The sequence below is a fragment of the Notolabrus celidotus genome, chromosome 14 (genome assembly GCF_009762535.1).
Source record: "Notolabrus celidotus isolate fNotCel1 chromosome 14, fNotCel1.pri, whole genome shotgun sequence".
NCBI lineage: Eukaryota > Metazoa > Chordata > Actinopteri > Labriformes > Labridae > Notolabrus > Notolabrus celidotus.
The window spans coordinates 18,667,702-18,956,059 of NC_048285.1; the positions used below are offsets into that span (position 1 = coordinate 18,667,702).

Genomic DNA, 288,358 nt, shown 5'->3' on the forward strand with positions numbered 1-288,358 from the left:
ATAACTTTTGTCATTCAACTCTTTTTTGCATTGTTTCAGTATTTCTTTGTTCACCACAAGTTAACAAATTATATATAAGTAATACAAAACCAAAAAAGAGAAGATATAATAAATCAATACAAAAAATACAAACATAATAATGATAATAAAGGAATAATCCTAATTAACAGTACAACCAAAAAGGGAAGATAAACATAACAAGCTAAATAAACAAAAATAAATCAGATTAAATATTATTAGATAACTTAAAAAAAACAAAAACATTCTGGAAGATATCTCACGACCCCCCATTTGTGTCTCGCAACCCCCCAGGGGGTCCCAACCCACACTTTGGGAACCCCTGCTCTAAATGACTGATAGACGATCAAGAGAGGTTGATGTTGAATGCATCGTCACGAAAGCTACTTACATCGTCACTAAACACTCTCGCTGTGGAGATGATTCTCTGCAGTAGGTCTTAACTTAACCCTCCTGTATTGTTCTTTTCTCTGGATTAACAATAGTGTTCCTGGGTCAATTTGACCTGGGACATATTCAATTAACAAAAAGTGTCAGAACCCCCAAAAATCCAAAAATTTTAACTCCATTACAAGCCATTTAAATCAAGATTTGGTCCATTTGTGTTCTCCAATTCTCACAGGTCATGGTTCAATGAGGATAACTCACTCGTTTTTCATTAAAATTTATGTTTAGACTTTTCTAGTGTTCATTGGAAAGCCCTAAATATAAATACAATAGTTTTACATGACAAAGAGTTTTGTTTATTTCATTGCAAATTTCATTTTCTTCTTCTTCTTCTTCTTATGAAGTGATGTTGATAAATTAACACGATTCCTCTTCTGTCACATGCTGCCAAGCTTTTTATGCTGCATTTAGCTGGTTTGGAAGGCATATATTACCTAAAATAGACTTTAAAAAGGGTCAATTTGACCCGCAACATAACAGGAGGGTTAAAACGCTCAAACGTTCTGAGGAAAGTGAGTGCGAATAGAAGACAAGGAAAACTGACTAGGTGGATTAATTTTCATGCAAAATGAGCACAAACACTGAGCTAAAGCCGCACAGAACACCAACAATCCTGTAGAGGCAGAGTCCAGGAGACTCCAGAGGTTAGAGAAGGACTCAGGAAAGGTTGTGAAACATTTCCATTATGAAAGAACTGAGTTTGTATTCAACCTCGAATGTGAACTCGCTGCATTTTAACTCTTAGATTTGGGTATCAACTCGTATGTCATTTGCAAGCCAAATATTCGTAAGCAGACTCATGATCTTGTGAAAAGCAATGACGTTAGCAGCACAAAGTGAGCTTAGCCATCCCTTTTAGAAGCTACTTCTATAGTTGTGCATCATGTTTTTATGCTGTTTAGTAAAACAATTAATTACATTTTTAATTGGTTTAGATAAAGGGAGTATTTTGTTCATCATATCCTGTATCTGGTCACACTTGTCCACCAAACTGAGAAGTAGTGACACAAGGTTTTGATGTACGCTAGGAGAAAGTAGTCATAAAAGAAGGCTACACCGGTTCATTGTGTTACTTTATTCAGATGAAGATACAGCATCCCAAGAGTGAAGAGATTTCAAAATAAAAATAAAAGCACAGTCTTTGTGATACAGGACAATCAACAATCAAGGTTTATTCAAGAGAACAAATGAGAGGGGAGGAGGGAGGAGAAGAGAACGGCGGGAGCAGTTCAGAGAAAGACAAAAGTTTCTTTTATCAACACAGACGATACATTTATTCAACCCGCCCTTAACCACCCGCGCTCCCACCCCATAATAAAACATTATGCAGCCTTACGTACACAAGCTCCACGTCCCCCAGCCCACTTTCTTTGAAAGCATGCACTTGTTCACCATCGTGTAGAGATCAGAAAGCAGAAATCCTTGGGTGGCCCTTCACGTTCGCTGACATTCTGCTTTAAATCTCGTGTACAGGCGTGGCATGGATTTCAAAGAAAACTGGGCGAGTAGGACACGAGAGCCGTGGTTTTGTTTACCCCACAGTCCAGACAGCTGTAGTCGAGTTAGTTTTACCATCACACATTAACGTCCGAGGAATAAAGCAGACTTAGAGAAAAGAACGGGACAGATGAGAGCCAATTACCCCGGCGTACTAAAAGAAAACACCACTGCTTATCAAAATCATTGGCACACGGAGTAAGAGCAATGCTGAGAAATGATTGCAGAAAATCACAAATGACGACTACTTCCCACCCTAGCACGTCAACGAAAACCACTGAGGATCTGTAGGAGGAGTAATTATGGGCAACACTTTACGACTGAGCTGGTCCCCGTTACAGTGGGCCGAGGTAATTAATCTGTTTCACCAATTCAATCTGAGTTGCTGCAGAGAACAAACAGTGCAGAGGGGTGGGGTAGTCTGCTAGATGGAGTGAAGGGACACCATTTGAGATTGATTAGAACATGCAATCACTGAAAGGGTTCATCGGATTACATGCAGTAATGGACATCCCATTATTTCTTTGTTGGAGGGGAGTACAAAACATTGCTGTGAAGCGGTTAGCACACAACAGGTTTGATCTGGTGGAATAAACTCAACCTGCTCAGTCCTTCCAATCACTCCTCTGCAGTGCTACAGGCAGGAGAGGAGTGCTGTCAGAGGGAGGAAGCGCAGCGGAATAAACAGCTTGTTGAGCCGTCTGCTGCTAGTAGTTAGCGTCTAGCATTGGGGGGAAAGTGTAGCAGCATGGCCGTAGGTGCTAGGTAGCAGGCGTAGACGTGTGGTATGCTGCAAACACTGATCAAGGATGTCGAAGGGAGGAATGTGAAAGGGGGGGTCTGGTTAGCGATGCCTAGCTAGTACGGTAGCACATTAGTCAGCATGCACACCACTTAATGCAGTTTCATCACACTTTGCTTTAGTTGAAGAAGCACCCATTTACAGCAAAGAGGAAGGTTAACATAGAAGCCTGCGCTATGCCTGGACATGTCTACCAATGGACAGTAAACAAAAGGAAGAAAGAAAAAGATAAAAAGCATTGTTAACAGCTTCTCTCTATACAATAACCAGTTATTCCTGAACATCAATAAATATCTTGTAAAAGTGTTTCTGTTGTTGCTTCGGATGGTGGTCTGGTTTAGAGATGTGGGGTTGGTTTTATGCTAGGGCCAGAACTGGAAGAGAAAAGGAGAAGAGGTTTACTAATTCATCTTTTTAAAGCGTGTTAAATCACGTCATTCTAAGTTTGTAAGAAGTGATAGAAGAAGCACTCACCACTGATCGCCTCCTGGGCAAAGTACTTGACATCCATGTCTGTGTCTGTGGCCAGTTTCTCCAGCACTGGCTTCACTTCTGTTTGAAGGGCACTTTGGGACGAAGACAAGAGGGAGGCAAATTATCAGCACACTTCTTATATCAGTGGAAAGAAAACATCGGAAAGTGGAACTGTAGCCACATACTTGCTGTCGAGGATGGGGCCGATCTTCTGAAGGGATTTCGCCACGTTGAAGCGTACGTTGGCCACCTGGTCGTTGGACATTTTAAGGACCACAGGAAGCATCTGCTTGGTGGTGATATCCTGACCGCATGCCTCAGACAAAGCCTGAGATACAGAACACAGGTGATCACAAAGAGGGATGACAGTTGACATGTAAGCCTCGACTAAAAACACGAGGTTTGGTAGTTTTACAGCTCGTGTGAGATGCTGACAGTGACTCACATTGATGCAGAATAGAGTGGTCATCCTGTGGAGGTAATTGGGGTCGTTGGCCATGCCCAGCACTTTAGGGACGATGGTGTTCTGAGCCCACTCAGCTCCAAACTTCTCCACCAGCTTCATCAGATTACAGGTGGCTGCCTCACGGATGGCGTACACTGGAAAATAACAGTGCCGATGATAAGCATGGATGGCGAGCAAGCTCAACATTAGTTTCATCCGGGTCTCCATGGTGGAGAGGAGTTCGCAAATCCCAGGAACCCTCTGTTGGCAGCACTGATGTTGTACAATGCCCCTCCTGCCCCCTGGACCAGATTCTAATATGGTTAATACTCGGGGTGTAATGATTCATCCACTACATCGATGTATCGATTTATATTCCTATGATCGGACTACATCGATCTGTGCTCAGCAAGCTGGCCTTCCGGACGACATATATCGATCTAACATCGTTTCAAAGAGTAATAAATCAATTTTATCGATACGATGAAATATCACATTGGACTTTATATGGACGTGTTTTTTTTTGCACTTTTAATTCTAAAGACGTTAAACGTTACTCAATACAGGCTGCCTGTCTGTGACGTCATCACCACGCACCAGCAGACAACAAAACATAGCATGGCGGACGGCAGAGGAGAAGCTGGCGAGTGCGAAATGATCAAGCCAGCATTGCGGTCCAGTATGTTGGTTTCACTTACTGTACTTTTATTGAAAATGTATTCCATATTGAAAATTAGAGCAGAAAAGGTTAACCTCCTGTTAATTCAACCTGAAGTGTTGGTCCACTTTATTCAAATAAAATGTGAATGCACTTGCCATTAATTGTTGTTTACTTGTTTGTTTATATCCATAATTGATTTATACCTAATTCCTTTAAAGACACAACAGGAATGTAGGACTGTCCAGTATGAAGGTATTTATTTCACGGTCACACTGGTTCAACTTTTGGCTAAAAAGTTACTGAATCGATTCAGATCGGATCGTTCTTAATGAACCAATATTGTCCTTTAATCGTATCTGGAAACAAGGAATCATGACACAAATGGAATTGTTACACCCCTAGTTAATAAGGATCTGTCATTTTACCACCCATGCTGCTCATCACATTATTATGGTATGATCTGTTAACAAGAAATTGACAGCATTTCTTTCCTGACCAAGATGATGTTCCTCATCTTGTGATTTCTAGTTTTGGTTTGTTTTTTGCCTCAAGACTGAGTATTGGGGGAATTTTCGATACGTGCATCAATAGTCTAAACATCACAAGCATAGCAGCTTGTAAAGCCCCTGAACAATTCTATTAATATACGATGGACTTCACCTAATTAACCGGGAACAGATGGAAACGGCAAGGACAGTTTGAATGTTTGACTAAATTCATATGATGTAAACTTCTGATGAAGTCTTATTCTAAGGCGGCATAACGTTTACCCAGAAATGTCTGAATATCAGTTTGATCAAACTGCAGAGATCATGGAGAATGTCAGAGGAGGAGAAAAAAGAGATCTCTTTATGTTAGAGTCAGTGAGGGAAAGATTCTGGGCTGATTTCTGTAGTCCTGTCTGTCTTTGAAGGGCTTACGTAAGGGTGGCACAGCCCTTACCCCAGCCACAGCCAAACACACACACACACACACACACACACACTCATATGTACGGAAACTCACACCAGCCGCATTCCAATGATGTAACCCAGCTGGCCCTTTGTCCTCAATAGAGAGCGTGTGTCTGTCTAATGAGAAAACTGAATGTGAAGAGAACTCTATACACTGAGGGAGAAATGTATACAAAAGACAATGTGTAGGTAATAAAGCAGAACAGTGTGTGTTGTGTGGCTCTCTGAATCCAAAGCTCTGACAGCATTAGAATATAAGTGGATGTCTGATGTACTGCTGGATGTAGAGAAGAAACCTAAGGCAAACACACTCAGATAAACTCCCCCAGAGTGACCCAACTGAAAGTTAAACCCTATTATGTGAGGTTTCTTTACGATGGGCCGTCCACAATGATACAACAGAGAAGCATCCCACTGTGAAACTTACTCTGATGTCTTTCACGTTACTTTTCACTGAGGTGTATTGTACGTGGAGTCAGAGAGAAAGAGGCCTCTGAACAACCCCCCATTAGCATGATGGCAGAGAGCTGCAAATTGTCACATCTCAGCCCTACTTAAGCCCCAAATTTACTCTCTCCCACCCTCCATGCTCATCAGGCCTTTCCCTTCAACCACAATTCTGGTAATGACACAGAATCAGAGTGCTGAGAGAGGTCCTGTCTGCAGAATGGTCAGGGTATGTTAGTGAGAGCATGAGATGTGGAAAACTTAAGACAGAGAGTATGTGACAATGAGCCTTGACAGCTAATGCAGCCTGACTGGTGTTATTTATTTTCATTACTGTCATATTCTGAGTGCAGAGTTGTTCCGTTTTAACAACTAGGAAGTTAGTAGCCTCAGAACATCCCTTCTTTTCTCTCCACATCAAACTTTAACCCATGAGACTTCTTACCGTGGTCGATGAGCCAGGCCATGCAGAGGGTGTTGAGTTTCTCATCGAAAAATTCGACTCCCTGGGAAACACAGACACGGGGTAATTGGAGAGCTTTCCTGAATGTCTACGTTCACATTAGCCCTCAACAGTCTGTTTGTATGCACTTCTCTGATTTTCCTTGGTACTACGCATGGTACTAATTAGAGAGACCTTTGAAACATATTTTATATGGGTTCCAGTATTCATGGACTCAATGACTCACCAGCTGTCCTGCCAACAGGGGCATGTACTCAATGATGGCGAGGCGGACCCTCCACTTTGCGTCCTCTGCCAGCTCCACGATGGCCGGCAGTAGAGACTGGGAGAGCTGACGGATGCCAATCACCTCGTTCACACAGTCCAGGTTGGAGATGATGTTGAGACGCACCTCGGGACACTGTGACAGAACAATGATCAGGTTTGTGGTCTTCGACTTCACCCCAGCAGAGTATTCTGAAGGTAATGATAACTTTATCTGACTTAAATACCAAAAAAACCTTAACTTTATCAACTTCATACTCAACAACAGCACTGTTTTTCTTTTACAATTTCACAAAGTGAGATTTATATCTGTTTCAGCCTAGCCCTAACCCTTTTATCACACTTCATACAAAAGTAGATTTCAAATAAAGTGTCAAGAATCAGATTTAAAATCCTTAAATGGAGATCTGCTGTGCAAGCTAACAAAACTCCTCTTCCTCCTGTTCCAAAAACTACAAGCCCTGCACAATAGTTTGACAGTCAGTCATGCTTGTTTACTGAGTGGGAGCAGAGTAGCAGCCGAATAAGACACAGTGACAGTGTGAAATAAATCAGCTCCTAAATGAATGGCATGTCTGTAGAACGTTCTCCATCTTGCTCCCTTGAACGCGGCCCTCAGATGGATGCACCTTGAATTATTGAAATTTGTACGTCAAAGCTGTCACTTTGGACTGTAATCTAATTAGACACTCTTGGTCTTGTGTTTGTGCTGTGAGGAAATGGGGCCATCTTTAAATAGGAGGAAGGAAAGCAGTGGAAGAACTGACAGCCTCGAACCACCCAGAACATTAAGATATCTGTGTGTCCAATCTTCCAAACTGTGATCTATTCGCACTAACTCGTGTTGTGGAGATGTATTCAACAGACAATGTTACTGAGTGACTGTTGTTCTAACTCTACCTGTCACATTGTTTATATAAAGGAACACTAGTTAGCTCAAATGTAACCCATTTTAAGTAAACAGACTCATAAACATGAGTTTATGTTTATAAAGTTAGAGCTCCTGGAACAGTTTGTTTCTGGAGCTGACAGATACAAACGTATAGATATGCGAAGGGGACTGAAAATGATTGCCTACTTCTGTACACACAATCAAAATGCATCAGGCATTAACGCATCAGGCTGCACAGTGACCAGCATTTATTACTCCTCCCTCCAGACACAGCAATCCAACCTAATTGTAAGGTGCCAGTCTTAGTAAGTCATCCTCTGACCCAGCCAGGTGGCAGACAGGTACGTCTACAGGCTGTGGATAATTGGCTTTACTCCGTCTCGTGTTTGCAGATCAGGACCAAAGAAGTTGGTCAGTCTACACCTCACAGGAAGCTCCTGTCCACAACGTAACTACCACCTGAGGCTTACTAAAGCCAGTTGTGTGGCAGCCTGGATGAAAAATTAGAGCACACAATTACAAAGTCTGCATTTCCTTTACCTCGTCCTTGAGCTGAGCCAGGAAGAGCGGCAGTAAGTGCTCTATTGTGTTGTCCTTGCCCAGGATGGTTGACAGGCCCATGATGACTGAGGCCAGAGCTGACTTCACATGCTGGTTGGTGTCTGAAACCAGTTCCTGTTTGGGGACGGGACACAGAGGAGACAGAGAGATCAACACAAACAAATAGTTCAGAGAGAAAAGCTGGAAATAAACATCAATGTTGCTGCTGTGGGTCATATTTACAACACAGTGCACAGAGGGACACTATAATTGACTTCTTTATAAGTACACAGCGAAGGGGACTTAATTGTAGTGCAGGCAACAAACCAACAGTCATTGTGGTTATTGACTGCGAGGGGAAAATATGATGTAAATAGAAACATCAATACGATGAAAAACAGAAATAAAGGTGTCTGAAATGATCAGCTAACTTGTCATGTTCACTGGTTCTATCAAACAAACAATCCTACAAAAATGACACCAAGTGATGGATGATGTGAGCACTTTGGGATTGAGATACTTTGGTGGCATCATTTTTAACGATACTGCATTCTACACATTTTTGGCCACTTGCTTAAAAGACTAAAAAGATCACCTCCACTGTATGCTGTGAAGGTCTCATGAAACATGTGTGCGGTGTTATTGCCATGTCAAGTTTTTACAGCTTTGCATCAGTTTGTTGCTCCCTGCATATCTTTATCCCACTGTTGATATGTTGACAGGATAAGCACAATCATAATGTGTGACACCGATCGTATCTTTTTCAAACAATAGTGAAAAATGAATATTAAAGCAGCTCTAGTTGTACAGCTGGTGCCTTGAGTGAATTACAAAACATACAGACTTTGAAATAATTTAGGATTTTTAAATCAGAACTACAGCTGAACTGAGCATAAAGAATACAATAGTGCCACCTGCTGTTCAAAAACAGACCAACTCTGACACACAGACGCCTTACTTCTTATGTTTTATAATAAAACACACGGCAACAGCATTTCGGGTTACATTAAAGGGATGCTTCTTACATTAATGTCTGCTGTATCTTAATTTAGATCATTTATCTATTCTATGGAGTCCATGAGAATGCTGTGTATTGAATATATTTGAATGTTTTATTGTCTCAATAACTTCAAGGAAAATAATCATACAAATCGAGGGGAGTACGTTTTCATACAAACTATGTATAGGTCTGCCCTTTTGTAAAAATGTGTTAGCCTATGGATTTTTAATAACAACTTTTGTCTGTAATATTTGCAGTCTGGTTTAGCTTAACAACTGACTCCACAAAGAAGCTGATGAAGTTAAAGCATACATGTTTTTTTAATTAACTTTGGAATATTTTCCCTCCTGTTAACAAACCAGCAATTAAAGAATTTTTCATCAGAACTATGTGTTTGTTTGTTTTTTTAAAGTAAACTTAAGACTTACCTTTTTAATCTAGCCTTTAATGTGGAGTAATTTATTTTTAGCCCTGGGCTGCATTATTATTTTAATCATTATCATTTACATCATTGCTTTAACATTTATTTATTTAATTATTTCTAATATTCTTCTGATCTTGTTAACGTTCTGTTTTCATGTATGAAAGGTGCTGTATAAGTGTGTGTTGAGTGTTGAGTGTGTGAAGATATGCCTTCTGTTCATAAGAGCAGCTTCCTGGTTTAGCTTTAACCTCTAATATTTAAGAACACCATTTGTTGTTGCCACTTGAAAATACATTATAAAATGATATGTATCATCTTTTACATTTGTGATCGTTTCATTTAGTGCTCTCTGGGTTTGTTTACTTAGGTAGCTTGATCATTGGGACGCAACACCTTAATTGAGATATCATTAAAATAGTTGGTATATAAAATATTTTAATATCAAAAAGAACAGAGATCAACATTTAAAAAATATTTGTTAATCAAGCAAGCTCTCATAAATAATGAAAGATTTTTTGCTACTTCAACAACAACGAAAAGCTATAGGGAAGTGTATAAAAACACAACACCTCAATTCCTAATCTGTGCTCAATAACTCGTAGCGAATATCCAAAGATATTTTTGTTTGACTGATAAGTGAAGCAGCAGAGAAAATACAACATATCAGACAAAGGTCTATTTCTTACCTTGACACAGGGCAGGATATGAGTCATAATAATTTGCTCACGACTGTCCTCTGGGAGATTCTCACAGAATTCTAACAAAAAGGAAACAGAGTATATCTTCAATAAAATATGGAGCAGGCTTGGAAAAAGACTGATACGAGATCGCTCTTCCGGTGGCATTTATTAATTTATGTGTATTCAAATACTGACCTTTGACTTTGTTGGCTGCAGCAGCACGGACTTCAGCTTCACAGTCCTTTAGAAGGTTCTGGAAGGCCGGGACCAGATCGTTCTTGGTGATCTCTGGTCCCACTGCTTTCTGGAGCTGTAGTCACAAACAAATCAACATGTCTCTGAATGAAAACATGCATGATGGGATAATATCCGCACAAACAGTTATGATGGGTTTCCACAGGGAGTTGTTAGGGATACACACAGAATGAAATCAGAACCCTGCAAAGAACAGGACAATGTGAGCTATAGCAGCTTCATATTTCAGGTGACCCTGCCCTTTTCAGTTATTACATTAGATAGGGAATAAAGCTACTTTCCATATAACATTTGCTGACAGTCATGGACAACATACTCAGTGTAAATTATATACAATATAAACAACAGAGAGGTGGTCAGTGGATATACTCCATGACCTGCTTCAGTGGAAGGGGAAGAGAGGGATTTAAGACCCTGGTGCTGCCCAAGAAACAGGCTTTGAGCGATATTGAGGTAATTATCATGTATAAAAAAAACGTGCTGTGCCAGCAGTATATGAACCTGTCAGTTAAGTATAAGATTTAACCACATGTTAAACAATTAAGTGGGATAACACATGCGAGGCCACAGAGTTAGTAGTGTAGCCCTTTAGTTAAATTTCAATTTGTAACCACGCTGGAATCAGATCCACCAATGCACAAGTTCAGGTATCCCTGCTGGTATCCAGCAAGGCAAAAGCTATCAGGGCCTCTGTATTTGAAACGTGTGGATATTAGAGCGGGTGTTTTGTTCTTGACTAAGATAAAAAATAAATAATTCTTCTTGACAAGAATGTGATTTTATCAGAATTTCAAAATGTAACCTACCAACAGCTTCATATTCAAAAGTGTGGAGGACTGGCAAAATAATATAATTTGAACAGTTGAATACTCTGTTTGAGCTGAACAAGCTGTAAACATCACATTTCTCAGGAGTCATTCAGCTGTCAATGCCTCCTTAATCCATTTTCAAACACAAGCCTAACTAAAGAGTGCACACATGTGCTTAGCAGGACTCGAAATGTACTTATTAAATTGGTGGCACTGTGTCCCCAACTTCAAAAAGTTAGGAGCATTTAGGAGGACCCACCAATAATGAAGTGACAACACAACTAGAATAAAAAACACCACCACCAAAAGAGCTTCACACATCCTGGGACCAGGATCTAAAATTGGTATCCTGGCTCTCTGTCCCTCTTCCATTTATCTCATCACTGAGGCTGAGGAATCATACGCCTCAAAAAGAAGACTTAACACTGTCGTGGGTTATAATTAGTGTCCCGAAATTAAAATGTCATACGCAAGTCTGCTCTTATGCGTGCATTTCTTCTGTTACTTTGTCTGTAATGTTCTCTCTGCCTGTCTCTCTCTGTGGCACCGTCGAGAGTTATACAGTACATGTTACTAATAATAAACACTGATTACCCTCACATATAGGTCACCACGTTATTAGAAAACTCCAGCCACAGACTATATGAGGCTCAGACATGAACACTGTCACCTGGACATTAAGTGCAGTGCCAGGAAGTGATTGAGGGTTAATAATGTCATGCTGACATTTGATTGGTTATGTAAGCGTTGGACTGAATGGCACAACGGTGTCCTACTAAGAGTTACATGTCGCTCTCGACTGAATCAACACTGCCTATCCTGGACAATTAACTCAGTTTTTTTGTTTTGTTTTGTTCGTCTCGGGCAGCTGTCACTTGTTTGTTAATAATAATAATAATAATAATAATAATAATAATAATAATAACTGGTATTTATATAGCGCCTTTCAAGAAACCCAAGGTCGCTTCACAGGGTCAGGTAGGGGGTCTGGGGGGTAGGTGGGGATAACACTGTCTAATGGGGAAAGGCCTCGAGGACAAAGTGTTTTTTAACTGTTTTCTTAAAAGTGTCCAGGGTTGGGGCGCTGCTGATGTTGGGATGGAGAGAGTTCCACAGAGTGGGGGCTGCCATACTGAAGGCTCTGTCTCCAAAAGTCTGCAGCTTTGTCCAGGGGATGGAGAGGAGACCCAGGTCCGAAGACCGTAGGTTCCGGGATGCAGTGTGTTGGTGGAGGAGGTCCGCCAGGTATTGGGGGCAAGGGCATGCAGGGATTTGTAGGTGAGGAGGAGGAGTTTATAGGTGATGCGGTACTTAAAAGGGAGCCAGTGGAGGTGAATGAGAGTGGGGGTGATGTGCTGCCAGGGCTTGGTGTGCGTGAGAATCCTGGCAGCTGACTTCTGCACGTATTGGAGCCTGTCCAGGGCAATGCTGGGTACCCCGAACAGGACTCCATTGCAGTAATCCAGCCGGGAGGTAATGAAAGCATGGATGAGGGTCTGGGCAAACGTTATTGCCAAATGTATGCATTTAACCGGTCTTACTGCAAGAGAAGAAGTTGTCTGCTTACCTCAGAGAACTTGTCGGCCACCATGTAGCGAACCCTCCAGGATTTGTCTTCTGCAGCCTGGCGCAGAGTTGGCATCACCAGTGTCTCCAGGTCCTCCTGAGGCAGCAAAGTGGCAATGCTGACACATGCCTCCACGGCAAGCAGCCGCACTGAGTCCTGATAGGAAAAAAATGGTCTTAAGGCAAAAGAAAACTCTAAAGGACATAGGGACACTGAATGCAATGTCAATGTTGGATGGGAAGGTAAAATGCAAGTGCTCATACCTGCTCATCAGATGCCAGAGCAGTGAAGAGGGAAATAATGTCACTTTTGACATAATCCAGCTCCAAGACTTTAGCAAACTCTCCCAGTTTAGATGCTGCAGCACGACGCACCATGGGTGTATCATCTGAGCACAAGGTGCGGAAATGCCTGGAGACAGGGATAGACTTCTCATTAGACAAAACAAAAAAAAAAGTGTGCCTACATTAAATGATGTGCCACTTTTATCGCACAAAGCAAAAGAGAATTAAGAGCACTGTTAGAAATCCATGTGTTAAAAAGCCACTTACTGACGAATCTCTGCCTTGACAGTGCTGGAGACACGAGGATAACACACACTAAAGAGACCACAGGCAGATGTGCGAGAGGTGAACCAGTCACCGCTGGCCAGCCGCTTGACCAAAGGCTCAAAGTGGACCTCCAAGTCAACTGGAGAGTGCTCCTGAGAGATCTTCCGCAGGGACTCCACAGCTTTGTCTCTGACAACTGTCTCCTCTACTGTCGCAAGACTCTCCAGAGGAGGCTGTGTTAAAGAAGGAACATGATTACACAGGGTTATTGTCCATCATCTGTGCTCACACACAAAACAGTACAGTATATTCTAGGGATGTACACAATTAACCAATTATCGATTAATTGATTGTCAAGAAATTACTCGAAACACACATTTTTGTTTTCACTTTTCTGTCATGTGGAACAAACATCATGTGGTCTCATATTTCGTTCAACTATCAGGGAGGTGTTTTAAGTTTAAAGCATGTTTCGATGTGAATCAGCTGTTAAAGGTGTTGCGCACAGCTGGTGGCTGTGCATCAGGTCTCCGCTTTTTAAAGAGGTTCAATGCGAAACTGCTGCCAACAACGACATAGACACGAAGGTTCACAACTTTAAACAGGACATTTCCCCACCTTCCACCTTTGGATACAAAGCCAACAGAGTGATGGGAATTGCAAGTACGCTATGTTTGCAGACCAGCAACATCAGAGCCGGCTGAGCTTTTCTGCTGCTAGGCTGATTATGACCCGGTTGCGCTCCCGGCTGACAGCTGACTGAATACACATGCTTATTTTTCTCAATAAGAACGAGTAGACAGAAAACTGAACACTGTGAGTCTGAAGTACTTTGCTGTTAGTATTATGAGCCTTCACTTTATAAGACTATGCCCGAGGAGAATATTTTTATGAGCCTGATTGTTGATAATCAGCATTAAACATAGCCGTATTCAATACCGTCAGTTATATGCCTTTTGTTGCTGTAGAAAATATAATTTAGGGGGGAAAACGTATTTGGCATTGTTTTTCACATTAGAATAACAATGTTTTTTTTATTGATTTATCAATAATTGATTGTTAACAATTCCAAAAATCGTTCACAGAAAATACTTAAAATGTACATCCCTAGCATATTCCTTTTGGGGTCATTTCAAATGTATGTAAGGGTAGACATTAAGAAATACAGTGATAGTTAAGCAGTTCCTGCCGTTTTAAAATGGTTTTTTTTATAACAACTTAAGTTTTCTGTCTGTTTAAACATGAGTGAGAAACTGTTCCCCAATGAGCTAATGTTTAAGAACTTTCATGTCACTTACCAAGAGACAGTGGACGTACTCTGGCCCTCCAACCAGCATAGTGAAATTGCCAAGCTGCTCAGCCAAGGCCAACAGCACCTCATCTTCATCGTAGATGGTGTCTAAAGGATGACAGGACGCCTTGTTAAAATACATGAATGCACACGGTGTATATTTATCAAACTCATCACACCCAGACCTCCTTTGGTCGCACCTCCTTCCAGTTTCCGCTGCAAATGACTGGAATCACCTGCAACAATCCCTAAAGCTGACCTCTCTCATTCCACTCGCCACTTTCAAAAACTTAATACAGCCCAGAACTCAACATTACTGCACTTGCTTTTAAATTGCTTTTAAGTTGTTCACTGTCATATTTTTGTATTGTATTGTTCTGTCTCTAGGTTTCTATGTATGTCCTCTCTGCTTTTTGTTTTGTCTTTTATTTATTGTCATGCCACCTGTGTTGCCTTCTCGCCCAGGTCGTTATTGCAAATGAGAATTAGTTCTCAATTAACTCACCTGGTTAAATAAAGGTTAAATATTCAGATCTGACAATGTACCACAATGGGGAGCAGGGAGCACAGACAGGGACAGGAAAAGACTTAACAGGAGAGCCAGTTCTGTCCTGGGCTGTCCTCTGGACTCCATAGAGGAGGTGGGTGAGAGGAGGATGTTAACCAAGCTGACATCCATCATGGACAATCCCTCTCACCCCCTGCATGAGACTGTGGGGTCCCCGAGCAGCTCCTTCAGCAGCAGATTGAGACTCCCACCCTGCAGGACGGAGCGCTACCGCAGGTCCTTCATCCCATCTGCAGTCAGACTGTTTAACACCAGCACTGCTGTGTCCCGTTAATCAGCTGTTCTCATCTTTCATTCCACTACATGGAAGTTACTATGTGACTTGGCACATTCACAAATAACTACTGTATCCATCTGAATCTCACTGTTCTTCATACTGTGTATGTTTGTTTTTAAATAACCTGGTGCAATTTTATCGTGCAATAACTTACCTTATCTATTTATCAGATAGAAGTGTACATAGCGTGTATACATCTGTAATAGTTGCCATATTTAATTTAATTTAATTCTATTTTATTCTTTTTTATTTTACCTTTGTCATTGCTATTCTTATTGTTATTATTTAACTATGTAAGTACATTGTTGTATTCCCCTGTCCCGTGTTGTAAGCTGCTGTAACAAAATAATTTCCCCCAATGGGGGACCAATAAAGTATATCTTATCTTATTGAGACTAACAAGTTATTATACCAGCTTTGATTCATTTGTCAAACAGCAAGGTGAGCATGCTTGTGTTCACAAAATCATTACGTGACAAACTGCTGTGTCTAACATCAGGTGATCAAATGAAGGAGTTACACTAATGTTTTTATTACCTGTGAGGAAAGGTAGAAGTTCAGTGCGGGTCCTCTCGACACCGAGGGCCAGGGCGATTGTGGACAGCTTTTTGATGCTGTTCAGTCGTAACTGCACACACAATTATACAACGTCAGAGAAATACACAATAATATTTATCAATGACTTGTGCTAAGCATCGATACACCAAGTTAACACAGATTACAATTACGAGGGGAGTGTTTCAAGTACTGCTTCGTTCAGGGTCTCCTAAATGATTGTTGTCATATCGTTAGCCAGCGTTAACATTGAGCTCAACCAAAAGGCTGCGGGAAACTCTAGTTGATATGTTAATGGTAAATTCAATGTACAAGGAACAGGTTAGAAACAAATTACGTCAAATGCGGCCTTGGACGCCCCGCTGTTGTCATTGCTAACCGTAACGTTAGACGCTAGCTAGCATTTTGTGATGTTAGCACTAGCGGCTAAAACCAATGACCTGATTGATTTCTCCGAACCGATTCAATTAACTGTCCGAACATCCAATTGATAGAAGTTCCAATCGAGCAAAATTAGCATTTCTATAACCTTACTAATGTTGCATGCCGCCAAATTAGCTAGCTAAAGGAAAAGCAGGGTGCGCCCGGCAGGAAAACTGCAGATAGGCCTCGACTGGGAACGTTAGCTAGCATATATGCTCGTAAGCTAGCTAGCTGAGAAAATACCTTGAATAGCCTCATTTCACATAAACAAGTGCATTGCGAATAAAGTCAAGGTAAATGTGGATACCTGGACGTCCTCATTGCGCAGTTCGTCAATGAGAACGGCGATAGGGTAGAGAGAGTCGTCTCCATCAGCTCCTGCCATTTTGGATACTGTCTCAGGGACCGAATGGCGCTGTTGTGATGCACTACGGGGTTTCTGGCAGAGAAGAGCGGCTGCAGGGTTCTTCCTCCTCCACTGCGGCGCTGCAGCATTCAAGAGACCACTGACTACCAGCTGACTACACTGACAAGGAGCAGTTTAATGGAAAAGACAAACTATCAAAATGTCAACAAATAAGTTGAAATACATCAAAGGAAAACAAAATTAAACAAGCAAAAGAAAGTGTCAACTTTGTAAGAATATCTAAACTGGGATTTGGGTCGCTGACAAATAAGCCTCAAAAACTTTTTTTAAAAGCATTTCCAGAATGGTCGCAATGCATATTTTTGTGTCTTGAATAATGTTTTCTAACATGTTCTTTTTTTTAACCTTTTTCTTAACTTGAACACCCAAAAAAATGTCAGGTGGCGCAACCAGATATTTGTCAAAATACATGTACTTACCTATCATTTATTCTAACTGAAAGTTTTAGGAAGTATCCCTTAGAGTGGTTACAGTGCTTTACACATTTGTACTTTGTGAGTCTATTTTTTATTTACAATATATTAGGATTTTTGAATTCTATTGGCCAGGTTTAAAATATAATTTTTACAGTTTTAGGTTGGTTGTACCACCTGACATGGAAAGTGTTACCGTCCACCTATAAGTTAATAAAAGCTATTCTATTATTATTTAAGAGACATCTACAAACCTTTTACCTCAGCCATAACAATTAGTCGGGTCCTCTGAATTATTTAATATGTTGAAGTCTATGGTTGAAGTCCATTATAACTACTTACTTTCAAAATAAAAGCTCCATGAGTACGGTGGTGCCACCATGACATTTGAGAATATGCAAATTGCTGGAAAAAAGTTTTTAAATAACCTTAGGTGCCTTTAAACTATTGATATTTATGAAATTAAACTTGTTTTAGGCTTATTTGTCAATGACCCATTACCATTCATGGATGTGCCACTGACACAGCACGTCAGCGCAATTAACCACACAAGTGAACACATCAGTATAGTATATGTGTATTTGAACTAAATGTTTGTGAGCATTACGGAAAGTGGCAGAAGTGTTGCATTTTAAAGAAACGCTTTTATTTTGGAAAACGTTGAACCGGATATTCCACTCTACTTCCGGTTATGATCCACTCAGCGCTGGGCAAGATGGCGTCCCAGCAGCAGCCCGGTGTGCCGATGGCACAATCAGGATTACAACAAGCCGCTTCATTACAACAACAACAGCAGCAACTCAGCCAACAGCAGGATTTCGACCCTGTTCATAGATTTAAGATGCTAATTCCTCAACTGAAGGAGAGTCTGCAGGTAAATAAACCAGTACATGCCCAAACCATCTCGATCAGATGATTCACAGACATGCTGTAGTTCTTCATTGTTATTGAATACAGAATATGCTTCAAATTGTAAATGGTAATGTTTTGGTGTGTTTTGTTCATTTTTTCAGAATTTAATGAAGATTGCATCCCTGAATTTGGCCCATAACACGTCAATTGACAACGGCATGTAAGTTGCTTCAAGGTGCAGCTTCAATAACCCTAAATAGAAGGGTACCTCTGTCATTTAAGTGTCTGGATTTCTTGTTTCCTTTTCCCTTTTATTCTTTTTGTCTCTGTTTTTACCCCCCTCTGGTTTAGCAAAAGTAGCGACACATCTGTGCAGCGCTTTGATAAAAGTCTGGAGGAGTTTTATGCCCTGTGTGATCAACTGGAGCTGTGTTTGGTAAGTGTTGACACAGCACACACACATACCACTGAATTTGTGTTTTGAGCCACAGGTGAAAAAAGTTGTCCAGTCTTGTTTTTATCAGCTCAGAAATATATCCAAAGTCAAGTCCTTAATGCAGGGGTGTCCAAACTTTTTTCAAAGAGGGCCACATTTGATGTTGTCAGAATACCTGAGGGTCATTGGCTTCTACTGAGACTTCGTAATCATAAAAGTTATATATGAAATATCTATTTGATAATAATTATTTTAGATTTTTTCTCAATAAAACAGTAGTCCTCAGTTCTCCACAAGCCATGTAAACATTAGCAAACTGTATCTTCTTCTGGAGATAAATGTTTTTCATTAGGATCTGGCAATGTGGGAAAAATATTGTCTCATTTTTCTATGGCAGGATCATGATCTGGATTTCATCACACTTCTATTTCATGTTGTTTTTAAGACTTTTCTGACCAGCAGACAACATTTTAAGAGCTAAATAATTATTGTCCTGCATTCTGAGCTATTTTTATTCACTAAATTTAGCATTTTCTGCACAATTTCACAATTTTGATCTTGTCTTGTGTCCTCTTTTGTGCCTTCTGAACTTTTAGTGTTCATCAAGAACATTTTCACATCATGATAAAAACATTACTTTGAAAACCTGTCAACTTTCACATGTTTGTGTTTCCTCCTAATTATATTCTTGCAGAATGTCCAGAGCTTTGGCTTTAGCCTGGTAGTCCATATGAAGCTTTTTGAGACGTTTCTGGATTGAATTTAGTTTTGTTTGTGTGCTTGAAAGAAATGTAAATGTACTGATGATTCAGAATGTGATTAATATCTGTGCTATAAATAACACATTTTAAGATGGAAGCTTGGGGCCATAAATAAATGGACCTTGGGCCAGGATTGGCCCCCGGGCCGTACCCCTGCCTTAATGTCAGCAAAAGATCTTCAGAAACTTATTCATGCCTGCATATCCTCCCTACAAGCCTAGTCGCAGTCTGAGATCCTCTGGCAGTGCTCTGTTAGCTGTTCCAAGGGCCCGACTGAAAACCAAAGGGGACAGGGCGTTTTCAGTCAGAGCTTCTACTCTCTGGAACAGCCTGTCAGAGGAGATCAGACTTGCAAAGTCAGTCCCTTGTTTTATGTCATTACTCAAGACACACTTTTACAGGAAAGCTTTTATTGTGGGATTTTATTTAATTGTAGGTCTGATTTTAAGGGTCTGTTTTATAAGTTTGTAGGGTTTTTAAGCTTTTATTTCATTTCATTTTTAATCACTTCATTTTGCTGTGCACTTCTGGTTTTTATTGCCCACTGTAAAGCACTTTGTTACTTGTATTGAAAAGTGCTACATAAATAAAGTATTATTATTAATTGTTATGGATCTAGACCTATGTGTCATTTTGGCTTTACTGGTCATCAAAGCCATTTTTTTTAAGAAAGTTCCCTACTAGACTTGCGTGTCTTTAACTGCTTAAACATACAGTTTCCTTGTACTTGTTATCCAAACAAGGACAATGCTGTGCACAACATTCAAAAGATGGAATGAGTGAGTCACTGTCCTCTAGTTACTTGACTTTATCTTCAACAATAACAAATCATCTTTAGAATGAAATCAATGGAATGAAGCTTTGCTAGGACACAAATTACTGATAAAAGTGGCAAAGTAAACACTGCTTCAGACAAGATTAGAAAATGTGATCAGTAGTTGTTGGTTACAAATCTGCATTACATACTGTACTGGAAACATTATTAACAAACACCTTGTTTCTCTGTGCAGCGACTGGCGTATGAGTGCCTCTCCCAGAGCATTGACAGCGCCAAACATTCACCCAACCTGGTACCAACAGCCACCAAGCCAGACACAGTGCAGACTGAGTCCATGTCTTATGCCCAGTACCTCGGCATGATCAAGTCTCAGATATCCTGCGCCAAAGATATCCACAATGCTTTGCTGGAGTGTTCCAAGAAGATTGCAGGAAAGGGACAGCCTCAGGGAATCATATAGACTGGGATCTGACTCCATAACTTTTCTGCTTTTCTGATGAAAATTTTCATTTTTGGGGCTTTCCCATAATATTCAAATAGCGCTTTTGGTTGTGATGCTGTTCCATTTCTCATGATCCTGCGCATTTTGATTTAGATGTATTTTATTTGTTATTTTAATTTCTGTTTCATGCTAACACTTTGTATATATTCCTAAGAAAAGGTCATGTCCTGAACTGACCAGCAGGTGGTAGCAGAGTTGCACCCACCAGTTTAATATTCACAAGCCTTTTGTAGCCTTCTTGTATTTAATATTAAAACTTGTATACCAATACAGTTTTTTTCTCATTATTTAAGATCCACAAAGTCCATTGATAACAACTTTGACTGAGGAGGATGTGATGTTGGAGCATGATTAATAAGAGTGAAAAACTATCAGTTGTTGCTGAAGGTACTGAGGTGACAATATAAATGTATTATATCTCCCTCTGAACTTTTAGTCTGACATAAATAAAATATACACAAATATCAAAGGGAGCCAAATAAAGTGTCTTCTAATAAAGATTCAGGGGCAGCCATACAGGAAACTAAGAACACTTGGGTCCTTGTGCTCTGAATTCCTTGACTGACTGAGAACTCATCTTAGAATATACACTCAGGTCTGTGCCAAACTATTGGTCTGAGGTTCTTAGATACTCCTCTATCTGTATGTGGAAGCTTAGAGATAAATTAAGGCTGATATGCGAGCATGTGGGGTTGCAGCTGTGAAACTTCTCAGTCCAATCTGAGTTACTGACAAGTGCTCCGATCCAAAAATATCACCCCTCGTCACTACCAAACAGACACGAGAGGTTCATCACAATACGTTTCATAAGCTCCATGCAGGCCTGCTTTCAGACAACACAACTCATGAACACTATTAAATACTAAGTTGAGTCTTCTTCAATTGACAAACCATCCGTGTATCTTCGAAGAAAAGAAGCAGATTGGTAAGTGAAAATAAGTGAAACTGGAAACAATTATTAAAAAAAAACAGAGCAGATAAATATTTACATTATCAAGTTTTTATTTTCATACAATACTCCATGATGGCACACTACTTATCTTTAAAGCTTGAAAAAATATACAAGAGTAAGGCTAAAATTACTGACAATATCCAGTCATGTCAAGAAGATATTGTGCCATGCAGCACAGAGTTCATCAGTTGAAAAACCAAAGTCACATATAAAAAGGGAAAAATATCACTTTTCTTTTTACAAAGATTACAGCAGGTACAATATATATATCTTGAGCATCAGGGACAAGACAACACAATGACAAAATACAAGCAGGCTTTTTCTGAGTGCATTAGACGATTTCAAACAGTTAAGTCACCACACTTTGTGTCATGTTGCATTATGAAAATGACATGAGAACCTAATTGCTTTGTGCCTTTTAAAGTGTTATGACAAGTAGTGCCTAAAATCCTTCATCACATGCTGCAGCATTATATTGAATTGTATCAGTTTCAACAGCATCACATTCATAGAAATACAATTTTCCATAGAGTCAGCTTACTGCAAATTTTATACTTATCACATTCCTTTCACACATTCTCCAAAGCATGCCAGACTTTATTTGTATTACATACATTTTAAATTCCTGTCTAGTTGTTTCCCTTTGTGTGGTATGCAGTTTGTAAAACTACAGTCTCTAATGTAATTTAATCCTGGTTCTCATGCCCTCTGCTTCTGCCTGTGACCAGGGTCAGTGTGTGTTTGTGTGTGTGTGTATATACAGAGCACAAGACTGTACTGTTTAATGCCTGAAAACTTTAATAAGCTCACAGATGGATGTCTTCACTGCTTTGCTGAGTCTGAGAATTTCACATTGCCTTTACCCTCAGTCTTGTCTTTTGGCTTGTCTCTGTGAAAAACGACAACAAAGAAAGTAATTCATCAATTAACTACAGCTATTATCTGCAAATCATCATGATAACTGTACTTATATAACACATCATGTAGTCTGAGCATGTGATACATACCCGTGGACCTGCTCAGGACCAGTGAGTGCCGCCCTGTGAACACCTCGGAGTCGAGGTTCTGCCAGACGAGACATGGGAGCAGAAGACTGGAACTTGGATAATTCCTGCTGCCACTCTACGTCAAAAGTCTGTGCCTCAGCTGTGGGTGGAGGATCAGGATCAGGTTAGAAAATACTTCAAACAGTTGAACTTAAAGTGGAGTAATGTTTTCAACAACCCGATAAACAAGCACAACAGAGGGCAAACTATCAAATAATAAAAAGCAGCCTTTAACTTCAACGTACATTCATCCAGATTCTGAAAGTCTTGATTGAATTCCTTCTCTCCTGTCTTCTTGTTGAATTTCTTCTCAACAACATGTCCCCTGTCCTGGATATGGTGACCGATGGACATCTTCTCCACACCGCTTTCGGAGTCTTTAAGTGCTTGCCTTGTCTCCCTGATCTGGTGACAGAATGTAAAAAGGATGATGCCAGAAATCAGCAGTCAGTATCCTTTAGAATAGTGCAGCCAGTTTGACTAAAGAGCACAAGCAGGACAGATTGAGTGATGTATCTACAGATAGAGCAACTTCTCCAAGCTCAGTGTAATTCACTGTATTTCCCTAATGTACTGTAATAAAACACAGAAAAACAGGTGCTTACCCCTCCAGGGGCACGGCGTGTTGTTGAGCTCGACTGGAAGACCTTGGGGGGCTCGTTTCCAACTTTGGAATACGTCATGACTGATGAGGAGCTGAATGAGTGGGAGTTTGAATCTGTGGGCATGTTCCCCTGGCACACACAAACACACACATGGTTTAAGAACAACAGGTCGTCTTAAAAAGCACAAAAACAAAATCATTAGATGAGTGAACTCACAAAGTTTCTGTGCATGTCCTCCATCCTGTTTCTCATGTTGGACATCATGTTGTCAAACATACCGAAAGGGTTCCTCATCATGTCCTGTGCAAACACAAAAGCAAAGGAGCAGCCTGAAGAGTGAGCCACATGTTCACTGCATATTATCAGCCTGTAAGCACCTCCATGTGTACATAAATGCACAGAGTACAGTGAGCTAAATGTGTCGTGCAATCTGTGCCATCTGGGACACAGTACATTCACATTTTAACACTCCATACGTGACCCAGTGACATTTATAACATAACGGTGAACCAAATCCAGCTTCCAAAGAAACCTGGTATTTTATTAAGTGTATTTCCTGCATTGAAATTAGCAGGTTGTTCATTAGTATCAAATATAACTGGGTCCTTACTATAAGATTGCTTTTTTGTCTAAGGACCTGAATGTGCATGTTGATTTCCCTTCACTTTTCTTTTAGGTCACAGTTTATGTTCAACATCGCCTCTCCTCTCAGTCATGCATGTTGCGGTTAGTTATTATCAAACCCCATGCATTCAAAATGTCACAGGTTTTTGTGCTCTAATGAAAAGGGTAAGCGTTAAGTGAAGAAACCCAACACACCAACCTCCCAATATTCATGCTCTACTAATAAGTTAGATAGCCTATCACATGACCCTTAATGCCCCCCATCAACCTCAACATGGAGATAGATGGGCAGCGAGAGGCAGTACATCACTGGGGTTATTAAGTGAGCACCTCTCTTCACCAGGCTCATCAAGTACAGCAGCTCTAGCAACCTGGAACAACCCCCAACTATGCTGACTTTCACCCCATCATCAGGTTAGGCTGCACGCTCTACCTCCCACTACTACCCCACTTTCATGAGAGAATAGAGGAGGGGGAAAGAGAGAAATCAGAGAGAAAAGTCTCTCGGGAGGTGTTTGAGAAGGACAGGGAAGGCTGAGCCAAGACAAGGAGACTGTTTGGGCTAGAATTCATCCCAGCTTAGTTAGGCTGGACGCTCTACCTCCAGCCTCCAACCCTCCCTATTTTCATGAGGGAAAGACAGATGGGATTGGGCGCGGATTTGGCCTAATGGCTAAATTGTGTGCTGATGAAGCGGTTGGCCTGGGTTTGATTCCAGCCTGCAGCCCGTTTCCCGCATGTCATTCCCCCAATCTTTCTCCCTGTTTCCTGCTCTATCGACTGTCCTCCTCTAGAACCCCAAAAAATATAACTCTAGAAAGAGAGATGGGACAGAAAGAGAGAGAGGGATAGAGAGAGAGAGAACAGAAATATCTGTTAATAGATGTAAAAAAGAAGACAGGGAAGGCAAAGCTAAGCTAGTTATATGTGAGCTGCATTCAAAAGTGTTCTGCAAATAACTTGTTCTAAGTTTTAATCAATCCTTCTGGTTTTGGACTAGTTTTAGACCCTGTTTAACAGCATGTAATATGAGCATCTTACATGTGTTAAAAAGTTTACTCCTGATGCATGGCAAAACTTAACCAATTAGTTATTACAACCAAGATATTAGACTTAAATTACCTCAGTCAAAACAATCTGCTTTGTGTGAGGAAGTGGTCTCAATGAAGTAAAACCCATGTAAATGTTCATTTTTTAACCTGTATATTTTAGTAGCACCCCTTAGTACTAGTTGTCTTGTGGAGAGGTGAACCATTGGTGCATTATGGATTGTTCACGGTTTTGCAGACCGCATTTTAGACTTCATAGTTTTAACTTCTTTAAACAGTTTGATTAGCATGCTCTTACCGCCTCCACATATCATGTGTTGGTGGCTTTAAAGAGAACAGGTAAGACATTTGCAAAGGTGCAATAAAGATTTGGGTCAAACCAAGAGATGAGTGTGATGGTGTTAATTTGGATTGAATGCAGAGGTTGATCACTTCACTGACCACTTCAAGTCAATAAGTAATGGATGCAGTCAGTGATTGGGTATGAGCATGCACTTACAGTGGTTTTAAATTATAGACTCATACAAGTGTGTGCTTAAACAGACAGCTCCACTGACCGTGCTGTCCATACTGCCAAAAGGCAACAATGTGCGGCTCATACCCTGAGGAATAAAACAATATCAGTTTAGAAACAGTCCAAAACTGTATTTGTATAGCATGTAACATGCACTTACATAAATCAGACTTTTACATGTTTGTTGAGGTTCCTGTAAGCTTTTATGTTGTCTTACATCTGTCACTAAGCCCTTGACACCTCCCCCACCCGGCCTTAAGTGCAACCCTTCATGGCCTTGAACCCTCTGGGAGTGCAGGCATCAGGAGGAGACATGCAAGTGAGGAGGGGCAGCCTGCAGCCTCCAGTTAGACCCTGTGTTCTCTAGGCCAAGACAGCAGGTGTTTATGACCCACAGCCCTGGATAAGCATCTCAACAGCCATTGCTATGCGCCTGTGTGTGTGTGAATGTATTTTCTGGGGCTGTGATGCTCAGGGGTATTGTGCGTAATCAGTGAGGTGTTGAATGACTTGTGTTCCATGTGTAATTGGGCCGCATTGCCGGAGATTAGAGTGGGTTTAACACTGAAACTGAGCCTAATTCTGGGAAGGCTACGATGGGGCTGTACGGACCCGTCAGGACGGGGATCTAACATGGGTCAGGGAGTCCAAGGCTGCGCTCTCAGCTCTTTTCAAATGTCAAGCTGATGTAAAACGCTTCTATCAGTATCTATGAAGCCTCACAGCCTATTTTATCCCAGAGTGGCATGTATGAACTAATAAATGCCGGTTACATATCTGCCAGCATTATATTTAGACTGTGGCACAGCAGAGGAGAGATTGAGGGTGCAAAATAAGGAACATGGACCCAGTGGTCTTAAACACATTATTTTAGGCTGTCTGGACAACTGCAGATTGACATTCTCTTTTCTGTCTCTCTGTCAGTCTGATATTGAATCAGCCACTGTGCCCTCAGAGGGAGGCTGCTCCTGGAGGAGATATGAGTTACGCTGCAGCAGATATGTGCTGTCGATATGATTCATACTTAAAAGGAAGATAGCTCAATAGGAAGGCGTGGAGTGGGGAGTAGGAGGAATCTTGTTTAATATGTTTTTCTGACTAGTAGACCTTGAATGTTATAAGGTGGTACTGAATATGATTATGGATATATGGTATTTTTAAAGTGGCTCTAGGTGAATAAGGGGTTAATAAACTACTTAATTCCACTATGCAAAGCCTAATTTCTCACTTTATTCTAATCAGAGTACAATATCATTATTACCTACACTTGTCATGACCTGTTCCTCGCCCCTGCACCACCTGTCAAGCTCAGTACAAACCACAGAATCAAAGAAAGAACAGCTAACTTATAATGAGGCTTGTTTGTTATTCAGCAGCACCTTTATAAACAAATGCTCAGATGAATGAGCACTTTGAAAGGTGATATAAACCAGGTAGTGGCTATTGGCAGGAGACTGGGAAATGTGAGAGCTTTGGAAGGCAACACAGGGATTGTTTCCCCACTGGGAATACAAGACGCGTAAAGTCTTCCAGCAATATTTGTGTGTGCAGGTCCATGTGTGTTTGCGTCTGCATGCCTGCAAGTCTGTGTTATTTTACATGCTGTGACTTTGTGTAAGAGCGCTTGTCAGCATTTTTGTCAGCATGTTTTATACAGCATTTGTGTGTGCATTTTGTGTGTGTGTGTGTGTGTCAGTGTATTTTTGTGTGAACATTTGCGCCTGTGATATTGGAGAGCAGTATGAGAGTGAGCTGTCTGTCTGTCATCTGGCTGCTAGAGCATCAGCACTGCCAAGGCACGTCCTGCCAAACAGATGGACCGAAAGAGCAACAATAAGAAAACAGAGTGTCCATGACATCGGCACATATGCCTTCACAGAGCCAACAACACAGCACCCGAGCTGCAGCCTTCTGACCACTGCTGGGCACCAAAGACTGCTCCTTATCTTCGCATAGATGAGAGTGTGGGAGTCAGAGAGTCAGAATTCTGTGATTATTACTCAGACTTAATTCCATGTGTCCAGCCACAGAGTAGTCCTGGGATCAGGGTAAATGAATACAGCTGTCTTCTTGTGTCTGTTGTAAATAGAGACACTCTTATAGTGACCAAAATAATTGTATGCATGGACTTTTAGTATCATAGCGCTATCTTTCTAGCTGAGGCCATCCACTGTATTATACAGTGGCCCTGAAGTGCAAATCACAACAGCAAATCAGAAAACACGACGACATTGACTGGAAGAGGTAGGTACCCTCGGGTGACATGACTCGTCGCTGATTGGACTGGTCTATCCTTTGGCCCGGAAGGACATGGTTTACTTGTTTTCCAAATATGTGTGCCACCTGCAACAACGTACATCTTGCTATTACAGTATTTCTCAATATACATGTCCTGCATCAAAGTATTCTTTAAAGGGCAGCATGTACATTGTCGCTGGCGGCACTCATATCACCTACTTCTTCCGGTTTGGTTAATGTCGTAGTGTTTTCTGATTTGCCGTTGTGATTTGCACTTCAGGGCCACCGGAGTATTGATATGCGTCCATTTTACTCAGATGTCAGATGCTCAAAGTGGAAGACTTTAATGCTTTTTGAAGTCATATAAAAGTAGGATTTCTGACAAATGTTTTCACTTACCCATTCATCACTTATCAGGAAATGAAAGGCAACTTCTATGAAAAACAAGCCACATTTCAAGGTAGAATAAAATACTTGGTAATCCATCAGCTTATATTAGACAAAAGCTAAAGCTAACATTCAACCACTTCCCTGCTAAAGTTTGCTTAGCTTTTTTTTGCTGCTAGCTAACATATTTTCAGATATTCAGACCCTTCCTACAGTCCCCTTAATTAACATTAAGATAGTCCTCAGCTACTTCCTTGGTCTGTGGTAATTGTATTAAATAAATGGCTGAATGCTAACATTATCACTTGTCTGCTAATGCTGGCTATTAGGCTTAATTCTAATGAAAGTTATTATCAGGGATAAAAATACTTGCTCTAAAGGAGAAGAGGGATTAAAGCATGTGACAAAGACTGAGTTGGACATAGCAGAGATATCTAATCAGAGCAGAGGCTGATTCTATTTAGGACAGGTTAATGGGTGCAAAACTTAGGAGATCAAAACTGTCAACATGCTCATTTATCAAAACTCTAAACTTTAACAGACTAAATTGTTTGATAGGTACTCTCTACCAAAGACAAATGTTGATGGCAGCCATGTTTGGAAATAACCCCGTATTAAGTAAGTTAATGTGACAACAAGGCAGAATAAAATGAGATTATTTTCAGCAGCTACACACAGCAGAGCAGAGCACCGTCCTCTTGGGTGCAATCAGTTTGAGTTTGTAAGAAGTCTGTGCACGTATTTACAAGAAAGCAGTGTGTCAGTGGAACAATGCACTATAAATAGGGCTCCTAAGGGCCAGATATAACTGTCCTGAGAGGCCAAGGGGGTTACCCTTCCACTAAACTAGAGACTCACATGGCCCCATACCTCTGTAAGTGGTGCTCCAGTTAAGCTGCCAGTGGCCACTAAACATTGGTAAACTTTGCACTTCTTCAAACACTAATCTTCTATGATTCTATGCAATGAGGAGCAGACAGACATAAGGCAGTCAGAACAGAAGGCCGAAACTGTATGTGCTAACTGTTGAAGCAGTGGAGTAAGCCTTAAGACCCAGATACTTGTGTGTCAAGTGCCTGCATCAAAATATGAATGCTGTGATAAACCAGGTAAAGCATTATTTGATCAAAAACTTAACAAAAAGCTCAAAGTTGTAAAAGGATTGCCTCTTGAGATGTGTGTTCTCACCCTGTGTTCGTCCCTGAGTGCCGAGGATGAGCTGGGATGTTCTATCATGTCACGACCACGGTTTCTCCCATCCATTAAACTGGGCATTGAGAGTCCACCAAATGGCTCTGAAAAGCTGCGCGTCATCATGTGGCGCATTTGATCCCTGTGTGCCCTGAATTGATCCCTATGGCAGAGGAAGAAGATGAGAAAATGTGAACCTCAAGCATGCATAAAGATCTCTACAGGAAGATGCTGGACCATGATAAAGAATTCTCAAGGGGGGGAAAAGGTCTCTACAGTAAACACTTAAGTTCATCACATTGAAGGAAGAGGCTTCCGTAAAATAATCCCAGCACTTTTACACTTGCCTTAGAAGTCGGGTCAAGTGTGGACGCACTAACTCAGCAGGTGTCAACTGCAATAAGTCAAAGTGAGTGTAGCTTCCAGTGTCAGACTTAAACATGCTTTTTAAAGCATGAAGTTACATAACTTTGAGTCACACTCAAAAGCAGTGGTTCATCTTTCAGAAGTTGTTGCTGGGTTAGCCTCCTTAAATCAAAACTAAATGGCTTGCGCAGCTAACATTATATGCAATATTATTACCCGGCTTTCTTACTGATCTTCTGGTTGTGTAAGAAGCTTGATTCTGATTGGTCAAAACCCTTTGACAATGGTTATTAACCCTCGTGTTATGTTTGTTTCTCAGGAACAGCAATATTGTTCCTGGGTCAACTTCACCCAGGGAATATTCAATTGTCAATAAGCGTCACAAACCCCAAAAAAAACATTGAATCTTTTTTCAATATCATTATCATCTTCATTATTAACCATTTAAATCCATATTTTGTGCAATAGTGTTCTTTAAATACTACTAATAATTAAATACAATAGTTTTTTATGACATCAATTTTTGTTTATGACACCTCTTCTGTCACATGCTGCCCAGATTTTAGATGCTGTATTTAGCTGGCTTGGAAGGCATATATTTCCCACAATGGAAGGAACCTCTGAATGCCTCTAGCCTTTCATCCACTGTGACATTAGGGCCTGGGTTATAGAGTAGTGGAAGTTGTTCTACCCACATGTCCCTCCCTGCTCTAATGGCTGCCAGCTTGTCTCTGTTCGATCACAGTTCCTGCAGATATGTAAAATAAGTTAAATGAACCATTTTCATTTCACAAGTTGTTTATGCTAATTAAGCCAAGCAGAAGAAGTTTCATACCGAAAAAATACTTGTAACATTTTTTTTTAGATTTTTGAACTTTGAAATGGGTCAACTTGACCCGCAACATAACAGGAGGGTTAACATTCACTAACATGAGCAACTCCAGAGTCAAACTGATCGCATGTATTCATGTCAAAACAATCCACTGAAAAGAGTTCCGTCACATTTAACAGGCAGATAAGAATCCATCACCATGGAACACTATCTGACGTGGAATCACTGGGATTCTTTTTTTAAAAGTGTAAACATAAATCATTTTAAAGCTCCTGTGAGGAACTTTCTGTTTGTGTTGACTTTGGTGACTCCCTGTGGACTAAGTGATCTTGCTTATGTGTAAATTATGTTATCTCCTGCTTTCAACTAACAGTCAACTATTTCACTCATTTCACTCATTAAGAACATTTAATGTAGAAACAGGGTTTTTCTTGACGTGCTGTCGATCACCTCATCTGACACCTACCCTCTCACAGCGATTTCAGGCTTTAAAATAACAAAAGGAAATGATCAATACCTTTTCTAACAATCTTTTTTGCTTTTCTAGGTTATAAAGAGGCATCACTGTTAATTTCAGTCCATTTCATGACCACTCAAAAACTCCTCACAGGAGCTTTAAATCAATAAAATAATATTTTTATCAATGTTTTTGACAACATGTTTGTATTTTAAGTTAGTGGAGGGGTAAAAGAATCCTGAAGGGGTTCTATTTCCCATAACAACCTAACCTACATAACATGAAAAAAATGGAATAAATTCAACATTAAAGACAGTAGCTTGATCGTTTATTAGATTATTAAAGTTAGAATCAGAATGCTGCTGCTCGAGTCCTAACAAGGACCAAAAAAGTAGACCACATCACTCCAGTTCTTAGATCTCTACACTGGCTTCCTGTCTGTCAGAGAATAGACTTTAATATCCTGCTGATGGTTTATAAAGCACTGAATGGTTTAGGCCCAAAATACATTGCTGATCTGCTACTACTTTATGAACCACCTCGACCTCTGAGGTCATCAGGTACTGGTCTGCTTTCAGTCCCTAGAGTCAGAACGAAACATGGTGAAGTTCAGTCATTATGCACCTCATATCTGGAACACACTCCCTGAAAGCTGCAGGTCTGCTCCAACTCTCACCTCTTTTAAATCAAAGATTAAGACTTTTTTATTTGCCACTGCCTTCCTATATTAGCTTATTTTAACTCACTTTAAATTAAAATTTTAATGTAATTTTTAATATATTTCTAATTTTCCTTTTCTTTTCTGTTTTATCATATTTGTCATTTTAATTATGTTCTTTTATGCCTGTCTGAATGTTTCCAATGATTTTAATGTTTTAATGTAAAGCACATTGAGTTGCCCTCATGTATGAAATGCACTATACAAATAAAGCTGCCTTGCCTTGCCTATAAATGTAGCTGGTGTAACACAGAAGTTTGTCTATTCTCGTGACTGGGTTTCTTTTTATGTAACGTTGCTCAGTTCTCAAACTTTCCTTCTGTGAATAGACACATCTCAACAACACAATGTATGATACACTTAAAACAAGTTTTGTTAAACTACTCACGAAAAAAACGGATCCTCCTCAGACTCCCTGACATTACTGTTGAACATTCTCGCGGATTCTAAAGCTGTAAACAAAAAGTGAGGTAAAGGTTTTTAAGAAGTAGTCCGTGCCGCCACAGGTGCCCCAGCTCCGCCGCTCAGCCTGGGTAAAGTTACTATGGAGCGGCTGTCATGCATGAGGATTTAGAACTTCACTCACTAGGACACCAGCCATGTGATTAAAATCCGGCCTTCTGATTGGCTGTTATTCGGAGCTTTGAACAGGCTCATTCCGCGGGCTGGATGTTGTGTGGCAGCCATGGAAACGGCACTCTGGATTTTTGTGATAAAACTAAATGTTACATATCTACCGCGTGCATCTCGTCAACTTTAGATGTGTGCGTATCTGATAAACCGTCATTACTACTGTAACGCCGTACCTTGTTTAATCTCTTCAGACCTGTTAAACTGCAACAGCGTTATTACAGCTTAATTCAGGGCTGTGGGGAAGAAAGAGCACGAGGCAACTTCTGCTGTGCGTCGTGATGCCTTTAATGACCCTTCAACAACATCGGACAACAGCACATCGAACTCGTGACACATTTACTTAAACTCAAACATTGTCATCCTGAGCAACTTTAAAGAGGCAGTGAAATATATGAAACAGAAGTCTTTCAAACTTCATTAAAGACTCAATGATCTAAATACTTAGAAAATAAAATCTCATCTTACATACTTTCCTCTCTTCAGATGAAATGTCCTCATTTCACAAGTTATGAAAAATAAATCTCATCCAACAGTGAAACCTATTAAGACTTGTAAACAGAATAACAGTCAAGACCAACCAGGCAATGCACATACGTTAATTCAACTATGCATAGAGACCAAAACATGGCATGAATTCTTCAAACACGAAACTTGTACCTTTTTCTTTTCTCTCTTGTTTGTATATCACTCACATGAAGATTTAGCACAAACTTGTAAGATAAAAGTAATGGTATACCTCCCCCCAAAAATAAATAGATGCAACACCTGTATAATTGTTTAATCAACGGTAGAGGAAAAATTGCAAAAACTAAATCAAATCAATCATTTTTTTTTTTACATTTTTCTTTTCTTTTTTTTGTCCTTGTTTCAATCAGTAGTCCATGGCCCATAACTCACACCAAAAAACGCTATGGTCTCCTAACGATCCGTCCAGTGCGAGTGGTTGGTAGGTCACCAACATATGTCCCACAAGGCAGTACAGGAGGATCAAACCCCCTTGGGTGAACAGGGGAGACCTGACCAGAAGGCCGCAATATATGAAACAGAAGTCTTTCAAACTTTATTAAAGACTCAACGATCTAAATACTTAGACCAAAATAAAATCTCATCTTACACTACAGAGGCTTATACCAATTCTTATCAATGGCTGAAGGATAAAGGATAATCACACTAGGATCCTCCAGAATTATTTGACTTAACTGTTTTATTTCTGAAGTAGGATAACTTAAATTTAAATGTTACTGTGTGATGACATACAGTTAGGCCACTTGGTATTAAAATTGCTCACACTCTTAGTAGGCACTCATACAGCATTATTTTAATTGTATTCTTGCCTTAGTAAATCCTCTGTATATTCTCTTTTATTATTTCTTTACAACACTTACTATTTGGAGGGTATGCGGGTGACACACCATGTCCCAGACTCAGTATAGCTTTACCATCTGGCTGTTCCACAAATAGGCCTGAGAGTGGACTCGGCACTGCCTTGAATCCCTGCTCAGGAATACAACATAGAACAAACATAAACATATGTAAACACTGATTAGAATAACCAGGAAACACACAGGGGGGTAGGGCAAGTGCGAGGTGTTTCCTCCAGTTTCATACCGATGATTAAGCCTCAAAAGATAAGTTTACTTCAGGATGAGTCAGGCTACTTTTAGAGGGTTATTCAATGCAAGGGTGAGTCATTTATCTGTCACTATCTAGACCTAGTGCTGTCACAAGTTATTTGTAAAGAGAGAGGCTCACACTCGCGGAGGTAAGAAGGCAGTTCACTCAAAAGATCACAGCTGTCTTTATTCACAAAGTTCATAACAAAAGATACAACGTATCAAATGCTACATATACATAATAAAACAAAACCCTCATGACAGGACAAATTTTCCTCATTAGAAATAAAAGACGCCAAACAATTAACAGCAGATTGTTTAACTGAATAAGACTAACATTCATGAAATAAAAAGGATATCAGGACCTGAAACTATTTATTTACTCAAGTTTTCAAAGGATTTTTCAACTGGTAAGAAATATTAGACAAAGTAAGAAACTCTGTGATGTTCTTCAATGAGACAAAAAGAATATGATGTGGATTGAGACATTAAAATGGAGTCAAATGCCCTCCAGAACACAAATGATCCACGTAGTTGTTCTTCAAGGAACAGGACTTCCCATGAGCCTCTCCTGTCGCAGAGAGATCAATCTGTTGAGCCACAGTTCCTCCGCCTTCTCCTTGTCCATGAACAACTGCAGGAGAATTTAGAGGAGACATGTTAGTAAGTACAGAAAAGCTGAACAAACTAAATTTGTTCAAAACATACTTAGTTCACCTCCTGTTTGCTTTTCTTGGATAAATTAAGCAATTGAAGTTGTACCCTACAGTCTCCCCAGAGTCATACTTTTTTTTTTTGCTGACGCTGATAGTATCTGTCAAGTCACAGGACTCAGTCCAAACCTCCTATACTAAAAAAATGACAGAAACAAGCTATGTCTCCTCCTGAGTTTATGCAGCAAGCACACAGTTGCAAGCACTGCCCATTGTCACCCATGATATCCTCATGAGAAGTCTCAATGCAGATGTTTTAACACCAGAATAAAGGCTGTGGTATCAAACAACTCGAAGTCTTTTCCAGTCTGACTAGGAATTGAAAAAAAAGAGATAAAACACGCATCATGAAACCCATAACTCAAGTAGTTTTGTGGGTCTAGTAGTGTGCTAGCCGGGTGACAGAAACAGCCTACATATGCGACTTGTTTTCATCTCAGTACATCACCAGCAGTAATGATATTGATTGTAAAAGGGCTATAAAGAAGCTGCTGCTGCAAGTGTCTGATGAATGAAGGCATCTGTTTATTAGGAAGTAACATAATGACTATAAGACCGAGAGGCAAGGCGCTGAGCCATAGGGAAACAATTTGAAGATCATTTCTATATTCACTGTGTGGGGGAGAGAGATAATGTTGACATGCTGGCTGTGTGTACTTGCTGTACATCTATGGGATGATATGTGTGTGTTATTATGCAGATTGTAGAGCAAAGCCGTCAATCCTTCACTCCTAACCTATGGTGCCTACAGCTGCTCCGCGTGCGTTATCTGTGTGTTACATTCAACACCAGTGAGTTCTTGTCTGTCGGCCCTGCACTGGTGTCACCGTGCTAATGAGGCTGTGTGTGTGGGATGACAGTATCTGGGCCGGGCTAATGGGACTCATCTGTTCTAATTGGAAGAGGAGCTGGAGCTGAAGCTGAGGCTGGGGCCCGCCTGGGGCATATTGCTGCCATACATCAGCCTGTCTGAGGATGTGTTTGTGTGTGTGTGCATTTTCAGCCAGGGGGGCAGAGTGTGAGTATGTGTGTGTATTTGAGGGGGTTATCTGCATACGTCAGGGCATAACTCAGTTTCCCCAGTGGAGATAGATGAGTGGGAAGCCCCAGGGAGCGTTATTGGAGTTTAAAGTTTCCTTCTCGTTTTTCATCATTGGTCTGCAGGCAGGGGAGGAGGTGATGTTAGGAGGCTGTAATCTACTGTACTGCAGTGTCCTATACTATATGAGGCACGGTATCAGAATATGCAGGAATGCTGTAAAAAGTGGAGCTGGTTTGAGATGAAGCCGTTTTTTACATTTAAAGAGGAAAAGTTTGCGAAGTTTGTCCTGCAATCAATAAGCACCATAGTCATAAAAACAAGATCAACTAAAAGATAAAATGAGACGAAGATCGACTTCTTCTGCATGGTGGTTGCTTTCTCGGGTGTTAAAAAAGTCTGCATGACAGCTTGGTTTGATTTTGAAGTAACGTTGAAGAGAACTCCAGACCCATCAGTAAGAGGATTTGCCTTATGTAAACTTACACTGGCATGGGCGAGTGTGTCGCTGTCGTTGTAGACTATGGAGATGGGAAGAGTGATGTCCTGAGAATCCAACCTCTCTGACTCTTGCTTCACATCAGCTGGCTCAACCTGAACTTACAGAAACACACAAAGCAATTTAATAGGCTTGAGAATACGTAAAGACTGGTATGGACACATGATTGAATGAAGCATGACGTGGAAGGGGAATCAACCCTGACATCAGGATTTTAAAGAAAAATACCTTGAAAGATATAAAAAGTAATATTTTGAAAATAGAGCTTCCCAAGTACTCCATCCATTTTAGACACTCAGCACAATTTCTTATGATGGTAGAAAATACTTAATTTTGTAGACTTCTGTACCTTCACCCTTACCAATACACTATGACAGTTTGTATTTATTACACACTCTTTATATGATACTGTCAATAGCGAAGAGTTGGGATGAAGAAAATAATCAAGGGTGCAATAAGTAATTTGTCCAGCAGATGGCAGTGAAGTCTGGCTCATGTAGTGTATGGATGTAAATGAGCTTGTTTCCTGAATGAAAAATGATGATTCCAGTTGGCTCATCTACCCTTGTATATCTTCTCCTCATTTTACCTCTCAGGTGAGTCTTAATGCACAATGTGCTCTCACAAGAGTAACTCAAAAAAACAAACAAACATGTTTTTTTTCGACTCCTTAGTGTGGTCAGTAAAGCCACAACATCATCAGACACATTTTATTACAATTGAATCCAAACAATGAAGGTTTTCCAGTCTGAGCTGATGGGAAAAAAAAGTGATATTAAGACAATATTATTCCTCCATCCCTGGAGGTTTTACTTAAAACCTTAATAAGCCCCGTACTTGGAAGGATATCCTCTCCTCCTTGTTGTACTTGATGAAGAAAAAATATCAAAATTAATACTTTGCCAAGTCAATTCATGTTTCAAACACTCCTAAAAGCAGCCCCGGAGCAAATGTTTACCCAGTTGGAAAGATCTTTTTAAAATTCCTTTGGCAGGAAACATAAAGTGAGCAAGATATAAAACGCACAGGCTAATAAGTGTGGTGATGTGCCAACTATCAGATAGGATGGCTGCTCATCGTAATTCTTTGTAAAAACTTGCTGAATATACATTTCTAATGAATGCTGTCTGTTTGAATAAACTATTTTAAGAGGTACTGCGGCCGACATTAAAGGTTTCACTGGGTTCTCCTCATTAACACTCCTCTAAAAAACATGAATGGCCACAGCTCTTTGCTGAGGAGTGAAATAAACAGTTAACTTAAATTAACATATAAGTTAAATGGAGACTGTATGTGCAATCACTCTGAAACAATAACATGTTTAAGTATGTTTGAATAGAGGAACTTCTACTTTGTTAATTCATACAACTTAGTTCAGAGAGATTTAACATATTAACAGTTTTTATTAAGATTTAATCTATAATGTGTGTATTTAGTCATTATTATCTCCATCTTAGCAAAGTGTGTGATGTAGCTAAAAGACTCTAAAAGACTCTCAAATTTCCGAAGTGAAGCTTGAATCATTCAGACATTCCTTTAATATTTGACTAATGATGAGGAAGCCAAGGAGATTATTCTGAAAACAAACAAAAAGTAGTTAAAAAAGGGAAAAAGTCTGAAGTGAAATTTGTATTTTATTAATTAAAGAATTTAATTTCTAACAAAATAAACCTGTAAAAAGCACAGCAGAGAGACAGCGCTTTTTTTTAGTTTTTGTTACTTCATATTATATTTTCGTTAATACTTAAGCATCGTGGGAGGATTTTAAAGTTTCAATATAACTTTGAAAACAAGTGAAAACAGACATAACATGTACCTTCTATCTGTTTTTGAACCACTTAAGTTGCTACCCATCTGGATAGCTGAACGTGATTCAAACAGGGGCACTAAAACAAATGGGCAAAGTACACTGTGTATGTGCAATCAGAGCAGTCTGTCCAGGCCAGGACAGTCCAGTCCAAGCTGCAGCCACAGGGGTCTCGCCCTTTGTCAGACTCACCAGGATGTGCCCAAACCTCTGTGCAGGTTTGCTGTCACATGTTGTCGCCTATCTTTTCAAAACAGCTATGAGCCCCAACAAATCTAATTCCTGCTCCTTCAGAGACATTTCAATAATGACTTGTGTGTTTTGTCTGCATCTGCACAACCAGAGGGGGGAGAGAGACACACACAGAAGGAAGACAGAGGCTGGCTGCCGCCTGCTGTGGCTTTTGTGTGGGTGCTGCCGCTTTGGAGGCAGCGAACACTGGAGCGTCTGATGAAAACCATCTCAGGTCGGAACAAATGGCGCTGAATGAATGTTTGATTTGGTCTGGGCTGCCTCTGGACAGACGGCACAGCATTGCGGAGAGGTAAATTCAATAAGAGACAGAGTGAAAAGATAGCGAGAGTGAGGGGCAGGGAGAGAAAGAGAGACAGAACGCACCTTTATATCATCCCTGGATGATTTGAAAGCCTGAGGAACAAAGGAATCACTCTCGATGGCCTCGATGTCCTTTATCCTTCGCACTTGCTCCTCTAGAGAAGTTCCCTCTGAAAACACATGTTACACAGAAGAGAAGCCATGAACAAAAGCACACACACGTCCAGAAACACACAGGGCCTCAGCCTTCCCTTGTCATGTTTTTTTGAAAGGCACCAGATTTCATTTGGGCTGGGCTTAGTTGATTGTATGTTATCTCTCTGTGTAATGTTCTTTGACACATACAATATGAAATATCTGATAGTCCCCTATTTTAATCTTGGCCTCCATGAAAAAAAGACTCTTTCTTAGCCAAGGGCAAAGAGATGCTACAAAAGAAAAGAGGGGAAAAAACACTAACAAGATAATAGCTAGACAGTGAATTACACTCAGATAATGCATTCTAAAATAATCAAAATATGAACACAAACTCACTGCAATGAAATTTCATTATGGAGCCTAAATGTGATTAGGTTTCATACAGTTTTCATGTATCAGGAAGTATTTCGCTCTGGTTCGTCCAATCAAACAAAAAGACTGAAAGGGTTTCCAGTAAATTACTCTCAGATATAAACACATCAGGATTCTGCATATCACATAATAAATCACTTCAGGAATTCAAGAGCAGTCTTCGGAGCGTAGGAGGGCAAAAAATAGGTGTGCCAGGAAAGTTAGCGACGGAACAAAAAAAGAAAAACGTCAAGAGTCTGAATGCTCCCATTATTCTCTAGCTGTCAATCTTTCCACTGATCAGTCAATATTCATCCCTCTCTCCCCCATCCATCCGTCCTCTCCTGCACTCTCCCATCTCTCTATCTGTCAATCCGGCAGACATCCATGTTTCTCCACTCCACTCATGTAGGCTGTGTCATGAAAACAGGTACACAAATGGCAACGCACGCACACACAAACATTTTACATGCACTTTTAGAGCTTGCAAACTTTGCACTCACACTCAAAGCTTAGCTAAAGTATGAATATGGCACGCACACACTTACACAAACACACACAAAAAGAGTGTGCAATTCGAGCTAATAGCTGAAATTAATTCAATCCATTAGCAGCTACAGAACGGGTGTCACAACAGATCTTCATGCCGCTGGTGTTTAATGAATAAATGAATATTTGTTCCGGCTTTCACAGCAAAGCATCACATGCTAACTCACACACACACATACATACACACACACAAACACACACAACCTATTACAGTTCACAATAGCACTCAAACAAACTGGGTTTTGATTTAAATGCACTGCAGAATTGGACAACTGAGTGACAAGTGGAATTAAGCCTTCCTATATGACAGACTATGAGCTTGTCATCCTGCGCAGGGAAGATGTGAGCACCGACGCATCGCACAGCGGCACCAAAAATATTCATTACCTTGACTGGGCTGCTCGATGAAGACTGAACACTGGCCCAATATCCTCCTGGAGACTGTGGCCTGTCCCTCACACCACTACCACCAGCACATGCACAGCTGTATGAGTGTTGAAACTAAAACAATTAATTCAATGTGTACAATCTTAATTATTGTGTGGTTTACTTTTCCACCCTACACACTTGTACCTACACACATACATCCTTCACATCTGCTAGAATCTCCTTGGCAGGCCCATCTGATTCTGGGCTGTCCGAGAGCTCTGCATGAATCCATTAAGACCTCAGACTTTTTGACAAACACATTATTAGTAGATAAAATGACTTCCATATGCTGTTTGTCAGATGTCAGTGGGAAAAGATATGTATTTCATGAGAAAATCAAAAATAATGGACTTTGAGTGCGGGCCTAGCGAGCTCAGACAGACAAAAATCAATACTCGAGCCGGGTGAGCGCACTCTGCAGTTGGAGAGGTCAAAGTTGATATTTAATATTGACACATTATCCGGCAAATTAATTTAACAGGTCGACTCCATTGTCACCGCATTAGGAACGCATTTCTGTCAGCGATGAGAGGCGGATAAAGTGAAAGCTGAGCGAGAGGAAACAGGCAGACAGGAGAAGAAGCAGGAGTACACACAGTTAAATGTACACTATGTGCTGCGTTCAATCAGGTTTTTGGCGGCTTTCTGTGGCATTTGTGTCCTGAGATGCATTAAAGAGAACCAGAGTGTGATCCAACTCAATCAATAACTTCTGTATTGCATCTGCAGCTTAGAATAATGGTAAGTGACTGAGAAATGCATGCTAATGTGTTTGTCCTTGCATGTTTCTTTTCATGCATGTGTGTCTGCATGTGTGCACAACGTGTATAAAAGCGGGAGGCAGAAAACTCACTTGCCATCTCATTACTGAAATTAGTTGGACAGACAGCGGTGCTGATGAGTGGCTCACAATCAATAGGCTATTGTTCTCTCTAAATAGCTGTTTGTCCACTTCATTGATTAAGAGCAGAAGACAGGAGAGAAAATCAAACCAGCCAATGAAAACAGATTTCTGCTCATCTCCTTCAGCCTTGAAGATGGGATCATTAACCGGCAGTTACACACCCTCACCAGAAGAGGGACCTCTTCAACAACACATATCTACATGCTGTATGAGCAGAGAGGCCTCGAGGCGATGGCATCGTCGTCTTTGTACACTTGACTTTGGTCTACAGTTTGTCAATCAAGAGCAGCCGAGCTGAATATATTGCTGCTACTGCTGCTGCTGATTAATTCCAGTAATTGAGTGCGCTAGCGTGCCGGCTAAATTACCGCAGCACTTGTTGTTGTTGTTGAAGGGAGAAAATAAATAAAAATGGATAATTAACTGCGTGTTTTATGGAGGTCTTGCAAATTGCGTCAAATTTTTTGACAGTGTTTTGGAATTATAGGGCAAAGAAAGAGCTTAGAAGAAATGAATAAATGTATCAAAAATGATGAGAAAGGGCAAACTGTGCTGCTGTATTTATGGTGCGTAGTATGACAAGTACAGAGGGCTCTGCGCGTCAGGAAAATGGTGACTCCTCTTCTAATTTGTCCAGTTTAATCAAAGAGTTGAACATTTTCGATTAGTAAAGAAAGGCATTTAAATTCACAGAGATTTGTTTGTAATTAAGTTGCTATAAATAACTTTCTATCTGTGTGCTTCTTGAAGATCACTGACAACCCAAGAGCGATAAATCCCTAATTTTAGGACACACAAGGATAAACATTTGCCTTAGTCTTGTGACCGATGCACAACTTTTATACACACACACACACACACACACACACACACACACACACACACACACACACACACACACACACACACACACACACACACACATATGCAGCAGCAGCTTTTGGTTTCCAGGTTTCAATAATGGACCCTCCACCCCCACCACTCCCCTCACTCCTCTGCACCACGGTAAAGATGTGTAATTCAATGTTCAATTTAGGCCCGTCTCAGTGGAGATTTTTTTTGCCTGCTAATTGATAGAAATTAAGCCATTAATCAAGCCACTAGCCATCATTCAACCCAGGGAAGATGAATACAAACTTTCATAATAACCACCTTACCCATTTTAGCCCTCATTAGCATTAATTTTTAATGTAATTATGCTATTCTTTTACACTGAGCTCATAAATTACTGCTCTTTTGTTGCTGGCTGGCCTTGTAAAATCCAAAGTAATGCTTTGTAGTCTGATCTTTAAGGCAATTACTGGCTTCTTCACTCTTTTATCTCCCTGCATTTCCAATAACCTGCTCTCTAATGATTTATCTCCGCTGTACCCCCCCTCCACCCATCTCCATCCCCCCTCCCTCCAATCCCCTTACCCACTCTTTCTGTCTCTGCACCAGCGGCCAACTGCCCCACTGCCAGCCCCCCCCCCCCCCCCCCCCCCCCCAATCCGCCCACATTCTCCCCATCTCTTTGCAGCAGCCCCAGATACAACAGGGATGCAACACAAACACATGCACGGATGCTTGCCTCAACTGAGTTAACTACCATAACACACTCACACATGTGTATGAGAGTATTGGGTGTGTGTGTGTTTATGTGTGTGCAGCAACTTTGTTTACTATCTCCTTTAGTCATTTTCCAGCTCGCCCTTCATTAGTGAACATCCAGCTTCAGCAATGGCGACAACATCAGGGGAATGCCAAGGTAAGAGACAGGCGCTCCATCTCCCTCTTTCTCTCTCTCTCTCTCTCCCTCTCCTTCTCTCTCTCTCTCTCTCTCTCTCCCTCTCCTTCTCTCTCTCTCTCAATCTCTCTCTCTCAATCTCTCTCTCTCTCTCTCTCTCTCTCTCTCTCTCTCTCTCTCTCTCTCTCTCTCTCTCTCTCTCTCTCTCTCGTCAGGTCTCCTGTGGGTCTTACCTGTAGGCTAGCTGCTCTTGTTTATGTAACCCCTGAGCTGGATAAACACACACATCCACTAGCATGCACACACTGGCGGAGCTTGGCATCAAACAGCTGAGTTAAGCTTAGCAGGGCTGTGTGCTGGGGGCGATAGAGGGGCTCCGGTCTGGCCCTGTTCTCAGCAGCAGCAGCAGCATCCTGGCTGCATCAAACGTCTTTACCGTATGATTCTCCAGGCCCAAACAACAGGCTGCTCCGATGCATTCTCAGGAATTAAACTGAACAACAACGGAAACAAAATGAAACAATAGGTTGCTTATTAAAAACTTGGTGACTTGGATGTATTCCAGAACCAGATGACCCTGTATTTTACAGGTACAGATGTTTATTACACTGTCATTTCCAAAGAAAGAAGTAAGAAACCTTGTGACTTGGCTCATTCCAGCCAATAAGACGTTGTCCCACTGCCCAGAGCTTTAGCCTCACTGAGAATAAGACCTCTATTTCTATACAAAGCGCCAGACAGCCAACTTACGTTATTAAAAGGTGTCTCGTGCGGGCCTTGGTTAGGTAATACTTTTAGACTGTATTGATTCAGGGGCCGCTGACAGGTTCTGATGCTAGCCCTGGAAATGCATCAAGTAGCTAATGAGCAGCTATTAGGCCCATCGATTTGCTGATTTCAATTGATAGCTAGCAGGCCAAAGCTGCACGTCAATATTTGCATAACTAATACCCTGTAGCTTAAGGCATTGAAAAATGAGAACTCAATGAGTAATAGAGATAGAAGAGAAAAGGAGAGAGAGAAAGAGAGTAGATGAGAGCAGGCAGATACAGGGTAATGAGAAAGGATGCTTCAAGAGAAACATTTAAACTATTAAAACAACGCAAATGGCAAATGAGCCAACAATGGCGCTCCTGCAACAATTGTGAGATCTGACGCTGACGCCTGTGATGCCTGTGGCTGCCGGGGGGGAAAACAAGTCAAACTCTGAGCCAGATGTCCCAAGGAGTGTGTCCCCAAGGAGTGGACGCGTATGTATGTATGCGTTTGTAAGAGTGTGTGCGAGCAGGGAGATGTCCAATGATGGAGCAGGTGGCTAAGGCAGTCTAATGTGCGTTCCCACGAGACCACACACATAATACACACAGTCACTCGTATATTACCCCCACCCTTCTGTGAAAAAAAGCCACGTCTCCATAGCTTGTCCCCCCAACAATGCACCTTCAACTACAAACACACGCGCAGGCCGAGTGATTCCCCTGTGGTGCTCACCTTGTTATCACAGTGTCAACTGGTCCCTGTGGAGTTTGTGGCTGTGACGACTCCTGTCACTTTCATCAGAGGCCTGTCGCACCTCTGACGCTCAAATATCTCCCTCTAATATTAATTATCAGGACTAAGAGTTCTCTAAAACTTATACACACAAATATAAATGATTGCTTTCTCTTGATAACATTTCCCAGTAGCTGTGAGCATTATTTGACCTCAGCAGATAAAAGCATGTGATACGTTTATGTGATATCTTATGTGATATCTATTTGGCATCAGGAAATGAAGAGCAGCTGGTGACTGAGTGGCAAACACACACGCTCCTCTAGTGTCTCCGAGTGATAGCGATCTCCTGCTCTCCAGTCAATAAAGGTCTGAATGATGAATTAAAGACCCAAACAACCTGCTAATGACAGGATGACATGGCAGCCACGCGCCATGCTCGGCTATCTCTTTCCACATCTTTCGCTCATCCCTCCCTGCTTCTTTCTCCTCTGAACCCAGCTCTGTTCATCTTTGTTCTCAACTTCCTCTCCTCATCTGACCCTAGTTCAACTGAGCCACAGGGCTATGTTGGTCAGTTTGAGTTGTTACAATTTTTTGACACTGATAACCTTAATCCCCAAAACAGATTATAAAATGTTAAAAAGTATGTTGATACTTGAGACATTTTTATGAATATTTTGCTCTTGAAATGCTGAATCTCTACCATGACATAGAAGATGAGGTAAACTCTCGGTTGTGAAAGTAATATAGGATTTTGGCGCCCCCTGTTTATTTAAGTATATAAGTATTTAGAGCCTTGGTAATGGGAATTTGGGACTCTCTCAAGTCTAAGTAGCCAATTTGGACTGAGCCTAATTGTTAAATCGTGCGCTGATATAGCAGGCGGCCCGGCTTCGGTTCAGGCTTTTAGCCCCTTTCCCCCCATCTCATTCCCCCACTCTCTCTCCCAGTTTCCTGCTCCATCCACTGTCCCCTTTACTCTAGTAAAGGTGTAACAGCTCGAAAATATATCTTAAAAAAACCCTAAAAAAACTAGACAAATTACAAGTAAAATGGACGCCATATACAACAGTTGACAGCAGAGAACTTGTGCAGATTTACCAGTTGGTCTTTCAAAATAAGGGTAGAGCTGTCCCAGATGCCCTGTAGTTAATAAACTTACTATTGACAAGTACCTCAAACAACCCCACTTTAGAAACCTAATCATCCGTTCAAAAGTCTGCATCTGGCTATGGTTGATCCAATCTATATCATCCTTGAAATTAGGGACTAAAGTAACCTTGATTACCAGATCTTGGTTAGCCAAAAAGTGGATTTCAAAACCTGGATCACTCTTGTCCAGATTAAAACCTTTGAACAACAGGGCCCAGGGAGTCTTCCTGATTCTGCAAAACAACTCTGATCAAATGCACGTGTTTAACCTCCTTCTAACTGCACCCACGGTAAATTAATGTTTTGGTCAATCATTCAATCCATCAATGTATTTATCATTCACCATCAAAAGCCAAAGACTCCATTAACGAGGGCTGATGGTGCATGTCATTGTTTGATTCTTAATCAAACGTCACTAAATATTTTGTTTGCCTGAAGATCTGACAAGCAAATCTCAAATTTAACTTATGAGGCTTTGATTGGACAGAATTTGAGGGAAAACATAAAAACAAATGCTACATTCTTGCTTTCAAATACACTGTTTGCATTACAGCTCAAAAACGCCAACACACAGTATTTACTTGTAATTGGATCAAAAAGAGAATTCCCCATTTATCAGGGATGACATGTTTATTGTTGCCTTGTTGACACAGCCCTTTGGTGGGTATAAATAATGCATTCATTGCCAAAAACAAGGGTCTACCTTTCGGGAAACTAGTGCAAACACAGTACAAAAGCATCTACTGTATATCTACTGCATATATGTCTGCTATTTATCTGAAATCCTAGCTAAGACCCTGACTGCTCCTGCTGACCTTACTGCACCATGCTAAAAGGGGCTAACCAAAACCAGGTGTGTGTTTACCTCGCTCTGTGTGTGTGTGAGGGAGAGAAAGAGAGCCATATGAGTGTTAGTCGATGTCCTGCGCCTGGGCAGCATCACAGGATCTCATTAAATAGTGAAGCTTTCACAGGCTGAGTGAGGAGATCTTCAAGATCACAGCCACTTTCTCTGTTGACGGGACTTTGGCGATTCCTGATATTTTGTGTGTTTTCTTATGCTCAAAATATCAAAAGCAGGAAAAAAGTTCTGCTTTTGTTACCTTCAACTCATATATAAAATGTGTCAGGAGGGAGTCAATTTGAAGGAAATGAGGGATTTTTATCAGTGACACTTGTGTATTATGACATTTTTTAAGTAGGTCCTTACTGGTAAGGGCTGGTATTAAACACTTTCCACACACACGCTACTTAAAACAACTTCATTAACTGTCAAATAAGAGAGGCTTTGAAAGATAATGGATATGTGTTGTTAAAATTCAGCAGAACATAGATGAAGGGACATAAACTCTCTCTGTGAGAGTGAAGGAGCTCTTTATTAAGCGCAGTGCTGTTTTAGCGTGATTAGAATACAGAATCCTGCCCTGCCCTTTACCAGAAATAACACGCATTTGACTGCATTAACTTGATGTTAAACTGTGCATATGTGTGTGTGTGTGTGTGTGCGTGCGTGTGTTTGCATGTGTGTGTGTTTGAGAGTGCGTGCGTGCAGGGAAAAGTGCAGCCGTCTCCATTTTTCCAATGCAGGCTGGTCAGCAGCTCTTCTATGAACAACTCTATAATTAGGAGAAACACCACGCAGCTAATTACTTAATTGGAGCAAGGTCTTTAAATTGAAAATGATGTAATGTGAATCCAGGAAAGAGGCTCGATTTTCACATAGATGAATGTCAACACACACAGAAACGCACACACACACACACAGATACACACACACACACACACACAGACATGTTGTGACCTATAGTCTTCTTGACATGTAGCCATCAAGCACCCAACTCTTTCCCTTTAGTTGGGTTGTAATTGATTCTTTCACTCTGCTAGCTCCTGACGGGGTGTGCGCATGTGTGTGTGTGTGTGCGTGTGTGTGTGTGCGTGTGTGTTTGATCGGTGTGTGTTTGAGTGTGTGAGTGTGTGTGTGTGTGTGTGTGTGTGTGTGTGTGTGTGTGTGTGTGTGTGTGTGTGTGTGTGTGAAATGAACATACAGGCATAAAGTCTCCTGTTTGTGTGGTCTACTGCAAACTATATTAGTAAAGGTCATGGCCGTGTGTGTGTGTGTGTGTATGAGGGGGTAAGTGTGTCTGACTGGTAATTAATTAGGCAAATGCCCCTCACCCCCCTCCTGACCTCACTTGTAGACTAAGAACCTTGGCACTGTGTGATGTATTACCCTCCTCTTTTTCTCTTGTGTTCTGCCTTATTGGAGGGAATCAGACAAAATGACAAAACAGGAGTGACATCATTATTTGCATGTAAATCTAAACGTCCTCGCTGTGAATTATATTTCCCTCATGATCTAGATTACAGGAAAGAAATGCATGAAATGTTGTGTGACGGTAATGTACAGTCAGTGCTGATATGTTTGATGTCTGTCACCTGTGTGAGAGGGGGCGTGTCACTTCTTCTCTCTGTACCCTGATTATGAGTGTACACCAGTACAAAATATTGCCCCCCTATCTCTCTCTCTACATTATCTGTCACCTTATCCCCCATTCACTTTACCAACTACACCAACCTTCCTACTTCACTTCTTCCACATTACTCCTCTCTCTGATGTCACAGCCACTTCATGACCCTGCATTAGCTTCAGAAACAAGAATCTGACAGCATGCAAACCATAAAGACAAATAATGTGAACTGTGTCTGTGGAACATAAAAAGACTTAAATTATTAGATTTTTTTGCAGTGCTATGAAAGAGGATCAGGCATTCATCTGACCTTATGAAGAATTACTAAACATAGTTTTCAAGATTCACAAGTGGCTTTAATCTAAGTTAGAAGTTAATTCATGAAAATTTGCTGATGCATCCATTTGTGAAAATTATAAGACAAATTTCCCTCAGTGGACGATGAAGCATATCCTATCACATTGCCTATAGTATGGTATGTTAAGGTATTGTGTCATATCATGTTATGTTACATTGTATCACGTCAGATTGTATAAAATCGTGTTGTTTAGTCCTGTATCGTTTAATCTTATGGTATTGTATCACACCATACACTTTAGTATTAAATCCTATCATAAAACATGTAGGAATGCCAGAGGAACAAAGAGTTTTAACCTGACACTGCTTAATTCAGGTTACTACAATTTAATTGTAAGATGTATTTGTTTAGAGTGGAGGAGATCCCTGTGGAATAATGACTACAAGGAAACGGACCAATAACCAACAGTCTCAAATGAAGTAATTTCACTCAGTTTAAATACATATATAGGAAAGTGTGGCACATGTAAGTTTGAAGATGTGTCTATGTACGATTTATTTGTGTACTTGTTTAATTATTTAACACACACACACACACACACACACACACACACACACACACACACACACACACACACACACACACACACACACACACACACACACACACACACACACACATGCTGTTAAGTGACCTCTGATGTCTAATGGCAAACCTGTCATGGGCCACCACATGGCCACAGCCACCCAGGATGCCAGCACTTTGACCTGTAACAGTCTGCGGGTGTGTCTAATCGCTGCCGTCTGACCACCCTGTTAGACTGCACCAAGTTCACCGGTGCTGTGTATGATCATGTCCAGACACACGCAAGGGGGTGTGTTTGAAAGTGTGTGTGTTGTAAAACTACTTTGACAGACTGGGAATGATTTCTGTAAGAGGACCGAACTACTGCTATACCTTACTGTGGCTGATAGACGTACTCATACTATAGTCAGGGCCAGGACTGAAACTTTAGCATTTCTGACTTTCAATTGTAAAAAGTTATCTGGAAAAGTTATAAAAATTGCAGCACCATTTGTAGCACTGTTAAAAAAAAAAGTATTAACCATGTATTAAACATAAATACATCTCAGATTTTCAAATCAATATAGAATTTAAATCAACTTGGCTTGACACTTTCCAAATCCAACACAGATTGGCCGAGAGATCCGGAAAATTTATATCAGCCTGGTGACTCACGCCAGGTCACTGAATGCATATTGGTCAACTGGTAGCAGGTTAATTGATAAGGCTGACCTAAGGAACGATTACCAATCACAGAGGGTAAAAGGTTGCTGTCAATCATCCATCCACTTGACCTGAGTGAACACAGGCTGGAGGCTTGCATGGTCAATTTCTGTGTAATCTAGCCTACAGCTGAGATAGCAATCAGGTCAAACATGTCATTCCATAGATATCCTTATAGAAATGATTATGCTATAGGCTACACTGCTGAAGAAGTGGGAGCCACACACACACTGAGCGACCTCAGCATCCCATTACCCCGGGACAACAAGGGGTCACATGGGGTTAGCGGAATTCGGCATGCGTCTCCTCTGGCTCACGGGACCAGCAGGACAGGAGGTCACCTAATCACCTTGCTGCACCATCTCCGAGGGAGAACAGGGGAGGAAAAGAGAAGCAAGGGAGGGGGTGAGTGGTGGGGAGAAAATCAACTTTAAATTTGCAGTGATGAAAAATCAATAACGCAGTAATTGCTTGGCTTATCACCACGCAATGAAACAAATTGGGAGGAGAAGGAAGGCAAGGAGAGGGCTGGCGTCCATGCTGCACGCCAGGTTTTTTTTGGCTGCAGCGTGTGCGATAGAGAGAGAGAGAGAGAGAGAGAGAGAGAGAGAGAGAGAGAGAGAGAGAGAGAGAGAGAGAGAGAGAGAGAGAGAGAGAGAGAGAGAGAGAGTGAGGAGTTTGGGCTTCAGTGGGCCAAGGCAAGGAAAAAAGGTCTCCTCGTGATAATTAAATCTTCTCACACTGATTTTCTGCCAAATTTATTTCCCCGGGGACCATAACTCTGATTCAGTGCTTACAAGCCTTGCATAACTAATCATTTCAACGTGGGGGGAACCACAAACCTGAATGAATAGGGAGGAAAGAGGAGAAAATAAAAAAGAAGAGAGATGGCTAGACTGAGTCTGTAGCACTATTCATCTCTAAATCAGTCATTATTTAGGCAGGACAAAAATCAGGGACAAGTGTGGAGTGTTTTTTCTGTAAGATTCTGTTTGAAACCTTTAAATTGAAGGTGTAATTGATTGTCAATGTGCTTCTTTTTACAGGCAGAAAAGATCCTTTAATTCCTGGAACAAATAGAAACCATAAAGCCAATGAAGTGTCGGCTCAATATTCCTCTGACTGTTCCTGGCATGATTGTGTTGAACATAATAACACAACAAATAAGGCCATTTATCTGAAGTAACGACAGGAGATGAGGCTAACTCCACTAATCAATACCCAGTCGATACAAACCAGATTTTCTTACATCAAAATCACTGAGACAGATCTTCCTTCAGTGCAGAGTGCACAAGAGCAATACAGAGCCTCCCTGGAGTCCTCGGGTGGATCATATAGCCGGTGGAGAGAAGACGGTTTAAAAAAAGTATAATGCTCTCTCCACCCTGAGAGAGAATGCTGGGAACTATAATTATAGCTCGGTATAATTCAGACACTCTCCTTATTGGATCCCCGTGTTTTAGTTAATGTGATGAGATCATGGACACCAGATCACTCGTGTTTACCAGCGGATGAATTTCACCGCTTGTCCTTCAAGTGGCAGCCGGAGCACGGCGAGGAAGCATGGCACGCCACACCACGGCCCCCGGTAATTAAAACATTTAAAGCAGAGCCAGCCCCCCCTGTGCTCCGGAGGTGTGATACGGGGGTCACGCGCCTGTAGATTCTAATTTGTGCACCATTTGTATTCATGACAGGCACGTGCTAAATATTTAACAGCAGCCCGGCAGGAGTTTTGTATTGTTAGGCTTTCCAGGTCAAATAATTTGATTTCAAGGCAGATTACATTAAGCGTCAATGTCCAAGCCACCACTCTCACTTGCCTCTCATTTCCTGTCTTTTATTACAGCCGAGATAGGCCCCAACTGAAGGGATACGGCTTTGGATTATACAAGAGCTTGTTATCCGTGGATTAGTTATTATTTTCAATTAGAAAAGGGATCACACCATTTATTATGGACGCACACACCCACACTGGTATTGCATGCCGGGCGGAAATTTTAGCTGACTGACAAATTGTCTAGCAGAGCATGTAATCACACCTAACAAGAGGAATATTATTTCAAACAAATGATGGAGAAGGCACATGCAGCCTTAATGACACTTCTCTTATATTGATTGTCTACGACTGAAGCATCCTACACTTGTTAAGGATCCCTCTTTTTCTCTATATGTCGAACAAGAGAGTCAGGAAACCAAATCCAGACATTTTCTGCTCCAGCCGAGGCCTCGTGGTGATTGACAACAGAGCTAGTTAAACGGTGATGAGGCGTTAATGGATGCTAGGTCGAGGAAGTGAAAGAGGGGAGGGGGGGTGGGCATGAGGGGGGCCTGCAGCTGAATATTTAATGGTCATATAATTCCTGAACGCAGACACACACACAGACAGGTACACACCCAACCCATGACCTGTCCTACACACCGCGTAATTAGGGAAACAGTCCTTTCGTTTAGCTGCCAAAAGAGCAAACTGTAGGTATATATTCCCCTAATGATATGGGTTAAAGAGCTATTATACGTCTCATTAAAATATATGATCTCCCAATCTGGTGCTGGTTTGAGGTAATGGGGACAGAGCAGCAGAAGGGCTCAAATACCAACTGCAGGCTATAGGCTAGTGTCCAATTCAGATCTACACAAATCTGAATGTGACTGCACAAATGAAGCAATGTTTCTGTCAAAGCCTCTAATTACACACAGAAGCCCACTTTTTGAAGCAGCATGTGAATGTGTGGGGATTATTTGGGGTTATTGAGCATTTGACACCAATTTTCAAGCCACTGCTTCCTTTATTCTTTAACTCTGACGGATGTAAGGTAAATAAAGAATTAATATAAGGTGTGAAGAGGGCCTGAAAGTGTTCATGACTTGATCACACAGAGCCAGAAAGACACCTGACTTTGTTATTGGTGCTGTATCGGTGAGGAAGGAAAAATTAAGGCAACTCTTTTCCCAAATTTAAAATCATCTTAATTTATCGAAACACTCCGAGATGGACTGAAATTTAAACTAACTACTATTCTCATAACCAAATTATCCATAGTTTTAATGATTGATCAACAAGTTCATGTTATGATACGAAATTTGGAATGGAAGTTGCACCGATGCACAGTCCCTCTTTTTGGGGGTCTCCCAGAGGAAACATGTGTTTTAATGATCTTACTGCGTGAGGATTCTTAATGCATTTCTGTACGTCATGTGGAAATTCCCAATCCTGCTAGCTACCAGCATGATAGTTGACTTCAGCCATGATATATTTAAAAAAGATATTTTTGGGGCCTTTTTGTCTTTATTTGATACGTCAGCTTGAGAGGGGGAGATGACATGTACCAAAGCATGCAGGACCAGGAATTGATCCTACAATGGATCCAGTGCTACGCAGACTGCAGTCTCTGTACCTGGGGCACCTGCTCTACCAAGTGAGCTGAACCAGCACCCTGTCTACGGGAACTTTGACTTTTGTTGGGCTCTGCCTGCAACCACTTTGCATAGATTCATGTCACCCACCTGTCTTAAAGCTGGGGTTGGTAGTCAGATTTAGATACACTTTTTGTCATACTGGTTAAAAGGATCTTCATGTCTCGATGGCAATCAATACATAATGTGTTCTTAAAGAAGAGTGAAAAAAAAGCTGCTATCTACAGCCGGAGTAAACCTGGGAAAACACCAACCAATCACCGTTTTTGGGGTCCAAAATTTTAAACCAATCAAGAATGCTTTTTGCTGTCTTGCTTCTTGGAGAGCCATCCTCTGGGTGAAATACCGTAACACAGTGAAATATCTCTCTCTGCATTCTATTATGGTCATATTGGTTTAAAGGATGTAGTTCACTTTTTAGATTGAAAAATAATAAAAGGTGTCAAAAGTGTGTGTTATACACGGAATTTGATGTCAAAATTAAACAAGTTAAAACCAAAGGGGAAAAAAATACTTACAATCAAAACTTTACAACTTGATCATTTTTTTAAATCATCAGATGATTCATGTAAAAATGGATCAATAGAAAATAAAGGATTGTTATAATCAATTAATTATTATTATATCAACAACTCCGTTGTGATAGATTGTTAACTATTACGATGGGCTGTCTATCTTTTTCATCTATGATTGTAAACCGAAATGATTGGAGTTTCAGATGATCTGAAATGTAATATTACATTTTTGAACCATTATGTACACTTGGGGATAATAATTGGGTCATTTTTATTATTGTTGGAGATTTTATTGACTATAAATCAAATTAGATGAATGATTTTTTTCCCTTTATTGTGTTCAACCCTTATACATTTAATAAGGGCATAAACAGTCAAACATACAGTGCTTAACATGCTTATTACATCTTATGGAGGGGTTGTAGCACAGGTGAAAAAAAGTGAAGTTAGTCAAAAGATAAAAACTGCAACTGTCCTTTAAAAAATATCCAAGGCATGCTGTGGTACTGGTGTGAAATCAAAACGTCTTTAGATGTCAAATAGCTTAAAATTAAATAAAAATATCTGTGTCGCGACCTCCTCAGGTAATCGGTTGAGTTACAATAATCAGCTGAGTGGGGGGGGATCATTCTTCCTGAATGTGAAGGCCTATTGGGTACAAATGAAGTGATACTTCAAAAATTAGAAGGAAAGAGGAGATGGGATGAGGAAAAGGGCAATTAATGAGGGGACAATGTTAAAAAAGCAGATGATGAAATAGAAAAAAGAGCAAAAAATAAAAATAAATAGACATTGCACCTCTCACAAAAAAGACAAAGAAGAAGCACAACTAGCTTGCAGAATCCAAGCAGCACCTGTATGTGATTGATTGAGACCCAGCAGTGCTTTTTCTTTTATCATTTAATTCTGCTTATTAGTCCGTAAGAATTCTACTGCAGCTATCGTCAGTTAAAAGACAAGTCTTAAAAAATGTGTGAGCAAATTTAGAACAAAAAGGGGGAGGAAAAAGCTCTCCTTGGATCTGACAGTAATGACACACAAAGCATCCAGGCCTTCCTGATGCTAGGAAGGAACTGATGAGTAAGACTTGGTTGCTGTGAAATTCGTAATGCTGATAACGTCACATCTCTGGTTAATTGTTGAACCTCACACACAGAACTACCGCCCACAGTAACTCCAGTTAAACTCAGCCTTCATTAAAGTGCCAGCTGACACACAAACAGTCTGTGTTACAGCAGCAGTCAGTTCGTCTTGTTATAGCTGGACACACTATGTTAGCTAAAAGCCTCCTGGGCACACAAACAGCATCTCTCAGCTTTAATAGCCTAAACAAGCTCTGCAACTAACAAAGGACTCATCCTCCTCTCTCATTCCTGCACCCTTTCATTTCACATGTTTCCTTTTTCAACCACTAGCATCATCTGGCTGCCCTTAACCAGAGAGCCAAACACTTCTTTTAAGTGAACACTACTTTGTTAACTGATGACCACAGGGTCAGTTATTGATCCTTTCCTTTCTCTCTCTCGGTAAAAAAAGAGAAAAACTCTGCTGATACAAACCTCTCTCTTCTCGCAGGGCCCTGCTGAACGCAGCCACAGTTGGCTACAATAATAGCGTGCATATCATAGCATGAATCAGATCTCTGTGGTTTCGATTAGGGCTAAACTAACTCAAACGCATCGCCGGTCTAGGATGTGAATCTATTTATGAACGAGGAGTGTAGGTGGATGTGTTGTTCACTTCTCCCCTCCGTTCTCTTTAAAGGTTTTCTCATTTCAGTCGACTTAGCAGTTCAAGTGTAAACTTTCTAGTTGTGTTGACCTCTCAGAGGCCCTGCGGGGAATAAGGAGACCCCTGATGATCTGATGTTTAGCAGCAGCAGTGGCCCACCTCCTCCATTTTAGCTGTGCTGGGAGGAAGGGCAAAGGAGGATGGAGCTAGCTAACTCTGCCTGTGTGGATGTGTGTACATGTGTGTATTTGTGACGGTGCCACAGGCTTCCCTCGCTACTGGAGCAGGGGCGAGTCATCGGGGCCACTTTGTCACGGGTCTCTGATCTCACTTCATGTGTCCCCGTGCAGGGAAAGGAATAAAATAATGGCCCTCGAAGCAGCGCCTTCACAGCACGCCGTTCTGCACATCTCTACACAATCAAGCACAACACCTTATTTCACACAGAACGAACAGTTGGAGTGAAGGATGAGAGAGCTTAGAGCAAAGAAGAGAAAGAGTCAAATGACTCCAAAAAAGAGGCAGCAGTGCTGTGTGAACTTAGCTATAGAAAGCTGTTTGACTGGGAGCCTTGCTCTGTTTGCCCCGAGCGAGGCACTTAGTCACCACTTTGGCAAAGCTTCCACACACAGAGCGGCGAGAGGCGGGAGAAGCGAAATAGTCAGAAAGAGACAGAGAAGAGGGCAGAAGAGGGGAGGAAATGGTTTATGAGGACAAATGGAGTTGAAGGAAAGGAGAGAAAATGTGACTGTGAGGAGAGGCACAGAGAGGGGAGGGAGGAAGAGACAGAGTGTTTGGGCGAATAAAGATGAAAAATAATAATGTGAGAATAGGGAGGGAGAAACAAAACAAAACAGAAGAGAAGAGAAGGGAGGGTAGGAATTCTTCCTGGGAGCGTGGGGGACAAAAGGAAGAGTGCAAGGCTAATTAGTTTCTGATGGCTGGACTTTCATTTGGCTGAAAGGTCAGCTAACTTTAAAGGTCAGGCTGCCGTGCCTGCTCGATACAAAAATTACACAAAAAGAGAGGAGGAAGAATCTAGCAGTACGAAAACACACACACTGGAAGAAATTATGCTACTAAACATGCGTGTGTGTGTGTGTAGGTAGAGCACATTTGATACTCTCATTTCTATCATGCTCTGAACAGGGACCAGGGTTCATTATTCTACCTTAAGACTCATCAATGCAAACATATCCACTTCCTAACTTTATGTGAATGTGCATCGAGATCATCTGTGTGGGTGTGTGCGTATGTGTGTGTGTGTGTGTGTGTGTGGTAGTTGGAGGTTTCTGGATGACGGGATAAATTTACAGCCTGCGATGCTAAGCAGATTTCTACGTTTCACACCTACTGTGCATCTTTATGTAGATTACAGACGCCTTTAAAATCCTACGGAGTGTAATCTGCATCTACAAGTTTGTGTTTGGTAAATGAGGAGTATTCTGTTATGGCTCATGTTCTTCGCAAGATGAGGGGATTTGTGTGAACATTTAAATATATTAGGTGTGTTTAAGGGCCTTTAATCCCCACTTCTGCAGAGAGTGCAAGGATTAGACAAATACCCATATACCTGACATGAAATATAGTGAAGGTTACATCACTAAGCATTATTGTAGCATCCTTTTCATCACACTGAACCGTATAAAACTTGTTGACTTGCAAACACAACAAGTTTGCCCTTTGTATCAGAAAAAGCGTCTCCAGCTGATTTAACAGTCATGTAAAAACCAGATGTGTAACACATGTCGTACAGCTGTTAAAAAAATAGTGAATTTTCGGTTTCCTTTCCTTAAATGTTATTCAAATATTTAATAAATGGGTTCAGCAAACTTTAATAACTTTTTTCTTGTTTTTTTTACCAGCTAAATTAATATCCCAATGTTTGTTTCTTTTTGTGATGTGTGCCTTTTGTTTCCTCTATGACTGTGCTGTTGACTGTTACAGCCGGTTTGATATGAATGCCAAACCCCACATGTTGGATCTATGAGACACACACACATATTACTCACCTTCCTCTTGTTTCTTGCGGGCCTCCTCCTCTCTCTTGGCTACTTTTGCCTTCAGCACCTCGTCCGTCTTTGCTGGAAAGGAAAGACAGCAGACAGCAGAGTTAGGAGCTGCAGAGCCTCTTCATAGGTCGGTTTCATTACAGAAAAAAATATGTATTTGACACGTTTTAAGAGATTCTATTTGAGCAGAAAATCAGATGTTCACAAATCTGATTTTATTATTTAGGAATAAGCGTTCACACACAAGGGATAAGAGATATTTCAGTATGAGAGGCTTAGTTTTAGAAACAAATTGATAGTCATCATAGACAATGTTTAAAAAAAACCAAAAAAACAACAAAAACATGAATCATGTCTTCCTCTCCTCTCCTTAACAGGCAGCACCTCGCTCCGCTTTCCTTCATACCGCTGTAAAAGTCAGCGCCTCTTCCTGAGAGGTGTTTATCGTCTCGGCATAATGAAAAGCTTAAGAGAAAGTGAGGCAGCGGGAGTAAACACTCGTCAGGGCATTTTAAGCATCTCTCATCACCAGCCGTGTTGTCTCGCCTCCTTTTTTTTTTTTTTTTTTTTTAACACCGCCTTTCCCCCTGAATAATCAAGATGTTAAGCCACATTAAAAAATATAATGCCATGTATGGCAGGACTATCAATACTGCCTCTAAATTAATTACATTTCCGTTGCGGCGCATCATTTATTTTGCAGCGTTAGGGCCTCGGCGGAGCCATTTGCCTTTATTGCTATCTCACTTGGTTGATGAGTGAGCTATGTAAAATTGAGTCTCCAATATCATTACACTTAATGAGTTTAAACTTTGAGAAAAAAAAAGAGACTGAGAAGGAAACAGTAGAGGAGAGCGAGAAGATGAGAGAGAGAAGGGGGGGGGAGGAGGAGGAGAATAGGAGCTGTGCACTGTTTTGGGGAAGTTTATACAATATAAGAGTGGGTGTAAGTGTTTGTGAGTGCTTACAGAATGTTTGTGTTAGGGCACAGCTGTGGGTGTCCGAATGTGGTTTATTGCACCACCTGAGATGCTGAAGTATGAATGTGTGTGTCTGCTCATTTTGTGCCTGATTGTGAGTTAGATTTTGAGCTGGAAGCAAAGATGTTACATAAAAATACAACAACTCTACATTTGTGTGTGTGTCTCAGAGAGTGTGTGTGTGTGCGTGCGTGCGTGTGTTGATGCAGAAGGCCATGGGTTGCGCTAGTCTCTCTGTGACTGGGCTGCTGTTTTTGTTCAGTAATTGGCGTAGACAAAGAACCCGTCACACTGCTGTAATGGCTGGTTAAGTCTGGAGGTTCCGCATCTTTACTAACAATGACTCTACATGGTTGACTGAACCCTCCTCTACCTCCCTCAGCTAGTCTGCATTTGCGTGTGTGTGTGTGTGCGTGCATCTGTGTGTGTATGTGCAACCAATCTATTTCTCTTAGCTAACAGTCATAATTTAGTCAGTTTATGTGCCAAAAAAAGCAAACCGTGAGCTGCACCATCCTGTGTGTTTCTGCGGCTACATTCATGAGTTTTCCTGTATGCACAGATGTGTAGTGTTGTGTGTTTTTTGTGCAAGTGAGTGAACTCCTCTCTGTGTTCTTCAGTTTCCACTTTGCTCGGGGCTACCGAGAGGCAGGTAGGAAACAGAGCGGTGCTGGTGGTTGTGTTGATGCTGGAGAGACGGGGGAGAGAGAGGAGGTGAAAAAAGGGGGATGGATGGGGGCCATGGAGGAAAAAGAGAGGAAGTGACAGTGGGGAGAAGAGACAGACAAGTAGAAAAAAGAGAGAAAAGCTTTGCCTGCGTGCACACGAACAAGGGTGATTTGTCGCCTCTTTTTGTTTGCATGTTTATCCCTCCACCTCGATCCCTTCATCCCTCCCCCAACAGGTTCTCTTATCCTCTCGCTGTCTCTTCTCTCCTTCTGTTTTGCCCTCTCCCACCCCTCCCCTGTTTTTTTCATGCTTTCTCTTCCTCTCTCTCTCTCTTGCTCATCTCTCCAGTACACTGTGCCTGGGGGCGATAGCAGCAAATCAAACTGTTTATCCATCTCTCATCAGCGCGCAGCCTCACGGGGCTTCTGCCCCCTCAAAACAATGAAAGTAGGCCTTAGCGCTGAGCCAGGGATACGATTTAATTACATCAATAAGCAGCTCTGCTTTAAAAGGAGATAAAGTACAAAAAAAAGATGTTACAGCAACACACTTTGCTGCACTTTCATGAAAAGCCTGTTAACGTTATAGTCGTAAAAAGCACGTGAGAAACATTCACACCTAGAAATAAAGACACCTCCTTGTGCAAAGGCTTCTTATAAGAAGTATATTTCTTGGCAACTTAGCGGCTCCAGTTCATTGTAGGATAATTCTGTGATGGACTTTTATTAGAGCGGGTAATAAACGGCCCGATGTTGGGGAGGGGAGAGGCCTTTCACTTCATTTAGACTTTGCTCGGTCTTGGCTGCAGGGGCGGAGGGAAAAGAGGAGGGATGGCAGCAGGAGGGGGCGGAGGGGAGTCAGTGAAATCGCATTGTGATTATGAGTGTAATTGCAGCTCAGGGGCCCAGGGGCCATGTAGCTGTGATGGCGCTAGAAGATGTTTTATGCACGGCAATGAAGAGGAAGAAAGTGAGAGAGTGAGGGAGGAAGAGGGAGAGTGGGAGGGAGAGGCAGGACGCCAAAATGTTTGCAGTCCCTTTATTTTTAAACAGAATCTCCTCTTCTTTTTCTCCTTTCTTTTCCTCCTCTCTTCTCTCCTGTCCTCCTCCCCTTGGCAGGATTAGCCCGGTCTCGTTAGAGGGGAAATGTAATAATGCTCCCACCAGGTGGAATCAGGCCCGCTCCATTATCAGCCGGGAGATGGATGGGCCATGTAGGGCCGGCGGGGGCCACGCGCGCACGCAATTTAGATTCAATAAACTGGCAAAGCAAGACCCCCAATCTGATTTATCTCTTACACGCCGCCAATGCTTGCTGCTACGATGCTGATTCCCTATTACCACTCAGAGAAGGACTATTCATTGGATGTAAGGCACGGCAGTCAGAGAGGCTTGTCGGGCCCCCGGGACGGCAGCAAAACAGATACAGCAGAGGGTTAATACGTTTACACACAGATAAGCAATTAAATCTAAGGCTGAGGTGAGTTATAGAGTTATTAAGGAGGGATTGAGGGGGGGAGGAGGGTGAGAAAAGGGAGAAGAGAGACGTTATTCAACACAGGAGTGTGGTAGCTCGGGCCTAAGGCCGGGTACAGTAAGTATTAGAAGCGAGAGAGGCGATCATATTATAGAGTTCGTGAGGTGAGAGGAGAACAGAAGAGCAGCAGTCTGCCCACGTTGTTCAATAAACTCAATACAGCACTTACAAACAAGCGAGGCTGAAGACAGAGGTCAGCTCAGCAGTTATCCACTTAGTCTGTGAGTTTATCACTGAGTGTATATCTGTGAGTGTCGAAATGTAAGAGGGTTTGTGTTGGCGTAGCCGGCATATTCATATCCACTGAATACCTGACTTTGAGCAGCACTTTTGACTGCCTGTGTTCGTGCACGCTCGAGAGCTGCAGTGATGCTAGCGGTAGCGGTGGGTGTCATTCCGTCCAGCCGCCAATCAAAGTGAATCTGAATGTCAGCAGGAGAGGAGGCGTGATAAATCAGCCTCACACCCAACGACAAACAGAATATTAGAGGCAGCGCAGCGCCATTGGAAAAACGTCCCTTCCAATCAGCCGAGCACTTTACAGTCGAGCTCGGCAGCCGGGCCCTCCAACCGGCACTGAATACCAGAGAGACGGGTAAGACAATAAATAAATAAAGAAGAGACAGACAGGTTGGGAGGCAGGCAGGCAGGCAGGCGGACAGACGGACAAACAGACATGAAGGCACACTGATGAAAAAGAGCTGTGACAGGCAGGAAGACGAGACAAAGAAACAGAAGAGCAACAGTGGGGCTGGGAGGCAGACAGGTAGGTATGCTAACGGACATATGACAGGCCTGACGAGCTAGAAGGCAAAACAGATGGACAGTGGAAAGATGGACAGAAAACTGCTGGGGAAGACAGACGGAGAACTGGAAAGATGCAGCTGGCTGCAGCAACAATATTGAAATATTGCGAGTATCGTCTCTGTAAAGAAACGTAGAGGTGTATTTGACCTGCTGTCAACAGATCACATTACAAATCATTTCAGTGGCAAAAAAAACTTTTCAAAGATGAATTCTGATAAAGTTAGCATGAAAAGATGCTTTAAGTGCAACAAATAAAGATTGGGTTGGTTTGTTAGAAAGGATGGATTCAAAGGAGTGAATTTTTAAGGTCCCAATTGTAAGTAAAATTTGGTTATATTGGTGAAAAAGGAATTGTAATGTCAACACTTTTTGACAAAGTCATTGAACAAACGCTTCAGCTAACATTTTTTAAAACCTTTTGCTTCCTGATACTCTTTGATTTACATGGACAAGCAAAAATGAGAAGAAGAAGAAAGGAAGGACAGAGGAGCCATGTTCTCTAGTTCAACTTTTCTCCTTAAATAGCTGTACAGTGCAGCAATTTCTGATGTGTCCATGAAAGGTACTGCACAAATTTACTCTGTTACTTTGTTTAGGAACTGTGGCTACAACAATAAGAGGAACCTTTAATTGCCAAGGAGTTCGGTTGTGTGTCAGTGATTGAAAAATTGTGTAATTTGAGACTAATCCCAAAGTCAGGAGGAGATTCTGATGCTAGACTCTGAACATTTGCAACTGTGCTGCACGTAAACAAAACCTAAACTATTGACAGAAAGAGAGAGAAAGAGAGCGCAGTGTGAGACCACAGTGATGCTATCTACAGCAGGTGTAGAGGTTAAATGGATCACAGGAGGACGCAGGCATCCAAAGCAGCCACTAGGTGGCAGAACACATTGACACCACAAGCTGAATGCTCCACACAGGCCTTTAACTGCAGGTGTCTTTGTGTTTGTACAGATCCCTTTATCAAAAGCAGCTCATCTACACCTTGTAGCTGTACAGTATTATTTGACACAGGACATATCACAAACGTACCTGCATTGAGATTAGACAAGCAGTCAAGAGGAGATACAACATGAAGGGGTTTAAATATTTAGCAGCAGAACACATCAAGATATTCAAGGGCAAGGTTGCATTACGGCAGCAGGTGATGTTTGATGTTGTGCAACTTGTGTTGGAAAGTGAGGGAAGTTATCTGATGACTTAAGAGGACATAAATGTGGATGCAGATTTGCTGTATATGAATCTCTGCAGTACACATATGATTGATCTAGTTTGCATGAAGATCACACAGAGTGAATTCCTCCAGGCCAGAAGAAGAGACCTGGACTTGAACAATCACTGTCGCAGGCTGCTCCTCTGCGTCTGTCATTAGTCTGATTTAACACCAGCCATGAAATATTTACAGACCAAACAATTAGACAGAGATATCTTACAAAATCAATCAATTATTCATCGCCAATCGTCTGAAAAGCTTCTGTTTTGTTTCACAGCTACAGTATATTCTGATGCCTGTGGAGGGGGAGGGGTGCTTCAATTAGGGCCTGCTCTTCTCTGGTGTTATGGATGATTCTGAGAAGAATGATCACCTCAGTGCAGGAGCCAGATGCAAGCGGAGTGCTGCCTGCTGACACTGTGTTGTGGCAGAAGAGCTTGATAACAACAATACTGACATGTTAATCTCCAAACTGCACATGAAGTCAGAGGGACAGTTTGGATTATTTATCTGGATGTGTGGAGAAAATAGATTCTCCCTACTTCCCCTCCCCGAGTCAAAAACAACATTTCAAACTCTGGAGCCTCTCTTATGCAACATTTGTTCTATTAATTTTTAAAACAACCTCTTAACTCCAGACACCTGGGCTCCGGGTTTGTATTTTCCTTTTCAGTGATCACGCTGAGATTGCATCTGTCAAACTCAAAGAGGTGAGGAACTGAGAAGAGATTCATATCAAAGGAAAAAAAAGGAGATAACTCTGTCCAGAGTTCATTTTCTCCGCAAACTACAAACACAGACTCATACAATTCAAATCCATATTTTATTTACAGTGAATCTCAGTAACCAAAGGCCCACATACGGTAGATTGGATGTAAACATCCTCCTCCCTGCTGTGTATACACTCCATTAAGGCCAAAACTTTCTTCTGCTCATGCAAATATTTTTGTTTGACTGATATTCGACTGCAGACCAAAGATGGAAAATACAGTTTTTTCTTTTTTTTAATTCTGTTAGCATCAAACACAAATCTCCTTTACTGTCTCTCTCATTTTATACGACAGAACACAAGAAAAAACTTTCTTAGTCAACTAACAGCCAAAACATGTTCTCTAATAATCAATGACTTTTTTTTACTTTAAGTCAAACTGTGTCTGCGGGGTTAGTTTGTCCCACAGACAAAAAAAAGTCTTTAGTTCCACAAATTATTTTCTTTTGTCTTTCATGAACCCTTAAGGCAAGAGTTACTGAGCTGTACCAAGAAAACCTCACAAGTATAGAAAAAGTCATTTAGGATAAGAGGCTTCGCAGCAACTGGGTAGAAAGAAACAAGACAAGAGAAGATAGAAGGATTTTGTCTTATTCACAAAGGCCTAAACAAGAAAAGTCTTGTTTTAAAACTGTTTTAGATAAACAGATAATCAATTTGAAGCTCACAACCTGAGCTTTAGGATCACATGAGAACTTTGACACTGTAAAAGACAAAATTATGAATCGATTCATGGAAAAATAGGACTCCAAAGACTTGGAGTTAAAATTATGTCGACATATAAATTGTTTGGATCACTTTGATAATTTCCAAAACATTTAAAAGTTTTGCTTTGTGGGGGACATTTTTGCCTTTATTTGATAGGACAGCTGAAGACGGGAAATGAGGGGGGCAGAAACCGAGAGTTGAACCAACAGCCACAACAAAAACTGTAGCCTCTTTACCTTGGGCGCAAACTGAGACCACAAGGCCAACTGGTGCCCTAACTCTACACTTTTTTTAGTAACGACTACAAATCAAAAGTTCCCCCGTACAAAGACTAAACAAAAAAATTCTCATCAGGTTAAAACCGAAATGATGGATTTGGAAACAGCTAGATGAATGGAAGGATAACTGGATGTCAAATTAACCAGGTCTGTGTAAGCAGCTGTTTGTTTCTCATGACTTTAAAGTTAGACTCTTCTATTTAAATCACATATGGTATTGAAATGTGATTTGTATTTGTGACCTCTTATCAGAAAAAACAAAGAGCCTATGCATTAGCATTATTCATGTTTAATTTGTATCCTGATTGTGATCAGATTGGAAAGCACTCTGTCATCAGAAGTCAGAGATGATGATGAAGGAGGCAGGGGTGTGTGCAGACTTTTTTAACTGGGATGGCCCAACTGGGGTACTCACTCGTTGAGATGGCATGAAGTTTGAATAGCTGAATAGCTTTTATTTACTCTTATCATCTTCAGTAATCATGTCTACTCTTATGTCTACTTAAGCTACTAACATTTTATTACCATACAGACATTACATTTTTGTTCATGTTCTTTAAAGTTTCTGAACAGTAACACAAGGAAGGCATATCTCCCTCCTAAGGATCTAGAGAGAGTTGTACATGCCTTTATTACGGCTAGGCTTGATTATTGTAATTCTTTGTATGTCGGCTTAGACATGGCGTCTATTCAGCGCCTGCAGCTTGTACCGAATGCGGCAGCTCACCTCCTGACTGGCAGGAAAAAGAGGGAGCACATCACACCTGTGCTGCGTGCTCTCCACTGGCTCCCAGTCCGTCACAGGATTGATTTTAAAGTTGCACTTTTAACGTACAAGGCCCTAAATGGATTGGCACCATCCTACTTGGCTGATCTTCTCCATGCTCACAACCCAACCCGAGCACTGAGGTCAACAAACCAGCTGCTCCTGGATGTGCCTAAAAGTCACCTTAAAACCCGGGGGAGACCGAGCCTTTGCAGCAGCGGCCCCCAAGCTCTGGAATGGCTTGCCACTCCAATTAAGATCGGCCCCAACTGTTGAATGTTTTAAATCTTTGTTGAAGACCCATCTCTTCTCTTTGGCCTTCTACTCGTGAAGAGGACATTAATATCCTGTTATGTTGTGTTGTTTATTGTTGTCTTCATGTAATTTTTACTTTTTACCTTGTAAAGCACTTTGGCCAACACTGGTTGTTTTAAATGTGCTATATAAATAAAGATGACTTGACTTGACTTGACAACGGAGCGCCAATGTTCAAATCTTGGCTGAATTATTAGAGGAGTAAAAGGAGGATGTATGTATGAAGTAAAAGTTCAAAGCAATAACACAAAAAGAAATGAGCCACATAGGCTACTAACAGCCTGTTGCAGCACAGCCCAAATAGTTGATTTTAACTGAAGTCCCACCTCTGAATGGGCTCAACCTAATCAGAGGCTGTTTTGGAAACGGCCTGCTACATACTACCTACAAATGTATGAATTTAGTATGTAGTATGACTGTTTTGTTCGATCTGCTATGCAGTATGCTGGGGCCAGGCGTCGCTGGATTTCTGGTTTCAGAAAACAGAAGCAAACAACGGCCAAGCTGATCACGAAACTTCTTCTTTAGCATCTACTTATGCTTTAAAAAGTTAAGAAGTGTTTTTTATGGAATGAAATATTTTTCACACCACTTAAAAACTGAGTGTCCCCCGGCAAAAAAAAGAGGAACATTCTCGTTGTGGACTGTGGGAAGCAGTACGTGAGAGACTGGTCAGCTGCATTCTGAGAAATTTTCCTGAATCAGTAAGTCATCCGGGTATTTAGGCATACTACCAATTTTGCTCTTGTTCACATACTGCGTACTACTTACTGAATTTTGGACAATTAAAGTACGCACAGTGAGTACAGTTGGTGGTTTCGAAAAAAGCCATAGCATAGGATTAGTTCTCAAGTTGAGCCCATGCCACCTTTGGATGCCCCTCTAGACATGTCCCTGGATGTATGGAGCTGCCAGCATGGTGTATGGATTGGCTATAGACCTGCATAAAATCAAAACACAACCAGCAAGACAAACTCTGTTGTCATTTTTCCTCCTCCCAGATAATACATCCAGACAGAAGGATCATATTTTAACACCAGGTATAAATCAGGTTAAATCAAGAGGTGGATAATAGGAAGACCTTTGCATCAAACCTCAGCCACACACTGGAAATCCCTCTGTATTGAACAACACTCACAACATTCGGGGGTCTGGGGTTTTATTTCCTTTGGGCACAGCATTGCTCTGGAGGTCTGGGGTTGAGAACAAGTTTCATGTTTCGGGGCAAACAAGCAAATAATCATCTGAGAAGTGGGGTCTTTGGAAGGCATGTGGGTGGCTCAGGCCCAGCACCCCAAACCTGCCCTTCAAGACCCAAGGGCGAAAAGGGCATCCCCTTGACTCTGCGTCTGCTCGAAGAGATGGAGGCCCCGGACCCTGGGCCAGAGAGGAGAAGGAGGAGCAGTGCAGGAGAGGTGGGGAGGAGCAGAGGCCTCCAGCGGTCAAGGAGATCAGAGAGGGAGGTTACTCTGAGGACCACACACTGCCATGGGCTGTACACACACACACACACACACACACACCTGAGGAACACACATGTCCAAATACCCACAGAAGGCATGGGAGCACCTCACACACAAAAGCCTGAGGGGGAAAGAATACAACAAAGCCTCTATAATGTAACCAGCGGGTCACACAGAGTTCAACCTCCAAACCTTTCTATGGAAATATCAAATGTTAATTGCAAATGCTCCTGCCTTTTAGGGCTTACAGTAGTTATTAAAGCATTACATTAATGTGTCTATGAATGTGTGTGTGCATGTGTTTTCTCTAGCAGCCAAATTACAGTTATTTTCTCAGCTTGCTGCCTTTAGATGAATACAAAAGTTCTGTCATGAGAACTTAACTGAGATGAGCAGTTAAGTTCATAACAGCAGTCTTGAGAGGGCAATCAGTCCAAATCCATAATGCAGGGATCACACTGTAAAATATTAAGCATCCTGGGGCCTCTGAATGACATCTCACCCTCAACTTCAACCCTGTCATGTCTCTGCATGCCACTACCACTTTTTTATGCCTCTTGATTTTTTTTAGTCTCCTCTTTTATCTTCTTTGAACACTCTCCTGTTTTTTTTCAACCTTTTCTCTCTTTTAACCTTTGAACAGGTTTTGTGATGGATGTTAGTGATCCCCTTGTTAACAGATGAATCCCTCTTAGGATGCTGGATATAGATTAGGTCAACATTTGGCCATTTATACCAGACTACTTGTCACAAGAAGAAAAGAAGAAGAAAACGGCAATTCTATTGATACTCCTATGGTTTAACAGTGGCTGTATAAAGGAGTTTTAATTAGGGTTACATGATATTTCCCTCTCTTTCTCCTCTATCTGCCTGTCACTTACTTAAAGTCTTTCTGTCCCTTTAAGTTAATAACTATAGATCTTTCTGGGAGTCTCTTAGCTCCCTTGTCTCGTAGGTTCCTCTTGATCGCTGCTGTAGACGGCCTGCTGCTGTGGACGTGCCTGACTCCAGATGCTATAACTACGACTATCCATCTCACCACCATCATCTCTTTCTCTCTTCAACTCTCTCTAGCCCTCTTTCCAACCCCAACACGGACAAGGCACATGGCTGTTTAACATGAGTCTGGTTCTGCTCAAGGTTTCTGCCTGTTAAAGGAAGTTTTTCCTTGCCGCTATAAATTGCATGAAGAAGAAGCAGCTGCAGCAAGTCCAGGACAGAGTAAAAGCTGCATCACTCATGAGGATGTTTTTAAGTGTTTCAGAGGAGACATGCTTGCAACTTCCAAAATATGTGCGAACCCAAAATGAGGGGAAAAGGCCTTAAAATTTAACCAAGTGGCAACCTCCGGTCTCAAAATATGAAGCCCATGCGGAAGTGTTATAAACTGCAGTTCATGGAGCGTCCGCTAAAAGAAAAATAAGATATTAAGATTATGAGTTTTGCCCATTTAAGGATATGAATGACTTGCATGACAGGCGGGTACACTAGCTGTTGGCGAGGAGGCTCAAAGTCTGCCTCTGTACCTCACACTAGCTTGACAGAAGTTACGTTGTGTTTAGCATTTCCAATATGGTTCCCGCCGATGATTGGCTTCAAAACAGCGCTTCAGCGCTACTGCGTCCATTAATTATATAGTCTATGGTTTTAACATAAATAATCTTTAAGTCAGATGAAAAGTTAGGAAATAAGACATAGAAGAGGCTGTGGCTTGTATTAGCACTAATAAAACATTCAGTCTTGTAGTGCCGATTCAATAGATATTTCAGAATTACAGAAAGTTTACTTGAGACAACCCATGCTGTAAATTAATGAAAAATCAATTAATGTACAGCATTCAATGACCCACATTTTTTCGAGGTAAGACCGATGATTTTGCCAGCTAATAGTGAACTGGAACAGTATCCAGAGACGCCACTACCCTGTAGATCAGGGGTGTCAAACATGCGGCCCATGGGCCAAAACCAGCCCGCCAGAGGTTCCAATCCGGCCCGTGGAACAACTTTGTAAAGTGAAAAAATTAAAGAGAAGACATTAACTGCAATTTTTCAAAAAAGTAACTACTATTTCAAATTTGTCCTCTGGGGGTCGCATAAAATCATAGTGCTGACGGAGCGCACCTGAACGGGACTTGCTGTTTGCATAATCTGGTTGAGATCATTAAGACTTTTTAGAGCACTATAAGATGATCAACTAACTACTAACACTAGCACTACACCCCTGCCTACAACACTGTCCAGCAAGCAAACTGTTCATGCTGGAGCTGAGGGTTCCAAAATAATCAACTTTACCTTCTTCATTATTATAATCTATCTGTTCTTTTGCTGTAAACATTACACTCTGTGTCAGGTGAATGGGTAACCGCGTGTTTGGTGTGTTCGCAGCAAGTTTCAGGGCTTAAAGAGTGAAATATTCAGCCCACTATGAGACTCCTCATGGCAAAAAATACAACAGCTGTTTTTGTAGAAAGATAGTTCATTGAATGTAAACATTTTCAGAATGCACTTGTACTTTTTGCACTAAAACAAAGTGGAAAATTTAGAGTTGTCGTTATTTATAGGGTTATTATGTTATTATTTTACTGGTCCGGCCCAGTTCAGATCAACTTGGGATGTATGTGGCCCCTGAACTGACATGAGTTTGACGCCCCTGCTGTAGATGTATCCCTAGCTGCCCCGTATGTTGTGATCTCACAGTCTGATCAACATCAGTGACACACCATTGACATAGAGTTTTGATGTTAGTCCAGTGAGTATGCTTAGTTTGTGAAAACTCACTTGCTCACTAAATCCTAGCTTTCCTTAACCTCTGGTGTGCATAAACTACACAAGTACCACCAGGAGCAGGTCATTATCAGCCATTGGTATCCCCTCAGAAAAATCTATACTGTGCATTCAAAATTCTATAGTAAGATTTTTTCTTCTCTATATCTAATTCAGTGAGGAAGTTGAGGTTCTTCAGGAAAAAGTGCTCAGATTTAAATCCACTATAACGACAGTCACTATGTTTGAGTTGAGCATGTGCTGCAATTCCACTCCAAAAATCTCTTTGCCTAGTTTGTGTTTATGTGCGAGTGTGTGTGTGTGTGTGTGTGTTTGTATCTGTTCATTTATTGCAGTGTGAATGCACTTGAGCGTGCTGTTGAATGGTGCAGAAAAGGCTCTGGTCCCCCGTGCTGAAAGCCTGTTGGATGCCATTGTGACGGCACACCACCGAGTGGGTGTCTCATGTGTGTGCGGTATTAGTGGATGTGGTGGGGGGGGGGAGATGGGACTAAGTCTATCAGGACCCCCTCACATGAAAGGTAAACTGGAGCCGCTTAATCGCAGTGCTGACACAAGGAGGTTCAGAAGGGCGGCCACTTAGAAAAAGAAAGGCAGGAGAGCCGGGACCCAACACTGACCACATTACAGGAACAAACACACACTGGAGAATAGACACACAAACTTGGTGGTCTCGGCTGATGCTTGCCTAGTCTTTGGTGTGTGGACTTCACGGATGGTGGCTCGAGTGTGTGTCTGTGTATGTAATACTTCTATGAAAGAGTGTATTCATTTTCTTTGACATCTATTGTAGAGATAGAGACAGACATAGCCAACAATGCTTTTGAATAAATTGTTTGATTCTTTTCTTTCTTTGTAAAAAAAAAAAAAATGAATGTGATTGAAATAAAAAATTACACCCATTGAGGGGCAAAGTGGCAGGGTAACAAGATTCAGCAGAACATCAGAGACAGAAACAGAGGTGAGAACGGAAAAATAAATAAAGCAATGTATTGTTACAAAATTAATACGTGTTCAGGAACAAAGCTGTCAATTAAAGCTAACCTGAACAGATATGATAAAAAAAAAACAGAGGTATGTAGAAGAGAGGGTGAGAGGGGAGGCAGAGCGTGGCACAGGGGGAGAGAGGGGGAGATGGGGGACACAGCCTGGACGTAACGAGCAGAAGAATCTCAGGGGGAGAGAAAGAACGAGGGAGATTGGACAAATGACAGCCTCCCTCCAAGGTAGCGTTGAGCGCTCCCGTCTCCCCCTCTCCCCTCTTTTCTCATCTCTTAATGCTTATTTTCATCACTTTGCTTAAAATATTGATAATCAATTAGCACTACGTCTGTTTTGCTACAGAATCTGTGTCACGGTCTATCACTCTGTCAGAGCCAATTCGCCGCTCATTCAAAGTTCATTTTTCCTTGGCGGCTCTGTGCCTTTGGAGGAGTCATTACGCGGGGAACATAGCCCGGGGTGCAATCACCTATTCTCTTTCATTACTGGGGAGATGGAGAAGGTGAGAGAGATTATTAGAACTTTGGAATGATCACAAAGCTCCACGCCGCCTGTCAGATCCCCCCTACGTGTAATTCATCTGGCCTCACTCCCTCCTCCTCCCCCTCCCCCCTACCCTCCTCCTCTCCTCTCCCCTCTCTCTTCCTCCTCCTCTCCCCCCCCCAGCCTCAGCCAGGGGTTTGGCCACAGACATTATTCATGAACATCTGCAGCGCGCTGAATATTCCACAGCCTCCGCCGTGATGAAAAGGGAGCTGCCCCTTTGACTTGAAAATTAACATGCCGGCACAGAGATTATGGACGCACCCCGTTTCATTCCTAGCCGAGCTGGGCCACGCTGAGACCAGCCGAGCCGACGGTACGGGGCCGGGCCTGGCTGGGCTGAGCGCGGCAGAATAAATGGGACAGGGAAGGGTTTTATTCAAAGTAAAAAAGTGACCACGGTGCAGGTGCACAAACACACTGTCACAGACACAAAGACAGAAATCAGACATTAATAGTAGAGCTGTGATATGGCTGCATCAGTGATAGACTTAAAACTCTCTGTAGTTAATTCTGACTGAAGCCTCTAACTCCAAGGTGATCAATATTTCAGGTAGAATTTTACACAGATTCTGGCTGTAATTAAGTGCTCTGATTTGATAATGAAATGATATTCAGAACACACACCAGGGCTGCGTTGTTTTCATTATCAATTAATCTGACAGTTACTTTCTTCATATTTTTAATAGTACTTTTGTTAGTCATGTCCAAAAGTCATTGAAAGGCTTGTTGTAGCGTCCCAGAGCGTAAGATGACGTCTTCAAATGTTTTGTTGTGCCAACCGACACTGAAAAGCCCAAAATAATCAGGTTTCTATCACATTTGACGCAGACTTTTAATCTTCACATTTAAGAAGCAGAAAAACAGAAACAAGAAGATAATTCTTTCTTGGAAGTGTTTCTTCATGATTTCAAAGGCTGGTGTTAAACGCGGAGCAAAGCTGAAATGTTTCTTCGTAAACATCTCATTGCACCCTCTCACCTCTGTGTTTCTCTTTCTTTCATTCTCTCCTGGGTGCCTCGAACATGAAAGAGCAGCCAGAGAATGGAGACTCTTCTTCTCTCACACCAGGAGCAGCACTGCTGGAGAGAAGCCAAGCATCATGCCTCCCCTCTCTCTCTCTGTCTCTCTCCCTCTCTTTCTCTCTCGTGTATATGTGCACTGTCCCTCGCCCTCCCTGGGTCTTTAGAGCCACTTAGAGGAGCAGCTCCTGGTTTGGTGGCTGTAACATGCCTCCCATAGAATGATAATACTCTCATAGAATATAATACTCAATTAGTAATTGGTTGAATTATTACCCCTTACTTGAATGAGGAGCAGATGTTAAGGACTATGAAATTATTAATAATCTGGCCCATAATTTCCATGTATATCTGCTGTGTAAGAGTTGCATTCAGTTGTGGTTCTAGATTTGTCATTAGAGAGGTGAACCATTCACATATACTAATCAGCCCTGGTGTAGCTTCAGGATAAAACAACAAACTGGGTGCACCTAATGTTAAAGCATATACGTATAGACTGTCAACGGTTTCATTGATCTGTGATTGAAGTCCCCAGTCTTATTTCTATGTAAACTGTCATGACTTATGAATCATTACAGAGTCAAAGTGCTGAAATGTTCAAGTTGAAAACAGCATAAGAGATATCAAAGTTAAGGGTCTCATTAAACTGAAGTTCTTTTTCCCGTAGTGTTCTCTGAGGTACTTGTCGGTAGTAAGTGTATCACCCACAGGGGATCTTAGTCAGCTCTGCCCTGTTATCAAACCAACCGGAGCACACTTACAGAGTGTAGACCATCAGCTGCTGCAGACAGGGTCAACTCTACTCTACATAAGCTAATTTAAGAAAGTCTTGCCCAATGTTGGTGTAAGTGTTCACTCTGTTTAGGCATTTCCAGCCCGTTACTTTGCCGTCAGGAAGCCACTTTGTTTAAGCCCTAACTTTGGATGCAACATGTATAAATGTTACCCTGCCTGCTTCATCTGACTACATTAAAATGGTGTAAAAGCATGGCTATTAAAGCAAGCCCTCAGTCCAAAAAATACATATGCTGAGTGAGAAACGATTGCTTGTACAAACACATTGTCTTACTTATTGCGATAAATTCAGATGTTTTGGATGTGTTTCTTTTGAATGCTCAACAATACAACTGTTGATTGAATGCATTGAATGCACAGACCTGAGCCACAGAGGTGAACTTCCACTAAACCCTGCACCTGCAGCGAGATATAGACCATGGAAGGCCGGCACGAAACTCCTGCAACCAGAGCTACACAACCACAGTTACCAGTCAACACGAGCCACTGTTAAATCAATCTGGTTTGAGTTAATGTCTTAAAGGCTCATTTATGCTCTTTGATAGATACGCATACAGATACTGACATGATCTATGTCCACGCTCTGCGTTCATTTCGTCCCTATAACCATTTCATCCCCTTACCATAGACGTATTAAACAGGCAACAAAGTCATGCTTGCAAAACAAAAAAAAAGAATTCACCGCCCACAGCCTCAAACACTACCACCGTCTGAAACGCTGCCTGTGATTTCGCCTCTTGTTTGTTATCCTAAACTTTAGACTCTTCTTTTTCTTGTATTAAGTAACTATTGACTCTAAGCATAGACTGTATAAAATATGGACGTAGTATCCGGGACGTCCCCCATCTGTTTCTGAAACGCTGTTTTGAGGCCAATCGTCTTGTTTGTGACGTAAAGAGGCGGGCTTTGAGCCTCCTAGCCAACAGCTACAGTGTTCCCGCCTTTCAATCAAGTCAGCTGTGTCTCTCATTGGAAGACTCGTAATCTCAATATTTTCGAAATTGCAGCATTAGAAAAAAATTCACCCCCCCCCCTACAGTGTGTGCCGATCGAGAAATTAGCTTTCCAGACTACACTCGTCTTTTGTACCAGGCTGTGAACGTGTTGATTTCTGCTGTAAAGATCAGCTTTATTTGAATTTGTGTGTATGTGGTTTCTGGTACTTCCAGAGCCAGCCTGAAGCGGATCGTCAATGAACTGCAGTTTTTAGCACTTCCGCATTGGACTCATATTTTTAGGATGGAGGTTGCCGATTTACTCTAAGCAGCGGCCTCTTGGGAATGAATTGCTTAATGTCCAGTCCAAAGGATGCATGGGAGTATGAGGGCTTTGACGTTATGCATAAAGGTCTGTTTTCGTACGTAAGGGGAGCATAAATGAACCCTGAAGGCTGATTTATACTTCTGCGTCTCCCTCGCAGCAGGGGCTGACGCGGACATGAGCCCCACATACTTGTGCGTCGGTGTGTCCGTGTTGCGCAGCTATTCTCCTCCGAAACGCCTGAGGGCAGTGCAGTCTCTCTGATAACCGGCCGCCTGCTTCCGGTCCCGCTACGATTTCTGTTTACTTTTCCACAGAGATTCAGAGCGTGTTATGTTAATCTACAGCTGATACATGTTGCTGTTTATCATACAGACATGATTACATGAAGAATAGAGAGGAGGAGATGAAATACACGGCCGATGTGCGGCCGATGTCCGGGATCCCGGAAGTGTTGTAAATGCGGGAAAGACAGAGCCGTCGAGCGGACCAATCACAGAGCTTGCGGTCCGCGTCGGCTCTACGGGGAGTTACATTTTGGAGGAGGTGCACATCAGCTACGTGCGTAGGCCTCGGCGTAGGTACGGGAGCTACGGGGACCCCCGGCGTAGGGTACGCCGTTGATTCAACGCAGAAGTATAAATTAACCCTAAGGGTGTTCAAGAGCAGCTGTGTGACTACCTTAATTTCTTACATCTTTGTATCTAACATGGTTTAAAAAGAAGAGGCCCTTAACATGCCCAAAAAACAACATAAAGACAGTTAAAAGAATTCCAGACAAAGTTACAAATATCCATGGAGAGACACTTACTGTCGAGTACAAAAAATCCTACATTTCATAGTCAGAAAGCCATTGTGCATTTGGTTTCCACTGTCATTAATATGTTACAATTTACATGTTTCCAGATGCAAAGAGTTAACCTGCTTGGGAAATGACAATGACAGTTTTTTCATGATCTCCTGACATGAAGTGAAATCAAGAACACTAGGGAATCCCATGTTTGTGAATGAGGAAAATTTCCAAATGGAAGCAGTCACCTTGAAATCACATGAGCATCTCCACTATCTCCAGATCTATATGTCTGAAGGCAGACTGCATGTAGAAAAATAAACATGAGATGATTTTTCATACATAAGCAAAGACCATGTAAATATGTAAAAACAAACAACACCACGGCAAAAATGTGTGTACAGTATGACTACCTGTGTGTTTTTCCATGCACATGTCTTATGTAGGCTATAAACATCTCTAAATACACTCAGCAGTGTTTCCGCTAGAGTAAACAATGTAAGATACACAAAGAGGAAAAAAAGGAGGATTAAGAAAGGAGGGAGTATGAGTAGACAGACAAAATGTAAGGAGAGAATACAGACTTTAATGCTTCTGAAAAGAGGAGCAGTCTGAGGGTTCTGACACGGCCTGCCTCTTGTTGATTGTAAATGGCAGAGCAAGTTTACTCTGGCAGTTTGAGCCAAAATGGAGTCTGACAGCTTTGTCAGGGAGTTTGAGCGGCTCAGTGGCAGGGCAGGAATCGGGATGATTCCACCTCTTTCATCTCCAAATCGCCGATGTGCGCTTGTGAAACCTCCATGGTAATAACAAAAGAGAAAAAAGAAAAGGGGGGAAAGAAAACTGAGCCTGGCGTAGTTTGGGGATGACAAGAGATTTTTTTTTCAAAACACTTGTCAAAATGAAACAGAGAAATTTTTAAAAAAGGAGCAGAGGATAAGAAAAATGAGCTGGATGCAGAACAAACATGTCAGGAGATGTTAGAAATCTTTCTAGAAAAAAAAACCCGCCAAATGTTATCACTCATTCTTAACTTTTCTTCTCTCTCTCTTTCTTTGTACATTTCTCACAAGATATCACCATTACAACCCACTCCTGATCTTGACCTTTGTGTTCCCTAACTTCAGCCTTTCTATATTATTCTGGCCACCTCTGCAACCTTTGGCACTAAATGGAATTTCTTTTATAACTGACCTAAAAATATGAACACTGGCAGCGACTTTACATGCACTCCAGGCCTATTTATCTTTCCTTTTCCTTCCATAAACACTCCTCTCCACAAACTCTTTACTTTTCTTTAAGAAGAGACAGCTAAGAAACATAAAGACGAGTGTATAGCCTATGTTTGAGAGGAGGGATTGAGGGAATAAAGGGCGCCTTACTCGCGCTGCTTTGTGCTGTTACACTCCTATAGATTTATCCCTCTGATCCCCTCCACCTTTATCTCCCTGCCTCGTTCTTTTTTCCTCTTTTTCAATTTACAGGATTTGTTTCTGTGTGTCTGACAGCGCAGGAGGATGAGGCATAAAAATTAATCTTTATCCTGGTTTTGTTGTGTTTCCTCCTCCTTGACAATGCGTGTCAGTAATTAGCCGGCCAGTTTGGTTCCAAGCTTTTCACTGGGTGCCTCCGTTTGCCAACTTTCGCCTTTTGTTCTTGCCACACAATACCGCCCACTCGCCCTCGGTGTCTCTCTCTCCCTCTCTCTTTTCCTCCGTGCTCCCCGCCTCACACCCACACAGGGCGTTACACAATCTATCCAAATGTGCTTCACTTTAAAACCCCATTACTTAGCCCCTGTTGTTTTGTTCGACACAGTTAAAAGAACAGGCCCTTCATGAGAATTCAGAGGAGCCCTCGCCTCGTTCGCTCTCTCTCTCCCTTCTCTCCTTCGCTCTCTCTTCTTCTTCTGTGCCTCAGTGTTGGCCGAGGAGTTGCTGTGAACAGGCCAGCTTAGTTCCCCCTAATTCACTGGGTTTTGTTTGCATATAGGCTTAGTTTGGTTCCATTTGAAAGTACTCAATGCCAAACCTCATCCCCTGGCTGTAACCAGACCAGTGAGCAACTTTAAAGATCGGTCAGCCAAATGGAAACATGGAAGTCCACACACACATGCGCACGCACACACACAAACATTAACACGCACACATATAGAGCTTAAGAGGCTGACGAGGTTAAAGGGCACTGGCATTGTTATCTCTTTAAGTACTGACACACTTCAAAAGGGTGAAAATCTCAAAGGTGTTTTAGGGCAATGACTACCTGGTCAGGCTCTGGCAGAGGGCCTGGTGGTAATTTCAGGCTGTAGCCTTCCACATGACTGTGTTAGCCCAGCAGAGTGAGGGGAAATCAGAAAGGGAGCCAGCTAAACGAAAGACAAAGCTACTGGTCAGTTATGACCACAAGGTCAGTGTCGGGGAGGTGACAAGAAGGAGAGGAAACGTCTTATTTCTGGTAGAGTAGCATTCAGAGAGTTATCCCTAAAGTCTAAAATAAATATATTTGTAATGCTAAATCTGCAAAAGAAGGAAAAACACTTCCTTATAACTTTGAATTTTTATTAAGAATTCACTGTTATTGATTATTTAATGTAGGGCTGTGGCAATATACCGATATTGACGATAAAGCCCTGTTTCCACCAAGCGGTTTCGTTCGGTTTGTCTCGGTACGGCACGCATTTTGTGGCGTTTCCATTGACTAAAACCGGGACAGGTCCCCAAATTACCGAGCCGTACCGTCCCACTTTTTGTTACCCTTCTGTTTGGGTGCCAGACATACCGATCCGACCCCATAAGGTGGAGCTAGAAACACTGCAGTCCGTTGATTGGTGGAAAGAATCGTCACTTCCCGTGCAACAGCGGTTATAAAGAACAACACATAACACACCCCGCCATGTTTAAATCTCCAGTGGACTTCGGGAAGATAACTTTTTTCTTTCATCGTTGCTCTTTGTTTACAGTGTCACATTTTTCTTCTTCATTGAATTTATTAGCGGGGTACACTGTGTCGCGAATCAGCGGCGCTCGTGCATGTGAGCGGGGGCGTCATTTTGGAGGAGCTCTGAGGGGAGGGGGGGTGTTAGACGGAGTCCTGAGGAAATGCTACACTCAAATTCATGCTAGCTTTCCGTGACTACCAACCCTAGCTTTAAGATAAGAAGTGACCAGTGGCATTGGGGGGTGCAACTCAAGGTGATCTGGTTGTGGGTAGTGGGTCATTAGCTCACACCTGACAGTGTTACAGTATCTGGCAAGACTGGCGAAGACAGATGGTACAAAAGAGAGCTACACAGAAAGATAACTTAAACCTTTTTCCCTGTGAGAGAAAGAAAACTATGATGCAATAATGACATCCAATTAAACATTTTAGACATCAGTCTCACGGTGTTGCTCCATACCCTGTTTTGAATCTGTGAACAGCTCATTTGATTCTGTTTAACATTTACTCCGCGCAAATTACAGCAGTCAACACGATGCTGGCTCATTGTTGCTTCCAGTCAAATGCCTTAATGGAATTCTGTCATGAAATTTACAAACACCATGTCAGCCTGCGTGTGCTTAAATACAGGAGACACACACAACCCGTCATTTAGCTGGTGGTGCCTGTCTTTGTCTCTGAGTGGAGAGGAGGTCAGCTCTGCCCACTAAATGACAGCTGGGAGGCTCTGGGAGTTGTCTCAGGTTGTTAGACAGCTCTATAATTCACACTGGACAAGACTTTTAAGAACAAACACGCATGATTAGTTTAAAGTGCTGTAGGAAACTGTTGAGTCGTGTGTGCGTGTGTCTGACAGCTTGCCGGGCAATTACTCACTGTGTGTCTTACATCAAACAGATGATACAGAGATTCAAATTCATTTCAATATTTACATCAATAAAGTTTTCTTTAAAAAAGTGCTCAAATATTGACACTTTCTTCTCTTGAACACTTGTGAATCATTTCACCCCTTCACCTTGATGTTAGACAACCCTCTCCTTTGGCACTATGTGTTTTTCTTACATAAAATACTTTCTAAATATCGTTTGAATTATTAATGACTCTTAATATTTTCATTTTTAGGACTTTTGATTTTCAGTAATCAGTCTTGTAGGTTAGCAGAAAGGCTCTGTGAAACACATTTCCCTGTTTGTGTTGATGTAACCCTCTGTGTGAGCTGATATTGATTTTTCTTTAAAACTCCCCCATAATAAATTCCACCCCTCCTCAAACACAGTCGGACTGGAGCGCAAAAGTGGCTTAAAACCGCTAATTACATCAGCGCTGAAAGGAAATCATTGATCAGCAGCATTATGGGAAATTAAACTGTCCCCCAAAACTGGATCAAAGTGAATGAAGTGGCTTAACAGGGTTTGAGTGGGGCTGTGCAGACGGGAGACAGGATTATCACCCCTGGACACACAAACACACACACACACACACTCTTTTTTACAGTATATGTTACAGGACTTGTATGGTGATCACACACAGGATTTCTTCCAAAGTTGTGGTTGTCATCTGCTCAATTAGGAAATCTTAAGCTAACACTAAACCATTCAAACACCTCAAACTTTCAAATACTGTACTATAACAACTATTTGAACAAAATGATCTAATCAGAAATCACTGCTCTATAAAGCAGGTCTGGCCTTATGTGAGCAGGCCCCATGCCCAGGACCTGTAGAGGGGTCCACTGGGGGAATGAATAAAAGAAAGGGGCCCCTGCTGGTTCATCTGGTCCTCTATTGGTGCCCCGAGACCGCTGTAATCTGTCTTTCCCCCTCTCCTACCAGCCCCGACACTGGCCCCTAAGGGCTCTGGGCCTGCTGCTCAGGGACCCCTTCATGTGTAATTAACAGTTCTAAAGATGCAACACACACTCACACACTTACACACAAACATGTTGAAGTGAAATTGTGGTACTTCTTAGAGAAGTGTTTACATGGACAGCATTTTTTTTTACTGAATTGAACTTGATTAAGACAAGGGGTGGGAATTGAAAAGATTTCATCAATGTCAATGTCGTTGTCGATTCTGCTTATCAATCCAATTTCTTATCAATTCTCCTAACGATTCCTGAGTATTTTTTTAAGGGGAAAAAAAGGAGTTCTACACAGTCTTCCGCACCAAAAGGAACCATTTAATTTTTTCCAAAATTATGTCTGCACAAGACTGAACATGAACATATTCAACTTGATCAGGTTGACCTAATTTTTCGTCCGCGTGAGTCCGGACGTGGACCCGGGGGCCTGGATGAAAAATACTTGAATTTGGAGAAAAAAAATGCTTTTCCTCCGGGGGTCATGGCGGAGGTATTTTACCCGCTCTCGGTACTTCATTTTCGGCCGAGTGAGTCAGGACGTGGACCCTGGAGCCTGGAAGAAAATACTTGAATTTGGAGGAAAAAAATGCTTTTCCTCCAGGGGTCATTGTGGAGGTATTTTACCCACTATTTTACTCGGTTTTTTTTTCGATTCCCCTCCCTAATTAAGACAATATCACTTACACTAGAGATATTTGATTCATGTATTTGCCTAAATCAAACTACAACAGACGCAACGTGACTGTTTCCTCACCTTTAGACTAGATGGTTATTCAGAATTGAACTTTCATTTGAACGACTTGGGAAATAGTTGTTTTGGAACATCCCTAGCACCTTTACTTGTAAATCACTTAAAGCCTTCAAGCCTGTGAAGAGTTTTGGGATTGTGTCAAATTTGGCGCTGGATAAAGAATTTGTCTTATTTCTTTGTTGATCATGTTTTCGCCAATGATACATGACAGAGTAGAAAACTTTCTTCAGGAGATTGTTGTCAGTCATATTGTTGTACACCTAACCCACAGGCAGGTTTCAGGCATTAAACAAACTACAAAGAAAATATATTTCTATGCTGATGATTCACCTCACTTTGGTAGCTTCTTAAAGAAGGCATCAGTATTAATTTCAGTCTGTTTCATAAACGTCTTAGAGAAGCTTTAAGTTAAACCCTACTCCAGACAACAGTGAGCAAAATATGGAGGCAGGCTTTGTGAGGCAAATGAAAAAGAAAATAAGAAAACATAAATCAAATCTCAAGATCTCTTGATGATATAAATAAGTTTCAATGCTTGCACTGTGTTGGATCAAATACCAAAAGTATTGACACAAGGTTTTTGCATTTACAAGCTAAAGGTGTAAGTGTTGTTAGTACTGGTTTCACATCCAAAAATGTTTCACAAAGAATCCGTGTTTACTATCAGAATCAAAACATAAACAGGAGTAAACAAAAATACTCACAGGAACAGAATTCTTGTAGTTGCAGCCAGTTGTTTGTTACCGAGTGCTCTAAAATCTCAGTCACAGAAAAGGCAGCGAGCAGCCCTCACTGAGACACAGCAAGCTGCCTCTTAGAACAAAGTTAACTACATCAACTCCACTTGTACTTACATTGTGCCTCAATCTACTTACACTAGCAAATCCAGGGCTTACATTACACTGAACTAAGCAGAGGATATTGGCAGAATGGGCTTACCCAGGCATTGTTCTAACTGGGCTTTTCTGAGGGAATTTTCTGGCCTACTGTTAAAGAAAGAAAATATTGAGGACAAAAATAAAGTAGTTGTTGGCCATCGTCTCCAGGAGAAGGAGTTCAGGCGGATTCAGGGGGGTGTTAAGATGATTTGTAGGCCTTTTCTCCTATCAGATCATCTAAAATGTGAGTGATTACACCGGTAATCAGCTACAAGCCGACACTGGCACAGTCTGTGCTTAAGAGATAAGGGGCGAGAGACGGAGTTAAGAATTGAGAGAGAGAGAGAATGAGAGACCTGTAAGAGAGGGAAAGACAACAGAAAGTAGGAGGAGTGGAGGAAGAAGGTGGCAGATTATGTCTCAATATTATCACATGCCAGGATAGCCATTCTCCCTCTTCTTCAGCTTCTCTTTCTCTCTCCCTCTCTCGCTGTCTCTTACACTCTTTCTATTCACAGATCCATTTGTGCTTGGCCAAACAAATAGCTGACACTGCCTCATCAAAGCTGTGGATTGGCAGCCTGGGCCAAGTGGAGCTGTTGACAAGCGAGGGCAGTGAAAGCAGAGGAGGAGAGGAGAGAGAGACAACAGAAATCCCTGCTGTAATTCCCCAAACTGTAATCCACTGGGTTTAATGGTGTGTGTGTGTGGGGATTATATATTTATCATTGATGCTCATCCGTACTCTCATACCTCTGTGTGTGTTTCTGTGTGTGTGTCTCTGTGAGTGTGTGTGTGTGTGTAAGAGGAGGAAAGCCAGTATGTATGGAAGGCCAAACAATAGCGGCTGAGGGATTTAAACCTGCACTCTCTATCGTATGACAACATATCCTGGCCAATTGAGAATAACGACTCGCCTATTCACTGTGGCTGATCTCACCGATTAGCCCTGATCTGGAGACACCCCCTAACACACACACACACACACACACACACACACACACACACACACACACACACACACACACACACACACACACACACACACACACACACACACACACACACACTCTCTGCCTCACCTCTACCATTTATCAAACATACCGAACACTTTGTCAGAATTGAGGATTCCCTTTTTATTGTGTCTACCCCCCCTCTCCCCCTGTGGGTAACTGGTCTCAGTAGAAGGAATCAAGACTTCCATAAGCTTTGACAAGACCATAAAGTCTATCATTCTAAGGTCAAAGGTCATACCTGCTACACTAAGACCATGGCAGGTTTGAACACAGAACAGGGATTAAAAGGTTTGTCAGTATTAGAAATAAGATTACACATCTAATTCACTGCTGCAGCTCTGCTAATCTGAGATAGAGATTGTTCACGGATCACTTACATGTGCCCCCTCGCCCTCACACACACCTACACAGACACACACACACATACACACATAAAATGAAATCAAACCAGCAAACTAGGATGAGAGCTATAGCCAATGATTTAAAATGAGTGTACTTCTGCGTTATTTCAACTTGGCACCTCGCTCAAGCCAGGTGTGGAGTTTATTTGGGATGTTAAGTCAACAAAACCTTTATCATCGTCACCCTCACTAGTCCGCACCAGAGTTAATAGTCAGTTAAACATATCACACATTTTTTATTATTATTGTAGGCCAGGGCTTTAGCTCTGGTCGATGGCTAGTGCCATAATATTTAGATGCTCTAGGACCCTCATAAAAAAAGCACCTATGTCAGATGGCATTTCATAGCACGACACGCATAGTCAGTATTTTGATCTAGAAAATGGAGATGATACAATGTTACAATGTCAAATAATGGAACATCTACAATGAAGCAACCAAACAATTTAAGACCTTCCATCATCATCATCAACAATTAACTTGTCAGAGATAAAGTTGTTTAAACTGGCATATAATCACTTTAGCAGTGCATAACCAACACAGACATATGAATGTTTACGTTCAATAGGGAACCAATGCCGGTGGTGTTAGCTCTGCTAATGTTGGTCACACTTTGCAGATCAGTTTTGACATTATTTACCCGCCGACTCTGGGATCATGTGTTCAGCAGTGATAAATAAACTGTTATAAATTTGGAATGTTTTCTAACAACTCTTTTTCAAGAGACATTTGAAATTATTAAAATGAAAACAGTGGGTTTTAACTGAAATATATCATAATTATTTAATCAAACATTGATATACACTACCGTTCAAAAGTTTGGGGTCACCCAGACAATTTTGTGTTTTTCATGAAAACTCACACTTTTATTTATCAAATGAGTTACAAAATGAATAGAAAATATAGCCAAGACATTGAGAATGTTAGAAATAATGATTTTTAGTTGAAATAATAATTTTGTCCTTCAAACGTTGCTTTCATTAAAGAATGCTCCCTTTGCAGCAATTACAACATTGCAGACCTTTGGCATTCTAGCTGTTTATTTGTTGAGGGAATCTGAAGAAATTTCACCCCACGTTTCCTGAAGCACCTCCCACAAGTTGGATTGGCTTGATGGGCACTTCTTGCCTACCATACTGTCAAGCTGCTCCAACAACAGCTCAATGGGGTTGAGATCTGGTGACTGTGCTGTCCACTCCATTACAGACAGAACACCAGCTGCCTGCTTCTTCTCTAAATAGTTCTTGCATAATCTGGAAGTGTGCTTTGGGTCATTGTCCTGTTGTAGGAGGAAATTGTCTCCAATCAAGCGCTGTCCACAGGGTATGGCATGGCGTTGCAAAATTGAGTGATAGCCTTCATTATTCAGAATCCCTTTTATCTTGTACAAATCTCCCACTTTACCTGCACCAAAGCATCCCCAGACCATCACATTACCTCCACCATGCTTAACATAAGGCGTCAGGCACTCTTCCAGCATCTTTTCACTTGTTCTGCATCTCACTAATCTTCTACTGTGTGATCCAAACACCTGAAACTTCGATTCATCTGTCCATAACACTTTTTTCCAATCTTCTTCTGTCCAATGTCTGTGTTCTTTTACCCATATTAATCTTTTCCTTTTATTGGCCAGTCTCAGATATGGCTTTTTCTTTGCCACTCTGCCTAGAAGGCCAGCATCCCGGAGTCGCCTCTTCACTGTAGACGTTGACACTGGCGTTTTGCGGGTACCATTTAATGAAGCTGCCAGTTCAGGACCTGTGAGGCGTCTATTTCTCAAACTAGAGACTCTACTGTACTTGTCTTCTTGTACTGTTTTGCACCAGGGCCTCCCACTTCTCTTTCTACTCTGGTTAGAGTCTGTTTGTGCTGTTCTCTGAAGGGAGTAGTACACATTGTTGTAGGAAATGTTCAGTTTCTTGGAAATTTCTCGCATGGAATATCCTTCATTTATAAGAGCAAGAATAGACTGTGGAGTTTCATATGAAAGTTCTCTTTTTCTGGCCATTTTGATAATATATATATAATCGAACCCACAAATGTGATGCTCCAGATACTCAACTAGCTCAAAGAAAGGCCAGTTTTACAGCTTCTTTAACCAGCAAAACTGTTTTCAGCTGTACTAACGTAACTGCACAAGGGTTTTCAAGATGTTTCATCCATTAGCTTTCTAACACGATTAGCAAACACAATGTACCATTAGAACACTGGAGTGATGGTTGCTGGAAATGAGCCTCTATACACCTATGTAGATATTCCATTAAAAACCAGACGTTTGCAGCTAGAATAGTCATTTACCACAAAAAACAGTGCTTTTCTTTAAAAAATAAGGACATTTCTTTTGAACGGTAGTGTATATATTTATTTCCTTTCTTGTTCAAAGTAACTGACATTTTAAAACTCCCCTTAAGATACTTTTAATATAAATATTTCTAAAATAGTATCGAATTCAAAAGAGGGCAAAAAAACGTGAATGGGTGAGATAACTGAAACTCAAACATTGGTTAAAAACTAACCATACATGAACTTGTGCATTACATCTCTTTCCACCTCTGATGCCTGATCCCAAAGCTTTGGGCTTATCTTATATTTTAACTATTTTATGTGGATCTGTTGTTTAAAATGTAAAAAAAAGTGTCTGTTGTGTGTGTTAAACTGTTTGTGTTTTTCTTGGTGCCATCTTGTGAACAAGGTTAAATTTAGTGCTGATTCAGCATATTTACATTGATGCAAACTGCTACCTGTTCAAATTCAATACATTTTATTAAAAAAACATTGTTTAAGATCTTATTTCCATAAGTTGAAAACATCATGCTGTATTATTAAATAATTTCCTGATGAAAGTCATTTCAACTTAAACTCTGTAAAAATATCTCAAGACAACAAATGTTCACACTTACTGAAGGTGAAGCCTCCTCCCATCATTTCAGGGACATAGCTCAGTACACTGAGCTAAAAGTTCAACAGACAGCTATTCGCCATTGTGATCCTCTAGGTATGTGACTGTCACCATTACTGCTAGGCTACTTGTGAAGCCTGGATCTGGCCTGTAGATAGCTAAAAAGGTGTCCATAAAGCTGCAGATCAACATAGCTTTATTCTGAGTATGAACAGAGCTGATAGCCTAAATCTCTGCGCTGGAGTCTGCTGCCTGGATTGGCTTTGGCTTCATCCGTTGGCTCGAAAAAGACATGAATCAAACCTGGGGAGACAGATAGGCCCTCGATAACAAGGAATAATGTCCAAGACATCAGAAAAATACACTCTCCCCATCAGCAGATACTGGCCTGGACATCTTTCTTAAGAGCTAACACACACTATTTCATTGTGTGCGCACTCTCCTACAAATGCACATTTACTGAACATGTGTCCTGCAGATGTAGTAGCTATAAAAAAGGCAATGTTCTCTCTGTGTGTGTGTATATGAGAGAGAGAGAGTGAAACATGGAGAGACAAGAAATACCTGAGGAATGCAAATATATGAACAGAAGAAAGAAGGGAAATTAAATGAACATTAATTCTCCCAAAGAAATTCTCTCTTCTCGGCCCGGGGAGATGAAAGAGCAGCAATGTTCTGACTGATATTTATTTCCCCTTAAACACACGGCTTGAGTTCTAGTCTGGGGGTTTGGGGCCCTGGTTGGGAGAAGACCAGTACCCAGGGGCCTCTCATTGCCTGGTTTACCAATTAAACAGAAATATGCAAGAATGCGCTGATGGAGGATTAATTAACTGTTTATTTCTCTTCACCCCTCTATGTGAATCGGTTGGTTTGGGCTGAGGGAGAGGAGAAGAAAGGAGCAAGTGTTGGGTGTGGTATCTCGGACAAATGAGCTATTTAGATATGTGCAATCGTGTGTGTGCATGTGTGCGTGTGGCCTACTGTAAATAAAGTGGCAGCGTCCGCCCTTTTGAATGAGCGAGGCTGGATGGCTCCGTCATCAGCTGCCTGTGCTGCACAGAGGGAGGCTGTTTGAGTTGTTATGTCTGAGTGTGGACAACGCGAGTAACGCCATGATTGAATGTAAAAGACATAAAGAGGAAGTGTAAGAGAAGATAGATATTTGATGACAGCGGACATAAACATTAAAGTGACTGTATGTGTTAGAAAGAAGTGACCACGAGTATCAGAGGCAAAAGAAATAAAAGCAGCTGATTTATGTGTCGTGCTCTCCAGAGACACTGACATCACAGCAATGATTGAGTTGAATCGATCATATTTAAACTTTGAGTGACTGAATAAATGTTTGGTAAGGACAGTTCTGAAACACTATTCTCTCACCAACCTCCACAGTTTTGATATGAAGTCGCTGTGTAAGGATAGCCCCTTATAAATGATAAATAACATTAATAAAAGGGAAATTATTTTAATGGGAGCATCTAAATTCAATTTTCTTCCAACACATGTCTTACTGTGCTCTCTGTTTACTGATTCTAAACTAAAATGTATAGTCTGAGTTTAGCAGGGCCTACATTTGTAGCATGGGAACTACTCAGGTTTCTTTTTGTAGTTTGCTTGAAGTCTGAGTACTATTGACCAATCACGTATCAGCAGACTTTGGTGCATACAGGACAAACAGTCTATATTAAAGAGCAAAAAGAGGTGGGACGCGACAACATCCTGGCTCCCATTGTTGGTAATTGGACTATAATTTAATAAACTGTATAAATAGATATGTGCCGCTAACAATCCATTCAAGATAAAATACATTTAAACTTGTGTGGCAGATTTGCTCAATGCTGTCATAAAACCAGATCAGCATTTTACTTATTAAAAATCTTCAAGAGGTTGTAATTGTTCTGCCCATTAGTTGTTAGTAAATCGCAAAAAATATATTTCTCTGATGGGTTCATTTTGCTTAACCCTCCTGTTATGTTCATTTCTATGCAACAGCAATAATGTTCCTGGGTCAATTTGACCGGGGGCATATTCAATTATCCAAAAGTGTCAGAACACCCCCAAAAAAATCCCATTTTAACTCCATTACTAACCATTTAAATCAAGATTTAGTCCATTGGTGTCCCTTAATTCTTACAGATCATAGTTCAATGAGGATAACTCATTCGTTTTGCATTGGAATTAATGTTAAAACTTTTTAAATGTACATCGGAAAGCCCTAAATATAAATAAAATAGTTTTACATGACATTGATTTTTGTTTATTTTATTTTAAATTTTGAATTTATTTATTTTTTATGAAGTGATGTTGATAAATTAATATGACACCTCTTCTGTCACATGCTGCCCAGATTTTTATGCTGTATTTAGCTAGTTTGGAATGTTATAATGTTACAACGTTACAGTGTAATTTAGCAGACGCTTTTATCCAAAGTGACGCATACATCGAGGCATGATGGCTGTCTAACATGAGTCTGGTTCTGCCTGAGGTTTCTGCCTGTTAAAAGGAAGTTTTTCCTCACCACTGTAACTAGCTAAATACTGCGATGTGCAATGCTCATGATGGATTAAGGTGGGGTCAGACTGAGTCTGACCCTGTCTTGGTGTTGGGTCTCTGTTCATAATTTGACATAGAGTGGTCTAGACCTCCTATGTTTGTAAAAGCGTCTTGAGATAACGTTTGTTGTGATTTGGCGCTATACAAATAAAGATTGATTGATTGATTGATGACATATGAGAACAAGAACAACACAAGCAAAGATCTACCAAGATGAAACAAGATCAGTAAGAGTCAAGTCCATTTGGCTGCACTGGAAGCAGTGTAAAGGCAATACACAAAAGTAAATAAGGATTTTGTTTATTTTTATTTTTTATAGTAAAATAAAGAACATCTACAATGAAGCAACCAAACAATTTAAGACCTTCCATTATCATCATCAACAATTAACTTGTCATCACCACAATAATTACAAAAGTACCAAGTGCTGGGTCACTCAAGAAGGGATATATTGCCTTAAATAGACTTTAAAAAGGGTCAATTTGACCCGCAACATAACAGGAGGATTAAATAAGACAGAGTGAGGCCTCTGCATAACAAACTATTTACAGCGAAACTGAGACTCACCAGAAACAAACTTACTTGTGCTACTCCAGGGATGTAATGAACCAAGAAATGTTGCCATTACCTTCACAGAGTTATCTGAAGGGGCCAATTTCGTTTTGCTCAAGTTGTTAATTGGGCTGTAAACAATTCAGCACACAGTAAAGGAAGACTTGAAGCAGGTAGTTTTTTATTCCTGGCAGCTGGAGATACAGAGATGCCATCCATTGACGTCAAACAATAGCCAATGGATTCTGAGATGGGTCTTGTTAGGGCAGCTAGTAAATACACGATGAGCCTACTGATAACCATCTTGCTGTTGCTTTAAAAATGAGACCCTTTGTCTCAATGACATTACCTGTCAAAATAAAAGCTGAATCAAAATTTAAAACAAAACAATGTAAAAGGTGTGAGAGTTTTAAATAAAAACCTTTATCTTAATCCCATTTATTGACCATATTTACATCAAAATACATACATAACATGATACCCTGGTCCCTGAAAGCTAAATAATTGTTTCAGAAATTTCAAAGTACATGCTCAGGTTTATCTGTAATACTCTCTTACAAGAATGGTTTACCTGCCTTTGCTACCCAGATCAAGATACACTGTACATCTAGAGACTATTAAGCAAGTAGTGGGACAAATGGTAAACAGAAGCAGCATGTAGCAGTAGAGAGAACAGAGACGTAATGAGCTGACTGTGTGAGTTTGTGTGAGTGTGTTGGTAGGAGCAGAGTAACAGCACAATCTGTACGAAATTAGGGCTCCATTAGAAGTTAGAAACAACTCATGACTTCCATCTGTTACCGAGGCCGGGAACGTGAGATTGGAGACGACAGGTGTCTAAATGTTTATCAGCCGTGCTGCGTTTATTCCTGTGTCTCTGAGTTAGGAGGAAAAATGACCCACACTAATCTAATTCAAACTAACATTCACTTTGAAAGGTTGCTGGTGTGGGCAGGAATAAAACACATGCTGTTCAAACCCATTGGAGTCACTACAGTATGTGCTTTTGGCATGTACAGTTTAACTCTTTGGTCCCATGAGAGTGAATACAGATGTAAGCACTGTACACATAATAATGAATCAATCTTACAAAAGACAATCATAATATGTAAGTCACACTTAAATAATGACTGTTAAAGGTATGTTCGCACCAAATTATCTTTAGATCTGATATGAGTAATATGTTTACAACAGGTATTTAATAAACCGTATTATTCCAGCTCAGGGCCTTGGAACTGTTTGGGTCATATAAACATTACATTTTATTTCTACAGCCAGGAGAGAGGAGAGTCGCTGTAGCTGATTTTTCAGCCCCAAATTGTTAAGAACTAGTAAGTCTTTGAATATCATTACACCGTAGTTGGATAGCCGAAAAACAGTTTCCTCACAATAACTGGAAACTTTAACAGACATCTTTTGTTTCCTAAGAAATCGAGAGGTGCATTGGCAGCAAACCAATCAGATAGCAGGGTACCGTACATGCAGGTGTCAGATGCATGATTACTTTATGCTTGAGGATGACAGACATGTGTTACTGTCCTCAGTACTGGTCATATGAAAAGGATAATGTATAGTAAGAGGGTGGTTATGCGAAATAGAATCCCAAAAGGAGGAGACAAGCCCCCCCTGCAAAGTGTGAAGGTATTATTGGTACATTATTTTGCTAATTACCTGGCTGCCAAATAAAGATACAAAGAAATTTAGACTTAGTATTATTATAAAAACGGTTTAATGGATTTATATATAATGTATTTATGCAGAAAAAATAGTCCCACATATTCAGTTGGTAGCACTTCCATGGCAAAGGTGTATTTTGTTAGTTTACTTGTAGTTTGCCAGTTTACATTGTGATGGACCCACAGTGATAATCAGGCATGGGTTCAAATGCCCTTTTACCTCATGCCGTGAGAATTGAAGCTTATGCGGAAGTGTTAAAAACTGCAGTTCATCGAGTGTCCGCTTCAGGCTGGCTCTGGAAGTACCGGAAACCACATACACACAAATAAATAGAAAAACAATCTCTACAGCAGAAATAAACATTAAACACAAAACACGAGTGTAGTCTGGAAAGCTAAGTTCTCGATCGGCACACACTGTAGGGGGGTGAATCTTTTCATAATGCGGCAGTTTGGAAATATTAAGATTACAATTTTCTATTATGAGAGGCACAGCTGACTTGATTGAAAGGCGGGAACACGGTAGCTGTTGGCTACGAGGCTCAAAGCCCGCCTCTTTACCTCACACTAGCTCTACCGAAGTTAGGTTGACTTCAGCATTTCCAATATGGCTCCCGCCAAGGATTGGCTTATAAACAGCACTTCAGGAACAGATGGGTGACGTCATGGATACTACATCCAATATTATACAGTCTATGGTTTTAACCTGAATCTTACAGTCTTGTAGTTTCTGCAGGTTTAATCTCCAACAATGCTACCTGTTGTGAGGGATAATGTATGGTGAGACGGCTGGTGGAACCCTGACATTGTGAACAACCCCATGTCAAAGTCATGCAGGCCTCTGCAGGTCTGCAGTCATACTGGTAATTGCTTGTGGACAATAGAGCGCACACATGGGCTCTACATCTGCAAATTCAATGTTTTTCACATCACATTCCCTCCTCTACATGAAATTAAATGAAGCAAAATTGTCCGTATTAAACATTCAAATGCTGCAAAGCCTCTGTTATGGTAAGCTGTATTCACCTAACCGACTCCATTAGCAGTGTAATTTGGTTTCCCCATTAAATGCAAACACAGAAGCAAAATATGCAAATGAGCTTTTTTGAGGAAACAGATGCAGATTTGAAAAATGGCCACTGCTGTTCTTTTTTTTAATGTGAAGGACTTCAATGAATAAGGCAAAGAGCAAATTAGCAGGTTCAAACCAAAATTTTACTTTAAGCTGTATCTGCAGGAGTTGTGGTCAAATTGCAGAATGATTCAATGAATGAACAACTTACCAGATGGGTAGATTAAAGTGAATGACAAACTGAGGGGGGATGTAAATGAAGACAGGAGCAGCTCATACCGGAGGTAAAGCCGGTATGATTACACAGGCTTTAACGTTTATGTCCTTGACAGTAATTTCTTGAGTCCATAACATCATCTCAGGTTATTTAATCAGTATCTGCTGTAAAAGATCAGCCTAAGCTATTAAAATTACAAGCTATATCATAATCTCAACCTGCCACGCCTGCCTTTAACCCCTTCCTAACCTGTAAATCAGCCACATTCCCTGGATCCAGCACTGCATTTCTACCCCTGAGGGAAGCAATTGCTCACTGTTGGGACATTTTACACAGATTTGTTGCCAATTTGTTGCTTTCCAGCAGAAAAAGTAAATGTAATAATGAGGTGGGTGAAATTCATTAAACATGTGTATGAAATACTTTTCAAGTGCGAGAGGAAGATTCATGGGGACGTTCATATGGCGCATAATCATGCCTCCCGTCTGCACAGTCTGCAACGGCATCAAACATTTAATCTGGAATGAACACTTTCTCTCTCTCTTTGGACCATCTCCCTCTAAACACCCCCCCTGCTATCTCTTTTTCTCTCTCTCTATCCCTCTCCCGATCTCTCTCTGCGACTGCCAGAAACCACAATCATAAAATTATTAAAATGCTGTTTGGCTGCCATTAATCAGTGCTGGTGCTAAATCCTTGTGTGGAAGTGACAGAGCATTAGTCACATACCTCTTGGCCTCAACAGACAGAGAATAATGAGCCACGAGCCGGACCGGGTCAATCATAAACTCATCAAATGCGTCATTTAATTTCTTCATTTAGACAAACAGAATTTGTTTATGGGAAAGATATCAGGTGTTGTGGAATGAGAAACGGCGCTGAAACGCGGGTACATTAATCAGGGCTTGATTACACGCGACTCTGCGGTTGTTTATCCTAATTTCATTCATTTCCATCAACAAAGCAAACACAAGACGAACACAGCCATTAGTGATGGTTGGGGATGGCACAATTACAGCCGCGTATTAAATAAAGTGATGATGAATGGTCCAATACAAACTAAAACAAAGAGGTTTTTATTACTTCAATTCCATCGCAGCCCCTCGCCTTCCTCAGTGTGTGTGTGTCTGAGGAGGCTTGCTGCTGTAACAGGAGGAAAGAAGCTGTTTCAAGTTCACTATTAGGAGGAGGCCATATTGATGAGAAAATGAAGAAAAATAAAAACTTTGAGAGAAGTATTAGCTCCTTTGAAGTGACAGTTGGCTGTATTTGATAGCAAAAGACTGCCTTGTACATGAAAACTTCTATTACAGTTGATTTCTGATTGAAATCAGTGGGTGAGCTTGTTATGGAAGCGGCTAAACCTCTGACAACAACACGCAGACACACGTATACTCCATTTACCTACATAAGCACACACACTGTATAAACACAAACACTGAACGTACTTTTACCCTCACACACACACACACACACACACACACACACCACACACACACACACACACACACACACAGGAACACACACACACACACACACACACACACACACACACACACACCACACAGCCCACAGAAGCTGAAAAATGTATCAGAAAGTCAGATTTGTTTGATCATGTGAGGCTTGAGAAGAAGCAGCTAACAAGTGTGATGAAGTCCAGCAGAGAGGCTACAAAACCGCACATATCTGCTTTTCCTTTAGGCTGCTTTCTGTTTTCCAAATCAACATCCAACACGTGATATGGCATGTTAATTAGTGAGCTTTAGAGGCTCAGCCAGGCTAACTGTTTCCCTCTTGTTTTCGATCATTATACTTAGTAAGGGATGGTACATGTTAAATTAACGGTTATCCTCCCTTAGACTGATAAAATGACTGTTAGTCCTGTAAGTCCTGTATGCTCACATACAGGTATAGGTCATTTTCATTCACAGATCCTGCATGGGACGAGTCAATTTTTTAAGGCCTGGGTATTTGATAGTGGATGTTCTCTGGTTACAGTGCTACCCTTTTGCTGTACTGCCTTTGGCCAATCAGCTTTTCTGTGAAAGCCACAACTCAGTGGAACAAGTGACCAGATGACATTAAGACCAGTGATTCTCTCAAAAGCTTCAAAATCACACAAAAAAATCTGCTAAAGGACACCCAACACTCTAACCACTGACCTGATATTACTGCCTTTTAACTAGAAGGCCAGTATTGTTGTTGGTTGTATATATTTAGATAGAGTTTGTGTGTGTATTTAACAATGTGATGCTTTAATTGTCACTTGCCAAGGGACTGCAGATGTAAATAAGCTCTAAGCTAACTCTGGTAAAATGCATCAAATGGCAACATTCATGTTCAATATTGAACATTGTCCCTTTATAAATAAAATCTATTTAATAATAATCGTGTACTAGAGTTACAGTAAAAGGGGCGTTAGCAATGCAGCGCAAAGCTATCCCTTTGCCTTCTAACAGTGAGTTAGCTTTAATCCATGGCTGGATATTAGGGATGTAACGATATATTGCAAATCGGTAAAAAATCGATACAAATAAGGGTGGATTAAAATTGATTCAACGTAATTTGTATCAGTGGGCTGCGGCTGAGTGACAGGTCTCCACGAGCGCTTTTTTTCTCCGCTGCTGGACTGATTATGACCCGGTTGCGATCCCGGCTGACACCTTACCGCGTTTAAATGCTTATTTTTCTAAATAAGAACGAGTAGACAGAAAACTGGACACTGTGAGTCTAAAATATTATTCTGCTCAGTTGTCCGGCTGCAGTAAATCCACGTGCTGAAGTCTGAGTCTTCACATATGACGATGCGTCCGCAGAGATTATTTATAAGCCTGCTCCTCACAGTGATATTCAGGGTGTTTAACATTTTGAACACCTCAATATGATCCGTAGCTGTTTAATACCGTCAGTTATACGCTGTGTGGTGAAGGAAATTTTGATTTAGGGGCAAAAAAACACATTTGACCTTATTTTGACATGGAAAACTTAATTTATTTTTTAAAGGATGAATCGATAATTGATCGTTAACATTTCCAAAGATCGATCAAGGAGAATACTTGAAATTTACATCCCTAATTCAATGAGATTTACCTTATTTGTTTTTATATTTAATACTTTCATTTGGGAATTGTTCACTTTCCATTTCTATCTAATTGTTCTGAAATTTTCCAACAAGGTATTTTTGTGCGGTCATTTTTAGTTTGTTGGCAAATTATGGGAAAAAAAGTGTGCTGTGGTTTTATTTGAGTTACAACACACTTTAAAATTAAAAAGGATTAATTTGTTTACAAAGTAATAAGAGAAAAAATATATATTGCAACTGTCCATATCTGAGAATTGAAATAAAATAATAGTTATTTAAGTTTTAAGTTCAATCCAGTTTTCTTGAAAATCGTTAGTCAATTGTATAGTGAACCAAAAATCGGGATTCGAATCGAATCGTCGGTTGAGTGCATCGTTACATCCCTACTGGAAATACATATCTGCATAAAAGTTCCCTCAAACATCGTCACTCAGTTTGCTAGCCCAACTGTTAACAAAGGCAACATAGGAGAAAAGAAGTCTTGGTGGAGACCTTACAAGCTGACCACTGGATACACCAGAGGCCCTGAAAAGTAAGCTATCGCTCCCAGAGGCATACTGTATATAATCAACAGCTGACGGGTTCGGAGATAAACCGAAAGACTGATATGTTTTTGAAGACGCTTTTGATGATAAGAAAAAGTGATCCACAGAGAGGTTTAAGGTAGAAAGTCAGTTAGCATTTATCAGTTAGCACAAAAATCTGTGTTCGTATTCAGAATTATGCACCAACATGCATTTTGTGTACTCCAGGTCTAACAAAAGCATACACCTATCAGCCATAACACTATGATCACTAACAGATGAAGTGAAAATCACTGATTATCTTCTTACAGAGGCACCTGTCAGTGGTTGGGATATGTTGGGCAGGAAGTACATTTTTCGTCCTCAGAGTTAATGTGTTGGAAGCTGAAAAATGGGTGAGCGTAACAATGTGAGCAACTTTGACAAGGACCAAGTTGTGATGGCCAAACGACTGGGTCAAAGCACCTCCAAAGCTGCAGCTGTAGTGAGGTGTTCCTGGTCTGCAGGGGTCAGTACCTACCAAAAGTGGTCCAAGAAATGAAAACCTTTAAACTTGCGACAGGGTCATGGACGACCAAGGGCCATTTATGCATACAGGGAGGATGGCCTGTGTGGTCTAATCCAACAGAAGACGTACTGAAGTTCAAACTGCTGAAGAAGTACAAGCTGGTTCTAATAGAAGAAAATGGAAGAAAGTGGCCTGGAGCAACACCACTGTGTTGACTTGGTCTTCAATTTCCCCTGATCTCAATCCAAGGGAGCATCAGTAGAATGTGCTGGACAACCAAGTTTGACCCATCGAGGCTCCAGCTCACAACTTACAGGACTTAAAGGATCTGCTGTGAAACGCTTGGTGTTATACACCACAGCGGGGTTCACAGTGGTGTCCATGTCTCGTCAGGTCAGGACTGCTTTGGCACTGATCTGAGAGGGGGGCCTATTACGCTGGCGGTCATAATGTCATGGCTGATTGGTGTATTTCCAACGCCATAAACCATTTGCAAAGCAGATAAATGAAACTCTATACCCTAAGGATCCCATGCTTGTTATCTGGCTAGCAGTCATCTTTTTCCCTCCAGTCGATGCATTGCTCAAAGTTATTACAGCAAATTGTTCATCAGTAGAATCGCAGTATAGCCTGAAACCTTTGGCAGTATAGTGTTACCCATGTGCTCAAAGACAAAACACAGACACTCATAAAACTCTCATATTGCTCAATTTACATGTATCCAGTCAATGCTTAAAAGTACCCAGAGATCTGTTTGATATAGAATTTGCTGCTTATAAAACATTGAAGTAGAACCTACTTATTAACCACTTTAAACATTATTCATTGACCTGCTGAAGGGCACTTGAACATGCTGTTGAAGCTGGGGCTACAAACGTTAACCCTGCAGTTTCAATCCCTGCCATCTGAGCCTACCTTCCTCTATACAAATCAAGCATTTCTCCATTTTAATTCCATAACTGCTTGAAATCATAAGAGCCTTGGCCACATCATTTACTGTTCTTGTCTGGATTTAGATCTGCCATTCTCTTTTACTGAATTATGCACAACAGCAACTTCATTAGCCCAAAAGCAAACAAACAACTTGTGATGATAAGGTAAATACAGAATAACTCACAGCACATATGTCAGCCAGTATCTATAATTTCATTTGCAGACTGACAGGGCAAGCCTTAGTGTTGTTGTGTCCCTTTAAAGTAATAGAACCGATCAATTCAAACACCTTAAGAGCCATCAGAAGAATCCAGTGTGATTAGTGTTTGAAGGCCAAGGTTGCTGCAGCAACACATCCTGGTTCATCTCTGACAGGATCACTGATCATCCATCCATCCTTCTTCTATACCTGCTTATTCTTATTCAGGGTCGCAGAGGGGGCTGGGGCTGGTCCCAGAATGCACTGGGTGAAATGCTGTAGAAGCATCCTTGGTGAGCAGCCAGTGGAAGGAACTGAGATCAAAACGCGGATTACAGACAAAGATACACAAAATGAATAGCCATTTCCAATGTGACTATGTTTTGATTGGATTAAAATACACAAATACATTTGATTGAATTCAACTCAGGTGATTTTAATTTTTATATTAATCTAGCTATTCAGCTCCTCTGTCTCTCTAATGTTTGGCATGTTTACACAGCTCCTTTGTTTGGAGCACACTACTCTCATGAAACAATGTTGTTTAAAAAATGATACAAATTTGGAAAACAATTCAATATAGTAGAAGACCCAAGTATATTTTCTTTGCTTTACTTTATTTCCTTTCTAAATGTTGCACCAGCTACCCTTACTGTCACCAACAAATTACTATGAAAACCATTTCATTTGAGGGTATCTGATGGCTAAATGGGGCTTTTATAAACAGGATCCTCCTAAATTTGGACCAAAACGATATTCATTGCATTTACAGCAGTCTTTTACAGCACATTTATGACACGTTTTTATCATGACGATGTAAAAACACAATTAAATTGATCACTATAATCAAATTGTTTTTTTTCAGTTAATACTTACATTTAAAAAAAAAGGTAAATTACTATTATCTTCTAAAGGCTGATTTATACTTCTGCGTTGAATCAACGGCGTACCCTACGCCGGGGGTCCGCGTAGCTCCCGTACCTACGCAGAGGCCTACGCACGTAGCTGACGTGCACCTCCTCTAAAATGTAACTCCCCGTAGAGCCGACGCGGACCGCAAGCCCTGTGATTGGTCCGCTCGGCGGCTTTGTCTTTCCCGCATTTACAGCACTTCCGGGATCCCGGACTTCGGCCGCACATCGGCCGTGTATTTCATCTCCTCCTCTCTATTCTTCATGTAATCATGTCTGATTGATAAACAGCAACATGTATCAGCTGTAGATTAACATAACACGCTCTGAAACTCTGTGGAAAAGTAAACAGAGATCGTAGCGGGACCGGAAGCAGGCGGCCGGCTATCAGAGAGACCGCACTGCCCTCAGGCGTTTCGGCGGAGAATTGCTGCGCAACACAGACACATCGACGCAGAAGTATGTGGGGCTCATGTCCGCGTCAGCCCCTGCTGCGTAGGGGAGACGCAGAAGTATAAAGCAGCCTCAAGATTTGATGTCGTATCGTAATGACGCATGAAAACTTCCAATGGGTTTAATTCCTTTCAGAAAAATGTGGCAAATATGGAATCCAAGGACCTTCCTCCTGTGCATCAAGTTGCCATGAAACCTCTTAGTTAAACTTTTATTCATCAAAACCGACAATCATAATTACCAGTTACTACAGTGTGAGTCAAATTGTTATATTTGGCATCATAGTGCTGCCTTGGCCTTCACATAAGGGACAGTGTGTTAGGTAGGAGAGTTATTATAAAACCATGTAAACAGGAATGCACAGGTCTATGATGTATTTATGTTTATTACAGGGCCAATCAGACAGCTGCGTTCATTAAAACTTTGTAGAAACACAAACACTGAAACATAAAAGATGATTCAGTTTTTAAAAATTAAATATGTCACAGCGCTACTTGGGAAAAAAAAAAAAAAATCTTAGTCTTTTGCAGCACTACCTTCCACATGTTGAGAGGTCAAAAACACTGGTGTTAGCAGTATTTTTACTCTCTCCTTCATCTCATCTCTCTTTGCATTCTTTGCATTCACCCTCCCTCTCTGCACCCCCCTCCCCGAAGAGCCCTGAGTGCCTGCCAGCAGTCCGAGGTAATTAAATTACTTAGCAAAGTTTACTCAACAGTAAATGGTTAGCAAAATTTAAGGTGATTGCAAATTTGCTTTCATTCCACTTCAATGGCCGGCCTGTTTAAGGCTCGTCTGCAAATAATTAGCACATACATTTGCATCAAAATCGTTTATACCATATGTTGCGAAATTATGGAAAGCAGCAAATTAAAAATATTCTTTTTCAGTTATGGAAATGTCTACATGTGGAGAGGAGAGAGAAAAACAGGGAGGAGGGAGAGAGGGGGGGGGGGAGATATTACCATGTGTCTCCAACAACAAGGAGGAGAGAAGAAGAAGGAGGAGGAGGGAGCAGAAATGATTCAGTTTGGATTTGAACATACTCATAACGGCCTTTTTCAAGAGCTCACCAGATGCTGTTTGAAATCAGCCCACAGAAGAAAAACAAAGCCTTCTCCATCTATCTCTCTCCCTCTCTCTATCTCTCTCTCTCTCCCTCTCTCTCACACACACACTGAATCACAGAGTTTCCTCTAAGTGCCTCTCTCTAGTACAGTATATATTGTTCACTAAAGGAAGGCAGGGAAAGTTGAACACTAATTTGACAAGTACTTTTTTTCCACCCAAAGACCTTCAATCTCAGGGAAATGACAACTGCTACAGAGATAAGGATAGCTGAAAGCAAAATACGAAAACATGGAATCTAGCCATAAAATAAAAACCACAAAACACCTACTCATGCATCAAATGCAGTCGCTGCTTTCAGGGCTTCCTCTTACATTTCTTTTCTCAACTTATCGATTCAGTTTTTGGTCAATAATCTGCAAGAAAATATGGAAAGTAGCCGTGGGAGATGTCTTCAAAGGTCGTGTTCATCCAGCTTATAGTTTAAAAACCCAAAATACTCAATTTACGATGAAATGAAACAGACAAAAGCATCCGATTTATTTATGTAAGAAGCTGGAATCATTGAACTCGTTGAACTATTATGTACCAAGACGAATGGAAAAGCCCACGCTTGTCATTTTATCAAGAAAATACATACTTCTTTCATTTAATGAGGGTTGCATGTTATTTTTGATTAAATATCAGCAGCTTATTTTTTTAAAGGCTTATTAATTGTCCTAAACTGTTAAAATTATAATTCTGGTTTTCAAAAATTGTGGTTACCAAATTCAAATATCCATTTTTAGTATGAAAAAAGGGCTACAACTAACAGAGATTAAGTGTGTCAAAGAAAACAGTCATAGCTGAGAAGCTGTCACCGGTATGATTTTGGCAGTTTAAGGGAAAACTGATCCTGAATGTAATCCTTAATCAAAACAGATGCTGATTCAAGTACCATTAAAGTCAAAATTTCAATGACAGGTCTGTGCAATAGTAGCCGGGCAGTGTTCCCCACACACCTGGGGCGCCTTCCCGAATTCATCTTTGGACGCCGAATTATAATGTTGACCTTTTTTTTTTAAACACTTTTACAAATCTGTATCAGATCACAATCTGTGATCAATGATTTTGTCAATAGCTCTCTGCTTTCTGCCTCTCACGTCTGATAACTTGGAGTGCCAAACATGCCTTGCAGGTGATCAGTGAGAGAGAGCCAGAGGTCCTACAGTAAGTTCCTCCCTGTGTCTGAAGTAAAAGTTTTGTGTTAAATATGTACTTTGTAATAACGCTGTATAAGAAAGTATTTGCAGCTGCTGATGTCATTCTTCATTGTCTCGTCTTTGGATTGATGAGAAATGTTACCTCATTAACAAGCCTGGTTCATGGATCACCTGATTTGGGAACACAATATTGAGTGAAAGATTTCAAAATACATCTTAACAGAAGTACTGCTGATGATACATGGGGCGCACGCTTAGACCGCTAGGCCAACTGTGCCCCATGCTTATGTATTTTGATACTTTCAATAACTCTCTTCCAACCCCACCTCCACCACCTCAGGTACAGTGTCATTATATGGGAAACACTGATGGGAGACTTGAGTAGCCACAGAGAAAACCAAGACGTAGCAGAACCTGGGTTTATTGTCCCCATAAAACAAACCAAAAATCAATCGTACATAAAACCCTGATCCATACAGTCCTTAGGTCACCCAGTCCGCCCCGCCATCGACAGACACCGTTGAACTGAATGGCTTATTTCTTATTTAAAAGGATAAAACGTGGCTGTGTGAGTAAAGACGACTCATGTGCACCTTCAAAGCATAAAAGAGCTGCAGCTCGAGCCAGAGCTCTCTCACTATGAGGTATGGCTCTCTAACTGAGCTCGACAAACCCGTCTATCCATCCATCCTCCCCTCTCATCTGGAGGTCAGGCGCTCTGCCACTGGTGTCAATCTGCTGCTAAGTGAGCGGCGAGGGCTGTTTGATAAAAGCTTATTCAGGTATTTGGGTCCTGTGTAACCAGAGGCCTCTCTCTCTCTCTCTTTCTCTCTCTCTCTGTGAGACATAATTACGACTGTTGACTGGAACAGTGAGGTAATGGCACATAAATCCAGCTGATCAATGGTTACGGAGACTAAATTACAGGACACCCCTGTGCCATTATGCTCCCAAAGGACAACAGGAGACACATTCCTGCACAGACGCAGGAGGGGATTTCTGCTGCTGTTGTGTAATGATTTAGGTTATTTGAGTGTGGCGATACATTTTAAGGCCTCAGACAAAAACCCTCAGCCTTAAAAAGGGCAGGGTATCAAACTAAATCAGCTAACCTGAAAGCATCTCTTCTAATTTGTTAACTTGATGCTTTTAAAACTGGTGTTTAAAAAAGTGCCGCAGGGTAAACATTAGCAAATCTTCTCCATGGACTGAGCTGTTTTAATCATTAAACTACGTGAGTTGTGATTAGCTGTTTCATACTCAGCCCGTTTTTTATGCACTTTCTGATCTTTGACTGAACCTTTCCTGATGAATCACATAATTCAAATTCAACAGCAGTAATACCACAAGACAAAGCAGGGCGCTTAAAAAAAGGAGGGATCTCTGAACCTTGAAACAGAATATTCAATAACAATAGTATTCTCTAAAAAAAAAAAAAACTGTCATAAAGTTGTTTACCATCTTTTGGCTCAAAAACTCCCGTTTTCATCGCAGCAAGAGCACTCATTTTGGTGAAAAATTCTCACAGTTGAGTGGTATGCCACTGTTGTTTTAGTAATAACACATCTCTCAAAGGGATGTAGTCTGGAGTTATTAGAGGGAAATTCCCTTGTTTGTTTGTTTTGAACAGAAATCCCCTTTAAGATGAAGGCCACTGCTGATGACCAGCATTTAGGATGAAATCCTTGCGACGTCACAAAGACACGGTGCCTCGACAAGAGTGACGGCAAGGTGTAATAACCAAACTTCCCAACAAACCTACGAAAACAAAGGAATAACAACGAAGGAAAATATGTTTATAAAGAATGAAAAGTGAGGAACATAAGGAAGCAGACTTGTGCCATGTAAAGAGTCGGGTTAGTCTCCCTGTTTTGGCAGTACAAAGGGCGGCAGCCTCCTAAATGTGGCGCATTAGCCCTTTAGTTCCAGAGGGGGTAAGGTGACACCCTCCATGTATGTGGTCCGTTCAGCACACATCTGTCAGGGCCTAAGGGGCTGGGCTGGGGCGGGCGGGTGGGAGGGATGGATGGATGGATGGATGGTGGGCACTAGAAGCACAAGGAATATGCGAGGGCTTGGGAGAAAGGGTGTGTGTTTGTGTGTGTGTGTTATTGTGTGTGTGTATATGTTTCTGCAGGACCCCTGCTGTGACAGGGAAGCTTAATACCCAGTATTTACTGTGGAAGAATTAGTCCTATCGCATGATGCTGCTAAGCTGGCCCCCCACCCCCTCTTCTCCCTCGTTATGTCTGTCACTCGATCAGAGAGCTGATATAAACAGACAGAAAACTTACAGACACAAACAAGAGACGCACTCTTACGGACATGGGCCAACACACACCATCATAGACCCGTTTGCTACAATCTTTAAATGTTGTTCAGCTAGGTGTCAAGGTGGGCCAAGCACCTTCGATCGACTGTGGCATGAGGATTATCTGACCAGTGTCACTCATTTTCTCCTCACAACTACCTTTGAATAACAAAAATAATAAAAGTGAGTTTCACTAATTGGAGTGCAAAGTTAGTTTTTGCTTGTTTTACAGACTTTGACTATTTCAATTCCTGATTAACATTAAGAGGAAGCACAAGTTTGATGCTGGACAATTTTCACTTTTCAACAAAACAACTTTAAGCCAGAGATTCTTCCTGGAAATTCAACAAGTACACGCTTTTTGTTGCTCTTAATGTGGGCGAATTCAATCCTCACACTTTAAAAACACACAGGGATACCAGAATTAGCTTTAGAAGCTATCAAACGGCACAACATTAAAACGACATGTTATTGTTTTGAATAAATCAGTTGTAATGTGCACAACCAAAAAGTATTTGTGGAAGAAAATTTGAATTTTTTTGCCATTTAAATCCAATCTACTCCTGCTTCTTTCGTACTTTGAAAGGTCTTTGTTCAACCGGCCATTTGACTCTGAGTTAGATCTTAAGCACTACGAATACGCAGAGGACTTGATTTAATTTTAATTGTGGCTCTAGTTACAAAGTAAATACCAAGTTTTCAAAAAACTGTCCAAAACAGAGATGGAACTATTTCGTAATAAACTCACACCAGGTGTCAAACTTGGAAAAACTAATAGAGAAAGTTAATTCAGCCCTCTGAGCCCCCGCCAAGTTCAATCCTCTGATGAGATCTTAAGGATTGTTTGTTTTGCTTCTGTCAAAGGTTCAAACAGGGAGAAGACGGAGGTTTTGATGACCCTTTGGCCCTCAGGCCCTTAGTGGGTGTTCTGCAAACACTCCCCATTGACATGTGGATAAGTAGAGGCCCGCTGCCGCTGGTGCAGCACAGTGCTCATGCTCATTTGAGTGGAAATGGACAGCGTTGTGAATAGAGCAAAGAAGCAGTAAGTGGCTGAAAAGAATAGAGTATAATAGATGTGTAAGAGTGTCATGGTTGCTGTGTGTGTGTCCATGCATGGAAGTACATATGAATGAATGAAAGTTTTTATTGTTAGTGCTTTGGTTTAGAAATTGCAAAGACTGAAATTGTGCATGTATATTTGAGTGATTAGGGACATGCGTGTGAGTGACCATTTTTAAATCTTTCTGTTTCCTTAAAGAAGCTAGTTTACAGATTTTGCTTCTCTTTTTGCATTAATGGCAAATACTAAGTGCAAGTGCAAGACTGCAAAGGTGAAGTGATGAGAACAGTGTGTATAGAGCAGGGATGTGCAGGTTTTGACGTCATCACCCTCACTATTCAGCGCCAAAATTCCAAGCTTAAAAAAAAATAGTAATAATTAATTATTGTAGGCCTGAAACGCTGGTCATATGTTGTGACTAAGCTGTTGCACAGTCACCTGCCACTAGCTGTGGTTGTTGCTCTGGTCAACACTACTGTCTTAATGCTATAATGCTCTACTACGCAGATGTAAACAAGCACAGATGACAGATACGTCTCATAGCTCATAGAGGTGTATGTTGTCAGTGTCTGGTTAAACTGGCATAACTGCTCACGTGTAGCAATAAGTAACCAGCACAGGCATGTAGATGGTAATCTGGACTGAAGGCTGGTGCTACTGGGTCCACAAACATTAGCCAGACTTTGCAAACAAATTTGTCATTGTTTATCTGCAGACTCTGTGACCCCATGTAAAGTCATGTTAAATAAATATACTTTTAACTGTTTTCTGATTTTTATTTTACCATTAGATTGGTCAAGATTCAAATTCCCATTGAATTGACTAAGGCATTAGATGCCTTAGAACAACCCTATGTGCGTTAGATAACATTCCGTGTGTTCGTAATTAGAATGGGTTGACAAGAGACGAATCCAAGCGTTGAAAAAACAGAGGAAAGTATCTGTGGCTGCTTTCGAAACCGACTGTTACATACTACCTTCAGAAGCAGTATGCAGTACGTACTACATACTGCGTTCGAAGCATATATTATGACTGTTCTGTTCAATCTGTTTCGCAGTATGCTGGGCCAGGCGTTGCTGGATTTCCGTTTTCAGATAGCGGAAGTAAACAACGACCAAGCTGATCATGAAACTGCTTCTTAAGCATTTACTTATGATAGAAGTTAAGAAGTGGTTTATATGGAATTTAATAATTTTCCAAGCACCTAAAAACTGAGTGCCCCCCGTCATATACAGAAAAAAGAAGAAGCCGAATGTAAGCGCTGTGCATTTTGAGAAACAGTTCAAGAGGGACACTGGTTTGCAACATACTGAAAAATGTTCCCAAATCAGTACGACATCCGGTTAGTTTTGGCATACTGCAGGTTTGGCTTTTGTTCACATACTGCATACTACATACTCAGTATGTACTACTAGTATAGTAGGCGGTTTGAAAACAGCCTGTCTCTATACTACATAATGATAAATAGCGGCAGAAGTCTGTAAAAAGGTGCTCACTCTTGGTAAAAAATACAAAACAAAGAAACAGGTGTAGATTAACTTTACACAAATAGGCTTCTACACTGAGGTGGCACTCCTCTTTGTGATGACATCCCCAGCTGAACCTCTTCAGGTTTCTTGTAATATGGCCAATGCTGGTTGAGATCATGCATGCCAAGCAGGGAAACATGTGATGAAAGAATCTGCTTCACCTGCATATTTCTGAAAAGAGCTGCTTGAGAACTTATTTTGATTAGAGAGTAATCATCTTCAGGAAAAAATAAGTCTTGTTTTTTCTTGTTTGACGTCATTTTTTTCTGGATTCTTTACATCGGACTAAAAATTTTAGGAACTGAAACAAAGCAGTATTTCATCTTAGGCTTTAGGGAAAATTGATTGACATTTTCTTTCTTGTCGTTCACCTAATTTTATTTTCTATTTAGATTAAGTGCATCAGAATTGATCATAAAAAAAGTGATGTATATTCGTTTGTAAAATTAATGTATTTCGTGTATTTATTCTAAGCATTGTTAAAAAATAATAAGGCCAGATTTATTCAGATGAAAGACATTATCATAATAATAATCAAAGATGCAAACAATTAAATCATGAACATTATTCTCTTATAAATGAAATTAGCATATGAGTTTATTTTGTAAATATGGTGTGTGTGTGTATGTGTGTGAGTGTGTGTGTGTGTGTGTGTGTGTGTGTGTGTGTGTGTGTGTGTCTGTGAGTGTGTGTGTGTGTGTGTGTGTGTGTGTGTGTGTGTTTGATATGTAGGCCAAGCAGGAAGTGACCCATAAACATATCCATCCAGCTCTTTCATTGGGGGCCAGTGTTGCCCTCCTCCTCTCACCTCCTCATCCCACTCCACACACATTCACTCACTCACACACACATACACACACACACACACACACACACACACACACACACACACACACACACACACACACACACAGAGACGCACACACACACGCTCAAAGCCCCCAGTGAGCGCTAAGCAGGCCAGCGGGCCAGCCGAGGGGGCTCATTACAGGTCCACAGAGCCCCCCAACACAAAGGCTTGAGCCGCTTTAGCCATGGGATGATCTGCTCTCTACTGACTAGAGAGAGTCCATAGACGGACAAAAGGAGGGAGGGGGAGCAGGAGGTAGGGGATGGGGGAGAAAGAGGTGGAAGAGAATACGAGGAGTGGAGGAGAGGAGCGGAGAGCCACGGGCTTTAAGGATGTCAGGAGACCCCGAGAGAGAAAGCCTGGCGGGCGCTCAGAGAGGAACGGAGGGAAGGAGGAGGAGGCTTAAGCTCCACGGCTACGTCAGGACATTAACATTCACACAACCTCCCAACATCTGCTGCCTCCTTCTCGCCCTCCATCCCTCCCTTCTTTTCCATCCATATCACCCTCTGTCCGCTAACAACACTGGAACAAAGACAGTGAGACGGAGTAGTGAGAGAAGGAAAGCGAATGAAAAAAAAATCGGAGGAGGTAAGAGATGGATGAATATAGAAGATTTGGCTGCGAGAGACTCAGCAGCTGCAGGGTCAGAGGGAAAAAATTACATCCCTAATATTTGTAATTGCACAAACATGATTTAAATTAGCGTGGGCACCCAATGACAAAGAAAAGGCGGCAGAAAACAAGGCTGAAATAAAATGATAAATCACTCCAAGGACCATAAATAAACTTCTTTTTCAAGTTCTCCTCATTTGTACTTTACTGCATTATCCACCAGAAGACAATCTCTGACGGAGCCATAAACCTGCTCTTCTGAAGCTGCTGGGAGAGAGAGGAAAACCAGAGACAAGTCCAGTGAATTAAACCCTCTCCTCTAGTCCCCTGTCTGGCTTTAGGCCTATGTCTGCCGCACCAGTCTGGCCCAATGCACTCAGAGCCACATGCTGGATTTTATGACGCTTTGCCACCATTAGTGCAACATTAGCCTTGAGGTTGCATGGCAGCGGGTTTGCGGTGTCCAATAAATGATAGAAAACATAATTAAGAAAAGGAAAACTTCTCTAAATCAGTTATAGAACAGAAGTTAAATAGTCCCCAGCTCCAAGAGTTCTCATATTCCTGCATATAAATGAATAATACATCAATCCTAAGTGTGTAAAATATGTTTTACAAAGTGAAAATCAGTGAAACAGCAGCAGGGGTTTGCAGCGTTGTTCTGCGGCCTACAGTAAGCCTGAACATGCCTTAAGTGAAGTAAGTGTGTGGCTGCTGGGTGCTTTATAGATGATGTATAGATGCTTGCTTCTTTCATATATTTCCTGTGGTGAAATTAGAGCCCTGTTCCGTAGTGCTGGGCCCTGTATGTGTGTGTGTGTGTGTGTGTGTGTGTGTGTGTGTGTGTGTGTGTATGTGTGTGTCTGTGTGCACGCATGACTGTAAACATGAAGACATCTTTCTCTACAGTCAATCTCGGCCTGTCACATCTGGCTCGCAACTCTACCCCTCGAATACACACTGGAATATATACACGGCGTGCATGGTGACATCTATGACTTATGTACTGGGGGGAGTGTTTGAAATTAAGCTGCAGTGAATATGGGCCCAGAAGCACTCTAAGAAGAGGAGAGAAAGAGAGTGTGTGTGAGATTGTGGTGGTGTGAACAGGGACAGGAGGGGAGCTGTGAGTCTGCGTGTGGGAAAACAAGAAGAAAACTGGCTGAGGTTTGCACCCAGTCAAGTAAGGGCTGCAAAAATCCTTGCATATTTCACTTTAAATCTAAATCACCAAAATTTTTCTTTCAAAATTCAACTTAATATTTAGAGATCTTCTGTTGAAGTAGCTTTACAGGTTGAGTAACTTGCAAAGCATTACATTTAAACAAAATATGTTGCAAATATTATCACAATGTGTATGAATGTGGTTGGTAGGTTTCTGTGTTTGTGACAGACTTAGTGGTAACTTCAGGTTTTGGCATTTTAAGCTAAGATATCTTCTTTTCATTCCAAAGCTATTTCTTTGTCATAGTTTTTTCTCTTTTTTTTTGTTTCAAGTTATATTTTTGGGCTTTTGACACTTTTATTCAGAGAGGAGAGGACAGCGGATAAAGCAGGAAACAGGGAGGGAGCGGGGAAATGACATGCAGGAAAGAGGTCGCAGGCTGGAATCGAACCCGGGCCGCCCTCTCTGTGGTCACGCAATTTAATTACTGGGCCAAATCTGCGCACCTTTATCATACTTTTAAATTAAAAAAATATATTGTCTGTCATTGGCCTCTCCAACTTGTATTCACTGCACTTGTCCACTCTTCTGCCAAATGAGCACCTGTATGACTTTCATACAGGGAGTGGCTTTGGAGCACTGGGCTCTTCTTTTTCCAATCCGACTCGACGGTCCTGCTATCGGTAGTGAGAGCAAGGCTCTGGGCTTCAGTGAATGTTTTCAGAACCTTTGCGTGTTGTTTCACTGAGATTGGGAATTACCTAAGTGCAGAAAAATGTGCGTGAGGGTACTTTGTAACACGGATAAAGCATTTTCATAAGGTGGCGAAAGCCCACATCGCCAACCACCGAAAACAGCTACAACTCCTCGTAATGCGTTTGTGTCTTTCTGAACCAGTGAGTTATGTATTTATAATGGAAGGCATTAGTCAGGGCCCGTATCTTTTTGGAGGATAATGTCACCTGCTTGGCTCTCCTGCTTCAAGTCAGGGATATTGCTGGGTGATGTTGCCGCGTGTTGGAATTGTTTCCATTGGACAAGGCGACTTGTGTAAATCAATGTTGATTTGAAAGACAGCGGTGCTTCCACATATTGCTGCCTCTCCTCATCATTTTTTATTTTAAAGTAGTGTGTGAAATCTGACACCAGTTGTCAGCTTTCCCAAACTTTAGCACAATGTGAGTAAATATTCACTTGCAGGGAATAGTTTCCTCAGCCCAGCGCGGGGATTTACAGGCACACACAAACACAAAACTGAAAATACAACGATTCACAAGCATGTGTTGGACCGATGATGTCGTAATGAATGGTTCAATATCATATTGAGAATTGTTGAAACTCTAATAGATTCAGTGTAAGCACTGGCTATACAGCTCTGAGAGATATTACACAGGTGTATCCATGAATGAATGATACCACGTATAGTTGTTAAAGCTAGGGTTGGTAGTCTCGGAAAACCAGCATGAATTTGAATGTAGCTTTTCCTCATGACTCCGTCTAACCCCTCCCCTCCTCCCTCGGAGCTCCTCCAAAACGACGCCCCCCCCCGCTCACATGCACGAGCGCCGCTGATTCTCGACCATATGATGGTGACTGATTCAAAACCGGTCCTCACCAAAACATTATCATAGTGAAAGTTAAAAACACAAACAAACATGGCTGCTGTTAGTACTTACAACTATCATGCTAGCATTATCCAGTTGTACCGGTGACACAATATCAGGAGAAAAGTTATAATACATATAATACTGTAACAACTCTACTGTTTGTTAAACCTGTTCAGCGTAGATGTTCTTAATTCCTACAGTGTTGACGGTCAGTGAAGGCATCAGGAGAGGTGTAGAGAGTGCGAATGGGAGAGAGGAGAGGAGAAGTTTTTCATTCATTCAAACATTGATTGTTGTTTTGTTGGTTGTCGTGATCACGGCCGACAGTGACCGGTTATTAAAGATCAACGTGTTCACGAATCGGCTCGTCATCACTACAGCGTCCGGACGGACGCTACAATAAATATATATTTTCTGTAGGACTTACTGAACGTCATTAATTATTCTGCTTGTTGGTGAGAGCTTTTTAGACTCTGATCCGGACTACAGTCCTGAGCAAAGCACCTCATCAGGTCAGAGGGGACAGGCCCGGGACGAGCGAGAGGGGCAGTCAGTAGAGTCAGGGGAAGTAGAGGCAGGGGACGGGGACTCGGAGGAGTGCACGCCGGGGAAATGTACGCGCAGGAGGCGTGCAGAATGGCTGGACGGGATTTGATTGGTTTAAAATTTGGGGAGCCAAAAAACGGTGATTGGTTAGTGTTTTCCCAGGTTTACTCCGGCTGTAGATAGCAGTTTTTTTTCACTCTTTTTTAGGAACACATTATGTATTGATTGCCATCAGGACATAAAGATCATTTTAACCAGTATGACAAAAAGTGTATCTAAATCTGATTACCAACCCCAGCTTTAAGTCTGATTGGTGATATTAGTGTACATAAAAAGTGGTGGATTGACTCTCCCAAACTGTCATCCCTCCAGTCACATTGCTAGCTTTGCCAAAGTGGTTTACTGACAGAAAGTCTCTTCCCTGTCTGTGATTCAGCACAGACTACAGACTGAGGCTGCCCTTCACAGTTTCCTCCCTCATAAGTGGCCACAGTTGGCACATGTCAAAGCATGGCAGCAGTTCTGAACCACACTGAGAAAAAAGAGAGACAGAGGGAAGAGAAACTAAACAGTCATCCTCTTACCTGCAGCCTGCAGGACCATATGCATCCGAACTTTAGCCTGCTCTGATGGAGTCTGCAGAAAAGAAACAGAAGAAACTCAATTAAAGTACGAGCTGGCAAATAATGATCATGAGGTAATCTAAATGAATCAAACAAAGACTTTCTAATACACAGGCAAAGGTGAGGGGTAATGAGAATAGAGCATCAAGCTGACAGGGGTTGAATATGTTGGCTCAAGGGCCCACAAAGCAGGACGTACACTTGTTAATATAGAGGCTAAAGGGATGATAAACATGTTTACTTTCCACCCTGCTGTCTGATATATCACAAAGCACAGTCATCTTTGTAATCTGGCTCTAAAAACTGCTGCGTCCCTCAGGCTGAAATATATTTTACCCATGATCGTCTTTAACTGCAACCATTTGAGCGAATGCTCCTTTAAACTGTCCTCACGGAGCACCAGGGGACAACTTCGCCAATCTAGCAGTGTAGTCGTCTGTAAAAGCCCCGCTCGTGAAAAACAGAAAGCAACAACATCTCTGACACACCAGGGAGAATCAATGAGGAAGAGATGAAGAGAAATTTAGAGACAAAGAGGGAGAGAGAGAGAAGAGAGAAAACAAAAGCTGCTGTAACAAGTCTTTGGAGAGTTGGATAAGAGGGCACTGAGAGCACATTTTACAGAGATCACAGCCAAAAGACTCAACATATTCCCCTTCCCATCATGTCTGTGTATGTGTATGTGTGTGTGTGTGTGTGTGTGTGTGTGTGTGTGTGTGTGTGTGTGTGTGTGTGTGTGTGTGTGTGTGTGTGTGTATCAGAAACGCTTAGCGGGCATGAACAGGGGGAGGGCCTTATGCTTTGACAGCTGTATTGGGAGGTGCAGCCCTTTTTCCTGACATGCCCTCAAAAGGGCCTTGCTGTAATTCCAATATCGCTGCTATTAGATTTGAGGGTCTTAATTGTCAAGGAAGAATGATGGCTACGACAGGGAGACGAGCTGTAAAAAAAAAAAAGGGGGGAAGAGGCTGCAGATTGCTCTCAGAGGTTTTTCCAGCGCTGCAGAGGCACGGCGGCCCTCGTTACCATGCAGCGCTGGAGCCCGTGTGTAGGATTAGAGAGAAATTAAATGCTAATGGGGATGGGATCTGAATCGGCTGCCTGGGAGCATCATTTAGACGACAGGGCCGGGGCGTCGCTGACAGGCAGCGCTTCTCTCCCTCCTCCTTTTCCTCGCACCATTTCTTCCCCTGGATTCCCAACCCACTAAAAAAAAATCTGATTTATCAAACTGTAAACTTGTCACTTCGTAAAAACGTCACTTTTTCGATGGCAGCCAGGGAAATATAATGACCCCCTTTAATGCAGCCGTGTCAGGGTGCTGTAGTCGAGATGGAACGCACATCAAGGCGCTGCAGACAGACTGACGCACACTTAATACAACATGGATCTGCGCGTGTGCGTGCGCGCGTGTGTATGTGTGTGTGTGTATCCCCTGTAGCAGGTGACATAGTGGATCACGCTCACACTGACTGGCATCGCTCGACAGCTTAAATTACTAATCACTATTATACCCGAGAAGAGGAGGAACACTGGAGGCCTTCACCCACACACTCACACACCCTCATGATGAGGTATTAGGGCCCTAATTCAGTCGATTTTCTCCTGCATTTTTGGCATCTTTCCCTTTACATGAATGCACACATTTAAAGCAAAAGCAAGGAAAACATGCTCAAAAATTCATACCAAGATAAATAGCAAAGAGCTTAGCGTGCTAAACAATTACAACAGCCTGTCATTTAAAGCAATAACGCATCACATCTTGACTAACCTGATCATTGTGTGCTGTGCAATCATCTTAGTTACAGTTTATTACGACGCCCCCTCTGTAATTACATTAGCATTTGTTTACATTGGCCTAAAGGCATTTGTAACACCATGCATCCTCAGTGCACACACACACTAACACACATTTAGTACTGCTAGCTATGGGTAACATAACACTGGATGGAAGCAGGAAGAAAACTGCTGCTCCTGTTGAAACTTTAAAAAAGAAAAAGTAGCATTCAAGACACAAAATGTTTAAGTAACACAAGCCTGTTTTCATTATCTGGTGGATGGACAAATAGCTGCTAATACATCTTTGAGTGGAGTGTTATTTAAAAGCCAATCACAGCAGTTTTCTGCGTTGTGTTACCTTGAATAGGTAGAAAATTATACTGAAGCGACAATCTCTCTATTCTATTTTCCCTCTAATTCACACATGCAGGCCGGTATCCTTTGTGTGTAATTCATTAGTAAACAATAAAAAGGCGTTAATTGTTCTCCCCAGAGGCAGATCTGTGTTCCCCCCACTGGGAGAGAGGCACCCGCCACATCTAAAGAGGCATCGACCTTCTATTAGAACTGTGCCTCTCCGACGCACACAAACAAACATGAGACACTGGAGAGGAAGACTGTGTGTGTGTGTGTGTGTGTGTGTGTGTGTGTGTGTGTGTGTGTGTGTGTGGGTAAGATAGGAGTGTGTGTTGTTCCTTCCTACAGGGTCTTTACATTAACAAACTGTAAGGGAGAAAAGACAAGAGATAAATAGTTGCATTGTTTTCCACAATGCAAAGCCAAAGGATAGATGACATAAAGGGGGAACAGTGAGAAAAATAAGGTGAAGACTACATTTTTAAAAAACTATGAAGAAGAATTTGATAACAGAGAGAACCGTGGACCAAAGACGGATCCATAAGAAAGCAGAAAGGAAAAGAATAATTGTTGAGACTCAGTGGTATGGAACAGAGTTGTACTTATATTGAATAGACTGTACTTCTGTACTGCAGGAGTGTAGACATGTGAATAGAACAAGATAACTGGTAACTGAGAGGTATTGTAAAGCTTTTTGTTCTGTTCTGGTGTTTACTTGTCGGCACAGGTCAAATCTAAGCCTACTCGACTGCCATGATAGTTATGAGGTGGACTTAAAACCTCTCCCTCCAGTCTTTATATGAGTTGTCCGTTCTTGGGGCAAGTGCAAACAGAGTTGTCTGACTCATCTCATGTCCTCCACTAAAAGTTTGAGCTCTTATCTGGCCACCAATGCAAACTCAAACTAATTTGTGCCGTACTTGATAACAATTTTAAATACTTTTTTCAGAGGCTGTAAAGCTTGTGCAACAGCGTCATGATGTTCTTATTGTCTTATCTTTGTTTTTTAATGTTGTATTGTGTATATATTTCTCTGTGAAAGTGTGGATTGTTGATGGGGTTTTTTTTTTGTGTGTTTTTCTTTATTACTACTCTGGAGGTAGTCCACTGCAGCATATTAAATTAAGACAAAGGGAACAATAACATGCATCGCATCGTACTTAGTGCACTAAGTACTGTATCATGTTCAGTGTATGGTACAGAATGTATGGTGTCATATTGTATCATACTGTATCAGATCATATTGTATGAGATCGTATCGTATCATACAATACCTTATTGTATCGTACCGTACCGTACGACACTGTAACATATCGGATCGTACCATACCGTACTGTATCGTACCGTATCGTACTGTATCGTACCGTACTGTATCGTACTGTATCGTACCGTATCGTACTGTATCGTATCGTACTGTATCGTACCGTATCGTACTGTATCATATCGTACTGTATCGTACCGTATCGTACTGTATCGTATCGTACTGTATCGTACCGTATCGTACTGTATCGTATCGTACTGTATCGTACCGTATCGTACTGTATCATATCGTACTGTATCGTACTGTATCGTATCGTACTGTATCGTACTGTATCGTACTGTATCGTACTGTATCGTACTGTATCGTATCGTACTGTATCGTACTGTATCGTACCGTATCGTACTGTATCATATCGTACTGTATCGTACTGTATCGTATCGTACTGTATCGTACTGTATCATATCGTACTGTATCATATCGTACTGTATCGTACTGTATCGTACTGTATCGTACTGTATCGTACTGTATCGTATCATACCGTACTGTATCGTACTCTATCGTACTGTATCGTATCATACTGTATTGTATTGTATTGTACTGTATCGTACTGTATCGTACTCTATCGTACTGTATCGTATCATACTGTATTGTATTGTATTGTACTGTATCGTACTGTATCGTACTCTATCGTACTGTATCGTATCATACTGTATTGTATTGTATTGTACTGTATCGTACTGTATCGTATCGTACTGTATCGTACTGTATCGTACTGTATCGTACTGTATCGTACCGTATCGTACTGTATCATATCGTACTGTATCATATCGTACTGTATCGTACTGTATCGTACTGTATCGTATTGTATCGTATTGTATCGTACTGTATCGTACTCTATCGTACTGTATCGTATTGTATCGTACTGTATCGTACTGTATCCTACCGTATTGTATCGCATTGTATCGTACTGTATCGTATCGTACCGTATCGTATTGTATCGTATTGTATCGTACTGTATCGTACTGTATCCTACCGTATCGTATTGTATCGTATCGTATCGTACCGTATCGTACTGTATCATATAATACCATACTGTTACACGTTCCGTACTATTCCGTACTATATCATTTCGTATCATACTATACCGTATTGTATCATATTGTATCGTATGACACTGTATCATATCATATCATATAGGGGTGGGAATCAAAAACCGGATCCGACTTAGAACCGGTTCCAATTGATAAATTCCATCGGAATTGTATACCTCAAATTGTATCAATTCCCTTTTAACAATTAACTTCCCAGCACAACGTCACGCCACGTCACGTCGCGGTACGTTGCATTTAGTCACACATTCTGTGAAGCAGAACCCCTTCAACCACAAGGAAACATGGAGATGAAGAAGCAGTCTAAAGCGTGGCTCCATTTTAGTAAAGGAGATGAGAATGGCCGAAAATGAGGCACTGAGAGCGGGTAAAATACCTCCGCCACGACCCCCGGAGGAAAAGCGTCTTTCCTCTCCAAATTCAAAGTATTTTCCTCCAGACTCGACGGGCCACGTCCGGACTCACGCGGACGAGAATAAGGTCAACCTATTGCTCAGTATGTTCAAGTTGAATATGTTCATGTTCAGTCTTGTGCAGACATAATTTTGGAAAAAAATAAAATGGTTCCTTTTGGTGCAGAAGACTGTGTAGAGCTACTTTTTTTGCCCTGATTGTACTGTATCATACCATATCGTATTGTATCGTACCACACCTCATTGTAATGTACCGATATCATATCATATATGATACCTCATATCACATCATAACGTATTGTATCGTACAGTACCGTATCAAACCTTATTGTATCATACTGTATTGTATTGTAACTTATTGTATCATACGCATCGTATCGTTCACTCGAGCCCATTCTAGGACTTTTGATCAATACAGTCACCATTTTGCCTCACCCATAATCCATGTTACAAACAAACCTGAAATACCAAACTTTAGTGCAGACTGCTATCAGGCAAATAGAAGGAAAAATATGTTTCATAGTTAATATTTATTGAGATTTGATAAAAAGGCACTGGGTGTTGTTTTTTTCTCTTTATTGATCCGATTGGGCGTTGAGTTGTGTTTCTTATCAGACTCAACTTTTGCCTTAAACATGACAGGAAGTCCAGCAGGCTCACAGCAGGCCTCACGCTTGTTCACTTACCTCAGCACAGTGATGACTGACACACTCTTTGCTGCGCCTAAGTGCCCAGCGCCTGTCCCATTAGTCAAAAATAAGCACATCCCATTAGAAAAATAAACAACCCTCACTCAGCTTGGTAAAAACAATGCTACACTGTTAATAATGAGGCCCTGCGTGCGGGAAATTTCATCTATTTGTAGCCTTGCTCTGGTCCAAGGGAACGTTCTTATTATTGCTGTTATTGGGCCTGAGGCTGACCAGACAAAGCTGAGTGTGATGGGTTAGCAGATAAATAAATGCCTGTTAGAGAAGGCACTGAGAGGCAGAGCAGGTCAGAGAGGCCCTATCTGGCCAGAATGTGGTTCAGACAGCCAGACCACTGTGTCAATAAATAATTTAATCTCTTCATAATACCACAGAACAACAAGTCTTAATTCATGACTGAGCAGAGAGAGGGAAACTTGTTTGGTATAATCCGTAAGAGAGTAACTTAGTCAAGAAATTAAGAACAAAATTTAGTTTCATTCAATTCAAGGGAGGAATTACAAAAGCTGAGGAAGAGAGAAAGAGGCAGAAAAGAGAGGACTCTGTCATGGAGGGTGAGATTGATATTGTGTGTGAGAGAGAGAAGGAGAGGAAGAGAGAGTGGAGTAAAGCTGGTGATCCTGGTGTAAATGTTGAACTCTTGAACCGGCAGATACAGTGGAACCATCACCTCCCAATAATCACATCCCATCTCTGTTATAGCTCTATCACTACTTTATACGCCTCAATGTATAAAAAATATTTCAGAACAATTCCCTAAAAGAAAAAAGAAAAAACATTTTTATGTACACTACCAGTCAAAAGTTTGGAAACACCTTCTCATTCAAGGGTTTGTATTCATTTTAATTATTTGAAACACTGTAGATTAATACTGAAGGCATCAAAACTATGAAAGAACATATATGTAATTATTTAATGAACAAAAAAGTGTTCAACAAACCAGAACATGTTTTATATTTTAGATTCTGTAAAGTAGCCTCCTTTTTCCTTCATGACAGCTTTGCACACTCTTGGTATTCTCTCAGTCTGCTTCAAGAAGTGGTCTCCTGGTTGGTTTCTCATTAACATGAGCCTTGTCAAGAGTTAATTTGTGGAATGACTTGCCTTCTTAATGTGTTTGAGACCATCAGTTGTGTTGTTCAGAGGTAGGGTAAGTACACAATGGATAGCCCTCTTTGACTACTGTTGTAATCCATATTATGGCAAAACCAGATTATTTCATAGTTTTGATGTCTTCAGTATTAATCTACAATGTCAAAATAATTAAAATAAATAAAAACCATTGAATGAGAAACTTTTGACTGGTAGTGTATATTATAAAAGTTTTCAGAGGTCACACCTGAAAATGACAATACAAGAGTGATAAACTTTGAGTTTGCTTACAAAGCTGTGGATGTTAGAGATTACCTTGTGACGAACAGGCATTAAGATATGACCAAGAACTAAACAAATGTTTATTTCATGGAGTTTGAATATTGATAATCAATAAATGATCAGTCTCTATTACATACTTTGGTTAATTTCTACTGTAAACAATGTAATATAATCTAATGTAAGAATGCAATGTCTTCGATAAGTCACAAAAACAACCTAGTGATGCATCATTAATAATTATTTAAAGAGAATGCTATTAAAAATGTATTGGAGCAAAGATGAGCCAATGCATACTATCAACAGAAGTGTTGCATTTCAGTCTTAAACATCTATCTGTGCAAAAAAAAAAAAGAATCATGGCTGCCCCTGCCGCAGGTAAACTCACTACAGTGTTGGCCTCCGTTCAAGCACATTCATTTAAACTTCCAATGAAAGTAGAATCAAATCTCTGGTTCAAAGTTTGGAAAACTCCAGTGAAAATTGTGTTAAAAATAAAGTTTAGCAGAAATAAATGCTTTTGGTCAACAAATAAAGTAATGTTTTCTAAATATGATGGATGCTTAGCACACATAAAGACATTAAGAATGAATCAGGGACTGTTGCCTTACGTTAACCCGTCTTCCCTGCTGCCTAAATATAAGAATATCAGGATGAATAAGGGATGAATACAATAGTGAAAAATAAGGATTTCAGTGAACTCGCTTGACAGTTTCAAATATCTCCCAAACACTAACTTGAGAAACATGGGACCCCAATGACATCATCAGTCCATCTACGGTAACATTCATCTTAATTGCACTACTGTAACCATTATTATCTGTCAATAAACAGTTTCAATATAAACACACACAGACACACACACAAACACACACGCCCACCTCAACTAACTCTTTTTATGCTGGAGTGGATATGCTCAATATTCATCTCATTATGTTTTTAAAGTCTTCATCTGTTTCCATTTCCTTTCATTTGTTGCATTCCGCTTGGGCTTCTTCCTCATCGCCTCTTCCTCCTCGGCCCCTCCCTGCCTACCCCAACAAACAAACACACACATATATCCCATACCCAAAAGAGGACAGGGGAAAACAGAGCCCCTAGAAAATGCAATATTTCTGTTTTTAATATCGAGGTCTATAAGATCAGGGCAGAGATGGGTTCCATGGCAATATGTTTATTTATATATTTTATAAGAAGGGGGAGAAAAAAAATCTGCCTATCAGTGTATGTATTTGGGGGGCCTGGGCCACTGCATCCGAGCTCATCTTATATGAAAAATAATGTTGTGTATGGCTATACTTTTATATATAATGGCAATATGGGATCAGGGCTCTTTTACAATGTGCCATACTTCAGGCTAGGGCTAACAGCATTTTATGGCCCGCCAGCAGTTCATCTTCATGTCTCAGGCAGGCAGGAGCACTGCATAATAATGTCGTTTCCTGCCCCCAAATGCTATTTCACAGGCCGGGGCTCATTTCTCAAACTTCACCACTTTTACAATTTCCCAAACTTTTATTCCCGTCATTATTACCAACAAGATTTCATTACGTATTTAGAATGTAAACAAGTCTGAGTAATGACACTCCCCCTCCCCCGTCTCCCTGGAATCATTCCCGCTGATGGCTCTGCTGCTATCTCACACACACAAACATGCACGTGCGCACAAACACACCGCACCACGTGCACTGCAGTTTGCTCACGTAGAAGAAGTATGCATACACACGTTCTTGTTAACTGCCCCAGCCAACATACACCTCAAAGGCAGTAATTTACTGCTACATGTGCATGTGTGTGTGCGTGCATGCATGTATGTATTTCGATGAAGAGGGAGGGAGTGAGGGTGGAGGGGGGGGTTTATACTCAACTCACATAAATCATGTAGAAGAAAAATGAGCAAATGTGCAGGCTAACTCATCTTCTCCCCATCCGGAGAAAATGAAATTCACTGGAATACCTATCAAAACTGCAATCATCCAGAGATAATATCTTCTTTGGTCTATCTGCACTTTCCGATTTAATTTCCTCCATGCCCTTGACATCCAGCGATACCATTAAGATGAAGCACATACAGTAAGGGAGTAGTTCTCACGATTTGATATATGAGATCTCCGCGCTTAATGTAATATCATCATTTGGAAATTAATGCAATCTTTCTTTTTGTTTGGGGTGGAGGAGAGGGGGGTGTTTTTTTTTTTTGTTTTTTTTTGGAAGCACTCAGAGCAAGGGTTGTGAGACAGGCGACAAAACGAGAGCGAGACAGTGATGGGGGACACATGAAAAGAAAATGTGGAGGAACAAGTGATACGGGAGAAATGAGCGAGCAACAGAGAGGGGGATACTTTGTGTTTTGTGAAGCCGCCGCCCCCCCCCAAACCCCCTCTTCTTTTCGCTGTCAGAATGACATGCAATTTCATCTGGGCCTTCCCCAAGTCAGAGGTCACTCAAATTACTCCATCATTTAGCCGTGCCGTCGAGATGAGAGAGAGAAACAGACACCCCTCCGTTCACCCCACCCGCGCTTCCACATCCTCCCAACCCCCTCCGACACATCAAATATCATGAAATCATTAGTGTAATAAGCATGGAAATCTGTTTGCAGATTATCAAAACCCCCCTCCCCTCACTTCCCCGCCTTAATCTGCTCAGAATCTCCCTCTCTATCTCTCTGAGCTGTTTTCACCTCTTTATCTTATACAATCATATTAGAGAGACAGACAGAGACAAAGACATGGAAAAAAGAGAGAGAGATACAGTAAGAGATTAAGAGAAAGTGTTTAATGGGATGATTAAAGTCTGACAAAAGGGACAGAAGCAGAACAGAGAGAAGAAAAGATTGAAATCACCCTGACCTCTGAACTCTTGTCCTCGTCTTGTGATTTACAAACAAACAGTCTCAGGTCAACTGGCTGCCTTTTTCAGTCATGATGGGTTGGTCACATTCTTGGTTTCCTGAGTACAGCTGCTGTTGGCTATCTGTCAGTAAGCCAATGAGACTACTTACCTCTGTAAACTCTTCAACTCACAAAGGGACACTGAGATGACATCAGCCATCCCCAAAGCAAGCCATGCCTAAACTCTGTCTTCTTTTCTACACCTATTATTTTACACTCTAAAACAGGGGTTCTCAAACTTTTTTGGCTTGTGTACCCCCTTTCAAAAACAATATCAGCCAAGTATCCCATTGTATGGCCAAGAAAAAATTTCAGGAAATAATATGGGAAAATAACATGGATAAATGTATGCATGTGGGTTTACAGTGTCATAATAAAATTGAAATGAAAGATGACACACATTCTATACTTTTTAGTGCAATATTTTTGAGAATTAATTAAAGATTTAGGCAGCTAGTACCTTTGATGGCCCAAGGAGCACACCAATTTATTTCTGTCAAACAAGAAGCATTTCAACCACTTGTCCATTTTATGAATGAATATGCTCAATTTGGAAATAGTGCCCGATTTGATGTTACATTGAAATAAAAATGTAATGCCATTGATAAAGTTGTTTCAAATCAGATTTTTAATATTTGTTGTGATGCAACTTTTTTTAAAATTTTTTAAATATTTTTCACGTACCCCTTGCAGTACTCCCACGTACCCTTTTGAGAATCCCTGCTCTAAAATGATGTGAGAACCATGTAAACTATGCTAATCAAATATTTAAGAGTGCATATAACCAACAACTCAGCTGATCTTTATGTTTCACACAACACTGTGTTTGAAACATGTCTCTCCTGAGTGTGGCTTATAGCTAGCTTCAGCTTCATTTAACTGCATCCAAATGGTGTGAAAGCGTGGCCACCATTCAAAATTAAGCAAGACTTGTTATTTGTGTGTCACTCATGTAATCACAGACTGTATACAACATAGTAGTCTCTGGGACATTACCCTTTGGACATACAGAACACTGACTCAATCTAAAACATGCAAAGAGGCGAAGTTGAGACTGACTTTTGCTCTCCTGGCAAAAAACTACCCGCCTGTCAGCTTGACCACGCCTCTGATCATACAAGTTTATGTATCAATATTAGTCTTGATAAAATCACAACGTATATGCTATGAAACAATGCACCCTCTATATAGTGTGTATGAATTAATAAATGAGCTGCATACCCAAAACTGTTTTCTGAACCAGGCTGTAAACAATTAATATTTTGCTGTAAAATAGGCATTTTAACATAAAATCTAATGGTGATTTATTGGCTTTTGCAACCAGCCCCAAGAGGACAATCAAGGAACTGCTATTTTTTGAACTTCCTGATTGGCTTCATTTTTCAACATCTTAAGTAAATTTCACAATAACCATGATATCACTATTTACTGTGCCAAATGGGACTTAAAAGAGCCTATGCCTTAACATCCCTGATAAGAATAATAAAGTATTTTCTTTTACTTTGATGAACTTAAGGGGAAGCCATTGATGTTTTTCAAAATCAAATGACTCTGAAATAAATTCTTTAACATCCTGATGGCAATCATCATCACTCTTTGCTAAATTACTAACCTCTTCTAGTAATACTAAGACTATTAGGAAGGCTGAAAGGTCATTAAAGAAATTTATGAAATTTTATGAAAACACTGGCTTAAAGCATCCTCATAGGAAGAAATACCCCAGAGAACTTTTTGGGCAGATCTGACGAGGAACCAGACTTGGTAGTTTCTCTTAATCTGTGAATCAAGTATTTTGTTGTGTAAGAGATAATAGGCCATTAATAAAGGTAGTTAGTTTCACATTATTTTGTATTACTGTGTGGCCATTAGGACAGAAAGGATACACTTTTTGACTGAGGATAGGAAAACTCTCTTAACTATATTTACTGAAATGGCACTATAATAACTCATTTTCAGATTTTGGTTCAATCTTAGACGAAAACGCATGTTTACCACGAAAAAGGAGAAGGCTTACTTATATGACTGAATGAAACTGGTGCAGCTGCTAGCCAAACAATAAAACTTAAACATGTGGCTGTTATTGTTAGTGGTAATCCACTTATCTTAATACAAAGAACTTAATGTTGTTTTAACAGGAGAAATGATTGTTCTATCAAACAAAAATCTCCAAAACAACAAAGATTTGTCATTTTAGTATTTTGTAAATTGCATCCATAGCTGATTTGTAAACATTTTTTTGTGTCTCTCTGCTCACAACTCCCATCCCAGGACTGATGAAGTATTTCTCCCTCACTCCTCTTTTCTCCCTCTGCCTCTCTCTCTTCTCGTCTCCTTCCCCGGGCAGTGTACGATGTAGAACGACGGGTACAGCTGCTGATTGAGCCAGAAGTCCTGATGAGGCTGATTCCTTGTGTATTGATTGAGCTGCTTGCTTTCTTCTTCCTCGCTCTAAGAAGCTGTGCATGTGGACTGATTAGCTGCTGTAGGCCACCTCTTTCACCACTGCTCCATTTCTCCCAGAGCAAGAAAATCCTCCAACACAAACTTGTGTGTGTATGTGAGTTCATGTGTGTGCGCTTGGATGTGTACGCGCCTGCATGTATGTGTGTACAAAAGCAGAAACTAACGCAGAGCACTGGGAGCAATTAACTTCAGTCTTTTTTATTTCTGCTTTGCTACTGATATGCCTTCAGTCAATCTGCTGAAAAGCGAAAAACAAAACAGGAACAATAAAACAAACCTCAAACCACATAAATCTTAATTGCCCACCTAATTACTGCACCAGTCATTCACTCAGACTGTTAACTTAACAGCAGGAGGTAGCGTTAGTATTCATCATGAAAAATCAAGCATGAGAATTATTTGAACAGAAGCTTGATTGTCACATCAGTGTAGAAAATTTACTTGCTATGAGTAAACAATGAAACGGTAACCGGATTCCATTGAAATACATTTAAATAAGAATAACAATTGAAAGTTATATTTTAAAACTAAAAGAAACCAGGCTGAGAGTAGCCCGAGTATGACTTTGAGACAACATCATATGAACTAATCTGAAGAGCAGCACATCAACAGAGAGTCATAACTGCCTGTTTAGAGATCCACAGAGATATACTGTATGTGTGAGGTACGGAGGGAATCAACACTTCGAACAGCCCCGCGACTCCACCTCAAAGGGAGTCGAGCGCCTGTATTTACCGTTCTCTGTCCCGAATCGTAATCAGAGTCTTGAACTCCCCAGGCAGCTGACTACTGAGGTGCAATCTCTTTCATATGCATAAACACACCAATAAATTCTAAACACCCAATGCACTGGTGTAAATACCAGTGTGTGTGTGTGTGTGTGTGTGTGTGGTAATGTGTAAAGTTAAACTCTTGAGCCACCCTGAGCAAAAATGTAAACATGATATAATCTATTCCTTCATATGAAAAACAATGCTCATGCTAACTGCTCTGACCCCTGCTGAGAGAGCTAACATGAAAGCTTAATGCTGATGTGTGCACTAAACAGAACAAAAGTATACTTGCATTAAAGACTATCTAGTTTATGAGTAAAAAATGATAAGATGGGGTTTCATAGTAAGTTGACATTGTGGATAAAAATCAATGATGAAAGAAGTAATTTACTTCTTCACCCTCAACACTGCACAGAAAAGATTACCTGGAAAATCTGTAAACTGGCCCATTGGAGTTATCTTTTTAAACATTAACTGTGACATGCAAGTTAAGAGTCAAAAGTTAAAGCCAAACTATGTGACTCTTATTTTGTTTATGTTTTCAGTCCGACACTGTTAATCACATTGATGTGATCAGACGCAGCTGGGGTGGGATGAGGCTGCCGACAGATAACTACAAGTCTCAACCATAGAGAAGGCCACAAACTTTTGGAGAACCAGCACCGCTTTTAAACTTTCCCCAACCAAACAAAAATAAAACTTGAACTCACGCCACACCATCCAGTATACTCCAGCCTGCAGGTGAGCTGACCCAGTAAGACTCAGTTTCCAGTAGGTCTGTCAAAATTGCTCCAAAAGGACATTTGAATATTCACTCTAAAAACATAGGTTTGAACCATTCCAATATCTATATTTGCGCATTATGTCAATAACAGGTGGACAAACTAATACAAGGAGACATAACTACTTGTATATGTATTTTTATTTCAATTTTAACATGCCTAAAACACACCTACACATTACAAAACAAGTAAATGACCTACCGTAACACTTTTAAGACCCTATACCTCTCGCTCGCCCCCCTCCCCTCTCTGTGCGCAATGCGCTGAGTGAGTGCTGAACAAGACTTGTGCGAGCAATTAAAGGTCCCGACTCTTGTCCCTATTATAGGCAGGCTTCATTCAGTGATTGAAGCAAATATTATGAACATTAATTGAAGTTAAAGTTAAAAACGAAAAAGTAGTCCACTTACATTCTTGGCACTTGTATTAAAAAAAGAGGTAAAACTGCATTTTATCCCAGTGTCAGTGATTGTTGGGCTCTTTTAGTCCACTGTCAATGTAGGGTCTTAGGCCGGACAGGTAATTTGCCAAAAACACAAGACAGTCCATACGTGAAGAGGCCCGATCTCTTTTTATTCACGATGTTCCCAGCAGAGGAAAAGACGCGTTCAGAGCGCTCTGAGGAACCAGGGACGGAAAGATTTCTCTCTGCCGTCTATTTCACGCTGTGCATGTACGACTCCTGTGACCTGTCCCTAACCCGTCATGCAGTGCGCCCACTCGCAAAGCAGGCGCTGATGTGTTTTTTTCCACAGTCGAATATTAATTTTCACAATCGAATCTCCGTTTTTGGGAAAAATTCAAATATATATTCGAATTTAGAATATTTGCTGACAGCCCTAGTTTCCAGTACTGAGAACCAGTTCTTTCCTTTCCCTATTGCTTTACGTTTCACTCTTCATGTTAGGGCTGTGTATTATTTTTCTTCATACCTCTGCTTGGGGCAGTCCGTAACACTAAAGTAACCACCTAACTAGGGATGTAACAATGTATCGCAAGACAGTAAAAAATCGATACAAATAAGGGTGGATTAAAATCGATTCAACAAAATCTGTATCTGGATATTATTTTTACACAGTAGAGGGCGCTATCTGCATTTCACTCCGCTTGTTCAACATCATTAAGTCTCTTGCGCTGCTCTCCAGTCACTCGCTGAGTGGAGGTGTTTTAAGTTTAAAGCATGTTTCAAAATCAGCTGACTGCACACAGCGGAGACGCTCAGCTGGGGGTCGTGGCTGAGTGACAGGTCTCCACGAGCGCTTTTTTTTCTTCGACTGATTATGACCCGGTTACGCTCAGCGTGTTAACATTTTGAACACCTCAATATGATCGGTAGCTGTTTAATACCGTCAGTAATATAAATTGTGTCGTGAAGGAAAATTTGATTTAGGGGGAAAAAACACACTTGACCTTATTTTTGACATGGAAAACGTTCACGTTTTTTTAATGATTGAACAATAATAGTTTGTTAACATTTCCAGAGATCGATCCAGAAAATACTTGAAATTTACACCCCTAATTCAAAGAGATTTACCTTATTTGATTTAATATTGAATACTTTCATTTGGGAATTGTTCACTTTCCATTTCTCTATTATTGTTCTGAAAATTTCCAACAAGGTATTTTTGTCTGGTGATTTTATTGTGCAGTAGTTTTATTTGAGTTACAACACACCTTAAAAATGAAAAAGGAACCCTTGTTTATAAATAAATGTAAGAGAAAAATACATATATTGCAACTGTCCACATCTGAGAATTGAAATAAAATAATAGTTATCTAAATTTTGAGTTCAATCCAAAATCGTTAAAGAATCTGGATTCAAATAGAATCATGGGTTGAGTGTACATCGTTACATCCCTACACCTAACACATTACGACAAGCATTCGTCTTTCATTATCACTAATTATGTTAAAACAAAGACAAAAATATGGCTTGAATTAAGATTTGGGATGGCATGTTTTGAGTTTGAAAGAGAGTCATGTTGAACTAAACAGCTGATAACTAAAATCTGTCAGTTTGTCATCTCAACAATCAGCAAATAGTCAACTATCTAAACAGTACTTACTGTAGATGCAGCCGCACACATAAGTAAACAAACTTGATAAACTGTGTATGAAGTTTTCAGGAGTTCTCTCTTTAGGTAGACATGAGAACATCTGTCTGCACAATATGCTGCAGTTTCACTTATGTCTTCTGCAAACTGGTTCGCATTCCTCTGCTTGCCTTTAAGAGGTCCACTCATCTAAACATGAGACACAAACTGTCTAATGTCTGCCAAGATATAACTGCCAATACACATATTGATTCATCTTGTTTATGCATGTAACCCTCTGTTGAATAATTCACACCACCTTTTATGGAGTAGCACATCAATCACACCTCCAGACCCACCCAGAGACATGTCCCGACCCAAACTGCACCATTACTGTATTGTGCACTATATTAATGTGCATCATTTTATTAAGTGTCGCGTTGTTTGGAAGAAATCTATGCACTTCTTTTGCCTTCAAAAACACTCTACTTGAGCAGAGTTGTAGGACTCAGTCATTCAGATAAAAAAAAGTAATTTGATTTTAATTGTAAGTGTAAAAATGATGCGTGCACTCTTCAGCCTCACTGAGAGTTCTGCATACAGACAAAATTAAGGAACAGCTCTGCAGCTGAACTGAACAATGTTGAAATCTGAGCTCAACTCCACTTCTCTGCCCTTGCTTAAGAGAAGAGTTCCTGCAAACTGTTTGAATTTCGGGGTCAGTCGTTTATGTGCCTTATTCAGGGTCATTTGCGTAGCGCGTGGCAGGGCGGAGGGTCATTTGCGTAGGGTGCTGGGAGCTGCAGTTTAGTATGCAGCGAGGCGAGGGAGGGAGGGCATGTGACATCCACAGAGAGCCGTAACCCTCCCTGACCTCTGTCTATAATTCATCCCCTGGAATATGGGGCACATCAAACCTCGGTTCCTTCCCACCCAAAAAGAGGAGAGAGAACCTTTTCACTTTGTTGCACGGCACTCTGACCCCGTATTAAAGCGAGCAGTGAGAGAAAACGCTGGAAACGTTGGCTGTTAAATTTTTCAAGGCTGTCCCAGGAGAGTGTTACCGGCAGGCCCTCCATTCATTGAAGGGAAAAGACTGAGGAAAGGCCCCATGCTGACAGAAGAGGGGCGGAAAGAGAGAGAGAGAGAGAGAGAGAGAGAGAGAGAGAGAGAGAGAGAGAGAGAGCGAGAGAGAGAGGAGGTGGGTGGGTATGCGTGAAAGGTAGAAAGGATTCTGCCTTTCATATGTTCATTACATGTGCAAACAGGTATGCAAACATGCTAAAATCCTGCAAATGAACACAAGTCAATGCAATAATGAAGAGAGATAAAGTGAACAACTTGTGTGTATATTTGTGTGTGTTTAAGGGGATAAATGAAACACTGATATGAAAGCTAGACAGGACCCTAGGGGAGACACTACCCCTCCTGTTTTCTCTGTTTTCTGTGTCTCTCTCTCCCTGCCTGTTAGCTGCAGGTATTCAGCTCCAATTCCAGAGGTTTCATTAGAAATGCAGATAACAAAGTGTGTGTGCATGTGTGTGTGTGTGGGTGTGTGTGTGTGTGTGTGAGCATGGGGGATAAAAGAGGGGATGTCAAAAAGAACTTACCAGATGTTCTAATCTTGCTTTGATGTTCGCGGCCTCCCTGCAACACAACAACAGATTTCCCCCACTGTAAATAAAGTGCCGACACCAAACGTGATTTAATAAAAAGGACAATTTTTGCAGGTACAAACACACAGACACACACACAGACACACACACACACAGACACACACAGAGGAGAGACAAGATAACAAGCAATTTCTGTCACTGTATTAGAACATTACCTGTTGCTACCTCTTTGTCCCTGGACTAATGGTTGAAAATTCTCATTATTTTCATTGTTTATTTGTGTGTCTAAAAAAAGTTAGCTTTTTGGTTTGTTGGGTGTAAGCAAGCTAGGAGACTTGTGTCTACATCTGTCAGTTTAAAGACACAGTACTGACTTTAAGGGAACAATAAATAAAACAATAATCGATCCCTTTTGGGAAGTTGAAACCATTCTACTTTAAAAAATGACTAAAGGAATTCATATTTTATTCAATTTTATAAATAGACAGTGAGTGCGTGGATTGACTCGTTGATGACTCATTGAGCAACTGTCATAATCAGACAGAACAGGAAACATCTGAATGACACAAAAAATGTTGCAGATAATCAAAACAAAAAAAATATTATCATAATTGTAACCTTTTACTCTGTGTTTGTTTTTATCTGTGTATGTGCGTCAACAACACACAGTGGTTGACTGAAATCGCCGCCTCGCTGCTGGAAGCCATTATAATAATAATTTCCAACTACAGAGGGAGAACTCGGAGCTTATTATCTGTGAATTAATAAAAAAATGTGTGTGTGATTATCAGGGTGGCAGCGGCAGAACAGCAAGTGAGGAAGTGGGAGAAAACAGGTGGGGGAGGTGTGGGGTGGGGGGGATCTGTCCGTTTTTAAAAGAGCAAATTGGCAGTAAATAATAGATGTCATTTTGGCACGTTTGGAATTTGCAGCAGTAGAAATCAACAGATCAAGAGAACACAAACAGACCCCATCCCTGATCCTAGCAACCCCCCCGCCATCCAACTCTGGCCCCCATTACTGAAAACTCCACCCTGACTGTGGTGCTTCACTTTGTGTGTGTGTGTGTGTGTGTGTGTATGTGTGTGTGTGTGTGTGTGTGTGTGTGTGTGTGTGTGCGCAGAGAGAGAGAAAAGCTTATCGACAGGCTTCAGTTGCTAATGCAGCCAGCAGCATCACAGTGTAAATCTACACCATCTCTAAAATTACATACTGTCTAATCCATCCCAGCCTCCGGCCCACTCTACCTCCATCCATCTATCCCACATGCATCCATCCACCCATCCACCCATCCACCCGACCAGGACCTATACCCGGTATGACTTCAACCCAGGTCAAAAAAGAACCCGAGACACTCACCATGACTTCCCACTTACCAAAGATATACTTTCTAGTAGACACTGTTAGACATAACTCTACAGTTTACTGAGATACCTTTATTTATTTCTTCATTTGCCTCATTTACATTAAAGGTGACATATCACGCTTTTTTCATCAATATATATTGGTCTAAGAGGTCCCCAAAACATGTCTGTAAAGATTATGCTCAAAAAAACACTTTGAAATCAGATTTTGGCATGCCTGAAAAACCCTCTTCTTCAGCCCTCCTCAGAACACTCGGTTTTCTCTCTGACCACGCCCCCTCAGGAAGTGGATGTGCCTCGGCTCTCCAGCACGTTGATCTAATGTTTACATGTTGGCTGAATATACATGGCTGCTCAGAGATCAAGTTACTTCAACCCTCTGAATCTGATCCAGAATCTGATCCTGACGGAGAGGCGCCTGTAGCAGGACCTTTCTGAAGGATTGGTCACAGATTTAGTGTTTCTTGTTGTTTTATTTGCCAGTATGTAGACGTGTGTCTTGGTTCACAGCTACAGCTACGACATGTAGCTATGTAGCTATGCTAACTAGCGCTAGCACTTATCCATGATAAATAAAAATCATCCACTAGATCGTCAAATCTGCAGACGTGGGGAGTAAAATCGACCTTTGTGTTTATTAAGACAGCCTACAACTAGCATGCCTCCCTCCTAAGCTCCTTGTTACCACACATTTGTGCAGGTAATGAAAAACGGAGGAAGGATTCAGTATTATTTTATACAGTCTATGGGCTGAACAAGCTCCGAGCTCTGACTCCTTGACAGACCGGATATTGTTGTTACGTAACAAAAACACGGAAGTCTGAAACGGCTCGTTTCACACACATTTACAGAAATGTGTAGAAATCAGAACAGGGGCAAAATGGATTTTTTTCATTCTCGGGGGGTTTGTAGACATGCCAGGGAAACATATTTCAGGTAGAGAACCATTAAAAAGTCCATTTTGCATGATATGTCACTTTTAAAGCCATCACTGTAATGTTTAAAGATGCATAATAAAATATTTAGTTTGTGCTTCATTTTATATAAACTATACGTACCCATCATCTTACTGCCCTCTAGATGAACTTAAAGTACAACTTATAGCTAATTTTCTGTTTTAAGATCTACTTAAAACCATGGACCCTGAATATAAAACAATAGAGCTGTGTTCACACATGCATCAAACTCCCACAAACTTCTAGAAATTTTAGGTGTGAGCTGCATGTGTGAATGAAAACATCCAAAATGTACACCCAGACTTCTTCCAGCTAGCCACCTGGTAAAATGTCTACAAAGAAGTCCATTAGAGCCGATGTAAGGACACAGCAGGAAACATTCAGGAGTGTCTGTCGTGAGGGAGTAGGTGGGTGTGATGATGTTTCTATCATGTAACCAGTGTGAGCATGAAAGAGCAACATGTAATAGGATGGAGAAAAAAACAACTCAGATGTTAAAGATGGGGAATTATTTTAAAGATAAAAGCAGTGTCTGAACATCCATGTTCACACATCACATCTACATAAATGCAAAAGTCGGACCACAGTGTGGGGCTCTGTTGCTTCGTTTGCCATCAAGTTGTTAACATTACACTTTGGCTTTCGCAGTGTTTTGATGTCACGTCCTGCCTCCAGAGACATGTCCACCTCTGACTTCATGCTGTGAGGGACGAGTAAACAAGTAACTTTCGAAAATTTCAGGGGCAAAGCTTCTAGAAATTTCAGGAGGATATATTTAAAAGAGGCTTGGCATGTCCCTTCAGGTAATTTTAACATTTGTTGGAAAATTTGTGTCAGCTTTCCAACCTAAATGCTGAGCAGCAGGTAATATTAGCTTGGCCTTTTCATTGACTGAGTTAAAAGCTGTCTTTGAGTGTGTTTCCTGTCATCAGATGGAAATCTTATACCTCACAATTCACCAAAGACTGAGACATGTCCATTTCATCTTTGTTCCTGCAAGGGATGTTTTGAAGAAAATCATTTCCTAGTCATTTGAGCGAAAATGAAAATTCAGATGAACCAACTGGTTGTAAGGTAAGGAAAAACTCAGGAAAAAGTCTATATTGGGCTCAATTTCTCTAATACAGCTAATCACGCACACACAGGTAAAGAATGTCCAATTAGTGTGTGGCTCAAGTTAGCAGAGCTAGCACCATCAGCCTCTGGTCCTCTTTGCAAGTTAACATCAATATGTCTGTCATGGTTATGCATTTCCCAAGTCAAGTGGTTATATGCCAGTTTCACCAGACACAGCCTACAAACAACTCAACCTCCATTTTCTAGATTTAAGTACCGCCAAACCACGCCCCACAATGACATACCATCTGTCGTCCGTGCTTGTTTGCATCTTGAAAGTAGAGCGTTATTGCATTATGGTAGTAGCCTTTAACCAGAGCTACAGCCTTGCCTAGGGGCAGGCGGCTGAGCTACAACTTAGGCACAACATATGAGCAGCGTTACTGGCCCACAATATAAAAATATAACTAATTTTTTTCAGTGACAAGTAATTCTGGTAGCTAGCGAGGGCGGAGATGTTAAATTGTTAAAATCGTTAAAATGCGAAAAACCCTAGTTCCACACACTTTTTTTCTACACAGCTTTGAGTTTTAAGCATAGACTGTATAAAAAATGGGCGTAGTATCCGTGACGTCACCCATCTGTTTCTGAAGCGCTGTTTTGGGGCCAATTGGCGGCGGCAGCCATATTGCTGCTGTTTAGCGATTGTGACGTAAAGAGGCTTTGAGCCTCCTAGCCAACAGCTACAGTGTTCAAGCCTGTCAATCAAGTCAGCTGTGCCTCTCATTGGAAGACTCGTAATCTAAATATCTTTGAAATTGCTGCGTTAGAAAAAATTCACCCCCAGTACAGTGTGTGCCGATCGAGAAATGAGCTATCCAGACTACACTCGTCTTTTGTACCAGGCTGTAAACATGTTTATTAATGCTGTAAAGATCATCTTTTTTGATTTGGTGTGTATGTGGTTTCCCGTACTTCTGGAACCAGCCTCAAGTGGATCCTCGATTAACTGCAGTTTTTAGCACTTCCACATTGGACTCATAATTTTAGACCGGAGGTTGCCCCTTGGTTTTACGTTTGACATAGACATCTTTAACTAAAATGTTATCATAAATAAAGATTGTTAATCACTTGATAGTGAAGGGATTTCCATTTCAAATTCATAATTGATACTGGCACCAATTTCAAAAGAGGCTTAAATTTGTGCGACTGGTACACCAGGATTTTTCTACTGTGTCATGAAATGTTAAAAATTCCAAACAAACCTATCAAGAAAATTAGGACTGACCGGATACAGAACTTTTCAATGCTATCGTGCTTGTCTGACCTTTGTTGAAAGGGTTACAATTTTTAATCTCTCATTGAAAATCCTTGAAGTGTTTGATTTAATGTAATTCTTCTTGAAGGAGTTTAATGAACTTATGTACCTTTCCTTTCTTCAAGTATCACTTTCAAAATACTTTGTAAAAGATTCCATAATAATAAACAAGTTAACTTAATTTACAGATCTTAAAATATATAATAATTCATTAGAACGTCCCTCACATTCTCCCTCTGTTCCTTCCTCGATCCAGCTCTACCTAATCAGGGTTTCTGCCAACCTTCATAAATCATTGACATTTCTGTACATTGGTATGAAGGAGTAACGAAAGTGAGAAACAACTGGAAAAGAAGAAAAAAAGGATGTTTGCTTGTTTATTTTGTGCTCTGTCAGTGAGCCACATGCAGACAACTCAACCACTTAAGGCAAACTTCATCTAGCTGTAATTACATTACATTCTGACAAACACCCCGCCACATTCATTATACATGACGGGCGCTCGGCAGCCAGACAGCAAGACATTTGTTACCGTGGTGACAGTGTGTGTAATCCGCTAATGAAGCGCAATTAGTGAGAAACAATCTAACACAGGGGAGACGCTGCTCTCGATCCCTCCTCCTCTACTCATTTCCCCCTTGCTTTTTTCTCCCCCTTTTTTTCTTCCCTCACACTCTATTTCAAGACCGCGTCTTTTTTTCTCTGTCTTTTATTTTGGCGGTCCAACCTTTATAAAGCTCTTCAGTTGCATTTAATCTACCGCTCTGTCATCTGTTGTCTTGACTCTATCAAGGGCAAGCTGTCCAGCAGCACTGTCCGCACCAGGGCCAGAGGGATCACTCTATCCATTAGAGGCGTACAGCTGACACACACACACACACACACACACACACACACACACACAGACACACAAACAGACACACATTTTACATCCTCATCTCTCTTTTCAAAACATCATATAATCTGCCGAGGTCTTCAGGGACAGAGCTTTCCTTTTCTCCTTATCGCTCCCTCCCCCCCCCCCCCCTCCCTCCACTCTCTCTGCCTTCAACGCATCGATTTCTGAATTACGCCACAATATTAAATAATTAATATACTTGCCATGATTGATGTTTTGCATTAGGCCAATATTAGGTTATCAATCAAAATCCACTTGGTTTAATGTAATAATATTGAAAATGTGTCAGTGCCTGTTCATCCAATTTGTAGTGGAGGCAAGCCAGATAGTAATGGTGGTGTAGCACAAGGCCTCAGAGACACTGTGGCCTGCTTACTACAACCATAGGAGCACATTATGGCCCTGGCACACAGCGAGGGGGAGGGCTGGGAGTGATGGAGGGAGAGACGAAGTGACGACCACGGACATAGAGTCATTCTTGGTATGCTATGACGGGTTTTGGTTTGTCGTTATTGAGGAAACTGAAATTTTGGAACATTTAAAATCTTAGTGTGTGCTGTTAAAAAGTATAAATATGAACTGATTCATTTTCAAGTAAGTAGATAAGGTAAAACAGAATTCAGCTTTTATCTAGTGGTTTAAGTCTCTGTTTTTTAACATGCTTAAGTGTCTTTAAAGCTGCTGTTGGTAGGAATAGTGTAAAAAACTGCACTTTTTTTTCTGGTCATCGTACCAATCGGTACTCCTCTGTAAGTGAAGTAATATGAGATTATGGCAAAATCATCTGTGTTTTTCCAATGCCTTTGTATCAAGCAATGTTATCATTCCCCTCGTTCCCGTTATCACGGACCAATCAGAGTTACTCCCCAACCCTCTGTCCTGATTGGTCGAGTGGCAGCCCCACTACGTCGCCATGATTGGCTGGGAAGCCACTACTTCCTCATAGAATGCACACAACAATCCTTTGTGGGCGGGGTTCGACAGCAGAGAGGGGAGGAGTAGTGTTGACATTCGAAATCTCTCCCAAAACTGTTGTTTATATCATGACTACCAACAGCAGCTTTAAGTGAGCAACTGCCACACAAATGGTCCTTCAAAATAAAGCTGCTTTAAGGTTGAAGACTAATCTGTATTTAGTAATTCTGCATGCAAATCAGAATCTGAAGGCAATTGGCAAAAGTTTGGTGTTGGACTTAATCTGGTTTCCATATATTATCTAAGTAATATTGTCCACTAGCATAACAGAGTGCCTTATCATGTATGATAGAAAAATGACTGAAGGAAGGTATATGAGAAGGCCATTCACCATAATGCTATCCCTGCTTCCACGTACGGTCATTTGATGACACTTTAGCTTAAATTCATCTCTATAAAAACAGATATCTCCATCAAAGTACATCAAACAACTCATTCTTAAGCCCCTGTTCTGTTGCCTGTTCAAGACAGCACTGTTACGCTTCTTTTATGCTTTGTCCATTAAATAAAACATGTATGTGTAATGTTGCAATGTCATTCAACACCAAAAAGGCATTGGAGGTAGTTACTGGTGTAGTAACAGAAGATCAAACTGTCACTGTAAAATGTCACAGTCAGCAGGATGGAGTTTCACCAAAGAAGGGTTCAATGTAAAAGCGCAAATGGCAGATCTTCAGAGAGGCGGAATCCCAATGTGAGAAAGGCTTTAGATGTCATCTCTCAACTCTGACACCATTCTTGCCTCTCAAGTTGCTAGTCAGAGTACAATCTCAGAATCAATGTCTACCACTGCCCAATGACGCTATGCGATATTGGTATATCCCTCTGGGAACAGATGCCAATTTTTTAGTGGTTCCAGTGTATAGCTAGTGTTAAACGTAAATGCCATCTTTCTTGGTCTTTTACATCCTCTGAAGTAGCACCCGTTCATCTGTTTCAAGCAGCTCTCAGTTCAACAGGAGATAGTAAGTCTGACTGAGGCGTCACTCATCATCAGTGTGATGTGTTTGCCTGATTCTACTCTAAACATGGATGTTTTTTCCTGCATACACTGATGTCTGCTGCTACTTGATTGGCCAATACTACTTGGACTACAAACGTACAACAAACTGAAAACATAATTCTTCCCATGCTGAAAACCCCAGACCCTCCGAGACCATCTTTAATCTTTTGTGGACTCTTTAAATAGAGACTAGTCAGACTGTAAACAATGGCAACACAAGGACTATTCCTCATGTTAAAATTTTGCAACATGAAGATGTTTATGTTGATAATGTTGCACCATTAAATGCCTTCTAGCTTCTCTATGTCTTTTTCCCTTTCAAAACTGCTACAATCCAGAAAGACAGGGATTAGTGAGAGAGGGGGTAGCAGAGGGAGAGAGAGAGAGTAATGTACTGTTGTTCCAGGAAATGGTAATTTGTTATCCAAGGTCAATTAAGTAAAACTGGACAAACAAGTGTGAGTGTTAAACTGAGCTCCGGCAAGGTCAATACAGACCAATTTACTATGGTCACTTGATCCATCACGCTGCTCTCTCATTCCAGCTCTTTCATCACGCTTGTCTCTCCGTCTTTTATCCACTCCAGCCGCATTCTTTCCCCTCTCATCGTCTCAAACTTGCATTTCTCTTGGCCTCCGTCACTCACAGCACATTTTCTGTTTCACTACGTCCAAATGTTTTTCTGTCTCGCAAACTCTAACGAGGATCTTTAGTCTGTTGCCTCTTCTTACCTCATCTCCTTCACAGTGTACCTCTTCACCTGTCATTTTGCCCTCGTCCAATCACCCTCCCTCTGCTCCCCCTCCCTCTCTTCACCCTCCCAAAGCCCTGCACTCTTGCTAGCAGACAATTAATTACAGAGCCAGCTCCAGATGAGTTGTCATTTGCGGTCAAGTTTCTAATAATTGCATTAGGGTCTTCCGTTTTTGTTTTTTTCTCAGATGCCCTCCCTTTCTCTTTTTCTTTCTATTTCTCTCTTTACTTGAACCCCCCTCCTCCTCCTCTCTCCCAACCCATTGACACAGCAGAGATAAATATCTTTAGTCAGTCAATGGAGGCGACAGAGGGACTTAAAATGCAGAGGCAGTCATTTGATTTCCAGCTAACAGAGCTGCCCATTAGCCCAGCACTCATCAGCCATGCATTACCTTTCTGTCCTGCTGTCCTGAGTGAAGAAGCTTTAACCATTTCACTGCACATTACTGGCTGGGTTTACCTTGTGATACCAGGCATACCTTTACCAGGCCTCTTATCCTGTATCTTCTGTAACAGACTTGAACAGATTTGATGGGAACCATTCGGTTGAGCTAAATAATTTAGCATAAAACATCACTTATGTGTTGTGTAAGGGCTGCATGATTTATGACCAGAATTATAATTATTGCTTTTATCAATATTCATATCACTATTATTATTAATCACAGTTCTTTTTAAATCAATTTAGAGATTTTGTAGGAATTTTACTTATAATTGAACACAGCAATGCTTATGGGCAGTGCTTGATGTGTTTCAGGGAATATCATAACTCAATTTTATCCAGCAAAGGCAACTGATAAAAGTCAGGATTTTCATTTAGCTATTATCAGGCTACACATTCCAACACAGTAATTTGCGGTATGCTATCCACCATGTAGAGAAGAACAAATACAGCCAAAACAAACTGGTAAGATGGGGATGTTTACCAGTGTTTCATAAGAGGATATCATAATTGCAACTTGCAAGTACATATCTTTAAAGTTACCTGAAAATTTGTCATCACATTGAAGATGTATTAGAAAAATATAGGGATGCACCAAAATGAAAATTCTTGGCCGAAACCGAAAATGAGGAAACCGTTGCCGAAAACCGAAACGCCGAAATGCCAATTATTAGTAGGGACATCGGGGACAGCTGTAACATGGGTCAGTTGTAACACTTGCACTTGCTCCAATCAGGATCAAATTAGGATTTGCCTGATTCACTCTGCACATGCTCATATTAGTTGCAGCTAGGTTGTATAGCAGTTTGAACACACTGGGTTAAAAGAGCTCAAAGTTATAGACAGAAATGTCAAAAATGTTACAACTGTCCCCGGTCCCCCCTACCATTGCATTTATGGCTCTGAGTGTGTACTAACCTCACTAAAATCAAGGATCTCATTGAACATATCAGACAACGAGGGTGCATGCCCCTCATCTGGTTCAGAGAGACGAGTCCTTTTTCCTGCGCTCTGTTCTCCTTCCTGCGCTGTGCGTTTCTCCGCCTCCGAGCGGGTTCTCCGCATCCATCGCGGCCTGGATCATTTCTCGTGTGCACTGCTTTATTCCCACATCCAAGTAATGATCTTATAACCCGGATCGAGTACAGTCACGATGAAGTACAGAGGGTCCAAATAGATCTCAGTGAAACGTATGCTGACTGACTCTAAGAGTGTACTTTTCATTGTTTTCACTCCGTGGTCTGTCTCAACCTCTTTGCTTAGAAGACGCTTTAGTGCTGCAATTAAAGGAATAACGGATGCAGACATGTTGACCTTTATCCAGACAAGCGCGTTCTGGCCGTGGTTTTTGCTTGCGTCATCACAAAATTCAGTTTCGGCCGTGTTGATTCGGTGATAAAAGTCTTTCAGTTGAAAACCGAAAGTGCACTTTTCAGCCGAAAATTTTCAGTTGCCGAATTATTGGTGCATCCCTAGTGCATCGCTAGAAAAATACAGCTAGCATTAGAATTAATAAAACTGCAAGTGCTGTAGTGCTGATTTGAGAACTGCATTCTTCTGAGGCCTACACACTCGTTGCGTTCGTGTTTCAAGGATTTCACCAAAGATTTGACCAGATAATGGCGTATTTTGAACAGTAGCACGAGTCACCACTACTTTTCGGATTTATCTGACAAGTAGACAGAGGACAAACATGTTGCTGAATGTCTATCATTTATGGTAGAATCTAATGTTGTTTGTCTTGTTTGATGTCTATTTCTGAATTAAAAAAAATAGACTGGCTCAATTAGAGAAACAGGTTAATTATAGTCCAGGAAAGACTTGGTGAGCTTTAAAATGAAAGAAAACAAGTTAATATATATGTATCGTCCCAAATTAGTAGGAAAATATTGGCTTGGCATTCTTTTCTAATGCTTAGTTTGCCCAAGGGCTGGAAGGAGAATTCGACATAAAAACGACACCACCGCAGTTAGAATTGGTAAGTATAGGGGTGCTGGTGGCCGAGCGGTCTAAGCGCCCCACATACAGAGGTACAGAGGTTCGCTCTCTATTCCCCACATTTCCTGTCTCTCTTCAGCTGTCCTAAAAAATAAAGGCAAAAAGGCCCAAAAAAATTACTTAAAAAAAAAAATTGGTAATTATAGACAAGGGCTGGGTTATGATTTAGGCTGACTGTTTGAATATTTGTTCACTTATTAAAAATCGAAGAGTTAAAACCAATAGTATCTCATTTTAAAAGTAAAAATGTCATCTTTTTCACCGGTGCCTGGTCACAGAAACAGCGACATAAAGGTCGAGTCAGACGCTGCCATGGTTCCTCAGACGTGCTGGTTAACGCTCGATGACGAATAATCACCAAAAAGATTCCAGTGATTATCGAACAGCATTTTGACTTGAAATGCCCATCCCTATTATAGACTGTGGTGTGCATAAACTACACATTTTAAAATATGAAAATGTGTAGTTTATGCACATCTGAATAAAAAGATTATTGGTAATTTATCGGTATCAGCCATCAGGAGAATGTTATAATTGAATATCGGAATCAGCTCAAAAATCCATATTATACACTTCTAGAAGCACTTGATGTTTGGCATATTTGCTTAAAAAATAATGTAAACACAGGTAAATAATATTGTACATTTCAAGAATAATTACCTGCATGCTTGATAGTTTGATGTTATAATACCCACCACATCAAACAGAAATGTGTATTAGCTCAACTACACTACTCAAAATGTAATCAGACACAGATGGCCTAATACACAGTAAGCTGTACGCTGGAGATCGTTTCTCACTTTTTACTATGAAGAGATTTGAGAACTATCACTGGAGTTTTCCTCTTCTTCTTACAGTATGCCTGTTTTTTATCTCGGTATCCTAAAAGCTGCAGAGAAACATTTCTGGCCCACAGCAGCCTCTCAGCTCTCAACTTGATGGCAGTCAAAGATAGAAAGGAGCAAAAGAGAGGCAGCAAAGAGAAGACAGGACACTGTAGTGCTATGAAAGAGACATCATTCATAAGTGTGTTTGTGAGAGTGTGTGTGTGTGTGTGTGTCTGTGTGTGTGTGTGTGTGTGTGTGTGTGTGTGTGTGTGTGTGTGTGTGTCTGTGTGTGTGTGCGTGTACACCCCCCATTTGCTACAATTGCATGCCTTGTCAAGCGTGTCATTGAGCATTCATATGTTGTTTGACTGCTGATAGAATGGCAGGCATATTTATTAAAGAGTCAATGTGATGGGGACACTGAAGCAAGCAGACTCACACACACACACACACACACACACACACACACACACACACACACACACACAAAACAAACAATGCAACAATACACAGTCCACATCAGTGACATCTGCCTGTTTAACTAATAGAAGGCAAAAGCTTGATAGTAAGCAGGAAAGGGACACACATACACACACACACACACACACACACACACACACGCACACACTCACAAGTACAATAATACAGGGAGCTGAGCTTTCCCCCAGGCCTGATTGCCATCTCCATAGCTCCCTTTTAACAGGGCTGCCAATTGAAATTGAAATTGTATTCTTGTGTGTGCTATCAGAGCTACCTCTCAGGGTTTTATACAGCAAAGAGGAGGGCTGAAGGGAAACACACACACACTAACACACTCACACACACAGGAAGGGATAATGCAGGGGTAAGTCATGGGCTGTCAATCTTTCATGCAGAACACACAAGAGGGAACAAAACACAGACTTATGCGCCTATGCTTTCTATGTAATTCAGCGCGCACACACACACACTTTAACACACTATTGAGGGTGCTCTACTTAAGCATAATCCCAAAAAGGTAGAGAAAAGCAGTCCATTAAAACTGAGGCTAACAAATTCAGCACTTAATATTTCTCTGAGGGAGGGTTAAGTACAGTCAATAATAGAAGTCAGAAAAGAAGGAATAACAAAAAGAATAAGTTGATTTACGGCAGGATTTTCTCCTCTCTGCGATACACACTCAAACACTCACACACACACACACTTTCACATACTGTTGATACTTGGCTAATATCGGACACCTGCTCAGGGTTAACACACAAGTAGAAGAGAAAGCAAGAGACACATGTAGGGCAGGAATTTGAGAGATATATTTGGATACCATCATCATCAGGATCATCATCATGTGGAAAACAAACAAACAGGACAAGAGAGGGACTTTTTGGGTGATTTTATTATTAACAAGAAGTTTTACAGTTACCGTTAAAGGGGCCGCTAGCCACAATACTGAACCTAACATATGCAGCTCTTAATCCAACACAGGATTTTGTTTTTTGGGACATTTAGCTTTACCATTTTATTTTATTTCATTTCATTTTTACTTTTTCTTTTCTTTTGATTTGTATGAAATGTTTTATATATATCAGGAATATTGGAGCATATTTTGAGTCTCTTTGTTGGTGGACTGTTGGTGAATAAAATTGACTTTTCAAGGAAAGACAAGGCAGAAAGGACTTTTTTATGGACATGGAAGTCTTTGTCCTGGGTTCCAGGTCAAACAGTTTTTGCTCAGGTCTTGATTTTCACAACATGACCATGCCAAAACATCCACTAATACTAGCTCTTTGGAGATGTAACACTGTATATATTGGCAAATGTATAATGAAGGAAAATAAGTAACAGTACTGTACAAATTTGCTAATTTACTATAAACAGTAAGATGTTGTACTTATAGCTAATGATGTTATTGTTATTATATCTTTATTTTTATTTGTATGTCTTACTCTTATGCCTTGTACAAAGAGAGCACAGTTTACCAAGTCAAACTCCTTGTTGTCAAGCATACATGGCCAATAAAGCTGATTCTGATTCTGATGTTGGTTGAGCTTACAATGCTAAAACAATGTTAAAGCCATTACTGGCCTGCTACACTTTTTCATTCAAAATATTAACAATACAGCAAGTGGAATAGTAGACTTGTGTGAAATCAATAGGGATGGGGATCATTAATATTCATTGATGCTGATACTATTAACGAGCCTCCTTAATGTCTTTATTGATACCATGCAGCAACCTCCGGTCTCAAACAATGAAGCCCATGTGGAAGTGTTACAAACTGCAATTCATCGAGAATCCGCTTTAGGCTGGCGACAGAAACACTGGAAACCACATAGACATGACTGGGAAAAAGACGATCTTTACAGCATTAATAAACATGTTTACAGCCTGGTTCAAAAAACGGCTCGGCTCTACTTAGCTAATTTCTCTATCGGCGCACACTGTACGGGGGGTGAATTTTTTTCCAACGCAATGGTTCAGAAGATATTAAGATTACGAGTTTTTGCCCAAATAAGGACATGACTGACTTGACTCCTGGACGGGAACACTCCGGCTCAAACTCCGCCCCTTTACGTCACACTCTGCCTGGTTGAGTTCCACATTTCCAATATGGCTGCCGCCGACAATTGGCTTCAAAACAGCGCTCAGGAACAGATGGGCGACGTCACGGATACTACCTCCATTATTTATACAGTCTATGACTGATACCGAAATACTACTTTTCTTCTCAAACATTTGGTGGAAAGGTGAGACAAAACTGGCTTCACATTTTAGAACATTATATTTACAATCGCCCAATCCTCACTTTACTAACCCTACCTTGAACGCATCATAATGTAACCTTGGGAAGCTTGTTTGGTTAGCTTACTAGCTTTCAACCTGCTAATTTTAACACAGTTTTCAACATTGTATTTTTAACTAAAAGGACTTGCTACAAAATGTGGGTGTTGTTACCATGGATGCTTTGATTGGAGGAGGAAGATGGCAGTCTTTTTAAGGAGGAAGGAGGAAGAAGGAACTGCATTTTAGTTTAACCCTCCTATTATCCTTGGTGTCAATTTGATCCCATTCAATGTTTAACGTCTCTAAATAAATGACTAACATTGTTTTTTTGGCTTCATTTTTTATGAATTTTCCTAATTTAATGGGGACAACTGTGTGTAAATGTTGATACTGTATGTTCCAATTTCCTGTAAAAAAAAAAAAAATTACGCATAGGTGTTCCTTGGGGTCAATTTGACCCTAGGCCGTTTTAGCTGTATATAACATAAGAAATATCAACATTTTACATTTTGTTTTGGTTGTTTTGGATGATATTGAGGTCATTATAATCAAGGACACTTCTGCATGTGACTGCAGGAGCTGGGATCGAACCGCCAACCTTTAGATTGAGATATCATTTTTCCAGCCACCCTGTCTCTAAAGACATTCAATGATGTGTCCTGTATCATATGTTTTGATAAGATAGAAAAAAGGCAGGGCTAACTAGAGCATGACAAACTCGCAGCAGTTTCATGTTCTGTTTTACAAATACAGTCCTTCTGAACGCTTTAAATTGTGTTTATACTTGAAATCTATTTTATTTAAAGGGCTATTTAGGTAGTCAACAAAGAAACAAAGTACCTGACACATAAACCTGGGTAACAATCAGTTTCTGGAGGTTTAAATTTCTGGGGTCAAATTGAACCCAAGGATAAAGATGTTAGGAAATATGAGAGTAACAGGGGGGTTAATTTGATGGGGGTTGTTTTTCCCCCCCTTGTGTGGCACATACATTTTGCTGCCTTATATTTTGCTTTGATAAGTTGTATCCGAAATTCACACACTGAGTCATTCTCAGAGAAAACTGCCCACCAGAGTTCTCCTTTGTGAAGTTTAATAACTGTTGGCAGACCAAATATATTCAAAGACTTTATTAGACTATGGATGGATGTCCATGCACCAGTTATTTGATTTAAGCGATGAGATATAACTTTCCGTCCTGGGAGCCACAAGACTTTATAGCAAAATCGATAAGCTCAAAAGTTAATGATACTAGAAAAGGCCTCTATAACACCAGGTTTTTTTTAATCCACATCTCTAGACATAACAACATCAACTATTTGTTTTCAGACATATTTTGATTGCTGTATGATAAACATCTGTACTGGTAAAGACAATGTAGGCAGATGGGGCCTTGTGCCTGTGGTCAGGACCAGGCACACCTTTGCATTAATTTACTCGTAGAGAAATAATTCCTCCAGCAGCGCATCACGGCTATGAAACTTATTTTGAGTAAATAGACAGATCCATTCACACAAGTATTGAAACACAAACGTATCGAGTTTGAAGGCCTCCTTAAAAGAGACTCCTCTCTTTGAAGAAGATACAAACACGCACAGTGCTGAAGGGAATTGAATGTTGGGGCCAAGTTTTACAGGAAATTGACTTCTTTTTGGTGTGTTACATAGAGGGAGAGCAGGACAAAGACACAGAGAGAAAAAGCAAAAGGGAGACATGGAGAGCAATCAATTTCCCCGCGGTTTCTTCAATAGCTGGCGATCCTTTTCATACCTCCCAATTAGACCCTGTCCTAATCAGAGGAATACCTCTCCATTATTGAGAGGGAGACAATGACACTCCCTAACATTTACGCCTGATCCAAAACTCTGTAGATTGCAGCACTGGTACACAAAGAATAAAGCACCAGGCTATAAGGCAGGAGGGACGGTTGTGTTAAAATCACATGTGGAAATCTTTTGGCTCTCCTCGCGTCCCTAGAAAAACTGATGGGGAACAATGGCAGCCCGGCACAGCATCTGTCATGGCACAATATAAAAAGATGATCTTGGCACTGAGTGGACAAAAAAGAAGGAGGGGGAATGGAGGGGAGGGGGAATGGGAGGGCCAGGCGAGGGGTAATTCATTTGCAAATCAGGCCCTGGCGCTCAGGTCTATTTCAAGCTGCCAGTGGGTGCCAGGAGTTAACAAGGTAATCAGTTTCAATCCTGCCCTTCAATTGTACATCACACCCTCATCCAGAGAATACCCGGCCCTTTCTATAGGGGCAGAGGGGGGAAATAGCAATCTGGCTGCCGGCTGGTTACACACACACACACGCACACGCACATACTCACTCACCTGAGGATAAGTGAGTACACTTATACAGACACACACATTTGAATTTACACAGGCAGTTTATTGATAACCATGATTCTGCAACTTGTCCTTACAAGCTACTATACCCAGATGTACAACAAGCAATCAGACCATTTGTCACATTAATCAAAGAAGTTGATCATGCTTTAGGTCATTTAATCAGGGACAATTATCTACGATTTGTGCGATACAGCTTCTCAAACTTGAGGATTTTCTGATTTTGTAAATTGCATACAGATATGATTTCACTACATTTTAATTTTGGGGTGCTCTGAAGGAAAACAGGTGTTTTTAAAGATGTCAAAATTGAATGTCAGATCTTGTGATAGCCTAAGATGACATTATTTTTGACAGTGATTAAGCCACCAAAAGTAAAATACATATATACCTATATATAAAAAAAAAACATGGATTCATTTTAGTGTTTCTATTTTTCTATATTTTGCATTTATACAACATATTACCTTCATTTCTGTAAATGTGCCTGTCTTTTTTTCCTCCTATTATATCAGCACAACGGCAATGTTACATTGGCTGCTAACTGCAATGTCAAAAAACTTAAAAATAAAATCAAATTAATTCGACTTTATCTGTCCTTTTCCTGCAATTTAAGTTGTTACATGAGCTTGGAAATAGTCTGCTCCAATTGTTTACTGTGACCATCTTTGATCTGACTTCACACACACCCATTAGTCTTTTTCTCACAGAAGGAGCATGGAAGCAAAAGGGGACGATGTTGTTTTGCACCAAAAAAGAGGCTCATGCAAAACGGTAGAGAGAAAAAACAGCAAGCTAAACGTGTCCTAATCCTCTCTTCCTCTCTGTGTATCCCTCTCTTTAGCCTGTGTCAGCTGTAACCGGCTGGCCGAGAGGCAGTTAGCCTCAGTTTGTCCCTCATCTGCATAATCAATATGACAACCTTATTTTTCTGATGCAAACAGGATTTTGCTGCTGAGCTGTGTTTGTTGATGTGTGTGTGTGTGTGTGTGTGTGTGTGTGTGTGTGTGTGTGTGTGTGTGTGTGTGTGTGTGTGTGTGTGTGTGTGTGTGTGTGTGTGTGTGTGTGTGTGTGTGTGTGTGAGAGTGCCCAGTCTGCTTCTGGCCAGCCTCAGTCATGGCCCTCTTTAGCCTTAATTAGATTAGGTGCGATTATCCCGGCTCTACCTTACAAGTGTACAGGCGGGATAAAGTGTCCACAAAGGCCGGGCTGTGACAGGGAGCGGGCTCTGGTCTGCAGGTTATCAGGGTCCGGGGAGACACACTGCGTACATTGTTATTCATATCATCTACACACCGTTTTCTGTCGTGCCTTTTTCACTTCTCTTCACACACTGACCCCCCCGCTCCCCCTCTTCCATGTCTGTGTCAAACTGGCGTAATCACTAGCCAGGGTAAGTCTCTCTCTTTTTTCTCTCTCTCCATCTTTCTGTCCGTCCATCAGAAGACAAAACAACATGGCCCCAAGCGCTCTGCAGTCTGGCCGACAGGGAGAGATGTCAGGAGTGTGTGAGTGTGTGAAAGAAAGTTAAGTTACCCTGAGTCTCACCGCAATGCAAATACACATTAGAACACAGGACAGACTTACGCTTACACACACACACAGATGCCTTGGATGGAGAAGCTGCTACAGCTGACGGCTTACAAACAAAATCCGGCACTGAAGACCTGAATAAAGTCCTTCCAAGTCTGTCTTCAAGTCTCTAATTCACGTGTTAGGTTTGCATTGAATGCCTGGCTCAATTTTCAATCAAGTTTTCTTACTCTCAGAACAAAAATGAGCTGGTTTGGATACAAATTCTGATAAACTAAAACCCCTTTCTTCAGGAAAATTACTTGTTTTCCTGTTTTGTCTTTGGACATAATTTAATTTGTGATCTTGGGCGTCATTTGCAGAATAAAACGGTATGAAATTAAGGTTACATATCTCTATTGTATCAAAAAGGAATGACTTTATCAGCAGTTATACTGAAAAGTGTAAAATCACGCCTAATTGTCCTCAATATATATAATTCGTACACACTCTACACACTCACTCAGATATGTTCATGTGAAATATGACTACATAAAAAGCTTCCTCCCTTAAGCACAAGCTCAGCACTACCTTGGCACATACATATACGTTTACAAAAATGCCCCAAATACAAGCCCCAACAGCATTTTTCCATTGTGAGTCAGATCTGTTTGAAAGCGCAACACGATGATTCACTAGTATGTTTTTTTTTTTTTTTCATTTTCTAAAATCCTCCATTTCCCCTAAAAACCACACGTAGTTCAACACTCAGATTTCAGCCAGGCTGCTCCAACGGTTGTGAGTATAGAGAACACAAATGAATTGTCTCACTCTGTTGATTAGACAGCAGTGTGCAGGGTATTTATTTACAAATGTATAAATGTATATGTTTTCCATAGCGCTAGATGTGTGCACCAGAGGAGGCAGAACCAGAGGGGCAAGGGCTCATAAAAAAGAAGGGGGGGGGGGGGGGGGGGGGGGGGGATACTTAGAAGAAAGAAGAAAAAGAACGAAAGATGAAGACCTGTAAAGAAAGGAAAGTGCATGAGGGAGAAGCGAGAATGAGCCAAGTGTCTGACTTACACTGAAAGAGCCGAGACAAAACAAATGGTTTAATCTGTTCTGAAGCTCAAACACAGCCTCGAAATGTTGCAACTGATGGAGAGGAGACATGTACTGGAGGATCTTAGAGGAGACTGGCCAGTACTAAGACCACCTTAAAATGATACTAATTATTATATAGACACTACAAACTGTGTTTGACATCCTAGGTTCAATGTCACCCTACTGCTGCTTTTAAGTGGGACAATTATACTTAGCATTTCATTCAGCTAATTAATCTTATTATGCATCGTCAAAAAAATGCCATGACAAGATGGTGTTGTAAGTACGTGTCTTGTTTCTAGTGACAAATAAAGTTTTGTACAATGCCAAAACAATTACTAGATCAGATAAATAACAAAATGAGATAATGTGACTTGTCATGATCATGCTCTGCAAAATGACAAAAGCAGAAGAAAGCAGGTGGGCATATTCACTCAATGTGGTCATGTCCATTGATTACAACCATAGACTATAAATAATGGACATGGGCTGTTTCCGAAATCGCCTACTATACTAGCAGTACGTACTGATTTGTCCAAAATTCAGTATGTAGTAAGTAGTATGTGAACAAGAGTAAAATCTGCAGTATGCCAAAACTCCCCGGATGTCTACTGATTCGGGAAAATTTCACAGCATGCATCGGACCAGTCTTCCTCGCGTACTGTTTCCCACAATGCACAACGCTTGTTCTGCTTTTTCTTTTTCCTTATTTTTTGGCGGGGGGGAATCCGTTTTTGGGTGCTGTGAAAGTTATCAAATTACATATAAACCACTTCCTAACTTTTTAAATCATAAATGGATGCTAAATAAGCATTTTATTTATTGGCTTCGCCGTTGTTTACTTCCGCTTTCCGAAACCAGAAATCCAGCGAAGTCTGGCTCAGCATGCTGCATGACAGATCGGACAGAACAGTCATACTACAGACTAAATTCAAATGCAGTATGTAGTAGGCAATACCTACTGCCTACTACATTAGTAAGTAGTATGTAGCAGGCCGTTTCGGAAACAGCCATGGTGTCCGTGACGTCACCCATCTGTTCCTGAGTTCCAATCATCGGCGGCAGCCATATTGGTAATGTGGAACTCAACCAGTAAAAGTGTGACGTAAAGAGACGGGGTTTGTGTGTTCCCGCCTGTCAGTCATGTCCTTATTTGGGCAAAAACTTGTAATCTTAATATCTTCTGAACCGTCGCGTTAGAAAAAAATCCACCCCCCCATACAGTGTGTGCCGATAGAGGAATTAGCTACGTAGAGCCAAGCTGTTTTTTGAACCAGGCTGTAAACATGTTTATTAATGCTGCAAAGATCGTCTTTTTTGAGTTGGTGTGTATTTGGTTTCCAGTGTTTCAGCAGCCGGCCTCAAGCAGATTCTTGATAAACTGCAGCATTACAACAAACAGAGATTGAGAAAGGCTGTTTTTGAAACGGCCTGCTACTTACTGAATGTGGTTTGCAGTATGTACTGCATACTGCATACTAAGTTTGAAGGTAGTATGTAGTATGACAGTTCTGTTGGATCTGTTTTGCAGTATGCTGGGTTAGGCGTCATTGGATTCCCAGTTCCGTAGAGTGGAAGTAAACAACGGCCAAGCTGATAGCGAAACTACTTATTTAGCACCCACTTATAATACCAGTAGTATGCAGTTCACATATTGCACACCACATATTGAATTCTGGCCAAATCAATATGAACTGCTAGTATAGTAGGCAGTTTCAAAAAAAGCCAAAGTCTTGGCATTGGAACAGTAATGGATGCTCCATGTCCGGTCAAAAGGACAAAGTGCAAGGTATTTTGTTGTGTGGAAGCGGTAACCTCTGAACATGTGGGATATATCTGTATCATAAAGTATTGTTTTTGATAATGCATGCTGTTCTTTTTACTATTTATGACGGTCTGTTTGTGAGTGAGAATGAGACGCAAGTTAGAAAACTCTATAGCAGAAACTGCAGGGATAAGTCTGGTAAGAGAGAGGGACAGAGGACATAAGAGCAAAAGAGAGCAAGAGTGAGAGTGACATTAGAACAAATGAATCAAATATCAGCCGACATCTTAACTTCTGCTGAAAAAGTGGCGGATTAAATGAGTAAAGAGGGCGGAAGAGGGGATAACAGAGGCTGAAAATGTCTACCATGCTGATGACTGATGTTCAATATGAGCTGTGTAACACTATCAGTAAAAAAACAAGCACACCTATCCCTCTCTTTTGTTTTAACTCATAATGTAGAGAAAGACAATACCCTAAAAAACTGGCTGCCAATTTGAAACCTCCTCTGAGAATGATTATTATATGCTTCTCTCAGGCGGTATTTACTTCAGAAAAAGGCTCACTGTACTTAACTGCATGTCTAGTGTGCTGTTGTTTATCCAGTGTAGTGTGAAGGAGGTATTCTTGTAATGATCAATGCCATTAGGCAGGACCTGCAGAGCTGTATTTCTGAGGTCAAGTGCATGACGCAAGGTAATCTCTGCTATCTGAAAACTCTCCTCCGCACGTCCATCTCTTTCTTCTCTGCGTTACTTTGTCTGCTCTCTCTGACTCGAGCAAACATCTCTCTCTGTAATGTATTCTCACTCTCAGCCTCTCTCATAAAGACTTCAGTCAACACCTTTCCTTGCCCCTGGTGCAGATGAATAAGCGCCGGAGTCTGGAGAAAATTAAACATTAACGGTGTGTCTCTTTTACACATCACTCTCCATAACAATCTTCTCGTTTAGCTCTCAACACCACTCTGCTTCCTCCCGAGTGAAACTATCCAGCCTTTCCAGGGAGAAAGATGGGGAAGAAAAACATATTTTGTCGACAAGCACATTTACATAACCCTCCTAAATCGGAGCTGGCCTGTCATGTTTGCTGCTCATAACCTGCTGCTTATAATCCCGCCTGCATCCTCTTCTGATCCATAAAAAACGGAGCGGCCAGCCACTTCAACAGCAGCCAGGACTGCCATCGCTAGCTCCTGCTAAGACCGGGGCCGTAAAGAGAGGAGAGGAGAGGAAAAGTAAGGGAGGAAAGGAGAGGAGAGGAAATAAAAGAGAGGAACAGGGTAATTGGATTGGGGGATCTTCTATTTGGCCGGGTCTGCTCTCTGTCATCATGCTCCAGGCCTGGCTTCTCTCAGTGCCTACAGCAGGTCTCAAACACATCAACACACACACACACACACACACACACACACACATAGTCTCTCTCACACACACACAACCCTAAACGTGTTACAGAACTGAATCGCCAGTTCAGAAGGCAGGAGGCAGACTGTGCAGGGAGTGAGGAGAGGTTTTTTTTTTTTTTGTGTCTGTGTGTGTGAGTGTTTGCATACTCCCTTAACAACTCACTAAATGGTTAAACAGATTACAGAGCGCACTAAGTGGATTGTCACAGCTCTCTATCGCACGCTCAGGGTGTCTCTCCTGTGATTAAAAGTGGCCAGATTTCTCTCTTTCTCAACAAACACACAAATCAACACACAGAACAGAGAATAGGGTCATTCTCAGGCACACAACACATTTCCTGCAGTAACTGACTATCACAACCACAAATAAACTATTGTCATTATATTCTGCTGCTCTCATGCTTTTCTGGTACTTGATATTTTAAATCGTCCAATATGTCAGTGTCAGAAAATAATACACTACAAAAATACTGAAATTAAACTTTACAAATGCAATACATTTGAAGTATTAAACCTTTAATAGTCCTTGTTCCTAGTTATGAATTGTGCTTGTGTTATTTTTTGTAGTTTCTTTAATAGTTTAATAGTACATTTTTATATATATAAATTGAGCAGGAAACTATTATTTCCATTGATTATATCTTACCAATTCTCAATGCTTGCCATCATTCATTTTTAATCAACATACTTTGAAAGACCAAAAAGATTCCTTATTGACAAAAAGCAAACCCTCAGTCTCTCAGTCCTTAGTTGTCTTATTAATATCTGATGACCCGCAGAAAGAAAAGGGGCTCATAACAAAGCTGTTTAACAGATAAAGCCAGAGATAAACAGAAAACCCAATGAGCGAAAAAGAAAGGAAACGAAATGCAACGAAACGAAAGGAAAAGATACAATACGATACGAGACTAAACGATACAGTACGATACAGTACGATACAACACAATAAGATACAATATTTGCTTGTCCTGCGGGAGTCATGAGATTTAACCTTGTCTGGCAACAACTGGCTATATAGTGGATATAAAAAGTCTACACACCCTTGTTAAAATGCCAGGTTTTGTGATGTAAAAAAATCAAGATAAATCATGTCAGAACTTTTTCCACCTGTAATGTGACCTATAATGTGCACAATTCAATTAAAAAATTTTTTTTAATCTTTTAGGGGGAAGAATAAAAAATAAAAACAAAAATAACATAGTTGCATAGTATACACAGTCTTATAACTGGGGGGTGCGGCTGTGTTCAGAATTAACCAATCACATTCAAACTCATGTTAAGTAGTAGTCAGTACTCAGTATACACCTGTCATAATTTAAAGTGACTTTGATTAATCCCAATAAAGATCAGGCTGTTCTAGGAGGATTTTCCTTAGTTGAATCTTACAGCAAAAGCCATGGTCCACAAAGAGCTTCCAAAGCAGCAGAGGGATCTCATTGTTGAGACGGTATCAGTCAGGAGAAGGGTACAAAAAAATAACCAGGGCATTAGATATGCCATGGACCACAGTGAAGACAGTCACCATCAAGGAGAGAAAATATGGCACAACAGTGAAAACTGGTCAGGGAGGCTTCCAAGAGGCCTAAAGCAATATTAAAGGAGCTGCAGGGATTTCTGACTAGTACTGGCTGTGTACTACATGCGACAACATCTCTCCTATTCTTCATATGTTTCAGCTATGGGTAGGGTTGAAAGATGGAAGCCTTTTTTTATGAAGAAAAGAATGCAAGCCTGGTGAATGTTGTCAAAAACATACATGAAGTCTCCCAAAAGCATGTGGCAAATGTTTTAAGGTCTGATGAAACCAAGGTTGAACTTTTTGGCCATAATTCCAAAAGGTATGTTTTGCATAAAAACAACACTGCACATCACATAAAGAACACCATACCCACAGAGAAGCATGGTGGGGGCAGCATCATGCTTTGGGGCTGTTTTTCTTCAGCTGGAACCAGGGCCTTAGTCAAGGTGGAGGGAAGTATGAACAGTTACAAATACCAGTCAGTTTAACACAAAACCTCCAGGCCTCCGTTAGAAAGATGAAGATGGAGAGGAATTTCACCTTTCAACACAACAACAAACCCAAGCGCATACATCCAAATCAACAAAAGCATGACTTCACCAAAAGAAGATTAAAGTTTTGGAATGGCCCAGCCAGAGCCCAGACCTGAATCCAGTTAAATATCTGTGGGGTGATCTGAAGAGGTCTGTGCACAGGAGATGCCCTCACAATCTGGTGGATTTGGAGCTTTTTTGTAAAGAAGAATGGGCAAATATTGCCACATCAAGATGTGTCATGCTAATAGAGTCCTACCAAAAAAATCGAGTGCTGCAATAAAATCAAAAGGTGCTTCAAACAATTATTAGTTAAAGGGTGTGTATACTTATGTAACCACATTATTATTATTATTTTTATTCTTCCCCCTAAAATATTGTAAAAACATAAATAAAAAATTGAATGTCCACGTTATAGGTCACATTAAAGGTGGAAAAAGTTCTGACATGATTTATCTTGGTCTCAATTTTTACATCACAAAACCTGGCATTTTAACCAGGGTGTGTAGACTTTTGATATCCACTGTATATGCCTTCAGGAATGGATTCCAATTTTTCAGTAATCCTGTTGTAGCCGGTGGTTACGAACACAACTCCCAGCCAAAACTTCCCTTCCTTTACTACATTTACCTCTGCAACATCTGTCATTTCTTGGTCCATGAAGTCCAACAGGACAGCAACCGTTTGTCTGCTTCAACTACCAGTAGGTCTCAGTTTAACAGTAGACACATAGACATAGACATTAAGTTTGTCTAAATAACAACAACTTGATAAAAATATAAACTTTATCAGATCTGTCATCGAGGGAGGAAAAAAAACTACTTTTAAGTTCATGTTAAATGGAGGTCAGAGTCTGATAGACTTTTGCAACAGTGTCCAGCAGATTTGTGTGTCTAGTTGAAATTTCTGATCTAGAACAGTTCTTAATCCGCCCTTGCATGAAGATATCTGTTTATAGAGATACATTTATAATTTTCAGATTACTGCCAATAGGAGCCGGGATGTTATTACAGTGGTGTGTATTCCACCTGCTTTTGCTCTCCACTCTCTTGTATATTCTTTAGTAGAATCTGTATATAGAGCTTAATGAAGTGATGGAGTAAGTCAAGTTGGAGGGAAATCTATTCAGAGTGCTATATTGCTTTTCAATTAATATACAAATATTTGAGTCAGGTTGATGATATACTGCTGTATCAACGTTTGTCCCTCCCTTATTCAATGTTCATTTTGTGTGTTTTTATGAAGCCACCTGTTGTGCTTTCTTTTAGAATAAGGTTCTTATACCTGTTAAGGGGGGGGGGGTCTGCCATGTTGAAGTTATATTTCTGGGGCTTTTACACCTTTATTTATAGAGGAGAGGACAGTGCATAGGTCAGGAAACCGGGAGAGAGTGGGGGAATGACATGCAGGAAAGGGGCCGTAGGCTGGAATCAAACCCGGGCCGCCCGCTATATGGGAGCACAATTTAACCATCAGGCTAAATCCGCGCCCATGGGGTCTGCCCAAGTGGCAACCTCCGGTCTCAAACTATGAGGCCCATCTGAAGTGTTATAAACTGCAATTCATCGAAAAATCAGCTTAAAGCTGGCTGCAGAAAAACCGGAAACCACATACACACCAATTTAAAAAAGACGATCTTTGCAGCATTAATAAACATGTTTACAGCCTGGTTCAAGAAACGGCTTGTCTCTACGTAGCTCATTTCTCTATCGGCACACACTGTACAGGGGGTGATTTTTTTTCTAACGCGACGGTTCAGAAGATATTAAGATTACAAGTTTTTGCCCAAAAAAGGACATGCCTGGCTTGACTCCCGGATGGGAACACATAGCTGTTGGCTAGGAGGCTCAAACCCCGCCTCTTACCGTCGTCGATTGGCTTCAAAACAGCGCTCAGGAACAGATGGGTGACGTCACGGATACTACGTCCATCATTTATACAGTCTAAGGGTCTGCCATGTTAAACCTGACACTGAGATTGAGAGGGGAATGTCCATGAGGGTGAACTCAAACTTAACTTGCACGGCCGCCAAGAGTCTGTGTGACAGACACTTTGCCATGTGGTCCCATTCATAATTACACGCACCAACTACACAGTAAAATGTAGAATATACTGGCACAATGAAGTGTGTTTGCTGCCCTCTTTGAGTTTATCTGACACTCAGAGGTCCTTATAAATTAGCAAAACAAGCTGGACAGTATAGGTCTCGGTGGGCTACTCTACTGTCTTGCGTATGTGTGTAAATAACTGTCCATGTAGTGAAGATGGAGGTCATACTGCCAGGCTGTTTTCTATCCAATCTATGCTCATTATCTGCGCAGAAAAAAGCAGCTAATGACTACACACAGCCATGGGCCAAGAAACACTGCAGCTGCACCGCTCTGTGTGTGCATATGATGGTCTGTAGGGGCGTGTGTGTTTCTGTTTCTGTGTGTGTGCGTTCTGTCCACTCTTGGCATGTAGGCATCACTCCTATTTCACCCACCCTCATCCAACCCCCACCCAAACTACACACACAAACACTTTCACATCTACTCCTCTTCAGCTTCACCCATGTCTCCTCTCGCTCCTGGCCACTAGGCTACCCCCCTTGACGCACACACAAATAATACACACACTTACAGCTCATTGATTTAAGTCAATGTGAGTGTATCCTAACCTTCCGAGGACGGCGTTTGAAGTCTCTCTTACCTCCCCAGACCCGCTCCCAGAGCCAGACACAGCCTAGAGTCCTGCAAGAGTGCAGAAAACACACACAAACACACCACAAGCAGCAGCCAGTGGTCCCATTCACACCACCCATGCACATACTCCCAACAGGCTGAGAGGACGCCGCAGGCAGGGGCTACATTCGCGCAAACACACGCAAACACACTTACTTTCTCTGTGTATTACCAACACTAATGAGCTGATAGATGTTCAACAGCGGCAAAGAAGCAGACAATCATTTCCTCGGAGTGAGCCGAGGAGGGAGAGAAAATCAACAGCGGTGAGTAGGATTGTGTGTGCACACTTGTGTCTAGGGTCTTGTTTTATTTTCTCTCTGCCTCACAGCCTCTAGGCTTCCAGAGGTTAAGGCTGAGCGATGGTGCACAGCTAGCCAAACTGAGGCCTGCGGGTCCTGAAGAGGCCCCTGTGGCAAGGCTGGGTTCTGTTGAGCTCGTCAGGGGAAAACACAGTAATGAAGGGAATTACTAAACAATCACATTTGCACAAAGACGTGGGATTGGGCGGGGATGGTGGGGACTGAGATTTGGACAGAAATGGTAGGAGAATGTGCTTTGTTTAAAAGAAGTGGAAAAAGGGAACTCCACCCTTTTAAAATCCTCTTTTTTTATGTTGAAGTTCTTCTCCTCACCAGCAGAGAAAAAAAGTCTTAAATGGTTCTTCAGACAAAGACATCAGAAAGGCTTTAATGAAAGGTACGCGCTCATTTCATTTCTTCAACCCTAAGCTCATTATACTAACTGCAGATTTACATGCGCAGGGAAAGGATGGCTCTCTGCTGCCATGAGAGGTCTCCACACTGCCCTCTGAGCCTCGGCTGCCCAGCCTCTGCCCATTCCTCACTCAAATGACACGAAATTGAGTCTTTTGGACCGACGCTCCTCCTGTGACCCGGCACTGACAAGGAGTTCAGCCTAATTGGACAGACCTCTCTGATTCTGATTGAGGGTGTGGAGTGAAGCAGCGTGCAAATGGTCTTCTGCTACCTTGGTGAGCGGATAAAGAGGAAAGCTAAAGAGGACGACCAAAGGAAAGGCTGAAGACTTCACTTGAAAGCAAACCCAATTCTTTGACAGAAGAGTCCAGTTTGTGGAGGGTGATGGAGATGAAACGGGAAGTTAACGCAAATTCTACAATCTTCACCATGACTTCTCTGCAAATTTGACACCCACCTTATTTCAACCACAGGTGTCACCATTTGTTTTACCAAATTGAATCTGCTTTGAAACATTGATCGATTTACTGTGTTTTCAAGATCTCTGGAACCCTTCATGCAAGAGATTTGTTCTTTTCGCTGTGAAGCAGAAGGCTTCTTGGTTGTAACACGCGCCCTGTGTGACTGTTTCCTCAGTTTGTCCTCAGAACAGTGTCTATGTTGAGACTCTATACAATAAATACATAACTATAAATCTAATACTCTACTCCCTCTTATGATAATTTACTCTATAGCAACTTCCTGGTGCCTTATTTTGACTCTATTGACCTATCAGAGGATGTGTTACAAACTTCCTTCCAACCAGATGCTCGGTTCCAAATGTGATCTCAAAGAGTGTAACATGTGATAGTGTTTCCCCTGTCTCCGATCAGTGGTTCATAACAACAACACAGCACTAGAAGTAACAAACAGAGCATTAAAATCGGGATGGTTTTTGTTTTTATTTGCATTTGATCAGTAGTGAAATGGGCCCATGCATATTGGCATCTCAACACAGATGTCTCACAGTGTCGTATATAGGTGGCTTTATCGGATGGTTTTTAAAGTTCTAAAGAATGTTCTGCAGTGAAACAATCAGAAAATAACTTTGTTTCTTTACCGGCACTCTCTCTAAATTCAAACGCAGTAGGATACTGAGTTTGAATTTAGTATGTAGCAGGCCGTTTCGAAAACAGCCTCTGTTTCTCCTGTCCTGGGTTGGGTCATTGTACGTCCCTCCTGTGTTACCTGTGTTTTATTTTGGACTTTTGGGATTTAGTTTCTTAGACATTTCAGTAAATTTTGTTTGTATCTTTGGTTCTTTTGTTTATTAAAACCTTTTATTTTAAATCTGCACTTGAGGTCCTCCTTCCTCTGTTTTTCCCAATGTGACAGATAAGTTACATTTAGTTTTATACACTTTCAATTCAAATATCTATAACATAATGGGTTGTGTTCATGAAGGGGAATAAGAGCATAAGGAGTAAGAGGTATGTCAGAAATAATAAAGAGGTGATTGGTTAATTTAACTGAGTGCTGAACAAACAAAAAACAAAAGTAAGCCATCATGTCATGAAGAGAAGACAAAGACAAACAAACAAACAAACCATTGTAAGGCTGGTTAAATTCCTAAAGAAGCTCTCTGCAAACACAAAGCCAGAGGATCACGCTCTGCAAAGCTGACCTGCTGACCCTGTACACTAGTTTGGGTAAACAAACAGACACTTTTTTTCTCTCTCACACTCACACTCACACACACACACACACACACACACACACACACACACACACACACACACACACACACACACACACACCACAATCACCCACTTACCCTTTGCCACTAGTGAAAGGCAACAAGATCTCTTAACAACAGCTTGTCGTTTTCAATAAATTTTGCATGAAAACATGCCGCTGGAGCACCAAGTTGCCTGCTGTCATACTAGAGGAGTGTTAAATGTTTAATGACGACAACACCACACACATGCGCTCACACACAGAGTCAGTGTCAGGGTGCTGCTCTGAGGGGCCCCTCTTTCATCCTGACAGACACTATAAAGCTCCTGAGCCTCTTCTCCACCCCGCCCCATCATCAACATCACACAGCTCCTCTCCTCAACCACCACCCGGCGAGGAAACCTGGATGTAAATGAGGTTGGAATGTTACAGTGCTTGTGTGTGTGTGTGTGTGTGTGTGTGTGTGTGTGTGTGTGTGTGTGTGTGTGTGTGTGTGTGTGTGTGTGTGTGTGTGTGTGCGTGCGTGTGTGTGTGTGCGTGTGTGTGTAAGGGGTGAGGATCATAGGCTTACATAAAGACCCAAACCCTGTCACCATTAGAAGAAGAAGAAGAATGGAAGAGACAGGGGGGAAAGAAGTGGCTTGTCACAAACAGGATATACTGTAAAAAGCCGTGTTTTACATATTTCTGAAACATCTCACTGCTTCTGTCTTGCTTTTGCTAAAAGATGAGTTGTTAGGCAGCTTCACAACCACGGGAGCATCTGGGGAATAAGAGGAACATCTATGTCAGGCAGCTTTTGGACGCTGATAACAGCAACTCAAGGACCCCGGGTAGAAAGACTTCATTTGAATTATAACTGTAAGTGTGTGTAGACAATTAAAGTCAAAATCAAGTGGAAATAAAATATCTCATTAGCCACTTTTATCATGTCTTAAAATATACATTAATTAAATCATATGGGGGCTACTTCTGGCATTACTTTGATAACCTTGATTAAGAGCAGACTCAAGGTCAGGTACCATATGTAACAAATGAACCCATAAGTCCTCAAAAATAAACTTACATTTTTTATAAGGGTAAATCTCAAAAGAAAATCTGCCACACCTTTGATTTAAATAGTTAACGCATGTACCTAAATATCCATGCAATAAAAAGGATCTTTATTAAGTTTTTCTGACATTAATGCGACTTTGACACACAAACATATTTCATACATTTCTTAACCATGAAGAACATGTGACCACAGTGATTGACTAAGCATCCTGACCAGCAGGCTTAGGTTAAGAAAAATGTATGTACTGATATATGTCATGAGTTGATCATTTTGTTTTTGCCTTGTTTCCTACCTGTCAGTTTCCTGTATAGTTATCCTATGTGTTCCTTGTGTTGAGTGATCCATGTCTCATGTTGTAGTCCTATGTGTACATTCATGTGTTTTAGTCATAGACTGTATAAAATATGGACGTAGTATCCGTGACGTCACCCATCTGTTCCTGAGTGCTGTTTTGAAGCAAATCGACAGCGGCAGCCATATTGGAAATGCGAAACTCAACCAGGCAGAGTGTGACGTAGTGTGAGCCTCCTAGCCAACAGCTATATGTTCCCGTCCGGGAGTCGCGTCAGTCATGTCCTTATTTGGGCAAAACACATAATCTTATTATCTTCTGAACCGTCACGTTAGAAAAAAATTCACCCCCCACACAGTGTGTGCCATTAGAGAGATTAGCTTCGTAGGGCCAAGCCGTTTTTTGAACCAGGCTGTAAACATGTTTATTAATGCTGCAAAGATCGTCTTTTTCCCATTCATGTCTATGTGGTTTCCGGTGTTTCTGCAGCCAGCCTCAAGCGGATTCTCGATGTATTGCAGTTTATAACACTTCCGCATGGGCTTCATTGTTTGAGACCGGAGGTTGCCGCTTGGTTTTAGTCCAGTTTGTTGTGTTTCCTGTTTTATTTTGTATTTATTGATACCTGTTTCCAATTTAGTTTTCCTGCTCCTGAGTGTTTCCCTCCTTTTTTGATTAAAGGCGGGTACACACTACAGAATAATGGGGCTGATTTTTGTCCCGATCTCCCTCTTACGATCAAAGACAGCAAAGGCCCGATTGTCTGATGTTTTCAAACGACATTGTGTCTGATTTTCCTGTGGTGGTGGGTGTGTTAGAGTGATCCGGTTGGAGCCGCTCGGAAGGCCTCAGAAGGAGAGATCGTAAATAATGAACATGTTTAATATTTGCGACTAGAAATCCTATAGCGTGTGGGATGCTCCAAGAGGAGCCAAGCACGCACAGTGTGTAAAGTCACGTGTACTGGAGCAAAAGCCAATCAAGACGTGAGCTGACTCAGCTAACTGACGAAAGAGGAAGCATCTAGCGGGCAGCCCTGCTCTCCAAGCTATCTGTAATATTTGTGACAATTTTTACTCACTTCCAACTCGCGCTGTAATGCATACAGCCCACATTCCCGCCGTCTCCTGGACTTTTTGCAGAATCGTTTTTCTTTTTTTGTGTGTTTTCGGAAAGTAAGAGGCCGGAAACAATCATCATTGCTTCTTCCTGTTCGTCCACCATGTTTGTTTACACCGAAGTCACGTTTTACAACGCAAGATTTGGAATATTGAGCGTGAAGAACCTGATACTCTGCTGAAGAATTGGTTAGTGTGTGGTGTGCTCCGTAGTGCACACCACACACTTTAAGATTAGAAGAGAGAGATCTTGTGATTTTTTTTTTTTTTCTATCAAAAAAAAGACAAATCTGTGTATTAAATGTTAGGCTAAATAACATAAGAAAGCAGGATGATAGGTCAGTAGCACACGGTTAAGGCAGAATCATTCTGTCATCACACATTAGCTAGTTTAAGTTATTAGGAAGGCCAGAAGATAGACAGTTTGAAAGATATTACAACTGCCACAGGTGGAAATGCACATGTGCACACAGACAAGCTAAAGCGGGGTCAGAGATAAAGGGAGAGATTCCTATCAATGCTGAAGGATATTGAAGCCTTAATAAGAAAATAGATATAGTCTGCTGGCCTTACATTTCACTGTTAGCTTTATTTGTTTTGCTGATACTGATCTAAGAAAGGCAATATGTAATAGCTGCAAATAAACGCAGCACTGTTCCTTTAAAAGCATATCATTGTGTACTGTTCACACAGAGTAATGCTGAGCCCTGAGGTCTTCATTGATGACCAATAAATCCTCTATTAGAACAAAAAACTGCTGCTGAATATAAAGTATTTTCATTATCAGCATATCTGCACCGTCTTCGCTGCAAACAAGTGCGCTGAACTTGTAAATCATTACTTGAAAGACTTTCTGCATTTACAAATTGTACAATTCTAAACAAACAAGAAACATCAGCTTGAATAATATGCTAATGCTCAACCCTTGCTTCTACTTATGCGTGTTTTCTCAGTTTTATCTTTGCACGGCACTGACTAAATACATAAAATGACACTTTAAAACAAGTCTCAGTAAAGATTTGCTGTCAGAGATACATTAATTGGCACCAACTACTCTTGATCAGACACAATACACACACATTCTCCTCAGATTTTCAAGCCCAGTGAGTTTCAGTTAAACCGGAGAACAGGGAAAAAGCAAAGTCTTCTATTTAAAGACTCACTACGTATTTTTCAAACAGCTGTCACTAACTGAAATTATGCTATTCTTGAAAATACCAAGTAAAGACATTTTCTCTTTTCAAGGTAACATGTGGTCTCTAGTACTCCCCCGGTTAGGAATAAACAAATGAGCATCATATTAATTCCCTGTATAAACAAGCAGGTCCTCACATCATTATTATTACCCGGTGTGCTTACTGACATTCCGGCTGTGTAAGACGCTTGATTCTGATTGGTTGAAGCAACCCCAGAGACAAACTGTTCACACATCATGTCAAATCACTCCGCGGAAAAGAGTTCCAGCTTGTTTTGCAACTGTTTGTTGACACCATAGACCGTAACGGGGGGTAAGACCGTTACTTTCTGTTCACAACAAAATAATGTGGCTCTATTAGCGAGGTTGACTGCAGCTAAAAATATGCTAGCCTTGCACTGGAAGCCCCCTTACACACTCACACGCACCCTGTGGCTGCAAACATTTTTGAGCACAATATACACAGAGTTGTCTGGTGCAAAAATGCATGGGGCTGGTCAGAAAACAATCTGAACCTGGACCTCTGCGGCTGCAGTGGTTAAAGACTTGCTGGAATGAAGAATGTGTACTTACTTGTGACTTATTTATTCATTTATTTATGTATTTTTTTTAATGCTAGTTTTGGTTAGCATGCTAAATCAGCAGGCTGCTGACATTTCATATTGAATCCTGTCCAGTAATGGCAGCAAATCTGGTGAGTGAAACTTTTAGTTACCTGTTGCTACAAAGAAACTTAAACTATATTCAAAATTGTGACATTTTCCTTGTGTATTTTTAAAAGGTGTGTGAACCACAGAGCTCAGAAGAGAAGGAGAGCTGAATGAGGATAGTTTAATGTTAAAATGACTGAAACAGGCAGATAAGACTCCATTGCCATGAAATGTTAACTGCAGTGAAATCACTGGGACAAACTTTTTTAAAACTGTATACACAAATAATTTAAAATCAATATAATAATAATTCATTCATGTTTTTTGTCATCGTGTTTGTATTTTAGGTTAGTAGCCGGGTAATAAGCGGGATAATGTATGGTTAGTTTCGTGTCGGGGTCTTGTCTCACCCTGCCGGGATTCTATTTCCCATAACTACCTGCTAACCATACATTATCCCTTGCATATCATAACCTGAAGACACTTCCTAATGAGTGCACTTTATTGTAAAGTTATTTGTAAAGGGGCGAGAGACAAACAGACCTCAACAAGAGTTTTTACAACAATTGGGGACCAGTCATAAGAAAAAAGACCTCCAATCACATTCGAGCTCACCGCAGCGCAGGGGAATCGAGGATCCTATTCTGGAGAGGCCTCTAAGGTGGTTATGTACCACTGTTTTAACAGTCACTGCTCTAAACATGTTTCCAGTGTGTATAACAGCCTTTGGACGACATAAGCATGCGAGTGAAGATATCATTTGCCAACATTATTTTTTCTAAGTATGAGCACAAGAGATATCAGCGATGCACAAGATCTGGTTATGTTTCTGTGCTTATTGCGGCAAGACTCAGAGGATGAAAAGTGGTGTTAAAGTCATCAGATATCATCTGGTGAGAACTGGTCCAATACTCCCACCTACCATCTCCTCGTCTGTATTTATGGCTTCTCCTCTTCCCAGAGGGAATTATGTCACATTACAAGGCCGGTGTAGTCCAGTGCTTGATTGCAAGGGGAAATAGGGTAAGAAAGGGGATGATGGACTGATGGATGGGAGGATGAAGTGATGGATGGACGGATGAAGGAGCTGAGACTGAGCTCCATATCGAAGTCTATGTTTTATAAAGCAAACATTCTGCACCATGTGGACAACACTTGTTTGTCGTGTTTGTGTCTACCATATAAACATACTTGTCAAAGGTCGTTCAGAACTTACGCCTTTTTGTCCGCCTTGTCTTTACTCCTGTCCTTGTCTCTGTCTCTTCCTCTGTCCCTCTCTTTCTCCTTCTCCCTCTCTCGCTCGTGTCCTTTGCGGCGGCTTCGGTCCCGCTCTTTGCTGCGGCTCCGTTTGCGGCTGTGGGTCCCTCGGCGGCTGTGGCTGCCGCTCTTACTACGAGAGCGGCGGTGGCGAGAGTGGGACCTGGAAGACAGTAATAAACCAAATGTAACATCGATATGATGTTTATATTTCTCTAAGAATATAAAATGAGTTACTTGAGGTTCTCCCCTTAAATGAGCCTTCAAATACTCTCACTGTCAAATATCACACACTTCTTTTTCAGTGGTACGATTAACTTATATTCACTTTCACCTTCTCTGCCTTGTCAAAAAATATAACTTGGTTAATTACTGCCTGTACTTCCCAGAATGCATTTAGATCACTGCAGAAAAGTTGCTGTACGAGTTTCACTGAGCTGTCAGCTATACATGACAGGAGCGTAGCAGGAGCGATGGCGTGTGCTCCCACTGAGGAAAACACATCCTGCGTATTACAGGTAATTAAGTGTAAAGCTTTTTAAAGAAAATCTGTGCCTCTATGACAAAAAATGTCTCTGCAAGGTTGTTAGACTGCACAGGAATCAGCTGATGTAGCTGTTTCATAGCAAACATTAATACATTTCTTTTATATTACAAAATCTTTTTCATCGGTACCTGGATATTTCCCATAGACCAACATTACTTGGTTTGAGACGCAAAAGTATTTGTTGACCATTTTTACAGTTTCTTTATTTTCCCCATCAGCAATCTATGACTCTTATCGCTCTCTCCACTGCACCTGATAACCTGCAGTGCCTGACACACTCTGCAGGTGATCAGAGAAAGAGAACCTTCAGTATGTCCTTCCTGTTAATATATTGATTCAAGTGTAACACCTCAGGTTAAATACAGTATGAACTCTTCCAATCCAAACTTTTGCTGCTGGTTTATTCTGCACTATCTTAGGTCTTAGGATTGCTGCAAAACGCTACATCATTAAGAAGCCTCGTCCGCATGTGGATCACCTGATGTGATAACAGAATGGCAAGTGAAACTTGCAGAACGTGCGTATTGTTATTAAGGTGTTGTTATTAAAGGTGCTGCTGATGAATACTGTCTGTACTGAAGTGGCTTGCTTTCGTACCTATAAGCCAATGAGGGGCTGCTTTACCAGGACTCAGAGTTGACGATTGTCCTCGTGCCGGATGAATGAATGACGTGAAATTCTTGTACTGTACACCTTTGTGTTTGCTGCTGTAACTCCATGAATTTCCCCGTTGTGGGCGAATAAAGAAGTGTCTTATCTTAGGAGTATCTTACCTGCCACTAATTGGGTTTTCTTCACTATATGCCTTCTACACCAGGCTTGACACACCCGCCACCTAGTGTGTACACAAGTGCATCAAGTCCACACATAATATTGATACACATACGGCTAACACTGTCAAAAGATCAGACACATATAGGAAAGAGAAACAGAAGTGGGCGGGGTGGACTGTTGTGTGTATGAAAAGGAGAAAGCTGTAGGTGTAGAGAGTTTTGGGTAACAGAACTTGGAGGAAAAAAGCACAATTAACATACAAACTAACCTCATGATATGAGGTATAATGTGGTATAAACAGAGAAGAGTGTTTCAATGTATTCAATAGACCCCCACCAACACCACCACAGGTCAGCGTCATTCTGTCAGACACACTGAAATGTGTTAAAAAAGAAAATGAAAGACCTGCAAATAGTGTTTCTAAATCAGAAACAATGGGAACGTGATTGAAAACCTTGATCATCAGTTCCTAAATAACACGGAGAGGATGACTTTACAAAAAATTTACGCAGAGGAACAATGTGTTGAACACATCTGTAAACAAAAACTCAATAGGATAAAATGTTCCTGGAGTGGATCGATTCATCCTTCAATGGATGGACCATATAATATAATTATATATCATATATACTGACACACACACACACACACACACACACACACACACACACACACACACACACACACACACACACAACCGCTCATACTCAGACAGTGTAGAAATTGAGCCAATTAGAGGCGGGCTCAGAGGAGGGCCTGTCGTCTGTATTGATCCTGACAATGGCCCTCTGGTCTCAAAAAGATTTACAGCGGGAGATTTACTCTGTTAGTTATGACACACACATTAAACACACATACATACAGTTACACACACACACACACACACATAAACCGGCAGAGAAAATTCAAAATATAGCTCTTTCCTCAATATACACAGAGACACAAATTACCAAAACATGACCTATTATTCATGTGTCAATGCAAGTGCTTTATCAGTGCAGTTGAATTGTGTATGTGCAAGTGTACGTGCATGCATGTTTATGTGTGTGTGTGTGTGGGTGTGTGTGTGTGTGTGGGAAAGACAGCGATTTGAAGCCCCTGTAGAAATCGGCAGCTGAGATGCCGTTATTTTCCATCATCTATCATTTTATTGATTTGTCTATAAAAACAGTCAAACCTGCTGTCCACCAGCTTTATTGCTTTCCCCTCTTTATTAGTTTGCAGTTTGGGACATCCAGAGCTGTCTCTCTCCCGACAGAAAACTAATCTTTTCTCCAGACGCCTGTCGCCATCCTAACAGACAACACTCTGACAACTGTTGCAATCAATTAGGCGAGGGCCATCCTGATCACTGGAGAGTTGCTGCACTAAATCAAGATCTGGGAGAGAAAAACCACCTTTAGAAAAAAAAAGGACAATGTGAAGCTCCATTACAGTTCAACCTGGAGTTAATAAATCTGTTCCATTGACAAAGATCAGCCAACAGCATTGTGAAACTGGCAAATGATGCACTGATCAAATGAAAGTTTAGACTCATGATCATACCTTGTATTTTGAAGGAAAGCAATTGTAAGTATAGCTTAAATGTTTTTTTCTATTATTAACCAAAGTGATTTGGTGATTTCCCATTTAACTGTTCAAAAATTGACAAAACAGTGATAGAAATGTCCATCACAGTTTCTCTGAGCCTGATGTTATGTCTTCAAAGTCTTGTTCAAAGTCAAAAATGCAACTTATATTATCCATTCAATGTCTGAAAATAGTACAGATCTCCCCCATCCTTGACCTACTACTGCACTATATGGAGTAGCTCTACCAGAAGCATACAAGGTGAATTTCGACCAAGAGTTCCTGGGTCTTTTAGTCCCCAGAACTACTTTCCCCGGAACTAAAAGGTTCCTGTGCCCCCATTGTTGTCTGCGTTTCGACCGCGGGCTGACGTCCTGGGTAGATTGTGCAAATCAGGCCAGTGACGTATGGAGAATTTTTTTTTTTTTTTTTATATTTTGAAATCTTAAAAAAACTAAACTAGTATGCATTCCCAGGAACTCCCTCTGTGTTTCAACAACTGTGTAAACTCCACAAACACTGTTACGTTCAATCGAAAGACCTTTGAAAAGTACAACCCCCCAAGCAGGGGCTTTTCAGGGGGGAGATTATCTACCCCTGAACTAAATCTAGACCCTGGTTCCTCCGGGTGAAACGCACGTAGTTCAGGGGTAAAGTTCCTGCGGTCGAAAAACACCTATATTAGATTCCAATAAAAGAATATAGTAGCTTTTGAACCTCTCTTAACTAGATGACTTGAGTTGTTAGAATGGTGTTAGGAGGAACTCCCTCCACTCTTCAAATTATATGGATCAAAGACCTCATACATCAACTAATATTCTGTAACTCTGCAAGAGGCTGTACTCAGGAATTTGATGTCATAGTACATAGACTCGAATTTGAGTCATGACCATAGACTGTATAAATAATGGACGTAGTATCCGTGACGTCGCAATCGGCGGCGGAAGCCATATTGGAAATGCGGAACTCGACCAGGCCGAGTGTGACGTAAAGAGGCAGAGTTTGAGCCTCCTAGCCAACAGCTATGTGTTCCCGACCGGGAGTCAAGTCAGTCATGTCCTTATTTGGGCAAAAACTCATAATCTTAATATCTTCTGAACCATCGCGTTAGAAAAAAATTCACCCCCGCACAGTGTGTGTCTAAAGAGAGATTAGCTACGCAGAGACAAGCCGTTTTTTTAACCAGGCTGTAAACATGTTAATTAATGCTGCAAAGATCGTCTTTTTTGAATTGGTGTCTTTGTGGTTTCTGGTGTTTCTGCAGCCAGCCTCAAGCAGATTCTTCCGCATGGGCTTCATAGTTTGAGACCGGAGGCTGCCGCTTGATCATGACTCGACTTGGATTCAAACACTACTAGTTTGGACTTGGACCCAGACTCGAGCACTGACTGCTTTTTGTTGATTAGTTTTTATCATCAGATTCGAGCAAGGGCTGACTCTTGTGTTCACCTGCAAGGGCATCCATACAGCAAATGTAAGCAAGAGCAGTGCAACATGTTAGATATATAAAAGACCCATTGAGGAGAAGGTGGGGACTACCTAACTTCAACAGACATCTGTCCAGGATGCACCCAGTGTTGTAAGTGAGACGCTTAAGAAACTTGAATTTTATGCCAGCAAACATGTTAACCCTTGACTCAACAAGAAGAAGAAAGGTACTTTATTGATCCCCAGGGGGGAAATTCAATTTTTTCCACTCATGCTATTTTTGGACATGCTACACATACAGTTTTTTTGGTATATACATACAAATGCACACACATGCAGTGAACATGCTTAGGGAGAGATGTCAGAGTGAGGATACTGCCGTCAACCAGCGCACCCCGATCAGTTGGGGATTCAGTGCCTTGCTAAAGGGCACCTCGGCAGTGCCCAGGCAAGTAAACCAGCACCTCTCCAGCCACCAGTCCACTTGCCAAACTTCGTCCATACTGGGACTCGAACTGGGCGACCCTTTGGTTCCCAAGCCAAGTCCCTATGGACTGAGCTACTGCCGCCCCAACAACTGGCTCAAAGACAAGATTCAAGATTCACGAAAGCTTTATTGCCAAGTGAGCTCGCACACACATGGAATTTAAGATAAGATAAGATAAGATATTACTTTTATGATCCCCCGGGGGGGAAATTCAGTTGACGTGGTGAATGGAACACTGGTACTTGACAACAAGATAGTAAGGACACAACAACACAGTAAGGACAATAAATATATAAACCTAAACACAAATCCAAAAGTTCTAAATAAAAATATCTGTACAAAGAAAGGTAAAGAAGTACTTTTAAGGACATGAAATAAGTTATCTTAGCCTAAGCCAGAGTGCACATGCAGTAGATGAATATAATAATACAATATGTTATGGAATAAGTTACAATATTACACATGGTTACGATGTATTGCACCGTAAATCTTGCACATGTATGTGATCAGTCACAGGAGTGACAAGATGTTTGGTTAGTTTCAATTCAGATTAAAAGCTGGTGGGTTGCAGGTGTTGTTTGTGTTTCTTAGACACCTGTGATTTCACCACAACAGAATCAGTAAGTGTGTCTCTGGAATAAGTGAGACACAATGAACATTTAAGCATGACACAGCGCTGAAGCTTCATGGGGGTAATGGGGAGTTGACACATACTGGGATTCAGGTGATTTGGACATGCGATTTGGGACCTTAACAACAATACTGTTGATTCACAAGGCAAAAATTCTTAACCTACTTTGAAAAGGTATATACTGTATATTACACTCAGATCAAAGATACTGCAATTTTGTATGTATATATAGTGTATGTATAACTAATTTTCCATTTTCATTTGTACATTGAGTACCTATAGTTTCAGTTCCAAAAATGCACTTTGTGTAAGTTTAAATACAAATAAAGACCCTGAACTAAAAACCTATGATTTAAAAAACCTGAGATTACATATTTATATTGCTTGTTTTGTGTAACAACCAGTTTAAAATCGATGCTAGCTTGGTATGAGAATAAAAACTGCATTCATGCAGCACTCTGCTGATGTTTGAATAACTTTTCAGACAGTAATATCAGTCTCATTGCAGGAAAGATCTCCAGCAGACACTTTGGGGTGACTATGAAAATAATTATTATGAAACATCTGATTTAGAGGCAGAGGTTAGAGCTGTCTCAGAATATCTGATTTAGCATATTTGATAGAGTGGAGCAGAGATTAATCTAGTCAGAGAATCACAGATAACTGGAAAAAAAAAAAGGAAAAGAAAAACATTGGCATTTTTGGAGGTTTGGAGTCCCCAGGCGAGATAATCCATCAATGACTCAAACAGACCTTGGAATGAGTGAATCTTATGTCGACAATGCCTGCGTATGTTTGTAATCAACAGTACATGAGGGGAAATACAACAGACTTGCACTGTTCCAAGCCTCAGTCTTATATTTACAGCCAAGCAAATTGTGGCCAGAAGCAGCAGATGCAATAAACACAATCTCTCCCTCTCTCTCTCTTGCGCGCTCTGTTTCTCTGTCTCCCTCCGCTTTTTCTCCCTCTGATGGCAAAGAAAACAGCCCACTTCTGGGGTGTGCAGCAAATTAAATTTACTGTAGTTAATAGAGTGAGCCTATGCTGCTAAATGTCAATTTCCTGACCAAGTCCTTCCCCTTGGAGAATGATTAGCTAATTTGAGGCTGGGGATAAATGGGCTAATGCAGGACACACACAGATAAACAGGCACAGTTGGACCCCATGCCAAGCCCTTCCCCTGCTTTACATTTCATTGGCCTTATTATCTCTGGGGAAAATGGGTCCCCCTATGGCCTAAACATATTTTCATTTCTAATAAAAGGCCCTCGCTGGTGGCCCCCACACATAACCCCCCCCCCCAATACCCCACACACACACATCCACTGCCCCCTCATACCCTGCTTCCTCCATTCCTCCCTCGTTTTCGCCGTCCAATCCATTAAATCGTAGCTCTGCAATTGGCTGGGCCCATTTTCCTGGTGAATTATCAATAGAGTAATTATGCTGCATGTTGGGAGCTCGGCTGAAGCTTATCGTCGCTGACCCCCCGGTGCGCGCCGGGATATGATCCCTCACCACAGCCCATTGCGGTAATTATGTGGTCGGGTGTGAAGCTGGATGGTGTGTTGCCCCTTATCAGTCTGTATTCTATTTCTGTTTTCATTGAAAATTGGACATTAATGGCAGCTACGCGATACCACTAGTGTCAGATACAGGTGAACGACTCCAATGGAATCTGACCCAGGTTAAATCATTATTCATACAGCGCAGAAACACACACACACACACACACACACATACACAAAAAAGGAGCAATCATCCTCACTGTTCCTTTCACCTTATCTTCCTCCCTATTGGAGCAGCAGAGACAGACATTCATATTGTTTCTTTGCTTCCCCTGACCACCGTCCTCTGCAAGGGAGACCAAAGAAAAGTTGTGTCCACATTGTATTTGTCTGCTGGGAATACAGCAAGTGATGTTCTCAGAGATCCCCTGAGCAGCGTCCCCGTCCATTAGGCCGGTGTGGCCCAGCAGTGATTAATGGCAAAGTAACTTTAACCCTATCATGTTTCAGTGGATGCTGGCGACAGTGATCGCTGTCTGACTGGAGTCTCTCTTACTAATAATACATTAAAAGCTTCACTTAGCGCTGGACCGGGACACACAGTGGTTTTGTTGTGTTTAAATATCTGTTTACAAGAAAGATTTTGTGGTAATCATTAGGAAGAAATAGGATTGATCATTATAATTCAGCAAAATTCAAATGGAAGGGCTGTCAGTGTGAACACGTTAACAAATGCAATTATGGTCAGCTTTCTTTGAATTTTTGAGTCCAGTGCGGTTTTGTCCTTTTTGGCCCACCGTAGTAAAGCTACGGCAGCATCTTCCTGCTGCCACTTGTGATGAAAAATAAAGACACCCCTGCCCCTTGAATGGCACATTTCACTTTAAAAATCTCCCAGACGGCTCAATTGACAAGTCAAAAGTAATATGGACTTTGTGTCAAACTGAATAAAAATATCACTGAAGTACTTTGAGTACACGTGGATGAAACACATGTCATTGCATTCATTTGATTCCCAAATCCAGACACTGGTACAACTACTTTAAATTGTAAGAATGGACTTTTGAACTATTGAAATTCAGCGTTAATCAAGATAAGAAAAAGAAAAGATAATAATCTTTTGTCCGGCCTATTAAAATGTAAGAGTTTATATCACTGCATGCAGATAATGGAAGAACAACTAGGACAGCAAATAGAGGCGACTGTGTCATACACCACAGATCTTCTGAATTTGGCAAATCAGCCCTCTCTATTAGAGCAACAACTGCTTGGAACTCATTACTGAGTAAAATCAGAGAGTGCTGCAGCTTTGCTGAATTTAAGTCCAGGATGAAATCATGGCTAAAATGCACCCAATCATGTACTCATCACACTTAAATATAATTAGTGTAGTGCTTTTAGCTATTTATATTTTATCATTGTGTTGATAGTTTTGATGTAAATGTATCCCTGTTGTTTTATAGTAGTTACATATTATTGTGTAGCTGTTGAAATTATGTATTATTTGTTTTTAACAGAGGCATCACCTCTGTCTCCTGCCCAGGGACTAAAGATGTAAATTAGCTGCTAGCTAACTCTGGTACAACTAAATGGCTGTACACTGTCCCTGTTGAAATAAACAAATAAATAAATAAATCTTTCAATCATTTTGATCATAAAGTTGTACTGTTTGTTTAAACTTGATTATGAAGTTGTCTATATATATTTAATTTCAGGCCAAATTTGACTTCATGATTTTGTGAATAACTACAAGTTTTGTGGGTCATAGATGGAAGTGCATCCACCTTTTCATTGTTTGATTTTGGGGGGGGAAAATTAGGATATCATTTGCCTCTACAAGCAACTACAGAAGTAGACTTTTTAAAATAAGGGCAGAAATGCACTGTTTTCACATTTTAAGTTTTCAGGACAATAAGTGAATAAAAAAGAAAACAGAAAAATGACAGTTAAAAAAAGAGTCTAGTGGACCAAATGTGGTGCACTTATAACAATTATAAACTGTGTTTTGTCTCTCAATAATAAATATTATGATATGCCTTTGAACAACTTTACCTGTGACATGCAGGGTGATGAATGGTGGTGCCATGTACTCTTAGGTTTAAAGTAAAGGTTGTACTGTCTAATGAACAAATGATGAATGCAGATTTCTGAAAAAATTGGCTCCAAATAAAACATTTTATAAAGTACTAAAGGTGACATCTTGAAACCTTGAAACTTTGTTCTAATTTTAGTTTTTTCTTCTTTGTATTGACAGTGTTTTTTACTGAGCTGTCTTTAGACCTTTTAAACAGTAAAACGTTAGATTTGAGTGCTTTCCAGCCACACACACACACACACACACACACACACACACACACACACGCACACGAAGGACTGCAAAAAGCTTGCCAGCAGACTTTTCCAAGCGACAGACAGATTGAAAAAGAAACGGGCCTATTGAAAGTGAGAAGATCCATATTTGAAGAACTTCATTAATGCGCTGTTCCCCGCCGAGTTATTTCCAGTGACAGAGCACACAGCAGCAGCTTCATGTTCGAGTTAAAAGTAACTTTTCTTTTTTTCTGCTATTTCAATGTGTCTAAAAGCACCTTGAATGAGCAATGTGCATTTCCTGCTGCCAAAAGACGTGGAAAACAGCTGTTCCTGCCCGACGCTGCCTGCTGAATGGAATGCAAATATGTTAACCATCCAGAATTTATTACTTTTGAGTGCTCTTCAAACGCAACGGCAGACACAAGTTTAATTTATGATATTCCTCTAATTATGAGAGCTGTTGAAATCATTTCCCAAGCTGCTTCCTCCTTCCAAGCAGCCACATTATCTGTTCCCTCGGTTCACAGTACACGCACGCTCACACACACAGACACACAGTCAGTCATCCTGCATGCACACCCACACAGAAACATAAATACACACACACACACACTGAATTTCACACGAGGAATCAGCCCAAAGTAGCTGATTGTGAGCGCAATTAACACAGCAAAGGCAGAGCATGAAAGATCCACAGATATGTTTTTTCCTCGTCCCCCTCTGCTTCATAAAAGCAATGTTTAGATTTGTCATAATCTTCGGTTTGCTTTTCATTTAGCCGTCGTCAACACAAACGTCTGCAATGCCCGGCGCCGCTGTGAAGCCTAAATGAGACCCCATGCAGGCCACCCACTAGCTGCCCCCATACCCACCCAAACACACACACAGAAACACACTCAGACACACACACACGCATGCACAGTTACAGCCAAAAGCCACAAGGTCAAGTCATTTAGCAGAGTTCAAAGACCTTCAAAGCCGCCTCAGATCTATATGAACCTACAACGAGGGAAAAGATGACTTTCTGCACCAGGATGTGGTTTCCATGTGTGTGTATTTGGCAATGTGTGCAAATGTGTTGATAACCCCGGCGTCTTCATTGCCACATATGCCCGGTGTCACTCAGCCTCTCCATCGCAATCCTAAACTTGGCCGTCTGGTGTGCACCGGCGACCTCTGACCCTTGCGCGGCCGCAGCTCGACATGACACCCATTAGCAGCTGGAGCCGAGCAAGAGGGGGAGGCGAAGTCAGCCACTCAGCCCAGACACCGGGTCAAGTGGGGGTCACACCCAGACTAGGTGCTAACTTGCCAACTCGCTCGCAGCCACTCACGCAATCGAAGCCCACTTCTCCCCACCCCCCCCCCCCCCCCCCCCCCCCCCCCCCCCCCCCCCCACCCCCCACTCCTTCAATCCATCAAGACCCGGAACAATTAGTTACACCAAGTCAGGAGAGAGTTGTTTTGGTTGTCACTGCCTCCATCTGTGAGAGGGTGGAGGAGAAGTTATGGGAGAGGGAGAACAGGAGACTCTAGGTGAAGGACGGGAGAAGGTTAAGGAGGGAGAGGTAGTGATGAGACAACAATAAAAAAAAAAGGGTTAAGAAAGTCCGGGAGTGGAGTAAGAAAAAAGAGGTTAGAATGAAAAAGGAGAAGAAAAAAGGAGAAGACAGAGCAGACAGCCGTGCTTCACATCAAGCTGGCTCCAATTAGCAGGTGTGCTCTCAGACGCTCGCTCTCCCTCTCTCTCTGGTCAGGGAAGATGTATTTTTCTGCCTTTTATACGCATGTATTTATGAAGTGGTGGGAGATCTGAGGGCCCTTAGCATAACAGCCTTTTATTGTTTAAATGTGGACCGCTCGGCCCTGTGTGCTTAAGTGATTTAGGAACCTCACAACTCCGGTATAAGAAAAATCATAAACGCTGAGACAAACCATGTGGGTGGACTGTAAAAAGGCACCGAGGAACGGGCCGACAAAAAGCAGACACACATTCCACTACTAAAGGGAAACTACACTTAATTAAACACCCAAGACACAACTGGAAAAGTGCCCTGTTAAAAACATAGCTCTATTAAACCCCCCCTCCTTTTTCAGCGGAATAACATAAAGTTGTCTTCTGACGGAACAGAGGCTTGTCTCATAAAGAAGTTTCTAAAAATCTTTTTTTTTTATGAACTGCTGTCAAGATTGAACAAGGAGGAGGAGAGAGAGAGATGAGCACAGACTGAGAGATGAAGAAATGAATAGAAAGAGAAAACACTCCACCCTCTGAGGGGGAAGAAAAGCGGCTCCCCTCCACAACATCTGTCGCTTCTCGTAGACTACATGTCCCATGCACAGAATTAGAAGTAGCCCGTAAAGAAGGCAGGTTGTTCTTTCTTTTACTATCCTGGTTGGTGATTCTTGTGAAGCATGACAGCACAGACAGTGAGCATATCGACCTTTTCAGGGCTCTGAATCTTGGAAAAGAAGGAGCAAAAGCTCTCCATAGATGTGTTCAATGCTCTGAGAAATACTGTAAGGATGTACTGGTGGCATAAGGTGGCAGCCAAGGTCTCAATACTTTTTACAGAATTTTCTCTGATTTTGGAAGATCTTTTGCACGAATGGGAAAAGCAATCGATATTCAAGTGCTGGAGTCAAAGATTGATCTGCTGTGCCCGGCTGAAAGCACGATCCAAATGATGCCACACGTTATGGCACAAATGTGAATCATTACACATCTGCAGTAGCACATGAGAGACAGCATGCACACTTCCCAATCCCGCTTTTTCTCAGCTTTCAGAGGAATCTGGCAAACGTCCACACCGACGAAACTGTTGACTGCATTTAAAATAATTACATTTTTCCTGCTTTGATTCCAAGCCAAAACCACGCCACGGAGTTCTCTGTTCAACCAGTCACAGAAGCGTTCTGCTCTTTGTTCAGCCAATCACACGACAGTTGGCCACGTATCCTTTGGACCATCCATCTATCTCCACTTCCTCCTCATGTCCTCGACTCTGCCAAACCCCCCAAATGGATAGACGGAAGAAAAAGAAAAAAAAAGGAGAGACAATTTTCAAAAAGGAAAACTGGTGCGCATGCTGAGAAAGTGTTTCATTACTTTCAAAAAGATTGTCAAGGTTTCAGTCAGGGCGCACATGAGCCCCGTTTCATTTCTCGACCATTCTCTCTCATTTTTCTCCTCTTTTTCCACAAATAAATTACTAAACGTGTGAGTGAAACCACATGTGAGTGTGTGTGAGTGTGTGTGCGTGTGTGTGTGTGTGTGTGTTTGTGTGGTTCCTCTGCTTGTCTTAAGTGAACTGACAAGTGCAGGCAGCAGTTCCATTAGCTGGCAATTTGCTCTCAAGTTGTCCGGGGAGAAGAAGAGGAGGAATGACGGTGTGTTTTTTTAGCAGGACGACGCACATGGCTCTGCTTAGGACGAGTTAAGTGAGGTGCTCGCACACGTAATCCCAGGCCATCATTCAAACACTCGAGGTCCTACGTGTGCATGTGACGCAGCCAGAATGGGGATCAATGACTGAAATTATGAGAATGTAAATGTAATCTAAAGATGCACATATATCATGCTTGAAAACGCTTTTGATAAATGTTTGTTTAACACAAGTATTAATCTGAAAATGACCATGCCAGCATATTGTGAAGACAAACTATTTAAGTGCTTGCTCTGAGTCCCACAGAGTGATGTCGTCCATATGGTTTAAGCCAGAGCATAGCCAGAGTACAAGGTAAACACGCCTGACTGAGGTTTGTCCATGCATGCTCTCTTAGCTCGGGTCTCTGCGGACCAGCTCAAAAGCTGGCCACTGAATCACACACGCCGCACATAAACATACCTCCCTCCCTGTGCATGTGTGCATGTGTGTGTAGCATGTTTAAGAGTGAGAAGAAGAACTGTGGACAGACGGTGGCGTTTATCCGTGCATAAATTAAGAGCTGAAGCTGATAATTAAAAGGGGGGAAAATAAGCACAGATAAAATAAAACTTTGCTAATCGGCTACTTGGCAAGGTGACCTCTGGGTGCACCGGGCGTCGTTCTAGGAGCTGCTGTCCTGCTGGGCGAGTGGCACAGGGGGGCAATGTGCAGGTCTGGCTATGAGCAGCAGGCAACTGGTACAGCCTCCATCGCCTTTTACCTCTCTGTTTCTATGTATCAATGTCTCTCTATCTCTCTCTCCCCCCCTCCTTCCCCGCCCAGAGCGTTATTAGACCCAGGGCTCCGCTGCGGCTCCAAACAGCTCAATGACAACACACAGGGCCTGCCAATTAGAAATAATTAGACAGTCATTTCAGTGGCAAGTCTTTTTAAGTGCATATATAACGATGCAATGATGCTTATTAGCCGGCCTGAGCCGGCGAGGACCAGGGCCTCAAACGCTTTGGCGCTGCAGAAAATAATTATGCCAGTGATCACAAAGCGAGCTGCACATCTCTGTACTTCACCTCCACGCGTTTCAAAAATCCACTTCATTAGCTCCCGTAATTAATCCTCCATTAATTGCAGGAAAAGCCCAGTTTACCTCCCTTCGTTTCTAATTATCATCTTATAAATAGTTATGGTTCTAATTAATGTGTTCATTAGGCAGGATATTTCTCTCAAAGCCTCGCTGGGAGCCAAAGGTCCGGCTCGGCTCTCTCTGAAGCCTAACCAGCCAGAAGGTGAGGCCATCCTGCCTGCATTTGCTTTTATTTTACTACATTCAACCTCCTAATTGGCATTTAAAACCCAATTTGGAAGAACTTCAAGAAGCTTAAATGGGAGAGAGAGACAGAGAGAAGGCAGGACGGAAAGAGAGAGAGAGAGCAAGAGAGAGAGAGAGAGAGAGAGAGAGAGCAAGAGAGAGGGAGATACATTTGGTGTTCGTTTTCCTATGCCAGAGCTAAAAAGCGTTTGTCTCCGTCTTTCTCTTGGTCTGGCCAGACGGATGAGGCTTTTCACTGACACAAAGTGAGCACAATGAAAGCTGATTGTACGGTAGTAGTCTTTTGCTTTTTTACAGGTTTTGTTTGCTAAACAGTGCAAGTGTGTTTCTACAACAGAACCAACAGTGGGAGGGTCCCACTTTCTGCGTTTCAGTCATCAAACAGCCTAATTTAGTCTTTGGTATACAGACATAAAGTAACGACTGTAGTCTGCTGTCTATGATACTTCAATTGATCACAAAGATTTGCGTTTATTCATACAGCTTTCAAAAAGGAGAGATGCTCGACGTACTCAATGATTAAAGCAGTAAACTTCAAAAAAAAAAAAAAGTGACGCTTTGGTTCTGAGTCTGCTTTTGTTTCATTACAAATTCTACACCAAATTTAAGGGTTTTACTTTATTAAAAATGTATTCCACCCATGATGTAGGTAAACTAAACCAGACATCGTGCTCGAGGTTACAATAATGCTCTATGCATCATTTGAAAAACACAAGCTGCATTTAATTTCTGAGCCCTAACAACATATCTAAGTACCTGTTACATTAATTCATCTATCACCTAAAGTCTACAGAAAACAATGGTAATTATCTTACACATTACATACAGACAAGTTGATCTTGTGTGTATTGGTGTGATTGGCTATCAGTGACTGAGCTCTACGGTATGATCCTTTAACATCCTACTTATTCATCCCAAAATTCATCTGGATGATCTTCGATGTCTGCAAAACTCCTTTATTCCAAAGGTATGTTCAAACAAAAGTTTAGCATCATGACATTATCAAATTTAAGAGTGTGACATTTCTTTCTGTTTTTTTTAACTTTCTGATTCAACATTAGAAAGTGTGTGTAAGTTATGTCTGGTCTGATGAAATCATCTCTCTTCTTTTTCAGCCACCTCTCCATCCAGAGCTGCAGAATAACAGTCTTTCTGTGTCATTACTCCTAGTTTGTTTAACAGATGGATAAAAAGAGAAAAGGGACAACTCTTTGATGTTTAACTCGTCTTTGTTTGGGACCATCAGACTAACTCCCTTATTTGATCGTCTGTGTGAGAGGACTGGTGTGAGTGTGAGTGTGTGTGTGTGTGTGTGTGTGTGTGTGTGTGTGTGTGTGTGTGTGTGTTAGACTCTACAGCTAGGTTTTTACCCAGGGGAGAGGGCTAGTGTGTTGTGAGCCTGCAGGATGGAGGGGAAAGGGTGGGGTGGAGATGGGGTTGAAGGGGGGTTGGCGGCTTGGCAGAAGTGAGAGGTGTTGGGGGGGGTTGAGGTCGGGGGAGAAGGGGGCTGGTGGGGTGGGGTGGGGGGGGGTTTCCTCTGGCGGTAGAGGGGAACACTGCTCGCGGCTAGGCGGGGATGAAAGAGGCTGTCTGTGTCAGTCACTTATTCCTCCCTTTGGTAAATAAAGGTTTCTGACAACAAAGCCGAGCAGCGCTTGACTGGCCTTTACAGCAGATAAATAAAAAAGACAACACAGAGAAAGAGAGTAAGACAGAAAGAGAGAGAGAGTGAGTGAGGTGGGGAGAAGAGAGAGAAACACAACAACAAACGTGTTCAGATCTCACGACTGGAAGCATGTTGATTTTTATGGAGTCGGGAAGACGCAGACGAACTAAACCAGGTCATCTTTCAGTTTAAATCAACACTTTGCAAGTCCAGTAATAGGGGAAGAAGGAAGAAAGAGCTGGATGTCATCCTGTGGAAGGGGAAGAAAGGAAGAGGAGATGTTGAGAGACAATGGGATAACAGACAGGAGGATGAGAAGCAGACAGGGGCCTGCTCTTGAATTCCACCACAGTACACTTTAGACTTCACTGAGACCACTAGAAAGCTGCAGAGAAACTGAAATACTGCAACATAAAAGAAGAAAAGTTTAAGGGTTGTTTGCATTCTTCCTCATCTTATTTTCTATCCATCAGCACTGCCGTTTATTCTACATGCCTAGCCTTCAAAAAGAAAAAAATAAAGACAGATCTGAGCAGCTTGTTGAGGAAACCAGATTTCACTTGTCATATCCTCAAAACACACTCAGGGCTGTTTCCCTTATGAAGCCAGCGACACCTAATACCACCTGCTACATCACACACACACTCCACACTCTGGGAATAAATATATGCTGGACAGAAAATGCACAGGAACATTTCCACCCTGCCACCTGACGGGGGAATTGCTGATCCAGGTGCAATGAAAATCTAGGAGGCCATGCAATAAAGTTACTGATTTTCCTCCCCACCACCTCTTGTCTTCTTGCATCGTCCTTTTTCTCTCCCCCCCTTCTCTAAGACCTTTCCCCACTTCTCCCTTCGGTTCCTCACCTCAGCCCTCACTCTGTTCCCAAGCTGCCTGGATGACCTTGCGCGCGCTCCGTGTCGGGGCAAGGCAGGAAAAGCTATCTAGCAGATGTACGACACCTCATCTCATACGGGGGGAAAATTGCTGTGCGAAATAAATACCGGGCCATCGCTCAACCCTTCCATGCACACTCACTTGCATGCAAGTACACACACGTACACACACGTACACACACACACACACACACACACACACACACATGCACACGCCCTCAGTCCTTTTCTGATCTGGTGTAGGAAACGGAGCTCATGTTGTGGAGGTGAAACATCTAGATTACCTAGCTCTAGCAGCGGCAGGACATGACAGGTCGGTTTCATCATTGTCCCCTTTATAACCAGCAATGAAGCTAGCTGGCTCCATGCACGACTGTGTTTTCAACTGTGACCTCTGACCTCTCTAAATCCTGATACATGAAGTCTTGATATATTCAGGACATTCAGGCTCTGACACTTTCAGGAACTTGCACTTGACGCATGCACTTCACAGCAGGAGATTATGTGCATCAGACACACCCTTTGGTTTACGTGACGGGGGTAGCTGGAGAGTGCATGCTAGAGGAAGAAGGGGAGGAATCTTCTGTAAAGGTGTGTTAATACCACTGCAACATGTAATAGCAGACCTGCCAACACTCCCGATTTAGGCGCAGTCTACCGCTTTTTAATTTTTTCTCCCGCTGTGTTATTTCTCCCAACAATCTCCCTATTTTACATTGATGTCAATCAAATGAGTGTCCCTTAAATTCTTTTTCAAGAAGTCCTCTACTTGAGCCTTATATTCAAACCCCCAAAACGTCCACCCCTCCTCTACCTGTAGATGATTTGATCCAAAAGATGCTGCATGAGATCGTTTCTGACCAGCTGAAGTGTTTATCCATCCCTCATTAAAGTGGTTTAGCCCTGTTCTTGTTAGCTAACTCAAGTTGTGACTTGCAATAACGCAGCATCCTCTTTAAAGTTCACAAGGAGAGTTTAGAGCTGTGTGAATCTGATGACAGTTAGAGTGCTGACAGTGTAACTATCACAATATCACAGGTAAAGTTATTTAAACACTAAACTCTACCTGATAACCTCAGGTGGAGACACAGAGGAAATCTCTTCCTTCTTTAAATAAAGAGCAGAAAGCAGCAGAGTCGGAGGATGCAGGGGTTACTGTAGGTCAGATAACGTTTAGCTGTATCTAATAAATAGGACTTAAAGGACCCAGATACATGACTTTAAAAAGCACATATAGCTGTAGATTCATGTTACAGAAACTCCTGCATTGAAATAATACTATAATAGTATTAACATCAAAATATGGTGTCAACGCAAACCACTATACCTGGAATATGTGTGTTACTCCTCACTGCAGTGGCTCACTCTACTCTCACTCTTCAACATGTTTATGTATTTTGTTATATTTGTAAGACATGGATTTTTTTTTATTTTGTATGTTTTCATTGCCATATTTTACTGCAAACCTTGAAATTAAGAGGCATTTAAAAGTATTTGACTTACATATCCGTTTATTAAATGTTATAATCTGCAGTTTAGGGTTATATATGGACGGGGCTGCTGGGCTGATTTTACGATACTCCTGAAAATCTCCCAATTTTTCACTGTCCAATGTTGGCAGGTATGGTAAGTGAATGCTTCTGCAATACAAATACAACAGTAGAGACAGAAGCTGAAAAGGAGATAGCAGAAAGTCCCTGATGAGATCACAAACATGTGTCATTATTTTTTTATTACAATTGTTATTACCACATCTTATGTTTCATAAAATCAAAGAGGAGCCCAATCCATTCACTCATGGAACTACAGTGTTAACACTGGGATGACATCTTTTGTGGAACTGCAGGAACTTCTGACCTTCCCAGAACTTTGCAGATGTTGTACTGGTCTTCGAATAGCATCACAATGCCACATGTTTCACCTTTTAAAATGTGTCTCATCCCCATAATCAAAAACTGCTGAGTGTGTTAACCTATGCTGCACAGAGAGGTTTATTACTTAAATGGATTTCACAAAAGCCACCAACCCTCTCAGACTGGCACAAGGTCATATTTGAACTGCTTCCCATGGAGTATTTGACATATTGGTCCAAAGGGAAAATTGGAATATTTCATCATATATGGACTCTGTTTCTTGATTATGCGGGGCCAAGATTATGTAATGTATTATGTAGGGTGCTTCCTATACCCAAGGAGTGATAGTTGAAAGATAAGGAGAGGCTCTGTTGTCTGTATCGATTTACTCACTGTGTACTGTATCTGTTTACTGTGTGTTTGATTTGCCATGTTGATAAGTCATCTAGTTAGTGATTTAAGACTGTGCTATGCCTTGTATACAAGTCTGTAGGAATGTGTTGATGGGGTGGGAGGTTGTTAAAGGATGGATGTGTTCATTTTGTGCGTGGGGGAAAATGTAGAATCTATGTAATATTTGATTAAGATGAAGATGTGATGCTTTATTGTCAATAACAATATTCTAAAAATGTGTCTCATCCACAGTCCAGTTCTGAACCAGTCCTGGCCTTGGTGCGTTAAGGGGGTAACAAAGACAGTCCTGACTTTTGTGGGCTATCCCTGCATGGTGGGTGGTGCGTTCAGCCTGCTATCTTCCTCCTCCAGGGAAAAGACCGATAATTAGAGGTCTCACTCTCCTCGAGAGTCATGACAGCAGCTCAGCGATGAAGGCGCTCTGGTGTTAGCAAGGCTAAACCCTGACGCTAGCACTCTGCCCTGCTAACTCAACACAGGCCTGAAATATTAATGAGGAAAATGTAAGCATTTGTGTGCGCCCTGCAGTACATACATGTGTGAGTATGCACAGAGGAGAGCATCTCTTTGATGGGTCAAGTGGGGGATTTGTCGCACCTGCCTTTCCTCCGTGTCTTCTGACAGCGCCTCTGTTAAGTGAATGAAGGACTGACAGAATGACTGACTGAGCCACACACGTTTAACCCCTGCTGCGACCGCCAATAAAAGCCCGGCAGTAAAGCCCGCCGCCGAGCTCACCTAAAGACGGGCCTGTGATCCCACTGTGATGAGAGGCTGCGTCGGCTTTGTTGGCCCTGGTACACCTTAGATCACTGTGTGCTGCTGCTGCCGTGCTCCGCTCTGCTCTCCCCCAGCAGACTATGGCGTCCCCCCACCCCACACACTCCTCACCCCCAAATGAACATGCATACACGCAAATCTGTGCATACATGCATGCGCTCAATCAACCTCACCGGTGCTGGAAAGCGCACACTCACACACACACATGCGTACAGCCTGATATGCCTGCTCACATCAAAGAGAATAAACATTAATGGCAAATAGGTAATCTGCTCCTCTTGTCTGTTTTACATTTTAGGGCAAGACTGACTGCCTCTGGGGGACCTGGGCCTCCTCTGATTGAGGCCAGGAAAAAAAGAAGAACAAGAAGAGATAGGGAGTAAGCAAGGATAGATGGTAAACACAAGATAGAGCATTATTCTTATTTCATGTATCTCTTTATTTTTTATTTATACATGAGAGATGGAAAAGAAGGTAATAATACTCCCTCCCTTCAACCCACGACGGCCCCACTATGGTCCCAATCTTCTCCCCTGCAATATTCCCATGCAGACGTTATTATTCTCATTTCTTCTGAATAATATCCCCCTCTCGGGCCTATCTGTTCTCTGTACCCGTCCTCGCTTTTGTCTTTCCTCTTCATTTTCCTCCTGTAGGATCTTCTCCACTCTCTCCCTCTACTGCACGAACTCGACCCATCCTCGCCCCGCTTTCCCCCCCCATTCTCTTCTAACTTCTCGTCCCCTCTCTCTTTCTTCTCTCCGGTCGGATCACTCGGTCTCCCTTCGTCTCCTCTCTTTCATATTCTGTAGGTGCTGCCCGGGTTACAGAGGCTGGGGTGGGGGGTGGCAGGCAGCACCTCATATCCTATCTGCGTATCAATCATGAGGTCCTGTCCACTCAATCCTCCTCTGATCCATCAGCCAGCCTCTCAGCCAGCTCGGGCAGCCTCATCCAGACACACACAAACACACACGCACACGCACACGCACACTCACACGCACACACACACACACACACAAGCGCACACACACACATGGCACTGACTAATGGCAGTCAGGGCACCTGTGCACAGTGCACACACCAACCTGCTTTCAATCCACAACCACAGTGCATGCAGTATCCCACCACAGAACTGTACAGTGCAGGATTACTAATACTAAAGTGGCTACTATGTGCTGCAGGAGAGTTGAAAATGCTGAACGCAGAATCTTCAGATGATTTGTGTTTATTAGTCCCAATTTCCAGCTTCAAACGTGGTCCCATTTGTGACCTCTTTTATAAATCACATTTCAGATATCGAACTGATGTATTTCTCAAATTTGTTTCAGAGAAATGACTGAAACAATAACAAATTATCATAAATGTTGCAGATTATTCTTTAAATTAATCCACAAATAGACTAATCACCTAATCAGTTCTCTTTAGCAGCATTTATTAGACGCTGATTCCATTAGATTGTTTCGAATGCTAAAATATGAGTGCACATGTGGCCATGGAGGACAAAGTTTAGCAGACGCAAACTGCAGCTGCCACCACATAACTGCATAAATTTATCATCAATGCCATCGTTTTGCACATCCCCACCTCCAACACCGCCTCCACCTCGAAACACTCCACCAACACCAGCCCAACCCACCTGCTCCTCGCTCACCGCTAAGCCGATTACACAATGCAACCCTCCTAATCACAGTGCGGCGTTTGTAAACACCAATGTCATCGACTGTAGTTCTAAATCTCCCCAAATCCCCTCCAGCCTTCATCTCGCACCACACAAGAGATGACATTTTTTAACTGATGTTTTAATCACCAGGGACTGCCAGGGAGAGCACTGAGAAAAAAAGTGTTCGGTGAAATTTTCTCCATAAATGGTTTCAGCTCATGACCCAAATCTGAAATATGTTTCTTATTCTAAAGTCAAAGAAAGTTCTGTGACCGTCAGGGTGGAGTGTGGTGTGTTTTTGCGACTCCATCAAGCACTCCTGTGTCAAAAAACGTCTCTGTTGCATGATCAATTCATCCTGAAACCTCTGTAATGAAGATATTAAAACACTTTTTCCCTTTGTGATTAAAATGATCTCTGCTCTCCCCCGCAGCCATACACAAGTAAACAAAGGGCCTCGCTCACGCATATATTATGACAACCTTTTCTTCGATTGTGCGTCCGTGCGTGTTTTTTATGTGTGTGTGACAATGTGTGTCTGTGCGAGTGTATGTGGGGGATTTAAAAAACAGCACAGTTTACTGGTTCATTAGCAACAGATTAGCTATGCTAATGACATGGACCACCACACACAGAGACTTTGCTATTATGTTTCTGAAAGGGAAACACGTCTGGCTATGTGTGTGTGTGTGTGTGTGTGTGTGTGTGTGTGTGTGTGTGTGTGTGTGTGTGTGTGTGTGTGTGTGTGTGTGTGTGTGTGTGTGTGAGAAAGAGAGGAGTGTGGTGGAGGTGTGTAAGCAGTAGTTTTGCATGAATTTGTCGGCCCCTTGCAAAAAAAAAAAAAAGGCCAGCTACACTAATAATAATCATAATTCAGTAAAGGAATTGTGGGTAATGGTGTTTTAATTGCAATAATGAGTGAAAGCAGAGCTGCTCCCAGAGGACATTTAGGGAGGATTGGTCTTGTGTGGCTCGTGACCTGCTGTCTTTGCGGGTCTCTGTTTCATTCATTCCCACAGAGCAAGACGAACAGACGGAGCAAACTGAGACACGAGTTCCCCGCGCACACACTCGCACATGCGACACACTCGATCCAGAACTAAGACACAAGTTTCCATGTGGCTCCCTCTGATGACATGAGGCATAAATACAAAAAGATGTGTTTGTTTACACTGAAGTAAACTTCCAAAAGTCTTATTGCTCTTTTAATAAGAAAAGTCTGCAATGAAATTCCACATACTGATTTGTAATACAAACAGCGAGTGAGCTTCAAGTCCAATTCTTTGGTCACTCCTCAATGACGCAGACATTGCTTATTTCTCCTTCTCTTCATGTCTTCTCCTCACTTTCTCAGTGTGTAATTCAAGCATGTTGTCCAAATTGTTGCTCAATACATGTCCAAAAATTGCTATTTTTCATCAATATTGTTATTAAATCTTTGTTTTTTGTTTAGTTTTTGCAAATAACAATAAAATAGCAACAATTTAAAGCAGGATATTTCATAAACCATTGCTAAAGTGTAAAGGAATTCAAAATACAGTGTAATTAAACTGATTTAGAAGTCTTCTTTGACTTTTCATACTTTCATTGTGTTGCTGGTTACTCTATACTGATCCACAGTAAAATTAAGCTGTGCAGAATAAACAGTGATCTGTGGAAGTGTTTGCCTGTGTGTGCATGTGTACCTCCTGTCTCTGCTGCGGGACCTGTGCGAGCGGTGGCCCCTCCCTTTGTCTCGCTCCGCGCTGCGACTCCTCCTCTTGCGAGATGAACTGTGGGACGAGCTGCTGCTGGAACGTCTTCTCCTCCTGGCGCACACAGACACAAAAACAAACAAATTTCATTTCTATTACTGGCAGGATCCTCAAAACTAAACATCAATCAGACAGCAGGGTTATTGTTTCTGCAATTAATCATTTTATGTTTTTGGCAAGTCTGCATCAGTGAAACATGTAAATTTGTTCTGAGTGTTTGGTGTGGTTTCACAAGGGGAAAAAAGCTCCAAAATTCACTGAGGATATACGTTTGTTTCGTGTAATAATTACAAGATGGTCTTACAGCATCTTTGTATAGATTATTTTATCTTCTGATCTATGAAACATTATCTTAAATGATCTCTCCTATAATTTCAATCTGTACTTTTAATTTGTTTTTATGTTCATTTCAAGAGCAAATACGTCCCAGACAACCTCCACATGAGCACCGCTGACGGCCACTTTGCATTAGTGAACACGCTCGTCTACAGACAGAGCAGCAGAGCCACGCAGGCTGCCCTACAGTTCCTCCACAGGGGCCCTTTGGTGCTCTGCTGTGCTTTAATGTGGCTACAGAGGTGTGTGTAGCTATTTTCCACGACTACTTTCCAAACACCGCTCACACTACGTTCCTATTGATACCATGTAGCAGGAGGCATTTATGGGGCTGAATGGAAATGCAGGAACCTCCTCTTCTGCTGCGCAAACAGTTTGAGCAATATTCATTATTTAAAATCTCGGCTTTTGTTTCACCAAAGCTAAAAACACGCCACCAAAAAAAAACAAAAAACACAAGGTCCTACGGGAGCTCTTTAAGATTGAGGAAGAGCGAAAAGGAATGCAATACAAATAACAGAGAGGCTGAACTATCAAACCAGATTTGTACCACTTAGAGAAGCGCAGGAAAGATACATTAGTATTCCAAAGGCTGGATCCCATGAGCGAGGTCCTCATGAAATAACTTCCACATCCCTCATACAGCCGCTTCACACTTTACACAGAGAAAACACACAGTAGTGAGCTGAGTTTTTTTACACAGGCTCACACATTCCCTCTAAAGCCTGTGAGGACTTCATGTATTGCACACTTAATAGCTAGAACACTTGGAGTGGAGAGTGTGTGGGTTAACGCAGAAGTCTTTCACATGAACACTTCACACTTTGATGACTTCTGTTCACTCACACACACACTTCTGTTTTACCGCATGTGAGGTCCCTCTAGTCTATACCATGTGTGTGCACAGATTGGGAATGCCTGCACGTGTGTGGCCTATTTACAGAACTTACACACTCACACAAGGTCTTGGTTAATTGATCAAAACGTATGGCTAATAGATGAGGGACTGTGATCCCAGGGTTTACACAGCCCCACTCCCCCCTTTGCAGACAGGCAATGACTTCCAATCAGCAGTAATGGACCTTGACCAAGCCTCATAAATAATTACTATCAACTGGCCTTGTCTGAGCAGCCACACACAGCCAGTGGCAGCTGTGGATGGATGGAGGGGGCCAGGTCCAGCTACTGGCCACTTGTAAAGATGTCTGATTATTACTGAAGCACCCCCCCCATCCCACCCCTTCTGATAAATTACAAAGAGTGGTATTTTGTAAACATGAGGAAAGGCTTTTAAAGCTGGTGCAAGCGTGTGACCTTTCATGTCTCAGGGAAGACACGCCTTCAGATTTCACTTGTTTTCTAAGAGCAGACAGAATGAGTGATCGAAAAGCATCTCTCCCATCATAAAATGCTTCAACTTTAAAAAGTCCTCTAGCCAAAAAACAAAAGCAAAAGTACCTGTTTCACCTTTGATAGTAGTTATTTCACACTTTACTTTGCATAAATTATATAAGGAATTCAAAAAATATAGACTCAATATAAATATGACAGGGAAATTTCAGATCTGGATCATACCAGAGCAAAGTCCTTCACTGCACTGGTTAAAATTGAAAGCCAGTTCCAAATCGTCCCATCCATCTAATCTATGTGCTTCATCAGCTTTTCAGACTATTTTGACCAATAGTGACACGTTATTCTGACTGGGATTCTCGGCCACGAGAATTGAAGCCAATGCGGAAGTGTTAAAAACTGCAGTTCATCAAGTGTACGCTTGAGGCTGGCTCTGGAAGTACCTGAAATCACATACACACCAATTCAAAAAAGCCGATCTTTACAGCAGAAATAAACAGGTTTACAGCCTGGGACAAAAAACGAGTGTAGTCTGGATAGCTCATTTCTGTAATGGCACACACTGTACGGGGGTGAATTTTTTCATAACGCTGCAATTTTGAAGGTATTAGGTTATGAGATTTCCATTATGAGAAGCACAGCTGATTCGATTGACAGGCTGGAACATTGTAGCTGTTGCCTAGAAGGCTCAAAGCCCGCCTCTTTACCTCACACACTAGCTTGACAGCAGCATATCCAATATGGCTCCCGTTGACGATTGGCTTCAAAACAGTGCTTTGCCCAAATAAGGACATGACTGACTTGACTCCTGGACGGGAACACATAGCTGTTGGCTAGGAGGCTCAAACTCTGCCCCTTTACGTCACACTCTGCCTGGTTGAGTTCCGCATTTCCAATATGGCTGCCGCCGACAATTGGCTTCAAAACAGCGCTCAGGAACAGATGGGTGAAGTCACGGATACTACGTCCATTATTCATACAGTCTATGGTTATGCATTGAAGAAGACCATCAAACTCCTACGTCCATGTTTAACCTTGCAGGTTATATGGTTGTAGCATGGACCTAAACTAACCACAGTGGACACCAATCTAACTTTTTTAGAGTTCAAAAGTAAAACTTTTTTTAATATAAACAACTACTGCTTTGCAGTCAGAGAGTAGCATGTATTTGTATAGTAATAAGAGGATTACATGCTACCTAAACAGACTCTTCTAGAATTCAAAATGTCTCATCTGCAATCTCAGGATTCACAGTCAAGTTTGGGCCCCACACTGACTTACTTCAAAGAATGTTGTCTTGTGTTCAGAAAGAGTTGGTCAATGGTTGCACTAGTGTTTTGAATTCAATGATTGGGAACAGTCACTTAAATTACACTTCTACTGTACACTTTTCACAGAAGACAGGAAAGCAGAAAGCACAGGTGTAAAATTAAAATTAATGACAGCTTCATTTTTTTTACGCCCTGATAAGCCTCTATAAAATGGAATGATTTTGAATGTTACAATATCTGTGCTATTACTACTCTATCTTATCAAAAAAGCATAGCAAGCGCAGCCATTTAAGGTATTGAACCTATCATGGTTATCAAAATTCAATATCAGTCAGATGACGGTGCAGAATCTAACACAAGCTGTGTTATCATTTCACTGGAAAGACATTAGACTCTGAGAGTTTAACAGCTGTAGGTGGCTGCAAGTCACAGTACCATACATTTTAGCCTCCAAGAGATCTGTGTAATTTATAACTTGCAATAAGCCAACATACGATTAAAGCTGCTGTTGGTAGTCACAGAGAGAGGGACTTAAAAAGTCAACACTATCCCTCCCAACCAGATCGGCGTGTGCAGGCTAAGGTGATTCTTGAGCCTGGTGGGACAGCTCAAGGTGTTGTAATCCTTTTCTGTCCATGTTCATCTGTGGTGGCGGGAGGAGGAGGGAGGCAGAGGACTCAAGAGGTTACAGGATACTGTGGACCAAGGCATCAAAATAAATACATAAAGAAGTCAGGAAGAAGAGAAAGTAGAGAAATAAAGAGGTAAATGAATAAAGATAAAGTAAAGTAAAGAAAGAGAAAGAAAAAGAAAGAATAAAGGAAAATAAAATAAACTAACACACATCGGTGTGTGCAGTCATGATAGTGCCTGACTCATAACCAATGGGAGGACGTAGGACAGAGGATTGGAGATTAGCTATGATTGGTCCGTCATAACTGGACGAGGGGAATAATAACATTGCTTGATACAAAGGCATTGGAAAACGCAGATATTTCGCAATAGTCTCAAATTACTTCACTTACCGACGAGTACCGATCAGCATTATTAACTTTTCTCCAAACCCAGCTGAAAAACAGCAACGTTTTTTACACCATTCCTACCAACAGTAGCTTTAAATATCAGTAACAGGACCCTTACAGTTGAAATACTGTCTGATTTGTGCATGGACACTGCTGGATGAGCAGGAACTTCCTGAAACTCAACGGGAATAAAACCGAGGCCCTGCTCATCATCTCCAAATCCACCCTCACCAAATCTCAACACACCCCAGTCCCCCCCCATCATCATCAATGGATTCCCTGTACCCTTCTCCCACCAAGTGAAGAGCCTCTGTGTCATTCTGGACAGCACTCTCTCATTCGCACCACACATTCAAAACACCACCCATACTGCATTCCTCCACCTCTGCAACATCTCCAGACTTAGCCCCTCACTGTCCCAATCCAGCACCAAAATCCTTGTTCATTCCTTTGTCACTTCCCGTATTGATAACTGCAACGCCCTCCTCACCGGACTCCCCACCAAACTCATCAATAGACTGCAAATCATTCAGAACTCGGTCGCCCGGAATCATCACCCGCACCAAATCATCTGACCACATCACTCCTGTTCTTATCCAACTTCACTGGCTCCCTTTTCAATACCGCATCCACTACAAAAACCTTCTCCTCACCTACAAAGCTCTCCAAAATCTGGCCCCCACTTACCTCCGCGACCTCCTTCATGAATACACTCCCTCCCGCTCCCTCCGCTCAACCTCTGCTTAACTATTAACTATTCCACCGTCACGCCTCAGTACCAGGGGTGCCCGAGCCTTCAGCTGCTCAGCACCCAGACTCTGGAACTCCCTCTCCCCACACATAAGACAGTCGAACTCCATAACATCATTCAAATCCCAACTCAAAACTCACCTGTTCAAACTGGCATATTCACTCTAACCTGACTCTGTGCACTTCACTAGTTTTTATTTATTTATTTATTTTACTTTTTGTTTGTTTGTTTTTATGATGTTTTATTGATTAATGTTTTTATCATCTGTAAGCTGACCTTGGGTGATCTGATAGGCGCCCAAAATAAAATGTATTATTATTATTTAGAAGAAGTCACTCAACCAGAGTTAATCTACCTCTATTGAGAAAGTAAAAGATTGTTGTGCAGTCCCACCTTCTGTCTCGCTCTTTGTCTCTATCCCTGGAGCGAGACGGGCTACGACGGCTTGACCTACGGCTCCGGCTGCTGGCCACCCTGCTGCCGGAGGAGGAAGACGAAGACGAGGAGGAGGAGGATGAACGGCGACGCTGTTTCTTCTTTCTCTTGCTCCGGCTGTCATCGTCACTATCGGACGAGCGTCTCCCCATGCTGGCTGTCTGTCAGCTGACAAAACAAACATGTGAGGGTGGTCAATGATGAGCTAACTCTCTAACAACAACAACAACATTTCCTGTATGACTGAACATACAGCTGTGTAAAAACACAAAAATAACACTTCATAAATAGTCCATTTCTCTTCATATCCTATTCACACAATGTTTAACTTAGCTGGTTTATGGTTTGATTACAAAAGGTCTGTCAGGGATGTAGTGTGCACAAGTTGGTTATCAACATGTATCATTAGCTTATCTTCCCATCTACGTGTCTATAAAGCAACAGTGTAAGGTTTCAAGCAACGTTACAGCTCCAGCAACACGGCTGTGGCATAAATCATACAAACATGACAAACATGCTTTCTCTGTTGTTGTTGTTGCTAGCTAGCAGGCTAACCTTGCTACCTCAACTAACGTTTGTCTCTTGCCATGTTTCGAGTTAACCGTTGCCTTGTGGACATTTGGCAGTGGACACGTCTCCTATTGCAGGCAGTAAACGTTACAAAAAGACAAAGTTCAACAGAAATAAACAAAGAGGACTTACCTTGGACTGAAAATCCCGCTCCTCACCTTTAAATCGCTTTCAAGCTTCACAATTCAGCCATGCACTGCTCAGACGACTCAACTAATCGAGCCAGAGAGCATCGATTGAGTGCAGACAGTATAGTCAAACAACGAGCAATCGATTGGGGTCTGCTCTTCATCTAACAAGCAAGGATTAAGTTAGTTTAAATCATATCCTTTCACTTAAATCTTTAGCAAAATTTGATCCTGACAGTAAAGTACAATATACACTGTGTATTTTATTTCAATATAACATAAACTAAACTGAGTTACTTGAAAATGCCACTGTACTATTATCATATTATTTTAGCCTGTACATATTAGTCATGCCTATTTGTTGTTCCTTTGTATTTATAGCTGATGTTATTGTTATTATATTTTTATTTTTATCTGTATGTCTTATTCTTATGCCTTGTTCAAAGAGAGCACAGTTTACCAAGTCAAATTCCTTGTGTGTTCAAGCATACCTGGCCAATAAAAATGATTCTGATTCTGATTCTATCGAGTGTCACATACGCATGGTGATGTTAACGATAACACAAGTGCAATCATTTCAACATTATGTACCTGGTGCGCGTTATTCAAGAGATCAAATCTGTGCCTAAACTATTTTTTCTACTTTTTTAGGGCCAATTTGACACTAAAACTCTTTCATAAAGGTATGAGATTAACTGATGTAGATATTTTGTAATTTTTTTATTTTGACCTATGGTATATTTCAGTATATGGAGAAAATATTTTTTATAACACTACTTAATATTAAGGCTATTCATGGAGCAGAGAGGGGAATAACTATTTCGTTTTGGAACAGGTAGGGTACACCACAAACCATAAAATGACACAAGCTGACCTCTCTCATTCCACTCGCCACTTTCAAAAACTTAATAAACCCCATAACTCAACATCACTGCACTTGCTTTTAAATTGCTTTTAAGTTGTTCACTGCTGTCATATTTTTATGTTGTATTTTTCTGTCTCTAGGTTTCTATGTATGTCCTCTCTGTTTTTTGTTTTGTCTTTTATTTACTGTAATGCCACCTGTGTTGCCTTCTCGCCCAGGTCGTTATTGCAAATGAGAATTGGTTCTCAATTAACTCACCTGGTTAAATACAGGTTAAATAAATAAACAAGCAAATTAATGTTATAGGTAATACAAGAAAATTTACATGAGGTTATACTCTCTTATAATTATGCTCTTGGGTGGTTCATGCAAACATTTCTGAACAAACTATAGAATTATTGATAACCTGGTTTAATTCACAAAACACTGGAGAAACGGCCAATTTGACATGAGTAAATGAATCAATAACGTGAATAAAAATGGCTGATAAACAAGATAATGGGGATTTGACTGCAAATAGACACAAGAGGCTGCTTATCAGTGCGATTAGGAATTCACCCTGCTTTGAGATGCAGCAGGAATACTCGTAATTAATGCCTAAGGTTCAAGCTGAAACATTGTTAATATTTAATCAGGGGAATTGTTGGAGCTCTTGTGTGGAAATGGGGCTTTATATAGATTATCAATAAACACGCTTAATTTTGCATCAAATTCATCCCGACGTTTTCAGAATTCCACTGTATCCTGTTTCTTGTCTGCATTGCTGTACGTCGCCCTTTCTTCCTCATTTAATTGCTCTCTCTCTCTATCTCTCTGTATGTGCCGCGTTCACTTAACTCCACCGCAAGTCAACTATAATTGTTTATTTATTTTAGCAAATATAGGCGATGATTTCAGGAAGAATAAAAGGCGAGTTGAAAACGTTACTAATTAGTGAGCCCAGTGGCAAAAACATTGCAAGAGGCATGCTAATGAAGCGTTTAGCTGCTATTTAACGTCCTAATGGCTTAAAAAGTCCACTGAGAATTAATATTAAGCGATATAGGCTCACTAATGATGACTATTTAAAATACATAATTGCAGATTAGAAACGTAAAGACGCGTTGCATGGCGGGAAAACATTAAATAAGGTGTCTTGCGGGGTCGATGAAACTTTGATGTCAGAAATATTACTTACTTTTTTTCTTCATATCCTACTGTATTTTTATTTCAATAACTGTGAGTAGGCTACAACAATTTCTTTTTAAAAAGGTTTTAAAAGATAAAATTAGAAAGACTTCTTTTCATTGGACTTAACATTTTTTTATTTGGTTCTACCTGTTTTGTTCCCGTTTCAAAGTATCAGACGCCATAAATATATCGATAAAAATGTACCAGGCCTCTAACAGCCATCTGTGTTTAAACTGGGGTTAAAGCCAAGTGTATCACTTGAACACCTTTCTCCTACAGCTTCATGTATCAGTCTCTGTTCCTGCTGATATCCTCTTAGCTGGTCCTCTCTCTCTTTTTTACCTCCTTTTCTCTCCGTGTCATCGTTGTGACTTATTTTCCTCCAGATCGCAGAGATATACTGAGGAGGAGGAAGGACTCTTCATCCATGTGCTCCTCTCTCTCTCTCTCTTTCTTTCTCTCTCTCTCTCTCTTGTCATTTTTAAGCCACACCCCTGCACAGAGAGAGAGAAAGAGAGAGAGAGAGAGAGAGAGAGAGAGAGAGAGAGAGAGAGAGAGAGAGAGAGAGAGAGAGAGAGAGAGAGACGAGCATCTCCTGGGTGTTTAAAAACTAACTCAGGACAATAGCAGCGAATGAGTGCTTAATTAAATTAATTAGTCCTTCTTGTCAATCTCGGATTAATGGCCAATAGCGACAGTGCTGCTTAATGTTTTTTACTCCTCTTCCTCTATCTCTCTCTCTCTCCCGTATGAGTGAAGAAGGGGAAGGGGGGCTCATCCCGGCATCCTGAGGGGAGGTAATTTGCACGGATCAAGGGGGCAAGGCGCCGCAAAGTATAAATAGTGTGACTTCAATAGAGGAGCACCAGCAGGTTCCCAACTCCGCTACCAAAGGAGGAGGACTAGACTGAGAAGATTCTTTCTTTCTATATTTTTTACCTCTTCCCAGAGTTGGCACAAGAAGCAGCAGCATCATCATCATTTTCCAAAGTGGGGGTCGACTTTAAAACGAGCCACATCATTGATGTCTTAAGCAGTCGTGGAGCAAAGAGTGTGTGAGTGAGAGGTGTGTGTGTGAGAGAGAGAGAGAGAGTGGTGTGTTTCTCAAAGAGGAGAGAGCAGGCAGGGATGGAAGAGCTCACCGCGTTCGTGTCTAAGTCTTTCGATCAGAAAGTGAAGGAGAAGAAGGAAGTGATAACCTACAGGGAGGTGTTGGAGACCGGCTCCGCGCGAGCAGGGAGCAGGGAGTCTTTATCTGGGGAGCCCGGGAGCCGAGAGGAGGCAGCGGCGGCAGCAGGAGGAGTCACCCGGAACGTGGCGCACTCGCCGGGCAGGGAAACGGACATGCTCGGCCCGGAGAGGATCAGGGACGCCGGGAGCCCCAAACTCATAGACGGTAGGAGAGCTTGGTGTGCTTCACACAGCCTGGACAGATAGAAAAATAGACTTATAGAGGAGTAAAAAGTCTATCAGCACGAATTTATTTACGAAACAATGCTAAAACATTTTGATTTGAGCTTTGATCCGAACAGAAACTGCTGATTTTTTAGCAGACAAATAATATCGATCCGAGTGAGTTGCAGCATTATATATTTTTTCTTTATCCCTCCAACAAAATCATTTATATGTGATCATTAAGCTGTTTGCCCTGCATTTCCAACGTCAAAAGCTGTTCAAAATGTTATATTTATCCTTATTTTCACTATTAATCATGTGCTTGCAGCTGAAGTTTGTAGTCCAGCTTTTAAGTTTCAATTCTTAGATTATATGCATCAAAAAAGACATGCAGAACTATTATAACCACCGAGGCCTTTGCCAACTATTGACTATTTATCTTTAATATAGAAATTAATCCCAACATTTTGTATTTTACATTAGAGGTTAATATAAGTTTATAAAAAAGAAACAGGTTAAATGCAAGTTTGCAAAAAAGCTCCAGTCAAAGCTACTCCATAGACCAACCATGACAATGTAGCTGCTTTATTTTTTATCATTAAACCATTGTCAGCCATCTTTATAGCTCTGTTTCATTGAATGGATTTGTTTAAACAGAAAGAAAGCGTATCAAACACCTGACACACAGATACCAGCACATGAAAGGTGGAAATCAAGTCCTGTCATTTCTGCAGTCTCTCGGTTGACATTAGATTCCTGTTCCAGGTGTGGAGACACATCAGGTGCAACAGTAGATGGCTGAAATATAAAACTCGTGATTTAATATATATAAAAAATATACTACGGAGTAAAGATGGAATTAGTAATTTTCTTAGTAATTCATTTTTTAATGTATAGCTGAAATCGAAGCCCAGTTAGAAAAGATCAGAGCTTTTTACGCAGCGTAAATTAACACCAAACGGCAAAATATTAATAATTGTGCCATTTGTTTTTTTTATCGGATCACTTGTGTCCCGGTGTTATTAAATATTTATATATATATTACATTTAAGAAAAGAATCAAATACATACATGGTAGTTTGTGCAGCCTGTTCGCTGTGTATTATTTTGAAAGACCATGAACGTAACAACACAGGAACAGATCTATGTATGTAAGTGGTCTGTTATGAAAACGGCATGTCTTCGTCCCGGGCAGCAGCGTTGTAAAAAGCGGAACAGATACACGCGTGTATCAGACATCCAGCAGTGGGCACATGCAGTGTTGCATATTTATAAGCAGTAAATAATTAAAGAGCTTTATGTAGCTCTACAAAACATCCGAGCTCTGATAGCTTGCTGCTCTTTGAGGGCTGGCAGGGCATGTATTGCTTTCTTTCTTTATTATCAGAGGTTTTATGACTACATGGTGAGGATCAATAGTCATTTCTCGCAGAGTTTGTAGCATTTACTCAGGGATGTAGTGCACGTTTTTTGTGGTTTGTAGAGATTACAAAGCTGTTAGTTTGGGTTGTTTTCACCAAGAAAAGGATAAGCTGGTGTAATAAGCTCTAACAGAAATAAAGGTTTGTGATTTTTTTTGAGAATACACCGTATGGTTAGTGGTTATAATATATAATATCAAAAACATATCTAAAGGTCTATGATGTTGATGTTTCCCTGTCTAATGGTCTGCTGCTTTACGCACATAGGCACCACGGACGTGAAGGAAAGGAAAGAGGACTCGAAGCCCATAGAGGACGAGGCACAGACTAAAATTAAACAGAGGAGAAGTCGGACTAACTTCACGTTAGAGCAGCTCAACGAGCTGGAGCGGCTCTTCGACGAGACGCACTATCCGGACGCGTTCATGCGCGAGGAGCTGAGCCAGAGGCTGGGACTGTCCGAGGCCCGAGTACAGGTAGGGACTGTTCTCAAACTGCTAGGGGGAATAAATAAACTAATGAATAATAACACAATGAGCGTTTAAAATGTGATATTTATCCAGAATTTAAACAATAATAAAACTGAGGTCGAGGGCCACTTTGAAGGTTACATAGAATTATAATAAGTAATAATTATATTTCATAATTGTACATGGAAATGGTAGTGTAATGTGTGTCACTAAATAAGATGATAACCCACTTGCTTAAAAGTAAATGTAAATGTAAATAATAATAATAATAATAATAATAATAATAATAATAATAATAATAATAATAATAATAACAATAATGAATGCACACACTCTGAGGTGTTCCACGTTTTCCTGGAGGTATTTCTTATAATTTAGTCAATGATTTGGTCTGATGAGGCTGATATCAGACAGAGATGCAATCTGAAATGAATCATATTTTGATTAGAAATGTTTGCATGTACAAAATATTAATGCACAGTATTTTGGGCCGAAGTCATGGCCTGTATCAGTGAAATGGTTCATGATTCCCATGGGTGCTCAAATGTTTTGTTGAAGATTTTGAAAAAGGAGGCAGCACAGTTCAACGTCCAAACATCCTTTGTTCCTCCTTCATTATACATTTATTTTTTTAACATTTTGTTCTTGATTATCCAATCTATGTCTCAATTAGGCCCTGCTTGCTTGCGTCACGAGACTTGTTTTAATCTTTATTGACCGAATCAACAGCAACAAATAAGCTTCCAAATATTTGCCTCCAGTTTCACGGTGCATGTTACCACGAGTCTCCTGTTTGGGAGAGATGCTGTCGTTTTTCATGGGGATGCACCATCTGCGCAGAAACCCAGTAAGGCTTCAGGGAAGAGGAGGGGGGGTTCAGTCAGACATGTCTTGTGTAACATGAGCAGGGAGGGGGCGGGGGGCACGAAGCTATACACAACTCCACTATTCTGATTTATCAAAACCCTTATAATAAGTCCAGACTTTATGGTTTTATTTCCTGGCTCGAGTGAGGACTGAGCATTTGTCGTGAATGAGGGGATGGTTGAGGCAAGAGAAATCATAAAGCGGGGCCTAGGGGATCCCAAACTTGCCCCCTCTTAAAAAAAAAACAAAGTTAAAGGCAGCCTTTTGCAGGGCTCTCCCGTCCTGAACTGGAATCTCCCCAATAAGGCGCATTGTGCCCCGGACAAGGCGCACAGCTCGGGGATTTACATAAATTATGTATTATTTTCAACCCAAATCAAGCAGCCCTCTCTCTCTCCTTCTCTTATATTTTTTACCAGTTGCATGCCACACATTTATTTTGATTTTTACTTTAAAATCCAATCAATAACAGGAGGGCATTTGCTTTTATCATGGCAATAAATTAGAACTGAAGAATGCGCAAAAGCACTTCCGATTGACATGCTCTGTGGTCAATAAAAGAAGCCAGCTGACAGCTCAATCGATATGATATTTCTTTCTGTGTGTATATGGACCTGATGTATTTGAGATTGTAGACTGACATGCTGTTGTATTGTGGGCTAATTTAGGCCGAGCTTTGTCTGCGAGATTCAAAGCACATTCGTCGTTTAATCTGCGTTTCAAGGCGTTTTCCTCTGAAAGTGACGCTCGACGATTTGAGCAGAAAGGAAACAAAAAGGAGAAGTGTGCTGTCTTTGAAGCCGCTTTCTTTCTGTGTGTTATAGCGGTGATTAGACAAAAACTGAGAGGCTATTTAAGCGTTTCTCTGACATGGATTTTGTGCAGATAAGGGTAATTAATTTCAGCGGTCATTTAATGAGAGAGGGAAAGAGAGAGAAAGAGGGAGATGCTCTCAGATCGCCTTGCTCTGATGTCCAAAAAGCGTAATAGCGTTGCTGCTATTCGATATCTGAGAGTCCATTCAACTCTTCAGGGACACTAATCTATAGAAAGATGAAACCAGCGCCGACAAGGTTATTTATTATAGTCCAATAGTGCTGCGCATTTCCAACAAGAGTGTTTCTATGCTGCTAATAAGCTTTTAATGCCCTCCCATTCTCGTAGATTTACTACTTTCCATTTTTGTTCTCCCTCTTCCTCTCTGCTCCATCCCTCTTTTCTCTTCCTCTCTCTCTCTCTTTCTCGTTGTAGACTAAATGAAATAATTCAGATCCGGGGTTAAGCAGTGTCATTAATATTTCAGTGCTCCTCGGGGATATTGTTTTTCTGCGGTTGTTGTCACTTTGAGAGGAATTACACATGGCCTCACAAGCAGCTGCCAATCAGCGGCTCTCTAATTAATTTCTGTCCCTGCAGGTTTGGTTCCAGAACAGAAGAGCCAAATGCAGAAAGCAGGAGAACCAGCTACATAAAGGTACGCTTTTATCTTGCTTGCATGCATGCTCCCATTAACACAAAACTACACACGATTACTTCTAGTTTATTCTATTTTATTTAAAGGCTCAAATACAAACAGCATCCTTCATCTTTTACGCACTGTTTGCGCACAAATAAACGCACTGTGGTATGGGATATTCTCCTCACAATTAGGCTATCGTCTGTGCTTTTTCTTTTCTTTCAGGAGTCCTGATTGGAGCAGCCAATCAGTTTGAAGCTTGTCGTGTAGCGCCATATGTCAACGTGGGGGCTTTACGGATGCCATTCCAACAGGCAAGTTTCTTTGAAGCGTCTACTCTTAAAACCAGACCAATCCCCGGACTGCTGTCTTGGCACAGGCTCTGCACAAGTGCTATGCAGGAGGGGGTAACTAAACTCTTATTACAGTGACAAAAAAACAGTGTGCCAACACAGGGTAGCCTGTACAGCCTAATTGGAAAATTCCCTCTATTGTTTTATGGATCATTTGTATGCCTACTTTACTTGAGAAAGCCTCCATGTAAGTAGTCCAAAAGCAGGATAATGAAGGACAGAAGTTTCTTCTGGTATCTTTCCATTACGCACACAAAAAATAGGCGATATACCACAAAGGATGATTAATTGAGCTGTGCACCTGTTTTGTGTGTGTGGACAGAATAGTAAATGCATGTATATCATTTTTTAGGTTGGACTAAGTTTTAGTGTAGTCCAGTCCTTACTTTAAGCACCATTGTCATTCCCTGTCCTGCTCTGGCTTATTTCCTTGAAGGCCACAGATCCCCAAAGGCTACAAAAGGTTGAAATGTGATCATATTTCATGCTATTGATGTACAAATAAAAACTTAGAGATGACCTTTGGCTCTATAGAACTGCAGCAAGTCAAACAATGACCAAAAAATAAGATGGCCTCCTGTGATGGCCTCAAATGAAACTAAGTCGGAATATAAGCATAGCTATAGAGTTCAACCCTGAGGTCAAGCCGAGTGATGGCCCCTTTAACTTCAAGGTCATCCGGCCCCCTTCCATGAGTAAACAGTGTTGACATCTACATCAGTGACACTAGTGAATGAGCCTCAGACACACTGCAAAGTTAACGCATGTTCTCCCCCTTCTCTCTCCACCCGTGCGTCCCGTCCTGTAGGATAGTCATTGCAACGTGCCGCCCTTCTCCTTTCAGGTGCAGGCGCAGCTGCAGCTGGACAGCGCCGTGGCCCACGCGCAGCACCACCTGCACTCTCACCTGGCGGCGCACGCGCCCTACATGATGTTCCCTGCGCCGCCGTTCGGACTGCCCCTGGCGACGCTCGCGGCCGAGTCTGCCTCCGCTGCATCCGTCGTGGCCGCCGCAGCCGCCGCTAAGAACACCAGCAAGAACTCCAGCATCGCCGACCTGAGACTGAAGGCCAAAAAGCACACGGCCGCGCTGGGACTGTGACGCCAGGTGGCCGGGTGGACGCAAGCCGTGCACGCGCTATCTGCCTCGTCCACGCGACCGAGAGAATCTGAACACTTTCAAAGTGAGACAATACAAGGACGAAGTGAGAAAAAATTATCCGAGGACGATATTTATGATTTTTTTAAATGAAGGACGACAATTATAACTAAAATATAGGCTATTTATGAGATAAAGAAAAGACTGAAAGAAAAAGACTGACGTGATAGCCAACGCAGGGGTGATTGTTTGACGGAAGGACAGCGAGGGCACGCGGGGATCTTCTTCTCTGCAGCCGCATGGCGGTAAACACTGAGGAAGAAGAAGAGGAAGCAACTGGGACGGTCGATACTTTGTCAAACAAGGCGAACCATTCTGCAGTTGTTTTAATGTTATATTATTATTGTAATGAAGACATTTGAACCTTTATAGAGGCTGGCCTCGTTCTAAAACACTTTCTCTGTAAAAAGACAGAGCAGGACAACAAAAATGACATTATTCAAAGTGTTTCTCCCTCTTGTTTCTTGCCCAAAATTCGAAAAATGCCTAGCATGAGTTTTTCTTCACTTCTTCCCCCTCTCTTAATCTCTCTACTCTCTCTCCCCCCCCTCTTTCTCACTTTTACTCGTTTTTCTCCCCCCCTCTCTCTTTCCTTCCCCCTCTTTATCATCCTCTGTTTTCTGTCCCCCTCTCTGAGAAAGGGCAACTCTCACTTGAATGTTTGGCCTATCTGACCTTGTTTGGACCTCCTCTGGTAAAAGGTGAAACTATAGGCAGAAATGTGAGATTATAATATATGTGTAGGCTATGCTGAACTTTTTTTGTCAGGATGACCGGATCTAGTGTCCATATAAGGTGGTGAATTGTCCCCTTTTAAAGGATTACGTCATAAATGCCATCGTTCACACAAGTGGAGCAAACAGGAGGACTGTATGCGAACCGGTACGGGCACGTGTAAAATATGTTTATACACAAGAAACATGCATTATTTTTATTATTTAGTGGCTTTATGAATGCCTTGTGGGGAATTTGTTCATTTTTGTATTTTACTTTGATTCCGTGTATTAAAAAATCATGTGCTTTCTGTATGTAATTTTGATGTTTTTATAACAGTGAAAGTGATCTTACCTGAGGCACGTGTTTTTAAGAAAAAAGGGGAAAAGAGTATTCATGAGATTGTTTTACTTTTTTCATCACATGTGAAACGTGAATCCACACAGACAACATGTTTTCGTTCTTACAATAAATTAACGAAAGTTTCTTTAATGACTTTGCATTATTTTGACGTTAACCAACGCCTTTTTAATTATTATTATTATTTAATTATTGTTATTATTATTATTATTATTATTATTATTATTATTATTATTATTATTATTATTATTACTATTATTATTATTATTATTATTATTATTATTATTATTGCTTTCGTTAAACCTTTGAGGGCAGTAGGTTTTTAATAATTCATGCCTGTAGCTTTCGGTCTTTTGATAACGTCACAGTTGTGACAGGCCCGTTTAGTCTTGAACATGGGTGTGTGTCGCTGCTCTCGTGCCAAACCGTTGCATTATTCATCATCTGGTTATGGAGCGTTTGAAGAGGAGGGCTGGTAATTTCCAGTACAAGCTGGAAAAAGTGTCAGATAAAGGATAAAGAGAGACAGGGGCCGTTCAGTGAAAAGAAAATATGAAAGTTGTTCAGCTCTGCGGCACTTGAAATGCACACAATTATTAAATTAAATTAGTATTAATTCTATATTTTGTACTCATTTAGGTTTCAACCACAGTGTTCTCCTCGCAGTAATTAAATGAGCTAACCCCAACGGCCTGGTAATTACATAAAGCAACGATGCATTTTTAATTAAATTAATGCCACAGTTTGTTTGTTTGCATAGAGCAGCACTAATGCCTACACTTTATTAGGCCTCAATCGATTTTTTTTCTTTCCAACAGTTTAAGATGTTGTCAGTAATAAACAATTTTACATAAAAAATAATATAGGTTAATGGTATTCGATGTAATTCCAGTTGTGTATCCCCATGTTCCGCCTTGAGTCTGGCCTCCTGCCCATCTCCACTGAATGGAAAATGTTGCCGGTTTATGTGTCATGACCTTAAGTTTGGCTTTATGCATAAAAACATACAGGCAGCTAAGAAAGAAAATTAAAAAAACAATGCCTTAGCTAAAATGATATTTATTAATGTCTGCCTCACTTGACTTACAAAACTGCCTGATTCATTTCCTGACATCTTAACCGCCTCTTATTGAACATTTAATAAACACCTGACACTGGAGCCGATAATTATAGGATCCAGATCGCGTTTCCCTTCCGATATTTCCACACAAAACACAATGTCTTTAGCTATTAATTAATACTGATCTCACAGAGTCTGCTCCACAGTCTGCAGTGTTTGTGTATCGCGCCGTTTGGGGCTGGATTTAGACGCCAAAACTATTGAATTATTGATTGGGAGCCTCGCCAGTAATGGAGGAGACGGAACTGGGAAAGTGCTGAGCCGTGCGCGTGCACACAGCTGCCCCGCGATGGAACAGAGTCGGGCGCGCGCCTGTCCTGTCACTGTGTAGTGTATAGTGTGCAGTGGTTTGACCACAGAGTGAGGTCAAGTTCAGCAGAGTGGTTATGTCGCTTTAAGTATCTTAATCAGCCTTTATTTACTACAGATTTCAGGCATTATTTATGACACATTGAGTAGCTGTTTGAAAAGTATGGCTTGAGGCATTTAATTTAGTTTAAAAGCTTGAAAAAAAATCTCCTTTGAAATAAAATGGTGTTTTCAAAGGTCAACTGATATACATTATAGTAAAATAAGATTAAACATGGCGTAAACTACAAGTGTCTCCAATAATTACACCACAAGGGCATTTCTTTAAAATTTAATGAAACAAAAAATGTATGAGTATTATTAATTATCTGCAACATCTAGCATCACCTAATGTACTCATATCTATCAGAGCGAGACTATGTGTCTCAACAAATTTTAAAACATTTCTCTTCCTTATTAAACTTCTCTATGATCATAGTCCAAAGTCATGCATCGGACTGTCAGCTATCAGCATTTTCCTGAGGTGTAGCTGTGGAGTGGAGGGCCTCCGCACAGTGAGGGCCCAGGAGACAATGAGACTGGGACACACAAGTGTTCTCCTGATTAGACATGGAGACGACCAGTGCTCTCGCTCTCCTCTCAACACACTCTTAAGACGCACACCCCCACGCAGCCAGCCGGGAGCCAGCCTTGCATGCAGGATCTCATTCTCTCTGTTGCCTCTTCTCACTGTCTTTCCCCTCTCACTCGCTCCACGCTGTCCCCTGATCTTGCTCTCTCACTCTCTGTTGTAATGGATTATTGTACAACATGTTTGAGGAGAGAAAAGTGGGCCAGGATTATCCTTCAAATGAATGAAAACAACACTGGACATGTATAAATCCTAATGCATGTAAGCAAACAAACCTCCATACACACACATATACACACTCACAGATCATCCTAGCCTGTTGGTGAGTCACGACAGCACTCCACACCATGGAATCTTTCATATCAACTGGTGCTGTCTTGTTGCTATATTTACCCCCGCTACAACCCCAGAGACAAATACACTACTCTCTCATTTCCCCGCACTTGGCCTTTTATCAAATTAGGGCACGTTAAACAATCGCACAGAGGAGTTTTTACTGACAGCTGCATGTGAATGGCTGTGGCTGAATGTGATTGTGTACACTGTTTGGATCCCTGCTTGAATTTATGTGAGAAAGTATGCGAGCTCTCTCCTCTCTTCTCCTCTCCTCTTTTCTCTTCTCTCTGAGGGCTTGCCTTTGTTACATGTTAGGAGTGCTCAAAGAGCAGGGCGCACCAAAGACAACAGCCATCAGGAGCAACGGCAGATAAAAGAGCAACTTCAAAGACATCAAATGAAGAGAAAGTGAGAAAGAAACCTGCTGTAAAAACTCCCTCCAATAGCACTCAGGCTGGGCAATTAGGACGCCGTATCGCTGCCTGTTATCATGCACCGTTACAGGCCTGGGTGGCTAACCGCAGCACTCGGTGTGGGTTGCAGTCAGCGGAGAATTGCAGCATTCACAGAGCTTGACTGTATTTAATTTCACTGTAGGATGAAAAAGTGGGTGTTCACACAGATTTGACCCCTGCTATGACCAGCGAAGGCTTAACCGTGGTGATTACAGACAAAGAAAAACAACAGTCTCTATCTCCAGCTCTCTTCTATTCAGAAGGCTGAAGTAGAACAAAACAAAACAGAGGTCAGAACAAAACAAGAAGTCTAATTGTTTCACTGTTTCCTGTTTGGGTGCCCTGGGGCAATCTACACATTTTTATGTACTGGGTGCATTTTATTTGTTATTAATTCATTTCCAGTTGCAGCTGGTTTGCAGATGAGGGAGATAACATAATGTATAACTCCCTGCCCTGGGAAGGAGACATAACAAGGGTGTATGTGTTGAGACCTGTGGGCATTAGCAGCTCTGAGGGGATTTTTATTGTTTGCATGGAAAAAAAGGGTGACATGTGGTGTATTGTGGATGCACTGATGTGTGAGTTTGTGTGCATGGGTAAATGTGTGCATTGTGGTTTCAGAGAGAATGAGAAAAATGAAAGAGAGAGGGGGAAAGAGAGAGATGTTAAACATTTGGCCCATGCTGCTTCGTATTTACAAGCTGGTACGATCCAATTGTGAGTGCGAGCATAATCGAGTACTTGCTTTTCAATCATCAGATGTTTGTACACAGACTCTTAAATTACAAAAAGCCTCTTGGAAACACAGGCCCGACTCGGCTCATATTGATTGTATTCACGCTGTCTGAAGTTTACAGAATGTCATTTTCAAAAATGTCACGAAATGACAAAAAAGCCGACAAATCACCCAATATTTGTATCAGGATGCTCAAGTGTCTTTTTAATGTGGGTAAATCCAGGGAGGTCCAGGATCATTCATTCTGGGGTTAAAGGCTTTTCTCAACATTCTGTCCAGGGGAACCATTTATGACCATTTATATATCTGTCAACCACACTCCAATGCTCTCTGAAGCGGTGACAGACGCGTGCGGTCGAGGAAAAGTTTAGATGTGATGGAAAATAGCCCCTGGTTTTCAGTGTGAGCATTAATCACCTGTGTACTGTAAATGTTATACTCATAAAGATGTTGTTTTCACATGGCCATAAATCTAAGTATGTGCCGTATGAAAATCAATACATCTTAGTGATGTTAGAAAACATACAAATGCAAGATGGATACGCTGCTTGTAATTTACTTACAGATTTTTCCCTTTGGTAGTTGCTTACAAACACATCATGACTTTATGAAAAATGTATTGTGAATGTTACCTTAGGATTCTGTAAACACTGACAATATGTTAGGCCACATTTATTACAGGGAGTGGCTCTGAACTATTGGAAAATGTTTCAACAGCCAACATGTATCAAAGAAAACTTCAAAAATGGCGTATTTATCAAGTTGATGATTTAAATTGAAGTAGTTAGACTCATAATGATATACAGACTACCCTGTATAATGCCCTTTCTTTCAAGCAAAGTGCAAAATACTCCTGACCTTTAAAAAAAGACATAAACAATGATGAAATATAACTTGGAAGAAAAGAAAAAACTCTCAATTTGGCAAATTTGGATGTTAACTTCAAACACCAATGGAGGAAGAATTTGAACAAGTAGAAGTCTTAAAGTGTTCAATTGGACAAGTAGTGCTCTGAAAATGTAAATCAATTAAATGTCACAATATTAAGTGGTGAGTTTGTGCAAGTGTTATCAAAGTAAACATGGGGATAGAGGGCAGTGAGAGCCAGCACATCACCACGGGTATCAAGTGGGCACCTCCCTTCCCCTTGTTTCGTCAAGTTAGGCCCAAGACACCTCGAGGATGCTCAACAGCTAGTTCTAGCGACCTGGAACTACCCCCTTCCATGATAGCTCTCACCTCACATGCTACAGACACAACAAAATATGCAAGAATAGAGAAAAATCAGAGAATAGAGAGAGAGATTTCAGGGGGAACACCAGGATGGGAGGCCTGTTTGGGCTAGGATTCACTCCTGCCGGGCTAAGCTGTACGCTCTACCTACCCCTAGTCCACAACTTTAACGAAAGAACAAAGTAGAGGAGGAGGAGAGAAAACAAAGAGTGGGGGTCTGTAAAGAGGTGTGAGAAATAAGTAAGGGAAGTCAGAATAGGAGGAGAAGTCTGTTGAAGCCAGAATTCATCCAGCCTGGTTAGGCTGTACGCTCTGCCAACCCCTACTCCCCTCCTCTAACACACAAGTTTGGTTATAAAGGGTTTATCTCCTTGGAGTGATTGGAGTACAAATATAAAGGTGAGAGAGGGGTTATAAAGGGTTTCTCTGCTTGGAGTGATTGGAGTACAAATATAAAGGCAAAGTTACAGATGAGTGTATACAAGAGAATGAACTCACAAGAAGCAAAGCTGTGAGTTTGTTTTCCCAACTAGAGCAAAGGTTTAATTTGCCTATTTTGCAGGCAGATGATAGAAGTGAATGGGAGGCCTATGCTTTCAGCTGTGCCCTTTACAAACACATTTATAACTTCTCAAGTAAAGTACAAGCACCTAAGGTTTGTTAAAACGCACTTAGTCACATTAAACTCAGTACAATGAATATTTATATGATCATAATGCAATATATGGCTGTGATGGTTGCATTTCTGCTCTGCTTCTGGATTTTAAAGATAAAAGGAAAACATTTTTTTGTATTTTAAAAGTGTCAAGATAACGGTGGCAATTACGATTCCATTTTACTTTGTCGAGGTACAATCAGCTACTATATGTATCACTAAATTGATTAAAGAAGCATAATCCATGAAAATGCATGTTTTTCTATCCCACATAGTCTGCTGTATATTAATACGTCTTTGGGCCTGTAGAATATGGGAGCAGGAGGTCAAGTGCTTTCCAAGTAATAGAATTTCAAATCAGGAAAATGTCTGTCATCCAGGGCATCTTATTCCGATGTTTTCATTGATCTTGCCACTTGTGTCCCCTCATTGATACAGCAGTATTGACAGCTGTATTGCTATGGTAATTTACTTCTTAGGCAAGTGCATGTAAGTCGCTGTCCCCGGGCTGGAAGATAAATACATACACACATGAGCACACACGAGCATGTACACATGCCTTATTATAGGCTAATACGATGAGCATGAAAGGTAATGTATAATGGAGGAGGACCATGTCAAGTTCAACTGGGAAGAGTAGGTTGAGTGGGCTGTTTCTGGTGTGTATATGTGTGTGTGTGTGTGTGTGTGTGTGTGTGTGTGTGTGTGTGTGTGTGTGTGTGTGTGTGTTTGGGTGAGTCACTGGTGGGAAGAATGCATCTTGTTTCAATGCAGGCTAATGTAAATTGATGTCACAAGCTGAGAGAAGGGCAGACAAAATGTGAAGAGCTGACTGAGCTGCATTACGGGGGCCAAGGAGGCATCGGAGGAGGCAGGACCCGATGCGGTGCGACGTTCTATTTGATTACACCGTTGGCTCAACAATCTGCCAACGTCTAATTAGATAGGCCCGCATTAGCTTCCTCCACAGTGGGGAAGTGTGAGAGAAGGACACTATCTCATTCTGAAATGGGATGTAAAAATAGATCTCGCAACTTGGCCCTGACTCTGCGCTCCCTCCCTCCTATTTGTGATATCGCTACTTCTCAGTGCGCGACAGTTTCCCTTACTGTCTCTTTAAGTTTCACACACTCCTGTTCTCAGATTCTTTATATATTCTTCTAAGTTTAAACTAAACAATGAGAGTATCTGTTAGAATTTGTCAGAGTAGTTGTTAGTATTACACACAATTTAATGCAACATTGTGTTTATTCAGTGGTTTCCTTGAAGACGAAAACTCGCAAAGCAGACACAAAAAGAATGAAAACTGCTGCTTCTACAAGACTGAGGCTTTAAAAGTTCAAAATAAGCGAACAAAACTTTTCCTCCTTTTTGGTTTTGCAGTGGAAAAAAACTTCAAGGAAGTGGCACACGTATAGAGAATGAATATCTCATAGGTCTTAAAATAGCTGACACTTGCTGTGGCAGATAACTGGTTGTGTAAAAGATAGGAAGGAAGAAAAATAATTGAAAACAACTAAATCTCTCAAAAAGCAGAGATATTCATAAACTACACTGATAAGTCTGACCAAAATCCTTTTTTAAAACTCACAGACAGGCATTGGATTTTGACTTCAGCGGACTAAAGAGCCAGGAATGTGGACGTGGGGAGACAGAAAAGTCCCTCAGAAAGAGCGGGCAGAGTTAAGAGGACAAGGGCAGCGATATGAGCAGAACACAGATAGAGAAAGGAGTATGTAGGAGAAGCTAGACGGAGGTGCCAAAGACATGAGTGTGCCAAAGAGGAAGCACTTTGTCGAGCTAAAGCATGTTTGAGAGACTGCCTCTTATCTTAATGATGACAGGGACCCTTTTAAAGGGTCACATGTATCACACCGTGTGCTGGAAGAGCTCTCGTAGGACCACCAACAAGCTGGGGATTGAGCATTGAGTTAAACCCACGCCATAAAAATCTTACTTAATGTAAGGAACGATTAAACTAAAATTGGTAATGAAGACTGAGATCTGAGGTTTCATGAGAAGAATTTCTACAAAAAATGACTCACAGTTCAAAGCTTAATTACCCACCCCCGCCCCATCCACCCAAAAAACACTAGACAGTAACCAGTACAGCATCATAAAAGTAGTGTTGTCACAATATCAAAATGTAGTATTTTAATAAAACTCTAAATTCTGTGACTTTAGTTTTTGAGGCTCTATGTTTGCTGTTGTTTCACTACATTGAAAGAAAAGTAAAACATGCATTCTCACATGTTACATAGAATTGAGGGTGATACTATAAAAATAGTTTGAAACAAAATAAGTAGCGGAGAGTAAAGATGAAAAGCTTGATACCAGTTTCATGTCTGTAACTCAAATGTAAAGGCTATGCTAGCAGACTGTTAGCTTAGGATGTGTTTAAAGGTAGATGGAGTCACTGACCAGTACCTTTAAGGCCTACTCATCAACTAATAACTCTAATATCCATCCTAATGAGTCTATCTGTATAAAATTTGAAGCATAAAAGCCTTGTATTGACTCTTGTCTCTGAGCAACGAGCAGAATCTCCAGAAAGTCAATGCACCCGGCTGTGAATTAGTCTGGCATATGACCTCTTGAAAAATGACTTAATTCAGTATTCTACCCTTCAACTCTCATATGTGTTAAAAAAGATAATATAATTCATTCATTTGGGAACTCTAGATGTGCTAACATGCAGGGTCGTGTCCAGAGAGGCAGCCAGGGGTGGCACTGCCCCACCTCAAAATCTGATTGGCCACCACTGGTGCCACCCCAAAACCCTGAACTATTAGAGGCGGGTCTTGTGTTAAAATAAACCATCTAGGCTGTGTTGTAACAGGCTGGCTGTAGCCTTCTTTGTATTCCCATGCACATTTATTTTTGTATTAATGCCATTAATCGCGACTTTAGACAAACATCTTCTGTTTGAGTCTTTAAGGATTTAAGCTGAGAAGATATATATTTGGCCACTCCACTATTTTTTTTTTTTTTCAATTCCAAAACTTTGATACAGGAATATAATGTGTTGGATATTTTCCTGTGAAGCACTTTGTGATTTTATTCTGTGAAAGGTGCTATACTAAATAAAATTTACTTACTTACTTACTTACTATAAAAACTGTATGATACTTTAATTATAGCTGTTAACGTAGATTGTGAGGACAGAGAGGTTACATGCTATTAATGTATAAGTGTGTACACAACCTGGCCACCCCTGCATATGTCGGCACCTAAATTTGCCCAACCCAGTTAAAACAAAGTCTGAACACGCCTCTGCTCGGTTGTTCTTTACTTTGTGGTAAGCCAGGATGTTTGTGCTAAGCTAAGCTAAGCTAAGCTAAGCTAAGCTAAGCTAAGCTAAGCTAACTGCCTCCAAGCTCACATTACTGGAGAGAAAGCAAAGAAGCCAATTTCCCCCAAATTTCAAACCACTTACAAGTCTATTCTACCATTTTTCATAGTTATGAAAGCTTACGCTTTAAAGAAAATGCTTCAGAAACATCAGCAAGACAAATAACGAAAGCCTGAATTCAGAAACTGCTACAACATTAAGCTAATTTCTTAGTTCCTTGTCTTCCTCTTGTATGAAGTTCTATTAGTTTTTGTTTTTAAGGCAGACATCGTTGTAAAATGGCTGGTTTGTACTCGGAGTCAGCTATCTCAAAGACTAATACTGTTAATAAACAGTATTATTATGTTACTGGTCTATATGTGGTGGATGGTAATATGACACACAACACAAGCAATATAATAGTCTTGGTCTGCAGAGCACAGTTTATATAGACCTGAACCACTTCTAATAAAAGCATTACTTTAATCTTTTTTGTGGTAACTTGGTTTCAGACTTGTTACACATATTTTATGTTCAAAATGTCATATTCAAAATGGCAAAGATTACATTTTGATTGTTTTTCTGCTGAGTCTTGCATATACGTATAAAGATGACTGCATTTGTGAAGCTTTCTATAGTTACTTCCAGTATTTTTCACTCAAACCAGCCTTTACAAGCTATAATTGTGAGCTCTGCGCTGCTGCTAACGTCAACACTTCTTCATATTAGTCACATTTGTTTACTCTATTCCCTAAAAGCCATTTTTCTTTAGTGAGTGGGCTGGGTAAATATAGCCCTGCCTCACTGTGAGAGTTTTCAGAAGCTTGTGATGGAGCAAATGCAATGTATCTTTATAATATTTCCTTTGGGTGATATTTACAATCCCAACACTCATATCACAGTGATTTCCCTCTTAAATGCTATTAGGAATAATTTGAAGAAACAGCAACATGCTAGAGTAACTGAACTTCTCATAATTGCTCACTCAATTGGCTCTGTGACCAAAATATGAGATGAAAACCAAAGCTGAGAGGCTGTGGACCACAGAGAGACGATGTAGTGTGGTCTGGAGGGGGAGTGCGGACATAGAAGAGATCCGAATAGTGTAAAAACACATCCCTCCGGCACCATTATATAAGCATACATATGGGACAGTAAAAATGGAAGACGACACTTTAAATGACATTATTATAAAATGCAATACTCCTGGAATGATCCCTTATTAAATTAGGCCCTATGATCCAAGATGAATTTCCCGCTTCTCTAATCCATCAAGAGGGGAATATTAAAAGATAGGCCTCAACTGGCATTAGAAGCTCACTCCGTCTTGACTTTCATTATTCTGCATTAGGGTGCTGCTGGGGGAGAGCCTCTTAATGAGAATTACAATGATTCACTGGCCCCGGCCCCACTTCTGACAAGTCAAATATTAACTCCTCAGTCACAGCTGTCGGAATTAAAATACTTTGTAGCCGTGGACGTGCTAAATTAAATTGGCCTTTTATGTTCCTTACATGGCTGACCCCCGTGGGGCTCAGCGCCTCAGTCGCCACTGAGACAGCTTTGACAGAGCAAGAGGAAGAGGCAGTGAGTGTTCACACACACAACGGGGCCTTCCACAAAAACAAACATTTCTGTCCCCTGTGTGTCATTCTGTCATCTTCTCTCGCTATCGCTCTATTCTGCCCCTTTTTCCTCCATTCAGTGTGTCTCACCAGAGGCTGTTTCCTTGGCAGACATCTTCTCTGTGCTGTCTGTTTGATAGCCAGTGTCAGCTACTGTCGACTGCTGTCTGTGTTTTCGCTGCAGTCTCTCTCTATTTGTGGGGCCACAGACGCACATTAAGGCTGCTCACCTGTTGCTTGGCCTTCATGTTGAACAGGCAAATAGATTAACATAACAGAGCAGCCTCTTCAAAGAGCAGGGGATCTCTGTTTCTAATGTGATTAGGGTTTAGTATGCAGACAACAAATCAAATTTACATCGACCTTTAAAAGTTTTATTTCAGTTAATTTGCACTCACTTAAGCAGGGGGATAGGGCTCGCAGACCCGCACTCCTCTCTGCCTTTCAAATTCCTGTGTGTACACACCAACGCATGTTGGGCGGTTTCTTCGCTCCTCTACGCCTGCTCGCCGTGGCCCTGAGGTCATGAGCGCTGACGGTGAGAGTGGGGAGGTTTTCTGACTTTTGCCTGCCTCTTTCCCCAGCAGCATTTCTGCTCTACTCGCGTTGCCAGCAGAGCCTTGAATCCTTCTCCCGCTCTGTTTGAGCTGCTTACAAACAAACGATCGATTTCACAGGGAGAGAGGAAGAGAGAGAGAGAGAGAGAGAGAGAGAGAGAGAGAGAGAGAGAGAGAGAGAGAGAGAGAGAGAGAGAGAGAGAGAGAGGAGGAAAAAATATAACTGCTAGTGACCCCGCAGTCTGCAAATGTTACACTTGAAATCGCAGGATTTATTAAAAAAAAACACACATGCATGCCCCAGGACATGTCACCTCTCCCCTTTCAAAAGTCAACTGAATGAATAAAGAAATGGATGGAGCTGATAAAGAAAACAAAAAACGGGCAAATGGAAGAGAGTGGAGGATTAATTCAGTGGGCAGATGGGTCTTGATGTCAATTTGAGCTATTCTGATCCACCGAATTGAAACCGGAGCTTCAACCAAGCCCCAAACAAGTCACCTTTGACCCTTATGACAGACATAATACTGGTGCTCTATATTCATTCAGCTCCTCTGCACGCTTTGTTTGGACTAAAACCACTTTTCCTTTTACTGCTCTGGCCCTACTTTCAAACTCTGCACCTTAGGTTGAATGATTAGCATAGGAGTATGCAATAGGCTTTAATGGACAGCTTCCCTTGTAGTGGATATAACACACAGACATTCTATAGCTTTGCTTATACACTTTGAATAACTTAAAGCTTCTAAATTAAAAGTATCAATGCTTTCTTGACCCAGGGATACCATTAAAGTTATTAATTACCACCCAGAAAGTAATTACTCCTTGTTGAAAGCAAATTTCTTTTAGTATCGAGCTTCTTGGTGCCTTTGGGAAAATGTATCCCCTATTATGTAAGCTATTAGAATTAAAAACTCTTCTGACCTTAAGATTGAATATTGAACACTTCCATGGTTCTCATTATCTGGTTATAATTAGCTTCAAGTGTGAGTGGTAGCATGCACATGTTGAGGACGAAAGTAAGCAGAGGGTCGTATTAAAATCCTCCGAATCAATGTTTCCTGAAGGGATGATGCGCATAAATGGCTCCATTACGTTGCTCCGAGGCTTCAGCTGGAAGTGATTTAGACGACACCTCCTGCAGTGGACCCATCAGTCTCTCCTTTAAGAGTTAAATAAGCCATGTGAAGGACTGTTATCCTTACTGGCTTAAGCCTCCATTAATCAGTCCACTTCACCTGTCAATACAGACACTGGCTTCCAATCAAACAACCATTACAGCACAGAGCATCCCAATAAAGGAGATCTTTGTTTCTTATTGAGTTAATCAGCCAGAGTACACACACACACGCTGCTCTCTTCAGACTGGCACTGACAGTTTATTTTACTCTCCTCATGTGTGGAGGAGGTGCAGGAGGTCAGCCTTTACACCAAAAAGTGGCTCTGAATGAGGGGGAGGCGTAGGATGAAACGATATAATGGAACAGCTCCGCAATTACAACTTTGTGCAGAGACAGATCATTGTTTGAGATCACTCTTTGAAGGTGCACCACTGATCTCTGCAAATTGATAGCCAATGAAAGTAATACCTGCTCATCGTCAATGTCATTATCCCTAAAGTTATGAAGAGTCTAAGAGCAATTGGGCCACGACGTGATGGACTGATGTGTCATCCGAAGCCTGGCTTCGAGGTTATGGCTCTGAGCAGGTGGGAGTGTACGACCCTCTGACAGCCCTTTTCAAAATGACAAAATCCATCCTTCCCTATTGATCAGTTATTCTTCTGTCTTTCAGCAAGCATCTTCAGATCCTCCCCTCCCTCCCAGCCGCTCCCTATTGATCCTGGCCGGTGATTGGTCGAGCTGTAATTTAAGATGGACATTGACGGATGAGTGCAAACTGTTTTTCTTTCTCTCTCTACCATCTCTCCTCTCCGGGGGTGATGAAGTCATAATGCAAGTGACAGAGCCAGACAGGGACCAATTGCAACATAGTGCTGGTCTGAGTAACCTTTACAGCCAGTGTGGGATGTCTCCTGGTCTGTTGCACATGGCCCCCTGGGTGCTTGGTGGTCACAGGACTCATAAATGATCCCATACAGACCAGCAGGGTGGACTGAATGGAGAGAAGAGAGGCTGTACATTAGCAACAAAGTAGAATATGTCTGAGGAGCAACAGGATCTATCTAAAGAAGGAAATAAACTGGTTTGGACCATAACATTTCAAATATATTAGCAAATATACACACACAAATGTTGACGTCTAAAAACTATTGGGAAAAAAATGAGGAAGTGTAGTTAATTGTTAGATTGTATAAAACATGGACATAGTCTAAGGCAGGGGTTCCCAAACTTTTCAGCCCACAACCCCCAAAATATAGATGGCAAGGACTCGCGACCCCCACTGCCCCTCAAAGTGATTTAATGTGGCTTCATTTAGCTGGTCTGCAGAAAATTTGCTTTCCTACATAAGCATGTGGCTGTGTTTCCTGTGCCTTTATGAATTAACCTGCTGCTACTGATGCTTTTAATTAACTGTTCACTAACCCTAAACTTAGGAGTCATTTGGCAAAAAAAAGGCATAAATCTCATTACATTTTCTATTTTCAAGGTTTTATTTCAAGTTTAGCTACTATTTTTGTTGATATTTTTACTATAATGGGTAAAATGTACTTATTTTAGATAACTTAAAATTAAAAACTTTTGGAAGACATCTCACAACCCCCCATTTGTGTCTCCGAACCCCCAGGGGGTCTTGACCCACACTTTGGGAACCCCTGGTCTAAGGGACGTCAACAGTTGGTTGAATAGGCAATATGAAACAAAAAGAATTTCACCAATATATTAGAAATACTGACTCCAACTACCTTCAGGCAAATTTAGACACCATGAAAGAGATGGAGGTGAGGCCATAACCTTGCTGACTGGTAAACAGCGACGCTGACTATGCAGAACTCTCAGCCACAACAGACGAGTTATAAACAAACAATCCCCCTGTATAGTTGTCACCAATAAAGAAATTAGGTATAGAGAGCAAAACTATTTTTGTACAGTGCTGTAAAAATGTCCACTCTAAAAATAGACATTTTAATATGGGTTTAAATTGGGTCTCCTTGGCTTTTGGGGCCAGCCTCAAGTGGACACTCGAAGATCTGCAGATCTTTGCACTTCCATATTGCTGTCATTGTCAACACAGGAAGTTGTTGCTTGGTATACTGTGATTGTATAGCTACAGTGTTATGTATTACAGTTAGAGCTTGTTATTAAAGCAAGTCAACATTTTTTAAGTTTCCAATCGAAAAAAAAAGCCTTTTCAGTCACCATCTATGGCTGAATGAGTTAATGCAATGATAGCTGAGCCTTTGGTCTACTGATAAAACTCTTGGATTAGCAGTGTTTATTACTTTATTAATAACTTGGTGTCAAGTCAAGATTTTTTGGGGGACAAAAACATCCTTCAATGATCACATTGCAGTTGTTGATCCACTACAAAGAGTAGGTGCAAGTGATGTCTTCTTCATCCAATCTCTACTCCATTAATATGGCCAAATAAGCATTACAGACTGCAAAGGATGGCACTTCAAAAGCAAGAAAAATTGAATGGAAAAAAGAAACAAATTTGAGGTTCAGATAAAGAAAAACAGTCAAATTAATCTGTGATGATTCTGTCTGGGTCTCTGTGGGATTGATATCCAAAAACATACCTGCAATCATTGTTGATCACCATTAATACCCAGTAAAGGAAGCCTTAGCTGTAATTCCTTTCTCTGGAAACTCAGAAATTTTGGCTGTTGCTTCCAGGGGCTATATCATTTCCCAAAGTTAGCCAGCGTTTTCTGAGTTTGGATCAACATAGGTGCTGGCTGAGAGAACAAAATAAGACCTTAGAGAATGCTACTACTAACCATAGACCTTTCTGGAGTCCCTGAGCTCCATTGTCTTGTAGATTCCTCTGAGCTGCCGTAGACATCCTCCTGCTGCAGACGTTCTGGACTCCAGCTGATACAGACGTGCTTGACTCCAGCAGCAACAGCTTCTACTACTCGTCTCATCACTATCACCTCTCTCTCTTACTCCCCTCTATCTGTCTTTCCAGACCCAACTCGGTCGAGGCATGATGGCTGTCTAACATGAGTCTGGTTCTGCCTGAGGTTTCTGCCTGTTAAAAGGAAGTTTTTCCTCGCCACTGTAACTAGCTAAATACTGCGATGTGCAATGCTCATGATGGATTAAGGTGGAGTCAGAATGAGTCTTACCCTGTCTTGAAGTTGGGTCTCTGTTCATAATTTGACATAGAGTGGTCTAGACCTGCTATGTTTGTAAGAGGTCTTGAGATAACGTTTGTTGTGATTTGGCGCTATACAAATAAAGATTGATTGATTGATTGATACTTGTACATGTTTCCCTCCTGCACTGCGAGCGATTAGAAGTAGAAGACGGGAATTTTAGGAGCAGGTTTGTCTAACATGGATGTCAGTAGTACAGATACTGGGCTGAAGCAGATTTAAGACCTGATTGGACCCAAATACCATACCGTACCAAATACCAGCCAACCGACTCAGAAAAATGATTATATGACTTAACATCAGCTACATTTCTGTTGGAGGCATTAAGCGTGAAAGCACTCTCAGAATGCTTTTTAAAGCAAAAGCTCAATCCATTCTTTCAGTGGGGAGACCTTAAGTTGTGCCCATTACGGATGTTTGGTAAAACAAGTACCTTGCACAGCACTATTTGAGTCTATGGTCAACTTTTGTTGGGAAAAAAAAGATGTCATGTAGAACATTGGCTGCAGGTAAGCAATGTCTAATATTTCATGATATCAGGTGTAAATATTTTGTCTCGTTCTATCTGTCTCCCTTTACACCCATCTCTGTGCCCCTCTCTCTACTCAGCAGGTCGCTGTGTTAAGCCTCTAACCCAGACACCTGTGTAGCATCCAAGAGCATTCTCTGATATGAATAAAAACGTACATAAAACTGAGTCATCATGCATGAAGTTGTATTATTTAGTGATCAAATAACATCAGGTTAGAAGAGATAATATCCAGTACTACCTCTCCTCCCCCTCCTCCTTCATCATCAGTGGTTTGTAGCTACAGTATGTTAACGGTCAGATCAGTATTGGTACCCCAACAGAAGGTTGCCATGGACTGTACTGATCAGCGATTTGGTATCTTTCCCCACTTTTGTTAGTGGAAATGCCAACAATTGCATACCGTACCGAACTGGACCACTTGTAGGAAACACAGCCTAAGTCTGTAAAAATTTAATAAAATCAATAGCATCATAGTGGTTCAACTCTATGGTCATTTTGAAGTCGTTTCTATTTAGATTTAAGTTGCAGTAGAGGTGTTTCTGAAATGTTGTCCACTCTTTTCACATAAACAAGGTTGAGAGACAGTAGTAGAAACACTCTTCTGCAACCTTCATAAACCACAGCCTCTAAAAATCTAATAAAGTTGAATTAACATGTCTCAATAAGTGTTCTGTGATATATATTTATGATGCAGGATTTATTGGAAGGCTGTTGTAAGACTGCAGCAATTCTACCTTTATGTTCCTAATACACAGGCAACAGAGTTTCTGAAGTAGAAACGGCCTCATTGGGAGATATGGAAAAAAAATTAAGATTGGAAAGCAACCACGAGAATAAAAATCACGGAAGTTTAAAACTTTTCAGCGCTGTTTTGACCAGCTGTGTTTCTCCTGACAGAGAAAGGGTAAGTCTTGATCAGTACTTGTGATAAATAACCAGCCAATTAGGAGCAGACGCACAGACAGGGAAGCATGCCAGAAGCAAGATGTCAGAGAGCAGCAGAGATACCGACGTGTTGGAATAACTTTGAGAAATGACAAAGATCAAGAGGATAATAAGATAAAGAAGAACTGTAAAAAAAAAAGGGAAGCCGTCAGAATCTGCCCACACGAGCATAGCCTCTGGTTTTTACTTGAAACCAATTTTGGTTTTATGATTCTAAAATTCTATCACTGTATTTGAATAAAATAAATACCCAAGATGGTTCGCATATGCCATTTTAACAGATTCCTCATGGTAGCATGTCTGAAAAAGGTCCTCTGTCTGTGATTACAGCCAGACGCCCCGTCTCAACAGCATCCCTGTCTCTGTAATTGCATGCATATTGGATTTTAATAATGGTGTAGAATATTATCAGACAGTGAACACGCTGATAACGAGCCTTGTGCTTTGACTGTTTGACAACTCAATCTTTCACTGCCGTTTAGTCTGCCTAATGCCATTACACACACATGAGAAGGATTGATAGCTACATTTAGAAAATAAATCATTGTTCCACTGCATGCTGCACCCTTTATTTTATACTTCCTCCATTTTTTGGAGTATTTTTTATTGGACCTTCAACTACAGGTGACCAAATCAGTGGAGCAATCGTTCCTCTATAAAGAATAGCTAGTGCCTGTGGTTAAAAAGGAGACATTTTGATTAATATTTTCTATTTGTTTAGCTGGCTTTGAGCTAAAATTAGATGGCCACCTCAACAGGACAGCAGTGACTTTGGTTTCGCCGCCAGGCCAGCTCGACACGCACAGAAACACACACACACACACACACACACACACACACACACACACACACACACACACACACACACACACACACACACACACACACACACGCACACACACACACACACACACACACAAACACACAAGAAACAGAGGAGGAGGTGGAGGAGAAGGGAAGGAGGAGGGGGCCTGTGCGGGAGTAATTTCAGCGGATTGTGAGCGGACAGTAGCTCCGCTGGGAGAGCTGGCAATCATGGGGGAAACAATGTTTACATCGATCAGCTGTCAGGAAGATTTATGGCCTCATTTTGCTGTAATGGAGAATTAGTGGGGAGATTATCAGCGACTCAACACCACCGCTTGTTACCCGTGTCCAGGCCTGGCAATTTGTCTCTCCCTGGGAGCGGCCCAAACACTTGTGACAGCACCAGCACTTGCCCTAATTCAATCAAGAGAAAATGTTGGAATTAATTTGTTACAAGAAAATTTAAATATGTTCCAGTAGAGCAGTGGCCTGTAGCCGCTTGAAAAAGCAAAAGGGAGGAAAAGAGAGAAGGGGAGAGAAAGCATCTGATTTATTGTGCCAGGCAACATATTGATCCAGTTCGATCGTGGCGTTGTGCGCAGAGGGTTTAATGTGTAATAATTTCCAATTTAAAGCTCCTTCTCAAGATCATGCTTGTAAGGAGAGGAGAGGAGAAGGCAGGCCGGGGATGCGCAGCCGGCCCCACTGATTAAGGAGCCTGTTGCTACGGCTTTGTCAAAAGCTCTGTTTGAATGTAAATGTGAGGTTATCTGTCCCGGCATCTCTCATATGTCTAATACAGACTTTATCTGTCTGTCATTCAGACTGCCACGAGGACAGGGTGGATGTAATAACACACAACTTGGAATAATTCAAGGTAGCATGTGTGTCAGTAATTCACAGGGTCAAATGCAAGCTCTAATCAGAGGCAAATACAAAAGTCTGTGTTAATATTCTGTCTTTGTAGGATACAAATTAAAAGCCTGTTTACACATACACATTATTGTATTGTATTGTACATGGTGTCAGTCAATAGTCAAGCCTATAGAACAAGGCACAGGGGGGCTTTGCATGAGTCAATAGTCAAGTCTAGGTGTTTGGATCAGAATCAGAAAGGAAAACGGGGTATCAGAACATGTCTACTAACAAGGCTGTTAACATTATGATGACATTGTATGTGGCTGATGATGGGAATGAAATTACAGACTGTCAACCTTCAAAACATGCTGAAGTGCAGCATTGTTGGTAAGTTTTGCAGGTACTATATCAAATCATTGGGGTCCAATACATTCAATTGTTTTGTTTTTTTTGTTCAGGTTGCTGAGATTCAAATATGCATAACCACTTGCTATGTATCATCCTGCTTATTAACTAGCTACCAACTAAAGCTATAGACAAGCTGACACAAAATATCAGTTTAAAGTTGGTTAATTCAATTTGGTTAAATCAAAATATACTGATTAAAAAGGAATATTGAGAAAAAATGAATTAAGTATTATTGATTAATGTATACTGCTAAAAAAAGTAGTTCCTCTATTTTTACTGACGGTAACGCTCCCATGGTGATAAGATATTTTTATAAGGTCACTTTCAGGTTGAAATAACATTTAACTGATTCACTATCAAGTCAAAACATTAGCCTGCTTATTTTTTCAGCCCAAAACAGAATCAGACATTTTTTATTTATTTATTTATTTTTTAAGTTATACTTTTAGCCTTTTTGCCTTTATATTATCGAACAGCTGAAGAGGAACAGGAAACGTGGGGAGTAGAGAGTGGGGGAAGACATGCAGGGAAATGGTAGAACCGGCAAGCCCTGCGATGAGGACTGTAGCCTCTGTGTGTGGGGCACTTAGTCCGCTAGGCCACCAGCACCCCGGAATCAAATATTTTTGCCACAATATTTACTTATTAACAATGCTAAGTTTTTGCAACAGTGTCAACAGAGGTGTAAATTGCAGGGCACCTTTGTGCAGATTGATTTGATATGATGTGTGTAATCAAATTGTTGATTTTGCAGCTGAGAATTTAACACTGTTGTTATGGGTTTTTGACCAATCAGTACCAAGTATTTAAACACAGCTCGGTAATAACAAACAACAACAGTTTGGTGCTAGCAAAATGTTTGGTCAAAGCAAACAACATGTGTTTTTCCACAGACATTAAGTTAAAAATGTGATTGCACTGCATCTGTGGGATACTCAGTATCCTCCAACACTCAAGTTTAGGTACTAAAATCTGTATTGGGAAAGAAAAAAATAGTATCAGAACATCTTTGTTTTGTTTCTTTAAAGAACAGAACTGTTTTGTGGGTTTTGTTCATCCTTCTTATGTACCTCTGGTGTCCGTGATCACCCTTAACTACCCCCTTCCTTCTCAACTCACCTAGTGTCTCACTCTCCTAGCCTTCTCCCTCTCCACCGGGACCCTGAGGACTGCTGTCAGCACGCTGACCTATTGATCAAGCTGTCGGTACACTGCTAAGAGTCTTCAATGTGAGCAGGCTAAGGTTAACAGAACACAGCCAGATAGCCTGATAACCATCTTATATATATCAGCAGTCAGATGACATAGGGCATGTTACTCGATGCTGGTTGTTGGATTTTATTTCAAGAAACATTTTGTTCTGGCCTGAGCTGGGCCTCATTCTAAGTCCTACTCTGTAGGCGCATTGATATGTTTACTGTCTACCAAGAAACGAACCAAAGGGAGATACAATTGTGTGTTTTAATGTTTGAGTAATTACACTGACCAGCGTAGGAGTTTTTTTTATTTTTGGGGGGGTGAGGGGGAGGGGGTATGCTTGCAGTGGTTGATATATGTTTGTCCCTTTTTCTCCTCATGTACTCTGTATTTGCTCCTTATAACTGCATATATGCAGCACTCATGATCCCTTGACATTTCTCTGTAAACCAGACAATGAGTGTTCTTTGCTGTTGAAGCAGCTAGCCCACTATTAACACAAGAGCTGTTGGAAACCTCCTGGCAAAAGAGAGAGCGCCTAGACAGAGAGCTCAAACACATAAACATACACACACACGCACACATACACACACACAAATGGGCAGACACGCTTTCTCTGAACGTTACCTTTGGGGGTTCCCTGCCGAACCAGCAGCCTGTTAAGAGCGAAGCAACAAATAAACGCCTCACTTCCCTTTCCTCTCCCTCCATCTCACTTTCTCGCTCTCGTCGTCTTTCTATGAATGTTTCTATGTGTTGGTGTGTGTGTGTTTGTAGCTTGCAGGGCCATTCCAGGCCAGGGACACAGTTAAATGAAAAGAAGAAGCCGGCTCCAGCGCTGTGACCTCTGCAGGCCACATTCTCCTCCTCCTCCAGCTTTGTGTATTAACATCTCAAGGCTTTTCTCTATTCCACTCTGATTTCATATTTTTCTCTGTGCATGAGAAAAATAGCCTACAAGACGCTGGTCTGTTCCCGACTCGTTGACGTTTCTGTGAAACAGTTTTTACAAATTAGTCGACAGGCGGGCTCTTAAAAAAACTCAATGCATACACATTTGCATGAGTTAATTGATGCCTAATTAATTTCTGCTGCCATGCATAAATTTGGGCTGCCTTCCCTGGCTGCCACAGGAGACCGAGACAGGGGCGATGATTTCCAGGCTTCCCATAAATAAATGAATAAACATTGAGACGGGCCAGAGAGAAGCTGGTCTCACAGAGTAGCCAGGTGTGCAAGGTTAAAGACCAAGTATGTGGGCGTACACACACACACACACACACACACACACACACACACACACACACACACACACACACACACGCATACACACATACACAGTGCAGCAGGAGCAGGTGCAAATACAAATGATCTTTGAATCTCACTAGAGGTGCCAGGCTAAAGCACCAAGGCACAGCAACACACACGCAATGTTAACAGCAATCTCTGTGAACATCACACCACCAGAAATCCAAAATGCATGTCACTGATTTTCCTAATCTTGTTATTTATTCTACCTGGGCACTCCGCTACATCCAAATCCCACAGAACTGTTAAGATGAGTGTGTGGAGTGGATGATAGCAGTGGCCTCTCTCTCCCCTAATTTGTAGTAATTGGTAGCTCATTAGGTGAAGCAGGTCAGTGTCAGGAGGAGCAGGCTGTCAGGGCGTGAGGTTAATAACAGAGAGGAGACACAGACAGACAGATTAAAAACTCTGCCGCCTGCCATGCTGCTCCTCTGCTACCTCTTTTCTAGCTAAAGGTCCAGCTGCCCACCTTACCCGGAGCTCTGAACGTCTACTGCTGCGCTCATTTTTTTAAACTTCACTGAAAGATGATGGAAATACTATTTTTCCACTATTATTTGAGAGATAGAGTCTCTTATCTGCTCGTCTTTGGTGGCATAATGTTTCCTCAGTAACAGATGAGGAGATTATTTAGACAATAGTGACATCTAAACAACTGCCAAAACAGAAGAAGAAGAAAAAGAACAAAATAAATATTATAGACAAAGTGAGAGAGGGATAGAAGACGTGTGTGCCACAGAGATACCCACTAAAATTCAACTTTTGTGGTTAAACTGTTGAAATGTTGATCTTTGAAGAACACTAAAAGCTAGCCAACAGTAGCACTAGAATGGTAATGTAACAAAGCTAGCATCATGTCCCAGTTATATCAAACAACTGGCTGGCTATTGCTAGCTGTTTACCACAGTTCTAGTTTTATGCTACTCTAAGCTAACTAGCTGGTGGCTTCAGCTAAATATTTACAGACATGTGTAAAGGACTGAGGATGTCTTTCCAGAATGATTCAAACAAAGATGCATTGTCTCTCTTCAGCTTGGAGCAAACAAGGATATGACTAATGTCATGAGTAAGATGATGGAACATTCAATTCTTGGATTCTTGGGGGGAACATTCATTTAGCTTTTTTGGATAATGTTTGCTTACTTGCTAAAGCTGACAAATTGCTGGCAATGTGGACAATAAGATCTGGATGAGGAGGGATAATGCAAGTTGGGGGCCAAATCAGTAAGTAAGAAAAAGCTGTGTATACTTTCTCTCTCTCTCTCTCTCTCTCTCTCTCTCTCTCTCTCTCTCTCTCTCTATCTTCTCTCTTCCTTCATAAAAATGGGGGAGCAGGGGAGATAGAGCGTGCAGCCTAGCCCAACTGGGATGAGCTCTGGCCCAAACAAGGTTCTCCTCCTGGCTCTGCCTTCCCTGTCCTCTTTCAAGTATCTCTACATACTGTTCTCTCTGTTTTCTCTCTCTTCTCCCCCTAACCCTAAGCCTAAGCCTAACCCTAAGCCTTACCCGAGCCCTAACCCCAAACCTTAACCCTAACCCTCTAACCCTAACCCCCTAACCCTAACCCTAACCCTAACCCTAAAACCTAAATCTAACCCTCTAACCCTAAACCCTAACCCTAACTCTAACCCTCTAACCCTAACCCTCTAACCCTAACCCCCTAACCCTGATGCTACCCTAACCCTAAACCCTAACTCTAACCCTCTTACCCTAACCCTAAACCTACACCCTAACCCCCTAACCTAAACCCTAACCCTAACCCCATTACACTCAACCCTAATCCTAACCCCAAAACCCTAACCCCCTAACCGGAACCCCTAACCCAAACCCTAACCCTAAACCCTAACCCCATAACACTAAACCCTAATCCTAACCTCATAACCCAAACCCCCTAACCCTAACCCCCTAACCCTAACCCCCTAACCCTACCCTAGCCCTAAACCCTAACCCCAACCTAACCCTAACCCTAAATCCTAACCCTAACCCCATAAGCCTAGCCCTAACCCTAACCCTAACCCTAACACTAAACCTAACCCTAACCTTAACCCATAACCCTCTTTTTAAAGTGTGGTAGTAGGGGGAGGTAGAGTGTACAGCCTATCCTAGTGGGGCTGAGCTGTAGCCCAAACAAGCTTATCACCCTGGCTCTGCCTTCCCTGTCCTCTTTTTGGCATCTCTCTCCAGACTCTTCTTTTTGCTTACTTTTTTCTCTCCTATCTTCCCTTGTGCCAACAGGGTGTAGGGGAGGTGGAGCATACAAACTAACCCTGCAGGGGTTAGTTCTTGCCCAAACAGGCCTCTTGCCCTGGTTCTGCCTTCCCTGTCCTCTTTCTAGGATCACTTTACAGACTCCTATCTTTGCTTTCACTTTTCTCTCCTCTATATCCTCTTTCAAATGGGTGTGTAGGGACGGTAGAGTGTACAGTCTAACCACACGAGGGTAAGTCCTTGCCCAAACAGGCTGCCCTGTCCTGGCCCTGCCTTCCCTGTTCGCCTTCTACCATCTCTGTACATACAGTACTTAACTTAGCCTCCCAGGCTAATCTATCTGACACTGTCTAAGCAGATGGGTCAGTTGGCATGATTGCAACATTTCTCCACCAGCTTACACATCCAATTTTACTTACTTGTGTTTCACAATAAACACTATTGATTTCAGCCAACAATAAATTATGTAGCAAATGGTACAAAGTGAAAGTGTATGACTCACATGGTCAGTGCTGACATGTTATAGTGCTGAGAATAGCAACAGGAAGCAGACTGCAGTTCTCATGTAGCCACCTAGGTTAATAATAACAATGATGTTCAAAAATATGTATCATACTTCAATTTCACCTTTTCAAATTGTTTCTCATTTGCATTGTGAGGAAATTTTTGTTTCCTTGACAGTTTTCTTTCACATTTGCTTCGCACTCTGAGTGACTGGAAGAGTGATGTCACTTTTGGTCATTGCACACCCGGTTTACATATGCTCAAGTTTGAATATGTGAGACAGCAGCAGTGGGTTTTTGCTGCTATTTATTTCTCCATAAATGACCACAGGATACATTAAGTGAGATGTTTCAGGACAAGGTAGCCTTAACCTGATAGTGAGACGACAACAAGATATAGAGACGTGAGGCTGCACTTAGCATGCGGTCCAAAAGGACAGAGGATGGAACTTCTACATCCAGGTGGTTTGAACATGAGACAGAGTCCTATCAGTCCTTACTGAGTGTGTGTTTGTATGAGGTCACTCTCGGAGAAAACAGCTCCTAATGGATCTCATAAAGAAGAAACTGTAACTTAAGAGTGACGGCTAAATGAATGAAACTGAGCTTGTAAGAGCTCTTATGGGTATGTAAATCAAATCCAAGAATCTTTTTCATTTATCCATCTTACATAGGCCTTTTCCCATCATAACTTGGAATGAATTACTGTCCCTAATTTAGATTGTGTTTCACCAATTTTCTTTTGCAAAGATTCAAACCTTGGGCAGGAATTGTGGGTAATTATCAGCTGCCAGTTTGCCTAGACATAATCTGGTACTTTTGACAGGTGAGTTATTAAATTGTCTTCTGTACCTGATAAACATATTAATTTATTTCAAGATAGATAATTTCATCAATGCAGGAGTCATATCATATGTGGGCTAGACGATACCCTCTCCTTTTTAATTATACAAATATCACAGTCGTCAAAATGACATCTAGACATTTAGATTCTTCAACGCCTTTTCTCCTCAGTGAAGTTTTGATTAAAATAGAGCACCAATGCTCACACAGTTGTTTTGTTTGTTTGTTTCAGAAGCTAATTCTGTTGCTTTTGCTAGCATATTTATTCAGAATGTCACAGCTTAGTAAATGCATTTCTCTTTAGCAGACAGACTTCCTCACAAGAGTCGTTAAACCTTCAGTCTGTCCCCATTTAACCATCTCTTATGAGAAAATCAATAGGGTCCTTAGCCATGAGCTGGGTCTACATCCATGTTACTGAAAGTTATTGAGTTCTGGTAATGAAATGACTCAGTCAGTTTACATGGTGCTTATACATCTTAAGAAATTCAAGTGTAGGAATGCACCCACTGAAAAGCACAAAAATTATCCTGTGTCTGAAATCACCCACTACTCACTTCACTTCAAAGCGAATTCATCACTCTGGGTTGATGTCCGAATTATTGGTGATATATTCTACACAGTAGATTCATTATATCGCATGATGCATTGTGAAAAGTTGTGTGCCACGAATAGTCACTGCCATCATGCATTGTAGTGCAAAGGAAAAGTTAATATTTGGTGATGTTTTTATCAAACTCAAATTGTTTCGTAAACAGGAAAGGATTTTCAATAGAGTAACATTAGTTCTTTGATGATGAAAACATGGTTCTACATTTATTAAGCATACTTTTTTACTGTGTGAAAATACACTAAGTTATCATGGCAATTCATTAGGGATGTCCATCTCAAGCAGAAACACCATTCGATAGTCACTGGCATCTATTCAGCGATTATTCGTAATCAAGCCCCCCTAGTAGTGGGCACTGGTAGTGTTGGTCTCGACCTTTATGCCGGTGTTTCTGTGACGCAGCAGAGTTGCGCGTATGTTTACATTGTACAGCCTTTTTTCTGTTTCTGAATCTCACACCACTACACATATATTTCCAGCAACTGTCATTACTGTTTTCTTTTCTGTTTTTTGCTGTTTAATGCAGTTAGCAATCTTCTTCCTCTGTTACTTAATGTGGGTAGCAAACAGCTTTAAGACGCTTTATAGACATCGTATGGCGGGAACACCATATATGACAACCAGGGACCGGTAAAAACCATGTTTATGGTACAAATGATGAAAAACTACATTTAAAAGAGGTAATATTTCCATTAACTCTCTTTTTAATACGTGAACGAATATTCAAGCATTGAAAATCATGACCCATCCCTACAGTTCATGCTGTTATTTATAATGGATTCTTACCAACGTTGAGCTACACACTTTAATTATGTGACATCCTCAAGCTAGACAGCATTAGTGTCCCACTCTGTTTTTTAATTGTTCCAGGATGGGACAGTGGACAGTGCAGGAAACCAGGAGAGAGTGGGGGAATGACATTCAGGAAAGCTGGAATCAAACTCAGGCCGTATCTCACAATTACATCACCTTGCAGAACGGCAGTTGAACATATGATTCCAGTAAAATTTCTAACAATTGTGTAACCCAAGTGACAAAAAATGAGAGGTGTACAAAATATGGTTAGAAGTCACAGCTTGGTTGACTTTAAATTTGACCAAATTTAAATTTATGAAAATGTTTTTCTCACAAATTGAATAGTTATAGGTTCCAGTTTTGTGAAATTAGCAACAGCTTATAAAATCCACACATTGAGTAAAAGAGGGACACCACTTGAAACATTTATAATGTACAAGGTCTTAATCGGTGTGTTTATGGTATTGCCAGGAGGATGTTTAAAGATGTGTTTAAAGTTATTCCCAGTAGATCAGCTCTTAATGATAAGACTATCTGTTCAGGAAAGAGGGCATGAGCTTCATTGAGAAAAGACTGGTCCCTCTGGTAAATCCAAATGACCCACACTGAAATGCAGCCAGGCCATCATCCCAACAGTGTGTGCATGTGTGTGCATGTGTGTGCGTGTGTGTGTGTGTGTGTGTGTGTGTGTGTGGTTGTGTCCTTTTTGCACAGCGCACAAGGATATTAGAAACATACTGCCTTTGTGCATCATACTCACAGTTTGCATCTTTAATCTTTACTCAGAACTCGCAGTCACAGATGGGCTGCTTTACAGTCACATTTTGCATTATGCAGGATAGCAATCAGTGCTGACGTACACGCTTTACAACATTCTGCTTGTATCTCATCCAGAGAAGAACAAAACAACTGCAGTCATTCACAAAACACACTGAGTTTGTACAGAATGTTAACAAAATGAGGAAAAAAAGTGCACAAACAGTAGGAACATTAACATTTCCCCGGTGTGGAGCTTCTGTCTTCCTGCTGTAAAGTGTTTCTGGTGACTGTAAGCTGTGTTTTGAGTATGTTGACCCCGCACTGATGGACCTCAATTTCTGTGTACACACAGCTGTGTAGCCTCTGTGCAGGCATTGTCCTGCAGGTTCAAATGTTGATCCTGGACAAAAAGATATCTGGGATCAGCTCAGATGTTTATACAGCTCATCAGCTGTGTTAGTTTTATTGGACACACGCGGACATCCAGGCACACTCACGCACATTCAGCACGCCAGTCACATCTGTCACACTGTCTGCCCAATGACTGACGTTTTAAAGGAACATTTCAACATCTAAGGAAATATTATCAACCTACTAGTGGATAGTTAGATGAGCAGGTTGAACACTAGGGGGTGTTGACTTAACATTGGCACCTGCTACAGTTAAACAAATGTTAATATTTGTATTACTGTAGGCCTGAAATGCTGGTCATATGTTACGTCTGAGGTGTAGCACAGGGGCCCGCCTTTAGTACTGATACGTACTTCAAACCCTTTCTATATAGAGATGTATCACTACAATATTAGATTTGATATATTGTCCGTCAACAAAACAGCATGTCATACCATTGCAAGGCTCTGGGGAATATGCTAAAGCCAAGATAAATTAATAGTTTAATTTATTATGTGTATCTTTGTTGGTTCACATAATGCAGTGCAATACTTATTTAGAGTCCTCTTCATCCAATAGTGTCCAATTTAGAGGTCTGGGGGTTTGGGATTCCCTGCTCGAGGTGACCTCAGAAGACCAGGTCTTGGCCCGGAGCAATGTGATTGACAGGTAAGGCTGACCTCATCTGTGGAGGTGGGTCCCTGAAGACTGATCACTATCACACAACATGGGACAGATGGGATGAAACCTCCACTAACAACAACACTGATGGGTTGACGCAACACATCAAGGGTTCTGGTTTCTCTCTGTTTCCACTAACTTTCTTTCTTTCTGGTTTTCTTGAAGTCTCTCTCTGCTAAGAACTCCACCTTTGTTTACCTTCTGTTTTATTTTATGTTCATAAGTCTTTACAGACTGATATGAGGCATAACATCGCACATCACATGACTAATGGTTGCAGAATCTGACTCTTTCACCTTCTGCTGGGAACACAGAAGTTGTGGGTAATAACTTGGTAATAAATCGGCAAGTTTGAAATGAAAGTAGAACATAAGGTCTGTGCTGATCATTAGGTTTCAATTAATCACTCAATTATCTAAATGGTTCAGTGTGTGTGCCGAGGCAGACAGGATCTAAGACAGCAACATCAGTTAAAACAGTCTAATGAACTGAGCAGAATTCATCATGAAACACCGAATAATTAGCAGCCGTGTCTTAGGGGAATACTTCAAAAGGAACCTCAAAGTGGTTCGGTTTAGTGAAGCTTTCCCTTCAAAAGCGGAACATAAACACACCGCTTAAGACTACACAGGCAGGAAAAGCTGTCCTCCATGCCTTTCATTTACAGCAATAAATAATGATTCATCACCAAAAAAAGTTTAGAGAGGGTGTATTTGTTTGCATCAGAAGACAGTGACCTTTGTGGTGGTTTTCGGAGATTAAAGTGACACAGCAGACAAACATGCTCAGAATCAACAAATTAACATAAACCCCCGGTCTGTCGTAGCTTTCGTTGACAGGAAGGAGGGTTCATTTTTTTTTTGTTTTTTTTTGCAAGGCTCTGTAGGGACCCAGTGCAGTAGCGTACATTCATGGCAGCAGAGCTAAGAGACTGAAGGATCACTGGTGGCTCCACTGTTGGGGACCACAACGTAATTAAAATGACACAAACAAAGTGAATCTAATTAGGAATCCCTGCGCTCTAGCTCGTTAGCGCCCGACACTGCTAAATTATTTTCCTCCATGGAAATAAATGAGGCCACTTGTCTGCGCAGATTCGGGGGCTGTGAGGTGCTTAGGGATAGAGAGCAAACTGAAAGTAATTATTGAAGTGTAACTAGCAAAGCTGAGTGCCACTACTGAAAGTCTTGAGCACTCACATATGTTGACTTACTGTATGTTGGTGAGGGCAGCACAAACAAACCTAAGTATAAATACAAAAGACCCAAAACCGATCCTGATACTTGGATATCAGCTGATGCAGGGTAACGATTAAACAGACAACAGCATACAACACTGCTCAAAAAATTTAAAACAGAGAATTTCTGTTGTGCACACCAAAGAGCATTGAAAATAATGTAATTTTAGTGCAATGCTAAGTTTTCGCTTAGTGAATCCTTTTGAAAAAGATCCCTTCTCTTTGTATAATTTGGCTTTTAAAGACCTCAGAAACAAGGAATGAGAAAGAAATCAGTCAAAAAAGCAGCGCCCGTACAAACATGCATTGCTAATGTTGGCAGCAGCTTAGCTTGCAGCACATTCTGAAATGCTTTGTCAACTGAAGCTTATGAGAAACACTGTTTTAACCCATAACTGTGTAATTGAGTGAAGTTCCAGCTACTATTAGTTCTCCACTAGCTCTACATTTTTGTGTGGGAACTTTGTCTTCAGAACTATGTCTTTTTTGCTTCTCTAAACAGTAGCTAACGTTGCTTAGCGCCGCTCGAGTGGCTGCTTGTTGCAGCAGCTTTCTCTTCGTTATTCTTTTTTTGACTGGCTACATTTGCAGTGTTTTTTATGCTATTTTTTGTTCCTGTGTGTGTCCGGAGATCCTGCGTGTATCCATGGTAACATTGTTTACATACGAAATCAGCTGTTAACAGCCCGTAGCATGTTGATGCTAAACGATGCTAGGCCCGATGTTCCCTGCGAGCTGAGGAGAAGGAGGCAAGGATGGCGTGCTGGTACTGAGGTGCAAGCTCAAAAAGACGACATCAACCTGTCCTTCCACCCACCGTTATGAGGAATGTAAGATCGATCTACTATAAGGTGGACGAGCTAACCCAGCACCAGAGGGAATACTGGCAGAGTAGAATCATGCTAACAGAGCTAACACCGGACACGAACGCCACATTGGAAGGATTTCACCTGCTGTGGGCGGACAGGATACAGGAGAGCAAGATTGTACTAACTGGGGAAGAAGGCCAGCTCAGTCCTGGACCCTGTGGAGGTGGTGGCTGACAGGAGAATTATGGCCAAGCTGTCGTCTTTGATGAACATTTCTTTTTCTATATATATTCTTGTTGAAATTCTTGTACTGTACACCTTTTTGTTTGCTGCTTTAACTCCATGAATTTCCCCGTTGTGGGACGAATAAAGGAGTATCTTATCTTATCTTAGTGGCAACACAGTGCTGCGTGTTGTGTAAGCTAATCTTTTCAAGCAACAAAGGAAAATGGATTTCCAGTAAAAGTTGATTTTAAATAAAAAAAAACTGTGTCCATGCTTCTAAAAATATTGTACTGTACAGCTAAGTTAATTAAAATAATTGAGAAGATAAACAAAAAAATAATTAAAAAGTTGACTATATTTTGTGGCTACTGTTGCATTTGCCTTACTTGATATTGCATTCTCTACAGTGTTGGGGGCATTTTCATGCTGGTATGCAACCTGGAAGCACATGTTTTTCTAGCTATCGCTGGTTGTCGGCTTCATGTGAGCTGAACGACTTGGTGGCTGTGAGAATGTAAAACTTCCAGCTCTCCCATCAGCCACCTGCATACCATTACCCAGAAAACACACAGCTCATCAGAAACAGTTGGACCTCCTCTGTGTTTCTGTCTGTGGTCTGGCTTTCTGTCTCACACCTACACTCGTTCATTCACACACGTGCACACAAGCACACGCTTTTTTTTTTTGCACAATGCCACGTCCACACCACTCACAAGACCCCCCACACACATACCCTGGTTGGTGTGGCGAGGTAAGTGAATCCAGTGGCTGATAGTTTTGAGAGAGCCAGGGGAGCCATTGAGAGCCCATTAGGAGGTTAAGTAGAGGAAGCTCTCCATTGTTCTGCTGTTTGATTCCTGCCCTGTGACCCACTCTCTCCTGGCCAGAGCCTGGGAAACCCTGTTAGTGATGATGAGGGGGGATAAAAGATGATCACTGGTGCACAGACATTTACACATCTCGCACACACAGCACACAGTCGCAGAGCTGGAACCGTACGGAGCACTGACAGTTGGATGACTCTCTGTGGACCGCTGGCTGTCTGTGAGGGCGGAGAGGTTTCCGGCCAGACGACAGTAGCAGTGTAGAGGTCCAACAACAGGGCAAACTCAGAACTCATTGTTTACATAAAGGACAGCACCACTTAGAAATGGTTCATGAATAATTTACTCATGCCTAAAGATAAGTTGGGAGCTAACTTTTGTTTTGGCTCTCTGACAGTTGACAGCTCTTTAGCTCATCAGAAAGACTGCATCTGTTGCCTTTATGAGGATAAATGAAGACAGACATGCTAGCTTCTCTGTGAAACTGTAGTTTGGCTCTGCAATGCCCTGAGATAAATAATAGCAACATGCTAACAGGCTCAAAATGATGATGTTAAGCCGGTTCAATATTACTCTGTGATCCATTTTGTTCAGCATGTTAGCTTGAAAATGACTAATAAACACGTTACAGCTGTGGGAGTGTAATTTAATCTGTATGTGTTCAGTTATACACAAATCTTAATTTGACCTGATGGTGTAAGAAAATGAAAACTTTAAGCACAAAGTTTCTTTAGACCTTGGGTACATGTAAAACGTTCTCACTGAAATATCACAAAGCAATGCTGACGAAAAATACAGAGGATCATCAACATCATGAAGATGCATTATTTATGCAACATGAATATTGAACAGAATTTTGAATTAAACTAGTAGATCAACTGACAGCCTAAAGGCCAAATTCCACCAGGTCCGTCTCCGGTCCGTCTCTGGTCCGTCTCCGGTCCGTCTCCGGTCCGTCTCCGGTCCGTCTCCGGTCCGTCTCTGGTCCGTCTCCGGTCCGTCTCTGGTCTGTCTCCGGTCCGTCTCCGGTCCATCTCCGGTCCGTCTCTGGTCCGTCTCTGGTCCGTCTCCGATCCTTCACAGCACCGGATCTGATCTGTCCGAGTCAATCTGTTAACCTCCACTGGATCCGCTCAGTTGCATTCAGGCTGTGTCTCTGATCCGGCAGGTCGGAACGCAACGGATCAGAGACGCAAGACTTCTATTTTTGCTGGATGCCGGAGCATGACGCATCAATTCAGCACAGAGCAGATAGAGCGGGCCAGGAAGTCAGGCACCAAAACAAAATAAAAACCCTGTTAATTTTCAGAATAAAACACTCCGTGTTATCGTTAGATCGTTTTTAACTTAACTATGACAAAAAAATGTCATTTCGAGCGGAGCCAGGCCTGGAGTCAACAGGTCAGAGGTTTTCAGAGGCTTATAAAGACAACATAGAGGAGAAGAGGAGGACGAGAATCCTTGATTCAGTGATTGCCGTAGGAAAACCTTGGTCACATGACTCCAGCTGTCCGGCGGTCCTGCTCTGTGCTGTGTTCCGAAAACGCAACCAGTAGGTGTTGATGGACGAGAGAGCATGGAGCCGGACTGCAGCGGATTCGAGACGGACCGGACACGGATCTGGTGGAAGTCCTGTGTTAGTCCTAGTTGAGGCATCTGGGAGGAACTATGGGTAGTGGGGAATTGGGAGGTGCGATTTGGGGCAACACAATGTATGGACGGTATGTGGGTTCTTGGATATGGATTATTTCTTCTTCTTAGAATTTCTTACATGTATAGACTCATGAACACAAGCTTACTGTCCCTTCAGCTTGTATGACAAAATATTGTAATGATCGACAGCTAGGTTTTATGATAAAGCATGTCAGAGGAGGATAAACACTAGCCAATGATATCTTTCAACAGCTGTGGCTCTTATTAATCACATAAAATATCTTTTAAAAATGATTGACTCATTAATAAAGTGATGAAGGGGTACCACAACAGATCAAAGTAATGCTTCAAGTAGTTCCAAAAAGCTTTCTTACATCTCTTTACAGACACTTGCTCTGGTAATAGGGGAGGTAGAGTGTACAGCCTAACCCAATGGTGAGGCTTCTCTCCCCAGCTCTGCCTTCCCTGTCTTCTCACATCTCACAACAGATTCCTCTCTTTGCCTTCTTTCTTTTCTCTCCTCTCTTACCTCATGCAAGTGGGGGAGAAGGGGGAGGTAGAGCGTACAGCCCACTCAGAAGACATGAGCTCAAGACCAAACAAGCTGCTCGCTCTGGCTCTGCCTTCCCTATCATTTTTCTAATACCTCTCTACAGACTTCTCTCTCTTTGATACCCTTCATTTTCATTTTCATTTGTGAGTATGTTAGAGGGGGAGAGCAAGCATGAAGGGGGTTGGTTAAGGGATGCTTGAGCTAACGGTTGAGCCTCCCTTAGTGTCCTTGGCCTACCTTGATGAAACACCAGTGAAGGCAGTGTCAATATGATAACCCTGCTGATGCCCTGCTCTTGCTGCCTATATATTCCCATCTATCTTCATGTTTGGGTTTTAGAGGACATGGGCGCCATGTTGTTGGTTCATGTAACTTATCTATTAGGAGTGCAAAAGTACTTCAAATTCAAGTTGCATTTAGCACTAGAGGATAGACGCTGCATCTTGATTAGCAAGGAGCTAATGTGGGAACATCACAGTGGATGATCACGATTGCTCTAATAATCGATTTGTGTGTTTACCCTCCTCTCTCTAACCCTAGTTCTCCATTTTTAGGTCTGTGAAGTCTCTTTTCCCTCTCACAGCTGAGGAAGATCATCTTAAGGGGAAGTTGGTGTCATTGCAGCACAGGAGGAGGTGATGGGTGCCACAGGGTGGAGGAACACAGGAGGTGGAGGTTTGTGTCAGCAGGTTGGGAAAAAGAAAGGCAACAGCTGGGGGAGAGGAAGACTGAGGGGAATGGGATAGAAGGCATCATTGAGGGTTGAGGCAGAGGGGGGGACGGGGGAAAGAAAGGGGAGGTGGTGGAGGAGGAGGGGATGGATGTCTTGTTTGGGTGATAGTAATCTGACAGCTATTAGCGAGGGGAGAGTTAGAGACCTGCTGGCTTGGGCTGGTGGCTGCTGTTTTGGGGGCGGGGTGTGGGGGGGTTTAATGGTGGTGTTGGGGTGATGTGATATATGCTCCCCTTTACACGGCCCTGAGAGTGTGTGTGTGTGTGTGCGTGTGTGTGTGTCTGTATTACTTCATTCTCTTACATTCAATTCTCTCTTAGCCTCAATGGCCTCACTCTCATCTCTCCCCCCTTCATTCCTCTCTCCCTCTCCTCCCCTCTTTGGTGTCGGGGTGCCACTGTACATTTCAGCTGCGTTACAAGGCCTGCCCTTAATTTGACAGTGTCACGGGGATCCATCTTCATTCTCTCACTCTTTTCATAATCTCATCCTCTTCCTCTAGCATGCAATTAGTACCCCTCCCCTTTTTCTCTCTTACCTCCTCCTCCCATCGCTCCGTCCTCAGTCCCTCTCGTGGCCCCCTCGAGCTGCGTGCCGCTGCCCCCGCCGAGCGGCCCTCGATGATTGCTACAGCTTTCCCTGTGCAATCCATTTAGAGCCGGGGCCCCGTAATGAATATGTACATTGAGAGGGACCTCGGCGGGGGGGAGGGTCACGAGCAATCAACCTTGAATTCAATTATGCCAGTGAAGGTTAATGACTGTGCTCAGTGGTCAGAGGCACGCGCCACATTGCCCATTAAAGCAGCTTGTCAGAGCTGACAACGTGGGGGCAGGGATGCAGTGGGATGCAGTGGCTCAGAGGAGGAGAGAGTGGGTGGGTGAGAGAACAGGGGGAAAGAGTTTGCAGGGTGGGGTGTGGGCTAAAGAGGTGTAGAGAGCCAGCCGGTGAGGAGGAGGTGGAGTCATGTGACGCACGCAGCCACAGAGATGGACACTTAGATAAAACGGTGTCAGTCAGAGGTGCCTGATTACATTGAGTTCCCCTGGACAAATCAGATTTTAAAGTTCTCCAACCTCCGCCGCCTCTCACGCCCCATCCCACGCCTCCTCCTCCTCCTCCCCCCAATGTCTTTCCTCCAGGGTGAAGCCGAGCGCGCTAGCTGTAATATGATTAGTCTACATAAAGACGTGTCTGGAGTGTAATTCACTGCTCACTAATGAGGCCCTGTCTGAACCCAGGACAGATGAATCCCCATGGTGGCACACACTTACCTGCTGCCCGAGTCCCCCCCCCTGTCTCAGTGAGACCCTTCAGTCTTCTGCATGGCTGCTCTCCCCTTTCCTCTCCCAATGTCTCACCCACAAAGTCCTCCTGAGTTACATGCTGTCATTCGGTATCTTGTACATCATCTACTGTCATTTCTCTTAGTCGTGGAATGTCTTTTATGCCTACATCTTACTGGTTGTCTTGTCAGAGCTTTTTTGTCTTCTGGGGGTCATGTGACAAGGGCTGTCTAAGGAAGTCTTTGTCACACATCAAAGCAAGACCTTTAAGATCCAAGATTATGAACTGAAAATAATCTTTACCTTAAACTTGTAAACTTTTAAAGCTGTTAATGTTAATTTTTTTTACATGGCAGAATATTTAACTTTTAAGTGGCAAAGTTTTAAACATTCAATGTGTGTGTTGGTGTAATACATAGGCAAACCTGTTGTTAATTTCCCATATTTGGGATTTAACAACTACTGTGGATCTTTACTTGTAGATTCTTCCACTTGTTGATTCAAGTACTCAGTGGGGTTTCAATCAAGCTCTGGAGTAAGTCCAAGTGTCAGTGCCTTCATCACTCAGTATCTCATCCATGCCTCCCCCAATATGTCTCCTGTTATTGTTACAACTTTGACGCATGACAAAAGGCCATGCTCACAATGCAAGCCCAAGGCTTTTTTATCTTCAGATGGGTTTTTTCTATACCATTTCAAACTGATTTATCTCTGTTTGTTAAATGTATTACCCAGCTGCATTACATACTTGATTCTGATTGGTCAAAACCTCAAAAAAAAAAGGTTATTCATTATCAAAAGCAAAAGCAACTCCAGGGACAAACTGGTTACATACCGCACAACAGATGTGTGGACTGCAAAGTCTCAAGAAGATGGAAAGCTGAATAAGGGAAGAACGGCAAACTTGACTGCTGGCAGATGGACTCTTGCCATGGAAGAGTTTCTAGCCATGAAAACAGAAGGACTATTTTATTTTTCAATTAATCAGTTTTAAGTAAAGAGATAATCTTTAAATTAAAGTTTAGTTGGGAATCAGGCCAAAAGCAAGATAATGTATTGTGAATGAGTGGTTATGCATTTTATAATCCTAACAGGGTGAGCAAGAGCCTCTGGTGAAGCTTATCAAAATGTCGTTTGCATCCCCTTCAATGTAAAACACTGCCAACTTTAAATCAGAAGTAACAGAAATCCCCCAAATATTCAATACTCTTACTCAATGACAGAAACTTGTGTCATCAGCATACATTGTAAGTAATGCATACAACATAATCAATGCAACTGATGCAAACTGTGCAGACAATCAGACAAGTTTAATTTTTATTTTATGAAACACATTTGAATTTTCTCCAATGTAAGCTTTACGCTTAATCGACTCAGCACTTTTTCCACCTCTGTGGCAAAAATTCAGCCTGTCACTGTTCATACAGCTCGTCAAGGCCAAAAAACAAAAATTATGCACCAAAAGTATTTTCTTGGAACAATTTTTCAAGTGAAAATGACATTCAAAGAAAACCTGCTTAAAATATCAAGAGATGGAAGATTATGAAAAAAAGTATTTGACATTTGAAGTAAAATATTGTCTAATGTTGATTTGAACATCCAAAAGTCTAAACAATTTTTAGAATCTGGATGGTCTGACAGCATTACCCTGCTCACTTTGGGAGCAGCTGAGAGAGCCCTGCCTGAGGATTTACAGCTAAGCTGGAGTTCCTGGTTGGTTAAAATGTCAGTGAGGCAGCCAGGAGCAGGGTGCGATGACCCCTGAAAGTTAGCATTAAAATAACAAATTCAATGTCAGACCTGACAACCTAGTGAGAAGATGCCAAACTGTGTGTAACATGGTCCCTTCACCCTGTTTAGTGCTGGTCAAAGTCTTTTGCAGCAAGTCTGGAAGCATGCCAGAATTTACTGGCTACTCTATGTCATTGACTGACACTCAAATTTTCACAACAACTACAAAATTGTTTATGGGGGATTTTTCAAACAACACTGATGTATAAAAAGCCCATTGAGTGTGAGTATCTCCACACACAGACAGAGCCTATTGTTGTTGGTGGCAGCAGCAGGTTGGGGCCATCTGGACGTGGATGCTTGTCGAGGGATAAATGTCTTTGATGGTGAAAGAGTCCTGCTGTACTGGTCTGCTTCGGTTACTACCTCTTTCTATAAGCATCCAAGTAGTCAACTAATTATGTTGCTATTGTTTAGGAGCATTAACCGACAATAACATGCTGCTATATACAATATATCTAATACTCTTCTGAGCATAAGATAAGATAAGATAAGATGAGATAAGATGAGATGAGATGAGATGAGATGAGATGAGATGAGATGAGATGAGATGAGATGAGATGAGATGAGATGAGATGAGATGAGATGAGATGAGATGAGATAAGATAAGATATATTTTATTGGTCCCCCATTGGGGGAAATTCTTTTGTTACAGTAGCTTACAACACGGGACAGGGGAAAACAACAGTGTACTAACATAGTTAAAAAAAATGTAATAACAATAATAATAGCGTTGATAGAGGTAAAATAGAATAGAATAAAAAAAAATAAGATAAGATAAAATATGGCATATATTACAGATGTATACACACTATGTACACTTCTATCTGATAAATAGATAGGTATGTTATTGCACGGATAAAATTGCACCAGGTTATTTAAATATAAATATAAACATATGGGCGTAATATACTTAATTCATCAGACAAAACGAGACATTGAAACATTGATTCAGCATTAAGGCTGGTTTATACTTCTGCGTCGCCCCTACGCAGCAGAGGCTGACGCGGACGTGAGCACCAGTGGGTAGGGTCAGTCATCTATTAATCGGAAGGTTGGCGGTTCGATCCCAGCTCCGGCAATCACATGCCGAAGTATCCTTGAGCAAGACACTGAACCCCAAATTGCTCCTGCTGTTGTTCATCGGTGTGTGAATTTGTACGAATGAGATCAGCTAATACTGATGGTTATTTACATTAGCTGCCTCTCCCATCAGTGAGTGAATGGGTATGAATGGGTGAATGTGACGAGTAGTGTGTAAAAGCGCTTTGAGGGTCAGAAAGACTAGAAAAGCGCTATATAAGTACAAGTCCATTTACCATTTACCACATACATGTAAGTCGATGTGTCCGTGTCATGCAGCAATACTCCTCCAAAACGCTTGAGTTGGGTCGCTTGTTTCCGGCCCCACTACGATCTCTGTTTACTTTTCCACAGCGGTTCAGAGCGTGTTATGTTAACTTACAGATGAAACATGTTGCTGTTTATCACAGAAATGATTACAGGGAAGAATAGAGAGGAGGAGATGAAATACATGGCGGATGTGTGGCCGATAAGCGGGGATCCCGGAAGTGCTGTAAGTGTGGGAAATACAATGCCGTCAGCTATGTGCGTAGGCCTCTGCTTAGGTACGGGAACTATGTGGACCTCCGGTGTAGACTATGCCATTGATTCGACACAGAAGTGTAAATCAAGCTTTAGAGTTGGTGAAAATTAGGATTAAGGACATTAGGAGATTAAAGCTCCTATGAGAAAGATTTGGTATATGCCAATTTTGGGCCCCCTGTGGACAAAGCTGTATGATAAGTTGATGAAATGAAAAATATAAAAGGCTCACTCAAACATGACATTACAGACATTTAAGCCCCTTTTATTAACTTTCGATTCTTACTGACTTGTCAACTCAACTGACTTACTGACTGCCAATCTGGTCTTCCACAGACTTGTTTGCTTTTGTAGATATGGCCCTTATGGCCCATCTCTCTCTCTCTCTCTCTCTCTCTCTCTCTCTCTCTCTCTCTCTCTCTCTCTCTCTCTCTCTCTCTCTCTCTCTCACACACACACACACAAATGACAAATTGACAATGTGGGTGCTACTAATTGAACTGAGACAAAAGTTTAACATCATAGTGCAGGTTCATCTTCTCCCCTCCGTGAACCTATTTGTGTTCAGAGTTCAAAGGGTTTACAGGAAAAATAAAGACAATTTCAGAGGATATGAAACATTTTTTCAAATAATTGTTTACCAATGGAGAATACCAATCAAAGTGGTGTCATCTGCTATAAAAGTAGAGTTCAAGAGAATACATCCAGCTCTCTCTTTGCTAAAGCCATGAGTAACACATTTAAATGCCAAACAGGTCTTAGACCTGATTTTTTTCACATCTTTTGGTCTTATTTTTTCCTGTTGGAAGATACTATTTTGTTGCCGAGTCATTTAGAGATGTATGAGAAGATATCACCCTGATGAGTTTGTTCATTTAAAACAGATTTTTGGTTTAGAATTTGACTTCTTTATTTTAGGGGTTTAGCAAAGGTCTTTTTTTGATTCAAAGGATAAGGGTTAACAGAATATGAGGAAAACATGAGGGACAGAGGCATTGTTACACAACCACTTAAAAACTCCTCACAGGAGCTTTAAGCATTATACAGACAGATTGGATATGAATCAGTACTATTTAAAAATAGACCAGGTAAGTCTTTGAGGGAGTTAGACCTGACAGTCAGAGTAGGGTCCAGAATGTTGTGATGAAGCCTTTTCCATCGGTGGCAGGCGTTTGCTGCTTTAGATGCCCAGTATGTGAATCCCTCCTACTCTGACTCCTGCCGTATCCATCACAGAGGAAGAATATCCAAAAGCAAATTTAAGGACGGGAGGAAAAGTTTGCCACACCAGCATCCTCTTTAAATAGTTTATGTTGTTCACCGATGAAGAAAATATCAAATTTCAGATGAAAATTTATGGAAATTAGATCAATGCTATTACGGCAGCGACTTTTTAAAGCAATATATTCTTTCCAGCGACAGTCTATGTGCAGATGATAAATAGAAGGTAGTCAGAGACAGTTGCGAGGGTCTTTCCTCCCATGGAGCGGACCTACGAATCTGTTATTACATTTCAGCCTAACAGGATAAACGTGCATAGTAAAAAATGCAGCTTCCTAAGAAACCCCCATCCCAACATTCCCGTCATTCTCCACCTCTCTCCCTCACACGCTTTATTTGTCATCAAGAATCTAATACTGTTTTCACCACAGTGGAGTGTCAGGTTATTGTAAATAAGATGAGATTTTTCTAGGGAGTGTGTGTGCATATATGTGTGTGAGTTTGTGTGTGTGGGAGTGCGCATGTGTATTTGCAAAAAATGAGATGGTAAGCTTTATATTGTTGATTTATCTGCATGTCAGAATCAAGTATCTTTTAGATACAAATGCACATGTGCACGTGTGCATTTGTGTGCTTGAGTGTGTGTGTGTGTATGTGTGTGTGTGTGTGTATGTGTGTTTTAGGAACAGCACCTTAAACGCATTCTCTGATCCCAGGCCTTAATTCTCATCATACTGTAAATTGGCTGAACTCCTATCTTTCCTCATAGTCTTTGACAGGATTTGACGCCACCATAATATATGCACTCGTGAAATATTCTAGACATTTTCAGGAGCCCTATCCCCTGAAATTTTCCAAAGTTGCTTGCCACTCATGTCTCCCACAGGATGAGAGTTTTTCCTGGCAGACAGGAGGGGTAGGGGGCTGGGAAGTCAGGGCATGACATCAAAAGCATGGTGTGGAAGCCTCGGTGTAATTTCTACAACATATATTATCATCCCTTGATGACACTCTGGGTGTAAAAAGCTGGGTATTCATTTAATAATTTTTAAATTCTAGTATCATTGCACCCATTCCCAACCTGATATCAGTACAGTTTAGTGAAACTTAAATAACAGAAGTTTTAGGTAATATTTATGTATTACCAGTTAGTGTAGGAACCAGTGGGGCAATAATAACAGCTGTCATTTCTTCTGTTGTATGTCTGCGATCCACTTCTACCTTCTTTCCATATTTCAATCAATCAATCAATCAATCTTTATTTGTATAGCGCCAAATCACAACAAACGTTATCTCAAGACGCTTTTACAAACATAGGAGGTCTAGACCACACTATGTCAAATTATGAACAGAGACCAAACTTCAAGACAGGGTAAGACTCAGTCTGACCCCACCTTAATCCATCAGGAGCATTGCACATCGCAGTATTTAGCTAGTTACAGTGGTGAGGAAAAACTTTCTTTTAACAGGCAGAAACCTCAGGCAGAACCAGACTCAATATATTTTTCAGCATAGAGCCTATATTAGCCTTGTCTTGCCTGTTTGTACACCCCACTGCAACACAGGAGATGATAGTTGTTTAACATGTAGACAACAGTGAAATTTGAGGGAAAGAGTATTTATCTAGCACTGGCATCCAGTATCAAATGTGTCCCTTTTGCTACCCAGTTTGAGGCGTGTGGACGTGCAAAAGGTCAATGGTTGGATGACTACAGTGAATTTGGGTTACCTGTGGCTTTAAAGTGTGTGATTTGTAACCTTACGATGGGTAGCTATCAATGTGAAGACTTTTCTTGTGACATCTTGTCAGATATTGAAATGTCAAGTTTTTCATAAAAATTTGGAAGAAAGACAAACTAATGAGCATTAAAATTTTTAAGTTCAAAAGCGTATGGACTTGATGGTAAAAAAAAAACTGTTTTTGATTGGATAGCAGCTTTTTGGTAAAGCTTTACTAAATGGCCTTTCAATAGTCTTGAGTACTTGAGAACTGTAAAGTGCGATTATACTAAGGTATTAGTGTATAAAAGAAGAATATGGTATGCTGACGACTGCTCATAATACCTTTGGAATAAGTATGGACAGAGCACACAATGAAATGACTTAACTGATAAAAAAAAGAAAAAAGAAAATTAGCACACTTTTTTATCCTGAGCGTTGGGCCTGCTGGCTAGCTGCCTGGACAATGAGGTCCTCAAATGAATGCAGGGAAGTGTGATAATTACAGCTATTCTGAGAAGCAGACACAGAAGGCCGGAGAAGGAGGGAATTATTGTTCTGCTGCTAGGGAGGGGAAATACATGTTTCCTTTCCTGGTTCCAAATATTTACCCTCTCTTACGGCAAGCTGACTCACGCTCAGGCGATAGCGCAGGAAAGGCCTCCATCGCTGGCTCTGAGTGATGCCTGAAACTCTGCAGCCCACCTCCTCCATACACCATGAATACCATTAGCGCTCACACACAAACACACACATGCTTTCCCTCTCCAAGACACACACACCCAGCTTCCTGATCTGATTAGTGGACTGTTGTGCCCTGTTAGCCCGATGATAGCCCATTTCCCATTTTCCCATCAGGCCACTGTCCTGCCCTCGGCCCGCATGGGACATTTGCTGTAGCAGGTGACAAAAGATTGTAGGAAGTGACACAGCGTGTGTAAGACGTGTGTTTTATGAACTTGCACCAACTGAGAGATGCTCACTTGTCTTTATTATATTTTTTATTTTTTTATGTACATGAGAAAACTAGAAAAAAAAAAAAAAAAAAAAGCTTTTGTTAAGCAAGTTAATGTGTATTTTTTCCCTTTTGCTAATGTCCTCATGGGAAAAGTTTACACGATATCCTGCTGCTAACCTTTTAAATTTAGACAACATAAGTAACAGGTGGTCAGATATATTTTCCCCACAGTATGGTCTGACCTTGTAGAGAACTTTTACTGTAATATAAGTAGGTGGTGACTGAATGAAACAATAGAGGAAGGGAGGTGTGAGCTGGGTTTCATGCCGACCATAGTGACTTGAAATCTGCGGTCCTTCTGTCACCTATGTTTGGGCTTTTCTTGATGTTTTTCTTGTTTCTTCTCTGGGTGTGTGGTCAATCTGTCTTCATGACCCTTACTCACTCACACACACACCTGCTGTGCTGTACAATACTGCAAGATCTACCACTATTACTTCCTCCTGCTTAAGCCTCTGTAGTTACTCAGACTCTCAGATGTCAGGTAGTTTACAAAAACAGAGCCGTTATCAAACTAATGGACACAAATGAAACATATTAAGAACACTAAGAGCAAAGTATTCATGTTATAATAAATGCAGTTGCTGGGTTTATAATTCTGTTCATGGAATTAACATTTAGAAACACATGTGAAACATTTGAGGTGAATGAAAAATCGGCCTTAATAATGTTTTAAATCTGAAGAACCCATATGATTTTTTCTTGCTTGAGGCTCAAGTTATTCATCTTTATGTCATAGAAACAACAAATAAGGCATTTCCACTGCAGGAAGTTTTTTCCCAGGTACCAGGAACCTTTTGAGAAACTCAGAAACTTTTCTTACATTAAAAGTGGAGGAACTGGGATCGAATGGATGAAGTCCATTTAGGACTGAGAATTTTGGACCAAATAACTCACTGACAACTTCCTACTCTATGTAGGAAAGGTTCAGCATGGAGGACTTTAAAGTGACGTTTGCCTAGTTCACACATACAGTAGGTGGGTATTTGTGAAAACACAGCTTTTTCTGTGCAGGATCGCCTTTCGTTCTCGTGCAAACAAGGTTAGGTAATTGAAAACAGAGGTTTTCAAAAAGATTTCAGTCGTCTTCAAAAGTTTTTGAAGACGCTGACTTCATTACCTCATCTTGTGTTTGATAATTGTTGTTTATATGTATTGCCCATGCACCAAGTTAGCAAGCTACCAGCCTACGTCTGCTCAGTACTTGGTTTACTTGCATGTTTGCAGGGAACACTTGTTGTTCTTTGTAACTGTGTGGGGGGCGAATAATCGTATCAAGGTCAATTTTTTTCAATTCACAACTCTGGACGCCGCTTTATGAGCAGTGTTTACAAATGCTGCTGGCTCAAGAAGAAGCTTTGCTCTGATTGGATTCTCTGTGAACTTAGAGGTTGAAGGCTGATGTGAAATTTTGGAAGTGTGTGATGCAAGGCTACTGGTGGAGAGAAATCAGAACAAAGTGAGTGAACCAAATAAAAAATATATTTATTGTTTTAACTCGACTGGATCAGAGATAAAGAACAAAACTGTCGACTTTGTTGACATTTAGGAGTTTTCAAAGCCTTTAGAGTTTTCAAATTTTCAAACATAGAAGCATACAACAAGGTCTTCAGGCCTCGCTTTTAATCCCTCTTCAGTCTGATTTGCGTCATTGTCAGGTTTCTTTAGAGGCTGTTGTAACCCAAACCGAATTGCCCAAAATTTTGCTGGAGACAGAGTATCCCTGATTCTGTAGTTCCTCAAGCTATTTTGTTGAAAGAGACTTGAGGTAAAGCATGTCTGTGCAGTTTGAGTAAGAGGGTAGGGAGGAAAAAAAATAATCTTTTATCACCTGCTGTGAAAAACTTTGGCCAAAAATGTTTCTACTGTTCACCCTAAAGCTGTTTTCTCTGCTCTCTGTGTTTTGTGTGAAAGAAGGCAAAAATTAAGAGAAAGATCAATATGTGTTTTTGTTTTTATCACTGTTCTTTTTAGAGGTGAAAAACAAATGTGTGTGCAGCAGTCAGCTTTTCTTATTCACCAAAAGATAAAAAACACTCATTTAAGCCAGTCTTTTAATGGCTCATGTTTGAGCTAATGCTAACTACTGTATTCCCTGCTGCAATCCCAAATGAAAACAAAAAAGACATTAAATAATAAATGGTGCTCTTTAAGCTGTGTTCTTAACATCAAAAAGTAATGCCTCTAATACGTATCTAATATCCCATATTTTGTCCTCTGTGGAATCTAATGAATAAAAGAGCTATACCAATTAGGCACAGGAGGTTACTGTTAATTACATTTCTCAGATTTATTATGTAGCATGCATTAATCACTGTGTTATTTTTTCTAAATCCTACTTGTGGTTAAAGCAGAGTCAAAGTGGATTAGAAGTGGATTATTGCTCAATTTCTGGATGTAAAGTTTCTATTTAAACAGAAACAGACTATGATATATCAGGGCTGTACATTGACAAGAGAAAGACAAAAATACAGATTCAAAAAACTATTCAATAAAATGGAATCAGATTGATAATGTATCAGTTTTAATGTGGAAAGAGATGAGGAAAGACTAGACAAGCTTCATTCAAGATTCTGGAAAATAGTCTGAAATCTGTACCAGATAACCAAACAAGCAGTGAACTGTACCATGTGAATGCTAACATGCTGATCATGACATTTTAAACACACTGGTGTTTGTAGGTTGATTACATCGTTGTTTATCCCCTGAGTGTATCAGCTTAGTATGCTCTTCATGCCAATTAGCAAACATCAAACAGCTAAGGCTAATGGTAGCAATGGTGAGGCTAATGGCCAGAGGTGTCAAGTAACGAAGTACAAATACTTTGTTACCTTACTTAAGAAGAAATTTTGGGTATCTATACTTTACTGGAGTTATCATTTTTCAGCCGACTTTTTACTTCTACCCCTTACATTTTCAAGCAATTATTGTACTTTCTACTCCTTACATTTTAGAAATAGCTTGTTACTCTTATTTCATTTCGGCATGTTTTCATGCCGGCTTGTCATCTTGAAAAAAACCCCCACACATTTCAGTCAGACAACTCACGTTTAAATTGTTTATTGTAGCAGCAAATACATATTCATGTTTGGCACCCAGGCTCCGGCCTCATCACTCCCTGCAGATAAGTTTACATGCAGACTTTGAGGAGTGATGAGCAAAACATACTAAACACCCCCGGAGCCTGCAGGTGGAAGCTGGGGAGGCGGCGGGGAAGAAGAAAATATCAGCAATGGCATGCAGCAGCAGAGTCGTTGACAGGCAGAGGGAGAGATGGGAGATTTTTTACCAGTTTAAATAGACCGCCAATTTGAGAGGCAGAGGGCAGGATTGGATGATGGATAAGAGAGTAGGACATGTGACGTGTATGGCATTGCAGCTCGAGTTGTCTGCCTGAACTAGCTCACAGGCGTTGCTCCATTTATGTTCATTGACATTCCTATAAAGGCTATTGATAACATGCCTGTGAAGTTTGACTTTTTGCACCATTACAATACTTTTAGGTAACAAGCGATCATATCTTTCGCTCCATGAAACACGTTAATGCTCAGTAGTACACATATATGATTCTTTACTGTATCTGCATTGTACAAAAAATCATTAATTTTCAATGAGCATAAATGCAGCTGAAACAGATGCAACCAAAATATTTCAACATTGACATATTCATTTAACATTATAGTCATTATGGCCTTTAGAAAAATGTTTTTTTGGGAGGTGGGATAGTGCACTATAGGCCCCTGTGGTGCAGCCTAAGCTTTTGTCCTTAATGGCATTTTTTCCCCTTACATTACTTTTACTTTTATACTTGAAGTAGTTTTGAAACCAATATTTTTACACTTTTACTTGAGTAAAAAGCTTTAGTTGATACTTCAACTTCTACAGAAGTCTTTTTAAACCCTAGTATCTATACTTCTACTTGAGTAATGAATGTGAATACTCTTGACACCTCTGCTAATGGCTAATAGTGGACTTAAGAGGACTGCACCTTTCAATTTTGTTGTACTTGTTGCAATGACAATAAAGGCATTCTATTCTGTTCTGTTCTGTTCTATTCTATTCTATTCTATTCGGTTCTATTAAAGTATGCTGCCTTCAAATGTAGCTTTTTAGCTCATGGTAATGGTATGAAGAGTTGAGCAAATTCTATGCTTGGTGTATCTTTTAAGTAGAATAGCAATTGAGTTTCTGACATTGGCCTCGTAACTGATGCTAACAATATAGAAAGCTATTCAGTGAAAAATGTAATGCAGGAAATGCAAAGACGTAATGTTGGAACAAAATAACAATTTGGAATAGTAGTCAGTGAACTTCCATGGCCTCACTCATGTATGACAATTTCAGGGAACGCTCTGCAACATGTGAGCTCTGCGCTTGAAGTTTTGAATAGCACAAAAAGAAATTTTGACTTTATGATGAAAGGAAAAATTTGTAGATCAAACAAATATATTTTTTTCAAAGGACTCCTGATGGGAAAATAATGATGATCCATTTTGCCAATGCTTTATAATTACATTACTGACTGTGGTGAGAAAAGTGACTTGTGTACAAGGGCTGAACGGAGACAGTTATTGTTTTCCTGAGGTCAAAGAGAGAGTGTATAGAGACACGTTTCCTTGTAATCAGGTCCACTACGATGTCCTCTGCACTTTGTATACTTGAGAAGAAGGAAATGCTTGGTTAAACAGGAAATTTCAGATTATAAAACCAGGAAGTAACGAGTTAGGTTTTCAAGTCACTGAGGAAGAGAAAGTTAAAAAAACAATAAGATATCCTGAATTTTTTGTTCTACACACCCAACAATTTGGATTCAGGGTCTCTCATAATGGTGCAGCTTTGCCAATGATCTATCTATTAATCTTCAATCTAGTCTAACTTGCTTGTCACCTGACATTCAAAAGAGCTCTGCTCTATGTAGTTAAACTCAGAAGAGAACAAGCCAACAAAAAACATCCAGTGACCAAAGTAAATTATTGGGGCAACAATGGGACTTTTACAATGGTGGATCACAATGGGGCCTGTCAACGTCTGGACTATTTCCAGCCAAGCAGTCTCTATAAATAAGCCCAAGCATTAGTAATAGGAAGAGGTGACTGATGTCTGGGAACTGGTGGAGGAAGTGGAGGACTGCATCAATGGCCCTAATCCACTATTCAAGAACCAAGACAACCTATTGGCATCCATTAATCCTGAATTGGCTTTCAATCAATGAGCTCCTCAATAACTCCTTATTCATTCATTCATCAATACCTTTCTACTACCTCTGGTTCCAATGTGTCCTAGCTGTCAAAGGCTTGTCCCTGCTTATCCCTCTCAGACCCCCAGTGCAACCATTTTACTCGATTTTTAAGCCATATGTAAAATATTGGCGGGTAAATGTGGAGCACTCTCCATTTTGGTCCAGAGGTTAAACCAAAAATGGGATGGATAGGTTTGATATAGTGTTGTGCATGTTTGGCTTTTTAAATTAAACACTGTCTCTCTCACTAGTCGGATAATAAATTGTGAATTTCTTTATTATTGTAGGCTTGAAGTGCCGGTCATATGTTGTGTCTTGGTGCCACTAGCTGTAGATAGTGGCTGTAGCTTTGGTTAATGGCTACTGCCGTCACGCTGTAATACTCTATTATCCAGATGTAAACAAGCACAGATGACGGATTTCATCTGGTAGCATGCATGGTTTGGCAGTATTTTGATCTAAAAAATTGAGACAATGTTGTATGCAGGGCGTAAAATTAACTTTTTACCTCATATGCCATTGGCTAGTGTCCTCCAAAAATTTACCAGCCAAAAATATTTTCCACCGTCCAAATAAAAAAATAATTCCTTATTTGATTTAAAATAATTACCATGTGTTTTTATTATGAAACTTAAGCATCACTTAAAGCAGGGGTGTCAAACATGCGGCCCGCGGGCCAAAACCGGCCCGCCAGAGGTTGCAATCCGGCCCACAGAACGACTTTGCAAAGTGAAAAAATTACAGATTAGACATTAACTGCAAATTTTCAATAAAAGTAACTACTATTTTAAATTTGTCCTCTGAGGGTCGCATACAATCATAGTGCTGATGGAGCGAACCTGAACAGCACTTTTTCCCGGGACTTTTTTCTCAAAGTGAGAAAATAGATTACTTGCTGTTTGCATAATCCGGTTGAGATTCATTAAGTCTTTTTAGAGCACTATTAAGATGATCCACTAACTACTAACACTAGCACAACACCCCTGCATACAACACTGTCCAGCAAGCAAACAGTTCCTTTCGGAGCTGAGGGGTCCAGGATAGCCAACTTTACCTTCTTCATTATTATAATCTCTCTGTTCTTTTGCAGTAAAAATTACACTCTGTGTCAGGTGAATTGATAACTTGTTTGGTGTGTTTGCAGCAGGTTTCAGTGCTTAAAGAGTAAAATGTTCTGCCCCACTATGAGACTCATCATGGAGAACTGTTTTTGTAGAAAGATAGTTGATTACATTTTCAGCACATACTTGTACTATTTTGCACTAAAACAAAGGGAAAAATGTAAAGTTGACGTTATTTATAGGTTATTATGTTATGATTTTACTGGTCCGGCCCACTTCAGATCAACTTGGGCTGTGTGTGGCCCCTTAACTGAAATTAGTTTGACACCCCTGACTTAAAGAATACAGTTATATACATATAAAATTAGATTATTGCTATTTTATTAGGTTATACTTTATTTTTAAGGTGACTGCTGCATCATTATGTATTAGAAATATTCAAAAGTGCAACCTTTTACATTGACTGAGTGAACCAAATGTCTGTCTCACAGCTTTAACAGGAACGTTCCTTTAGCTGTGTGTTCCTCTTCTTGATCGTCTCCTGCCTCTTTGTTTATCCTTTTTGTTTGTGGTGGCTTCACGCCGGGAATGTGTCGCCACATCTTCCTCGAAACGCTCTCCCCGCCGTGCTTCTTCAAGCAAAGGGAATGAATAGAACTCCAGTAGCCGATGTCACGCCGTTCCCGACGTATCAAATCACAACACAAGTACAGCCTGCTGCGAGGGTCAAAATAGCCTAGCAGTTGGCAGAAAGGGGCGAAAGTATGAAAACAAAACCTCACATGCAATACAAAATTTTCAATCGGCCACTGGCGGGCGTGTGTTTTTGTTTTACAAGCCAAACTAATTTTTGACCCACCATTGGCGCTTGGTAGGTGTTAATTTTACGCCCTGGTTGTATGGCTTATAACCACTCGACTTGGGTAATGTGTAACCAGCACAAGCATGTGGATGTTAACCAGTAAGGACGACCAAAGGTTTGTGGTGCTTGCTCTGCTAAAGTTAGCAACATTCAGCAAACCAGTTTGACATTGTTTACTTACACACTCTGTGATCCCGTGTTCAGAAGTGTTTAATAAGTTGTGCTCAATGTCAGAGTCTTTTCTTTAGTTAAATAAGTTGCTTGGGAATATCGCTAGTTTGAGACGAAATATCAGAAACTGGCATGACATTCTTGCTAGGCTTTGCTGTGATTTGTAGTACGCGCTAATTGGCTAATGTAAGCATGAAAATATAGTATGAGATTGCACAATGGAAAACTGTTCACCTGCCAAAGATCAGCATTACACAACTGTAATTTTGAGCAGCAATCAAAGCACCTTTATGTAACTGTTTCTATGTAAAATAGAAAAACTGTTCAAAATCACTTTTATTATACACTGACCTGTAATAGTGCCTCAATCTTACTAACTCTTAGGCTTAAACATCTTACCATGCAATATGTAACGTGGGCTGAGCAGGTGTTATCTCCGTAGAGAAAAGAGCAACTTTTTAAGGAACAGTATTGTGAAAGAAACAAGCCCGGAAGGCAAAGTTCTTCAGTTACATGTCTTAACTCAGTATTTACAGGATTGACATCATGGCAAGGGTAAAAAGACCAAAGAGGATGTTGAAGAGGAGGCTAAGAAAAAAAAGAGAGAGTAACCATGGAAGAGGCCGGCCAAAAGTCAGTCTTGGACTGGGTTGAAGTTGTTGGCAAGAAAATGAATTGCACTCCTAGTCAGAAAAAATATATATTTTTTAGATACTGATATTTGAAGAGCAGTACTTATTTATTTTATTGTATTCCTTAAAAAAAAAAATGTAATAAAGATTAGATGCCTTTAGAATCCCCCTGCTGATGCTGTCATGTCACAGCTGATGACCCAATTGTGTGTGTGTACGTCTGTGTGTACGTCTGTGTGTACGTCTGTGTGTGTGTGTTTGTGGTGGGAGAGGGGGATCCCAGCGCTTGACACTGACACTCGCTGATCACATACGCGTGTGAGAGGGCGTGTCAGTGTGCAACAAAGTAAATCAATTAAGCAGAGAAAATCTCAGGGGAGATGAGGAGAGGTTCCTGCTCTTAATTCCCCAAAGACCCTTGAAACACACACATCATTTAAAATGTAATCTGTGTTTTCATTACAAAGCCTATAACCACAAGTTAGATTCATGGCTTGCCTTCGTGGTTGCATCACCATAAAAATGCATTCCAGAAAAAGAAAATGGGTCAAGAATCAAAACGATGCTGCTTCATCAGGTCCTTCTTTAATCATATTAGGTTATAATGAACCATTAACTATAATCCAGTCTCTGGGTACCATAGGTGTTTGAGTCTGTTTATTAGGATATAGGAGATAGGACATAAAACACCATTCCCAGTTGGTTTCAGTTTTTTTTGTACACCACCAATTATTGTAAACAAATAAATATTTCAGTGATAATTTATAAAGGTCTCTCTGCAGTGTTGTGGTTGTGAGGTTGTGAAGCTCAAAGGTTGAACTGTCCCTGAGGGGAGCAGGGAGGGGGTTAAGGCGTTTGATGGGAGAATGCATGTGATGTGAACGGGGTGGGGCGGGCATCTAGGGTATGCTTAGCCTCTACAATAGGTAAAAACCTAAACCTTGCCCCTTTAAGAGGTAGGTCCATGGGGACGGAGTCAGCCTGTTTTCATCCAAATTCATTAAAGGAAAAACCTCATGTGTTCAACCTGAGTATGAGAACAATAGACACTTAAAAGTATAACAAATGAGGGAAACTTTTTTCCTCCTCTTGCTATTCATGCTCTGCAACTTGCAATCATTTGAAATAGTGAGAAACATACACGCAGGTGACGCCATTTTTACTCTCTTTACTTGTTGCAGCTGTGCTTGTTCTTCTCCACTTTATGTAATGGTGGATCCTATTCCACGTTGGAATGTATAGGCTTGTTAATAACTAAATGAAAGAAACTTTAATTGGTTGCTTTTATTGGTAAAAACTTTATTTGAAAAATCAATAAAATTAAAATATTCCCATTGTCTGATCACTTATTGTACCTTTATGAACTGTGCATGCTTGCATCAAAAAGGTTCTAGTGAGAAATTTTGAGTGGACCATATCACACGCAACAATCTAGCTTTTCTGCTTCATCCCCGAGCGGTCCACCCATCACCCCCACCACTCTCTCCGCCTCCTGTAACCCTGAACCCTCACCTCCACTCCCTGAGAGGAAGAGGAGGTGCAGCAGGAAGAGGACAGACACGATAGATTAGGGCAGAGAGAAAGAGCAGCGTTTTAATTGACACCCTTTAAGTTATCTGCAAGATAATTATAGCCAACAGCTGTAGATGCTGCAACATGCAACAATGGGACTTATTTGCATTCTGGTGGAGGTCTGTAGCTGAGTGCCAGACCCACATGAGTGACACCTAAACAATGTTGGTATGATGTGCATGCACACAAATCTGCACACGCTTACATACAGGAATATATTTGCAAACAAAGGACATACATTCATGTATCTTTGACACATAAAAGCCTTGAGATGCTTTGAAATGAGTGTGAAAATGGATACAAAGAGCTGTGGAAGATGACTTTTATTTTTTTTTACACAGAGGGGTCACAGCTCTTTAAAATCCACATTCACCGCTCTGCCTCAAAGCAACAGCAGACCCCACTGAGCTTAAGAATATATGCTCCCCATTTTCGTCCTAATGCGAGAATTAATTATGAATTAATTAACATTACACTTAGGAGCGGCTACTTTTAAATCTCTGTTTTTCTTTTTCTTTCTTTCTGTGTAGTCAGGGATAATAGGAACGAGAGCTGCAGTGAGACAAAGAGGAGGGATCGAGATATGGATGCATTTTGTTCTGTCTCCAGGTTATGAATTAGAGAGTGTGTGTAGAGTTTGTTTCTCCCGGCAAAGCTGTTAAATTTTTCATGGAGGGGGGATAAATACTGGGAGAATGCCACCCCCCTCTCCCAACCTGGTCCACACTGCAATTAGAAGCCCATTATCCCTCTCTCAACCCTCACACTCTGTACAAACTGGGCCTCAAAAGCCATGATAAAGAGCCCTGTGATGAGATATGATCACAGAAAGGATGAACACAATATTTATCTTTAGGATTTATTATGAAATTACATAGTTTTGCTAACCCGTGTATTTTTATAGGTCATTTCCCAATAAACATCATCAAAAAAAGAGTGAAAGAGGAAACCCTCCAGCCTCACACTACTGGGTTTCATTCATTTCATTTGATTTGACATATCATGCTTCTGTGCTTTGGCAATAAGGACACAACATTGCAGCATATTGGCAAGCTCATTTGCTTTTCATAGTGAGCGTTGTGTCCAAAAAAAAAGTGCCCCCTGGGATAAACACGTGTACGGGGACTGCGGGCTCGCCGCCCCAGCAGCAGGTGGCCCATTGCTGCCTAATGAACACCGCAATCTGTTACCATCGCAGCGGTGCTTTTCACCAGACAATTAGGCGACTAAGCATGTCATTATTCCAGGCCAACAAGAAGAGCCTCTTCTCTAATTTCATCTTTTCATTCCTGTTTACTCACCCACACTCCCCTCATTAACGAGAGATTTTCCAGTCCATGCTAATTGGTTTCAATAACATTCATTTTAGTTGAAAGGAAACGATTCTGTTAATTGAGGAGCGCAGAGAGAGAGAAAGAGAGAGAGAGAGAGGGAGAAGAGGAGAAGGAAGAGGAGGGAGGAGGGGGTAGGAAAAAAAAAAGCAGGGGTTCTTTTCATTTTCAAGTGTGTCCATGAGATGACGCTTTTGAAAAAGCGCTCCACAGGTTCAGAGCTAATGAAATTAAGTGATGCCGGCCGTGGCAAAAAGGGAAGCCCAAATTAAAAGCAATTTATTTTCATTGAGGCATGTGGCACTGCTCGGGCACAATTAATGGGCTGAGCAGCGACACAGAGATATGGAGAGAGAGAACAAAAAGGAGACAAAGATACAAAGAGATGACTGGTGGCACAGACGAGCCACCAGAGAGCAAAGTCTAGACCTGGACAGATTAACTGTAATGCTTTCTATTATTGTACCTTTATCCCTTTTTTTCTATTTGGTTAAGTTTGAATACGAAATGCAGGCCTGGCTATTCAAACATTTCAAATAGTCTTGAATACTGTGGATGTTTGAGTAAAGTCTGGCTCAGAGTAAAACTGTGTGTAACAGCATTAAAAAAGAAATGTAATCGTTGATGTATTAATGACTGAAAATAAGTTCATTTCAGTCTCCATACACAATCAGTTATTATGATGAGCTTATGATGCTGCCCTTTCTACAATACTGTAGAATGCAAATTGTTATGATTTGTTCATTTATTTAGTAGTTGTTCTTGAGCCTCTAATTGTATTATATGACAATTTTCAGTAGATTGATCAGCCCATTTGCTATGTCAGTAAATTATTTAAAGTTATGCGCAATCAAAGCATTCTTAATAACATTAATACAATTATTTATTGTGATCTGCTGATGAGGATAATGCCATTTGATCTGTATCTTTTAAAATAAAATAAGATAAGATAAGAGATTCCTTTACTCGTCCCACAACGGGGAAATTCAAGTGTTACAGTAACAGAGTAGACAGTGCAAAATAAATATATAAAGCAAACAAGAGCTTATAAATGAGATATTGATTAAAAATGACACTAAATCAAAGCATGTTTTACACACCAACTATATATTGTAATCTTTTAAAGTTATTTTTGTGGCATTTTTGTTTTTATTAAATAGGAAAGCTGAAGAGAGGCATGAAATGAGGGGAGAAGAGAGTGGAGCAAGACATGCAGCAAAGGGTCATAGCCGGAAGTCAAACCAGTGACCAATGCAATGAGGACTAAAGCCTCCATAAATGGGACATGCTTTTTAACCGCTGAGCAAAAGACTGGGTGCAATATTGTAAATTTAAAAGATGATTCTGAAATTGGGGTTTGACGTGAAATGGCATTCATTCAAAAAAAAGGAAATTTAAACATTTAAACATTTAAAATTAAAAAAACATATAATGAACCTGCTAATGAAGACAATCATTCCTAATTTAAGGAGAATGTGGTTCATCATAAAGAAACTAGATGTAAATGTACCATTCTGTGTTTTTTTGACTCTTTGCAGAAAAAGAGCTACAATATTTAACACATTTTATGGCCTTCCATCCTGTGCCACTGAAGCCTGTAAATGAATACATCAAGTATTTGCGCCTCACATCCCAGCTAATAGCAGAGGCAATGTTGGGGCCTTAACCCCTGAACAGCATTCAGACACGGTCAGTCAGCTGCCTAACCAGCCGTTGTGTGGTTGTTCAGTGACGGCACAGTAAGCGTGTTAATGGCCTGTCTAAACAGACTCAGCTGGGAGCCGCAGTTTAAGAGAAGAGAGGGGGCGGGTTGGAGGGGGGACAGCCCTCTAGTTTTCTCTGCAGGCTGGAGAGGTGGCAGATTTTGGCGTGTAAGGCATGTGAGGAACAAGAAGAAGACTGCTGGGAATTAATCAAGCTGCTGTAATCATTACTGATCGATAGGCAGAGAGAAAAGGGAAAAGGCAGCTTAGAATGGGAAACAATTAAAAGATTTATTTGCAGTGCTGTTTGTTTCCCCGCTGCACCATCACTGTGCCTGTCTCTGCATGTGTTTCAGCCAATGAGAAACCAAACTGGTATAAAGTATGACTAAATGCCCTGCTAGTCTCGGAGGAGCTCTGAGTGCGGAGCTAGCGGGGAGATCAGTGCAGTTAATTTACATAGCATTTGCATTATGTCAGGACATGAGCTACAAATAGGTATGAGTGTGTGGCTTAATTAGAAATGAGCCAGGCTTTTCAAAAACACCCTTTTGCATCATAATTGAGTCAGCTCAGCGCTGGAGTAAACGGAGGCGAGTGGGGGAAAAGATGCCTGCTTCTGAACGCTCTCAGAGATGATTGGTAATTATGATACACCTACCTGAGCTCACTGCAGTGTCTGTTATTTTTATAGAATGCAATTTTGTGTGCTTTGTATAATGGAGGGGGGTATGCCCTAAAATAAATGAGTCAACACAATCAAATATGAGAGAAATACTGAACACAGCTTGGTACCCAGAGGAGTCTGTGGCTGTGATGTTTTTGCTTGTTTTCAGTACGTGAACAGTTTTTCATAAGGAATGAGCAGAGGGGTTTTTACAAGTCTTTTAAGACCACTAACAGTATATTAAAAATCAACTCATGACAGTCTAGTTTAGTTTAGTTTATTTATTATTCATAATGTCAAGCACCGAAAAGGTGCCCAGCCCATATGGACTTACAAGACACTACTGAAACAAAACAAAATAGGAGCAACAACATAAGAAGAAAAAGAAAAAGAAGAGAGCAGTTACAATACTGCACATGTCCAGCAATGACCTAAAGTAATTAAAAAGCACAGAGGTACACTTCAAACATTTGACAGTGACAACAACTAAATTAGACATACATAACATTTGTGATAAATACAGTGTAATTCTATGTATCTATGCATTGTTTTTTGCAATTCAAATATTTTCTGGTATTGTTATCCTAAGGACAAAGAGGAAGGACTTATTTGTTTCATAATGTTAGGTCAGGTGGAATTTTGGGCTGAAACATGAAATATGCAAAAGGAAAAGACAAGAGTACATCCTTAAACTTTTCTGACAACTTATTTTAAAAGCATATTGATTTCCAAAGCAGTGGTCTTCTGTCAAATCTCTGAGAAAGCTGTGCTATCATTTTGGACATGTAATAAATAACATTGTTGAGCATACATATTCAGAGGACTATTTCTAACCTATTTTCAAATTGGAGGTTTAACAAACATGTAAAATCTGCCTCATCCATTTGCTGTGTAAGCCAAACTTTATTTTCAATACAAGGCTGCTAGTATATTTATCCAGTTACTGGAAATGGATCCCAGTTAAGACAAAAACCAACAAGCTTCTGTATTTGCCCTGTGGTATTCACAGAGGTGGATCTAGGGGTGGCAATGGCTCCCCTTGAAATCTTTGGTTGGCCCGAAATACTTAAGTATGATTTGCTTCTTGACTTGTCAGATGTTATGTCGAAATAAACTTTTTGGGCTGTGTTGCAATGCGCTGCTAGTAACTTTCCATTTCAATGAAGCACATTTTCTTGTGCTGGTTACCTGGTGATCCAGATGTGTAAACTGTGAATCCATGCCCACGAAGTGAGGAAGCTACTGCTGTCGTAAATCGGACCTGGCTACAAAAATATTTCAGGTATCCAGTCAGAGGATACCAGTGACTCACATATGGCTACAGACCGCCATCCAGAGTTCCCCTCTGTACAGAATTCTGCTGTTTTACTGACTTTCTTTAATTTTCAGAGTTAAATCAGAAAACAAGAATAGCCAAATGGAGGTACATCTTTAAAGTAAGTTTCAGAATAGCAAATTTAGTAAGTAGGATAGACCTCTTGAGATGAACCATCTCATTTTCAAGAGGGTCCTGACCAAATATCACATTCACATCATGATAAGTTTTAGCTCTCATTGTTTTTTTTGTATAATGGCACAACCCATGCTCCATACAATGTGTTCAATGTATCAAAATACACTGTGTTAGCTGTTAAATGGGAAGACTGAGCTAAAATAAGAAACTCTGTAGCCTTTACTGTGTCAGCTGGATAATATACAGTATACAATATAGGTGTTGCTTAAGAATAAGTCAAACTGTGAACAAAATGAATGGGCTTTCTTACAGCACAGTGAGACACTAAAGAATGTACACATAGAGCGTACACTGACAGAAGTGTTTGGGTTGGTGTTTCTTAAAATTGGCTAAATTACGTAGTAGAGCTGACTACATCTGCAGCGGTTGATAGCCTAGTTTCTGTTACAGTTTTCAGGATAGTTTCTCAACAAAGGGGTCGAGGCGATCAGCATCCCCTGTGGGTCATGCACTTAGTACTTACAAGAATTTCATACAACCACACTGAAAAAATAAGAAAAAACATCCCTTAAATTATGTCATTCTGTTGAGCTACTTTTAACCCTCCTGTTATGTTGCAGGTCAAATTGACCCATTTTAAAGTTCAAAAATCTAAAAAGAAATTAATAAAATGAAAGAAATCCAAATGTAGAATAAAATAAAGAAAAATCTCTGTCATGTAAAACTACAGTATTTATATTTAGGTCTTTCCAATGTGCATTAAAAAAAGTTTTAACATGAATTTTTCATAAAAAATGATCTGTGAGGATTAAAGAACACCATTGCACTAAATATTGATTTGATTGGTTAGTAATAGAGTTAATAATGAGATTATAAGAATGTTTATTGGGATTGTTTTGGGTTCTGACACTTTTGGATAATTAAATATTCCCCGGATCAAGGTGACCCAGGAACATTATTGCTGTTCACAAACATAACAGGAGGGTTAATGTAAAAACTTGATACTTGAATTTTAATGGTCAAAGTAGATATGATTGGGAGATGGACAGGATAAATAAATACAATGCATTTCCTGCAAAAGTCATTGTGCCAGTTTGGCTACCCCGGTCAAATAAAACTCCATGCCCATTGGTTCACAATTGACAACATTATAAGAAAAAAAGTGTATTTCTGGGGACAACTTTTTGTACCAAAACTCATTTGATGCACTATTGATGATTTACAGCTGCAGGATGCTTTTTGTGGGATTGAGTCACTGTGCCCATGTTCCATTAAAGTATTACAGAGGAATAAACCATGCCAGGCTTTATGTAAACAAAAAGTAAGAATAAAGAAAAGACAATAAACAATACAGCCTTTCATTTCAGATAATATTATGTTGTCAGGGCGGGGGTTGGTGTTTAGCAATAAATGACAAACAAAGAAATTTGGGCCTGCAACAGTTTTGAATGATTACAAGTTGATGGTTAGTGGTTTTAGATACTAGAGGTTGGCTTTTACAAGAGTCGTAGCTTTTGGTTAGGGACTTATGACACAAAGACAAGATCAAGCAACAGAAACTCTAAATGTCCATTTGAACCAGATCTGCGGTAAAGGGATTAACAACTTCTGTGGTCACCAAACCCCTCAAAGTCGTTATGCTTAAACAGTAACTGTGTCTTCCTTGTCAAACTGTATTCTTATGTTTGTATCTGTTCGATGTTTTCTTTCTGTGTTTTTGCATACAGACTGTATTAATGTCTACTCAACCTGCCTTAAATGTGTCACATACTCGCTATGTTATGTGCTCAAATTTGGGTATGTATTAGGCAACTGGGGGTGTTCAGAGCACCTGGGGTTACCAAGGTTACCAAAATTGAATCGTCCCCTCAGACATGGCTGATCTACATAATTTGGTGGTATCATTCACAGCGTCTCACGGCCGGGTGATGAATGGCACCCGCAGAAGATAATATTTCTGCTTGGATGTAATAAATCTTATGTAAAGTGCTCCAACGCTTATACAGCAATGGCAGAGATGTGGTAGAAAAAAAAGAAAGAGAAGAAAAGGTCTGTATTTTTTATTTTTGCTCCATTTGTCTTTTTTAAGTGTTATGGCTCATTGCTAAAGTTGTATCTGGAAAATCTGAGTTATTTATGCAATATTATTCAGTATATGACACATTTTCCTAGAGTTGTTGGTTATTTCTTTGTATACAATTAATGCATGTTTTCTTTCTGATACTGTTGTTCTCCTCAGAGACTCCCCCATTGCTCCCCTACCTGTTGTATCGATCGCAGATCCGGCCATACTCTCGCAGACAGCCCACAGTGTCCTGCTATTACTAAAGCAGCCCCTGGGTCGTGAACCTGTGACCTCCTGCAGCTCTGCCCTGCTCAGCGAGAGGGGGGCGGGGCGGGGGGGGCATGACCCCCACAAGGGGCTTGGAGACCAGGGACATCGTGGATAGCAGTTTGTGTTATTCATAGCTCCACGATCATGATGTTTTTGCATGTGTTTATCATGCATTAACACTCATTAAAACATAATAAAACACTGAGAGCAGCATTGTGATGGTGATCTAGGCTTAGCCAGAGTTTTATGGCCAAAAGAAAGCTTGTGGAGAGGAAACAGTGTGGTGTAAATTCTTCATAAATATCTATTTTTCACACAGAACACTTGGTTCCTGTAGAGCTTATGCTAATTAAATGCAAACAGTGTGTGCTGCTTGTAGTTTAATTTGATCTGTGATAACACTGTTATATAAGTCAAAGCCTGAAAACGTCTATTTATTCTAAAGGTTAGCGATCACAATTGTTTACTAATTAAGTTTTTCCAGCTCCTTCCTCCTATTATGCCTCTTTTTAATAAGCTGAGAGTCAGGTGTACTTGACAGTAATGAATGACTGATTTAAGCTGATCCTTATTGCTGCCTGCGACGCACCACGTGTGTGTCTGTGTGTGCGCCCACGTGCGTGTGTGCGCGCCTTTGCCATGGCCGCCTAATAAAAGGGATAATTGTTCCATCTTTGCTTGCAGACACATAAAGCAGTGTGTATTGACTGCTTGACAGGCTGTGATTCCAGCAGAGCTAATGGCTTTCTCAATTCTCCTGCCCCATCCATCAGGCCCCCGAGAGCACCCCGTCATGTTTTCAATTAATGAAGAGAAAACCATAAAAAGTTAAAAGGCGTCGTGACACGGCGGACGACAGTGTGTACACGGGCACACACACTGGAAATTTGTAATCTAAAATGTGATGCGTGCACATTCAAACACACTTTAACTTCAGACTTGAAAGCTTGCTTGTTTGGTTTTTCTGCTGGTTTGAAGCTCGCCTGTGTCACGACTCTGCACCCTCTGCCTGTAATCATAGTCTATGCATTCTGAAGGTTGGCCTGCTTGGTTTGGGTGCAGCTTGCAGGCTTTTTGTTGGAGATAAAGGGAAACTTCCGATCTGCCTGGGTGAGCGATAGTAAAGCCCTTCAATTCAGGCAGGAAATTATGGAGTAAGTGGCTCGGCGGCTGATAGTCAAATGAAGCCAGGGCGGCTGGATGCCTGCTCTAATTAACCGGCTGCCAGGCTTTAGCGATAGCAGGAATCTTAGTGGTTAACCTGATGACAAGACTGGGGTGTGCACAGGGGTGCAAAAGAGGAACTTTTTGGGTAATATTCACAAACATACACAAGAATAAAGACACGCTCCCAGCTAATGCTCACAAATTATTTTCCCAAACTTAGATCTTGAGAAGTATATTCCTGACCTTTGACTTTGCATTGTTTGCACTCAGATTAATCCTCGGTATTCAAGGCCAAAACTGCAGCACATTAAAATCCTTGCAAACTGAATTAACAATGTCCCAGCTCTCTCTTCTTTCCTCATTATCGCTTTCCAAAAAAGATCAGAAAAGCGACAGACAAACAAGCAGAAAACATAAACTTTTGTCACATCTCGTTCTCAGTCAGTAGAAGAAGCCAGTCTCCATAAACAACCCTCCTCTGTTGCCTAATGACGGCTCATGTCTGAAGATCAGCAATCTAATGATCACATCATCAGACGCTTTACAGAATTAATTTTAAATGATTGACAGTCTTTTATATGCATATCACTAATCTCTGTAATTCTCCATTACCTTATTGGATAGGAATGAAAATGGGTGAGAGGAACAAAAGACAGACGAAAAAATCCTAATTCAAAATGTGCAGAATTCACTGATCATTTATACTTAAAGGTGACATATCATGCAAAATGGACTTTTTAATGGTTCTCTACCTGAAATATGTTTCCCTGGCATGTCTACAAACCCCCCGAGAATGAAAAAAATCCATTCTGCCCCTGTTCTGATTTCTACGCCTTTCTGTAAATGTGTGTGAAACGAGCCGTTTCAGACTTCCGTGTTTTTGTTACGTCACAACAATATCAAGTCTGTCACGGAGTCAGAGCTCGGAGCTTGTTCAGTCCATAGACTGTATAAAATAATACTGAATCCCTCCCCCGTTTTTCATTACCTGCACAAATGTGTGGTAACAAGGAGCTTAGGAGGGAGGCATGCTAGTTGTAGGCTGTCTTAATAAACACAAAGGTCGGTTTTACTCCCCACGTCTGCAGATTTGAAGATCTAGTGGATGATTTTTATTTATCATGGATAAGTGCTAGCGCTAGTTAGCATAGCTACATAGCTACATGTCGTAGCTGCAGCTGTGTACCAAGACACACGTCGACATACTGACAAATAAAACAACATGTAACACAGAATCTGTGACCAATCGTTCAGAAAAGGTCCCGCTGCCTTTCTGGCAGAGGTCGGGTTTACTCCCCACATCTGCAGATTTGAAGATATAGTGAATGTTTTTTATTTGTCATGGATAAGTGCTAGCGCTAGTTAGCATAGCCACATAGCTACATGTTCGTAGCTGTGTACCAAGACACACGTCGACATACTGATAAATAAAACAACAAGAAACACTAAATCTGTGACCAATCGTTCAGAAAGGTCCTGCTGCAGGCGCCTCTCCATCAGGATCAGATTCTGGATCAGATTCAGAGGGTTGAAGTAACGCGATCTCTGAGCAGCCGTGTATATTCAGCCAACATGTAAACATTAGATCAACGTGCTGGAGAGCCGAGGCACATCCACTTCCTGAGGGGGCGTGGTCAGAGGGAAAACAGAGTGTTCTGAGGAGGACTGAAGAAGAGGGATTTTCAGGCATGCCAAAATCTGATTTCAAAGTGTTTTTTTTTAGCATAAACTTTAAAGACATGTTTTGGGGACCTCTTAGACCAATATATATTGATGAAAAAAGCGTGATATGTCACCTTTAAGAAGTGAAGTGTGTTTAAGGGTCCAAATGCATAATCGACGCACTCAGGTCAATTCATTATGTGACTGCAGAGTATACAGTTTCAACACAGAGGAAAATGAGGCTATAAAAACTGCTGGAGGAGGTGAGTATTGGCCGGTGAGGAGGAGATTTATTCCTCGTCTTGTGTTTAATTTGAGTCTCTAAATCACCGCTGATGTGATGTGAAAGTTAGCTAAAAAAATAAATGTCACAGTGACAAGGGTGCCTGCTGGGAAACATGACCGCCATATTCCTTACGTCTGCTGGCGGTGTTTACTCCACATGGGCGTATAAAACATTCATCTGCACCGCTAGTTTCGACTGTAAGTGTATAATTCACTGAAAAGGAATATTTCTTGCACATATATGTTTGACATTCCCTGACTACTTCTGACTGGCAGCAACGGGGAGATTGCACCCGGGGCCTTTCTGTTTCCTGACCAGTAATAAGTTTAATAAGATGAACATTTAAAAGCCGGGGAAGGAGAAGTTGTGGAGAATGACTTGATAGAAATCACATGAGCGTCTCGCACGCCTCCTCACTTAAACCAAACAGAGCTGAAGGTGAGAGAGCTGCTGGAGGAAGGATGAAGACGAGCATAATCATGCGTGGGAGGGAGATATAACCAATGCTTGTCAATCATCATCAAGCGCCCTTCTTGATGGTTGCAGTTTGACTTTCACCAGCGTTCAGGAGAAGTTCCAACTCCTCGCACTCGAGGCTTTTTTTTTTTCTTTCCAAATTTGATGTAGTGATTTTTCACTTTGCTCGTGCATGTTGAATGTGACACGTACCTTATTCTGTCTCGCTAACACACATGCTTTTTCGCAGAAGTGATGTTCAAAAAGGGGAGAAAAGGAAAAGCAGGACCGGCAGCTGAGGAGAAATGCATTTTTCATTATTATGGATTCTCTCCACTTCTCTACGCTGGCAGTGAGAGCAACCTCTGCTTAAACATCTCTTCTCTTGCCCCTCGGCGCTTCCTCGCGTTTTGGACGTCGGCCAAACACACACACACAAAAAAGTAATTTAAACATTACAGGAAATTAAATCTCACATTTCCACTTTTTTTTTCACCTGAAGTTTAAGTACAATGAAAATGTCACCCATGAATTATGGAATCAAGCTGAATTTCTCCTCCAAACTTTAAACTGTGAATATAAATGTCCTTGACAATGAGGTGGGCACTGTGAGGCTGCGCTGCTCCCTCCCTCTGATGTGCTGCTACAGCGAATCAGAAACAAGGAAGGAAGAAGAAGAGAGGATAACCATTCTACTGGGCTGTTTGTGCCTGCTGTAACACACACATAAAAAATGATCAGATGAAATTGTGATCACTGATACATCACCATATTTGAATGTGTTTTTTATACTGTAACATATGATTCAACATACATTTTCAGGACAAACTGTTGAATCTCACACAAAGACATCTCCTCCTCTAAACCATCTATCATCACAGTATCTAATGTTATATCTCATATTAAGACAAGCAGTGTTCGGAGTAATCCTAAAATTACCTGTTAAAACATGTCTGTGGGATATTTCATTCTCTGAGCACGGCATTACTGCAAAGATAATACATCCACTTGATATGTCTCACACCCAGACCAAATTATATTTACTGCTAAATCACATTTCTGATGGCGCCACGTTATTAGAAAATTGCATGTTGTGCGTTTGATTTATGTCCCAGCGCATCTAGAGAAGGGAAAAATACACACATCCACCCTCCCACGCTTGCTTGCAGGTGAGATGAGTTCCCGCAGATTGCTGTTAGTGTCATCCTTGGGGCTAAGTGTTGTATATTAAAGAGACATCGCAGTGGATTGTCACCCAGGCGCCCCCACCGCCTCGCAATGGGCCATCTTTAATTACGGTCCGATGGAGGTGAATGCATCAGAAAAGGCCTGACAGAGCGGCCAGTGTGTAGATTATTTTAATTTGCGCCCCGCCCCTAGGTGAGCGATGCGGCCGGCCTTGACCCTCCTCTGACTGCATGGATTAATGCCTGGTAATGACTGCTGAGGCTATCATTGCGGCGGGCATCATTAATTATCCTTATTGATTGTTGCTCTCAGAGATAAAGCGTTCTGCTGACTGGAAAATACCCTCCATGTGCAAGGTCAAGGTAAAAAATAAAAAAGAACTTAAATAATCGCGTAGGGGCCACCGCACCTACAATGGAAGATAAATATGGCTTCTGCTGGTACCGCTAATGTTTCATTCCTTCAGCGCCGTCCTTCAGTCCTGTCCCCTTCTCTTCCTCAATCTGTCTGTCTCGCCATTTCCTGTCATTTTCTTCAGAGTAATAGAGAGTACAAGAGGAAACTGAAGCAGGTGTCATGTTTACCATAGCACCGTGCACATGCGAGCACAGACTAATGTTATGATTGATGAAAACATAAGAAATGAGGGCATGCATGTGAAGGAAAGATGTTGAAAGAGAGAGAGGAAACAGTTGGAGGATGGCAGGAAAGAAGCGTCTGGGAGCAAAAAGGGGAGACAGAAATGAGGCAGGGTGGCAGGCAGCTGTAGTGCTCGGGCAGATTAAGTTTCTGCGGCTGCCATAATGGAGGAGACAGCAGGAAGTCAGGGTTTTATATTTACACCACCCTACATCACCCTGCCCTCGTATACACAGAAACAGGCACGGACACACAAGAAAAAATATTTGATGCACGCTCAGCGCACGGGGTAAAAAAATCATTTACAGGGGTGCCAGTTGGGCCTAACGGTTAAACTTGTACACCCCATGTACAGGGGCTATTGTCCTCCAAGCTGATGCCTGGGTTAGATTCCAGCCTTGGGCCCTTTGCCCAGTGTCATTCTCCACTCTTTGTTCAGAGAGTGTAGGACAGTGGATAGAGTAGGTAACTGGGAGAAAGGCATAAAAGTCCAGAAAAAAAAAGCCGGTTGAAAAAGCCCAACTTTTGGAGCCCAACTATGGTGGGCACCATTTTGGAAACCATTACTCAACCCAACTTCCAATCAACCTAGAAACAGGCAAAGAGGTGGAGTTAAAGTGGGCTTTAAGCCTTCAGGCAAACATGTACAACACTCCCACTTGTTAGTAAACTCTGCCACGCCTGTAATTATGCAAACGCATGTATAACTTATACTCTTTATCTGAACAGATGATTAAAATTTCACCCTTCATACAGTGTGTACAAATGAGCAACATAGCTAAATCTTTTATTTGAACCAGGCTGTTTTATGTTTAAAGCTGCTGTGAGCACCTTTCAATTAGTGTCGATTTTGGCGCCCTCTGTTGACATAAATGTATTTGGACGTATTGACAAATATGTATTTGTATTTGGAAGTATTTTCTGACTAAAAATCTCACCCTGCTTTCTATTTACAAAGGCTTTTAAACTATAATTGATTGATTTTTTTTTTTCTTGTTTTGTTTTATTTTGCTGCCTTGCTTTTATTTGCTTTCTTCACTGTTCTCCTTTTGCTTCCTATTGTATAATTGTATTTTCATGTAAAGCGCTTGGAGAACCTTTTAAAGCGCTTTTATAAATAAAATGTATTATTATTATTATTATTATTATTTTAACAGTCAGATATATCACTCATTGTGAATATTTTCTGGAGAAAAACATTAGAAAAAAGGCCTGCTGTCAATCATCTGGTCTGCCACATGCCCCCTCACACTAGTAAGAGGCATTAGAAACTACAATATAAAATTTAAAATCATGTTGTCGATAGTCCCATTTTCTTTTGTGGATCAATAAGAGGCATCACTATAAATTTCAACCTGTTTCACAACCAGCCAAAAACTCATCACAGGAGCTTATATCATTAGCTTATAACAAAATATGGACAAAGTATCCGTGATGTCACCCATCTGTTCCTAAGCGGTGTTTTGAAGCCAATCGACGGCGGCAGCCATATTGGAAATGCGGAACTCAACCAGGCAGAGTGTGACGTAAAGGGGCGGAGTTCCCGACCGGGAGTCATGTCAGTCATGTCCTTATTTGGGTAAAAACTCGTAATCTTAATATCTTCTGAACCGTTGCATTAGAAAAAAATTCACCCACCGTACAGCGTGTGCCGATAGAGAGATTAGATACAGGGCTGTTTTTTGAACCAGGCTGTAAACATGTTTATTAATACTGCAAAGATCGTCTTTTTCCCATTCATGTGTATGTGGTTTCCGGTGTTTCTGCACCCAGCCTCAAGCGGATTCTCGATGAATTGCAGTTTATAACACTTCCCAGGGGCTTCATCGTTTGAGACCGGAGGTTGCCGCTTGAAAAATATGCATTTCAGCATGTGACCTCATGGGGTCTCCTTGGCTTTTCAGGGACAGTCTCAAGTGTACACTCAAGGAACTGCAGTTGTTTTGGACTTCCGCATTGGCTTAATTTTTCAACACCAGAGATCGCTGGTTGGCAAAAACCAACAATTGTTTTTGTACTTCGAAAGCCAGTAAAACAGCCCTGTTAGTATTTAGAATCAGAATCAGAAATACAAAAAATGTGTCTGATTTATTTATCCCAAGGGGAAAATTTTGTAAATTGTATACCAGGGCCAAACATAAGCCCACCAATGAGCAAGCATTTTCCCACAGTGGTGAAGGAAAAACCTTCCTTTCATAGGCAGAAACCTCATAGAGAACCAGACTTATAAATGAGAAGTAGAACAAGGGATGATATGAGGCCTTTTTCAGCCTACCAGCTTCATCTGATGTCTGCTTTGTCTTCATCTGTGTGTGTCTCCTATTCCTGACTGGTTGATCCAGGAGACGGGAACTGAGTGTGACAGACGAGTATTCTCTTTTCAAACACTGGTGAAGAGGCAGCCATAGCCTGTAGCTTGTGATTGGCATGTCTTCATGTGTACATCCTGCACCCTCTGTGACTTGATACTTTCGAGCAACTAGCCAGTGTCAAACAACAAATAGGAAAGTAAATAAATCCATCCCAAAGCCAGGGACAGGAATACAGAGACACTTGTTTTTTAAGCATTTATGTTGTCTTTCAATATTCTTTATGTTCTTAAAATGGATATGCAGGGTGTATTTAGGCACAAGCTGCTGGTTTTGGTGGTCTTGATCCATAAATTCACTTTGTCTGGGTTTCATGAGGCAATAGAGACGGTGGAGGCAGGGCAGGATGAAGGAGCAGTCTGTCTTTTTTTGTTAGTACCTGTTTGAAGTGTATCAGAAGGAGCTTTCCAAGGTCTGGAAATTCATTATTGGACAGGAGCTTTGAAAGAGCCCTGTTGGATGTATATGGGTTTCTGTGTGTATGTGTGTGTGTGTGTGTGTGCGTGCAAGCCTGCAGCCCATTGTATTCAGAGTGGAATTGCTAAGCAGTAGCCTGAGGCCATGAGCGGGCAGCTATGGCCAGGTATGGGTAGCCATTACTGCAGGGCATCAGACTCCATCAGACTCTCTGGAGAAAAGATCATACGGGGCCATACACACTTGTGTAGGTAGTGTGTGTGCGTTTGTGTGACAAAGACACACAGTGGAAACACTTTTACAGAATCCTGAGCATTTGAACTTGGATTATGATCTTATTCAGAGTTTAAATGGCTTGTTTGATCTGTATCAGATGACCCTGACACGTATTTGTGTTAGTGTGTGAGTGTGAGTGTGTTTGTGTGTATATGCAAGCTTGTGAAACAAAAGCAGAAAGAAAAACCAGGAAGTGAAAACAGTCTGTGGTGTTGTTCAACTGTTGGCAGATCAATACATGACCGCAACACTGATAGGAGAGCCCAATCAGAGGCCAAAGGCTGGAGGTATGGATGCAATGTTTTAACACTGCATGGAGACACATTTACACAGAGACATAAAGACTTAACAGCTGTGGAGCTGTTATTCTTCATATATGCTCTTCTTTTCTCTTTTTTTGACTTTCTATACACAAGATACCGGCCAAGAGTACCTATAGTTTCATCAGGAGGGAAGATCCTTTGGGGCATATAGACAGACTCTCCTGCCAGACAAAGACTAGGGAGAAGGGAGGCTCCACAGCTGTCCCAGTTTCAGTGTGCATCAATCGTCCTGGCAGTAAAAGTCACAGTCTTAGGTACAACGATCAGCCATAACATTATGATCACCTACCTAAAATTTTGTGAGCATCCCTCTCGCCCGGTTGAGGCCAAATCAGCCCTGAACTGGTGAGACTGTAAGACCTCTGTGGTGTCTGGTACCTGAGACGTTTGCAGCAGATCCTTTAAGTCCTGTAAGTTGTGAGGTTGGGCCTTTCAGACGTTGTTTTCCAGCTTGATTGGATTGGGATCTGAGGAATTTGAGGAAAAAGTCAACACTGACATGTTAGTAAAGTGCATCTTCTGCCATTGCTCAGTTGTCCAGTTTTGATGCCCACTGTAGGTGCTTGCAGCGGTGGACAGGGGTTAGCATGGGCAGCCCGACCAGCCCCACATGCAACAAACTGTGATGCACAATGTGTTCTATCCAGAGCCTGTATAAAACAATGGGTAGAACAACAGCTATTCCAAGTGAAGCCAAAATTTTTAGAGCTCCCTCTGGCAACTTGACGCAGTATAGGACTCAAAGCCACAGACTCAAACAGATAGAACATGGGTCAAACTAGAACGTCAAATACATTTTTCTAAAGCGTGCTTCTGTCAATATAGTTAATTGTTATTCTGATTCATGTGCTATTGGTCATTTTTCATAGAAGTTAATTTTTAATTAGTTATTTAATGCTAAATGATGATTGATTGACAGTATTGTTGAAAAATGCGGGCTCAGCGTTCTTCATCTTATTAGCAGGAGGAACAGTGAGAGAAAACACAACAACCACTAATACAAGAGTCATTCAACTTTCCATAACCATGAATGTCTGCATCAAACCAACACAAGAATCTGTTCTGTTGTAGAGGGATCTTTAGTTTCACATCTCTTAATGGGAGGAGATGGAGGCATGGTGCCTATATTAATTAACAGTTCAGGTTCAAGGTTAAGGCAGGTTCCTAACAGAACCAGCGTTAACTTTTACAGCCTTTGAGCTCCTCTTCTGTTGGATCTGACCACACCAGCCTTCACTCCCCACCAGCATCCTGAGTCTTGGATGCCAATGACACTGTCGCTGGTCCACTGACTTTCCTTTCCTTCTCACACACACCAAGCCCTGGCAGCACATCACCCCCACTCTCATTCACCTCCACTGGCTCCCTGTAAAGTACTGCATCTCCTATAAACTCCTCCTCCTCACCTACAAATCCCTGCATGCCCTTGCCCCCCAATACCTGGCTGACCTCCTCCACCAATACACTCCATCCCGGAACCTACAGTTTTTGGACCTGGGTCTCCTCTCCATCCCCTGGACTAAGCTACAGACTTTTGGAGACAGAGCCTTCAGTGTGGCAGCCCCCACTCTGTGGAACTCTCTCCATCCCGACATCTGCAGCGCCCCAACCCTACACACTTTTAAGAAAGCAGTCAAAATGCACCTTTTCCTTAAGGCCTTTCCTCGTTAGATACTGTTATCCCCACCTACCCCCCAGACCCCCTACCTGACCCTGTGAAGCGACCTTGGGTTTCTTGAAAGGCGCTATATAATAATTGTTATTATTATTTAAATACTTTTGGTAGGTACTGACCACTGCAGACCAGGAACACCCCACAAAAAACTGTGATTTTGGAGATGCTCTGACCCAGTTGTTTAGCCATTACAGTTTGGCCCTTGACAAAGTGGCTCACATCCTTGGGATTGCCCATTTTATTCTGCTTCCAACACATCAACTTCAAGGACAAATGTTCACTTGCTACCTACATGCCCCATCCACTGACAGGTGCCATTGTAACAAAATAATCAATGATATCCACTTCCTCTATCAGTGGTCATCGTCTTACCTACTGCCCTGCATTGATAATAATAACTTTATTTATAATGCACAAACCAAAGGAACAAGGAGCATTCGACAGTAGCTAAATGATGCCGATGTTAACTGCTAACTGCACATTTTATATGCAGTAAAATCATATCATACCCAAATTTTAAAATATAATAATCATTTTGAGCAGTTTTCAAAATGCTGTCTTGGAAAATGTTTTGCAATCACACACGTGGATGTGATGTGTTATGTGAGCACACATATGATAAACACACACTCATGCAAAACAATTTAAGGGGTGCAGGGGGGATGAGGGGGAGAGGTGCAGGGGAGGGGTGCAGGGGGGGCTGGGGGTGCAGTAGCATGATGCCCATCTATCTTTCTGACATCTCTTAACCCAATCCCACTGGGGCTAACTGAATTCAATCCACAACATTAGATAAGCACATACCCCCTCCCCTCTACACGTGTGTGTGTGTGTGTGTGTGTGTGTGTATGTATGTGTGTGTCTGTGTGTGTGTCTGTGTGTGTGTGTGTGTGTGTGTCTCTGAAAACATATCACACACACAGCAGCAGGTTTAGATTGTTTTTACAGTCAAGTGTTAGCGTGCAGGTCACATAGCAAGAGGGGGAACGAGGCAGGAATCAAGAGAAAAAGCCAACAGGCCTTGCACACAAAGAAAGAAAAGGAGGTTTGACGTTGTCTGTCTGGGGGGAGTCCATCCTCTGTTTCTGCCCTCACCCCTTCTATGTCCCTCACTCTCTACCCCCTGCCTTGTACCACTGTCTCCCTTACCCCCCCTCCCCCCTAAGCTCTCCCCTCCCGGCAACTCTCTGCTGATTGTTTGGGCTTCTTGGTGACTATCAGGCCCATCGCTCGATGTTTCCATCAAATGCTGCATCTATCTTATCATTGCCTTGACAACTGCCTATTAGTCCAAAAGAGTCTGCGGGCTCTGTGTTCCCATGGCGATGACATGGTGACATTGCCAGGCAGCTCTGAACCGCCTGCCGAGACAGTGCACCCTTTTCCCTCTCCTCCTCTCACCCTGCTCTTCCTCTCCGTGCGTCTCTTTGCCTCCCTTTTGCTCCTCCTTTGGCAGAACCAGCATCCTCCGATCCCCGGAGCTTACTTTACATTCGACAGATGGGAAACTCTCCTGCTCAGTGTGTCAGTGTGTGTAGTGTGCTGTCTTAGAGTTGTCAATAGGGGAGAACAAGGGCTCCACAAATGTTCAAAAAACACCTGGTGAGGACATCTTTGTGCTTTTCCTGTTCTGTATCAGAGTTTAGGGTGCTATACGACCTCATTAGCGAGGGCCCAGGGACTGTGAAACATCTGACAGAGATTTATAGTCCCTCTATTGGAGAAAGAGATTCTGCCATCACATAAAAATGAATCAAAAGGAGTGAAACGATTAATACAGGAGAGAGAGAGCAGGCAGCAAGTGGCCTTAGAGCTTCATGACCCTGCCTTGGAGCTCTGATTGGTTCTGATGTTGGTCATGTATAGTGGCTTGTGTAATTAACGCTGTTATAACAATAAAAACCCCAGCAGACACAAGGAGGGATGAGAGAAAGAAAACAGATTTCGATTCAATTTGTAGAATAAAAAAAAACTAAAGAAGGACCAAGAGGCCATGACCTTATGTAGCCTTGTATTGCCTGCAAGTATAACTAGGCTCAAGACCTTCGCTTGGTCACTGGCCCTGGGCATCACAATACAATGCAGTAGGCAGCCCACTAGCATCATTTCTGGATGCTGTCCTTAAGCTTGTTGTTTGATATGGTTATGAAATCAGGTCATGTTGAATGAGATGCAAGAAAGTCCACTTAGATGGACATCAGGGTGTACAGGGCCCAAACAAAAAGGATAATTGTGACCAAGCTGTCACTGAGCAGAAATGGGGTACACTGTGGATAGGCCCCCCACATACGATAGACAACCATTCACACTCACAACCACAGTTTAGTGTCACCAATTAACCCCTGACAAGCATGTCTTTGGACTTTGGGAGCTTTTAAAGAGAACCCATGCTGACACAGGGGGAAACATGAAAAGTCCATGAAGAAAGGACCATGACCAGCCAGAAGATTTGACCCCTCTTGATGTGAGGTGATAGTGCTTACCGTGTTGGAACTGTTTGGTTCCATCTTCATGTAAAAACAGAATGTCAATCAAAAGAAGTTGACACCTTTTAAGTTATGTAACGTACATATGCATTAGTCAAGTATACAGGGTCACTGACATGACTTCATATGCTGTATATGAGTGCTTCATATTGCAAGTCTCATCCATAGACTGTATAAAATATGGACGTAATATCCGTGACGTCACCCATCTGATGTGAAGCCAATTGATGGCGGCAGATATATCTGAAATGCGGAACTCAACCAGGCAGAGTGTGACGTAAAGGGGCGGAGTTTGAGCCTCCTAGCCAACAGCTATGTGTTCCCGTCCGGGAGTCACATCAGTCATGTCCTTATTTGGGCAAAAACTTGTAATCTTAATATCTTCTGAACCGTTGTGTTAGAAAAAAAATCACCCCCTGTCAGTGTGTGCCGACAAATTAGCTACATAGAGCCAAGACGTTTTTTGTACCAGGCTGTAAACATGTTTATTAATGCTGCAAAGATCGTCTTTTTCCCATTCATGTCTATGTGGTTTCTGGTGTTTCTGCAGCCAGCCTCAAGTGGATTCTCCATGAATTGCACTTTATAACACTTCCGCATGAGCTTCATAGTTTGAGACCCCCCCCCCCCCCCCAAGTGCTACAATTTCTGTAATTTTGTCATTAATTGCTTTGAATGTATTGGTTGTCTGCAGTTTACAAATGCCTGTGTAAACAGAACTTGTCTTGTTTTTGGTGATGCAACTGCTGCTTCATATTTCTTCAATACATCTTTGTTGCAACGTTGACTTGATAGATGACTTAAAAGATTTGTTGTGTTAGAAATTGCAGCCTTAATGTCTTCTAGGCATAGGGGAGAACAGGGTTGGTTGTCACACTATTTACTGTTTTGATGGTTGCTCATCATCAAAACATCTTTCAATAGTCAATAGTCTTTCAAGTTAAAGGCAACAGTCCAAGCTGCCATTTTTACTGAGTCTGGATTGAGAATGTATTGCCAAAGAAGAGAAGAGATTAGATGATTTAACCTTGTGAGTATTTTTGTTAAGCACAGACATACAGGTAGGTGTGTAATAAAGATGAGTGACTTTGTTGAAACATGCCTTGTGCTGACCACATCCTCTCAACTCTCTTGCTGTTTCCATCAGTGGTGTTATCATGAGTGTTTCACAACAGTTTACGAGTGAACATGGAGACCGAGTAAACTTGTCTGTTGCTATTTGTGCACTCTAACATTCAGCAGTAATATGGACATGCTCAAAATGATCTGTGATCTTTGACTTCAACAGGAGGGATTAAGACACACAAACACTATAATTCCACCTCTTATCAGCATGTTATCCTGTGGTTGCTGATTCAGTGCATTAGCTGTGATCTGTGCTCTCTTCCTCTTTTGCTGTCTCTGGATGAGAGAGGAAGGGGTCTCCAAGGGCAGCTCAAAGGGGCCCAGCTCTAATAATAGAGCGTAAATCTCAGTCATTACTGCTCTGACAGGGCACTGTGTCATCATCGTCTGGTGCACGAGTCCACTCGAGTGGAGAGGCTCTGAGTTAACTACTGTTTTTATTGTGGGGCGGCCCAGAAGCCCCTGTAGTTTGGGAAATGACAGAGTGTGAGGGGAGTTATGAGGGCAGTGCAGTCACCACAGGAAGTTTGATTCAACAACAGATTTGATTCCGGACTTCGACCTGCTAGCTATCGATCCAGACAGCTACCATGAGGCCAGAAAACTTTTCCACAGTAGAAAGATTTTCCTGGTTACAAATGTCAAGCAGGTTATTCAAGCAAATTTAAAATGCTGCTACACTAGTGCTTTATATGACCACTTTAGGCTAGTGGGACTGACATCCTATATCCTGTTAAGCAGGAAATCATCATTGGTCTCAATAACAGCGGGCCATAAAATCACATTTCAGCATCCATCGATTTTTATTTCATAGTAAATGGCAGGTAACAAACCGCAGGGCCACTGAGCGCTGCAGTGTAAATGTTCCTCTGATAAACAGTTAAAGAAGTTCATCCACTCTGCTGAACTGCGGCGCAGCGGCAGAAAAATCAACACTAATCGGATGAGAGGCAGCAAAACAAATTCTACTGTTGTGCTCTCAACGCAGAAGTCGAGGGAGGGGAGACGAGGAGAAATATCAAGACAAGAGGGAGAGGGAGAGAGGAGACGTGTGAGGGAGAACGTAACAGGTGAAGGATAAAATAAAGAGGAGAGGATGTGAAACTGCAAAAAAACAAAAACAAGGAAGTGTGAGAAATGAAAGATGGTTAAAGGTAGACGAGAGGAAAAGGGTGTGGAACAATTCAATCAATTTCAAGTTTGAAAGGCCCTTTTTTTCTAATTTCAATTCATTATGGCTTAATAATCCATTTGCAGACTTGTTAAAATAGCATACCATTCAAAATGAATAACTTTTTGACATTAGGATGTTCTACATCTTTTTTCTTTCCTAGATAGTAGAAATAGTACTATAGTAGATAGTAGTGAGATTTTAGTTGTTTTAAAACCATTACAACTACATAAAATGTCTGGCACCCTAAACAGATGTCCCTGTTACTATGGCTCATGAAGTCATTACTTCAAGACTCCAAGTGGAAGGGATAATGAAATTAATGTGGATTGGCTGGAGGACCTGACAGCCAGATAATAGAAGAAGAGGACAGTGGGGTACTGTCAGACAGTGTTGAAAAGAAGCTAAAACATGAGCCAGCCACTTTTAAAGCTGAAAGAAAAAAAGAAAGAAAAAAGGAAAGAAACAAAGAAAAAAGAAAAGTAATAAAGAAAGAACGAAAAGTGGAAAGACAGAAAGGAAGAAAAATGGAAATAAAGCAAAAATTAAAGAAAGAAAGAAAGACAGAAAAACATAAAAGGGAAGGGAAAGGAAGAAAAAGGAAAAGAAAGAAAGAAAGACAGAAAAATGGAAAGACAGAGAAAGAAAAATGGAAAGAAATAATGAAGGAAAAAAGGAAAGAATGAAAAAAAAGGTAAGACAGAAAAATGAAATTAGGAAAGAAAAACAGAAAGAAGGAAAAAATGAAAGACAGAAAAAAAGAAAAAAGAAATTAGGAAATAAAAAAAGGAAAGAAAGAAAGATATAAAGAAATAAAAAAGAAAGAAAGAAAGAAAGAAAGAAAGAAAGAAAGAAAGAAAGAGCCATTCCAGCTCTTTATGCTGAGATGAGAGGAAATGTGGAGGATGCACTCCAACGAGTGAGACAGTGTCACTGTGATTGGTGAACTTCACAAGCCACTGTGTCCTATATGACAATTACTGCCAAATTTATTAACAAGGAGTGGAGAACGCATTCATTCGTGCTACAAATGTATTCTACATGTGTGATGTAGAGACTTGTGCCGGTGCTTATTTGGTAGAAATTCGACTGAAGGCTACAGCGAAATGGAAGCTGACTGAAGAAGGCCAGCTGTAGTTACTGACATCATGATGACAAATGTATATTTTAAAATGTAAGCAGAATTGTGAATTGTTATATGATGTGATCATATCATGGCGTATAATGGTCTAACATATCACAGTGTAGTGTTTTGTATTTTCATGAGTCATCATGATTCACCTGGCAATCCCGAATCCTAATTATAACCATTAATGACAATAGTAATTTCTCGACAAACATGTTAAATCACAGTTTTTGAATATTAATGGCAGTGCTCACAGTCAAATATCTGATCCTGAATATTTTTAAACATGGATAACTATGTTAAAATTAAATACATTTGTAAAACAACTACCAGATATCATCTAACCAATAGCAGCTGTTATTTTGAAATGCATATCTTTATTTAAATGGTATGATTAATAATGTCAAAGGCTGCCTCAAAAGTTGAAAATCAATCAGAATCCAGATTGCTGGGTGGCAATTTATGCATCTATAGGGGTTTGTTGATCACTCCTTGTTGTGGGCAATTGGTTCAAACAGGAGTTTTAACAGAAGGAAACTATGTTGTGTGTTATCCTTGGCTCTCTATGTTTCTTGTCTCCATCTCTCTCCTCTTACTTTATTTCTTTTCCCCCTGGTCTCGCTTGCCTCTGTGCTCTTTTTGTAGAAAAATGCCAGATCAACAGAAACGTCACATCCAGGATGAGGGGCTTACTTTTGTATCTTCTAATTGAAGTGCCTTCCTGCCTTAGTGTCTGACAGCTCCCTTTGACAAGTGATGTGTTTTTTGAAAGTGAATCAGCTTTCTTTGGCTCTGAGTGCTATAGACAGCAGCGATCAGTGAGGGTCAAGCTGAATGCTGGGCTCTATACCGAGTTTCTGCTGCCTTCTGCCATCACAAAGCTTGTCATTCATCTTATCGTTAATCCAGCCTTTCCATCCTCTTTCAGAGGAAACATTCTTTCACATAAAGAACTAAACAATCCAACCAGACATTCGGTTCACAAGCAGGTTGTTTAACAGTTTAAAGCTGCGTCAATCAATAGTTTTCAGTAAACAACAGAACAAATATATTAATGAATGATATGAGGTGACCCTATTTTGATAGTTTTGATAGATGCTACCTGCCAAGCTCCAGCATTTCCCCTCAGGAGCCGGTGAAGACCAAAGCAGAGATAAAAGGGCAGTTAATATTTGACTTTATAGGTGAATATTTCATCTATTCATCTCTCTTTCTGCATCTCCCTCTGTGCAGATTTCTCAGTCCATTCAGCTCAGGCAGATGGCAGTACACCCAGTGGCGGAGCCACACAGTTTTGACTTGGGTGGCCAAACTGGGGCAGTGATTGTTGAAGTGGTGGCCAAGCGTGGAAAGCATTAGGGGCTTACCCCAAACCAAGGAGAGTTACTTACAATAATTACATCTACTATTTTTATAAAATAATTTAAGAAACGTTACATTTTTGTAGATTTCTAACGTTAACATTAAAAATGTAACTCGACAGTGTCAACATTTAAATCTGCTGAACTGAACTGTTTAAGGACTCAAAATTAAGATGATTGTTTAAAGTCAAAGCATCAACAAAAATAATATTCAAATCCACAGAAACTAGTTTCTCTGCAGCTTGCTGAAACGCAATAGCTGATTTGAATATCAGTAATGCCTCTGACATGGCAAACAGCCGATCATGTTTAAGGATTTCAGGGTGGCCCCAGGAGTGGCCGGTCAGTTTTCAGAGGTGGCCATGGCCACCCCTGGGGCCACCCCCTGGCTCTGCCACTGAGTACACAATGAACTTGGTTCTGCGCAGGGTCTCTGCCTGTATAAAACAACATTTGCCACTGTTCTTAAATGCTGCCAAATGCTTGCTCATGCTGGACTTGTGCTGGGTGTCTGTAATAATAAAATAATAAAGAGTACAGTCTAGACCGGCTCTTTTTGTGCAGTCCTAAGTTGACACAAACACAAAACTCCTCACATAGGCTTTAGTGATTTCAGTCAGCTACCTTTAAGGGAGAGCTTCAAATGACATCTTATGCTGCATTAATAGGTCATTTTGCTGCACTGAATGGTCTAAATATATAACCCTCATTCCAAAAATGTTGGGACAACTGCATAAACTAATGACAAAAACCAAAAGGATGGTTGCAAATCATTTAAACTTTCATTTATTTAGTTCAAAGTAGTGCAAAGACAACATATCAAATGCTGAAACTGAACAACTGGTTTGTTTTATGAAAAATAAATGCTCATTTTAAATTTGTTTTCAATTGGGGACAAATGAAGTTTACAGACATCTAGTATTGTTTTTTCAGCCTTCTCCCTTTTGTGCAAATATTTCTCCAAATCCTCAGAATCTTTTAATGATATCACGTACTACAGATGATATAATGCCCAAATTCTTTGCACTTGTAGGAACATTCATCTGAAATTGTTGAACTATTTGCTCACACAGTCTCTCACTTGGTGGTGAAAATCATCCCATCTTTACTTCTGAGTGACCCAGCCTCTCTGGAATGATCTTTTTATGCTCAGTCATGTTACTAACATGTTGCAAATTAACCAAATTAGTTGGAAGATGTCCCTTCAGATGTTTTTTTAAGCATTTAACAGATTTTTTTTTGCGTTTTATTGGCCCTCTCCTAACTTTTCTGAAACATGTTGCTGGCATCAAATTAGATCAATGAAATCAGAAATTACATTTTTCTTAAAACAATATTTTCATTTTCAACATTTGATTTCAATTAAAAATAGGATTTGAAATGATTTACAAACCTTTAAAACATGGTTTTATCAACATGTTACACAGCGCCACAACTAATTTGGAATTGGGGGATTGTAATTGATCGCTGCTTTACAACAAGATCTTTTGTCTTCTGACTAATGACCTCTTGTGCAAACAATGCCTGGCAATAACATGCTAACATATCCATGAAACATCTTATTGAAGATATCTGGATGAGTAATTGGGTCAATAATGTGTGTGACATTAAAATCAAAGGCAATCCTGTCTCCAACCAGCTGTAGGCGAAAACCATGACCACAATCTTCCCCCGACCTTAACCGAGTACATGCTGTCACCTCAACAAAGCCAAACCTAACCACAAAGATGACAGATGTGCAAACCCTTTGATGAATCAGTGCAGGATCAGTAATAAGACTTGTTTTTCAAGATACCAAAAAAACACCTGTTCACATAACACTTTATGAAAAATATTCGCATACTGCAAAAACCAGAGTTCGCTTTCAATTTAAGCCTTTCTGGGCAGATTTGGAGACCTACCTTGGAACATGAAAAAGCAATGCTGTGATGATAATGGTTGGCACTTTCTTAGTTGTTTTTTATTGGAGGACATGATGTCTCAGGCTTCAAACTTTCCTGATCTATGTCTTGCGGTTCTGGTGGTGCCGCACATGGCTCATCCATACCCTGCAGCTCCTGTATGTTTAATCCCATCTCTGACTGCACTGTTCAGCACCACTCAATCAACATCCAGAGAGTGAACCTTCAATTATATCTTTGACCAACACACACAGCCAGCACTCATCATTGGACGCCAGCCACATCCACATGGAATGGAAATATGGTTATGGTCGAATCTTTTTCGTCTGGAAAATTTCCTAAATTTTACTCCCTCTGCCTCTCCTTGGCGTCTTCCCACTTTCCCACTCCAGCTCTGTGTGTGTGATATTATGAAGAACAGATTTTCCAGAGAGGAAATGAAAGGCCTTGTTAGCAGAGGAGAAAGACAGAGGGAGAGAAAGATGGAGAGATGAGAGGGCCAGTGTTGAGGCTGACAACAGCTCAGTCTCCCAGCACTGTCAAACTGATCCCACCCAGCAGCAGCTAGCCAGCCAGGCCTTCACAGGGCCGCATAAATCCACATGCAGGTCACATTACTGCTCGCCTTCATCAGTGTTTACTGGCATGTTAAAGATTGTAATAACATCGGTCAGGACAGAGATTTTTAATTTAGATGTGTTTTTTTTGAGGGTTTGCGACCCAGCTGTGGCAAGGGGAGAATGAGCCGGGAAGAGACAGATGCTGGCACAGAGGAAGAGAGGTGGAACCACATTTGGAGCGAGATGAGAACAAGGGCCAGCGAGGTCATGCTCTATAAACACTCTTCAAAAAAATTAGAACGCTAGACTTTTGTTATGCACACAGTCAACAATTTGTGCGTGTCTTCATGTTTTCGGTGGTCATTTGAGTTGAAATTATAAAAGCCGTTTGAGTCACTGACTGTAAACATTCAGCTACAGAAAGAAAATAACTCCACAAATCAAATACGCAAAAGCAAAACAGAAATCCCCCTTATTCTTTTTTTTTTTTTTTAACAATCGCCAATGTTTCTCTCCTTTGTGCTTTAAATTCTGTTTCAAGACTCAAAGCTGAAACCCAGTTTGTCAGTGTATTTTCTTTGGGCAGACCTGCTTTACTTAGATATATTGGATTTTGATCAAATACTAGAAAACTGGCGAAGGGCTCTGTGCTTATTTTAACTGTAATGTTGAATACACAAACTAGACTGGGCGCTGTTACCAGGCGCACACACACACATACACACACATTCCCTTCTGCCCTTTATATCATAGCCGGGCTGAAGCTTGAAGAGCCTCGCCTCGTTCAAGGTTGTACACCCACTGTTCTGTTCCAGCGAGCTGTGTAACCATAACAGTTTAATGACATGGTATTACAGGGCTATCACACTTACAGCATCATGTTAACACCACAACCACCGCTTCGGTCCCACACAGACAGTAGGCCGGATCAGATTTAGGCCTTAATCCCACTCATTTGGCCCGCTGTTGTTTTGGACTTTCACACAGACCTTCTTCCTTCCTCTTCGTCTTTCATTCTTTCCTTTTTTCATTATCATGTTTTTATGTCTGCTTTTGGAATATGACTCTGTTTACATTTCACTGAGTGTGGTACTTGATCACCACTCTGTTTTCCTTTACTTGTTGCTTCAAACTTTGGGCTACTTTGTACCTCCATTCAAACTCATATTAGATGAAATGTTCTCTCCTTTGCTGTGTTTATTCAAACGCTCTATTTATTTTAATATTATTTTTTAATACTGATCATGTAGAAAGGTGTAAAAGCACATTAACTCTCCAAACAGTACACAAAATATCAAAAGTTTTTAGGTCCCAACAAGCAAGGACATTCGTGTCAGGAGGATGTTGCAAAACAGTGCTTCTATTTAAAAAATGTACTCCATTTTGGAGACATTAGTGCTGTAAAAGTATAACACATTACCTTTTGCTTGTGATAGGAAATGTATATAATGTTTTGAATTAACTGAATACATTTCCTGCACCACCTCTTCTTCATTGAGTGTCAGTATATGTCCTCTCTCAGCGTCATTGTCAAAGAAATCAAAAGAAGAAGTATTCTTTGTGTAGTCTGCTGCACACAACAAACAAAGCCGTCCTGCCTTGTTTATTACGATGCATTAAACCTGACCCTCGGAATCGGCCGCAACAGCCAGACCCACGCCAGCCCTCCGAGCAGCACTCGTCACTTTTGATCTATTTCATATTTCCATTCAAATTTGTGCTGTTTAGGAGTAATCAGGCTCTGACAGTGGGCCCTGTGCTGTGGCTGAGATGTTTACATAGCTTTACTGCAGACATGTTGACAGTGAGGAGGGCCCAGACCAAGAGCTGAGCAGCTCTCAAGGTCTGGACAGTATTTGGATCTGTTGTGGGGAAGGACAGGTCAACCAGGGCAAAGAAAGAGGTGAAAACAGGTTAGAAAAAGACAAAAAAAACTGATACAGTAATGTTAATAGCAGCCACAAGTAAGTGATTTGTATTTCTTAATTGTTTTTGTGGTTTGGTTTTGTACTGCTATTGCTCCCACCAAGGTAGCATCTGATTACAGACACAAGTTGAATCAGGATAAAATATAAAATAACATAACAGAAATATAATATGCAATCATCTTGATAATCACTTCATTATGTGTGATGACGCCAACAAAAATGCCAAACATGTTTTGGTTCCAGCTACTTGTAAGGAAAATTCCCTTTTAGTTACCGTAAATCTTGGTGCATAAGATACACTTTTCATTCTGCTTTTTCAATCTAAGGGTGGGCTGTGCCTGAAACACCACTGTAACCAATATACCAGTAAAAAAAAGCAGAAGGAGGTATATCATTATTTAGAATTTTACCCAGAAGTTGGTGTTCCAAGAAGTAAGCAGATGCATTGCTGGAATATAAAGCAACATGGACTAAGGTGGCAGTGCCCATCCTTTTTTTCTAGTTCAATTTAGACTTTTACGCCTTTTAAGAGATACGAGAGTGGATAGAGTATGAAACTTGGGGAATGACATGCAGGGTTGGAATTGGGCTACTCACTTCGAGGACTAAAGCCTCTGTACATGGGCCTGAGAATTCCTCCACACAATGTAGATAAATAGTCATCATATCAGAATTTGTTGATCATATTTGGGATTAATGTGTGTACTTTAGTATCTGTATTTAGTTACTCATTCTGGATATTCAAAAAAAAATAAATTTGCTAGCTCTAGCTTGTTTAGCTTATGTATGCATCACAAAGGTGTCATTCAGCAGTTAGTGTAGGGTCATTTGTGTTGTGTTGCTCTGTGAAACCGTTGTTGCCATGTTTTATCACCTGCTGTGTGGCATATCACTGATTATCATTCTACCATACATTACTTTTGCCAGAGTGAATAAAGTCGCCTACAACCACGACGAGTCCAGACACTACATGGGAAAACCATGCTGTCAAAATAGAAGCTTACTGTATGTACATTGAGAATGGAGTGTCATATCCGAACATAAGCAGACATCAGGTGGAAATGCTGGAAAAAGTTACGTGAACAAGAAAATCCTCAAAAAAAAAAAATCATACAACTTTTGATGGTGCAGATTTGATAGTGTTGTGGCATAGGTCAAAGTGCCATCTAAAATTTAAGACCTCTCACAAATGAAAACTTTTAAGACTTTTTTTTTAAGTTATATTTCTGGCCTTTTTGCCTTAATTGATTGGACAGCTGAAGAGAGACAGGAAATGTGGGGAGCAGAGAGCGGGGGAAGACATGCAGGAAATGGTCAACCGGCCGGGAATCGAACCAGCGACCCCTGTGACGAGGACTGTAGCCTCTGTATGTAGGGCGCTTAGACCACTAGGCCACCAGCGCCCCAGGAACCCTGTTTTTAACAGCTTTTATCCATCACTAGGTCATTATCCTGAATTTAAAGAAGACCATTGTGTTATATCAAGTATAGTGCTGATTTGATTGAAAAGACCCTTAACTTAAAAAAAGTGTCCAGTGGAGGTGGGTGACATGACTGTAGGTGGATTGGTTGAGGGTCTGGTCCTACCTCACAACATTCAAACTTAAGATTGGTTGAATTCTTATTCATACTATCTGGGTTGTACTATCTCCATCACAAAAATATGTTTCAACTTGTTACCAATGCCTCTGAGAAATTATTGTCATTTTTTGACTGTTTTTGGTGTTTAATGACCCAAAAATAAATTATTGTTTTATAAACGGAAAATTATCCTGCGTTTTTTTGATTCACTGTAATGGCTGCAACTGCTTTTTATGTCAGGAAACCCAGGTGGCTGCTTAAAAGCCCTGAAGAAAAGCTGCATGCTACCTTTCAAGCAGCAAATTTACCACCAGGAGTCGGTGAAGGCCAAAACAGGGACTAAAAGGAAGTGAAATTGGAGTTAAACAAATAGATACAAGTCAGGTGCAGTCCTGTACACTGGTATGGTTTTCCAGTAAGGTCATAGTGGAAAATGCCATCAAAAAGAGGTAGAAAATATGCTTCTTAGCTTAGGATGTTCCCAAAAAATGATCATAAGGCCCTCAATATGCTATTTTCAAACTTCCTTAATATTTGTTGCTCTGCCCATATCTTTTCTAAACATCGTTCTGATGTCATTTTTGAGATTGTGCAACAGGATGGACTACAGTAGGAGAGGAAGCCTGTTGAATGACATCAGGTTCGCCGAAAGAGTTCATGCGAGTGAAGTAAAACATCATGCAGGGAGAGGTGGGCTTGAACGGGCTGCACCAGAACGAGAGGAAACCATCAAACCAAACCGGGAAGAAACACCTAACTTTGGTGGGCCTGTTCTCCAATGCCGAAATATTGATGCGATGCTGAATGTACGTCTGCAACAACTTTAAAAAAAGTAGAAATCCTGAGAAAGTACACACAGCTGAAGCTGTCACACAAAAAGCTTCTCCTCTCTTCCTCAACAGAAAAAGACCCCTGTAGAAAAAGTCAACAAGCCCCCATTCTTGCACCTGCTCGAGCAGAAGGCCCCGGGTCACTGACTGGAGAAAAGAGAGACGAAAAGACGTGTTTGTGAACTTCAGCATGAGCGAGCGAGTGGAATATTGAACTTTTTCCACATTGAGTTGCAGCAAAAACCTGAAAAGTTTGCGGAGCCTAATCAATTTACCAAAAGGTTTTTTGTTTGACTGCAGAGCAAGAGTCAAATCTTTGAAAAGCAGAGGCTGACATCCTTGAAAAAAAAAGAAACAAAACAAAACAAGGCATGCACTGAACCCACGCCTTTGTGTTCTTTTGGTCTTTGTTTGTAGAAGGTTCGTACATGGAGGAGGAGGAGGTAGTTGGCTCTGAGTCTCAACCTCAAGTAATATCACACACACACACAGACACAGACACACACACAGACACACACACACTTGTTCGGTCTTTAGAAGAAATGTATAATGCTGTTAGATATTATTTTAAGTCGAGGTACTGATTTCAATGCCAAATGTCAAATCAGATTCAGATGACTGGGAGGGTTTTTTATGCTAATAAGGCGGTTAATATTCTGATGATATGTCTACATGAAGCCTGAGTGTGTTTTAACATCCCAGAGAAGGTGTGTGTGTCTGTGTGTGTGAGACGGGGATGGTGCACCCAGGGGCGAGCCGACGCGCTAGCTAGCCTGTGTCAGCTCGACTGGAGCGCCTTGCTGTTTTACCGCAGGAAGTAACACAAAAGAGCAGCAGGAATGTTTATGAACACCTCACTCCCCGAGGACCTGCGGGCTGACCTGATTATCGCCTGCCTGTAATTCCACAGTCGGCAAGGTGCTGCTACTCCTGGAGGGGTTTGAAGGGTGTGTGTGTGTGTTGGTGTGTGTGAATGTGTGTGTATCCCATCACTGATAGGTATCATTAAACATCATTAGAGGGTTGGAAAAGTCTCAAGCTGCTCTGGTGCTTTTTTTAAGACAGTTTCTGTCAGACGCACTCTAGGAAGATCACTAACTGCACAGCTCTGAAGATGCTCACACACGCACACACTCAAACATTTAAACACATGCACTGAAAAGAGGGTATTTATCAGTCAAGCTTGTTTTGTTATTGCACGCATTCTTTTGACATGAGCTCTGACTGTGGCCTTTGTAAAGGAGGAAATCAAATAACAGGGCCAACAGGAGCACAGCTACAACCCCCTCCAGCATATACAAACAGAAATAAACCTCGCCTGTCTATATCTAACAATAGGACGACAACTTTCACTTCAAGGCTATTGTGAAGTTTGAGCAGTCATTTAAAAAAAAGGGGTTCGTGTGTTATTTGTCTACTTGTGTATTCGGAGACTCGCAGGCTGGCATCTCCTCATTCATTTCCCCAGACGGCTATTTGTTAAGTTATGTGTAGCGCTCTCTGCCAGGATGTGTCATGAGCCATTCTGTTG

General features: G+C 41.2%; 6 protein-coding genes across 10 annotated transcripts; 2 read left to right on the plus strand and 4 right to left on the minus strand.

Moving 5' to 3' along the window:
- Positions 1 to 1,521: 1,521 nt before the first annotated feature.
- On the minus strand, positions 1,522 to 16,824 carry LOC117825717 (serine/threonine-protein phosphatase 2A 65 kDa regulatory subunit A beta isoform). The gene is made up of 15 exons (XM_034701644.1): positions 16,611 to 16,824; positions 15,863 to 15,953; positions 14,488 to 14,588; positions 13,190 to 13,422; positions 12,902 to 13,049; positions 12,639 to 12,794; positions 10,203 to 10,317; positions 10,014 to 10,084; positions 7,904 to 8,038; positions 6,434 to 6,607; positions 6,190 to 6,250; positions 3,684 to 3,838; positions 3,424 to 3,566; positions 3,239 to 3,330; positions 1,522 to 3,138 (listed from the first exon to the last, which is right to left on the minus strand). Exons 1-15 carry the CDS (start codon positions 16,686 to 16,688, stop codon positions 3,122 to 3,124), a joined length of 1,770 nt encoding a protein of 589 aa, XP_034557535.1. The 5' UTR covers positions 16,689 to 16,824; the 3' UTR covers positions 1,522 to 3,121.
- Positions 16,825 to 17,810: 986 nt separating this feature from the next.
- Positions 17,811 to 20,744, plus strand: med29 (mediator complex subunit 29). 2 transcript variants are annotated; one of them, XM_034701645.1, is made up of 4 exons: positions 17,811 to 18,017; positions 18,157 to 18,215; positions 18,341 to 18,431; positions 20,203 to 20,744. In XM_034701645.1, exons 1-4 carry the CDS (start codon positions 17,835 to 17,837, stop codon positions 20,428 to 20,430), a joined length of 561 nt encoding a protein of 186 aa, XP_034557536.1. In that variant the 5' UTR covers positions 17,811 to 17,834; the 3' UTR covers positions 20,431 to 20,744. The 2 variants fall into 2 exon arrangements, with proteins under 2 accessions (XP_034557536.1, XP_034557537.1); XM_034701646.1 differs by having other exon boundaries at positions 17,812 to 18,017; positions 18,347 to 18,431.
- Positions 20,745 to 22,199: 1,455 nt separating this feature from the next.
- mlf1 (myeloid leukemia factor 1) lies at positions 22,200 to 32,049 on the minus strand. The gene is made up of 7 exons (XM_034700399.1): positions 31,840 to 32,049; positions 29,076 to 29,241; positions 23,292 to 23,375; positions 23,076 to 23,204; positions 22,716 to 22,875; positions 22,432 to 22,570; positions 22,200 to 22,313 (listed from the first exon to the last, which is right to left on the minus strand). The coding sequence occupies exons 1-7, from the start codon at positions 31,884 to 31,886 to the stop codon at positions 22,247 to 22,249; spliced, it is 792 nt and encodes a 263-aa protein (XP_034556290.1). The 5' UTR covers positions 31,887 to 32,049; the 3' UTR covers positions 22,200 to 22,246.
- Positions 32,050 to 33,843: 1,794 nt separating this feature from the next.
- Positions 33,844 to 57,245, minus strand: LOC117825667 (serine/Arginine-related protein 53-like). The gene is made up of 5 exons (XM_034701584.1): positions 57,226 to 57,245; positions 56,842 to 56,960; positions 38,374 to 38,480; positions 35,936 to 36,043; positions 33,844 to 34,331 (listed from the first exon to the last, which is right to left on the minus strand). Exons 1-5 carry the CDS (start codon positions 57,243 to 57,245, stop codon positions 34,239 to 34,241), a joined length of 447 nt encoding a protein of 148 aa, XP_034557475.1. The 3' UTR covers positions 33,844 to 34,238.
- A 9,069-nt stretch (positions 57,246 to 66,314) lies between these two features.
- Positions 66,315 to 192,396, minus strand: LOC117825893 (serine/Arginine-related protein 53-like). Of its 4 annotated transcripts, none has more exons than XM_034701871.1 (7): positions 192,255 to 192,394; positions 191,511 to 191,720; positions 186,319 to 186,441; positions 163,342 to 163,545; positions 128,104 to 128,140; positions 110,510 to 110,561; positions 66,315 to 66,378 (listed from the first exon to the last, which is right to left on the minus strand). In XM_034701871.1, exons 2-7 carry the CDS (start codon positions 191,702 to 191,704, stop codon positions 66,350 to 66,352), a joined length of 639 nt encoding a protein of 212 aa, XP_034557762.1. In that variant the 5' UTR covers positions 191,705 to 191,720; positions 192,255 to 192,394; the 3' UTR covers positions 66,315 to 66,349. The 4 variants fall into 4 exon arrangements, with proteins under 4 accessions (XP_034557762.1, XP_034557763.1, XP_034557761.1 ...); XM_034701872.1 differs by lacking the exon at positions 66,315 to 66,378 and adding an exon at positions 71,697 to 71,758; XM_034701870.1 differs by lacking the exon at positions 66,315 to 66,378 and adding an exon at positions 85,468 to 85,589 and having other exon boundaries at positions 192,255 to 192,396.
- A 3,017-nt stretch (positions 192,397 to 195,413) lies between these two features.
- Positions 195,414 to 202,612, plus strand: shox2 (short stature homeobox 2). Its single transcript, XM_034701421.1, has 5 exons — positions 195,414 to 195,681; positions 197,369 to 197,577; positions 199,855 to 199,912; positions 200,120 to 200,208; positions 201,056 to 202,612. The coding sequence occupies exons 1-5, from the start codon at positions 195,414 to 195,416 to the stop codon at positions 201,347 to 201,349; spliced, it is 918 nt and encodes a 305-aa protein (XP_034557312.1). The 3' UTR covers positions 201,350 to 202,612.
- Positions 202,613 to 288,358: the final 85,746 nt, after the last annotated feature.

Coding starts and splice junctions, on each gene's coding strand:
- LOC117825717 (XM_034701644.1), bottom strand. CDS start 16,688: ATGGCAGGAGCTGATGGAGACGACTCTCTCTACCCTATCGCCGTTCTC. Junction 3,839..6,189: donor GGCCTGGCTCATCGACCACG/GTAAGAAGTCTC, acceptor GTTATTTTCCAG/TGTACGCCATCCGTGAGGCA. Junction 3,567..3,683: donor CCACTCTATTCTGCATCAAT/GTGAGTCACTGT, acceptor TCTGTATCTCAG/GCTTTGTCTGAGGCATGCGG.
- med29 (XM_034701645.1), top strand. CDS start 17,835: ATGATCCACTCAGCGCTGGGCAAGATGGCGTCCCAGCAGCAGCCCGGT. Junction 18,216..18,340: donor ACGTCAATTGACAACGGCAT/GTAAGTTGCTTC, acceptor TACCCCCCTCTG/GTTTAGCAAAAGTAGCGACA. Junction 18,432..20,202: donor ATCAACTGGAGCTGTGTTTG/GTAAGTGTTGAC, acceptor TTCTCTGTGCAG/CGACTGGCGTATGAGTGCCT.
- mlf1 (XM_034700399.1), bottom strand. CDS start 31,886: ATGTTCAACAGTAATGTCAGGGAGTCTGAGGAGGATCCGTTTTTTTC. Junction 22,876..23,075: donor CACGCCGTGCCCCTGGAGGG/GTAAGCACCTGT, acceptor TTCTGTCACCAG/ATCAGGGAGACAAGGCAAGC. Junction 22,571..22,715: donor CTTTCAGAATCTGGATGAAT/GTACGTTGAAGT, acceptor CTCCACCCACAG/CTGAGGCACAGACTTTTGAC.
- LOC117825667 (XM_034701584.1), bottom strand. CDS start 57,245: ATGAAGGAAAGCGGAGCGAG. Junction 38,481..56,841: donor CCGCAAGAAACAAGAGGAAG/GTGAGTAATATG, acceptor ATGTGTTTTCAG/AGGGAACTTCTCTAGAGGAG. Junction 34,332..35,935: donor ACACACTCGCCCATGCCAGT/GTAAGTTTACAT, acceptor ATTCTCCTGCAG/TTGTTCATGGACAAGGAGAA.
- LOC117825893 (XM_034701869.1), bottom strand. CDS start 191,704: ATGGGGAGACGCTCGTCCGATAGTGACGATGACAGCCGGAGCAAGAGA. Junction 128,141..163,341: donor GACAAGGCGGACAAAAAGGC/GTAAGTTCTGAA, acceptor GTTGTGTTGCAG/GGAGGCCGCGAACATCAAAG. Junction 96,920..110,509: donor TATGGTCCTGCAGGCTGCAG/GTAAGAGGATGA, acceptor TTTTGATCTCAG/TTCCTTCCACTGGCTGCTCA.
- shox2 (XM_034701421.1), top strand. CDS start 195,414: ATGGAAGAGCTCACCGCGTTCGTGTCTAAGTCTTTCGATCAGAAAGTG. Junction 195,682..197,368: donor GAGCCCCAAACTCATAGACG/GTAGGAGAGCTT, acceptor TTACGCACATAG/GCACCACGGACGTGAAGGAA. Junction 197,578..199,854: donor TGTCCGAGGCCCGAGTACAG/GTAGGGACTGTT, acceptor CTGTCCCTGCAG/GTTTGGTTCCAGAACAGAAG.